Below are 288,358 nucleotides of genomic sequence, written 5' to 3'. Positions count from 1 at the left end.
TTCCAGTTATATTTCTTATTGCTTCTGATTCATATAGCCTTAGAATATATAAGTGAAATAAGGAAATTCTTGTTCAGTTATATATTATCAGGTAATAACAATAGATTTATTACTTTTTAGGACAAATATGTTCAATAATCCAGAAGTAATGGAAGCTTTTTCTTTTTTTTCTTAAAACAAATATATTATTACCTAACTAGTTCCTAGAATTATGTTTTTGTTTATTCTAATCTGAAGCAATACAACCTCAATTTTATGAGTTAACATATCTAAACAGTTACATATGAATAAAATATGTAATTGTTTACTCTAAAAGGGTTAAAATCCCAAAATAATTCAAACTATCTTCATCAATACCAAAGTTATTAACAGTACCTTTCTAACTGAATTATTTAGCCTAGGGCAAGACTAACCATATACAACCACCCTGGAATAAATAATTTCAACAAAAACTATATTCTGCACTCCAATTAATGAAACATCATTTTGATGTCTTTTGACATAGCACTTCTCTCCTGTAAGCGGAAGATCCGTGTACCCCCATTAGCCCTCCTCATTCTCCCAACCATATTATGTGGGAGTGTGACGAAGGCACTTATTCCCCTGAGAGAGATATTTATTCTCTTTCACGGGTAAATTGTGATTACTTGCAAAAAATAATTTATACAATATATCATCTAATCTCATATGTTTTTTGTTTACTCTTTACTCCAGAATTCACTGGTTTCTTTTCTATCTTTTCATCTCTTCAGTCCACACAGGTTGATCTGCGCAGTCAGCTCTGCATAACAAAAAGTAAGTCAAAACTATTTGATCTGTTGCCATGGCACCACTGAATATACTTTCCCTGAATGTTCAGGGAATAAATGTCCCTCAAAAAAGGACCAAAGCCTTCTGTACTTTCCATAACAAGAAGGCTCACATAGTATGCCTCCAAGAAACACACTTCACCAAAGATTCTACTCCAAAATATTTTTCTCCTTTTTATCAACAAATTTACCAAGCAAAGGGGAACTCTAATTGCATTTCACCGATCCACACCATTCACCTTATCATCAGAAATTAAAGACCCAGAAGGTAGATACCTGATACTCATGGGTTATATAATGGATACAGCAATCACGGTGATTTCCTACTACGCTCCTAACAAACAACCTACACCATTCCTCTCACATATATTACAAGTGATTAATACACACAAAATAGGAACAGTGATAATGTGTGGGGATTCGAACCAGGTCCTCCTCCCATTTCTAGATAAATCACCTTTTACACCATCCAAAATAACCTCTAGATTACCTTTTTCTCAACTTCTTTCCAAATACAATCTGGTAGATTCGTGGAGAGAAAGTAACCAAATGAAGAAGAAATTCACTTATTTCTCGCACCCCCATCAAACCTTCACCAGAATAGATCATATTTTTCTAACAATAGGAATGTTACCAGAAATTATTGCATCAGATATAATTCCGATTCCGTGGTCTGACCATAATGCAGTATACACTACTATAGCCTCAGCTATACCAAAAGCGCATGACCCAACGTGGTACTTACCGGACATAATGCTCAAACACCCACTACATCAGATGGCCATTGAACAAGCTTTAAAGGAATACATATCAATTAATAATACAACAGACATCTCCCCAATAATACTGTGGGAAGCTCATAAGCCTGTCTTGCGTGGTACAATACAAAGACAAATGGCACTATTTAAACAGGAACGCAAAAATCTAGCAAAAAAACTAGAACTCAATTTTAATGCAGCCTACATATCATTCCAAGATAATCCATCTCAGAGTACAAAATCTCATCTGGAAAAATCTAGATTGGAATACGATCTATTTCTCACTGAGTCAGTTGATAAATCCCTCAAACGCTCCAAACACAATTTCTACATGAATACAAACAAACCAGGTACATATTTGGCTCGGGCATTAAATTCAACTAACAAATCTTTCAAACCAATACGTTTGAAATTATCAAAAAATGTTTATACTTGTAATCCAGTTAAAATAGTCCATAAATTTCACTCACATCTCGCAACTTTATACAAGACAAACAATGAATTTAACCACTTGAGCCCCGGACCATTATGCTGCCTAAGGACCAGAGGTCTTTTTCCAATTTGGCACTGCGTCGCTTTAACTGCTAATTGCGCGGTTATGCAATGCTGTACCCAAACGAAATTTGCGTCCTTTTCTTCCCACAAATAGAGCTTTCTTTTGATGGTATTTGATCACTTCTGCAGTTTTTATTTTTTGCGCTATAAACGGAAAAAGACCGAAAATTTTGAAAAAAAATGATATTTTCTACTTTTTGTTATAAAAAAAATCCAATAAACTCAATTTTAGTCATACATTTAGGCCAAAATGTATTCGGCCACATGTCTTTGGTAAAAAAAATGTCAATAAGCGTATATTTATTGGTTTGCGCAAAAGTTATAGCGTCTACAAACTAGGGTACATTTTCTGGAATTTACACAGCTTTTAGTTTATGACTGCCTATGTCATTTCTTGAGGTGCTAAAATGGCAGGGCAGTACAAAACCCCCCCAAATGACCCCATTTTGGAAAGTAGACACCCCAAGGAAATTGCTGATAGGCATGTTGAACCCATTGAATATTTATTTTTTTTGTCCCAAGTGATTGAATAATGACAAAAAAAAAAAAAATATTTACAAAAAGTTGTCACTAAATGATATATTGCTCACACAGGCCATGGGCCTATGTGGAATTGCACCCCAAAATATATTCAGCTACTTCTCCTGAGTACGGGGATACCACATGTGTGGGACTTTTTGGGAGCCTAGCCGCGTATGGGACCCCGAAAACCAATCACCGCCTTCAGGATTTCTAAGGGTGTAACTTTTTGATTTCACTCTTCACTGCCTATCACAGTTTCGGAGGCCATGGAATGCCCAGGTGGCACAACCCCCCCCCAAATGACCCCATTTTGGAAAGTAGACACCCCAAGCTATTTGCTGAGAGGCATATTGAGTCCATGGAATATTTTATATTTTGACACAAGTTGCGGGAAAGTGACACTTTTTTTTTTTTTTTTTTTTTTTTTTGCACAAAGTTGTCACTAAATGATATATTGCTCACACAGGCCATGGGCCTATGTGGAATTGCACCCCAAAATACATTTAGCTGCTTCTCCTGAGTATGGGGATACCACATGTGTGGGACTTTTTGGGAGCCTAGCCGCGTACGGGGCCCCGAAAACCAATCACCGCCTTCAGCGTTTTTAAGGGCGTGAATTTTTGATTTTACTCTTCACTGCCTAACACCGTTTCGGAGGCCATGGAATGCCCAGGTGGCACAAACCCCCCCCAAATGACCCCATTTTGGAAAGTAGACACCCCAAGCTATTTGCTGAGAGGCATGGTGAGTATTTTGCAGCTCTCATTTGTTTTTGAAAATGAAGAAAGACAAGAAAAAACTTTTTTTTTTTTTTCTTTTTTCAAATTTCAAAACTTTGTGACAAAAAGTGAGGTCTGCAAAATACTCACTATACCTCTCAGCAAATAGCTTGGGGTGTCTACTTTCCAAAATGGGGTCATTTGGGGGGGTTTTGTGCCACCTGGGCATTCCATGGCCTCCGAAACTGTGATAGGCAGTGAAGAGTGAAATCAAAAATTCACGCCCCTTAGAAAGCCTGAAGGCGGTGCTTGGTTTTCGGGGTCCCGTACACGGCTAGGCTCCCAAAAAGTCTCACACATGTGGTATCCCCGTACTCAGGAGAAGCAGCAGAATGTATTTTGGGGTGTAATTTCACATATTCCCATGGCATGTTTGAGCAATATATCATTTAGTGACAACTTTGTGCAAAAAAAAAAAAAAAAAAAAAAAAATTTGTCTCTTTCCCGCAACTTGTGTCGCAATATAAAATATTCCATGGACTCGACATGCCTCTCAGCAAATAGCTTGGGGTGTCTACTTTCCAAAATGGGGTCATTTGGGGGGGTTTTGAACTGTCCTGGCATTTTATGCACAACATTTAGAAGCTTATGTCACACATCACCCACTCTTCTAACCACTTGAAGACAAAGCCCTTTCTGACACTTATTTTTTACATGAAAAAGTTTTTTTTTTTTTGCAAGAAAATTACTTTGAACCCCCAAACATTATATATTTTTTTAAAGCAAATGCCCTACAGATTAAAATGGTGGGTGTTTCATTTTTTTTTTTCACACAGTATTTGCGCAGCGATTTTTCAAACGCATTTTTTGGGGAAAAAACACACTTTTTTAAATTTTAATGCACTAAAACACACTATATTGCCCAAATGTTTGATGAAATAAAAAAGATGATCTTAGACCGAGTACATGGATACCAAACATGACATGCTTTACAATTGCGCACAAACGTGCAGTGGCAACAAAATAAATACATTTTTAAAAGCCTTTAAAAGCCTTTACAGGTTACCACTTTAGATCTACAGAGGAGGTCTACTGCAAAAATTACTGCCCTCGATCTGACCTTCGCGGCGATACCTCACATGCATGGTGCAATTGCTGTTTACGTTTGACGACAGACCGCCGCTTGCGTTCGCCTTAGCGCAAGAGCAGGGGGCGACAGGGGTGCTTTTTTTTTTTTTTTTTTTTTTTCTTTATTATTTTTTTGCTTTTTTATCTTATTTTTAAACTGTTCCTTTCATTTTTTTTTTTTTTAAATCATTTTTATTGTTATCTCGGGGAATGTAAATATCCCCTATGATAGCAATAGGTAGTGACAGGTACTCTTTTTTGAAAAAATTGGGGTCTATTAGACCCTAGATCTCTCCTCTGCCCTCAAAGCATCTGACCACACCAAGATCGGTGTGATAAAATGCTTCCCCAATTTCCCAATGGCGCTATTTACATCCGGCGAAATCTAAGTCATAAAATGCTCGTAGCTTCCGGTTTCTTAGGCCATAGAGATGTTTGGAGCCACTCTTGTCTCTGATCAGCTCTATGGTCAGCTGGCTGAATCACCGGCTGCATTCTCAGGTTCCCTGTTGAGACAGGAGAGCCAGAGAAAAACACGGAAGACGGTGGGGGGGGGGGCATTCCCTCCCACGGCTTGTAAAGGCAGTCTAGAGGCTAATTAGCCACTAGGATTGCTTTTACATGAAAGCCGACCGCTGGCTGAAAAGAATGATACCAAGATGATACCTAAACCTGCAGGCATCATTCTGGTATAACCACTCAAAGTTGTGAATGGCGTACCTGAAGACAAAAAAATGGTTAACAATAAAGCACAGTAAACAATAAAGTATAAATAATTACATACCTGAAAAACAAACATGATAAAACATAATAACAATAACAATAACAATAAAACACTGCAGAATAGAATACAGTAAAAAAAGAGCAGAACAATAGAGAGAGAGAATAGAGAGAGAGAACAATAAAACGACAACTATTTTTTTTTATTTTATATATATTTTTTTTTTTTTTACACTTTTTTTGTAACTAACTTTTATAACTGTAACCGGTTCCAGGTTCGGGTCTCTCAAAATGCGATGGCATCTTGGGAGACCCTGTGAAAGTGTGCCTAGTCTGTGCAATGCTGTACCCTACGCTAATACTCAACTAGTGTATGGTAGCGTTCAAAACATTCACCAATGCAAAGACCAGGATTGTCAGGACAGGAGGGACAATAATAGCGGGTGTCACGCCTATATCCGCGTTTGCTGCAGACACAACATCTTTTTGGGGGGGGTTCGTTGGGTAGGGGTACTCGGGAGCACATAAAAATGCCTCTCATGCAGCCGACTGCATTTCGTTGGGGGATGTGAATGGGGGAAGTACGGGCGCTGCAGAAGTGGTGGGTTCCCAATTAGGATTGGCGAATGCAGCAGGAAGGGCACTATGGGCACGACGGGCCTGTGTTTGTCTTTTTGGTGGCAGCGGGACACTACTTGTGCTTGTCACCTCACCAGCTTGAACTGCACTTATGGGACTCGCCACGTCACCAAGTGTTACTGCAGTGCTGGTTTGACTACGACCGGGGTGTACTAGGCCGCTGGTGCTTGCCAGTTCAATAAAAAGCTTCCAAAAAAACTGTTAGCGATCGCAGGGATCAGGCCTGACTCTGCGAACGCTGCAGTTATGCGTTTAGTGTTTTGTAAGTGACAGTGATCGATCGATACTGCACTTGGGTGGGCTGGACTGGGCCGGGCGGAGGGGCAAAACGCAGGTGCTAGCAGGTATCTGGGTTGATCCCGCTAACACTGCGTTTTTGGGAACCCTAAACTGCTGGGGACGCTAGTATAGATCTGATCTGATCGGATCAGATATTGATCCGTTCAGATACTATACCACTAAAGGAGGCGTATGCTGCGTGCGTGGGTGTTAGCGGTACTGGCGCTAACCTGACGCTGCCTGGGGCCGGTGCTTGCTAGTTCACCAAAATGCTACCAAAAAAACTGTTAGCGATCGCAGGGATCAGGCCTGACTCTGCGAACGCTGCAGTTATGCGTTTAGTGCCTTGTAAGTGTCAGTGATCGATCGATACTGCACTTGGGTGGGCTGGGCTGGGCCGGGCGGAGGGGCACAACGCAGGTGCTAGCAGGTATCTGGGCTGATCCCGCTAACACTGCGTTTTTGGGAACCCTAAACTGCTGGGGACGCTAGTATAGATCTGATCGGATCAGATATTGATCCGATCAGATACTATACCACTAAGGGAGGTGTACGGTGCGTGCGTGGGTGTTAGCGGTACTGGCGCTAATCTGACGCTGCCTGGTGCTTGCTTGCCAGTTCACCAAAATGCTACCAAAAAAACTGTTAGCGATCGCAGGGATCAGGCCTGACTCTGCGAACGCTGCAGTTATGCGTTTAGTGTTTTGTAAGTGACAGTGATCGATCGATACTGCACTTGGGTGGGCTGGGCGGAGGGGCAAAACGCAGGTGCTAGCGGGTATCTGGGCTGATCCCGCTAACACTGTGTTTTTGGGAACCCTAAACTGCTGGGGACGCTAGTATAGATCTGATCAGATCAGATATTGATCCGATCAGATACTATACCACTAAGGGAGGCGCATGCTGCGTGCGTGGGTGTTAGCGGTACTGGCGCTAATCTGACGCTGCCTGGGGCGACGCATATCACCGCCGGGCGATCAGGGGGCTAAACCTTTATTAGGTAATAAACGGCGGGTGCCCTGACACTATAAAAAATAAACGAACTAACCTGCGTCACCCGTAACGGTTATACGGTGATCAGTGGTGAAAGGGTTAACTAGGGGGCAATCAAGGGGTTAAAACATTTATTAGGTAGTATATGGGGGTCCCTGTCACTATAAAACGCTGACGGCGAACCTAAATATTTACCTCACTAACTAGCGTCACCAGCGACACTAATACAGCGATCAGAAAAATGATCGCTTAGCAACACTGGTGACAGGGGGTGATCAAGGGGTTAAAACTTTATTAGGGGGGGTTAGGGGGGTACCCTAGACCTAAAGGGGGGTAATACTCACTGTCCCAACACTGTAACTGTCACAAACTGACACTATGCAGTAATCAGAAAAAAAAAAAAAAAAAAAAAACCTGCTGGTGTCAGTTTGTGACAGGGGGGGGGGGGGTGATTGGGGGGGGATCGGGGGGCGATCGGGGGGGGATCGGGGTGTTTTGTATGCCTGGCATGTTCTACTGTGTGTGTGTGTGTTGTGCACTCACATTGATGTCTTCTCCCCTCGGCGCTGGAACGGAAAATACCGAGCCGAGGGGAGATGACATCATTTCCTTTGCTGCTGTTTAGCATACAGCAGCAAAGGAGTGTTCCCATTGGCCGGCGGCGATCGCGAGGGGGGGGCCACGAACGGATGGCCTCCCCCTCATCTCGGATCGCCGGGGAACAGAACGGGACCGCTTCGGGCACCGGGGGGGGGTCCGATCGGACCCCCCACCCGCGAGAGGCAAATCACGTACATGTACGTGATTTTGCCTGCCCGTGCCGCCTTGCCGACGTAAATCGGCGTTAGGCGGTCCTTAAGTGGTTAATCCTACAGAGGCTGAATCCTTCTTCTCAAAAATAACCTTACCTGAGTTATCTCAGAATCAAAAAAGCAGTTTGGATGAGCCTATAACTATAGATGAAGTTGCTAACGCCATAAAAGACCTAAAACTTAACAAAAGACCAGGCCCAGACGGCTACTCGGCTTTATACTATAAAACATTCTCAGAAATACTCTCTCCTATTCTCACTGAAACTTTTAACAAACTTCTAGATGGACATTCTTTTTGGCAAGAAACACTAATGGCAATTGTTTGTATGATCCCAAAACCCCTTTCTGATGATACTTCCTGTGTGAATTATCGGCCTATCTCTCTGTTAAACCTTGATATTAAATTATTAGCAAAAATAATAGCAAAACGCCTCAATAGCATTATAGGAAAATTAATACATAGAGATCAAGTAGGCTTCATGCCAAATAGACAGGCAGGCGATAATATACGCAGGGCAGTGTTATTGGCACATATTGCTAAAAAACGGAAAATCCCTTTATGTTTTCTATCTCTCGATATTAAGAGGGCATTTGACACAGTATCCTGGCAATATATGCAATATTCATTACAAAAATGGGGTTTTGGACCCCACTTTTTAACATGGATCAAAGCATTATATAATAAACCCAAAGCCTATATAAAATATGCTGGATACAAATCTGATGCCTTTAATATCGAAAGAGGTACCCGACAGGGTTGCCCATTATCTCCCTTATTATTTGCCCTTATACTCAAACCCATGGCCCAATACATCAGAACAAACCAAACTATAACTGGCATTGAAGTAGGAGGTATTACACACAAATTGTGTATATTTGCAGACGATATATTACTTTTTCTATCATCACCACAGGTCTCTGGTCCTAACTTAATACCAGCTCTTGATGGATTTGCAGCCCTATCCGGCCTTATGATTAATCCTAAGAAATGCCTAGTGCTTAATATTTCACTCACAAACATGGAATTGATCCCGGCTAGGGCTGCACTCCCATTCACATGGGCAGAAAAATCAATCCCATATCTTGGAATTCATTTAACAGCATCTCATTCTGACTTATTCTCAACCAATTATCCTCCTGTATTAAGACAGATCACAAATCTAATAAAACAATGGTCGCAACTTCCTTTATCCTGGATAGGGAAGATTAATGCAATCAAAATGACTATTCTACCCAAATTGCTTTATCTATTCAGAGTCCTCCCTATTCCAATTCCTTCCTATTTTTTGAGAATAGTACAAAAAAGAGCAACTTCGTTTATATGGGGCTCTTCTAAACCACGTATACCTATACACACACTACATCTTCCCAAAAATAAAGGAGGCCTGGGATACCCTAATTTTACTAACTACTACAGAGCAGCACATTTGGCCAGTCTGTCCAAATACCATGCAAAACAGGAAATCCCATTATGGGTATTTATAGAGGCTTCAGAAAATGACCCTCTATTAATATCAAACTTATTATGGCTTGATCCTAAAGACCGCTTTAAAATTCATAATCCCATAACTAAACACTTCTTATCTCTCTGGGATAAACTAAAAACCAAATATCAGTTACAATCTCCACACAATCCTCTCCTTTCTTTTATCAGAAATCCGGCCTTTTATCCGGCATGGATCTACCCAAATTCTTTTAAAGCTTGGACAACATCAGGCATTCAGACACTAAATGACTTCATAGCATCTAAATCATTCCTTTCATTCCCATCGCTTAGAGAAAAATATGATCTACCAAACTCCGAGATATTTAGATATCTCCAAATGAAAAATTTCTATACACCATTCCTAAAGGGGGATACACCATTATCCCAATTATCCATTTTTGAATCAATCTGTACAAAAGATCCATTTGCTAAAGGTACAATTTCATCACTTTATAATCAATTATATGGAGTAGCAAATCTTAATAGACCCTCTTACGTTCAGAGGTGGGAGGAGGACCTGGGACAAACTTTAGAAGACACGGACTGGTCTAACATATGGCTCACATCTAAGTCATCTTCACCCAACATCTTAGCACTGGAGACAAATTATAAAGTCCTAACTCGCTGGTACCTTGTACCCGCTAGAGTGGCTAAATATTCACCTAATACCTCAGCTCTTTGTTTTCGAGGATGCCCAGAAATAGGCACATATTTACACATATGGTGGACGTGCCCAGTAATCCAAACCTTCTGGAAGGAAGTCTTCGTGATTGCATCTAAAATATTTTAAAAAATAATACAACCAGATCCATATATAACTTTACTTAATCTAAAACCGGAATGGTTAACACTCTCTCAATTCAAACTTATGATCCAACTAATAACGGCTGCAAAACAAACAGTGGCCAAGGCATGGAAATCTCCTACATTGGTACTAGCAGAAACAATTCACAGAATGAATAATACAATGTCCCATGCTAAGATGGTAGCCATCGATCAAAATCAAATTCCAAAATTTGAAAAACTTTGGCATCCTTGGATAAAACAACAGTTCCTGTCAAACTTCAATGACTCTGTCCTGTTGCCATGGTAACAGATTAAATGACTTACAGAGACACCCATTCTAAGGCTTCAAAGAGAACTAAAAAGAATAAACTGACGAGCGGGACAACCTTGTGGACCATACCTCTACCTTTCTACCCTTTTTCTTCTTTCTCTTTCCTTTTCTCCACCTTACGATTAAAGCTCATTATCAGAATTTATTTGACCTATATACACTCTACCTGTAACAATATGTATAGTAGGTATAAATCATTTAATTACCTACAAAAGTAACTAAAGAAATGATATATATCTTTAATTTAGGTTTACGTGAACCCAATGTTTAATATTTGAAATTTCATGATATTTACCTATATAAACCCTACTGTAAAACAATGTGCTTACTTTATAGATCCTTGTAAACTTACTTTATGTATCTTTATAATATTGTATACTCAATAAACTTCTTTTGACAAGGAAATTCAGCTGGTTCACCAAGGACTGGATGAGTTTCAATCCATCTATGGCCATTCCTGCTAAAGAGAAGTCGATCTAATATGATCAACTTCTATCAAACCAGCTTGTTGGAAATTTTTCCTTTGATCTGCACAATGTAATGTCTCAGTGGATAGGATTCCTCCACCCACCTCACTTATGTGGATGAGGGGATTGGCTCAGTTTTTTTCAATCACACACTAACTGATCAAAAAAACTGATCCATCTATGGCCAGCTTACCATTCACTATACAATATGATTGTACAATATATTTTGGATCTACCACCAACTATGTAGTACAAGGTCCTGCCTGATTGGATACTACTAATTGGATAATGAATTGTTTAGGTTTGTCATCATTTTACAAAGTTTTGGTAAATCGAAGGGAGATTGTGCAGAAATTGTACAATCAGATTGTAAAGTGTATGCTCACCTTTACTGTTCATGTGTATGATTACTAAGAATGACAAATGTTTTCCCTGACACATTGTCTAAAGCTGGGTACACACTATTAGTTTTTTCTTTGTTCAGCCTGCTGGAAGAAAAACTAATAGATCTCTACATGCACACAAACAAGGTGGATTCAGAAACCCCCCTCTCCCCTCTGTTCTATTGTACTCTGACAGCAGGACTCCTCCACTGATCAGAATACAATGATCAGCGCATGCAGCCCGCTGATCAAAGGAGGATTTCCAGCAGGACCATTTGACAGAAACCAAGGTCAGCTTCAGCTAGTTCTTGAGTTCCATTTACAGTTTTCAGAAATCAACCTTGGGCAGCCATTACTGGTGTACTCCACAACCATTACACATGCTTCAACTAGCTCTGCCCCCTGCTCGGGGGGGGGGGGGGCTTTGACGCATTTTGGCATCTTCGCCCTGGGCACTGAATTACCTTATCCCACCACTGCCTGGCAGGGGAGGGGAGATTGATCTTTCTCTATTTCACTATCATTCTTACAGGTCTCTCCTTCCTATCCCCATCCTGTGACTGGACAGTGAAAGGAGAAGAAGCACACCTGCTCATCTCTCTGTCACTCTGCTCTCCTCTAATATCAACATGCTTCTTGCACTGATTAATTAATAGTGCGCTAGAACCTATAAAGATATTCACAGTGATAAAAATATATATATATCCACATCTGATCAATTGTCCATAATGTCTAATTACCACAACATACTGTAATAAAAAAAACTGTAATATAAAGTCCTTAGACCGTGATCATAAAAAAAACAAAACAAAAAAAAAAACAAAAGTGCAGACAGAATGTCACCACCACCTCAGTGTGAACTGCCTGCTCACCTTCCAGAAATTTTCAGACACAAAAGATCCTTATGATAATCAGCCTGTGTGGGTTCTGATCCTGGGACACAGTGCAAGCCGTTTTTGTCTCCAAAAGCAATCCAGCTTCTCCAGGATGAGTTGATTTCTCAAAACAATTTAATAAATCATCATTGCGCAAGATTGCTAATACAGTGATTGCCTCCTCTTAATACAAAATATACACACTCACATTTGCCTCAATGTATACCACATATTGAACGATCAGTATAAAGAACGTAGCTTTCCTCCTCACTGATTGACTCAGTGTGCTGTTCTTCCTCCACCTCTTTGGATTCTGTAGAGTAGGTTGCAAGAGGTTGATACCTTAAAAAAATTAATTTAGGGTTACAGAGCTGCATTACTATGTGCCATGTATATCTGTCAGGAATTCAGATTTAAGAGAAACTTCATTGAAACAGTCACCATAGAGTATAAATGCAATGTTTTGGGACTTATGCCACGTACACACGATCAGACATTCCGACAACGAAATCCTGGGATTTATTTCCGACGGATGTTGGCTCAAACTTGTCTTGCATACACACGGTCGCACAAATGTTGTTGGAAATTCCGAACGTCAAGAATGCGGTGACATACAACACGTACGACGAGCCGAGAAAAATGAAGTTCAATAGCCAGTTCAATAGCCAGTGCGGTTGTTCTGCTTGATTCCGAGCATGCGTGGAATTTTGTGCATCGGAATTGTGTACACACGATCGGAATTTCCGACAACAGATTTTGTTGTCGGAAAATTTGAGAACCAGCTCTCAAATTTTTGTTGTCGGAAATTCCAACAAAAAATGTCAGATGGAGCCTACACATGGTCGGAATTTCCGACAAGCTCCCATCAAACATTTGTTGTCGGAAATTCCGAACATGTGTACGCGGCATTAGGGTTTTTGTTACCTTCATGAAGGCATTAGTGATTGTGGGGTTCAAACCAATGACCTTAGCACTGCATGGCAACTTTTTTCATTTATTTTGGATAGAGTACACTGTTCATTTTTTATTTGCTATGTGTGCCTCACTTGGGAGATTTACCTTCACTTCCTGTCCTGTAGATTTAACAGGAAGTGAGATCATATTTTTCCAATGTGAGGGATAGTTCCTTTTAGACAGCTGTCACAGGAACAAGCATCTCCATTGAAAGATTCCCCTCTATTTCTGTTCTGGTGGCAACTCAAAATTTTGGATTCACCCTCGATTTTATTCCTTGTGACATTGATAATCAAGACAATTAGAGAAAATGACTCACTCTAACAGAGACACAGACAGCATTGAAAACTGGATAGTGGTTCTTACCCCTCACCACTCTATCCAAATGTAAAAAAAAAATGTTGCCCGTTGTCTCATCTTGATGTAAGATGACATTAGACCTCTGGAGTGCAGGGGGGGAAGAGGCTGCAGGGACTAGCCTAGCAGCGCAGAGGGACCTGCGGGAGTGGAAGACCTAGTAAGTGAAACTGCTGTACCCAGTCCTCCTAGATAAAAAGGAGGAGTTAACACCTGCAGTGTGAGCACAGCCCCACCGCAACGGATGATTTTACGTTTTCTGAGAGTAAGTGTTAAGGTCCTTGCACATAGTACTGATATAGGCACTCCGGTCGGATCTTACTGGCAGAAAGTTCCTGTGCAAAAAATGTGAGTATGGTCCATATAGTGTGTGCATAATATATGCATGTAAAATTTATTAGAGCTATAAAATAATATACTATGGGGGAGGCGTGAGTTATGCATTTAACACATGTTTTTACTGATCTAAATGAGGCATTCGTTTACTGATATTTATGCCCCTGTGTAATATAGGCCCATTGAAAGCAATGGGCTGAATTCAGTTTATTAAAAAAAAATGCCTGAACTCTTAAAAACCTGGTATTTTTGCTGCCCCTGTGCAAGACCCCATAATGTGTTAACAAACATGTTTAATTCAAGTCACCATCATTCGCATCAGAGTATAATATTGATTCATGCCTTCAATATTCTGAAATAGTCTTCAGCAGATAACTCTGGTGTGCTGAGGCTAAAATGCAGATAAGTAGGAAATGAAAGAGAGACTAAATGTTCAGTTTGCAAAACAAATCAGCAACAATGCTTTTCCAAACACAGTGACAATTTGATTTCACCTGTACAAGTCAAATTAAGTCAGCTCAAGTATGCTGTTGGGGTTCAAAGGTACAACTTATATCGCATGCAGGCAGGCTATATAAAGCAAATGGATGTGTATCAGCTGTACAGATTTTTAAAAGAGAAATTTGACCAAGTGGATCAGCTCGATAGAGATCTGCTCCTTGCGGACAGCACTAGGGAAAGCAATAATATCGATAGAAATGTGTTCTGTCCCTTTATAACTGGATATTCTCATCAATATTTTTCGATTAAAAAAATATTACACAAGCACTGGCATATTCTTAAAGATGATCCCCTATTGGGACCATTACTTCCTGATAAACCTCAGATTGTTTTCAGAGGTGCCTCTTCGATAAAATCATGTGTAGTTCCTAGTTTGACCCTCCTATTAAAAAAACCTATGTTTTTTCAAAATGTAGTAGGATATTATAGGTATAGGAATTGTGAAGTCTGTTAATGCCAATCCAGAAAGGAAGGTCAGTCAGTTCCACTCCAATAGCACCTCCCGGGATTTCTCCATTAAATCCTTCATCACTTGCTCCACGACTAACGTTGTATATCTTCTCACCTGCCCGTGCGGGCTTCACTATGTGGGCTGTACTGTACGACCACTGCAAATGAGACTCAATGAACACATCGGAAATATAAGTAGAGGCTTTAAAGGCCATCCGGTCTCCAAACATTTCCTTGAAGTACACAAACAGGACCCTAGGGGTACCTCATTTGTGGGGATAGATAGACTTAAACTACCTTGGAGAGGAGGATCTAGGAGGCGTGCCATCTCTAAGCTTGAAATGGAGTGGATCTATAAAATTCGCTCTCTCACCTCTAGGATTGAATGTAGATATAGAGATAAATGCGTTTATCGACAATTCCTAAGATATGATTGCTCCATATCATATTCATTAATAAGTCTTTATTTTTATTTTTTTATTTTTATATTTATATTTATTTGTATTTGTATTTTTATTATTCTGTTAATACTTTTTACATTTGCTTTTCCCCCAACCATCTATCTGATAGTGTAACCTTATATCTGATGTCCCCCACTCAGATGAAGGCTCCATCTTTCACTACACTCAGATAGTAGGTAGAAATAGGGGGATAATGGTTAATCTATTCATATATTTACATATATGCATAGACTTTGATCATTTTTAGTAGTAAGTATATGTTTCATTGTTAAGCATCAATTTTTGTTTTTTTCACTTAAAAGTGGACTGAACATTTTAACCATCTTAATATGACATTTTAAATCAGCTGAGCAAATATCATCATTTTTTATGTTGTGGTATTGGATCCAGACTTATACACATTAGGCCTATCTCTAGATCAGTTTATTTTTGTCTTTTGCCTTGTGTTATCAATTTTTTTTTTTCTCTTTGTTGAGATTCTAGTACGGAGCGTTTATCCTGTGGTGAACAACAGATAGAGGCTTGGTTTCGCCTCCCTACTTCCTTATTGTTGCTAAGCGCTGAACGACACCCAGACGAAAACGAGGTTCGTCCAACACTATATAGGTGATGGTTTAGTGCGTCGCCCGTGCCCCTTTGAAGACGTCATTTATGATGAAACATGTAGGGCGTGGCTACGCACTGTACGCCATCATGCCGTTCGCCCCATGTTTGCACCAGGGTTCGCTTTTTTATATGCCGGCTTTTTAAACTGTTTTAACATTGTATGGCGGAGTTTGGTTCTTCGGCCTTGATTTACCAATAAATATTTTTTAATTTACTACACCATTGGAGCCCTCGTTTGCTTCTTTTTCCACCTACCACCTTCGGGTCGAGTGGGTGTCCCCCTCCAGGCAGAGGGGTTGGACTAGTCTCGTTTGGGAACGCTCCATTCATCAGCAGAGTCGGACGCCACCATTCAGCTGTCCCCGCAGAGGGCTGTATCTGCATGCGCACAAGATCTCGCTAACAGGGAGGTCCACCACTCCTGGTAAGGGTCCATCCTTAGTGTCCTCCGGATTCACTGTCTCCATGGGATACATCTTTACATCTTCTTCTCCTTCTTTCACCTATTTTGGCTGTCTTTGGTGAATTGTGGATTTGTAACCTTGCCTTCATGGGACTGATGCACTTCTACTGACTTTTTTTCTTGAATGGACTTCACTCATCATTATAATATGTTTCGATCCCTGATCATGTCTAATTTTTTCACAGGTCTTACTATACATTGAGCATTTTTATTTATCCACTATTGATTCACTCAGTATTTTATTTCATTTATTTATTTTATTTTCAAGATATTTGATTGGATTCATTATTTATATTCACTTATAAGTAACACATGAATCTTTGATTGCAAGCGCACTTTATTTATTTATTATAGCTGTACAGATTCACCCGTGCAGCTGAGTCTGACAGGTATCTGTAGGGCCAGGTATACAGAGCTTGTATGCCCGAGTAGGGTTGCCACCTTTTCTTTAAGCGAAACCCGAACATTTTAGCGGCCTGGGACACCTTTGGGTGCCCCCAAGGAGAGTAATAATGCGTGCCACAGCGAACAGTGGGTGTGGCCAAACTGCTCTTGCTGACATCATTGGCCTGCCACCCAGTGATGCCGAACCTGCCCCCAGACAGCTACCTACAGTTCCCGGATGGCAACAGATTTGTGTATGACTATCTTGGTTACTTGGGGACCCACAGCTTGGTCTGAATTATGTGTCTGGGTTTCAGTCCGCCTGAAACCCGGACACATGATTCAAAACCCGGACTGTCTGGGTGAATACAGGACAGGTGGCAACCCTATGCCCGAGGCCATACACCCATCCCTGCATACCTGTCAAACTACAAGTCCATTCACTTTATATAGGCTGCCTACAAGCAGCTCAGGCTAAGTACAAAAAAAATAAATAAACAAGGGCTTTTCGCACTGTACAGCGTCTTCGTCGATGAGCTGTTAATGACTGTGCCACAAGCTATCAGACACATACAAAACCTCGTTATACTAATTTTTAAATAATGAAATTGTTTCATTACATATGCTCTTCTGCACCCAACCTACCATAAAGAAGAACTTTAGGAATATATAATGTACGTAGAGTGCAGTGGTCAGGAATATGTCATAAAAAGCCAGAGTGCAGTAGTTGGGAGTATGAAATGTACAACATAGTGTCAATCAAGCAGGGCTCAGAGGTATGCAATGTACAGGGTACAAGGGTCAGTAGTGCGTAATACACAGGATACAAAATTCAGTAGTGGGTATTGCAGAGAGTCTAGGGGTCAAGATTACATCATGTACAGAGTACAGGGATCAGGAGAGCTTTTTGTACAGAGAACAGGGATCAGGAGTGCATAACACACACAGTACAAGAATCAGAAGTATCTAAGACAGAGAGTGCAGGGGTCATAATTACATAAAGCACACTCTAGTGTAACTAAAAATTACCCCCTTCTCCCAGTACAAATCCCCCCCTTTCCAAGCCCATATTCCACCCAGTACAGATGTTCTCCCACAGTCCCAATTCCCCACACAGTACAAAATGTCACCTACATCCCTAAATCCCCCTCAGCACAGGCCCCTCCTCCTAGCTGCTTCTCAGTACAGACCCCCATTACAGACCCCCCTCCCCCAGCCTCATCTCAATACAGACCCCTTCCTTCCCACCAGTACAGACCTCCCTCCAGTACCTTTTACCCTGTTGTAAATTCCAATCAAATTGGTTGCTATGGTTTACTGCACTTTGCATTAAGGCATTTCAGTTCCAAATTATTGGATGCTCATAAGGTAATTCGGCATCTAAACCCACAATCAGTTTTAATATTTTGCATATATAAATCCAAGGCAAAATGTTTAAAATCAAATAAATATCATCCCGCCTCTACGGCATTTTACTTCTTGAACCAAAAATAATTCCTAAGCAGCAAGTCCTTTTCTTTAAATAAAGACTAGCATTCAACATCCTGTCACTGCATTTTCACCCACAATCAGTAAAAGGTACATGTCCAATGATGGCACTGTATAAATCCAAAGCAGACAAATGGAAAGCAATCAAAAACATATGTATTAAAACACAGAGGTGTTCGTTGCATACACTGTACAGTAAAACCTTGGTTTGAGAGCGTTTTGCAAGACAAGCAAAATGTTTTAATAAATTTTGACATGATATACAAGTGATGTTTTGACATACAAGTAGTGTCATGTGGCAACTGAGTATAAAAGAGAAGAGAGGCGCCTCTAAGTGTAGCAATATGGTTACATTTAATGAAGGTACAACAATTAGCAACATATTGCTACACTTAGAGGCGCCTCTCTTCTCTTTTATGTTCAGTAGCTCCTGTTGGATTTTGCTTCCAATCCCCTTGTGGAGGCTTCCATTTGTGGATGGACATTTTATAGTTACACAATCTGGTCACATTGCTATAATCTTTTTATATGGATTATAAACTGAAGGACCTATGAATAAATGGTTGTGGAGCTAATCATTTGAGTTTCCATTATTTCTTATGGGAAAATTTGCTTTGATATACAAGTGCTTTGGATTACAAGCATGTTTCTCAGAAGAATTATGCTTGCAATCCAAGGTTTTACTGTATTTGCAAATGCATATGGAAGCCATACTGTCTTATCAATGTTCAATAGTATAGGGTGGTCCCTAACTAATCTAACAAACCCCCCATGGGACATACAAAGCAATAAATATATTACATGTAGTAATTCCTCCTTTAAAGTGCAGAGAAAGCAGATGCCCGGCACAATCCACAGGCAACTTCAAACTAGGTCTTCATATAAAGGCATACATCTAATGCCCCTTGCACACGGGGACATCTGGGAGCAGTGCATCCCTCCCAGCATTTTAGGGAGCCCAGAAGGAACATGTGCAGTGGCATGCCATGCTGGAGGAAGCCTTTTAAAGTCCCTGAAGAAGCCCCTATGGGCGAAAAATGTTGGGAGTGTCTACCCTTGTACCGCTATGAAAATAAGGACAACAAGACTATGTTAAGAGCTTACTTTTACTTAATTTTTTATATTATAACTCAAAAAATTGTGAACTTTTTATGAATAAGGTTAATTACTGTCTACTTAAGCACCTCAAAAATCCAATTTATTCTTTTTTAAACCATTCTATGTAGGGATATGGTGCTGATAACAAGTTATCATTTACCCACACCACCCATTAAGGAAGTCTTGCAAAGCTTATGCAGGCTGTGGCTAGACAGTTGAATGATGTACCAGGGCTAAATGCCAGGATGGATGCACCACTTCTAGACAGTCCCATGTCCAAGGTGCCTTAGAGGTCCATACTTCACTATATCCATTCACCTGCTTGTCCAGACTCAGGTCAGATACTTCTTTATTCCTTTCTTTTTTGAGTAATTTTATGTCATATTCACTCACATGTTCCTACCTGTACTACAATCATAGCTTTCCGCTAAGCCTGCTGTTAGGTTTCATCTAACACATCAAGGCTATTGGTGAAGATTAGAGGTCTCAAGTCAGGTCACCTTGCAAACTTCCACCTAGCCTAAAGATATTACACAATCCAGTGTCATCTGCTAAAGGGACTGCTACACAAAAAAAAGTCAGATAACCATCCTCAGATGTAAGGGACTGACATATGTGTCATGTGGATTTTTATATGTTTTACAGCAGTGGTCTCCAAACTGCGGCCCATGACCCAGATATGGCCCTGTGCTTGCCTTTATCCAGTCCTTGGGGCACCACACCATCCACTAACACTAATGATGGGGTACCATTCCTCTCACAGACACCAATGATGTGGTGCCGTTTCTTCCACAGACACCATTAATGGGGCACTATTCGCCCCATACATACATACATACATATGATGGGTCACCATGGATACCTTGAATACCAACAATGAAGCACCATTCCTTACACTAATACCAACAGTAGGGCACTATTCCTTCCACTAAAACCAATGATGGGCTCTGTTCTCACCAACACCACAGCATTTTCTAATCTAAGTAGCCCCTCTAAAGCCTCAGGGTAGGTACACTCACCCTTTGTCCAAAAAGTTTGGAGACCCCCGCTTTAGAGTAACAGATTTCCCTGATACAATTTACAGGAGCTTAGGACCATGGAAAAATGCAGCAGCAGGCAAAAAAAGGGTATGGAGGTACTTTAAAATTTATTTTTGAATCTGATGACAAACATTGCTAAACCTAATGCAGGCTACTGCTAAACTGACCCATTTATTGGTGAAGTAAATAACCCAGTTATTTTTCTTTTATACAATACATCTCTGTCTTTATCTAATGCTTTTCAAAACCTGTCGTTATTTATGAAATACATAGAGACCAATGAATGCTTCTAGTTGTCATAGAAACATGGATATTAAGCTACAACATATACTTGCTTGAAAGGTATAAGGCCTCTAAGGCCATAACGAGTTAATGAAACATTCATTCAATATATTTAATCACGTCTTTTGTACCATACCTGTTAATGCCTCGAAAAAAAATATAATCTATTTTGTGAAATACAGCCTTATATAAAATGTCTAGTGTATTTTGTAGTCAGGCAGAAATAATTTATTTAAAGCTCCGGTTCACATGTATGTGGCTCTGTGTGCCGCAGGTTCACGGGCACAGCAGCTCATTCGTGTGATTCACAGGTGCTCCCGCACCCGCATATAGTGAATGCAGTCTAAAGCCCAATTGAATGTTCAGTTTAAACTAGCTGAATACATTCCATCTGACATAAAACAAAAAGGTGTGACATATCTAAACATGAGTACAGATGAAACTGGGCCCCACCCCCTTTTGAGGGTGACACCCCTTTTCCATAGCAAACCTAAAGAAACGTACTTAGCTATTCTTATCAATATTTGTATAATGTTAACAATGGCTCACTCCGGCTGGCACTCTCACGCCACCAGGTAGCCAGCATATTCAGAACGGTCCTTGGGTACTTTTCAATCCCTCATTCAAATTTTAAGGTGAGAACTTGCCCTCTTTGCCACAGCTTATTCTACCTAACTAACCAAATATCACAGTGTCCTTGGAGCCCCAAAGTCCATCAATCCTTTACTCAGGGTGGAACAACATTTCCCAGCAGTTTCCTTTCTTCATAGGGACAACTCCCGGGAGAGAAAGCATGCCTGCAGTCAAACAGCAATTGGCCATGCCAGGTAACTTTTCAGAGGGAGGCACACTGGTTATTCCAGAACACTAGCCAGTATGACTCAAGTGGGCACTCCTGACCTCTGCCGGCAGAATATGATACAGCAGTACAGCCAAGCAGTAATGTCCCCACTAACAACTTTCCAGGACAAAGGTGGAGTGGGTCTCAGCATAGCGTGCTGACTCCCCAGAACACACATTTGTAATCCACATAGTTTTGAAGAATGAATACAGTTCAACAACACTTTACCAATAGTACCTGGGATCCAGTAACCATACGGTTTCCCCTCTTGTATTCACAGTAGTAATATGATACCGAACGTCTCTCTTATTAGGCCTGCGGAGGACAACACAATCGGGATTGATTTGACAACCATAGTCCCAGGTTTGTAGAGCCGAAGTATATCTTTCAGCCATTCTGGGTGACAACTTGTTGAACTCCAAGCGTAGAGGAATTTTAAGAAAGCTCCGTACGGCCTCATCCACCCACTGTGTTCTCTTTTCCTGAATCTCCCCCTCCAGTTAAGCCGATATATATAGATGCAAGTAGCCATACTCCTCAGCCACTTTCTTGATGACTATGCGCTATGACTGTCTGGGCCAGTGTTTTAGGGTCTCCATATCCAGTTAAGACTTGTGCATCCAGTGCGCGTTGGACTGGATACCCAGCAATGACATTGGATTTGCAACCAAACTTAGTCACGTGGGTTGGTTTGGTTGGCACAACTTTAGGGACCCATCTTGCCCAGCGATCCTCCTCAAAGGATTTAGCGATACACACAGTTGGAGCTGTACTGACGGACAGTTTAATATTAACACTTGCAGCTGGCCCAGGAGGAATTTCATCCTCCTCCAGGTCACATAATTTCTCCTCGTCACTATCACTCCACTTTCCAGTCCATGACAAAGTGTCTGAAAACAGTTCAGAGATCCAATCGGATGGGAATATCCAAATCGGAGATATTGGAGCACTCTTCAGCTGGGAGTAGGTTACACTTGGAGCTGTCAGCAACTGGTGTTACAACCTTGTCTCCCCCACTGGCCACAGGTACTACCGCCCCCACTGGCACACTGCTTCCACCCATTTCAGGCTTACCCGACTCCGGTGTCTTTTTCCCCGGTGGTTCAACCATCAAGGAACGCAGGTGGACTCATCCACGGCCTCGAGGGATAACTGGAGCATTGGGTCCTGGAGCAGCCACAGAGAGGACAAGCCGGGTGATAGCAGGGGGACTCTCAATGCCATTCCCATCTGGGACAGGGACATTTTTGTCAATCTTGTCACAATCCGCTTGTAGTGCCCGCGGAGGTTGGGCTGGTGAAACTACTTTAAGCAGGGCTTCCCCGCAGCATCAACAGATGATTCAAGGCCGCAGGTGCGTGGCCAAGCCGGGAACACTGCCCACAAATCAGTCCCAAGGCTTCATAGCCTCCAGCCATATACAGGGCTAGACTACCCTTAGGTGTATACCGCACTCCGGTGTCGGACAGGATGCCCTTAGACCCGCTCAGACCAGGGCCAACACCCGGAAAACATACACCTTCCAATCTGACATCATAGTTCCAAACTGCACCATCTTCTCCACCCAACAACCAGGCACACGTGGCAGCACTTCCTTATCCTCCTCTGCAGAGCGGTAGCTCCTCCCCCTGCCAGAGGATTGGTCCACGCACACTTTGGAAACTTCAGCACCCGCCCTTTCCTCTGCGCGGCACGCCAAAACCTTAATGGAGTCTTTTTTAACCCTTACAGTGCTGGCGTAAGGTGTGTAAAGAGAACCGGGCTGACACTCTCCCATGAGCAATGGGACATGTTGGTTCTTCCCCACATTGTTGGAATGCACAATAACACAATCTATATGAAGCAAAGATGTGACTTGCCACCTTCCCACGCAACCAGATGAAATCCCGATGTAGCTGTCACTGGTTGCTATGGGCGACTGCTGCAGGTTCAACGTCTTTGCCCCACATTGGGCGCCAAATGCAGCAAGGTCCCAGACATCCAAAGGCCTAATGGTGACCTCCACAGTCAGGGATAGCTGACATCTGTCTATGTAGAGTGGGTTACAAGGCATTGTGGGTGTGATGCAAGATGGAGTTATGGGCACCAGACACTTTTGAATGCCAAAGAGATTTATTGTCTCTTAACTAAACTGTGGGAGAGAAGGTTAGGGCGAGGACACCCTTAGGAGATGCAATGATAATTGGCGGACTCCGAGACTTCTATAGGTAGACTATATGGTGGAAGGTCTCCAGCTGGATACCACTTCTGTATAGGTAGGACCGCTGTCTCCTATGGTAATAAGTATTTTAACAGTCACTAGCGGTAGTTGTACTTAACTATTGGCAACACAGAATAGTTCTTCTCTTAAACTACTGTCTCTCACTGTAGAGTTTTAATCACTGAGCTCCCAGTCTCTCACTAGAACTCCAGATCTAATTGCCACTGAATATATATGTTTAAAAGTTGTTAGACCAGTTCTAGGGACAGACTGTCATATCGACATCCCTAAGAAATAGATTAGAAAAAGTTTTTAAAGATTACCACTCTCCCATAAGGTGATGGGACTTTCACAGATATATATCGCTGTCTCTGAGGTAAGCACGTACACAGTGGATAATACTAAAATAAAATGTATTACAAAATATACAAAAGTATACAATTTTGATACTAGCATTAGGCCATATGGAACATTGACCATAAATGATACTTAGTCCATGTAAAAACTTGAACGATGCTGGTATACAGTGGGGACGGAAAGTATTCAGACCCCCTTAAATTTTTCACTCTTTGTTACATTGCAGCCATTTGCTAAAATCATTCAAGTTCATTTTTTTCCTCATTAATATACACACAGCACCCCATATTGACAGAAAAACACAGAATTGTTGACATCTTTGCAGATTTATTAAAAAAGAAAAACTGAAATATCACATGGTTCTAAGTATTCAGACCCTTTGCTGTGACACTCATATATTTAACTCAGGTGCTGTCCATTTCTTCTGATCATCCTTGAGATGGTTCTACACCTTCATTTGAGTCCAGCTGTGTTTGATTATACTGATTGGACTGGATTAGGAAAGCCACACACCTGTCTATATAAGACCTTACAGCTCACAGTGCATGTCAGAGCAAATCAGAATCATGAGGTCAAAAGGAACTGCCTGAAGAGCTCAGAGACAGAATTGTGGCAAGGCACAGATATGGCCAAGGTTACAAAAAAATTTCTGCTGCACTTACGGTTCCTAAGAGCACAGTGCCCTCCATAATCCTTAAATGGTAGACGTTTGGGATGACCAGAACCCTTCCTAGAGCTGGCCGTCCGGCCAAACTGAGCTATCGGGGGAGAAGAGCCTTGGTGAAAGAGGTAAAGAAGAACCCAAAGATCACTGTGGCTGAGCTCCAGAGATGCAGTCGGGAGATGGGAGAAAGTTGTAGAAAGTCAACCATCACTGCAGCCCTCCACCAGTCAGGGCTTTATGGCAGAGTGGCCCGACGGAAGCCTCTCCTCAGTGCAAGACACATGAAAACCCGCATGAAGTTTGCTAAAGACAACTGAAGGACTCCAAGATGGTGAGAAATAAGATTCTCTGGTCTGATGAGACCAAGATAGAACTTTTTGGCCTTAATTCTAAGCAGTATGTGTGGAGAAAACAAGGCACTGCTCATCAACTGTCCAATACAGTCCCAACAGTGAAGCATGGTGGTGGCAGCATCATGCTGTGGGTTTTTTTTTCAGCTGCAGGGACAGGACGACTAGTTGCAATTAGGAGAAAGATGAATGCGGCCAAGTACAGCGATATCCTAAACGAAAACCTTCTCCAGAGTGCTCAGGAGCTCAGACTGGGCCGAAGGTTTACCTTCCAACAAGACAGTGTTGCCAACCTACCAGAATAAAATTCACTGACACAACACCCAAATTTTACTGGCAAAACCACATTTTTACTGGCATTTCCAAAGCGTACAAAAAAGTACATTTTTTAATGCAAATTTTCGTATGTATGCTACAAACAAATACAAAAAACAACCAATGTAATATAGAGGAGATTAAGATAAAATATTCTTTTATTTTTGAAAAAGTAAGAGCGTTAGAGCGGGTTAATATAACCCATATTTTTGTCACCTGGCTGCAGTGGGTATAGAAAAGAATCACCACTCCTTAAAAAAAAAAAAAAAAAGCCTGAAATGAAGACAGACACAGTTTTAGCCAGCTGCATTTACTCAGTGCAACTTAACATCCAAGTGAATTAGAGTCCCCACTCATCCCTTACATTAAAGTTTCCTCTTACATCAAGTCTTACCCCAGTAACATCCCCTCACATTGGCTGTCAGTGGGGAAAACCCCAGTAACATCCCCTCACATTGGCTGACAGTGGGGAAAACCCCAGTAACATCCCCTCACATTGGCTGTCAGTGGGGAAAACCCCAGTAACATCCCCTCACATTGGCTGTCAGTGGGGAAAACCCCAGTAACATCCCCTCACATTGGCTGTCAGTGGGAAAACCCCAGTACCATCCCCCGACCCCCGTACACTGGTTGAACTTGTCAATGGGGAGCCCCAATAACATCCTTACATTGGTTGTCAGTGGGGAGCCCCTCTTAGAACATGTCAGCCAAAAACACCAACATGTCACAAAAAAAAAAAATCAAACAGAAGCACTGAGTTGGAAAAGGAACCACCCCTTTGTCAGTATTTTGTTGAAACACTTTGATTTAATTTTAGCCTTTGGTCTGTTAGAGACATATCCTAACATTGCACATTTAGACTCCGACAAGGATATGTGTGATAGTTTCCAACTCACCGATTCAGTTTTTGCTTTATTTTCAGACATGTTGGTGTTATATCCTTCACTTGGATGCTATGAGTAAATACAGGTGGATAAAATGAAAACTGACTGTCTTCATTTCAGACTAAGCAACAAAATGTGAATCTAAAGAGAGTTGATTCTTTTCAATACACCATATATGGTCACACAAAATTTTGAACATTCACCTCTATTGATGTTCTGGAATCAAGTTCTCTTTTGGTGATAGAAGTAAATAGGACAAAAATAGAGAATAACTCCCCCTAAGGCTGGATTCACACTTATGCATTTTTAGTGCTTTTTGCATTTTGCACTACAGTCCATTTACCATGGTTTCTTAAGGAACGTATTCTGTAGTGCAAATCTGCAAAAATGCACAGATGTGAATCCAGCCTAACTGTCACAGACAGCAATAAAAACAAACAGTCTTTTCAACATAACTGGCAAAATAGAATTTACTTCAACCTTGCAGCAGTGGACAATGGAACAGGCGTCCCCATGTGAAGGTTTAGCTTCACCTCCAGTTCCACTGACAACTGCTATTTAGTAAATATGTAATTTTGTCCCTTTAACAATACAGGTGTAAACTTTCCTAACAATGACAAACAGCTTCCAAAAACTGAAGCAAAATTACTTTTTTGGTAAAGACACATTTAGCAGCTTTTGTGGAGACAGTTATCCCCCATCATTTTCACAACAGTAATCCATGTGAGAAAATAATATTAATGTAACAAAACAGAATATTCCTATGACTGTCTAAAATGTGTTGTACAATTACATAAGAAAGGAATCAAATTTTTCTGTAGTCATTCCTCTTCCTCCACCACCACCACCAGATCATCTTTGTCCTTGCCAGCAGCAGAAGACACACACAGTTGCTTGTGTTTACGTTTTGATAAAGTTTCAATCTTGTGGTCATACATTGTGACGTCAACCTTTTCGATCATGTTCTAAGTAATCTTTCCTGGGCCACTCTTTACTGACAGCAGTCCTTCCAACATTAGAGTGGAAAGTTTATTCCTATGATCAGTTTTCATTAACTTTACAGAAGAGAACACACGTTCTACCTCAGCTGTCCCATGGGGAAGGGAAAGCATATTTTTTGCAAATTTAACCAGATGTGGGAATTTAGGTACTTTCAGATTGTCCGGATCGATACTGCAGCTTTGTCCTACCATGTGCCAAAAAAAATCATAAGTTTGAGTCTCAGGATCACTAAAATCTGTCACTTGATATTCTATAAATTCAGTATGCAGTGAGTCAAATTCAGATGGGGGAACAATTTGAGGAAAATGCTTGGCAAGTTCTAAAATGTCCCCAGAATTTGCAGTAGACCTGTTTAAAGGTTTTAGTAAAGCCAACAGCTGAATAATTCGGTTTCCAATAGGCATTCATTTTTTAATTGCAGTTACAGCTCTTGTGTAAAAGGTCGTTACTTGCACCATGAACTGATGAACAGCTGACAAATCATCTACTGTAGACAAATGTTCTTTTGTTTGGTATCCAATAAAAATGGCATCTCTTCGATTTGAAGTTTGCACTATTAGTGTGGTCAAATCGAATCAGTGCATCATTTTGAATGGAAACCAACAGGTCTGGCCTGATAAAGTAGCCCATGAGACTTTTCAGCAGTTGGCAATACTTGAAGTACAAGTCAGGTAACATAGGTGAATTGCTCTGGAAAATTTTATTGAACTGTGTGAAATTTGGCAAAACTGCTTGAAGAAACATAAAGTAGCACTTAGTGATAGGATCCTGTAGCCTAATGTTTTTTCTGTCAACAGTTACCAAGCGATCTGAATCATCACTTGACTGAAAATAACTTAACAGAGCATCATATTGATTCAGAATGCGGTTGACACAATCAAGCATTGAAAGCCACCTAGTAGAACAAAGTTGTAGAATCTTTAGACAATCTGCATCTACAAATTCCTGAAATTCATGATACAACTGTAAACGTTTACAACTATGTGCAAAGTGGCTATGTATGTCTCTGCAAAGTTGCTCAATAGTTGTTGGTATGGCTTTACAGGCATCTGCAGCACACAAGGCAGCAACATGACAGGTACAATGAATGTGAAAACTATAAGGTTGCTCTACTTTGAAGCGGGACAGTACAGAGTTTCTAGGACCAACCATTACACTTGCACCATCTGTACCAAGAGCCATTACATTTCTTAGGGGTATACCATCTTCCAGAAAAGATTGTTTAATCTTCTCAAAAATAGCATCAGCAGTTGCTTCAGTGAGATCAAGAAGGCGGTAGAACTGGTATTTGGTTCTACCAGCTTCTTCATCAAAATAAATGACAACCATAGCTAATTTTTTGCTTGTTGATATGTCAGTAGTTTCATCAATCAGTAAGGAAAAGTGACAATATGTAAGCCTTTTGCACAACTCTTCTTTGAGACACTTGCCAATGACATTCTTAACCAACATGGAACCTTTAGTTCGCTTGATGGATTTTGCGATTTTGGAGTCTGGAAACCAGTCAGTGACATTATGGGTAAGATCATCTAACAGGCTTAATGCTAAATTTTTTTGTGCAATAAAATTTACCATTTGTAGCTCACTTTTAAAAGTCCTTTTCTTATGAGCCAACACTACTGGATCTGGTAGTGTTTGCTTAGCAAAACTAACAATGCCAGTACTGGCTTGCCTAGCTGCGGCAATAGCCTTGTGTTTTGAACTTGTGCAATGACTGCGTACATCACGAACACCACCGTATCCAATGCTGAAGACTTTTTTGCACCACAAACACTTTGCATTTTGTTTTGATTCAGCATCTGCTCTTAACCAGAATTTGAACTCAACGTCTGTCAGCCAAGCAGCAACAAAAGAACAAAGTCTAACTTTGTGAGGTTTTTTTGCACGAGGTCGTGGTGCCTCTTCCATCATGTCTAAAGTGGAACTGCAGAGTACAGACAGTGCAACCTACGGCAAACTCAAGCCCTGAAATGTGTTGTATTACCAGGTCACGTCACGGTGCAAACTATTTGACCAAATCTTAAAAGAATGTGCCATGAACTAATAGAAAACTGCCTTGTGTGCTGCAGATGCCTGCCCGAGAAAAAAAAACAATCGCTATGAAAACTGATCACAGGAACTTATTGAAAGTTTAACACTGAGAGGCATCACATGTGAAGTTCTGCAGGTGGATGTCTACAAAAAAAACAAAAACAAAAAATAATGTAGTCTATCTTGCCCATTTTCCTTACAATGTGTGTGGTGCTAGTATAATACAAAAACACTTACAGTTTAGTAGCTCATTTTCTCTAATCTGGTGGTGGTGGTGGTGGTGGTGTTGGCTGTAGAGCCATACAGCTTGCTATCTTCTCAATAAGTTGATTTCTGTAGGAGGAAAAAACGTCAAAATCAAAATTGATCTGAGTGTAAAAAAAAAAAAAAAAAGCCAAGTCCAGGAAAATCTACCTATATAACAATAAACAGGAGGGAGGAAACCTAAAAAGGAGAAAACAGAAATTAAGCTGTGTACTTACCGTAATCTGTAGCTGTGGTATTTGCAGGCAGCCCTTTCCCCAGGGGAGTAACTTGATTGATCGGAGCAGGCTGGTCCAAGGAGGAAAGTCTGGTAAAATCTACCTATATAAAAAAACAGGAGAGAGGAAACCAGCTAAGTGATTAAACCCCCCCACCCCCACACACATACACAAATGAAGTTGTGTATTTACCGTAATCTGTAGCTGTGGTATTTGCAGGCAACCCTTTCCGCAGGGCAGTAAAACTTGGTCCAAGGCAGCTGGAAGGAGCAGGCTGGTCCAAAAAGGCTGGAAGGAGCAGGCTGGTCCAAGGCAGCTGGAAGGAGCAGGCTGGTCCAAAAAGGCTGGAAGGAGCAGGCTGGTCCAAGGCAGCTGGAAGGAGCAGGCTGGTCCAAAAAGGCTGGAAGGAGCAGGCAGGTCCAAAAAGAAAAGCTTGGTAAAATCTACCTATATAAAAAAAACAGGAGAGAGGAAACCGAAAATGAGAAAAACAGCTAAGTGAATAAACACCACCCCCCCCCCCCCAGGCCCACACATGAAGTTGTGTATTTACCGTAATCTGTAGCTGTGGTATTTGCAGGCAACCCTTTCAACAGGGCAGTAAAACTTGGTCCAAGGCGGCCGGAAGGAGCAGGCTGGTCCAAAAAGGCCGGAAGGAGCAGGCTGGTCCAAGGCGACCAGAAGGAGCAGGCTGGTCCAAAAAGGCCGGAAGGAGCAGGCTGGTCCAAAAAGGCCGGAAGGAGCAGGCTGGTCCAAAAAGGCTGGAAGGAGCAGGCTGGTCCAAAAAGGCTGGAAGGAGCAGGCTGGTCCAAAAAGGCTGGAAGGAGCAGGCTGGTCCAAAAAGGCTGGAAGGAGCAGGCTGGTCCAAAAAAGCTGGAAGGAGCAGGCTGGTCCAAAAAGAAAAGCTTGGTAAAATCTACCTATATAAAAAAAGCAGGAGAGAGGAAACCGAAAATGAGAAAAACAGCTAAGTGAATAAACACCCCCCCCCCCAGGCCCACACATGAAGTTGTGTATTTACCGTAATCTGTAGCTGTGGTATTTGCAGGCAACCCTTTCAACAGGGCAGTAAAACTTGGTCCAAGGCGGCCGGAAGGAGCAGGCTGGTCCAAAAAGGCTGGAAGGAGCAGGCTGGTCCAAAAAGGCCGGAAGGAGCAGGCTGGTCCAAAAAGGCTGGAAGGAGCAGGCTGGTCCAAAAAGGCTGGAAGGAGCAGGCTGGTCCAAGGCGGCTGGAAGGAGCAGGCTGGTCCAAGGCGGCTGGAAGGAGCAGGCTGGTCCAAGGCGGCTGGAAGGTGCAGGCTGGTCCAAGGCGGCTGGAAGGAGCAGGCTGGTCCAAAAAGGCTGGAAGGAGCAGCCTGGTCCAAAAAGAAAAGTTTGGTAAAATCTACCTATATAAAAAAAACAGGAGAGAGGAAACCGAAAATGAGTAAAACAGCTAAGTGAATACCCCCCCCCCCCCCCAGGCCCACACATGAAGTTCTGTATTTACCGTAATCTGTAGCTGTGGTATTTGCAGGCAACCCTTTCAACAGGGCAGTAAAACTTGGTCCAAGGCGGCTGGAAGGAGCAGGCTGGTCCAAGGCGGCTGGAAGGAGCAGGCTGGTCCAAGGCGGCTGGAAGGAGCAGGCTGGTCCAAGGCGGCTGGAAGGAGCAGGCTGGTCCAAGGCGGCTGGAAGGAGCAGGCTGGTCACAGTGGGGAGAAGAGGAAAATCTACATGAAACAGGCTGTCCAACGCAGACCACAGAAAGACTGCTTCCCCCCCCCCTCCCCAGTGCTCCATGGCTGCCCAATCCAATTTTCTTAACCCTCCACCCCAGGGTCCCCCAGGCCCCAGCCAGCAACAAAATTTACTAGTACTGCAACAAGCATTAACATGCATCTTCCACAGTCTACTCACTGAGTGCACTGTGGAGGGAGCAAGGCAGCACAAATTTTTAGAGATAAATTTTTAGAGATTGTGTTAGGACACAAGACACCTTTGAGGTCAAAGCAAAAAAAAAAAAAAAAAAAACTATATTTCCAGTGAGGTTCCAGATACCTTTGTCAAGGACAGTTCCACAGTCCACTCCCAGTCCCTGTGGAAAGACATCCAGTGGGGAAGTGTATGCCTAGGTGTCAGACTCTGGCCTAGTCTCCTTCAAAAGGTCACTCACAGCCAAATATTTATGTCCTCTCCCAGGTAGCACCACTAGCATTAAACTTCCTGATGACTGGCGGAACCCATATATTCTTAACCAACATTATTGGGTTCTTGTTCTCTAATGCTAGGGACACTCCCTATCGACAGACAAAGGCAAGTGATAAGCTGGGCTTAGGAGAGAACAGAACACGTGAATATATGGAACTATATGCTATATCAATCTTAGCTTAGGCTGGTTACAGCCAATCAACACTAAATTTAAATAACTAAGATAAATGAGAGACAACCCCCAAATGCCCCCAGAAGGAAAAATAAGGGAATGGACTGCATACTACACCCTTAGCTTTCTTTATCTCTAAGGGTGCTGCTGTATTACCATACCAATATTATATTCCTTTTTCTTATGTACTTCAAATCACATTGTGTGAATAGGCGATACGTTGTCCACGCCACACTGCCTGCCCCAGCCCCAGCCCCACACTGACCCCCCCAGTCACTCCCGACTCCCAAGTCCCCCACACCTACTTTGCTTCCCCCCCAGGCGGCAGGCCCCCATCCCAGGCTAGTTGACATCACATGGCAGGCTGGCGCCCCTCTCTCATGGCCCTGGGGGTCACTCCACACCACACTGCCTGCCCCTGCCCCACACCGACCCCCCCAAACACTCCTGAGTCCCCCACACCAACTTTGCTTCCCCCCCAGGCGGCAGGCCCCCATCCCAGGCTAGTTGACATCACATGGCAGGCTGTCACCCCTCTCTCATGGTCATGGGGGTCACTCCATGCCACACTGCCTGCCCCTGCCCCACACCGACCCCCCCCAGTCACTCCTGAGTCCCCCACACCAACTTTGCTTCCCCCCCAGGCGGCAGGCCCCCATCCCAGGCTAGTTGACATCACATGGCAGGCTGGCGCCCCTCTCTCATGGTCATGGCCCTGGGGGTCGTCACTTCACGCCACACTGCCTGCCCCTGCCCCACACTGACCCCCCCAGTCACTCCTGAGTCCCCCACACCAACTTTGCTTCCCCCCCAGCCAGGCGGCAGGCCCCCATCCCACTGATCCCATTCCCAGGGCCAGGCTGAGGCTAGTTGACATCACATGGCACTCAGGCTGGCCTGGCGCACCTCTCTCAGACACTCACCTCACCACTCGAGAGACACCAGGCACGTCGGCGACGGCGGGCGGGCAGCAGGGCAGGCTCAGTCAGACGGGTCGTACTTGTGCAGGCAGCGGCCGGTGATGGATGGTTCGAGTCCGACCGCTCCGTGTGTGTCTCTTCCGGCTCCGGGGCGGGCGGCTCCAAGTCAGATCGGGTGGACCGTGGAGGAGAGGAGACTAGTAGTCCGGACCGGTCTGTGTCGGTGTGTGGTGGTGTTCCGTGCACCGCGTCCGCGTCACGTCCTCTCCCCGGCCCGACCCCCGTCCCGCCGCCGTTCAGGTGTCTCTCCACGAGGCGCCTCAGTCTTCTCGCTCGGCTCCGCCCGCCTGTTTATAGGGCTGGCGCCGGCCACGGGCCGTGTTGGCGCGAAAATGCGCTTAAATGATTGGCTCTGGCTGGGGTGGGCTGGCTGTTGCTGGGCAGAGCAGAGAAGAGACTCGGCGGCAGCTCAAGAAGATCGGATCTTCTCGGAGGTTTACAGAATCGCGCATGCGCAGTTCTGACCCGAGCCGATCGCCGCCATTTTTACGGGCACTTTTCCCGTGCCACGGGCTTTCGCGGGCGCTGGGAAAATGCCTTCTTTTTACGGGCTGCCCGTAAATCTACGGGCGGTTGGCAACACTGCAACAAGACAATGACCCTAAGCACACAGCTAAAATAATGAAGCAGTGGCTTCACAACAACTTCGTGACTGTTCTTGAATGGCCCAGCCAGAGCCCTGACTTTAACCCAATTGAGCATCTCTGGAGAGACCTAAAAGTGGCTGTCCACCAACGTTTACCATACAATCTGACAGAACTGGAGAGGATCTGCAAGGAGGAATGGCAGAGGATCCCAAATCCAGGTGTGAAAAACGTGTTGCATCTTTCCCAGAAAGACTCATGGCTGTATTAGATCAAAAGGGTGCTTCTACTAAATATTGAGCAAAGGGTCTGAATACTTAGGACCATGTGATATTTCAGTTTTTCTTTTTTAATAAATCTGCAAAATGTCAACAATTCTGTGTTTTTCTGTCAATATGGGGTGCTGTGTGTACATTAATGAGGAAAAAAAATGAACTTAAATGATTTTAGCATATGGCTGCAATATAACAAAGAGTGAAATATTTAGGGGGGTCTGAATACTTTCCGTCCCCACTGTATACAATAAGCCAACGCTTTTCGCAGAATCCTTATCTGCTTCTTCTGGGAAGCTCAACATGCATCTAAATCATCAGTCCGGTTACAAAGACAACATAACAGTAGCATTAGTATCATTTACATTTAATTTATTTTAATAAAGTTCATCATATAGTATACAATTTAATAGCATGCATATAAGTGATCAAATTATATGATGTTAATTCCATGCAACCTGCAGCATTATCACAAAGAAAGGACGGACCCTCATCCGGTAATTTGATCAGTGATGTCATATACAGTCAGGTCCATAAATATTGGGACATTGACACAATTCTAATCTTTTTGGCTCTATACACCACCACAGTGGATTTGAAATGAAACGAACAAGATGTGCTTTAACTGCAGACTTTCACCAGGGAAAGAATTCTCCGGTCATCCACCACAGTTGTTTTCCATTGTCTTCCGGTCTTTTGGTGTTGCTGAGCTCACCGGTGCGTTCTTTTTCTCTTTTTTGTTCCCAACAGTTGATTTGGCCACACCTAATGTTTTTGCCATCTCTCTGATGGGTTTGTTTTGTTTTTTCAGCCTAATGATGGTTTGCTTCACTGATAGTGACAGCTCTTTGGATCTCATATTGCGAGTTGACAGCAACAGATTCCAAATGCAAATAGCACACTTGAAATGAACTCTGGACCTTTTATCTGCTCCTTGTAAATGGGATAATGAGATAATGAGGGAATAACACACACCTGGCCATGGAACAGCTGAGCAGCCAATTGTCCCATTACTTGATGATTTGGATGTAAATACTCTCAAATTATGCAGTTAAAGCACATCTTGTTCGTTTCATTTTAAATCCATTGTGGTGTTGTATAGAGCCAAAAAGATTACAATTGTGTTGATGTCCCAATATTTATGGACCTGACTGTATATTAAGATGCAAAATCCTTTACATCATTATATATGCAGGAGTGTCAGGATAAACTATATCTACACTAGGTAATATGTGCCCAAAAAAAAGATGAAAAACAGGGAGGGGGAAGGGAAGGAAAAAAGAAAGCAAAAGTAAACAGAGCCACAAACCTGCAAATGCACAAGCCATATCCAGAATGTCCCCATTAGATCTATCTAAACCACCCTAGCTATAACTAGAAGCAGCTGACCAGACAAGTACATACCCAACTATCTTCGGGCATGACAGGATGAATGCATCAAAAAAGGCATCACCCATGTCTAGCCCGACTATCGCTTAACCAGACCCAGTATATAATACATGTAAAGATAGACCGGCCACATCAATATGGCAACACAGTCAATACTATGGCATCTACTAGAGAGTAGCAGGAAACAATGTCATAAGTATTCAACAATGATTATTGTGGGTCGGCCCGATATGTAATAAGTTACCTGGGTATAGCAGAGGCAGCCTGCCTGGTTTTCCGTAGATCGAAAGAGCAATTACCCCTCAGTCCCAGATCTGTGCCCCACCTCTACCGTGGTATGCGTCCCACTGACTATCCCTGTCGCTTCCACCTTCATGGATACGATAACGCCGGAAATGATTGAGCCGAGAATGGCTCACCAACGTCATATCTGGTGCGTGTGCCCCTGTAGGAGCGCATGAGCCCAGCCACCCACAGCGTCATAGACTGCAATACAGCAGCGCCTCCTATCTGCCAAAGAGGCTTATGCCGCGTACACACAGGCGGACTTTTCGACGGACTAGGTCCGGCAAACTTTTCGACTGACTTTCCGACAGACTTTCGAATGAACGGACTTGCCTACACACGATCAAAGTTCAACGGATTCGTACATGATGACGTACGACCGGACTAAAATAAGGAAATTCATAGCCAGTAGCCAATAGCTGCCCTAGCATCGTTTTTTGTCCGTCGGACTAGCATACAGACAAGCGGACTTTTCGACCGGACTCGAGTCCGTCGGAAAGATTTGAAACATGTTTTATTTCTAGGACCGTCTGACTTTTGGGAAAAAAAAAGCCCGCTGGAGCCCACACAATTGTCCGACGGAGTCCGGTCCGCCGAACCTAGTCCGTCGAAAAGTCTGCTCTTGTGTATGCGGCATAAGCCAGGGGCACCTGAATGCCTTACCATCTAACCACACCAGAGAAAGGGTCAGGTCACTCCCAATGCTGCCGCAAGGTCACAAAGAATCAACAACAATATATAAAATCAACTACAGTACATATCTCTCAAAGAAAAAAGCAAAAGAAATTAAATTTATAGCAATTATATTTTTCATTTTTATAAACCTGGGAATTCCCATGTCGTTTGATCTAAAGTGCAGCAAGAGCAGGTCTTAAAGATCCCTCTAGGAATTATTACACATCTACGATATGGTTTAAAAGTAAGTGACGTGTTCATTCCTGGGGGAATAGTTGCCTTTTGGTTATAGATCCATTTAGCCTCCTGTTGTAGGATCTTTTTGTTGAAATCCCCTCCCCGTGCTTGCTGGGGGAGCTGGGGGATTACTTCTAAAGCAAAAAATGAAATAACTGAGGGGTCATACAGTCAGGTCCATAAATATTGAGACATCGACACAATTCTAATCTTTTTGGCTCTATACACCACCACAATGGATTTAAAATGAAACGAACAAGATGTGCTTTAACTGCAGACTTTCAGCTTTAATTTGAGGGTATTTACATCCAAAACAGGTGTAGGAATTACAACAATTTGTATATGTGCCTCCCACTTTTTAAAGGACCAAAAGTAATGACCAAAAGTAACGTCAGGACCAAAAGTAACGTCAATTGGCTGCTCAGCTGTTCCATGGCCAGGTGTGTGTTATTCCCTCTTTATCCCATTTACAAGGAGCAGATAAAAGGTCCAGAGTTCATTTCAAGTGTGCTATTTGCATTTGGAATCTGTTGCTGTCAACTCTCAATATGAGATCCAAAGAGCTGTCACTATCAGTGAAGCAAACCATCATTAGGCTGAAAAAACAAAACAAACCCATCAGAGAGATAGCAAAAACATTAGGTGTGGCCAAATCAACTGTTGGGAACATCCTTAAAAAGAAAGAACGCACCGGTGAGGTCAGCAACACCAAAAGACCCGGAAGACCACGGAAAACAACTGTGGTGGATGACCGAAGAATTCTTTCCCTGGTGAAGAAAACACCCTTCACAACAGTTGGCCAGATCAAGAACACTCTCCAGGAGGTAGGTGTATGTGTGTCAAAGTCAACAATCAAGAGAAGACTTCACTAGAGTGAATACAGAGGGTTCACCACAAGATGTAAACCATTGGTGAGCCTCAAAAACAGGAAGGCCAGATTAGAGTTTGCCAAACAACATCTAAAAAAGCCTTCACAGTTCTGGTACAACATCCTATTAACAGATGAGACCAAGATCAACTTGTACCAGAGTGATGGGAAGAGAAGAGTATGGAGAAGGAAAGGAACTGCTCATGATCCAAAGCATACCACCTCGTCAGTGAAGCATGGTGGTGGTAGTGTCATGGCGTGGGCATGTATGGCTGCCAATGGAACTGGTTCTCTTGTATTTATTGATGATGTGACTGCTGACAAAAGCAGCAGGATGAATTCTGAAGTGTTTCGGGCAATATTATCTGCTCATATTTAGCAAAATGCTTCAGAACTTATTGGATGGCGCTTCACAGTGCAGATGGACAATGACCCGAAGCATACTGCGAAAGCAACCAAAGAGTTTCTTAAGGGAAAGAAGTGGAATGTTATGCAATGGCCAAGTCAATCACCTGACCTGAATCCGATTGAGCATGCATTTCACTTGCTGAAAAAAAAACTGAAGGGAAAATGCCCCAAGAACAAGCAGGAACTGAAGACAGTTGCAGTAGAGGCCTGGCAGAGCATCGCCAGGGATGAAACCCAGTGTCTGGTGATGTCTATGTGTTCCAGACTTCAGGCTGTAATTGACTGCAAAGGATTTGCAACCAAGTATTAAAAAGTGAAAGTTTGATGGATGATTGTAAATCTGTCCCATTACTTTAGGTCCTTTAAAAAGTGGGAGGCACATATACAAACTGTTGTAATTCCTAAACCGTTCACCTGATTTGGATGTAAATACCCTCAAATTAAAGCTGAAAGTCTGCAGTTAAAGCCCATCTTGTTTGTTTCATTTCAAATCCATTGTGGTGGTGTATAGAGCCAAAAAGATTAGAATTGTGACAATGTCCCAATATTTATGGACCTGAATGTAACTGTGATTAAGACCTACATGTTTACATATTGGTGTATACAGCAGGCCAACATCGAGATAATAGAGGTGATCCTGTATTTGTCTAGCGAAAGTACGTTTAGTCTTCCCGATGTAAAATGCACCACTTGTTCTTTTGATCTACGGACAACCAGGCAGGCTGCCTCTGCTATACCCAGGTAACTTATTACATACCGACCGACCGACAATAATAATGATTGGATACTTATGACATTGTTTCCTGCTGCTCTCTAGTATATGCCATAGTATTGACTGTGTTGTCATATTGATGTGGCCGGTCTATCTTTATTGTATATGGGCTAGACATGGGTGATGCCTTTATTGATGCATACATCCTGTCATGCCCGAGGATAGTTGGGTATTTACTTGTCTGGTCAGCTGCTTATAGTTATAACTAGGGTGGTTTAGGTAGGTCTCATGGGGACATTCTGGATGTGCATATGGTTTGTGCATTTGCCGGTTTGTGGCTCTGTTTAATTTTTCTTTCTTTTTTTCTTTTTTCCTTCCCTTCCCCCTCCCTGTTTTTCATCTTTTTTTTGGTCACATATTAACTAGTGTAGATATAGTTTATCCCGACACTCCTGCATATATACTGACGTAAAGGATTTCGCATCTGAATATATATGTTTGGTGTTGTAGATAATTATTGGTTGATGACCTTATTGCTCTGGATTGGATCCGATGCCCACCTGACCAAATCAGTGACTCTGACATCACTGATCAAATTACCGGATGAGGGTTCGTCCTTTCTTTGTGATGATGTTGCAGGTTGCATGGAATTAACGTCATATAATTTGGTGAGCACTTATATGCATGTTATTAAATTGTATACTATGTGATGAATTTTATTGAATAAATTAAATGTAAATGATACTAATGCTACTGTTATGTTGTCTTTGTAACCAGACTGATGATTTACGTGCATGTTGAGCTGCCCAGAAGAAGCAGATAAGGATTCTGCGAAACGCGTCAGCTTACTTTATATATATACAAGCATCGTTTACGTTTTTACATGGACTAAGTATCATTTATGGTCAATGTTCCATATGGCCTAATGCTACCATCAAAATTGCATTCTTTTGTATATTTTGTAATAAATTTTATTTTACTATTATCCACTATGTACATGCTTACCTCAGACACAGTGACATATCCGTAAAAGTTCCATCACTTGGGAGAGTGGTGATCTCTCAAATCTTTTTCTAACCAATCGGCACTGAATCTCCTGAGCTCTTCCACAGCTAGCATGCTGCATACTCCTCAAGGGTCACCCCCGCTATCCTGCTGGGTCCCTAGCTTGGTTCTTGGTGCTCCTCAAGTGTCACCCCTGCTGTCCTGCTGGGTCCCTGGCTTGGCACCTGCTAAAGCTTTCGCCCTTCTTCACCGTCCCCAGCTGGTGAGAAGACTGGCTCCAGCTTTGATCTAATGAGAGCCTCCAGGACCAGGGATAGCTGACATCCTTCTGTATGTAGTGGGTTGTGAGGCATGGTGGGTGCAGAGTAGTTAAAGTTATTGGGCGCTAGACACTTCTTAAATGCAAAAGAAAGTTTATTTCTCTTAGAAAACTTTTTGGGGGAGAGATGGTTAGGGCCAAGACACCCTTAGATAGTTAAAAGATTAATTGGCAGACTCTGAGGCTTCAATAGGACAGCCATGCAGGGAAAGGCATCCAGCAAGACGCCACATTTGCATGTGCAGGAATGCTGTCTCCTACGGCAACAGTCTTTAACAGTTCCTAACACAAACGTAACAGTCCCTTCACTTTCACTACAATCGCTCCTTGTAGTCTTCAGCACACTGAGCTCCTAGTCTCTCACTAGACCCCCGGATTCGCTGCCACGGAATCCCTTGAGCTCCTCTAATCTTCATGGTGGCATCTTCCTCAAGCGTCACTCCCGCTTCTCTGCTGGGTCCCTGGCACTCTAGATGCCTCTCAAGATTCACCCACTCTGGCCTGCTCAGTCCCTGGCTTGACACTCAAGGCTGCTCTGCAAGTGTCACCTCCACTGGCTGGGTCCCTGGCTTAATACCCACTGAAGATTCCCAATTCTTCACCGTCCCCGGTTGGTGAGAATGCTGCTCCGGTACTTGCTTCAGTTACTCACTGTGATCCCTGGTAATTAGGTAGATAGTCCCTTACTGGCGACAGCTTCCCCTCTACTTTTGACCATGACAGGTTCTCCGGCTGGCAGAACCATCACTTTTGGTTGGACTGCAAGCCGATGTCCCAACCCTGCTCTGCTCTCTTGCTTCTGGATAGGCCCTCAGACATCCTAGAAGCCAGATGTGCCTGGGATAGGCCCCATCTCCAGCCTAGCAGCCCGGGCAGTACAACACACATCCACCCAGACAGCCATCCAGGTGGCACAGAACAGAGATCACCTGACTCCACCCAAATATATAGGCGATCCCAGCATGCCAAGGGATTCAAGAAAACCCCTGCCCATTGGCTGAGATACCCCATATTCCCATAACCTGACCTTGCGTTGCCCTTCTCATGACTAGTACCACCAAGTACCCGGCCACCTAGTGGTAGAAGAGAAAAGTGCAACAAGGCCTAACTTAGGGAGAAATCAATAGATCTCTAACAATCAACCAGGATAAGTATTCTTGGCAAGTAAATTTGTGAAGAGCAACCCTGCCTAAACTCTAGGGTGCTACATCCTCCCACTGCCCACAAAACTACATCTCAGAGTTTGCAGAAAAATCATTTCTTTTAAAGCTCTCAAACCTGAGAGCGAGTGTCCTGGCAAAAACTGGAATGAGTAGGGAAACAGGAAAAGGTTAACAATATAGATATATACAAGTGTGGCGTACCACATGCAATAACATAGGTATCAAACATAAAAGAAGTTATGAGGGGTCATATAAGAAAATAAAGTATCAAAATATCTATGTACAATTTTAAAGGCAGGCCTAAGCAGCATCCTCACTATCTAGCTAAAATATATATGTACAGTAATAATATAGAAATGGGTTAGTGTTGACGCAATGCAAAAAGCATCCTATCCTAGTGTAACAAGGTGCAGTATATACATACGTGATTAAACAGGTTTCAATTGTACTCAGCCGAAGACAGTATAGCAGTGTAAATAAATCCTATGGAATATTGCATTATTTACATTTTTGGAAGCAGGCCCCATCCTCGACAGAGAATGCCACCTCCTTCCCATTGATCAACAAACTTACACTTGGCACATAATGTCAATAAAGTTTTACTCAGGTCAGCACTGTTCACGCCACCTGGTGACCACAATAGAAACAGTTTAAACGTATGGTTTAGTCCATTATCCACATGCATGGTGGGGATTTACCCCTCTAATACAGCCTAATCTAACTGACTAACACTAATGCCGCGTACACACGAGCGGATTTCTCGTCGGAAAAAGATATGACAGCTTTTCAGACGGGATTCAGCTCAAGTTTGCCTTGCATACACATGGTCACGCAAAAGTTCACTGAAATTACAACCGTCAAGAACGCGGTGATGTACAACACAACGACGAGCCGAAGATCAGTGCTTCCGAGCATGCGTAGGGATTTTGCGCGTCGGAATTGCCACAGACGATCACATTTTCAGATAGGAACTTTTCCCGACCGAAAAATTGAGAGCATGCTCGCAATCTTTTGCTGGCTGGAATTCCGCCAGCAAAAGACCGATGGAGCATACACATGGTCGCATTTTCTGCCGAAAAACTCTCATCGGTCTTTTGCGGGCTGAAATTCTGATCGTGTGCACACGGCATTATAGTCCAAGACATGTTACAGTCCATCAATTTCCCTCTGGGTGGACTATATTTCCCAGCAGATTCCCTTCTTCTCCAAGGACAACTTCGGGGACAAAAAGGCACAGCTGCATTTCAGGCAACAAGCAGCCAGGCCTTAGTGCAAGGGACCGCATTTCAAGACATAGGTCTCCTTGCAAAGACATCCTTAACCTGTCCATGTGACAGCCGGGGACATAGGAGATATTTTTTTTTTTCACTTGGGAAGCAACAACCTGCTGAAGATCACAGGTCGCCCTTCAGGGTGGATCACCCCAACAACTTCAAACTTTAGCCAACATGGCTCAGGTGACACTCAGTGTATCTGCCGGCAGCATTCAGTCCACCATAGTCCGGGCAGTACAGCTCTCTGGAATGTTCCCCACTAGCAGCACTTTAAATGTGTGTGTAAAGTGACTGTCAGGATAACGTCCTTGACATCACACAACACATATTTGTAATCCAAGGCGGTAGTAATACCATTTCTATCTACATTTTACCAGCAGTACCCGGGGTTGGGTAGAATTACGGACTCTCTCTTTGCATTCACCGTTGTGAAAAATCGATTGAGATCCCTTTTGTCTGGTCGGCAGATGACTACACCATCTAGGTAAATCTTCCTGCCATAACCCCAGGTATCCAACACGGATAGGTACTTCCCCGACATCTTAGGCGACAACTCCAGAAAGTCTGTCTTGAAAGGGATCTGAAGGAACCCACGCACGGCTTCATCCACCCATTGGATTTCCTTCTCCGAGATCTACTCTTCCAGATGAGGGTAAATGTAGGGGTATAAGTACCGTAGTCTTCTGCCACTTTCTTTATGATTATGTTTTTTTGACAGCCAAGGCAGGGTTCTGGGGTCTCCGTACCCGTGTAGAACCTGTGCGTCTGGGGCACGCTGAACTGAGCACCCAGTAACTATATCCATCTTAAGATTTGCTTTAAGGTAAGACATGGGCTTAATAGAGCGGACATTGGGAACCCATTGAGCCCCATGGTCCTCCTCAAAGGACCTGGCGATGCTGATCAGCGAAGCTGCACTGGCTGACAGCGTAATTTGCACACTAGCGGTAGTAGTAGCAGGTGTTTCATCCTCCTGCACATTACTTATTAACTCTTCATCACTCTCACCCCACTTTCCAGTGTAAGACAAAGTGTCAGAAAAGAGTTCCGATAGACCATCAGAGGGAATGTCTGAATCTGAAATGGTAGAGCACTCTTCAGCCGGGATGTAGTTGTGCTTAGCACGCGCCTTGATTGCCACTACTATGGCATCCCCCTTGATGGCCACAGCCATCACCTCCCTCACAGGCACACCACTCTCACTTCTCGCTGGCTTACCCGGTTCTGATACTTTCCTCCCAGGCGGTTCGGACATCAGAGCGAGCAGTTGGGCCCGACCGCGGTCTCAAGAATCGATCGGTGCGCTGGGTCCTGGGGCAGTCACCAAGGGAAGGGCACGACTCCAGGGATGACAGGTGGACTTGGGATATCACTCCCAGCCGGGATAGTGATGTTCCTGCCCCAATCCACTGGCAGGATCCGCGGAGGTTGAGTTGAGGAGATAACCTTAAACAGTTGCTCTCCGCAGCATCCACAGACGATCCAGGGCCTCAACTGCGTGGTGAGGCTGGAACACTTTCCACAAATCAGTCTCAGAGCCTCCAGCCATATACAGGGCGATCTTATCCCTCGGTGTATACCGCACTCCGGTGTCGGTCAGGACAGGTTTTGCATTGCTCGGACCGAAACAAACACCCGGAGCGTACTTTTTCCAATCTGCCATCTCACTCACAAACTGAGCCATCTTTCTCTCCAACCCACAAACAGGCACACGTGGCAGCACTTCCTTATCCTCCTCTGCAGAGCGGGAACTCTAACCCTGCTGACAGATTGGTGCAATATTTCTCTAGGAACTGTGGCGCCCACCTTCTTCATGCTGTGGCATGCCAAAACTGTACTGGAGTCTGTAGTTATATGCCCAAAACATGCTCTGCCATTTCAGTATACAAGATAACTTAAATCTCCAACTATAAAAGAATGCTTATAAAGATGCTTGCACAAGCATCTTTACTCTATATATATCTGTTCTCTGTTCTGTTCTGTAGACACGCCATGGGACAAGACACATGATTTATGACTCATAACCAGACAGACTGTTGACCCGTGTTAACTCATGATAATGTATCTTAAAGGGTCACTGACTTGTATAACTATATATTTCTATACAAATACATCATTTACTAACCACTCCCCCCTTCCCTCTTTCTATTGGTATGTTGAACCATATATAAGCTGTAACACACCTAATAAAGGCAGCATTTTACGAATGCACAACTTGCTTCTCGTTTTCATGGTGTCTCCAGATATCTGAGGGTGCTGTTGGTGTACCTATAAGAAGGGTGGTCAACCAGAGTACCTACGATTTCCTTTCAGAGTCCATTTTGGAACCCTCACAGCGATGGCGGGAAGTGTTAACCAATTCCCGACCGGCGCACGCCGATGTACGCCGGCAGAATGGCACAGCTGGGCAAATGGGCGTACAGGTACGTCCCTTTGAATCTCCTGCCGTGCCATTGCCTGCACGCTGGCCGGGAGCTCCGTGAGTCAGGTCGCGGGTCCCGCAGACTCGATTGCTGCGGGGATACCCGCGATCGCCTCACAGAGAGGACGATGCTGTTTACATCAGCATCTCCCCGTTCTGCCTAGTGACAGTGTCACCGATCTCTGCTCCCTGTCACCAGGAGCAGAGATCAGTGACGTGTCACAGCTAGCCCATCCCCCTACAGTTAGAAAACACTCCCTAGTACTGAATTAACCCCACCCCCTAGTGGTTAACCCCTTCACTGCCAGTGTCATTTACACAGGAATCAGTGCATTTTTATAGCACTGATTGCTGTATAAATGACAATGGTCCCAAAAATGTGTCAAAAATGTCCGATGTGCCCGCCACAATGTCGCAGTCACAATAAAAATAGCTGATCGCCGCCATTACTAGTAAAAAAAAATTATTAATAAAAATTCCATAAAACTATCCCCTATTTTGTAAAGGCTATAACTTTTGTGCAAACCAATCAATAAACACTTATTGCGATTTTTTTTTTACCAAAAATATGTAGAAGAATACGTATCGGCCTAAACTGAGGAAAAAAAATGTTTTTTAAAATATTTTTTGGGGATATTTATTATAGCAAAAAGTAAAAAATAATATCTTTTTTCAAAATTGTCGCTATTTTTTTGTTTATGGCGCAAAAAATAAAAACCACAGAGGTGATCAAATACCACCAAAAGAAAACTCTATTTGTGGGAAAAAAAGGACGTAAGTTTGGGAGACACGTCACACGACTGCGCAATTGTCCGTTAATGCGACGCAGTGCCGAATCGCAAAAAACGCACTGGTCAGGAAGGGGGTAAATTCTTCCGAGGCTGAAGTGGTTAAAAGACCAGGCTGATATAATCAATAATGATCCCGCGCTACAGCAATGAGGTGGTATAAAGTGCAAAAAGTGATGAATAAATATAGATTATCAATAAAAAATTAATTGATCTAGGGACACTCGGAATAAATATTAATAACAGCAATAATAAAGAAGTACATGTAGTGTTAAAAAATCCTCTTCTAATCAGGCATCTTCTAACTTAACGGTTTATTCAAAATGCCCTTATAGATAGGCTAGGTTATCTGCAAATCCTTATGAGATAACTACAATCCAGAAAACTAGCTCACAGAACTCTCACCTCAATTCCTTGGATTATCAGCATGTATCTATTGAAAGATCCTTTCCGCTATTCTGACAGCTACCACCAGGGGGTCCTCCGTTCCAGCATATGTTGTACCTATATGGATGTTCTATATTAGTGTTTTTCAACCTTTTTTCAACCAAGGCACCCTTTAAAATCTGACAGAATCTCGAGGCACACCAAACCAAAAATGTGGGAAAAATGTATTTGTCACGTCTTACATCAATGGGATACTTGAGCCTGGGACGATTCACACAACTGCTCTATTCTGGCAGGAATGGATGAGAGACAGGCTCTTGGTCCATGGCCCTAAGTCGCTCTCTTTACTTGTTCTTGATGTAGGTTAGGCTTGAAAAGCTCAGTTCACACAAGTATGTGGTAGAGAAGGGTAGTAGAATTGCAATGGCGGTACTTGAAACTACTGAGTACTCACTATTCAATGATACCCAAAACTTATCCAAAGCCACATCTTGAAATTTTATTTGTAATGTGCGATCTGCCCTGATCTCGGCCAGTTGCTCTTGTGCCGCTAGTGGCAAGACTTTTGAGCTATCCAATGCACATGAACTCCAAGGGTTACGGACCCAGTCAAATGCTGCAAAAGCTTCCGATGGAAAATAGTGACTAAATCTTTCGTCGAGAATTTGTAGGTGTTGAGAGATAAGATCAGAAAGTGTGCTGCCATTTGAATGTGCATTGCACAGGGGAAACATCTCAAGGCTGCCCTGTTCTACAAAGGAGCGCCAGAGTGTAAGCTTGGATCTGAAGCCACATAATTTGTCAGACGAGGTGAGAAGATTTTCTTCTTTACCTTGCATTTTAGCACTCAGTTCATTTAGATGTCTAAAAATGTCGGCCAGGTATGCACGTTTTGCACACCATTGCGTGTCTTCCATCAATTCTGCATATGCAGAGCTCTGTCCTATTAGAAATGTTCTGATTTCTTCTCTTAACTCGTATACTCTGTCCAAGACTTTTCCCCGTGAAAGCCAGCGGACTGCGGTGTGTAACAACAAGCTATGATGCTCTGCTCCCATTTCTGCGCACAGAATTGAAAACAGGCGTGTCTTTAAGGGCCGCATTTTTATGTAATTTACAATGTTCACTGCTCCATCCAGTACATCTGACAGTTCTTTTGGCAGGGTCTTTGCAACTAGTGCCTCCCTGTGAAGAAAGCAGTGAGTGTTTCGCACACTCGGATTCTGAACTCTGACTCTGCTGATGAAGCCCTTGGCACTACCCATCATGGCAGCAGCGCTATCGGTGCAGACACTGATACAGTTCTTCCAGCTTAATCTGCCCTGTTCAAGATACTCCGTTGTCACACGATAAATCTCCTCTCCACTTGTTTTCTCAGGTATCGGTTTACAAAAAAAAAAAGTCTCCCTGATATGGTCCTCATCTATGAATCGAACATTAGCCAAGAACTGAGCATGTCTACTTATGTCAGTGGATTCATCAACTTGTAAGGAAAATTTCCCAGTAGATCTGATTTTTTTCAAAAACCAGGTTTTCAATATCTGCAGACATGTCATTGATTCGCCTTCCAATCGTACTATCAGACAGTGGAACTTTTGCAATTTCTTTTGCTGCTTGTGGGCCTAGCATTTTGTTGACAATAGCTGTACATGCTGGCAAAATGACTGTTTCTGCAATTGTGCGTGGCTTCTTAGCTTTAGCTACTATCTCAGCCACTAAATAGCTAGCTTTCTCTGACACTTTTGCACTCTTCATCATGACTTGCTCTTGTTGTTTGTGTTGACTTTTCAAACGAATGAAATATTCTGGTCCCTTGTTGGCTAGTGATGGATGATTTGTTGTCAGGTGTCTTTTAAGTTTGCTTGGAACCATTGCTTCATTTGATAATTTCATACCACATATCAGACACATAGGGAGAGGGCATGATGAAACCACTGTACAGATGAAACCATATGACAGGTATCTATCATCATACTGTCTTTTTCTTGTCTTGATGCTGGCCTCCACCACCCTCTCTGCTGAGGTACTTGTGGATGATGAAGTTGATGATTCCAAATCAGAGCTGGATACTGGAGCCTTTCTTTTCAAAAAACGATCCATGCTAGAACTTTAAGTAGTTTGTAGCTGCTGAGTTCTGTATTCTGTAATGCAGAGTACAGAGTTCAATACGCTGTACCACACTAGGGTGTGATCGTTGCAATTTTTTATGCCACAGTGTATTTGCGCAGTGGTTTTGCAAACACATTTATTTTTGTAAAAAATTAACTTCAATGAATTAAAACAAAACACAATATATACCCCAATTTTTGGGTATAGTGTGAAAGATGATGTTACGGTGGGTAAATAGATACCTAATATGTCACGCTTTATAATTGCGCACACTCATGAAATGGTGAAAAACTATGGTACTTAAAAATCTTTTTAGGTAACGCTTTAAACACCTTTACAGGTTACATGTTTAGAGTTAAAGAGGAGGTCTAGCACTAGAATTATTGCACTCGCTCTAAGAAGTGCAGTGATACCTCACATGTGTGGTGTGAATATTGTTTACATATGCGTGTGCGACTTGCATATCCATTTACTTCTGTGTGCGAGCACGGAGGGATTGGGGGGGTGCTTAAAAAAATATATTTATTTAACTTTTTTTTCCACAGTTTTTTCTTTTATATCACTTTTATTCCTATTACAAGGAATGTAAACATCCCTTGTAATAGGAATAAGGATGATAGGTCCTCTTTATGGAGAGATCTGGGGTCAAAAAGGCCTCATATCTCTCCTTCTACCTTTTAAAAGCAAAAGATTTAAAAAAATTGGATCTTTTACTTTAAAAAAAAAAAAAATTGTTTACTTCCAGCCTGGACCGGAAGTCATGGCGTCGCTCCTGTCCTTCAGGGCCATCAAAGGGGATCTAATCTTTCATTGCCTCTGGGACTAGCCAGCCACACCATTGGATTGTTTCTCAGGTGAGACGGTGGGAGAGGGGGACATCCCCTCCCACCGCTTCTGAAAGCATTCCAGCGGCTGAAGAACTGCTTGGAATGCTTTCATGAGAAAGCCAGCCACTGGCTGTAAAAAACAATACCAAGGTTATGGCTGATATCTTCAGCCATAACCCCGGCAAACCATTTCAAATCTGCAACTACGGTCTTGTGGAAAAAAAAAAACTACATAACTTGTTACAATTAGGGCACTTTCACATGAACTCATTCCATTGCAGGCATGGTGATTTTTTTAAAAATGTAATATATATACATATATAATATACATGGGCTATGTGGGTTATTATTGATAATGATAACTATACTTCAATACTGCAGTTTGGCCACAATGCAGGTGTAGCGCCGGTACCTGCGGTTTTGATTTGCGTTTCCTATCGACTTCTATTATGTCCCTCATTTTTGGTGTGCTTTGAGAAAATGTACCAAAAATGTACTACATAATCTTCGCTGGTTCTCATCCTACCTATCCCACTGCTCCTTCAGTGTCACTTACAACTCTACTTCCTCTTCTCCTCTTCCTCTCTCCGTTGGAGTCCCCCAAGGTTCTGTTCTTGGACCTCTCCTTTTCTCAATCTACACCACCTCCTTGGGTCAGTTGATTGCCTCCCACGGCTTTAAATATCATCTCTATGCTGATGACACCCAAATCTATCTCTCCACCCCCCAGCTCTCTCCATCTGTCTCCTCACGCATTACCAACTTGCTAGCAGACATATCAGCCTGGATGTCACATCATTTCCTCAAACTCAACCTATCCAAAACCGAGCTCATGATATTTCCTCCCTCAGGTGCCACTTCCCCTGATTTCCCTGTCAATATCAACGGCTCAACTATCAACCCATCTCCCGACGCCAAGGTCCTAGGTGTAATCCTGGACTCTGAACTAACCTTTCAAACCCCAATTTCTATCACTAGCCAAACTTGCCGCCTCAATCTCCGCAACATCTCCAAGATACGCCCCTTCCTAACCAATGTCCCCACAAAGCTTCTAATCCACTCCCTGGTCATCTCCCGCCTCGACTACTGCAACTCCCTCCTCATTGGTTTACCTCTAAATAGGCTATCCCCACTTCAGTCCATCATGAACGCTGCTGCCAGGCTCATCCACCTCACAAACCGCTCAGAGTCTGCTACACCCCTCTGCCAATCCCTCCATTGGCTGCCACTCAGTCACCGAATTAAATTCAAGATACTAACTATAACTTACAAAGCCATCCACAACCTGGCCCCCAGCTACATCTCTAACCTAGTCACAAAATACCAACCTAATCGTTCTCTTCGCTCCTCCCAAGACCTCCTGCTCTCAAACTCCCTTGTCACCTCATCCCATGCTCGCCTTCAGGACTTCTCCAGAGCCTGCCCCATCCTCTGGAATGCTCTACCCCAATCCGTCCGATTTTCTCCTATTTTATCCACTTTCAGATGATCCCTGAAAACTCATCTCTTCAGAGAAGCCTATCTGACCCCCACCTAACAACTGTACATTTATCTTCTCAATCAGCACATCGCCCACAGTTATTACCTCTTGTATCTCTTGACCTTCCCTCTTAGATTGTAAGCTCTAAGGAGCAGGGCCCTCTGATTCCTACTGTATCAAAGTGTATTGTATTTGTACTGTCTACCCTCAAGTTGTAAAGCGCTACGTAAACTGTTGGCGCTATATAAATCCTGTATAATAATAATAACTAAAACTCATTTTAGTTGTCTAAAATTTAATGGGTGTAATTCATTTGTAATGCATTACTTAACAATTCTCTACAATTTTCAAACTCATTATATACTGCTAGATTGAAAAATCTAATATGTTATTTATTATTACATTGAGGTATGAACATGCACTACAGACCAGTGTTAATTTTGAAGTCAAATTTCAATTTAGTTTTAGTCTTAGTCTTTTGACTAAAATGGCATTTTGGTTTTAGTCCCATTTAAATATGACTAAAACTAAAATGGCATTTTGGTTTTAGTCCCATTTTAGTCTTTTGACTAAAATGCCATTTTAGTTTTAGTCATATTTTAGTCATCTCAGTTGTTTTAGTTTTAGTCGTCTAAAATAATATTCATTTAGTCGACTAAAATGTTTTATTTTTTTTAATTCCTTTATTTTTATTATTCTTCAAATAAAAAAAAAAAAAAAGAAAATAAAAAAAAAAAGGAACATACAACAATTTAAGATATCATATAACATTTCAAATGGCAAAAAACAAAACTGGCATTATTTTATCTACCCTATCCCTCCCAACCTATTCCTGCCCACCCTCCAACACACCATGCAATTCTTAAGTATGCATACATTTCTATTAGTCACATGGCCAAGAAGGTAAGGGGAAAACCATCTCCCTGGAGAGGAGAAATATAAAAAAAAAAGAAAAACATCCAAGACCACACAGGGGCGCGAAACAAGAGCAAGGGAGTGGCTAGGAGCGATAGAGAGTCCCTCACCATCCCCTTATAGGGGGTACCCCATCTCCTCCAGCCAAGGCCTCCACATTCTTTCAAACTTATTATAATTACCCTGCCTAATACATCTCACCCTCTCACTCCAAACCATTAAATTAATGGTCTCAACCCAGCTCTCCTCTGTCGGGGGGGGGTCTGTGCCTGCCATTTCTGTGCTATTAATTTCCTCGCCTGAAACAGGCATATCAGCACTACCTTAATAACGCCAGTCAGGGCTCTATCTTCTTCCAAGCTTCCTAATAGGCAATAGGTTCTAGTGTGGTTCCAAAAATTTTATTTGTCCGACCTACTATCTCCGCCCATTAACTAAATAGCTTAGGACGCTTCCATACCATATGGATCAGATCTCCTGAAGCCTTACATCTGGGGCACTCGTCATTTTGTCTCCTTCCAAATGTAAACATTTTTTGGGGGGTATAATAGGCTCTATGAATTAAGAACAAATGGGATACCTTCTGCGGGGGAGAGACCGAGACCAAGTCTCCTCGTTCTAAGATCCTATCCCATTGTTCCATAGTCATTGCCCCCACATCTCTCTCCCACCCCGCTTTACTCCTGGATGGCCCTGCCCCCAATCTAGCATACAGCTCAGAAATGAATCCTTTAGTTGCGACTGGTTTAATTATTTTTAAAAGTGTGGGGATATGAATCCATTCAATGGTTTTTGACCTAAACTGTGCTTGGTTGGTGTGCCTAATCTGCAGATATTTATAAAATGCCTTATTTGATATATTAAATTCCTGTCTTAAGTCCTCAAATGTCTTTATAATTATTATTATTATACAGGATTTATATAGCGCCAACAGTTTGCGCAGCGCTTTACAACATGGGGCAGACAGTACACTTACAATACAAATCAATACAGGAGGGATCAGAGGGCCCTGCTCGTTAGAGCTTACAATCTAGAAGGGAGGGTCAAGTGGAGACAAAAGGTAATAACTGTGGGGGATGAGCTGATGGGAAAAAAAAAAAAAAAAGTACAGTTGTTAGGTGTGGGTAGGATAGGCTTCTCTGAAGAGAAGGGTTTTCAGGGATCTTCTGAAAGCTAATAAAGTAGGAGATAAGCGGACAGATTGGGGTAAGGAGTTCCATAGGATTGGAGAGGCTTTGGAAAAGGCCTGGAGGCGAGCATGGGAGGAGGTGACAAGGGAGCTAGAGAGCAGGAGGTCTTGAGAGGAACGAAGAAAGCGAGTAGGTTGGTATTTAGAGACTAAGCAAGTGATGTAGCTGGGGGCGAAATTGTGGATGGCTTTGTACGTAGTTGTTAGAATTTTGAATTTAATTCTTTGGCCGAGCGGAAGCCAGTGGAGGGATTGACATAGAGGAGTGGCAGACACAGAGCGACTGGTAAGGTGGATGAGTCTGGCAGCGGCATTCATAATGGTTTGAAGAGGTGATAGACTATGTAGAGGTAAGCCAATGAGAAGGGAGTTGCAGTAGTCAAGGCGAGAGATGACCAGCGAGTGAATTAAGAGCTTTGTTGTGTCATTGGTTAGAAAGGGGCGTATTTTGGAGATGTTGCGGAGGTTGAGGCGGCAGGATTTGGACAGTGATTGGATGTGTTACTTGAAGGAGAGTTCAGAGTCTAGGACTACACCTAGAACCTTGGCATGTGGGGATGGGCTTATAGTTGTGCCATCGATTTTGACAGAGAGATCAGGGGAAGAGGCATAGGGGGGAGGGAAAATTAGAAGTTCGGTTTTGGCTAGATTGAGTTTAAGGAAGTGGTGAGACATCCAGACTGATATATCTGAGAGTAAATTACTGATACGTGAGGAGACAGAGGTAGTGAGCTGAGGGGTAGAGAAATAGATTTGGGTGTCATCAGCGTAGAGGTGGTATTGGAAGCCATGGGAGGCTATCAGTTGACCCAGGGAGGCAGTGTAGATTGAAAATAGTAGAGGTCCAAGAACAGAACCCTGAGGGACCCCAACAGAGAAAGGAAGAGGAGAGGAGGAAGTAGAGTTATAAGAAACGCTAAAGGTGCGGTTGGATAAGTAGGAAGAGAACCAGCGAAATGTACAGTCACGGAGGGGGCGTAGGTTGTTAAGATTGGATGGGTCCAGTGAGGGCTTTTTAAGTATGGGTCTGACAAGTGCATGTTTTAGAGAGTTAGGGAAGATGCCAGAAGAGAGGGAGAGATTGAAGATGTGGGTTAGAGAGTGTAGTATAGGGCCAGAGGGTGAACGCAGCATTTGTGAGGGAACAGGATCCAGAGGGCAGGTGGTAAGGTGGACATTAGCAAGTAGTTTAGCAACTTCCTCTGTAGTGGTGGGGTTGAAAGAGGGAAATAATGATTGTGCCTGTGGGCATGAAGTGTAAAGCGTGGAGGGTGTCGGCACAGTAGAGATCTCAGCGCGAATAGTATCAATCTTCTGTTTGAAGTGATTGGCGATCTCCTGTGCAGTGAGTGAGTTGGCGGGTGGAGGCGGTGGAGGACGAAGTAGAGAGTTGAAGGTGGAGAAGAGTTGACGGGGACAGGATGATAAGTTGCTAATGAGAGTGGTAAAATAGGTCTGCTTGGCAGAGAGGAGGCTGGAGTTGTATTTTTGGAGGGCAGATTTATATTGTACTGTTTTTTAAGACTTCTAGTATCATCTGTTTGCCAAGGTTGAAGGGGTCTTGGCTTGATTCTGTGTGTAGTGAGGGGGGCAAGTTAGTTCAGTGAGGTTAGAAGTGAAGCGTTGTACACAGAAGTGGCTAGGTTGGTGCAGGATATGGGAGAGATTTTGTCGTAGAGGTTGTTGATGGCAGAGTAGAGAAGAGAAGGGTTGAGATGACGTAGGTTTCTGCGGATAACTTTAAGGTGGTTGGAGGGAGAGGAGGTGAAGGAGAGGGAGAGAGTGAAACTAATAAGGTGGTGATCAGAGAGAGGGGATGGATAGTTAGAGAGGTTGCATGGAGTGCAAAGGCGAGAGAACACGAGGTCAAGGATATTGCCTTCTGAGTGAGTTGGAGCATGTATCCACTGCTTCAGGTCAAAGGAGGATGTTAGGCTGAGAAGTTTGGAAGTGGAAGGAGTGTTAGTATTAATAGGGATGTTGAAGTCCCCGAGAATGATAGTGGGGATTTCAGAAGAAAGAAAGTAGGGTAGCCAGGCAGAGAAGTCTTCAAGGTTGATACTGGTCCAGGGGGCCTGTAGATCACAGCTATCCTTAGAGAAATTGGAGAGAAAAGGCGAATACAGTGTGCTTCGAAAGAGGAGAGTGACAGAGAGGGAGGTGGCTGAAGTACCTGAAAGGTGCTATGTGGGGCTAGCAGGATTCCGACACCTCCTCCTTTACGTCCGCGGGATCTGGGGGAGTGAGTCCAGAGAAGACCACCATGGGATAGGGCAGCAGAAGATGCAGCGTCGGATTCGTGGAGCCAGGTTTCGGTAATGGCGAGTAGGTTAAATGAGTTGGCAATAAAGAGGTCATGGAGAGAGGTGAGCTTGTTGCAGACAGAGCGCGAGTTCCAAAGGGCACAGGAGAAAGGGAGTCTGGATTTGGGAAGAATAGAAATGGGAATTAAATTGTGTTGATTGCGGTGGCTGCTGCCAGGGGGTGCAGGGTGATGGGCGCATGGGGTACAGTTAAATGATAGAGGCCCAGGGTTTGGGGATATATCTCCAGAGGTTAGGAGAAGCAAGAGGGTGAGTGAGGTAATATGGGAGTGGGATTTATATGAAGTGACATGCCCCAGGGTCTTGGAGATTTTTAGTGTATGTGGATTTAGAATTAGCAGGAGTTGGAGGAGTTTATAAGATTGCCCTCATATAATTGAACCAATCGGTTAATACCCTGCCTCTCCCATTCCCTGGGCCTCTCTATACCCCTTACTTCTGCCAAATTTTTATTGTCCCATAGGGGGGTATATTCTGTTACCCTGTTATATCCCATTAATGCCTTCATTACCTGCCATACTTTGCTGACTAATTTTATTGTTGGGCTTCTGTAAATAAATGAGTCCGCCTCTAACACCTCTACCAATACACTATGTGGGGCCCCCATTATCATCATTTTATTACAAGGACTCCCCCCTCCCAGGTCTCCACAGCCCATTAAATGTTGTAACTGGGATGCCAGGAAATATGATCTTGGATGCGGAACCGCCATACCCCCTTCTTTAATCGGTAATTGCATGGTTCGCAATCCGATCCTAGATTGGCCCTTCCTCCAAATTAGTTCCCTAAAAAGGGATTCTATTCTCTTGAACCACTTCTGACCTATCAAAATAGGAGAGTTATGGAGCAAATATAGAATCTGCGGTAACCACATCATCTTTATTAAACTACAACGCCCTGCTATAGATAGAGGGAGTCAGATCCAAATATCTCTCCTTTGCTTTAATTTAAGTAATAATGGGACTAAATTATCATGAATGTACTGGTTTATGTCGCTCATAATCCAGTCCCCAAGATATTTCAATTTTGTAACTACCTCCAACTGGGGAGCACCAGGCAATATATGGTTACCAAGTGGGTCAATCGGTAGCAAAGCCGATTTCTCCCAGTTGATAACCAGACCTGAGAATCGCCCAAATTCATTAACTATAGAGTATTTTCACCCACTTGATAAAAGAGGGGCCAAACCCAAATCTCTCTAACACCCTCCATAAATAGTTCCATTCTAGGCTGTCAAAGGCCTTAGCAGCATCCAAGGCCAACATGGACCTAGGGCCTGCAATGTCAGTTGGAATCTGCATATTAAAAAGACTCTTCTGATGTTGGTGCTAGTTGATCTGTTGGGAATGAAACCCGACTGGTCAGGGTGAATCAACTTTTGAATACATCCATTTAGACGAGTTGCTAGAACTTTAGCTAAGATTTTTACATCGGTACATAGTAGTGAAATTTGGCGATAGGATACATCCAATTGATCTTTCCCCTCCTTGTGTATTACGATGATGGCGGCTTCCAACATTGAAGTGGGAGTCTCTCATTGTCTAATGCCCAGTCTAATGTTTTCAACAATTCTGGAAGTAGTACCTCACCATATCGTTTGTATATTTCTACTGGGAGCCCATCTGAGCCTGGTGATTTTTGGCAGGACATCCCAGCCACTGCTCGTTTTAACTCCTCAAGGGTCACTGGTGCTTCCATATGTATTCTATCCCTCTCTGATAAAGTCGGGATTGATATTCCCTGAAGGAAAGCGTCTGTTCTTTCACTCTCAGCTCCCCTCTTGGATTTATACAAACATTTATAATATTCACTGAATGTATACATTATTGCTATCGCATCAGTGGATATCTCCTCATCTGGTAACCTAATTGCCATAACAGAAGTAGGGGGAGTATTAGATTTAATCAAGAGGGACAACATACGGCCCACTCTCTCCCCTTCTCCAAAATGGTTCTGCCTCTGAAATATACGTCTGTTCTCCATCCTCTTTGTAGTGGCCATTTGTTGCTTATCTAGCCATTCCCTTTGCCTATCTGGAGTTGGGTCTTCAACATATCACCTCTCTGCCTGCATCATCTTATCCCTAACGTCCTTTTCCCACTCTCTAAATTTCCCCTTGGTTCTTGCCCCTTGTTGGATGAAGAGACCTCTAAGATAGGCCTTCAAGGAGTCCCAAACCACTCCGACTGATGCCGTGCCTGCGTTGATCTGCACAAATTAGTTCAATCTAGTCACCATATCTCCCAGGTTACCAATCAATTCCAACCAATAGGGACTGATCCTCCATTCTCTAAAATGGGCTTTATCCCCTGTATTTATTGTCAACACCAGTGGGGAGTGGTCCTGAGACTCTTTTTGGACCATACTCTATGTTGCTTACCGATGACAATACCTCCCTATTACCTAGAGCCATATCTATTCTGGAGAGAGTAAGATAGGAGCTTGAAAAACATGAATATTGTCTTTCTTGCGGGTGGCGTATTCGCCATATGTCATACAACCCCAACTCCCCCAAGAATCGAGAAAGCCGTCCCTCTCCTATCGTGCTAGGCCTATTTCCCGGTGGAAATCTGTTTAAACTCTTATCTAAGACTTCATTAAAATCTCCCACTGCTATTATTGGGATTCCCATTTTATCTAGCACAAACTCCAACAATTTATGTAGAACCTCAAACTTAAATGGTGGGGGGATATATATATTGGCCAACACACATGGTTTATTCTCAATCAGACAAGACAAAAGGATATATCAGCCCTGTTCACCAATACAGCTCTCCCTGCAGAAGAATGCCACTCCTCTCCCATTCATTATGCTCACCCCCCTTGAATAGGAGGAATGGACCGAATGGTATTGGGTTTGGATCCTCCGGCTGCGGAGCTGTGTCACCACAGCGTTAGGCTCCATTCACACTAGCGCGTTTTTTGATGCATTTTGCATTTTGCAGAAATGCATGGGAATTTTTTAACATGGGTTCCTATGGAACATGTTCACATCAATGCTTTTTTGTATCTCTGCGTTTTTGGAAAGGGTCGGGGACTTTTTTCATGCAAAAAGGAGCGTTTTGCATGTAATGGATTTCAATGGACAAGCATCAAAAACGCAAATGCACCGTTTTTGCAGCGTTTTTGCAGCGTTTTTGGTGCGTTTTTGGTGCGTTTTTGCCGTTTTTCTTTTTTTTTTTTTTTCTTTTTTTTTTTTTTTGTAATTTTTTTTTAAGACTGTAAAAAAAAAAGAAAAAAAAAAAAAAACGCAAAACGCAAATCGTGGCAAAAACGCCGCAAAAACGCCGCAAAAACGCTACAAAAACGCTGCTCAAAAACGTGCCAAGCATGAAAAAAAAACCTCCAAAAACGCTCAAAAGCAACATGCATAGGTGTGAATCGAGCCTAAGTCAAATGCGTCTCCTGCAGGCAGAGCAGACCAGGACCACTCCCCTCCAATGCCGACAAAACCATAGCGCTCGACTGGGTCCCCCAAACCTCGGATATTCCAAGAGGTTATACTAAATGTCCTTCCTTGCATGGAAAGATATAAAAAAAATTAGAGTGAAACAAACGAGAAAGAAAAAAAAAAAAAACACATAGAAAATAGAAGAAAAAAAGGTAAACAGTCCAAAATTTCTCGCTCACTCCCCGCAACATTAAATGTTCCCACCAATCTATATATACCCTATTCCCTCTATAACTCACCCTTCCCTCTATTTGTGCCTCCAGTCGTGTGAATGTTGATATTTGTGATGTGTATTTCTTACCCTCCACGCTGTCCTCATTCCCTCTCCCTACCCCCCCTCACTCCCATATCCCCCCTCCCATGCCCATCTGGGCCTACTCTAGGGGCTTCATCTGTGACCATACCATTCCTCCCCCACCATTCCCACCTCTTGTTCAAAATCAGTGACATTAGCAACTTTAGTGAGAAAAATAACCAATTTGGTAGCCCCATTTGCTCCCATGTTCCCATACTTGCATTCATTCAACCAGAAAAAAACATGTCTCCCCTCCTCTGCTTCCTCCAATCCAATCAAACCATCTAATTACAGTGTAATCATATTACAGTGATATTACAGTGATATTTCCCTCCTCACATTCCAAACCAGTGACATAAACATTTAGTGCAAAATGTGGCAAATATGGGAGCCCCATTTGCTTCCTTTCTTTCGTGCATCTGTAACATTTAACCAAAAGTGCATTTTCCCTCCTCCACTCCATCTAATTTAATCAACCAATATTATTACAGTGATTATGTAGTGTTCAAATACGAACAGAATGAAATTAAGTTAAAAAAAAAAAAAAAGGGGGAGCAGAGGGGCTGATAATCCTGAAAAAAGGGGAAATAACCCTCCGTTAATCTCCCCTCTCCCCTCACCCCCCTCACCTCCCAAAGTCCAGGCAATTCCATGTCCACTACATTCCACGATTCTATAAGTCTTTCTTATTTTCCTCCAACCACTGCGCCACATCAGCCAGAGAGTTGAAAAACAAAGTTCCGCCCAGTGCTGTCACCCGCAAGCGGGCTGGATATAGTAGCGCATATACAATCTTATGTTTCTGCAAAGAACGCTTAATTGGTATAAATTCAGCTCTGCGCTTCTGGAGGTCTGGCAAAAAGTCAGGGTATAGTGAGACCTTAGCCCCATTATACATAATGTCCCCAATCTCTCTGGCCTTCTGGAGCAGGACCACCTTGTCATTGTAGTTAAGGAGTTTAGGAGTAGTGGCCCGGGATAGTCACCCGTCTGTCGAGTTTTAAAAGGGGACTCGATGGGCTCTTTCGATCCCAAAAAATGGTGTAAAAGTAGTGGGCCCAAAGATTTCCCTAAAGCACCCCTCCAGAAATGTTATGGGGTTCAGACCCTCACGTCGCTCTGGCAGGCCTATCACTCTCACATTATTTCTACGACTTCTGTTCTCCATTTCATCGAGTTTAGCTACTTGTATGTCCATTTGCAGCTTCAAACCCTTAATTTCTCTTTTTAGCGGGTGTAAATCATCCTCAACTGTACTTAGTCTCTCTTCTAGAGCAGTAGTCCTTTCCACAGTCTTGCGTAACTCATGACCCATTGAAAGGAAGTCCTCCTTAATGCTTTTTAGCTGGTTATCAAGGCTAGTAATTGATTCTTTACAAGCATTTACGGCATGTAATACAACGCTCAATGTGGGTTCCTCTTCTCCCGATCTGGGACCAACCGCAATGGCCGCCCCAGCCACCACAGCAAGCATAGCAGGTACAGTTCCTGTCTTTCCACCCCCTGGCCCTTTGGTACTCACTGTTTTGGTGCTAGACGGAGTAGTTGGATTTGAAGACGCTTGGCCTTGGCTCTTCCTGTCTGATGAGGATCCCGCCTGGGCTTTAGCTTGTGTTTTTGCCTGTTGGCAGCCCCCCTTATTAGGTGACAGAGAGGTTGTATGAGCGTAATGCTCCAGTTTGGCTGCTGCGGCTTCTGCCATCTGGTTCCCCTTCTCCTTCCCAGCAAGTGTTATCTGGCCCCCATCCTGGGGTGGCTGCTCCTCTGTTCCTCGTCTCCTAACCATATTGGTGCTTAAGGTTTGTTTATTATGGGGAGAGGGAGTTTGGAGCGTCCCCTCGGGTCTCTCCGATCCTTCCCACAGTGATCCTGTTGTTTCCTCTTTCCTCACTGTGATAGCTGAGGAGCAGCCGAACACCGCACTGTTAGGTCCTGTAGCGAGATCTCGGTCTTGCAGGATTTCGCGAGATCTCGTGCAGCTTCGTGTCTGGCGCGGCTTTTCGGCTCTCTACCTGGTCTGAGGGAGACAGCTCCAGCCCCATACAGAACGGGGGGACCAGGGAAGTTCAGGCGGCTCTTCCAGCGGGTCCTCGCAATGATCTTCAGGTTACATAATATTCCGGGTGCTTTCAGTACTGGGCAGGTAAGGAGCAGAGGATAAACAACTCACACGCTCATTCTCTCACACACACACTCTCTCCTGCATCTGGTCACGCCCCCAACTAAAATGTTTTAGTCTACGAAATTAATACTGCTTGCCACCTTCCCACGGAGCCAGACAAAATCCCGATGAAGTTGAGGCCAGATGCTAAGGGAGACGACTGCAGAGATAACGCCTTTGCCCCACGTCGGGCGCCAAATGTAGCAAGGTCCTAGGCTTCCTTTGATCTAATGAGAACCTCCAGGGCCAGGGATAGCTGACATCCTTCTGTATGTAGTGGGTTGTGAGGCATGGTGGGTGCAGAGTAGTTAAAGTTATTGGGCACCAGACACTTCTTGAATGCAAAAGAAAGTTTATTTCTTTTAACAAACTTTTTTGGGGAGAGAGGGTTAGGGCCAGGACACCCTTAGATAATTGCAAGATTAATTGGCAGACTCCGAGGCTTCAATAGGAGGACAGTGAATAGTGGTAGGGGGCACTAGTACATTGGTTAATATACTAGACCATATAATCATACAATCATATTAAATAAAGTGCTCAGTGCAAAAGAATACATTACATATACAACGATAAACATAAGTGAATATATTCATTTAAAAGTCCATACATTTTTCTGTGGTAAATTCCTGTAGTGAATTGCCAAAACTTGCCACCATCACCATAAACAGATATGAAGTTACACCCAATGTGTGTGGTAAGAATTCCTACTCACCAGAAGAACATGACCTCTTTAACTAAACTAAAAAAAAAGGTCAAAATAGGCTTTGTTTGTGGGTCTTTGTACTTGCTTCTGTGATTACTGGGGATGAACCAGGGCGTCTTTCCAAAGGACAGCCTCCTCTCCACAAAGATAACCCGTTATAAAGAAGACATAGAAAGTGCCATAGTGTAAAACCATTTATTTTAAAAAAGCATAATAAAAGCCAAATGGCTACTTACTTTGAAAAGTGCCCACTTAGGAATACTTGCAGACCTAGGCAGGGATTGCAAGCCAGTCCAAAGCCTCGAGCCGGCGTGCGTTCCACTGCCGAAAAACAGAAAACCGGAAGTTTGTGACCGGAAGTGACGTGACCGGAATGAGCCTCGGCGTACGTTTCGGCTTACGACGTCATCAGGAAGCATTTCCACCATGACCTGCAGGAATTGGACCGAGGCCAGCATCTTGGATTGCTGCACTGTCTCAGGTGCCACTGGACAACATTTTGTCTGGGAGACTGCGTTACATCTCCACAGCCTGCTCCAGGACAGCCCTCGGAGTCTCAAACCCAGACTCAGGAACTAAACAATTGGAGCTCAAACTTCAGAAACAGGCGAGATCTCTGCTTTTTGATTTGGGATAACAGTCAGACAGCCTCTCAACGATAATCGAGGGAAGGGAAGCCTGATCATTAATTGCTGCATGTTAAGAAACTGTTAAGAAGATACTTGTGTTTCATTTAGTGCTTTGCTTAACTGCTGTTTTGTTTTAAGATGGGTAAAGTCCATGGTAAAGGACTTTTGCCAAACATACTGTACCTGTCAGAGAACTTGTGCAGCAGGTGCTCATTCCCGTGCAGTAAGTGCTCATTCCCATTTAGCAGCTGCAAATGCTGTTCAGCAAGTGCCAATAATAATGCCCATGTGCAGAGTTACAGACAGAAGAGCAAGGACTGGAATGTGCATGTGCATTGGAGCATGCGTGCGAGCACATGAGCACATGTGTGTACACGTTAGCGTGCGCATGCATACATAAATTCTGGAGCCCAGCAGCCTATTTAAACTGAGAGTCTGCCTGGCTTCAGTGCTGGGTTGTCTTGAGCTGGTTCCTGTGCTCCTGATTCTTATACATGTCTGCTGACCTTGTTCCTGACCCGGCTACGTCTGACAACTCTCTTGGATCACCCCTGTCTGCTTCTTGCTTATGTTACCAACCCCAGCTTGGATTTATGACTACAGGTCCACTTCCTGATTTGGTACCCTGCCGCCAGCACGATACCGACTTCTGCCTTTTCCCGACCTTGCAACTGATCCTGATTCTGCACCTGTCTGCTTGGCTCCTGCTGAACAAGGCTTGTGACCAGACTCCACGCCACCACTGGGAGGACTCCTGTGTCCTCAAGTTACAGCTCACTCCTACAGCTGTCAGGCACCTGCACCTTTCTACTGCCTTAGCAGTCCCTGTCTCCACTACCAGGGGTGCTTTGGCAGGAATTGCGCAAGAGGCCACCCTCATTATCTCGGGCTCCACGGTCAGGTACATGACAATACCTAAGCCCCCACAGGTATTTTCTAATGTTCCCTCAGCCCCTGGACCATCCCACCTAGTTATAATGCTGTATACCTTTCTCACCCACTAAAGAAAGAGGATGATTTAAGACCGAATTGTACTCCATCTATGTCCACACAAGCACACGTGCCCCCCCCCCCCCCCCCGTTCAACAAGTAGAACAACTCCCAGATAGCCAGAATAGTGTGGGAGGGGAACAGGGAGCACGAGGAGAAGAAATTCCAAGGGAAGATAAGGGTGTGGCAAGTTTGAATACTGTTCTTGTACTTGTTTGAATATCAAAAACGATACACTGACAACTCAGATGATAAAACTGCAGTAATGGAAGATGTGTGTATACATTGAGCTTTTTGGGTTGTGTTAGCCAACCAATGATGAGGGAATGTTGCTTGTATGGAGATGTTGAATGCATTTTGTTTTCTCTGTAGTGAATGTGACAATGTTACCTGAATTAAGACAGAAAATTAATGCTAAGTATGGCTGACTTGTAAAATGAGTTTTGCTACTTATGTTTGAGGGTCTAGATGAGTTTAATATTGGGAGAGATAAGTAATCAAATTAATGTGAAAGTTCTGTAAAGTGGCACTGTATATGAGAAAGATAGAAGTTTTTGTAGAAAGTCTTTGTATGTTTAACTGAGATATCATTTGCAGCAGAGAGGGATTTGACCGCTCCCTTATATGTCCTGTGTGTGAGTTTGCAGACACCCCCCCCCCCGCCTTTGATGGAGATCTTCTGTGTAAGATGTCCTGTGTGAGGGACGGTGTCTGTGAAATATAGGATAATGTGTTCATTTTTGACTAGTATAACATGTGCGGTTCAAAAGTAGGTAATGTAAAGGAAGTGTTTATTTATGTTGTAGAATCCTAGTTGAAATAGTTAGTTTTTGCTTTGTAACTCTAGGATTATTTAAAAAACAATAATAATAATAGCTGATTGTGGCTGACACCCTTTAACCACTTGCTTACTGGGCACTTAAACCCCCCTCCTGCCCAGACCAATTTTCAGCTTTCAGCGCTGACGCACTTTGAATGACAATTGCGCGGTCATACAACACTGTACCCAAATGAAATTTTTATCATTTTTTCCCCACAAATAGAGCTTTCTTTTGGTGGTATTTAATCACAGCTGGGATTTTTATTTTTTACTAAACAAAAAAAAAAAATCGAAAATTTTGAAAAAAAAAAAAAAAATCATGTTTCATAGTTTGTTATAAAATTTTGCAAACTGGTAATTTTTCTCCTACATTGATATGCGTTGATGAGGCGGCACTGGTGGGCACTGATAGGCTGCACTGATGGGCACGGATAGGCACAGTTAAGGCGACACTGATAGGCACAGTTAAGGCGGCACTGATGGGGACAGATAAGGCGGTACTGATGGCCACTGATGGGCCCTGATGGGTGGCACTGATGGGCACTGATATTTACCACTGATAGGTGGCACTGATGGGCAGCACTGATGGGCAGTGATGGGCGGCACTGATGGGCACTTATGGGCACTGATAGGTGGCACTGATGTGCAGCACTGTTGTTGAAGCACTGATTGTGGGCACTGATGGGTGGCACTGTGGGCAATGATGGGTGGCGCTGGTGGGCACTGGTAGGCGGCACTGCTGCCAATTACTAGGTGGCACTGGCAGGGGGCACAGGTGATCTGGCGACAGATCTCCGTGATCGGGACTGATACCCCTCTCACGGCCGCCAGTGATCGGCTTTTTTTTCCTCCTCACGCTGTCAGCGCGAGGAGAAAAAATAGCCGATTACCTGCTCTGTTGACATCACATGTTCAGCTGTCATTGGCTGACAGCTGATCATGTGGTAAGGGGTCGGGATCGACCCCTTACTCCGATCTGTGATCAGGCGAGTCTCATAGACTCGCTGATCACAAAGTGCGCCGCATGCGCCCTGCAGGGGGCACACGGGCCGCTCGTGCACGGGACAACGTCAATGGATGTAGTCCCGGAAAGCAGGTCTGCGCTGTAGCCATCATTCGGCTATAGCACGGATCTCTAGTGGTTAAATTCCTAAAAGCTAACATGATTATTATAATTATTTAAATGTTCAGTTCTCCATTCCAGCCTATTGGGCGTGGAGAGGGAGGAGATAACTGACTGGACTAGACACGTTCTGTATAACATTGTTAAATGTATTACCAAGCTAAGAGTAACAGGAAAAGATAGAACATTAATAAATGATCACTGGAGATGTATAACATGTTAGGTCTGACTCACAGAAGCATGATCAGATCCAATACACAGTCCACCCCCCAGTCAGATACTCAGACTCTGTCAATGCCTAATCTCAGCAATCACACTCCCAGAGGTACCTCCAATCGTGACACTCTCTGTATAAGTAGGATGGAAGCTGGGATAACAGAAGCAAGCAATAGTCACCCACGTCAAGTGTCCACTTCCACCCCAAAGAATCCCAATGTCAGTAACCGGACTCTTGTCTTGTTCTTCAACATAGCTATGCAAATGCCCTTAAGGAAACAGACTGTGGGGGGATACCTGACTACACCCCTATTTTACCACAACGGACCTACTGAACGAGAAAGAGGTTTATATGTATGTTGCGAAGAAAAAGAAAAGCATGTGTTGAAACTGGAAAGAGGTTTATATGCATGTTGCGAGGAGGAAGAAAAAGTATGTGTTGAAACTAAAGAAGTTATGTGCTGAAGAAGTTATTACTCTGTCCTGAGACATATGTTTGAGTCCCGCAAATACCAAGCAATGCTGTGTGAAAATCCCAGAATCAGTTTAGAAACTATTAACACCCTAAACCCAGCCATTTTGCTTCCCACCTCACCAGGACCGTGAGCATATGAGCCTTGCAACTGGCTGCCGGACTAAAACTGAACGTGTATGTAGACTCTAAGTATGCCTTCCTATCTCTCCATGCCCATGGTGCCCTGTATAAGGAAAGAGGACTTATTACATCCAGAGGGAAGAGCATCAAATATGAGACAGAAATACTGAAACTTTTGGAAGCAGTATGGGCCCCCTCTGAAGTTGCAGTGATCCACTGTAGGGACCATCAGAAGGGAGACTCCCAAGTAGCTAGAGGTAATAGGAAAGCAGATCAAGCAGCCAGGGGTGCAGCATTCCAGAGGCCCCCACAACAGATAATGGCCCTCCTGTTCCCAGTGCCACTCTGAATGGGATCTGGTGTATACAAAGGCAGAACAATAATGGATAGAGACTGAACCTGGAAAGTACAGGGAAGACCGGTGGTACCAACTGCAGGACAGGAGAATTCTCATCCCAGCTGCTGCAGCAACCAAATAATGACAGAATTCCACAAGGGAACACACATGGGCAAAACAGCCATTGAAAAGTCCCTAGCCTCCTGACATCCGGCCGTAGCCGAATGACGGCTTCAGCGCGGATGTCAATTCCCGGGAGGCCGTCATATGACTCCCCTTTACTCGCTCCCCGTGCGCGCTCACGAGCGCGCAACGGGGAAATTCTGTGTTGGCCGTGTCCCTTGGATCGCTGCCTCCAATGAGAGATGATCTGAAATGTAAACAATTGAGATCATCTCTCATTGCCGGCTCTCTCGCCTTACACAGAGACAGCGTGTGAGGAGAGAGAGATCTGTCAGCCTTCTGTGAGTGTTCGTTTGTTAGTTACTGTGCCTACAGTACCCACAGTGCCCATCAATACAGTGCCCATCAATACAGTGCCCCATCAGTACAGTGCCCCATCAGTACAGTGCCAATCGGTGCCCACCTGTGCCAATCGGTGCCCACCTGTGCCAATCGGTGCCCACCTGTCTGCCCAGCGGTGATCAGTGTCCAGCTGCACAATCAGTGACCACCTGTGCCACCTCATCAGTGCCCACCTGTGCCACCTCATCAGTGCCCACCTGTGCCACATCAGTGCCCACCTGTGCCACCTCATCAGTGCCCACCTGTGCCAATCAGTGCCCATCTGTGCTGCCTCAGTGCACATCTGTGCCCCCTCATCAGTGCCCATCTGTGCTGCTCCATCTGTGCCGCCCCATCTGTGCCGCCCCATCTGTGCCGTCCCATCAGTGCCCAGCTGTGCCACCTCATAAGTGCACATCTGTGCAATCTCAGTGCACATCTGTTCCACCTCATCAGTGCCCACCTGTGCCGCCTCATCAGTGCCCACCTGTGCCACCTCATCAGTGCCCACCTGTGCCAATCAGTGCCCATCTGTGCTGCCTCAGTGCACATCTGTGCCGCCTCATCAGTGCTCATCTGTGCCGCCCCATCTGTGCCGCCCCATCTGTGCCACCTCATAAGTGCACATCTGTGCAATCTCAGTGCACATCTGTTCCACCTCATCAGTGCCCACCTGTGCCGCCTCATCAGTGCCCACCTGTGCCGCCTCATCAGTGCCCACCTGTTCCACCTCATCAGTGCACATCTGTTCCACCTCATCAGTGCCCCTCTGTGCCACCTCAGTGCCCATCTGTGCTCATCAGTGCCGCCTCATCAGTGCCCATCAGTGCAGGCTTAGCAACCATGGCCAAAAGAAGCTTTTCCGCCGAGGAGGCGTACCAAATACTGTCCCAAGCCGACGAGAGCAACGGGGAGCTCTCTTTTTCAGATTCCCTTTCCGATTCCGAGTCGGACATGAATTATGAGCCAGTCCTCAGTAGTGAAACACTGAGTGACTCAGAGGAGGAAGAGATTCAGCCCGCCAAACGAAGGCGTTCTGGTGGGGAGGCAGTGGCATCTACCAGCACCGCAGTCCCATCCACCAGCACGGCAGTCCCGTCCACCAGCACCACAGTGCCGTCCACCAGCACCGCAGTGCCTTGGCAAGAAAGGCCAAGGACCCATGCCAGCCTTCCCTATGCCCTGCAGAACCCCTTGTGGCTTCCTCCTAATTCAGGAGAAGCCAACATTCCCCCTTTCACTGTCCAGCCAGGAGTCCAGGTGAACACGGAGAATTTTTCCCCAATAGATTTTTTTAATTAAATTTTTACCGAGGACATGCTATCAAGTATTGTGGCCCAGTGCAACCTTTATGCACAGCAATTCATTGCGAATAATCCAACGTCCTACTATGCCCGTCCCTACGAATGGAGAGACCTAACGGTGGAGGAGTTGAAGGTTTTTTTAGGGCTCACATTTAACATGGGACTCACGAAAAAAAACACTTTGCTGTCCTATTGGTCAACCCACCCCCTCCAACACATGCCAGTATACTCCAAGGTAATGCCCAGAAACAGATACCTCATGATATTGAGGTTTTTTTCATTTCAACGACAATACCCAGTGCCCTCCCCGAAATGACCCAAACTATGATAGACTTTTCAAAATTCGGCCACTTTTAAATTATTTTTCTGCACTATTCCCCCTGCTGTTTACCCCAGACAAAAACATGTGTGGATGAGTCCCTTCTTAAGTTTAGTGGCAGGCTTAAAATAAAGCAATATATTCCCAGTAAAAGGGCCCGCTATGGGGTGAAGGTATACAAATTATGTGACTGAGTCACAGGTTACTTGTATGCCTTCAAAGTGTAAGAAGGGAAGGACACCCAGCTGCAACCCCCTAATTGCCCAGACTACTTGGGATCAAGCGGGAAAATTGTTTGGGATCTCACATACCCCCTACTGGAGAAAGGCTACCACCTGTACGTAGATAACTTCTACACATCTCTGCCCCTGTTCCACAACCTGCATCGGAAGAAGACGCCTGCATGTGGTACCATCAAAAAGAACCGGAAGGGCTTTTCTCAAAGTCTGGTCAATAAAAAAATTGAGAAAAGGAGAAACGGCGAGTCTACGAAATAAAGAGATTTTGGCAGTGAAGTGGAGAGACAAAAGAGATGTGTACATGTTGTCTTCAATCCACGATGATACCTTCATGGAAATCCCCAGAAGAAATGGCCCCATACAGAAACCTAAATGCATCTTTGACTATAATTTGTTTATGGGGGGAGTCGACTTGAATGACCAGATGCTGGAACCGTACCTTGCTACAAGACGGACATACCATTGGTATAAGAAAGTCGCAATTTATTTTTTTAATTTGGCCATCTACAATTCTTATGTCATTTATCGTAACTCCACCCAAAACCCCAAACGCTTCCTTGGCTACCAGGAGGAAGTTTTCACTGCCCTTACATTCCCGAACGGCCCCCCAGAAAATATCCGATCTGATGTTCTAAGTTGACTCTCCGAACGCCACTTTCCAGATAAGATTCCTCCCAAACCAACAGGCCAACGACGGCAAAAAAAATGTAAGGTGTGTACCAGAGCTAGATTCAGAAGACACACATCTTATTATTGTGCACAATGTTCTTCTGAACCAGGTCTCTGCGTAGGTGAATGTTTTCGTCGTTACCATACTTCACAAAATTATTAGTGAAGTATGGTAAACGTAAGCCTACGTTCCTGCAATTTACCCTCACACCCCTTATGCCACTGCCTCCTCTGTAACTGACCCTGGCTTGTTATTTGACCATGCTTCTGCCTAACGATTCTGCACATATCTCTGCCTGATCTGGAACTGACCCTGGACTGTTATTCGACCATGCTTCTGCCCAACGATTCTGTACATACCTCTGCCTGATCTGACCTTGGACTGTTTGACCATGATATTTGCCTGCCTCTTGGACTGATCTTGTACCCTGCAACTGGACTAGTGGGATTCAACACAGGGGTCTCACATATGTGAGGGGCTCCAGAATTGTTTTTCTGGATGAAGAAAACAATTTTTTTTGTTTTCTGAATCCTAGATTAGGGTCTGGAGACTCGGAGGCTTCAAAGAGATTTGGGTGGGAGAAGCCTCTACCCCTGTCCCCATTCTGTCCTGAACAAGGCCCTACTTCTGCCTGTAGGACTTACTGCCATCATGCCTCTGCCTGTTGCACTGACCACATGGACCTGCCTACTACCAGGACCAATATTTTTAGCACTGCGGACAATATCTCTGCCTGCACTGACCCTGGACTTTATATGGACAGTAACCCTGCCTGCTGCCTGGACAATTGTGTTCGCCGCTGCTGACCAAGTCCCTGCCTGCTGCCTGGACCGGTGCTATCCTCCTGTGTACAACTGCGCTACTACAACCACAGGTAATCTTTTTTGTTTACGCTTTGCTCAGCATAATGTATTTTGGGGTGTAATTCTTGGTATGTGCATGCTATGTGTCCCTGGAACACCTGACGGTGTTCCTTGCATGTTGGATCTCTGTATGTGGCCAGGCTGTGTAGAAGTCTCACACATGTGGTATCGCCATACTCAGGAGGAGTAGCAGAATGTATTTTGGGGTGTCATTTTTGCTATCTAAATGCTATGTGTTGGAAATATCTTATAAACGGACAACTTTGTGTAAAAAAAAAAAAATGCGTTTTCATTTTTTTCCACATTTTCCAAAAACTTCTGGAAAAAAATAAACCATTCAAAAGACTCATTATGCCTCATAGATTATACGTTGGGGTGTTAGCTTTCCAAAATGGGGTCATTTTGTGGGTGTTTCCATTGTCCTGGTGCTCCAGGGCCTTCAAAAGTGTAATAGGTGGTTGAGAAATGTGATGTGTAATTTATGCTCCTAGAACACCTGATGGTGCTCCATGCATGTTGGGCCTCTGTATGTGGCCAGGCAGTGAAAAAGTCCCACACATGTGGTATCGTAATACTCAGGAGGAGTAGCAGAATGTATTTTGGGGTGTCATTTGTGGTATACACATGCCATGTGAGAGAAATAAGCTATTACAATGACAATTTTGTGGGGAAAAAAAAAAAAATCTCAATTTTGTAAAGAATTGTGGGAAAAAAATACAACTTCAAATAACTCACCATGCCTCTAACTAAATACATTGAAATGTCTACTTTCCAAAAAGGGGTTATTTGGGGGGCATTTGTACTTTCCTGGCTTGTTAGGGTCTCAGGAAATGAGATAGGCCTCAGTACATCAGATGTGATAATTTTTTTATGATTTGCACCATAGCTTGTAGACTCTAAAACTTTCACACAGACCAAATAATTTCCACAAATTTTGGGTTATTTTTACCAAAGATATGTAGCAGTATAAATTGTGGCCAAAATTTATGAAGAAAAATTACGAATTTGCAAAATTTTATCACAGAAATTAGGAAAAATTTGTTTTTTTTCAAAATTTTCAGTCTTTTTTCATTTATAGCGCAAAAAATAAAAAACCCAGAGGTGATCAAATACCACCAAAATAAAGATCTATTTGTATGAAAAAAAAAAGACAAAAAAATCATTTGGGTACAGTGTTGCATGACTGAGTAATTGTCATTCAAAGTGTGAGAGCACTGAAAGCTGAAAATTGGTCTGGATAGGAGGGGGGTTTAAGTGCCTAGTAAGCAAGTGGCTAGAGAGACATTTTTACATCCCTGGACAAAGCTCTGGAAAAGTGGAAAGAATGAACCGTACTCCTAAATTGCAACTGGCCAAACTCTGTCAGGAAATCCAAATGAAATGCTGCCCATTGCTTTGCTGAGAATTCAGAATACTTCAACCAAGAGGACAAATATGTCCCCTTTTGAAGTACTATATGGTAGTCCCCCACCCATTATAAAAGGTATCAAGGGAGATTTACACCAGATAGGGGGAGTGGTGAACCGTGAACTGTTACAGAAACTAGGGAAAAATATGCAGGACATAGGGAAATAGGTTCAGGAAAAACTCCCTATAAGTCTGTCCAACCCACACTGTTCTGCTGTCTACCCCCACAGCCATTAAGGTGGCCGAGGTGACCCCCTGAATACACCACTCCAGGACAAAGCGAGCTGCTGACTACACAGACTCCTGGCAGAGTGCAGTAAATCCTCAAGACCCCTTAAAGCTACAAATGAACAGAGAAATCAAAGGGAATAACACCAGGCTTGCTCCCAGCCAGTGGTGTATTTAGGTTTTGTGCTGCCCTAGGCCTGACTAAACTCATGCACCCCCCTAATTTAAATATGACCCACCCCTTCCTGCCGAGGCCACACCCCTCCCTGTTTAAGACCCACCCTATCATCTGTAAACCACACCCCTTCCTCTTTAGGCTCATTTGGCACCTTTCAGGGGGGGGGGGAGGTACCTGTTTTTGACAGGTACCCTTCCCCACTCCCTGGAGACTGCGCTGCCCCCTCTGAAGTTCGTCCCCCCTCCCCCTTCCTCCACTGGGGCATTCAGAAAGTGCAACGCGCTTCGCACATGTGCAGTAGTGAGCTGTCCTGTTTCTGTTACCATGAATGATGGTGGCAAAACCCGAGAGCCAATCCGAAAATCGGCTGAGGTATCGACATCGCAGGATCCCTGGACAGGTAAGTGTCCTAATATTAAAAGTCAGCAGCTACAGTATTTGTAGCTGCTGCGTTTTAATGTTTTCACGGGGTGGGGGCGGGACTCCTCTTTAATGAATTTGCATTGATTTCAGCATTGATGGAGCACTTTATAGCAATATCATGATCTGCATTGTAATGCATTTTCACTAAATGTGGACTGTTTAAAGGGTTTGCATTGATTTTAGCATGCATGGAGCACTTTACACATGCCAGTGGAGGCTGGTGCTCAAAATTTTTTTGGGGGGGCAAACAAACTAAAAAAAAATCCAGAAAAAAAGACAACGCAGCCACTGTTCCATCAAACGCAGCCACTGTGCCATCAAACGCAGCCACTGGGCCCATCAAGCGCAGCCACTGGGCCCACAAAACGCAGCCACTGGGCCCACAAAACGCAGCCACTGGGCCCACCAAACGCAGCCAGCCACTGGGCCCACCAAACGCAGCCACTGGGCCCACCAAACGCAGCCACTGTGCCCATCAAACGCAGCCACTGTGCCCATCAAACGCAGCCACTGTGCCAAACGCATGCCACTGTGCCCATCAATTGCAGCCACTGTGCCAAACGCAGCTACTGTGCCCCATCAATTGCAGCCACTGTGCCCCATCAATTGTAGCCACTGTGCCCTCAAACGCAGCCACTGCGCCCATCAAATGCCAACACTGTTCCCTTAACACTGATATAATTTATTAAATGACTTTACCTGCTGTCCTGGGGGGTTCCCTTGTGCTTCTCTCTCTCTCCTCCTGATGTCACTGCCAGACCTCGCCCCAGTGCCAAGTAGAAGCAGTGCGGAGGAGAGTAGGCGGAGCATAAGGCTTTTGGGGGGGGCCAGTCACCCGCCGCTTATGGGGGCGTGAGTTACACGCCGCCCCCCCGCATGAGAGAAAGTCCCCCCACCCGATTCCTGTTTCCCGCCCCCCGCACACATGCAGCCCACGGCGGCCGCCTTGCTGTAGCGGGCGGCACTGCTGTGTATGGGCGTGCTTAGCAGAGGGTGGAGGGGCGTGAGCTCTGCTAAGCACGCCCATACACACGCCCCTCCACCCTCTGCCAAGCACGCCCATACACAGCTGCACCGCTACAGCAAGGCGGCAGCCGTGGGCTGCATGTGTGTGTGGGGCAGCCGTGGGAGACGGGAAACGGGTGGGGGGACTTTCTCTCATGTGGGGGCGGCTTTTTTTGCCGCCCCCTGCAAAGTGTCGCCCTAGGCCTTCTCTGCCTAGGCCAAAACACAGCCCTGCTCCCAGCACCTCCTTGGAAGCTGCTGGGTCGATGCACGGCAGAAGATAGTTGAACTGCAGCCCTGCTCCCAGGACATCCGTGGAAGCTGCTGGGACAACGCACGGCGGAAGAAAAAGGACACATCTGATCTCTGCAAGCTCTGCTCCAGTCACACCCCAGAAAGCTGACTGGACGCACAGCCAAGGCTTGAGAATATTCACTGATATGATGTTTACTAAAAATATTTTAATAAGATTACTGGTAGTCATAATTATGATACTGGCCAGGCCCAAAAGGGGGAGGGGAATTCATGTGACCCATGTATCAAAACCGCTAGGGCTCGTGACCACGAAAATGTTATTATAGCATTCTTGGTACCAATGCAAAGGCATAGTAACTGGCATTTTTGTATATAATGAAGGTATATGATGCTTTTCTTTGCTCAAGTTTTCACTACGACAGCATCAAAGGGGGAGATGTCGTAGTGAGCTAAAATAGCTGAATTTTAACAAAATGGTTGTTTCTGATATAATGTTCTTGCTTGTAATAAGTTCTGAGTAAAACTTTGTACATTTAAGTGTGACTAGCAAGTAGTTAAGCAATTCCAAAATGCTTGCATCTAACTCCCCCTATCTTCCCTCCTGAGAAGCCAAGATAAAAAGCACAAAGTTGGTGTGAGATAAAAAAGTGATCAGCGCAACTTAATAAGATAGATGTATATTACCTGTGACAAATGAAAAATTCTCCTAAGTAAACAAATACACTCCTGTGCAAAATAGATTTAAGCAATAAAGTGTACTGTGCAAAATGACAATAAATGTAACAAGATAAAAAATAAACTCCTGTGCAAATAACATATCGTGCAAATAGCAAATAGATAAATAAATAATCTGTACCAATGAATATGAAGTCCCAGGTAGCTCAAAGGCTTGGAACTATAACACAAAACTGTGTAGTGTAATATAGTCCACTGTGTCTCCCCTCTCCTGTGTGCTCCGCGGGAAATGTGAGCTCCTTAGCTTCACACCTGACTGCCCGCGGAACACACAGGAGAGGGGAGGGGGGAGAAGGGGGAGCCGTGAGATCAGCCGTGTGTCCTCTCTCATCCCCTGCCAGAGAGGACGGACGGGCAAATAGAACGTTAATGCCGCTGGTGTCTCTGTGCTATTGTTCTATGACACACGATCTCCACTCAGAGCCGTGTGTGAAGAGCAACCCCGCTGGGCCCCCCCCCACAGTGGCGGAATGCCGGGCCCCGTCGCAACTGCAACTGTTGCGACCCTGGTAATTACGCCACTGCATCCCTCACTGGAGCATCGAGCTGTGGAGGGGGTGGGAGTGGCTGGCTCAGGCTCTCAGCAGTCTAGTCAGGCATCTGGGTGGAAAGGACAATATTGTCTGGATTCTTCAAGAGCTTGGAGCGGCTCTGTGATGTCAGCTTACAGAAGGCTTTTAACGTGCTATTAGTGGGGGAATCACGGGACTTTCCACATGCCCATAAGAGGTGCATATAGCCAGTAGCATGGTACGGCACCTCATGGGCTTATCAGTGATCAGTGCTGCAGCCATATGAAGAGACTTTGTATCCAGTGAATCACGCCTACACAACATTATCAACTGAACTATCGGGAATAAGATCAGAAGTGTATGAGCTGGAGCCGGGTGGAAGGTCTGATGATCCCCGTTTATTTGTGTGATGGACTGAATAACAAATGAGTAGTGAGTTTGGTAATCCTATCGGGGTTTGGTAAGACAGGCTCACTCTCCCTTTACTAAGATCCAGACATTTAGGACTGCCCTTAATATATGAACTAATATTGGATGACACAGGGTCTGCTTATGTTGTATGCAATATTACTCTGCCCACATTGCAGCAACACATCAGCCATATAGATGTATCAACCTTCTCTGATTAATAACATTGACCCTAGTTTTCTCTATTGTCTAGCCATACACAGAACTTTGTAGCCCATCTTGTTATGTCTGTGTCAGCATTCCCTGCATGAACTATTCTGATTAAGTGAGGATGTGATTGGAAGCCCCAGGGTCTATGTGAGAAACACACCTCGGTCATTTTTTCTATTTCTCACTTGCATATATCATAGCGAATGCTCCTTGTCAATCTGTGTATCTCACATAGAGAACTTCTTTATGGATTGATTGAGCAAGAGGTTCAATAAGTAGGGCAAATAAGAGTGGGGGCAGTGGACATCCCTGACGCGTACCCCTATAGATGTCAAATAGGTTTGATTTATATCCAGCATATTTAACATAAGCTTTGGGATTTTTGTGTAATGAGGAGACCCAGCTAAGAAAATGAAGACCAAATCCCCAACGCTGCAGGATAAAATGTAGGTAATACCACAAAACTGTATCAAATGCTTTTTTAACCACATCAATACTGGGCACTTTTACCCCCTTCCTTCCCAGACCAATTTTCAGCTTTCAACGCTCTCGCACTTTCAATGACAATTGCACGGTCATGCAATGCTGTACCCAAATTACACTTTTATTATTTTGTTCACACAAATAGAGCTTTCTTTTGGTGGTATTTATTCACGACTCACGAATATTTTCTTCTATTTTAAAAGAAATCCAATAAAATCAAATTTTGTCATAAATTTAAGCCAAAATGTATTCCGCTACATGTTTTTGGTAAAAAAAAATCCGGTTAAGTGTATAATAATTGGCTTGTGTGATCACGGACAGATGTACGCAAATGATCATGTACAGATGTGTGCAGATAATCATTGGGACATGTGATTTTACTCTTACATATGTGGGGGACAGGTGTTTTTACTATGTGGGGACATGTGTTTTGGGGACATGTGTGTTAACTTTGTGTGTTTACACTGCGGGGACATAAGACTGGTGATCAGTGAGTAAAAAGCTGTAAAAAACAGCTCATACTCACTGATCACCAGCCGGCTGCAGCGTTCCGCTCTCCTCTCCTCACTGACAACTTCTGTGTGAGGAGAGGAGAGCCAATTGCCTAGCAACTGGCTCTGTATTTACATCACATGAAGGCTGTGATTGGACACAGACATCATGTGATCAGGAGGGCCAATCACAAAGCCCTCCTGCCAATTGGAGATGCGCAGTGTCCGGGTGACACGAGCGCATCGGGATCGCACCGCTGCGCGGGCCCATGTGTGCGAGATCCCCCTCCTTCTGAGGGACATTCCTGAACGTCCCCTCAGAAGGAGAGAGCACCCACCTGGCCGTTTATGTACAGTTGGCGGGTGGGAAGTAGTTAATATCTAACGATAAGAGACAGATGGGTATTTCTCGTGATTTAGTTGCTTGAATTAGTAAAGTAGTCCTGCATACATTATCTGCCTCTTGGCGCTGTGGGATAAAGGCGACCTGGTCTTTATTTATTAAAGAACCTATAACACTATTTAAGTCGGTCGCTAAGACTTTCGCTAGTAACTTAATATCAAAGTTAAGTAATGATATGGGTCTATAGTTAGAACAAGATGTATTGTCTGACTGAGGTTTGGGGATCATTGAAATTTAATGTTTCGGGGCGAAAGGATTGATTGTTAAGGAGAGAATTAAATGTGTCTGTTAATACTGGAGCAAGGATATGAGAGAATTTTTTATAGTATAGGGCAGAGAAGCCATCTGGGCCTGGACGTTTATTTGGTTTAAGAGAGTTAATTGCTAATTTAAATTTGATAGCTGTAATGCCCAAGACAATTACATTGGGCTGAAGGAATAGTAGGAAGTTTGATTTGTGAAAAAAATGATTCTGCTAAAGTTTGATCAAAAGATCCTTTCTTTTTATATAAGGAGGTAAGATGTTTTTGAAAGTGTGGAGGATTTTTACTGGATTACTAGTAAATGGATCATGAGATAATTTCAGTCGAATCGGTTTAAAGGGGCGATTTAGTTTTTTAAGTGCTCGGGCTAAAAGTGTGTGTGGTTTAAAATTTATGTTTAGACTTGCATAACATTTTATCTACAGATTCTGATAAAAAAAAAAAAAGTCAAGGTTTAAACATGCTTTATCAAGCTGTAATTTAGTCACGGGGGTAGGATTGAATTGAAAGATTGTGTGGCATGTATTCAATTCTGCTTCTAATTTTTGTTTTAGTTGTCGTTTTTCTCTTTTAAGAAATGAGGCTTGGCGTATAAAAACCCCACGGAGAACAGGTTTATGAGCTTCCCATAGGGTCAGTGGGGATATATCAGGGGTCTCATTTATGGCCAGGTAATCTTTTATGGCTATTTCTAGATCAGAGGAGTGTGATGGTTGAGATAGGATTGAGTCATTAATATGCCATGTAGAATCTTGCGTTTTGAGTATTAGAGAAATGAAAGTTGAAAATACAGCACAGTGGTCAGTCCATGTAAAAGGGATAATAGAAAGGAGTTCAGGGGTGAAGTAATCGGTGCAATATTATACAATCTAATATATCCTATATAACTATTGCACACATGTATTCATTTGTCTAATCCCTATAGTTGCTAATCTGTATGAGTCTGATAAGAACAATGATATAACAAACACCTCTGCTTAGTAAACAAGTTACATTTATTTCCCAATAAAATAGGAATGTACTAAAACAGCAGAATTAGGAAAAAACTAACATAAAGGTACTACAAGAAATTGCCATATTACAAGGCCTACAATCAGAACACAAACAAGACTGATACTTAGCACATCATCTCGGCTGGTCCTCAGGTAGTCAAGAGACTGTTTTTCTGGCAAACATTTCTTTTTCACAAACATACCTCATCCAGACCCCCCCCCCACCCTTTTGCCTGCCCAACTTTGCCTTTGGATGAATCACAGTGTCTCTGGAGCGTTCCCTCAACAGGCTATCATATGGACCGTCTTGCCATAACTGGCCTCTGGGGGGCAGTATTTGTCCATGAATTGCCATCATCCGACCGATGTCAAATTCCACAAATACCTGGGCCCTTGATTTCCTGTATCTCACCTCATCCACCATCCCTGTCAGTTTAGCTGTCTTTGAAGCCTGCGTGTCTAGTAGCTAATCAGGAAATTCCCATAGACAGATCGGAGCCAGCATTGTCATGCACAATGGAAGCCCTTTCATGACTAAGCCTATTTTTGAAATTTGGTGTTTACAAGTTAAAATCCGTATTTTTTGCTAGAAAATGACTTAGAACCCCCAAACATTATATATATTTTTTTAGCAGAGAATCTAGAGAATAAAATGGCGATTGTTGCAATATTTTTTATCACACGGTATTTGTGCAGCGGTGTTTTAAACGCAAATTTTTGGAAAAGTGACACTTTCATGAATTTTAAAAAATCCAAACAGTATAGTTACCCCAATTTTTTTGTATAATGTGAAAGATGATGTTACGCCGAGTAAATAGATACCAAACATGTCACCCTTTATAATTGCACGCACTCGTGGAATGGCGACGAACTACGGTACCTATGAATTTCCATAGGCGACGCTTTAAAAAATTTTTACGGTTACCAGGTTTGAGCTACAGAGGAGGTCTAGGGCTAGAATTATTGCTCTCGCTCTGACGATCGCGGCGATACCTCACATGTGTGGTTTGAACACCGTTTACATATGCGGGCGCGACTTCCGTATGCGTTTTCTTCGCTGCGCGAGCTCGCGGGGACAGGGGCACTTTAAAATTTTTTTTTTTTTTTTTTTATTTTATTTATTTTTGTACTTTATAAATTGTGTTTAAAATTTTTTTTTTTTTTTTTTTTACTTTTATTGCTGTCACAAGCAATGTAAACATCCCTTGTGACAGTAATAGGTGGTGACAGGTACTCTTTATGGAGGGATGGGGGGTCTAAAAGACCCCCCATCCCTCCTTTACACTTCAAAGTATTCAAATCGCCGAAAACGGCGATTCTGAATACTGTGTACTTTTTTAAATTCGGCGCCATTGGCAGCCGAGTAAACGGGAAGTGACATCATGACGTCGCTTCCGCGTTTACAACGAGAAGGCTGGAACGAAGCCGCTCGCAGCTTCGTTCCAGCCCGCCCCCAGCCGCCGAAGGCAGCCGAATGGACACCGGGCCTCCCGATCGCACGGGAGGCCCGGTAACAGCGGCGGGGGGGATGTCCCCTCCCGCTCCTCCGGTATAACAGCCGAGTGGCTTTTAGCTGCCTCGGTTGTTATACACGGGTAGCCGATCACCCGCTGTAAACAACGGTACCGGGATGATGCCTGCAGCTGCGGGCATCATCCCGGTATAACCCCGGAAAGCCGAGTACGCATATCTGCGTACGGTCGGCGGGAAGGGGTTAACAGGTTACACTACACAGCATCCTGTCTTCCCGGGAGTGTGAAACCTTCATTCTTTCAAAGTCTAGCTTCTCTTGGAAGTAAAGAAATATGTGTACAACATCCAGAAATGTGATATTCATGTTAAATTCCAACATATGCCGCTTTCCGCCTAAAGGGCGCATACCAGCCTTCTTCAGACACAGCTCCTATTGAACAGCCATAACTGTCCTAACGTGTATTGCTCCCCAACATGTGTTTCCAAACCAGTACCTATGGAACGGTCCTTAACTGTATTAAAGTATTGCGATTTTCAACAGGAACATCTATGGAACAGTCCATAAGGGTCTTACTGCGTGTTGCGCCTCTCAACATAGGCCTCAGAACCAGCTCCTGTGGAACAGTCCATAACAGTCCTAACATGCTGTGTTTCCCAACATGTGCCGCTTTGCTACTGGGTGACACACCAACATCATTCTTCTGTGACAACTTCAATGTCACCACTCTGTGTCTTCTTCTCTCCGATATCTTCAGGATGGGGTGCAGTACAGGCAAGGGGTATCCATTCACTCACCATTCACCAACACACATTCAGAGCAACCTATCAACCAGCTTTCCGATATAGAGTCTCGAAGAGGGCCTTTGGCCCATGTTATTAGCCTAAAATACACCTTTATCACACTATACCATAACATGAAATCAACCCATTACCATAATATATACCTATGATCCATCAGACTACACATCCCATTACCAACCTCCTATACCTCCTCACTGTAGATACGGGCCGAGATTAGGCAGGTTCGCTCACAATGGCCTTTCCTACCGCAATTCTGGCAGGTCAGTGGTATTTCAGGGTTCTGAACTGGCAGCAAAGCCTCTACCATGTATGAATAGACCTTTCCCTCAATTCGTCCCTCCACTTGTATAGATAAATGCGAGACCTTCCTATATAAATGTCGAGTCCAACAACACATACCAACTTGAACCAATGATGAAACTGCAGCAATAATGAGTAATACCACAACGGGATGTACCAAATAATTCAAAATACTGTTGGCCTTACTGGAATGTCTGAATATTACCTCCCACCAAGACCCTCCCACATCATTTTCTAGTTGATGTACTACCTCCTTTATTACATTCTGGTCATGGTAGATGGCTATAGTAGCATTAACTCTCTCTTGCTGCAGCATCCTCATCAGGCTCTCATCTCTATCCCAATCTGTTAACCATTCCTGTATCTTCCTTCCCATACCAAGGTTCAGGGCTCTCAGAATAACAGGGCGGTTCTGGTTGACATCCACAGACAGATTGGCAATATGCGGTACCACATAATTCCATTCCTGTGTCTGGATTTCAGAGACACCGCCAAGGGTACACCATGCTCCTCTAGCTATTGTCAGGTTCACAGAACATCCTAGTTCCATGACTAACAATACATTAGTATCCTTTAGGACAAAGAAACAAACTCTCCTATGTCCCAAATAATACACCGGTGTTCCCTTTGAGGCAATGTTCCTCCCATCCAGAACACAGAGGTAGGAATCTTCCCAACATTTCTCATCCACCACCATGTATTGACCTGGCATACAAAGGATGTCATGGTCATGCCTCCGACAGAGGGAAATATCAACCTGCCTCCAGGTCCCGTCCTCTCTGATCACATGTGGGTAAGTTAGCCTCAGATGCAACAAAGTAGAATCCCCAGTCAGCAAGCCCATGGATATCACCGAATACACAGGTTGAGTCTGCACTTCTGTATATGGGATCAATGAGGAAGCATAACATCTCTCATAATCCAAATTAGTACAGCCCATCCAGGCATTCGACCACCAACTTGGATTAGTGTAAGAGATGTGCTTTGGTAAAATCTTACTGAGCTGTGATGCCAACTCATAAGGCCACTGCCCCCCATACAGAGACTGTACAATCAGCCTAATGCTGGTTGATAATTCCGCCTGCCGCTGCGTGCACGCCAGAGCCAATGACAGATTTCTGTCCTGTACCATCACACTCTCTACCAACCTCTCAATACGGTTGAGAAAATCTGGAGCCACTTTACCCTGTGTATTTATGTGACTTTGTTGAATGTTATCAAGGATGCCACCAATCTCTCTGAGTAACAAAGCCCCGCTTATTCTCTGAAGCTATGGCTGCGAGTTTGCTCCTCAGGAGGCCGATGTCCACTACATTAACAACACCCATCCCAGCTCAGCTCCTATTCCCCCAGTATAGTGCTGAATACATCCCTCCTCTTTCGGGTTACTCCTCAGAAATAAGCATCCTGCATGAACCTCATTCTGTGTCTGCACATCTCTGGGAGTAAGTCACTGGTACAATGTCTTAATGGTAAAAGTATGTGGCGCTCATCTAGGTGTACCATTCACAATAATAAATCAATTGCAACGTAGCCAGAAAAAACTAAGTATTTCCTTATTTTACCTTATATCTGTTGCCTATAAGTGATACAGCAACATCCGCATACTCGGAGAGGGTAAATATAACCAATGTGTCTGTTGTGTTCACATAAACAATATACTGCAGTGCACACTCCTACCTTCTCCTATGGAGGAGTAACTAAAACTAATCTAAAGTGTTTGGATGCTCGTGATCGGTCTAGATAGACCGTAACTAAAAATCACATATGTGTAATATTCCTCAAACTTAATACATAAAATATTGATCACAAAATAAATATTGGTGGTGAAAAAATTGTTGACATAAAAGAATTACACTTCATAAATAAATACAATGTGCATAGAAATCCCCACTGATAATGATTGAGTGAAAAACAAAAGTGGCAGGGATATGCATAAACAAATAATACGACCCTTAAAAAATAATCAGACAAACTAAAAAAAAACCCTCACCTAATCCAATACCTAGAAATATAAAAAAAGAAAAAAAACTGTGACAAATCTAAGTGATCAAGTCCAAAGTAAATGTTCTTCATGCAGTGCGACTCTTGATATCCATATAAAATAGTAGCATGCCAGTAAGGTGACTTTGTGCTGAATTCATTCACTTCACACGCTAGTGCGACACACAAGTGTTTCCCCCAGCCTCTCACCTCAGTTAACGGCCCCCAATGGACCAAATCAAGCGGATGGTAAATGCTTAGATGCAGGGTCCAGCCGCTGTTCACCTCCTCCAATAGATATACGTGGGTAAGGCTTTTATACTGGGCACCACCGCTCACATAGACCCCCAAGAATGACAATAAGAAGGAGATGCTCCCATTTAAGTTTGTCTGATTATTTTTTAAGGGTCGTATTATTTGTTTATGCATATCCCTGCCACTTTTGTTTTTCACTCAATCATTATCAGTGGGGATTTCTATGCACATTGTATTTATTTATGAAGTGTAATTCTTTTATTTCAACAATTTTTTCACCACCAATATTTATTTTGTGATCAATATTTTATGTATTAAGTTTGAGGAATATTACACATATGTGATTTTTAGTTACGGTCTATCTAGACCGATCACGAGCATCCAAACACTTTAGATTAGTTTTAGTTACTCCTCCATAGGAGAAGGTAGGAGTGTGCACTGCAGTATATTGTTTATGTGAACACAACAGACACATTGGTTATATTTACCCTCTCCGAGTATGCGGATGTTGCTGTATCACTTATAGGCAACAGATATAAGGTAAAATAAGGAAATACTTAGTTTTTTCTGGCTACGTTGCAATTGATTTATTATTGTGAATGGTACACCTAGATGAGCGCCACATACTTTTACCATTAAGACGTTGCATATTAGGGTGGGTGAGGACACCCCTTATGTTGGCAGCTGCTCTAATCTTGTTACCATTATCCATCAAGCTGTGGAATTGTGGTTTTGCGCACTTGTTCTTTGTTATTTCACTGGTACAATGACCGCACTTGATTCAGTGTATATTCAGCACATATAGAGTAATGGGTTTTTATCAACCACTGTGAGATGTTGCAGCACCATGTGGTGAAGGCATACTGTACCCTGGTAGCCAGCGTTTTGTTCCCTTTATCTTAAGGAGCATGCTCCTGTGTGTATTTACTGGCATTACCTGTGCAGGGTTTCAACCTCTCCGGTGAGACATCAACCAGGCATATCCCCCCATAGAAGGAAATTTTCACCCCATTGATGTGTCACCTGGCACTCTCTAGTCTGACCAACCGACATCTTATTATGTATAAATGCCAGTCTCCTGGGTATCTGCACCATATTACTTCCGTTACAATACATGTCATACATTAAAAACCTTTTCTTCTTTCAATTTCTCCCTTCAAAAAAAAAAAAAAATCATCTTTTACATTTCAGGTTCTGACAGATTGGATGTGTATATTCCTTCCCCAACCTCCATCCCATCGCACATGTCTTAATAGCATGTTTGCATTCATCAGGAGAGACTCCGGCAAAAATGTTTCACAAATCTTGTTGATAGGCACAGTCCTTCAGATCCAGCATTAGCCCTAAATTGTCCATAAGCAAAAACAAGTATTAAACTGAATCTTTTTGTCTGTCCCTTCTCTCCTGATGTCTATCAGAACAAATTTGCGGTGTGGTATGGCACAAACTGCCAACCAGATGAACATCTGTCATCCATGTTCCAGAGACCCCTCCAATCTCGCTCCACCAGGACTCGAAGTGAAAAACAAGTGCAGAATCAAATTCTTATCCATAATATCTGCTCGCTTGCTACGTTTATTTACAGTTCCTTCCTTGGAACCCAGGAACTTAGTATTCCTGGCTTCTGCAACTCTGACCAAACTATCCAAACAACCATGACCTCTTTAGGCTGAACCCACTCTAAAATGGATCCCCATGGTGTGATCAAAATTCAAAAAAAAAAAAAAAAATAATGAACTTGAACGTTGCTTCTCAAAAATTCAAAATTTTAAGCCTCAAAAAGACAATGCATTATCTGTACTTTTAGACCTATGCACTAACCCCCCTTTCAGATGGACAAAGTGTACATCTTGTAACTTTTTCCACCTGAATGAACATAAAACAAAGAAAAAAAAAAAAAAAAACGAACTCCAGAGGCTAGAATGGCTTCCTACCAACAACTCTTGTCTTAAATAAACAAAATGTATTCAGCTGTAGGACATATCCCATGACCATCTATTCAGCTGCTAATTGACGGAATAGCCAATTACCCCCCTTTCAGGTGGACTAAACCATTATTTCTCCACCTGAACAACACAACAATAAAATGACTAAACAAATACCATAAAAAAAAAAATTATAAAAAAATTAATAACAAAGAACAATTAAAATTCTGGCCATTATCACACAAAAACAACATGACAAGCCAACCACCATAAAACAATGACAAACACTCAACTTTTAACTAAAGACATCCATGGATTTACCTCCTAAGAATAGTAAGTGCTCATTTCCATCTGAAAGACAATTAGTTAATGGGAAAACAAAAAAACAAAACATCTGTACCTCATCACAACATTTGTAACTTCACTTGTAACCCTTGAATCCATTAATGCCTGACTATTGTTTATCTTATTTTTTTTTCATTGTTTGCAAACAATTACTAATTAATGAGCTCATGGTACCATTTGATAATCGATATTGCCTTTACAATAACCTAACCCCTTGTTCTGCTAAACGTGCGCACTGTTCTCACTTTTAATGATCCTGCAAACAAACACAGACATTAGTATCCAAAACATTTTTATTTTCTTCCAAGGTCTCTGGGAAAAGGAACACAAAGACAGTGATTACACACAATTATCATGACAATTGACTTTCTGAGTCCCCCAAGCCTTTTCCCATTAATTGCAATGCCAGGGGAACAATTGCTATGAATACGGTTTAGATGTGAGCGTCATATTTAAATAAAATATGGCAAGGAAACATTGACCATAAAATTCTTAGCATCCATGTAGTTCACTAAGTGCTGCTAACATTGGTTTCCCCCAGTGCTACATTTGAATAACCAAGCAGCTACCTCCATTTTGACTTTACGTAACTATTCTCCATACTGATGATTTTCAGTTTGTAGTCTCCGCATTTGGGTCTTTAAAAGGGAAATGGGTTTGATTACTATGGCCTCCATGCTTTGGGTTGCTACCCCATTGGGCAGAATACACTTCATAATGCCTTGGGGTCGTTTTGGGGTACTGCAATCTTCTTTTGATATCATTATTCGCCACCCAACAATACTTAGCGATGTGACCCCCCCCTTTTACACAAAAAAACATTTGAGGGCTGGTCTCTCTGTATAGGCCCTTCTTTGAGCATACGGCATTGGAAACTCACATTGCTGGATATTATTACTACGATTACTATGCTTGGAATAACCAGACTTTACACTTTCATCGTCTGTGGAGTCATCAGAAGTTTCAACTCCTGAATCACTTTCAAGCACAGTTATCGCATTTTTATTTACATCTCCACCATTGATTTCTGTCATAGCAACATCACTTGCAGCAATAAGAGTGTCTCGCTTTTCTGCATGTTTCACTTCTATCTTTGCTGAGCACTGCGCACGTGCGGAGGTTACCTCCGCCATTGTACATTCGGCTTTTGCATGTTTGGAGGATAACTCCATTATGGCTGCCTTTGCACCCTGTAATTCTGGAGTTTCCTACTCCATGCTAGCAATGTTAAGTACTTTACAAAATCTATGTCCATGCCTATTCCATTTAGAACGTCTAAACTGTCTCTGCCTTCCTGTACCTCTGCTTATTACGGATACACCTGCCTTTGACCCATATTCCCTATCACTGGACTCTTGACAGAAGTCTTGCAGGATATTGTCAACAAGGGGTCATTCATGCCTATTGAGATCAAAATGTGATCAATATGGGAAAATGATTTATGGGGATGAGAAAAAAAGTAAATTGGTGCCTAGCATGATTGATTTCATGCCAAGAATCTAATAAATAGTGTTGTTGAAGAAGTTGTTGGAACTTACGAGATTGAGAACTAGATGCAATAGCAGTTGGGGATTTATCTAAAAAAAGGATAGATATCCTGTGAGTATAAGATAGCGACCTTCTGGGTGTTTGACCTCTGTCAGAAGGGAAAAGGGTGTAGTACGATGGCATGCTATTAGCACCCCTCGTTGTTTTGTTTTGGCAGAGGCTGTGAAAACTTGGGGATAAGCGGAACCAAAATATTTAGGGGTCGCCTTATCTGCGAAATGGGTCTCTTGGAGGCATACAATATGTGCTTTTGAGGAAGCTAAGGAGCGAAAAACTCATAGTAGAATGAAGGTCAACAATAGTCTCAGGTATTCCTCGTATATGAAGATTTGAGCGACATGCTCTATTTTCAAAGTCCTCTAAGCGTGTTTTCAGAATAAGGTTTTCTTCCTTAAGAGTCTCTAATTCATTAACATGGGACAGTACATTCGTTTCCATGTCATCCACCCTGATTTCTAGGTCAGAAGTGCGCTGGCCTAATGCACGGATTTCTTTTGTGAGACTTTCAGTTATATAGTCTGAGGTCTGCTTTAAGGCTTTCTGTAACATTTCTTCTATTTGTCTCAAAATATTTGGATGTAGGGAATCTGTTTGTTTTTCTAGTGAGGCGGCGCTGTATTCACAGTCATAGACATTATAGGCATCCTGAGGTAACTGCAGTTGCTTAGCAGTTCGAGATGTGCCTTTGTGTGAGGAAGGAGACTGTGCCATTTTACAGTGCCCTCTAGACTGTGTATCCTTGGCACTCTCATTTATTTTTACCTCGGGTGGCACCAAAGACCATTTTATTTATCCCAGGGTCACTGAGGAGGCTTATGGTAAGATTATTTTCAGTTTACCATGCCTTGTGGGTGACAAGGAGTCCCAAGAGATGTGGAGTAGGAATGGGCCGAACGGACCCCTGTTCAGTTCGCACCCAAACTTTCGAACACCGTGAAAGTTCGGACCTGAATAACAAACCCCATTAAAGTCAATGGGACCCGAACATCAAAAATCCAAAATGGCCATTTTGAATGCTTATATGCAAGTCATTTGGCATACAATGGTTATAGGGGTCCGGGTCCTGCCCTGGGGAACATGTATCAATAAAAAAAAAAGTTTGTGAAAAACGTAATTTTTAAATGAGCAGTGATTTTTTGATTTTTAAAGTGAAAGCATAAAAATTTTAAATTCCTTCCAATATAGTGCCTGGGGGTCCCCTTAGTCTACCTGTAAAGTGGCAGATCTGTACCATGTCTAGAATTTGCTGCAGCAATAATTGCATTTATAAAGCCAAAAAAATAACATTTTCCCTGCGAGCTGCCTTTATTTTGCTCAGCAACAGCTGGGGAGCCACTGTGTATGATGAGGCCACAATGTAGTGCACTAGGAACAAGATTAGAGATTTTTTGGATACATTCTGGTGTCACTTTGACTTGGGATAGAAGTAACAGGTGCGTAAAAATTGGTCTTTGGGTGTTGGGGGTGCCTTCCTACCGTAACCCTATAGAGGTACTCTTGATTAAAGCAAGAATTGGCCTTGCTGTAAAAAAATTGCAATGATATGCACCTGTAAAACAGGTGCTGAAAAATTGGTCTTTGGGTGTTAATTGTGCCCATGAAACCTATACCAAAAACATTCTTCCAGATGAAATGATTGAACACCCTCAAAGCTAGGTAGCCTCGAAGTCCTGCAGAGATTCCACATCCCAAAAACACTTAATCAGTGACATCAGCAACATGGGCTTCATAGCTGGTAATCCAGGACTGATTCATTTTTAAAAATTCAAGCGGTCCACGAAGTCTGTGGACAAACGTGTTCTGTGATGAGTAACGATACATCCTGCAGCACTGAATGCCCGTTTTGAAAGCACGCTGGATGCAGGGCAGCCCAACAACTCAATAGCATACTGGGCAAGTTCTGGCCAGTGGTCTATTCTCATGACCCAGTAAGTCAGTGGATCGTCAGCTGGAAAGCTCTCTATCTCTGTTTTAGCCCCGAGGTAATCGTCCACCATGTGATGCAGATGCTGCCGATGGGATGTGGAAGCGGACAGCCCTGGGCGGCGAGGACTAAAAAAATTCCGAAATGCCTCACTTAGGTGGACGCCTTCTCCAACGCTCCTCTCTTGACCAGCAGAAGACTCAAAACGACGTTTTCCACCACACTGTAACCTACTGGAGTCAGGAAAAATGTTCAATAAAATCCTCTTTAACATGGCCTCAAGAGATTTTATCTTCTGCACTCTCTGTGGGGAGGGGATGAGTTCTGAGACCTTCCCCTTATAACGGTGGTCAAGGAGGGTTGCCAACCAGTAATCATCTTTCTCCTTTATGCCACGTATTCTTGGGTCCTTTGGCAGGCTTTGAAGCATGAGGTTGCCCATGCGCCTCAAATTTGCAGAGGCTTGAGAAGCAGACTCCTCCGGGTCACTCAGGATGACAGCATCTGGAATTCCCTCCTCCCAGCCACGTACTACTCCCAAGGGTCTGGGGGTTGGAAAGGCATTGCTTACAGATTGACGCATGTCTTCCTCTTCTTCGAAGCCTATGAATGTGCCAGAATCCTCCTCCTCATCCTCCTCCCCTCTCTCCTCCTGTGTGTTCTGTGACATAGGAATGATGGTGTCTGGATAAAGTGGGCCTTGAGAGGAAAGGAAGTCCTCCTCTTCCTCCTGATGCTTTGCCTCCAGTGCCCTGTCCATAATGCCACGCAGAGTCTGCTCCGGCAGGAACACAACAGGGATTGTGTCACTGATACATGCACTGTCACTGCTCACCATCCTTGTGGCCTCCTCAAATGGTGACAATACAGTGCATGCATCCTTAATGATCAGCCATTGGCATGGGGAAAAAAAGCAGAGGCGGCCTAAGCCTGTCGTTGTGCCATACTGGCACAGATACTCATTGACGGCCCTCTGCTGCATGTATAGCCGCTGCAGCATTCCCAAAGTTGAGTTCCACCTGGTGGGCATGTCACAAATCAGGCGGTTTACGGGCAGGTGGAATTCCCGCTGAATTTCAAATCAAGCACTGGCTGTGTATGACCGCCTGAAATGGCTACAGACTCTTCTGGCCTGCTTTAGTACATCTTGAAACCCTGGGTACGTACTTAGGAAATGCTGCACCACCAAATTGAGGACATGTGCCAGGCATGGCACATGTGTCAACTTTCCCAGTCTAAGGGCGGACAGGAGGTTTGAGCCATTATTGGACACCACCATTCCTGGCTCCAGCTGGCGTGGTGTGAACCACCTCTGGGCCTGTCCCTGAAGAGCTGCAAGAATCTCTGCTCCGGTGTGGTTCCTGTCCCCTAAACACACCAGCTGAAGCACTGCATGGCACCTTTTACCCTGACTCTGGGAATAGCCCTTTGAACGCTTAGGGGGTACCTGATGTTCATAGGACAATTCTGCAGAGGAGGGCATGGAAGTGCGGAGGAGGAGGGGGTAGAGCTCACAGGTCTGGCATCATCACCACCAGCTGTATGGAGATGTGGGGGCACAAGTTGCAGCACTGAGCCCTGTCTTGCATCCTTTCAAGTTGCAAGCCGCATTACCCAGTGTGCTGTGAACAAAATATATCGTCCCTGCCCATGCTTGCTGGACCATGTGTCAGCAGTAAGGTGGATTTTACGGCTGACTGCCTTGCCCAGCAATGCCAAAACATTCCCTTCTACGTGATGGTAGAGAGATGGAACGGCCTTACGTGAAAAGTAGTAGCGACTGTGAACCTGCCATTGTGGTACAGCACATTGTGCGAATTCACGGAAGGAGGCAGAATCAACCAGGCTGAAAGGCAGAAGTTGCATTCAGATGCTGGGCATGTGGATGGCAGGGACTGTATTTTTTTTCCCACTGCAGCAGATGGGGCAGAGAAATTTGCCGGCTACAGTCTACAGCTGGTGGTATGCTGCTGGCAGATGTGCTGCTAGGACCTGGGACACACTGTGCTATATCATCATCCCTGTCAGTGGAGGCTGATGAAAGGTAATGACTTGGTATCACAGGGGCAGACTGAAGTGGGTAAGGAGGAGGAGGAGGGACAGATTTGTGCGGCTTTTAGGTGCTCTTGCCAACGGGCTGAGTGGTTGGACGTTAAATGCCTTGTTAGGCATGTGGTACCCAAATGGTTGGTGTTTTTGCCACATTTGATGTGCCTGAGACACAGTTTGCAGATAGCAACAGTGCGATCTGCTGTAGATGTGCTGAAAAAGGCCCAGACAGCTGAGCTTTGGGCAGTGGGCCGGGAGATAACAGCTGCAGAATGTGATGGAATAGGGTGGCTGCTCTCTACTCTTTCTTGATGTCAGCCTCCTTGGGGTTGTGCCGCCTCACCTTCAGTTTCCTCCTCTGCTCTATCTGGCACCCAAGTCGCATCAGTGACCTCATCATCATCATCATCATCATCATCATCTCCTTCTCCTCCATCTTCATAATTACCACTGGAGACAATTTGGCAATACGCTGCGGCTTGGGGAACATGAATGCCAATTTGTCTACCAGTGTTCCTCCCTCTCTCTGGGCTCATGTTTCTGTAATCCTCAACCTCAGAACATCTGAATCTAGTAATGGCTGGGCATCATCAAGGAGCAAGTGGCTGACGCTGTGGTCAAATAACTCAGCTGACTCCTCAATGGCTGATGTTGGGGCTATGGCGGGAATAGATGTGGACAAGGAGGCAGGTTTATCCACTCTGCTAACTGCAGGGGACTGCACACTTGTCTCTTCTTGCATGACAGAGGATGAGGAGGATGAGGAAGGTTTAGTAAGCCAGTCCACCACCTCCTCTGCATGCTGTGGCTGGATAGCACGGGCAAACTCACTAAACAGAGGAAATTATGCCCTGCCTGAGGACTGAACACCTCGTCCACCTTTGCCTGTGGACACATTTGTTGCTGGCCCCCTTACAGTGCCAAGGGAACGTCTGCCTTTCCTTGAGCCAAACGTACAGTGACGCACAGAACAATATGGCATTAAACTGGCAGTAACACACACAGAAGTAAATGGCGTTAAACTGGCAATAGCGCACACAGAACTATATGGTGTTAAACTGGCAGTAACGCACGCAAAACTATATGGCGTTAAACTGGCAATAATGCACACAGAAGTAAATGGAGTTAAACTGGCAGTAACGTACACAGAACTATATGGCGTTAAACTGGCAGTAATGCACACAGAAGTAAATGGCGTTAAACTAGCAGTAACACAATCAAATAGATGGTGTTCAAACGTCACTACACTGACGCTATCTATACTGTCCCTACTCTAGCTATACACAAATGTAAAGACTACTGACACGGTCTCACTACACTGAAACTACCTGAGATGTCCCTACTCTACCCTAATGTATGTATGTATGTATGTATGTATGTATGTATGTATGTATGAATGACACGGTCTCACTACACTACAGTGAAACTAACTGAGCTGTCCCTACTCTAGCTGCACACTATGCAAAGCTGAATGATGGTCCTCTTCACTACACTCACACTATCCCTAGACTGACACTAAACTAATATTGTACACTGACAATTGTATTAAAACAGCACAGTAAAAATCACACTGAAAATGGCTGCCATTGAAAGAATACTTTTATACTGTGGGGCGGAAATGAGTCATGAGTGGATAAAGTCATGACAGTAAATAATCATGACTCTGACAGTGCTCTGTGCCCGGATTAGCTGAAGCTTTCACTACTTCAGCCAATCAGGGCTTGCAATGCACTGTTCAGCGCCGCAATGCAATGCATTGTGGTCGGTTCGGGGGGGGAGAACAAACGGTCGAACAACCGAACAATTAAAGTTTGGCCCGAACCGTTCACCCATCCCTAATGTGGAGCTTCAGCCAGACACGTTTGTCACCGGAGACTCTGCCTCCTCTCCTCTCAGAACTGATTTTTTAATATCCGGATCCTATTGCTTTCAATGAGGTTGTATACTTAAAACAGCGCTGTGTACAGTACCAGGTACATTTGTTTTGTAACCAGCAGATGGCAGTAACTTTGTAGTTACCCATAAGTAAACAACAATTTTACTGGATGCAAAATCTTTTGTTAACTATACATTTGTATACATGTATCCTGTGCTAATAATGTTACTTGTGCAGTAATAACAATGTAATAAGAAGCTCCTGAATAGGAAAAATGTATCTATGATCTTCCTGGGCCTCTCTAGTTACCAGGGCCCAGTCATTCAAGCTACATAAACAAACGTTACCTTCCACAAAGATCCACACTTTTTTTTTTTTTTTTTACAATAATTTTTTATTGAAATATAATAACTAACAATACAAATTGTTATATACTTTAGTCAATAATAGTAAGAATAGTTATGGTAAGTTAGAAAGGTTGTTGCATAAAACTCTTGATATCCTGGACCTGCCTACCCCTAATGTGTTCAAACTGTAGGCAAGGACCGGACATCAAGTTAACTAGATAGTTGCGTCCAGGTAAACTCAAAACTTAAATTGAGAAGGAAAACATTTTAAAAAAAGGCTGGTCCAAGATGATAATCTACATCAAAAATAAACTCATATGAGAATTCAGGTTACTTCAAACTCAGAGATAAAGTTACAAATAACACTCCTTTAAGTAATTAGATGCTCTAGGATGAGATAACCAGGTATACTATTTTTTTTTTTTTTGGTAATGGTGGAGTAGTTTTTATTAGCTTGCATCAGTTCATACTGTGCTTGAATATTTAATCTGTCAATAATTTGGGTGCATCAATGGATTTCCACAGGCTAGTTATTGTGATCCTTGCTGCTATTAATGTATGAATTACAATTGCTCTGTATGTTAAGGGGTATATATCCAGATTTAAACATAAGGCTCTAGCAGGAGTAAGCTTGGTTAGATTTCTCGTAAGATCTGCGATGAAGGATGCTACTGATTTCCAAAAGTTCTGTATGTTTTTACAGCTCCATAAGATGTGCAAAAGGTTGCCTGTCTGTTCATTACACCTCCAACATATGTCAGATGTAGAGCGGTATATTTTTGATAAATTGTATGGAGTCAAATACCATCTATTCGCTATTTTTTGTGTGTTGTCTCAGTGTTCGATACAAGAGGAAGATTTACTAGATATTTGAATGGCTTTCTTCCATTGATGAAGAGAATTCTTGAGCTTTCTCCCATTTAATCATACGAGCGTTTTTAATATCATTTGGGTGGGCAGTCAATAATTCATAGAAAAGGGAAATTCCTTTCCTCCTTTGTTCATTTTGCTGAGTAAGAAATTGCGACATTATTTAAAGGATTTCTATAGAATTATTGGAATTAAAGTCTTTTAACCCCTTGACGACCAGCGCACAACGATATACGTCGGCACAATGGCACGGCTGGGCAAATGGGCGTACAGGTACGTCCCCTTTAAGATGTGGCATTGTTGGCGCGCCCGCCACGTGCTCCGTGACCACGGGTCCCACGGACTTGATGTCCGCTGGGTGCCCACCATCGTGTCATGCAGCAGAAGAATGGGGAGATGCCTATGTAAACAAGGAATTTCCCCGTTCTGCCTAGTGACATGACAGAGATCACTGCTCCCTGTCATCGGGAGCAGTGATCGCTGTCATGTGAGTAGTAGCCCCCCCCCCGTTATAATCACTCCCTAGGACACACTTAACCCCTTGATTGCCCCTTAGTGTTTAACCCCTTCCCTTCCAGTGTCATTTACACAGTAATCAGTGCATTTTTATAGCACTGATCGCTGTATATATGACAATGGTCCCAAAATAGTGTCAAAAGTGTACAATGTGTCCGCCATAATGTCGGCAGTCATGATAAAAATCGCAGATCGCCGCCATTACTAAAAAAAAAAAAGAAAAAATATAATAAAAATGCCATAAAACTATCCCCTATTTTGTAGATGCTATAACTTTTGCGCAAACCAATCAATATACGCTTATTGCGATTTTTTTTTACCAAAAATATGTAGAAGAATACACATCGACCTAAACTGAGGAAAAAAATGGGTTTTTTTTATATATTTTTGGGGGATATTTATTATAGCAAAGTAAAAAATATTGCTTTTTTCAAAATTGTCGCTCTTTTTTTGTTTATAGCGCAAAAAATAAAAAAAACACAAAGAAAGACACAGTGCTGAATCGCAAAAAGTGCTCTGGTCAGGAAGGGAATCCTTCCGGGGCTGAAGTGGTTAATCGGATGTACTTTCCAAGCTTACTCATGACTATCATTTTATACTGCAGAGGTAGGTTTTTATAAAAATGGTAGCCCTGTTTAATCTACAGATAGGCGAATTCTGCAATAATTTATTCCTCCTGTTGGTATTAGTACTTTAAACCCATTGTGAGATACTGTGTAATTATGATGAGAGATGAGAGATATATGTTTTCTATCTCTATCTATCTCTCTCTCTCTATGGAAAATTGTTATCCATACTTACCGTAATTTTCCTTTCCTGGATCCTCCCCCTCTGACTCCTCCAGGACCACCTCTTTTCTAGCCCACACCAGTGTTCAAAAAAAAAACCCCGCCGTGCGACGGATAAACTGGGTGGGAATCCTCCGGCTGATATAGGGGAGGATCCAGGAAAGGAAAATTACGGTTAGTATGGATAACAATTTTCCTTATTCCTGGACCGTCCCATGTCAGCCTACTATGGGATGTACCAAGCAATATTATGAAGGGAGGGAAGGAAAAAAATAAGCCAAACCCGCAATGCTACTCAAAATTTTTAATGGGCAACAGTCGCCGTAATAACTGTAGAGCCAAATGTTTCCTCAGGCGGACAAGCCATATTAAGCTTGTAATGCCTAATAAAAGGTGTTGGGCACGCTCCAGCTTGCTGCTCTGCAAACTACCTCAAGGGTGACCTTTGCGTATGCCCAGGATGCTGCCATACCCCTCGTCGAATGTGCTTTGATCCCTGAAGGAGGAGGAAGGCCCAGCATTTTGTATGCAATATGCATGGTCTTGACAAACTAGGAAGATACAACTCTGGATGTTGCTGGCATACCCTTTTTAGGCCCCACTGGGAAAACCTACAGCTGATCTTGTTTGCCAAAGCTTTTAGTCCATTTCAGGTAGGTTGAAACCGCAGAGACCAGGTCTAACCTACTCCACTCATCATCAGCTGTATCCGCCGGAAAGGCTGGGAGAATGACCTCCCAGTTCATACAAAATGATGTGGCCACCTTAGGTAGAAAGCTCGGTATTGGCCTAAGGACTATCTTGTCTGGGAGCACCAAACAATATGGTTCTTTAGATGAGAAGGCGCACAACTCGGATTCTCTTCTGGCCGAGGCCACAGCTAGTAAAAAACAAAAACAAAAAACTGTTAAAAGAAATAATGAACAAGAGAAAGCTTGATCAAACGGAGGAACCAGCAATGTTCCCAAGACTAGTGTTAAGTCCTCTTTTGGAAAAAACTATTTCAATGGAGGGCTGATTTTTATGGCTACCCCTAAAAAAAAAAAAAAAAAAAAAAAAAAAAGGGATCACCAATGGATGTAGAGCATATCTTGTACACGACATAGCCGACAAGGCAGGGATTTGACCCTTTAGGGAATTATAAGCTAACCCTTGGAAACTACTCTGCAGAAACTCCAAAATGTTAGATACTGAAGGAGATCCAAGGTCCCAACCCCTTTCCGTAGTATTCCAGATCCGGTGATAGGTTACATTTGTTCTGACGATCCTGTAATAATATCATTAACTTTATCCTCCTGCGGTTTGGGTGTCAGGCCCCACTCTGCAGAAGGAGATTTTGACAAGGAGGCAGAGGGATTGGTGAGCCCAACTTTATCCTCCAAACCAGAGGGAACCACAGCTCCCTGAGCCAGTAAGGTAGGACTACTATTGCTCTGACCCTTTCTCACAATCTTCAGCAGGATTTTGAGAGCCAATGGAAACGGTGGCAACACATACACCAAAGGGAAGATCCAAGACCTGGACAGAGCACCCTGACCCAATGCCTGTGGATGCTAGGTCTGGGAGAAGAAGCAAGGCAGTTGACAATTCTCCAACGCCATAAGATCTATTGAAGGCGTCCCCCAGACCCTGAAGATCTTGCGTAAGTACTTGGGGTTGAGGCCCCATTTGTTGTGATCCCCAAAGCCTCGACTCAAGCGATCTGCTAAAACATTGCCAGGCCCTGGGAGTTAAGATGCTGTAAGAGAGCCGAGATTCTTCTCTGTGCAGAGGAAGATTGACATGCCACTTGAAGGAGAGGGTGACTTCTTGTGCCCCCTTGATGAGGCACATAAGCCACCGTAGTTTTGTTGTCCAAAAGAATCTTGACAGCTCGACCTCACAACATAGGTTGGAACGCTAAGAGCGCGTCTGACAGCATCCAATCCCAGGAAATTTTAACTCTTCGCCCCACAAAGGTACCATTGGCCTAACACCTGCTGTCCCAGGCAATGTGCCCTGCAGCCTGCCAGACTGGCATTTGTCGACACCACTATTGGTTCTGAGGCCTTCAACGGAACTTTGTGGGAAAGATTGCGAGCTACTGACCACAAACCAGGGACCAGATTATCGGAAGAAGAAGAAAGTTGCATTGAAACCTCCTTCTGCGCCACCTGACCCACCGGACTACTGGAACTGTGGCTGATAAAACCCCCAGATACTGCAAGGATTCCTTCAGCACCATAGAAGGCCTGGCCAACCCTGCTTTGTCTGAGACTGGATCTCCTGGACCTTCCTCTGAGGAAGAGAAACACGACCCCGATCCGTGTTGAATTGTACGCCTAAATACTCCAACATTTGGGTCAGATGCATCTGGCTCTTCCGAAAGTTGATCAACCAACCGAAACGAGTTAGTGTTTGGTGCAGGTGAATTCACATGAACTAGAAGGAGCTCATTTGACAAACCCAGAAGTAGCATGTCATCTAGATAATGAAATATTTGCATTCCCTTGACCCTGAGAATCGCAACGACAGCAGACAGTAGCTTTAAAAACGTTCTCGGAGTCATGCAGAGACCGAATGGGAGAGATTAAAAATGAAAATGAGAGCCTTCCACGGAAGGCCTGAGAAAGCGATGGTGAGATGCGTATATGGAGACATGAAGATACGCATCCACCAGATTGATGGAAACCATCCAGTCTCCTGACTCCACAACCGAAATGATCGTTTCCAAGGACTCCATTATAAATGGTGGAACCTTCAGGTAAGAATTCAGGACTTATTTGAAGCCTTAGGCTCTGTCTCCACTACTGCGAGTTGTTGTGCAACCTGACACATGCGAAGTTGCATGACAAGTCAAAACCCATGTATTTCAATGGTCCCCGTTCTAATTGGTGCGACTTAAGTCACAGCGACTCCAAAAAAGGTTTTTGCACTACTTTGTTCCGACATCTGTGCAATTTGTTCTCACATGGTTTCCACAGGTCGAATGACATCGCATCACAAATTGCACAGCAAAGTCGCAGTGTAAATCTCGCGACTCTGGTGACGCAGCAGTGGAAACACAGCCCCAGGAGCTTTGTTGGCCCTGGGCTTGGAAGGTTTCTGGAAGGTTGAACCGGCTCCCCTCTACTGTCTGAAAAACTGTCTGTAAGCCATGGCCTCTCTGAATCCTTCTTTGGATCTCTTGTTAAACCGAAAGGGCTGCTGTGTCGTTTTCTCTTCTGCGGGATTAGGCCAGATCTGGAAACCCACTGAATTGCTGATTCTAAGTCTTCATGAAGCGTAGCTTCCCATCAAATGGAACCGAACACAGACTGTGCCGAGAAGCCTTATCGGCCGACCAATGCTTCAACCATATAGCTCTGCGGGCTGTGACAGAATGATCCATTTTATTTGCTGTCATCTTGACCTGGTCGACAGCCACTTCAGCCACAACTCTACAGCAGTCTGCAAAGGAGAAGAACTGCCACTTCCCAGACTTTCATCCAAACATCCATCCACCAGCTTCGCTACCCACACTCTAAGGCTGGATTCACACCCATGCACTCCCAGCGCATTCCGCAGAACCGCACCACAGAACGTGTTTCATAGGAGACCATGATAAATGGACGGTAGCGCAAATCCGCAAAACGCAAAAAGCACCAAAAACGCACAGGTGCGAACCCAACCCAAGTGCTACTGCCACAGGAGTGAGTGCTACCGCCGGTCTGCAGGCTGCTGTCCAAACTATACAACCTTTTTAGGTCTGCATCTATTTTGCGATCCATAGGATCCCTAAAAGAGACCAAATACTCCAGCGGAAGCTTAATGTGGCAGGCGAATATACATAATGAAGCATCCACCTTAGGCGTAGTGTCCCATGGGGTACAGCTTCGATACTCCATTATGCACATTGAGCTTCTTCTCAGGCCCCCCCCCACTCATCGTCAATTACTTTTTTAATTTCAGAAATGAAATGGGAAGGAGGGTAACGATTTCTTTAAATATGGGTAGTAACTTTGCTGTTTATTTGGAGGCGACAATACTTCCCTTAACAGCCTCCACTAAGGGGGGAACCAGTGCAAAAATCAAACATATGAGATTCTGAGACCATCTCAGCCTCAGATGGATCCGAATCGCTATCGACTTCAGCTTTAAAATGCACTGATCTGAATCTGCAGATGGTGAAGATACAGCAGGATGAGCAGGATTCCTTGAAACACTCTTTAACCCTTCCTTGACTGCGTGCTTAATGTAGGATTTAACCTGGCGTGCTTTTGCAGCATTGTCCTGAGCCGTCTGATGTCTTGACCTTTCTTGGCTTGGGTCCGAGCGACTAAAGTGAGGTAAGAGCGAGGGAGATCTGGAATGCAGTGACAACAGGCATCTATCCAGCTGCATGCGACTCTGCGATTTGTCATGTCTAGTCCCTTCTTTACTCTTTTGAGGCTGGAATGCTGATTTGGAACCTCTTTGCGGCAGTTTATCTCGCAGTGGGCCCTTCTCTCTGTAAAACACAAAGGATGTGCTCTCTTTTAAAAAATAAACAAAAAAATTTTTTTTTTTTCAAAACAAAAACAAATGAATACAATTAAAATAAACGTCTCCATCCAAATCTTCAGTGCTTTAGGCCCCTTTCACACAAGGCGGACTCCGCTTCCACGGAGTCCGCCTCGGTCCGCCGGCTCAGCAGGAGATCTCTCTGTTGATCTCCACTGAGCCGGCGGATGATAGGTCCCTCTCTGCTCACTGAGCGGGGAGGGGCTTGTCAGGCGCCGCTGCCGCCTATGGAGGGATCGGATGAAAACGGACAGCATTTCCGTTTTCATCAGATCTCACCCAATCCGCCAGCGACGGACCTGGACGTAGGGCCATCTGTCTGCTTTTAGCGGATTGGACCGGGTCGGATGTCAGGGGACATGTCTCCGCTGACATCCGTTGCTCCATAGGCTAACATGGAGCGCCCGTTCAGGTCTGCCGTCAAAACTGACAGGCGGACCTGAACGGTCCGATCGTGTGAAAGGGGCCTAAGGCAGCTAGGCAGGCAAAATTCCCCAGTCCTATTAGGTACAGAATAATAAAAATACTCTGACGGACAAGTAACACAGCAGAAAGTAATGAGAGACCTGGAAGGAGGCTTACCAGAGCAGAGCAGAGTAGCAGATTGACCAGCTGGAGACTGAGATCAGCCTAGAGGACAGAGGCTGCTGCAAATCAGCAGTGAGCATTCTGGTGTTTGCTAGGCAACCCAAAGAGGAAGCTGCCTCTGACCTCACCTGCTCAACTCTGAGCTTCCTGAAAGGAGTACATGTGGAGGCGGTGAACTACAAGTCCCAGCGAGCCAAACCACTGCCTGAACACACAAAAACATGGAAGGAGAGAGTGCCAGCACCTGCCTAACGAAGGTATATACAGTCATTTATACTGTACCATACAATCCCAGCACCATGGGAACCCACCTCCTCAGGAGATTTACAGCCTATATGGGGGGGTCTTCTGAATTGGGAGAGGCAGGATGGATGGAGAAGAGAAAAACTAAATAAATAAACTTTTAAAGGCGTCCGGAGCGAGGACAAAAAAAGAACACTGGTGTGGGCAGACAGCTGCCCTTTTATGGGCTAGAAAAGAGGTGGTCCTGGAGGGGTCAGAGGGGGCGGAACTGACCCATAGTAGGCTGACATGGGGAGGTCCAGGAAATATATATTATATATATATATATATATATATACACACACACAGTATCTCATAAAAGTGAGTATACCCCTCACATTTTAAAAAATATTTTATTATATCTTTTCATGTGACAACACTGAAGAAATTACACTTTGCTACAATGTAAAGTAGTGAGTGTACAGCTTGCATAACAGTGAAAATTTGCTGTCCCCTCAAAATAACTCAACACACAGCCATTAATGTCTAAACCACTGGCAACAAAGGTGAGTACACCCCTAAGTGAAAATGTCCAAATTGGCCCCAATTAGCCATTTTCCCTCCCTGGTGTCATGTGATTCGTTAGTGTTACAAGGTCTCAGGTGTGAATGGGGAGCAGGTGCATTAAATTTGGTGTTATGGCTCTCACTCTGTCATACTGGTCACTGGAAGTTCAACATGGCATCTCATGGCAAAGAACTCTCTGAGGATCTGAAAAAAGAATTGTTGCTCTGCATAAAGATGGCCTAGGCTATAAGAAGATTGCCAAGAGCCTGAAACTGAGCTGCGGCATGGTGGCCAAGACCATACAGCAGTTTAACAGGACAGGTTCCACTCAGAACAAGCCCTGTCGACCAAAGAAGTTGAGTGCACGTGCTCAGAGTCATATCCAGAGGTTGTCTTTGGGAAATAGACGTATGAGTGCTGCCAGCATTGCTGCAGAGGTTGAAGGGGTGGGGGGGTCAGTGCTCAGACCATATGCCGCACACTGCATCAAATTGGTCTGCATGGCTGTTGTCCCAGAAGGAAGCCTCTTCTAAAGATGATGCACAAGAAAGCCTGCAAACAGTTTGCTGAAGACAAGCAGACTAAGGACATGGATTACTGGAACCATGTCCTGTGGTCTGATGAGACCAAGATAAACTTATTTGGTTCAGATGGTGTCAAGCGTGTGTGGCGGCAGCCAGGGGAGGAGTACAAAGATAAGTGTGTCTTGTCTACAGTCAAGCATGGTGGTGGGATTGTCATGGTCTGGGGCTGCATGAGTGCTGCTGACACTGGGGAGCTACAGTTCATTGAGGGAACCATGAATGCCAACATGTACTGTGACATACTGAAGCAGAGCATGATCCCCTCTCTTCGGAGACTGGGCAGTATTCTAACATAATAATGACCTCAAACACACCTCCAAGACGACCACAAGCTGAGGGTAAAGGTGATGGACTGGCCAAGCATGTCTCCAGACCTAAACCCTATTGAGAATCTGTGGGGCATCCTCAAACGGAAGGTGGAGGAGCGCAAGGTCTCTAACATCCACCAGCTCCTTGATGTTGTCATGGAGGAGTGGAAGAGGACTCCAGTGGCAACCTGTGAAGCTCTGGTGAACTCCATGTCCTACGAGGGTTAAGGCAGTGCTGGAAGATAATGGTAGTCACACAAAATATTGACACTTTGGGCCCAATTTGGGCATTTTCAATCAGGGGAATACTCACCTTTGTTGCCAGTGGTTTAGACATTAATGGCTGTGTGTTGAGTTATTTTGAGGGGACAGCAAATTTACACTGTTATACAAGCTGTACACTCTCTACATTGTAGCAAAGTGTCATTTCTTCAGTGTTGTCACATGAAAAGATATAATAAGATATTTACAAAAATATGGAGGGGTGTACTCACTTTTGTAAAATACTGTGTATATATATATGGGGCTCACTCCTGCAGTAATCACACACAGTAGGAGCCCAGCGGTGGATATAGTCCGCTGGCACCTGCCGATAATCCAGCAGAGAGGCAGAACCGCAATCTGCCTATGTATACAAGGCAGATCACCGTTCTGACAGGTCTGAAGACATGGATCCATGCCTTCCCCCAGTAAAAGCACCTCCCACACCGTAATAAAACACAGGCTAGGGACACTGTTAACCCTTCCCAGCCCATGTCGTTAGTACAGTGTTAGTGCATATTTTTTAGCACTGATCACTGTTTTAATGTCACTAGTCCCCAAAAGTGACAGTTAGTGTTGGAATGTCTGCCGCAATATCGCAGTCCCGCTATAAGTCGCTGATCGACGCCTTTACTAGTAAAAACATAAATAAAAATATCTCATAGTTTGTAGACACTATAACTTTTGCCCAAACCAATCAATATTCGCTTATTGGGATTTTTTTTACCTAAAATATGTAGCAGAATACATATTGGCCTAAGTTGATGAAGAAATGTGATTTTCTTATTTGATATGTTTTATAGCAGAAAGTAAAATATATGTTTTTTTTTCCTCAAAAATGTCTGTCAATTTTTGTTTATAGCGCAAAAAATAAAAGAATTGCAGAGGTGATCAAAAATCACCAAAATAAATTTCTATTTGGGGGGAGAGGACATCAATTTTATTTGGGTACAGCGTCGTGTAATTGTCAGTTAAAGTAATGCAGTGCTGTATAGCAAAAAACGGCCTGGGTCAGGAGGGGGGGGGGGGGGGGGTAAATCAACACGAGGGCAGGTGGTTAAAGAGAAGCGGTCACAAAAAAGTGTCACATAACGAACCTTTTTTCCCCATGTGACAAAAACTAAAAGATACAGAAAACAAGAGTATACAAAACGAAGTAACACCCAAGCACCTAAACGGCTCTGGCTGTGAAAGGACAGGCAGGGAACTTCTCCACACAGCCTGCACTTTGTGTACAGTGATACTTTGTTACACAATGATAACACTAATATGGATATAGAGCAGGTTGTAGTGGGAGCTCCAGGAATGTGAGGGGAGCAGAGAGTGTGAATGGCGGGCGGGTTCACTGACTTTATCCCGTGTACACCTGGAGGAGGCAGAGCGCCGTGTGACCCGCCTCGTACTATGATGAGTAGCTGGGAGTGTACAGGTCGGCTTCTTCCATTTCCTGTGGGCTGGGTCCTTCTGGGAAGAAGGTGAGGACGGGGGAATAAAGAGTTTCTTATCGCCCCGTATGTGTGCATGACCCGAGGACAAGGCGACAACGTGCTGATAACGATGACAACAACCTGAAGACACGGGTGAGGTGACCTGTATACCGGAGAAAGTCATATACCTGGACTGAGGAGAGCCCCTCTATACCTGGACTGAGGAGAGCCCCCCTATAGCTGGACTGAGGAGAGCCCCCCTATACCTGGACTAAGGAGAGCCCCCCTATACCTGGACTGAGGAGAGCCCCCCTATACCTGGACTGAGGAGAGCCCCTCTATACCTGAACTGAGGAGAGCCCCCCTATACCTGGACTGAGGAGAGCCCCCCTATACCTGGACTGAGGAGAGCCCCCCCTATACCTGAACTGAGGAGAGCCCCCCTATACCTGAACTAAGGAGAGCCCCCCCTATACCTGAACTAAGGAGAGCCCCCCCTATACCTGAACTAAGGAGAGCCCCCCTATACCTGAACTAAGGAGAGCCCCCCCTATACCTGGACTAAGGAGAGCCCCCCCTATACCTGGACTAAGGAGAGCCCCCCTATACCTGGACTAAGGAGAGCCCCCCTATACCTGGACTAAGGAGAGCCCCCCTATACCTGGACTAAGGAGAGCCCCCCTATACCTGGACTGAGGAGAGCCCCCCTATACCTGAACTGAGGAGAGCCCCCCTATACCTGGACTGAGGAGAGCCCCCCTATACCTGGACTGAGGAGAGCCCCCCCTATCCCTGAACTGAGGAGAGCCCCCCTATACCTGGACTGAGGAGAGCCCCCCTATACCTGAACTGAGGAGAGCCCCCCCTATACCTGGACTGAGGAGAGCCCCCCTATACCTGGACTGAGGAGAGCCCCCCCTATACCTGGACTGAGGAGAGCCCCCCTATACCTGGACTGAGGAGAGCCCCCCCTATACCTGGACTGAGGAGAGCCCCCCTATACCTGGACTGAGGAGAGCCCCCCTATACCTGGACTGAGGAGAGCCCCCCTATACCTGGACTGAGGAGAGCCCCCCTATACCGGGACTGAGGAGAGCCCCCCTATACCGGGACTGAGGAGAGCCCCCATGAACCTGGACTGAGGAGAGCCCCCCTATACCGGGACTGAGGAGAGCCCCCCTATACCGGGACTGAGGAGAGCCCCCATGAACCTGGACTGAGGCGAGCCCCCCTATACCTGGACTGGGGAGAGCCCCCCTATACCTGGACTGGGGAGAGCCCCCCTATACCTGGACTGGGGAGAGCCCCCTTATACCTGGACTGGGGGAGAGCCCCCTTATACCTGGACTGGGGGAGAGCCCCCCTATACCTGGACTGAACAGAACCCCCTATACTTGGACTGGGGAGAGCCCCATACACCTGGACACCTCCCTTTTATACAGCCACTGGCCTGGGCTATAGACACAGCAATGCTGCTCCAGGGGGTTCTCCTGTCCTTCCTGCTATCACATATGACAGGTAGGTGTCGCTTACCTGTATTTGAGGCTGCACTATAGTGTACAGGTATTGCATGACATGGGTAGAAGTAAGGTTGGTGTTGCAACTTTTTCTAATGTAAAGTATATACAATGTATTGTTTGTTATCCATTTCCAGCAAAGTCTTACTTTTCTGAGTTGTCGCTGATGATGTCACCAGTGTACACACAGTTTATGACATATTCAGATTGTGCCGAGATGTGAAGGGTGCCTATGCCTTCATGACCTCATCATAGATCCCTGGCAGGGATCCTAATCCGAATCCAAATAAGTGAGCACACCAGGAAGCTGTCACTGTACTGGGCTCATTATCTGCGCTTGAAAGATTCCTCACCCCATGGCTGCACGTATACTACTTACCTCTTGTATACAAGGGAAATGCCCTGGCTGCAGATGATTGGCCCAGTGCAGGTGACAACATCCTGGTGGGCTTGCGCACTTGTGACCGGACTGGGGTTTGAACAGGCTCAAGCTTTTCCCTAATCTCCATCATAAGCAATCACTCTTGTGATTTTTTTTTTACTTGGATCATTTCAGCCAATGCTAGCATACAATTTGTCGACATATCAGTGGAGAGTGGAAGAAGGGGTAGAAGCAGGGGTACAGCTACAAAAAATAGCACTTATTGCAAATTAAGCCTGGTACACACTACTAGTTTTTGGTTGAACGAAAAAACCTGTCAGCTCCAGTCGGATCTGCTGTACTAACAGTTCAATGTTAGTACAACAATATCCCCTGCTGAGCTGTTGTGTTCTGACAGGGGGGATGTATCCCCCCCCCCCCCCCCCCCCCCCCCCCAAAAAAAAAACCACTAAGCTTATTTGGGTAAAGCGTTGCATGACCGCGCAACTGTCAGTTAAAGCAACGCAGTGCCGTATCGCAAAAAATGGCCTGGTCAGGAAGTGGGTAAAACCTTTCGGAGCTAAAGTGCTTAAAAAAAAAAAAAAAAAACACACTTGTAAGGCAATTGCATAATGTGCTAGTATGCAATGCATATTAGCACATTATGAAAAACTGACCTTGGAACGAAACTCTCTAGCGCTGTGCTGTCACCGCTAAGAGGGCTGCCATGTCTTTCTTCCGGGGGTTCACACGCTTCTGTTATGTGATTCGCCCGAGCCACGATGTAGTTGCTTCCACGCATTTGCACGGGAGCCCTTGGTTCTGGCACATAGCTCTGAAGGTCCGACAAGGTGTGCTGGACCTTCAGAGCATTGCACTGGTGATGTAACTGCCTGCATTCAGGGTGAATACCTCCTAAACCGTGCACATTTTAGGAGATAATCGTTTTACCTACAGGTAAGCCTTAATATAGGCTTGCCTGTAGGTCAGAATGACCAAGCAGGGTTTTACTACTGCTTTAATTGTAAGAACTGAAATTGTGCTCCATCCAAACATCTGACAACCATACTTTACGTAACTTCATCATAATGGCAACTCAAAAATGCAAATCCAACTAGGGCTGCAACTAACGATTATTTTCATAATCGATTAGTTGGCCGATTATTGTTTCGATTAATCGGTTAATAACCTTAAAAAAAAAAAAAAAAAAAAAAAAAAAAAGGTGTGGTGTATAATTTAGTTAATATGTAAAGTTTTAAAAAAAGGCAATTTATTCTTAAATATCTCTATGCAGTGGTAAATAAAAAATAGCCAACTATATGGTTAGGGAGCAAAATATCTAATCTACTCTGAGAATAACAGACAGAAGAGATATACTGTATATACTATTAGAGGAGAGATAAGAACGTTTGTTCGATTTTCTAATCGTTAGTGGGGTCAAATTGATGTTCATTTTCAACCACAGTAATGGGAAAATTTGGAAATAATAAAAAAACTTCTTGGTGAAAGGAATTATCAGACCGTGTATGTGGTTTTCGTTCAGAAATTACAATTATTTTAAAAACAGAATGTTAAAAACAAGTGAAAATTTCAAACATTTTCATTCATCGAATGTACAAAGATTTTTCGTCTGAATATTCTCATCTGAAAATTGATCGGTGTGGCCAGCATAAGGCCCCATTCACACTAGCGCGTTTTTTGATGCATTTTGCATTTTGCAGAAATGCACGGGAATTTTTTAACATGGGTTCTTATGGAACATGTTCACATCAATGCTTTTTTGTATCTCTGCGTTTTTGGAAAGGGTCGGGGACTTTTTTTCATGCAAAAAGCAGCGTTTTGCATGTAATGGATTTCAATGGACAAGCATCAAAAACGCAAGTGCACCGTTTTTGCAGCGTTTTTGCAGCGTTTTTGCCGTTTTTTTTTTTTTTTTTTTGTAATTTTTTTTAAGACTGTAAAAAAAAATGAAAAAAAAAAAAACAAAACGCAAAACGCGGCAAAAACGCGGCAAAAACGCGGCTCAAAAACGTGCCAAGCATGAATAAAAAACCTCCAAAAACGCTCAAAAGCAACATGCATAGGTGTGAATCGAGCCTAAGGCTCGGTGCACACCTATGCAGTTTGCTTTTGATCTGTTTCTGCAGTGCTCTTTGCTGTGCGTTTTGATTTTTGCGCATGTGATTTTGCTGCGATTTGCGTTCTTGCATTTTTTTTTTTTTGGCCAATTTGTTGTTGGGCAGATTAAAAAACACAAATTGCTGCAAAAACGCATTACATGCTTTTCTGCAGCTTCTCCATTGAAGAATGTTGAACCAAAAAAGCACTGTTTTGCGTTTAAAAAAAAGGTCACTGACGCTTTCCAAATACGCAGCGGCTGAAAAAGCATAGATGTGAACGTGTCCCATAGGAAACCATGTAAACGAACTGTAGTCCGTTACTGCAAAAAGCACCAAAAAACACATAGATGTGGACCAGGTGTAAGACGTTTAGTAACATAATGGGGTTAAAAAAAACGAATATTAGCCCTTTATAGTACAAAAAAAGCAAATCACTACTGTAAGGGGTTCATTTTTTTCACTGTAGAACTGTGAAAGAAATAGTTACAGTCGCGATTATTTGCTCTTTTTGTACTATAAAGGGCTCATTTTAGTTTTTTTTTTTTTAACCACATTATGTTACTGACCGATTAATCGATTATGAAAATAGTAATCGATTAATTTCATAATCGATTAGTTGTTTCAGCCCTGAATCCAACTCATTAATCCTTTAATTAACACTATATCCCTAAAGTCCCGTACACACGATAGGACTTTGTACAAACTTTCCTGTGGATTTCTGTACAAAGGGCGTTGGCCATAAGTTTGTATTGCATACAGATGGCAGGACTTTTCCAGCCAACTTTCACCAAATCACGTGGTTTTTCAGCTCTTTACCACCACCCTTTGGTCAACTTCTGTATTGTTTTCTGATATTGTGTCAATCTCGCCGCTTTTATCGGCGAGATTGACACCTTGCGAGCCAGGTTCACACTGGTGCGGGGCTCCGACTTGGATCCCCGCCAGTGCCAGGCACTGTGTTTGGTATGAATCTTGAGGGGGAACTCCACGCCAAATTTTAAATAAAAAACCGGCATGGGTTCCCCTCCAAGGGAATACCAGGCCCTTAGGTCTGGTATGGATTTTAAGGGGAACCCCTACGCCTAAAAAAACGGCATGGGGTCCCCCCCAAATTCATACCAGACCCTTATCTGAGCCCGCACCCTCAAGCACATTGTCCCCATGTTGAGGACAAGGGCCTCTTCCCGACAACCCTGGCCGTTGGTTGTCGGGGTTTGCGGGCGGGGGGCTTATCGGAATCTGGGAGCTTTAATAAGGGGCCCCCAGATCCCGGCCCCCCACCCTATGTGAACGAGTATGGGGTACATCGTACCCCTACCCATTCACCTGGGGAAAGTGTCAATAAAAAAAACACACTACACAGGTTTTAAAAGTAATTTTATTAGGCAGCTCCGGGGGTCTTCTTCTGACTTCGGGGGTCTCTTAGGCCTCTTCTCCCTCTCTTCGGTGTCGTCTCCACGCTCTCTGGTTCTTCGCCGGTGCCTTCTTCCTTCTGCCGGGCTCCTCCGCTATCTTCTGCTCTTTTGCTAGCGGAGGAGCAGAACCGAACATCGGGAGAAGAGGCCGGAGAGACCCCCGAAGTTGGAAGAAGACCCCTGGAGCTGCCTAATAAATGCTCGTCGGTCCTGCCTACTTAAGCCGTCCAGTCCAGAGGAGCTCTGCCTTCGCCTCAGGCCGGGTCACCATTCCATCATGCCCCCCGGGCGGTGATGTCATAAGGGGCAGGGGTCACCGGGTGACATCACCCAGTGACCACGCCCCATGCCTGTATAAGTCGTTGCGCACGCGGCATTACAGCAGGAGAGAGCGTTGTGTCAACATCGGAAGAAGAGAAGAGGGAAGAAGACGACGGAGAAGACCGGGCCACTGCTAGCAACAGAGCGGGCAAAAGAGCATAAGATAGCGGAAGAGCCCGGCAGAAGATACTGGAGAGCGGGAGAAGAATCGGAGAAGAGGCCGGAGAGTGCAGAGAAGTCGGAAGAGACCCCCAGAGCTGCCTAATAAATTACTTTAAAAACCTGTCTAGTGTGGTGTGTTTTTTTTTTTTTTTTATTGACACTTTTTTCCCACAGGTGAATGGGTAGGGGTACGATGTACCCCATGTTCATTCACATAGGGTGCCCCAAAGCACCCACCTCCCCCCCCATGTTGAGGGCATGTGGCCTGGTACAGTACGGGGGGGGGGGGAGGCGCTCGCTTGTCCCCACCCCTTTTCCTGACCGGCCGGACTGCGTGCTCGGATATGTGTCTGGTATGGATTTTGGGGGTTCCCCTTAAATCCATACCGGACGCAAGGGCCTGGTATGCTCCTGGAGGGGGAATCCATGCCGGTTTTTTATTTAAAATTTGGCGTGGAGTTCCCCCTCAAGATTCATACCAAACACAGTGCCCTGGTATTGGCGGGGATCCAAGTCGGATCCCCGTTCACTGAAAGTCGGACATATGTCGGCTTCAAGTTGCAGGGCAAAGTCGAATCCAAAGTAGGACGGCTGTTGTGTCGTACCAGTGTGAACCCGGCCTCAGTCAACATCACAGAGACGCTCTCCTGCATTCCCGTTAAAAGATTTGCTTGGCTGACATCCCTCCTGGCTCCAAATCCTGCTTGCTGTTTTATTATGACGCTCTCTCCTGCTGTAATGCCGCGTGCGCAACGACTTATACAGGCATGGGGCGTGGTCACTGGGTGATGTCACCCGGTGACCCCTGCCCCTTGTGACATCACCGCGCGGGGGGCATGATGGGACGATGACCCGGCCTGAGGCGAAGGCAGAGCTCCTCTGGACTGGACGGCTTAAGTAGGCAGGACTGACGAGCAGGATATCATCAACAGCTGGGTACCTGTGGAGAGATAGGAGCTGGCAGTTAGCCGACAGCTGAGCGGCCAGCTTAGAAAAGGAAGGGCTGAGCCCAGCCCTGACATATTCCTTATGTTTTTTTTTTTTTTTTCCCTTTCTGATGTAACCGTGTACACTCCTCCTCTATTTATAAACAGGTGTTTTCAGGTCACCAGGTTAACAGAAGGGTGTGCGGTGGACTAAATTAAAGGGTGCCTTGACTAACAAAAGGTTGAGAAATACTGGCTTAGAGGATGCACAGTCTACCTATTCAATGCTTCAGATTTAATTCAGGTATTGCAGCACTGCACTAGTCCACCGCACACCCTTCTGTTAACCTGGTGACCTGAAAACACCTGCTTATATATAGAGGAGGAGTGTACACGGTTACATGTGCAATTAGCTGTCGGCTAATTGCCAGCTCCTATCTCTCCACAGGTACCCAGCTGTTGATGATATCCTGCTCGTCAGTCCTGCCTACTTAAGCCGTCCAGTCCAGAGGAGCTCTGCCTTCGCCTCAGGCCGGGTTCACACTGGTACGACAAACGCTCCGACATTGGGAGCTTATGTTGCATGACGTGTGAAAATCAATACAAAATAAGGTAGTACTGAGTATTACCAGGGAGGCGGACTTTTTAGGCTAAGAAACAGTGGAGAAGCTATAGCAGTATAAAAAATATACATTTATTGAAAAATACAAATATCTAAAAAACAATGACAATTGTAACATATAGCATCTATGATTATTGTGCAGTGAGCCCTTGTATGTCTACGCGTTTCACCGTTAGACAGAGAAGGGAATATGTCTCTCTATCTTAAATTGGAATGCAAAATCACGCAAGTCAGGGTAGCATGAGAAAGTTCAATCAGCAGTAAGAAAGTATATTAGATATAGCTAAATATCTCAGCAGGGGCATGTGAACAATATTCCTAATTAAGGGAGCAGCCATTAGAGGGAGGAGGGCCAACACCGGATGCACCACTTAGATCCTGGATTTAGTATCAGCAATGCTGAAGGCTCAATACAATCCCATCGCTGCATATTCAGGATACAAATAATCCAGCGTGCCCATGGGAGACAGCAATACACTGCACTACATACAGGTGCATCAATGATTTATGGACGTGGCTCATTTTTGGTGCACTTTCCTCTCTTTTTTTGTATCATTGAAGTCGGATCGCCGTCGTGCATGATCCGACTTTGGCATGCGACTTGTGCGCTGATGATCTTGAGGGGGAACTCCACGCCAAATTTTAAATAAAAAACCGGCATGGGTTCCCCCTCCAAGAGCATGCCAGGCCCTTGGGTCTGGTATGGATTTTAAGGGGAACCCCTTACGAAAAAACGGCGTGGGGGTCCCCCCAAAATCCATACCAGACCCTTATCCGAGCACGCAGCCCGGCCGGTCAGGAAAAGGAGTGGGGACGAGCGAGCGCCCCCCCCCCCCCCTCCTGAACCGTACCAGGCCGCATGCCCTCAACATGGGGGGGTGGGTGCTTTGGGGCAGGGGGGCGCCCTGCAGCCCCCCCCAACCCAAAGCACCTTGTCCCCATGTTGATGAGGACAAGGGCCTCTTCCCATCAACCCTGGTCGTTGGTTGTCGAGGTCTGCGGGCAGGGGGCTTATCGGAATCCAGGAGCCCCCTTTAATAAGGGGGCCCCCAGATCCCTGCCCCCCACCCTATGTGAATGAGTAGGGGTACATCGTACCCCTACTCATTCACCTGGGGGGAAAAAGTGTCAATAAAAAAAAAAAAAAAAAAAAAACACACTAGACAGGTTTTTAAAGTAATTTATTAGGCAGCTCCGGGGGGTCTCTTCCGACTTCTCCGGCCTCTTCTCCGGTTCTTCTCCCGCTCTCCGCTATCTTCTGCTCTTTTCCCCGCTCTGTTGCTAGTGGTGGCCTGGTCTTCTCCGTTGTCTTCTTCCGATGTTGACACAATGCTCTCTCCTGCTGTAATGCCGCGTGCGCGGTGCGCAACGACTTATATAGGCATGGGGCGTGGTCACCGGGTGATGTCATCTGACCCCACCCCTTATGATGTCACCGCCCCATCATGCCCCGGGTGGTGACGTCATAAGGGGTGGGGTCACCGGGTGACATCACCCGGTGTACTCGGACCCTTATCCGAGTACACAGCCCGGCAGGTCAGGAAAGGGGGTGGGGACGAGCAAGTGCCCCCGCATGTCCTCAACATGGAGGGGGGGTTGGTGCTTTAACAGGGGGGCTCCCATATCCTGGCCCCCCACTCTATGTGAATGAGATTTGGGTACATTGTAACCCTACCATTTCACCTAAAAAATTAAAAATAAAGTGTCAAAAATAAAACGCAGTACACAGGTTTTTTTTATATTTTATTAAGGCAGCTCCGGCGTCTCTTCCAATTTCTTCTGCCTCTGCCGGTTCCTCCCCCCCCCCCCCCCCTCTGGGTCTTCTCCGCTGATGTCTTCTCCCTCTCTCTGGTTCTTCTCTCTCTGTACACTGTCTTCTGCCTCTGCCTGGTCTTCTCTGCTGTCTTCTTGCTCTTTTGCCGGGTCTTCACCGCTGCCTCCTGCCTCTGTTCTTCCGATGTTGACTCTACGCTTTCTCCCGCTCTAATGCTGGGTGTGCCACTAGTTATATTGGCATGGGGTTGGATCACAGGGTGACGTCATCTGGAGGCAATGCCCCTTATGACTTCACTGCCCATGATGTGGCGGTAACGTCATATGGGGCGTGGCCTCCGGATGACATCACCCGGTGACCCACCCAATGCCAATATCAGTAGTGGCACACCGCGCACCCAGCATTAGAGCACAAGAGAGCATTGAGTCAACATCGTTAGAACAGAGGAAGAAGACAGCAGGGAAGACCCGGCAAAAGAGCAAGAAGACAGAGGAGAAGACCCGGCAGAGGGAGAAGAACTGGAGAGGGTTAGAAGACATCAGCGGAGAGGGAAGAAGAACCTGCAGAGGCAGAAAAGCCAGAGAGGGGAGAAGAAGCGACTCCGGAACTGCCTTAATAAATTACTTTAAAAACCTGTGTACTGTGTTTGTTTTATTTTTGACACTTTTTTTTTTTCTTTTTTTTTTTTTTTTCGCGTGGAGTTCCCCCTAAAGATTCATACCAGACACAAAGTGCCTGCATTGTCGGGATCAAAATCTGATCCCCGTTGATTGAAGTCAGACTGATGTCGGACTTCAAGTCACAGGGCAAAGTTGTGTCATACCAGTGTGAACACGGCCTTAAAGGCTGAAAAAGGCAACCAAAGGGCTGCAGTTTGGAGAACACTGCTGTAGCTGATCATCCAATTAGAGCTCCAGCTTTTCATACGCTTGACATAGTTCGTTTGGGCCCAGCATCATGTGCATATTTGTTCACATGGGCTTCAGCTTGTATATGAGCCCTAGTTACTGCATTTTTTGCAAAGCATTTACATTTGCAAAACTTTTAGCAGTCTTCTGATGGCTTTGTTGAATCTTTTAAAGAAAATTTTGAGACTTTGACAATGTTTAACACAGATCACAATGGAAGTGCTGACTGTCACTTTAATGACATGTTTACAATGGTGTGGTGGTGGTGTAAAACTCTGCAGTTGAGCCATGCTTTTACCCATCCACCAACCACTACCACATTTAGCTGCTGAAGCAGCTGGTAGTGTACACATGCTGCGGCCATGATGCTTTGCACTAGGAATTGTACCACCTGATGCTTTCAGCGGGTGCTATCTGCTAAGTGGATGGGGGCTGCTCTGCAACCTCCCCAGGGCCATGTGTAATGCATGCAGTTGCAACCTTTTAGTGTGGGGTTCAATTAGGTGATAAGGAGGCAATACAACACCTCCTCACGGCTATTGAATTCTCTCTGAGTAAGCTTTCATCAGGTTTCAGCTGGGGCCTGCTAGCAGCTTGTTAAAAGTGAGTCAGCACTCCTATTAAGATCTGAGCTTAAAGCTGATGTCCATGTTTCATGTCACTTTAAATAGTTTGTTTGGACCAAGCTGGTCTAAACAAACTATTTGGTTCACTAAGTGCTGCAGTGTCTCTAAGCACTCTATGTACTTTATGTAACTTCAGCAACATACAGTACACAGTGCTGCATTCTGGCTGTGAGACAGAGACTTTCCATCTCACACACAGGACGAAACAGAGTCTGGCTGTGTGGCGCTCAACCATTCATAGGATGCTTTGGTTTTCTGTGAATGAATACAAGGCTTCCTCTGATTGGCTGATGACGTCACTCTTTGAACTCGGCCAATCAGAGGAAGCTTTGTATGCATTCATAGAATACAAAACTACCTCTATATGGCTAAGTGCCGCTCAGCCGAACTCCATGTGTGAGCAGGGAAGTCTCTGTCTCATAGCGGGAACCCAGCACTGTGTACTGGGTTTGGCAACGGCAGTGACCAGGTTCTAATAGTACAGAAGCTTTTAACCAACCAGATGTCACATTTCATCAGTTTAGATCAGTAGATGAATTGAGTGCTGATGAAACAGAGCTATTGTTAAATATGGCCTTACCGGTTGTCATTATATTGTCAGACTAGTTATTTAGCTCTCCAAGTCTAAGTAATACGTTGGTGTTTGTAAAGGAACACCCAAACAGTTTCTCTACCTCATCTGGCATGACTCCAATTTGGCACAAATAAAAGAGTAAACCTCCTTTATGCTGCACATCTAAAATAAACTACTGGGTAAATTTACCTAGTACGTTTGTAAATGGCAGTTAAATGCATTTGATCCTGGTGCCTGCCTATTCTGTATTCGTTCAGGTGACATTCTCTTCAGCTTCATTGATTCTACACTGTTATGTCTGGAGAGGTGGTTTTGTTGCTGAAACACATCCCGTAAAGGCGTTTTATTATCAACTTATTGAACAGCTATTTCCTTAGCCACCTTCAATACCTAGTCAAATCAAAGCAATTTCCTGCCATTTATTGTATGTGGCATATTAATACTCTATTGCATTTATGTGGGAAGGAATTTTACTACAATATTCCCAACATGCACGTTTTCTGGGCCATTTGTTCATGGATACCCTATGGTGCTTAAAGTAGAACTATAGGCAAAACTTTTTTTTTTCATTTTGCATGGAGCAAGGGGAGGTTATAATCCCTGTTGAGTTATTTATTACCTTCTGTGCCCCATGGAGGAGATTTACCTTTACTTCCTGTCCCATAGCCAAAACAGGAAATGAGAGGAAATCCCTGCAAATTAAGGGAATTCCTCAGGGACCCAAAGGAGATCAGAACTAGTTTCCCCATTGGAAGATTTCCCCTCCTTTTACTTTTCTGAGGACAACCCAAAATGTGGGATTTTCATTGGTAAACAGAACAATTAGAGAGGGTGAATGGAGGCACATACAACAATATGTATTCTAATCCCTCTTCACTCAATTCAAAACGAAAGAAAATGTTTTGCCTTTTTAGTTATACTTTAAAGGAACACACTAAAAGGTAATTTTTTTTTAAATAACAAACATGTTATAGTTACCTCCACTGTGCAGCTCGTTTTGCACAGAGTGGCCCCGAACCTGGTCTTCTGGGGTCCCTCGGCGGCTCTTTAAGCTCCTCCCCGCAAGAACTAATCACCACCATGCGAGCTCCCTCGCATGGTTGTGAGTTCTTGCGGACACGCTCCCGTGATACAGCCGGCGGCCATAGCCGCTGACTGTATCACTCGGCCCCGCCCCCTGGCGCGCCGTCTCATTGGATGTGATTGACAGCAGCGCGAGCCAATGGCTGCGCTGCTTTCAATCCATCCACTCTAGCCAATCAGCGGTCAGGCTGATCAACGAAGAGGATGTCGGGGGCGACCGCTGGACTTTCGAGGGCTCAGGTAAGTAAAACGGGGGGGCTGGGGGCAGCGGTATTGTCGGAAGTTTTTTCACCTTAATGCATAGAATGCATTAAGGTGAAAATTTTTTTACCTTTACAACCCCTTTAATGATAATGCAAAAAAAGTTATATGAAATAATTTAGCATGTATTAACTGCCCCAAATTCTTTACTTTTTTTTTTTTTTCAAACAATTTCATACAATACAAAAAGAGCTGCCATCCTGTTGACAGCAGAAATGTTTGTATAAAGAAGTTGCATAGTATTAATGATAGTGTCACAACCTCAGATATGATAACAAATATGAAGGAGCACGAAGGGACGTATTACTTCAAGGAGAAACTGCCCAGGGTGGGATCGTCTGTCACAGATCTGCATGATGCTTATGAAGAAACGTAAGGCCCTCCACCAAAAGTTTTTATTTTTTAAGAGGAAACTTGGAGGAATGCAAACTGGAAGAATGGACAGGAAAATGAGGTGTAAAAGGGAGGGGGGGCTTAGGGGGAACTACCACCTTGGTCTATGGCCTCAGTTGCTAATGTTGTGCTCGAGGAGCTCTTTATACTTGTCAGAGAGAGAATTGGGTCCAGTAGAATCATATTTTATTGAAGTGGGAACTGCCACTGATCCTTTTTAAAGCTTTTCTTTCTTGGGCTCCTATAATACATTAGGTTAATACTATTTACATACCTCCCAACTGTCCCTGATTTGGAGCAATGTCCCTCTGTCCCTCATTCCTCCTCATTTGTCCCTCATTTTGGTCTGATCTATATAGATGTATAAAAAATACACTTTTTATCTATCAAAAAGTGTTTCCCAGAGCTAAACCTTTCATCTGATTTCTAAATTGCTGCATTTGTAGATTCCAAAAGCCAAAATAAAGGAATAGTAGTCGTAAAAATAAACTTGGGGATTTAACCAATCTTACTTTTTTTTTTTTTTACAATTCTCCTTTAAGGGGGTGTAGCAAGGGGTGTGTCCTATGCCTGCATACTTTTGCTGATAGGTGTCCCTCGTTCCTATCTCAGAATGTTGGGAGGTGTGCTATTTACAATATATCAACACAAGGTAAGGGATGTAAAAGAACAAACCTGCAAACTCCCCTGGTGGATGCAGCATCAGGCTGATACCGTATCTGTCCCCCGCCACCTCTAAGACTGAGAAGTGAGCAATCAAAGCCTGCTGATTGCTCAGTCTGAGTCCTCACTGAGCAGACAGCAATCACTATCAGTCACCAACTCTCTGCTCTGCTCCTCCAGTGATCACTAGAGCGCTGGGCTGTGGAGTAGGCGGCAGCGGCTGGCTCAGGCTCTTAGTAGCTCAATGAGGGGCTGTGTCAGATGCTGGTCCAGGTACCCGGGTGGATCTGACTTTAAAGTTGGGATCTCTCCAGAGCCTGGACCGGCTCAGTGACGTTGAAGCTAAAGCTGTTGGCTGAAAACAGGTCACAGGAATGCAGACTGGAGTGCACTCCTGTGATCCATAGCAGAAGTAGGGCCAAAAGAGCTTTGGCCCTACGTTTCCTTTGAAAAATGCACATTAACCTGCAAAACGCACTTGAAGCCCATGCTGTTATGCACCTTGTTATTTTTGAATGAGGCTCAAATATAAAAAATAACTTGTTGCCAACTAGTATGGCAGGTTAATCTTTTACACTAATCCCTGTGCTAAAAACAAGGCAAGCACAATGATGCCGAGGCTTTGCAGGAAGCAGTATAAGTTGATAATTGATAGGCCACTGGAGCCGTGTAAGGCTGGGTTCACATATGAACTGCATGCGGCTCACAGCAGGGGTCCGGCGCATCCTGGTTCACCGTTTCAGGTCCAATTTCAGCCTGAATTGGGACCTGAAACTTACCAAATTTTTTTTGTGCAAAACGCACCTGACCTGCTGCAGAGATATATTTGTGCTTATAAGTTTACATAGCTTGGCAGAATTTGATTTATTGCCCATTTTTCAGAGATTATGAATCACACAAACATTTCTTTCACTCATGGTTAGTGTTTGGCTGAAGTCCTTTATTATCAATCAACTATGTTTACTATAAAAATATATGCCTAATTATTAAAACAAAGCATTGACAGCTCTCCATATGAATAACATAAAATATTCAACAATATAATATCTCGTATACTGCAGTAAGAAATCCTCTCATGTAATATAATATCATACATAAACCATGAGTGGTAATTTTCATTGAAATGTCCATCAATCTACTATCAATGAGCGTAAAGGAATGTGAAGAGCCCACTCCTCCTATTGACAGTTCAAGTGTGATGTGATTATATATATATATATATATATATATATATATATATTAGTCAACACGTGGTGATATGCTTCTGATCCAAGCAAGATCTCATACCATGAATCATTAGCTGTTACACCTTCACCATTCCACCTCGTGCACACCGCTTTGTGTATTTGCTTACCAGAGGTAAGTGTTAACTGGACCTGTAGATTCCTTCTAGCTGTAAGGCTGCAGCGCTCTTACTGGAAAATCCGCTCTTCTTACCAGGTACAATTCAATAAGGTGGATGTGTCATGTAAGAATACAAGGGGATACTTTCCATAGAGTAAAACTGTTTATTGAAAGTACCCAATCCCCCCCCTCTTACAAATTATGCTTATAAGCAGTTTAAAACATAACCAGCATATGACAGTATTGGCGTCAAGCTCACCGCCGATCGACGTTCCAAATGAACCACCCACCGCGATGAGTCCCGGGATGACGCTTGCTGTGTAGTGCTGGTGAGTGGCGTGACCACGTGGGACTCATCGCGGTCAGTGGTTCCTTTGGAACGTCGATCGGCGGTGAGCTTGACGCCAATACTGTCATATGCTGGTTATCTTTAAAACTGCTTGTAAGCATAAATGTGCTGAATATTGCTGCGACTGTTAAATGGAGTCTGAGCCTAAATAAAGTGTTTACTGCATACATACAGTTTAAAAATGAAACTCAAATTTCATATTTTCTTCTGCAAACAATATAGACCTGGAAATTAACACTTTATTCTAGCCTACCTTAATTCCCCCCCCCCCCCCCCTTCATGACCAGGTCGTTTTTTTGTGATATGGACTGCGTTACTTTAACTGAAAATTGTGCAGTCGTGCGACGCCTTACCCAAACAAAATTGATGTCCTTTTTTCCCCACAAATAGCGCTTGATCACTTTTTTTTTTTTTTTGCACTATAAAAAAAACTGACAATTTTGAAAAAAAATTAAATTTTTTTTTTTTCCTTTCTGCTATAACACATCCAATAAAGAAAATGAAAATTGAATTTCTTCAAATTAGGCCAATATGTATTCTGCTACATGTTTTTTGTAAAAAAAAAAAAAAATCCAGATAAGCATATATTGATTGGCTTGTGCAAAAGTTATCGCGCCTACAAACTATGGGATATATTTTTGGAATATTTATTTTATTTTTGTTTGCTAAGCAATAGTGGCTATCAGCGACTGCAATATTGCAGTGGGCAAGTCGGACACTGACACTTTTTTTGGGCACCAGTGATGCAAATACAGTGATCAGTGCTAAAAAATATGCACTCTACTAATGACACTGGCTTAGAAGGGGTTAACATCAGGGGTAATCAAATGGTTAACTGTGTGCCTAGCCAGTGTTTGTGTACTGTGCAGGAGGTGCTTTTACGAAGGGACGATCCTTGTCCCTGCTTTGAGACAGGATACATGCCTTCCCTACTGACAGAACAATAATCTGCCTTGTTTACATAGGCAGACTGCCATTCTGCCTCTGTAACAAACGATCAGCAGGTGCTGGCGGATATCGAGTCCAGGGCACCCACTGATCGGCAAGTCGTCGGCAGCGCACATTCACACCCGCTACCCAGAAGTGCGGGATCACGTGTGTACTTTCACTGTTTCACAGTATAAATGAACCCCTTATAGTAGCGATTATCTGCTCTTTTTGTACCATAAAGGGCTAATTCTAGCTTTTTTAACCCCATGTTTACATGGGCATCTCCCCGTTCTGCCTCTCCTCGCCGCAATCGCGGGCCGCCAGCGACCATTGAGTCTGCCGGACCCGTGGGCACGCTCCTGTGGCGGGCACGTGGGCGCCAGCTAAGTGCCAAATTCAAAGGAACGTACGGGTACACCCTTTTTGCCTGCCCGTGCCATTCTGCCAACGTAAATCGGCGGTTGGCAAGTGGTTTTGCCATAAGGATTATTCCTCAGGACATGTCATTTGTTTCTAGGTTGTTGGCTCTTCTTCCCCTGTATCAAGACACTGATTCAGCTGTGAAATTACAAGCCAATGCTCGTGCGGATCTGCTCATGTGGGATCAGTTCTTGTGCAATTGGAACAGGATCTCCATATTTATCCATCTACCTATGACCATGTCCCCCAGAATTTTTTGGAATGCCGCAGCCTCAGTGAGTTTTTCAGCTATTTTTGGATGTCACTGGTTGGCCGGCCCATGGCCCCCGAGGTTTTCAACATTTCCAGGTTTGCTCAGACTTCTGCACTATTTTAAAAATTATCCAATAGTGGCTTCTGCTGTCACTTGGGGACCCACTTGGTCTGGGCACACAGTTGTTTTCTTTACCGATAACTCGACCACAGGCGAGATTATCAATAAAGGAAGATCCGGGTCTTCCCTGATAATGTCCTTCATGTGCAGGTTGACGTGGTTGGGCCTTGTGTACAATTTTCATTTTCAGGGTAAGTTTATAAGTGGTGTCAATGTGGCTGCTGATGCCTTTTCTCGTTTTGATTTCCGGCATTTCTTCCAACAGCATCCAGAAGCAGTTCTGGTGGGCAAGCCGGTTCCACCTTTCTCCCTGCTGACGTTGGATTAGACCAGTGTTGATTTCATCGACTAATACATTTTAGTTGACTAAATGAATATTATTTTAGTAGACTAAAATACGACTAAAACAACTGAGATGACTAAAATACGACTAAAACTAAAATGCCATTTTAGTCAAAAGACTAAAATGGGACTAATGCCGCATACACACGATCGGAATTTTGGTCGGAAAAAGATATGATGGCTTTTCCGACGGGATTCCTCTCAAGCTTTCCTTGCATACACACAGTCACACAAAAGTTCACTGAACTTTCGACCGTCAAGAACGCAGTGACGTACAACACTATGACGAGCCAAGAAAATTAAGTTCAATGCTTCAGAGCATGCGTCGAATTGTTTCCGAGCATGCGTAGGACTTTTGCGTGTCGCAATTGCTACAGACGATCGCATTTTCAGATAGGAACTTTTTCTGACCGAAAAATTTGAACATGCTCTCAATCTTTTGCTGGCTGGAATTCGGCCAGCAAAAGTCCGATGGAGCATACACACGTTCGCATATTCCGACCAAAAGCTCTCATTGGTCTTTTGCTGGCCGAATTTCAGATCGTTTGTACGCGGCATAAAACTAAAAAAAGACTAAGGCTAAAACTAAATTGAAATTTGACTTAAAAATTAACATTGGTCTGTAGTGCATGTTCATACCTCCAATGCCATAATAAATAACATATCAGATTTTTCACTCCAGTAGTATATAATGAGTTTGGAAATTATAGAGAAATGTTAACTAATGCATTACAATTTAATTACACCTATTAGATTTTAGACGACTAAAATGTATCGGAGATTTTAGTCAACCAAATCTCTAGTACATTTTAGTCGACTAAATATGACTAAAACAATTGCAAAAGACTAAAATGGGACTAGGACTAAAATACAATTTTAGTCCTAAGACTACAACGAAATCAAAATTTGCTGCTAAAATTAACACTGGATTAGACGCACTCACAGTGCAGGTTACCAACCTGGTGAATGCGTCACTGTCAAGGAACACTCTCAGGGTGTACAAGACGGCATGGAGGTGTTTTTGTAGTTTTATGTCCCTCTATCCCTGCAATTGTGTTGGGGATGTCAAGTATATGATGGCTTTCGTGGCCTATTGTCATGGCAAGTTATCACTTTCATTCAAAACCTTAAAGTTGTACCCTTTCAGGTATTCAGCACTTCTTGTCGCTTCACAATCCTGACAGACCATCCATTTTTGTAGCTCATCCCATTAAAGCCATATTAAAAAGGTATCCAGAAAGGTCAGGGGCAGACACAGTTGACATGTATGCCTATCTCCAGCCAGATCTTCTGTGGGCTAGCAGATTTGTTGTCTCTTTCACCCTTTTGGGTTAGGTCCCAGCCTTGTCCTCAAGGCGGCTGTTTTGCTCAGCCACTTTGGTTGCCTCAGACTCAGGGAGGCCGGTCATAACGCACCTGTACCCCTCAAAGGTAGTCTCACCAGGTTACCTGATCGTTTTTCACTTCAACTCCCCAACAACAAAAACCGGCAGACAGGTCAGGGTTTCATGATTAATTATTACAAAACCAACGCTTTCTGGTGTCCAGTTGATGTCTTGGACCAGCTCTCCTCCATGTTCGCAGCGGCCCGCCTCGATAGCCCATTACTCCCTTTCCCCACGCAGCCTCTTGCCTCCAGACAGTTCATCTCACATGTCAGAATTTTGATTGCTAAGTTGGGGTTAAACCCAAAACAGTTTTTGGGTCATTCCATTAGAATCAGGGCAGCATCTAAGCAGGGGGTCCCATCCAATGTCATCACATACATAGGATGCCGGTGTCTTATCGAATTCAGTCCCCTATCATATAGTGTCCTCCCTGTACTGCGCAGGCGCAGTACGGAGGACAAAAGAGACGCCGAAAGTCTCCGAAGTTCAACAGCTGATCGTCAGCTGTACACGGCGCCTGCGCATTTATTCTTACCCTATGTCCAGGATCATTCCCTACTATCCAAGTGGACATAGAGTTAGAATAAATATTTGCCGAGCGCAGCGAGGCCGTGCCCGAAGCGTGGCGAGCGAAGCGAGCCCACGAGGGGCCCTCTTACACTGCCATCGCTAACAAGTGCCCGAGCGCCGTGTACAGCTGATGGTCAGCTGATCAACTTCGGGCATTTTCGGCCTCTCCTGCTCCTCCGTACTGCGCAGGCGCTGCGCCTGCGCAGTACGAGGCGGACACTATTTGATACGAGGACACTATATGGCAGAACACCGGCAATCGTCCTGTTACAGTCGTTAAATTTCTGATCACCATGTGGAAGTTAAACAAGTTTTTGGAACTTTGCTGGACTAGTTGTTTTACAGTAAACGTCACAATACTGTACCTAGTTCATGTCTTTTTTTTGCCCTCTTTAAAGCATATTCTTACATGCAACCATGGCACACCTCAGGTCGCCATTGTTGGGGTAATACGTTTCCTCCAGTATCCAGACTCTGACTACAAAGATATTTAAGCATATATTGCCTTTTATTTTCAACTTGACATATTAACTAAATTAGGCACCACGCTTTTTTTTAAAGGTTATTATCAGATTAATCAAACAATCGGCCAACTCATCGATTATGGAAATAATTTTTAGTTGCAGCCCTAGACTGTGTAATGTGCAGCTGTCAGGACTGGAATGCACAACATAGTGTACAAAATACATGGTTCAAGAATATGTTACTTTCAGCATCTGTGATCAATGTTGGTGGTGAGTGGAAGGAAGTATAGCCTGGCATCTGCATTTGGAGGAATACTGCCCCTTCACTGGTGTCAATAGGAGGAATAGCTCGCCATCATTTGTTTTAATGGTATATAGAGTTTCCTTTTTATTGGTCTTCAGTGCATTACCTACCTCGAGTGACTCTCCATGTTGCCAGTCACTCTCACTACTGAGTACTTTCGTGCCCGAACTATGCATGCATGCAGGGATCACTTCTCCCAATAGTGCCTTTGCAGACTCGGTGCCAAAACACGACTCATAAGGGGAGATTTACCCCAAATGGAGTGTGCAAAATCTGATGCAGCTCTGTATAGAAACCAAAAAGCTTAATTGAACAAGATGAAGTTAGACGCTGATTGGCTACCATGCATAGCTGCGCCACATTGTGAGTGTTCCAGATTTAGTAAACCTCCCCCATGGTATTGAAGACACTACAAGATTCCTATAAAAGCCATTACATGGATGGAAATTGACATGCGGTCTGCTTCCATCCAATTTCCCCATAGAGGGGATTAGCAGAGAAATCCCAGGTGAGCAAGTGGATTCCGCTGAGCGGAGGCGCCCCTGTGGAAGGGTCCTAAGGTGGCATGAATTACTGGATCTCCTATCACCCGCTCCTGCACTGTTCTTCCCTAGTGAGCCACTGCCCATCACACCATCAAGCCAAGTACACACGAATGCCAGGGAACATCGGCCAGTTCAATAAAAACTGTCTGCCATTCAGCCGTGTTTATGGCAGCCAGTACGACAGAAGCTGGCCATTCATGCTGGAGAAAAACTGGTTCCTAACTTTTTTAGCTGGCTCTTAGATTCCAAGAAAATTTGTCAAGCCTTGGCATAAAGTACAGTGCAGGGCCAAAAGTCCTGCATTGTATGTGAGGATGCAGAGGGCCCACCCACAACTTGTCGTTCTGAAAAGTTTTTCTATTTTTACCCATTTTGTTAACAAATTTGAAAGTTAAAGTGGTACTTTAACTAAATGGCTAAATACACCATGAGACTATACCATACATACCTTGAGATTTGTGTTCGTAAACTCTTTCATCTTCCAAAATTCCGATCAGCCGTATGATTCTTACCCCTTTGCAACAATGCACAAGAAGATGAGTCAGCTGGTTCCTGCTTCAGCTTTGCAGCTTCCTGTGTTACCTGCATGTTCATTACATTGTGGTTATAATGATTCACTTTCCAGTGAGAAGGATAAAAGCACAGAAATAATAGGAAACGCTACAAAGTTGGATTTGAAAATCAGCACACTGTCACTCTTCTGGCTTGGCAGTGTGGGCGAAGCTTGTGAATCACAAGATTAGCTGAACAGAATTAAAAATCCTTTTGGCAGTTCATGCATACACTATATTGTCTAAAGTATTGGGACGTCTGCCTTTACGCACACATGAACTTTAACGGCGTCTTAGTCCATAGGGTGCAATATTGCGCTGGCCCACCCTTTGCAGCTATAACAGCTTCAACTCTTCTGGGAAGGCTGTCCACAAGGTTTAGGAGTGTGTCTATAGGAATGTTTGACCATTCTTCCAGAAGCGCATTTGTGAGGTCAGGCACTGATATTGAATGAGAAGGCCTGGCTCTGAGTCTCCGCTAGAACACATTTGGGATGAATTCGAGCAGGTTGAGGTCAGGACTCTGTGCAGACCAGTGAAGTTCCTCCACACCAAACTCGTTCATCAATGTCTTTATGGACCTTGCCTCGTGCACTGGTCCAAATCATTTGGTGGAGGGAGGATTATGATGTGGGGTTGTTTTTCAGGGGTTGGGCTTGGCCTATTAGTTCCAGTGAAGAGAACTCTTAAAACGTCAGCATACCAAGACATTTTGGACCATTTCATGCTCCCAAATTTGTAGGAACAGTTTGGGGATGGCCCCTTCCTGTTCCAACATGACTGCGCACCAGTGCACAAAGCAAGGTCCAAAAAAGGCATGGATGAGCGAGATTGGGGTGGAGGAACTTGACTGGCCTGCACAGAGTCCTGATCTCAACCTGATAGAACACTTTTGGGATGAATTGGAGCCGAGACTGCGAGCCAGGCCTTCTCGTCCACATCAGTGCCTGACCTGACAAAATGTGCTTCAGGAAGAATGGTCAAACATTCCCACAGACACACTCCTAAACCTTGTGGACAGCATTACCAGAGTTGAAGCTGTTATAGCTGTACAGGGCGGGCCAACTCAATAATGAAACCTACAGACTAAGACTGGGATGCCAATAAAGTTCATGTGTGTGTGTAAAGGCAGGTGTCACAATCCTTTTGACAATATAGTGCAGGGATATGCAATTAGCGGACCTCCAGCTGTTGCCGAACTACAAGTCCCATGAGGCATAGCAAGACTCTGATAGCCACAAGCATGACACCCAGAGGCAGAGGCATGATGGGACTTGTAGTTTTGCAACAGCTGGAGGTCCGCTAATTGCAAATCCCTGATATAGTGTATGTTTTTTTGGCAGAATATTTAAACTGTTTTTAGTACCACTTTAAGGTCTAACTAAAGGCGAAACTTTTTTTTTTTTTTTTTTTTAATTTCATTTTCAATAGAGTAAGGGAGGGCTATAACCCCTGTCAGTTTTTTTTCCATCTGTGTCCCTTTTGAGGAGATTTTCCTTCACCTCATGTCTTATAGCCAAAACAAAGTGAGAGGGAACCCAGTGTGTCATCAAGGTCACCTAAATTAGTGTCCCCATTGGAAGATTTCTCCTCTATTACTGTTTCGGGGACAACCCAAGATTTTCTTTTACTTTCGCTTTTAATGATAGTGGTAAACAAATAGAGAAAGTGAGTCTCCCTTACAGGGGAACAGACAGGTTTTTAATGCTAACAGGGGATCTAATATCTCCACTCTATCCAAAACTAAAAAAAAAAGTTTTGCTTTTAGTTATGCTTTTACCAATTCAGCTCCAGGAGATTTTACCCCCTTCATGACCAGGCCATTTTTTGCTTTTCGGTACTGTGCTACTTTTCATTGGCAATTGCTCAATCATGCAACGCTGTACTCCAAATTTAAATTTTATATAACTTTTGTCCCACAAATAGATAGTATTTGATCACCACTGGGTTTTTTTATTTGTTGTTTTATAAAAAAAAAAAAAACTCAGTAAATTTTAGAAAAATATATACTTTTTACTTTCTGCTATAAAACCTATCCAATAAAAAAAAAAAAAAAAAAATCCCAATAAGTGTATATTAATTGGTTTGTGTGAAAGTTATAGTGTTTACAAACTATGGAATATATACTGGAATTTTTTTTAAATTTATTTTTTAATACTAGTAATGGTGGCGATCAATGAGTTGTAGTGGGACAGAGTGCAGCGGGCAAACTGACACTAATACAGTGATCAGTGCTAAAATATACACTGTCACTGGGAAGGGGTTAACATCTATGTGCAATTAAGGGGTTAATTGTGTGCCACCTAGCAAGTGTTAATGTATTTATTGTGTGCTTTTGTACTACAGATCAATTTTTATTTATTTTCCCTGCATACAGCACTGAGCTCTAGGCTCCCTCTGTATACAACACAGAGCTCTAGGCCATTGGTCATCAACCCTGTCCTCAGGGGCCACTAACAGGCCAGGTTTGCAAGATAACTGAAATACATCACAGGTGATATCATTTGCTGCTCAGTGATTGCAGTATTCTAGTCTGCATCTCTCCAAGGTAATACATAAAACCTGGCCTGTTAGTGTGCCCTGAGGACAGGGTTGATGACCACTGCAGTCTAGGCTATGATTTAACACAGCCGATCAGCAGGTCCCAGGATCTGTTGGTGAACTCCCGCTGTGTCAAATCACAGTGGATTAGGTAGGCGGAGGGCACGCGTGCGCCCTAAACTGGCAGCGATGTACCAGTACGTGGCTGTGCCTGTAGCTGCCACCCCGCCGCAAGTCAGCAAGTAGTTAAGCTCTGGTCGGTGTCTCATCTGTCAATTAAAGCTCATCACAAACATGCTTATAGCCTATCTAAAGTATGTATACCCTTAACTTTTTTTAAATTTTATTTATTTATTTTGTTTTGGATAGTATAGGGAAGGTTAAAACGTTTGTAAGTTTTTAGTTTTTGTTTTGTGTCTCATTGGGGAAATTTACCTTCACTTCCTGTCACAGAGACAGGTCAGAAAGTAAGAGTAAATTTCTACAAAATGAGGAGTAGACCCAAAACAAGTGTAATCAATTTTGACTCTATTCCTATTCTAGGGACAGCTGTAAAATGTAGATTTTTCCAATCATTTTCTGTTTGAGTGACAATTGTCAACAGGGCAGACAAAGGGTGACTTCCCCCAGTGGGATACACACAGTAATAAAAACTTGACAGGAGTTCCAGCCCTTCCCCACTCTAATCAAAACTTATTAAAAAAAAGTTTTGGTTATGTATACACTTTAATCATCGTTCCTGGTTTCCTACAGTGTTTCCTGTTCAGTGATTAGAGTTGATGATTCCCTTGGCTATTTATTTTTTCATTTGCTCATCAATGATCAGCTAAAAATTTCTCAGTAACAGGGAACTGTCTGAACTGGTTATAAATATGCAAATATATATTTTTCTATTTAATTTATAATCATGGAATTCTAATGACATATCTGTCTTTTAGCACTCGATATCCAAAGTGTAAGCAATAACACTTTATGAAGCACAAACAAGCAGCATCTTAGAGCAGTTATTCTATGTCAATGAAATGTTTTCAGATGGTCGTTTCTCATAGTTTTGCAATGCACAGTCTTGCGTTATTAGACTGTCGAAGTAAGGCTGGCCATACATGGTCGAATTTCGAAAGAATTTTCTTTTAAAAATCAGAAACTTTGTGCATTTTGTGATCCTATGGTGCCACCATTGATTTCCAAATTTGACCAACCAAGCTTTCCATTTCAGCTCCTGTTGCTACAAAAACAAATTTTCGTGGCTGGGAATCTTCTTTTCTTTCCGGGAATTTTCTTTTCTTGCACGTGCACATTTCTTTTTCGATTTCCTTTTTTTGCAGGATTCTCCCATCGTTGATTAGAAAATCGTTCGTTTTTTCAAAAAATTGCCAATATGCCCGATCAAATTTAATGGTTGCACAAAAATCGACTCTTGCTGCAGCCCACTAATGGTGCAAAATTAGAACGATAATTCTTAGATAAGATTTTTCAAAATATTTTTTTTTTTTTAAATTCTACCCATGTATGTATGGCTCTAGGCAGGAGAGCAAAAGTCTAGCTACAGTGCTGTGAAAAGGCCCAACAACCCCCCCTCCCCCTCCTGATTTTTTTTTTTTCTTCCTTGTTGCATATTTGTCAAACGTAAATGATTCAGATCATCAAACAAGTTTTAATATTGCACAAAGATAACACGAGTAAATACTTTTCTAAATCATGAATGAACTGTGATTAACCAAATTTTTGGGAAAACTGAGTTCAATTTCGCTTGCCACAACCGGACCTGATTACTGCCAGACCTGTTCAATCAAGAAATCACTTAAAGTGTTCGTTAACCCCCCAAAAAATATGCAGATCCTGGTCCCTTAAAGCAGATTACACAGCACAGAGCTTGTGCTATGTGATCTGCCCCCCCCTCTAAACTGTAAAAAAAAAAAAAAAAAAAAAAAACCCTAAACCTGGCACTTCCTGTATGGCCTCTCTAAATAGACCATGATAACCAGGGCTGCTCCGCCCTGATCACCGTGGTCAAAGTGCCTCCCTCCATGATAGGCTGCCTGCTCTCTGCTCTCTGCTCTCCACTCTCCCCTTTCCTTCCTGCCTGTCATCCCCCTCTGTGTCTTTCCCTCGGCCCCACCCCCTGCCGCTATTCCTGTAAAATAAAATAAAATATTTTTCACTGCCAGCCCCTATATTGGAGGCTGGCATAGCACACTGTGTCACTAGTTTTAAAAAAGGAGCAGTATAAATACCTAATTTGAGCTGTCTTCAGGCCGGTCATGTGACTCGCGGCCGCTTTACAGCTACGATGCACGGCTTCTGTGATGGAGACGAGCGGCCACGTGATCTCCCCGTCTGACGTCAGAGGGAGATCACGGCTCCTCCCACAGAAGCAATAGATCAGAGCTGTAAAGTGGCCGTGAGTGATAAGACCAGCATTAAGACAGCTGATATTTTGTATTTACAGTGCTCGTTTTTTTTAAAACCTAGTGACACAGTGTGCTATGCCAGCCTCTAATAGAGGGGCTGACATAGTTTTATATAGATGGGTTAACAAATCCTTTTAATAGAAGCTGTCTGACAAAGCATGCTAAAAGATCTCAAAAAGCAACACATCATGTCACAATCTAAAGAAATTCAAGAACCGATGCCAAACAAATTAATTGACATGTATTAGTCTAGAAAGGGCTACAAAGCAATTTCTAAGGCTTTGGCACTACAGCGAATCATGGGGAGAGCCATTATCCACAAATGGAGAAAACTTGGAACAGCAGTGAACCTTCCCAGGAGTGGCCAGCCAACCAAAATTATTCCAAGAGCACAACGGCGACTCATCCAGGAAGTCAAAAAAAAAACCCAGAACATCTAAAGAACTGCAGGCCTCACTTGCCCCAGTTAAGATCAGTGTTTATGATTCAACAGTAAGAAAGAGACTGGGCAAAAATGGCATCCATGGGAGAATACCAAGGTGAAAGCCACTGCTGACTAAAGAAAAATACAAAGGCTTGTCTCGCATTTGTCAAAAACCTGTGATCATCCCCAAGACTTTGGGTCAAATATTCTGTGGACTGATGACAGAAAAGTTGAACTTTTTCTAAGTTGTGCCTACCGTTACATCTGGCATAAAACTAACACCGCATTTCACGGAAGGAACTTAATACCAACAGTCAAACATGGTGGTGGTAGTGTGATGGTCTGGGGCTGCTATGCAGCTTCAGGACCTGGACGAATTGCCATAATTGATAGAACCATGAATTCTGCACTCTACCAGAAAATCCAGAAGGAGAATGTCCATCAGTTCCTGACCTCAAGCTCAACCACACTTGGATTATGCAGCAGGACAATGATCCGAAACACACCAGCAAATCCACCTCTGAATGGCTGATAAAAATAGAATTAAGGTTTTGTAGTGACCTAGTCAAAGTCTGGACTTAAAGCGGATTGCGATGCTGTGGCCATGACCTTAAAGCGGGGGTTCACCCACACCGCCAAAAAAAAAAAATATTAAAAGCCAGCAGCTACAAATACTGCAGCTGCTGACTTTTAATACATGGCCACTTACCTGTCCCGGGGTCCAGCGATGTCGGCAGGGGACGCCGAGAACCCGCTCGGTTCTCGGCAGCTGCCGCCGCCATCCTAGGTGAGGGAATCAGGAAGTGAAGCGTTGCGGCTTCACTTCCCGGTTCCCTACTGCGCATGCGCGAGTTGCGCTGCGCGTCCCTAGTGGTCCCCGCTCTCTCCTGGGAGCTGTGTGTTCCCAGCAGAGAGCGCGGTCGGGACGGGAAGAGGCATAGACTCCCATGGGAGTCTATGCCGGAAGTGGGTGCAAATACCTGTCTTAGACAGGTATCTGCACCCCCCTCCCCCCTGAAAGGTGCCAAATGTGACACCGGAGGGGGGGAGGGTTCCGAAAAGCGGAAGTTCCATTTTTGTGTGGAACTCCGCTTTAAACAAGGCCGTTCATGCTGGAAAACCCTCCAGTGTGGCAGAATTAAAACCAATTCTGCAAGGAAGAGTGGGCCAAAATTCCTCCACAGCGATGTGAAAGGCTCATTGGCCGTATAGCAAATGCTTGATTGCAGTTGTTGCCGCCAAGGGTGGCACAACCAGTTATTAGGTTTAGGGGCAATTACTTTTTCACATAGGGCCAGCCAGGTTTGCACAACTTTTTTTCCCTTTTAACAAATATAATTTAAAAACCTGCATTTTGGAATTGCTCAGGTTATCTTTGTGTAATATAAACATTTGAATAATTTAAAGGCTCAAAGTTTTTTTGCCTTCATGCATTCTATACATGAAGGTAAAAATTGTGCAGCAGCCCCCTCCCCCCTCAATACCTGAGCCCCATCTCAATCTAGCGATGTGCTCCCGGCTCTTTGGGGACTCTCCTTCAGTGGCTGAGGCAGTAGCGGGAGCCATTGGCTCCCTCTGCTGTCAATCACAGGCGGGGGGTTGGGACCAAGCCACAGCTCTGTGTATGAATGGGTGAATGGACATGCTATTGTAATGCATTTCAGAACTCCTATTGGCTTCTTTCTCAAACCGCTGTCCATCACAACCAGTTAGGAAGAAGCGGATGGTGAGGCCGAGTCACGCTCTGGGTGTCTATGGGGACACGCAGCCAGATGGGGAGCAAGCCCACATGAGTGCCCCATAGAAAGTGGCTTGCTATGGTGGGCACTCGGGGGGGAGCCAGGAGTGTCGGTGGGGGACCGAAAAGAGGAGGATTGGGGTTGCTCTGTGCAAAACCATTGCACAGAGCAGGTACGTATAACATGTTTAATAAAAAAATCATTTTAAATAAATGTGAGAGCTGCTATGGTCTTCTGTGTACATTTGTACACTTGACGTTCAAGCGCGTTTACAGTATTACAAAAAAATAGCATTCAGGGTTTGTTTCGTTTTGGTTTGCGGAACTGAATATAGCTGAACGATTGTAAGTGCATGTACAGTAAATACCTCTAAAGCCTCCTATTCACACCTGTGCATTGTATGTGGCCTGCATTAAATAATCCTGCTCGTAAAATTTGATGTATATAGAGTTCAATGGTAATGTGTCTAAAACGCGTATAAAAGATCCTAAATTGTAATGAAGGCCCCTTGAACACCCCCCCTCCCCTTAAGGAAAGGAAGCCTTGATTGCTGGAAGCATGGCATCTCCGTGACCATTAACCTAAAACTGGGAGGTTAAGTGGCTCCATTAGAATTGGCCACGAAGACATGAGGTGACTGGTTGGAGCATGAGTGCCTGACCTCACAAATGCGGTTCTGGAAGAATGGTCAAACATTCCTCTATAGACACACTCCTAAATATTGTGGACAGCCTTCCCTGAAGAGTTGAAGCTGTTATAGCTGCAAAGGGTGGGCCAACTTAATATTGAACCCTACGGACTAAGACTGGGATGCCATTAAAGTTCATGTGCGTGTGAAGGCAGGTGTCCCAATACTTTTGGTAATATAGTGTACATGTTCCCCGTGGGGTTTTCAGGCAGCAATTTGAGAGTCGCAGACAATATTTTATAAAAAATAAATTATTTTTAATTAGACAAAGGACAAATGAACAACACTATATTAAAGTTAAAACATGAGCTCTGGTTTACAAATATGTGAGACTACTAGAAAAAGGAAAAATGAATGGACAAGGATAATAAAATACAATTATGTCAACTTGTATTAAAGTTATGGTGATGCCGTCCAATGTACAGGAGAAAAAAAAGCCCCAATGCATTTCAACCTAAGAAATTTTGCGGTCTTCTTCAGGGAGTTCACATGTTTCTATGGGTACAGAGAAAATTGAGTACTGTCCGTGATACTTTTTTTATTTGCACTAACATACAATTTTTCAGGACAAGCTTTCGGGGTATGTCCCCTTCAAGATCCAAGCAGTATCAGTACTGCTTGGACCCTGAAGAAGGGGACACACCCCGAAAGCTTGTCCTGAAAAATTGTATGTTAGTGCAAATAAAAAAAGTATCACGGACAGTACTCAATTTTCTCTGTTACAATTGCACTAATACGGCTACAATCAAATCATCTATGGGTACATGAAAGGCAAATACTAGTCAAATATGGTGCCATGTATAATTGTAGTTATGTTATACATCTATTATATACGTGAAACAAAATAGTAGTCATTTCATATTTACCCTCTCCTTAAAAAAAGGCTCACTTAACCAGAGATTGCTTGTTAAAATACACACATAATGATTGCAAATAGTTTTCCCTTGATGATCCTGGAAAATGCTGAGAAAAGTCACACTCGCCTCCACCTCCACCCTGAAGGGAGTCTCGAGTATAGAGCTTACAAGTGGTCACAGGTGTTTGGGCGCCCCGTAAGGAGATAAAGGCTAGACCAAGAAATTCATAGGAGTGTAATAATTAGTATGTTAGTATATGTTTTTTTAAAAAAAACTATGTGTAGATGATAATAATGAGATGTGAGGGCAGGGAAAATGAAAGTGAAAATAAAATAAAATTTTAAATGTTAAAAGTGCCAAAGGTGGAAAGTGCTAGAAGTCCAAAAGTGGATGTGTAAAAAAAGTTTGCAAAAAAATATAAATATAATTATATAGTGCAAAATAGTGCTGAATGGCATGCAGTGATAGGAATATACAAAAAAAAGTGCAAGTAAATGTTAATTGCATGCAGTGATAGCCTTACTAAGTACCTGTTTTATTTTGGTAATTTTTGAGGGCTACATATCCTCTAAAGTAAGCAGCATGAAGTCCTCCACCCTGCAGCGCACCCAGGACTGGCAACTCTAAATGGAAGGACACATAAATGCTGTTCATAAACCAGGTAAAGGGTGACAGTAACCATAGTGACACCAACACCTGATGCCATACAATCTTACCTTGAGTAGTTAGGTGGGTTTGTCAGGGAACAACTGAGACATCCTTTCTGGTTTGCTATTTATATATCCCTGTACTTAAATCTTATACACTGCAGGTGATGGTGTTTAATCTTATACAGGCTCAGGTGATGGTGTTTAAATAGTAACAGGCTTACATGTTAGCCATTCCCCAGAACTGGAGGTGCCATCAAGCTGCTTTGTGCAGCTCTTCCGTGACCACCTCGGCATTTTGGAAGGCAGCCCAGCCCCGGAAATTCCCATCGCCTCCGATGCAATTGGCGTAACTAGGGGCACGTCGGGCGCATGCGCAGAACGCGGCACTGTTCTGCGTTGCGCGGGAGACCGTGCTGCGCACGCGCACAGCACCACCCCTTAGTCCGATGGCGAACACGGAACGCCACCGGCTGTGTTGGAGCCTCCCACGGAGGAAGATGGAAAACAACTGCAGGTGCTACTCAGTAGGAGGGGGAATGTAAAACCGCCCTCCCACCCTGCCGGGAAGCCGCTACACTAGGAGGGTACCCAGTACAGAGCGGAGGGAGGGCATGACATAGCAGATCTAGAACCTGGGAACAAAGCATAAAAATATATAATAAAGAAAATGCTGGCATTTGCTAGAATGTATATAGGCTTGACTTATCAAGCTATTTTGTGTAATGCTTTTTTCGTTTGCTGTAATAATATAGTGGTGGCCACTCTGTTCATTATTAATATACATTTGTAGTTTATAATGAAATAAACATGTTTAACATTTAAAGGGGTTGTAAAGGTAATTTTTTTTTTTTTTTTTAAAATAACAAACATGTTATACTTACCTTCACTGTGCAGCTCGTTCTGCACAGAGTGGCCCCGAACCTGGTCTTCTGGGGTCCCTCGGCGGCTGTTTCAGCTCCTCCCCGCAAGCATTTACCACCTTCATGCGAGCTCCCTCGCATGGTGGTGAGTGCTTGCGGGCGCGCTCCCGTGATACAGCCGGCAGCTATAGCCGCTCGCTGTATCACTCGGCCCCGCCCCCCGGCGCGCCGCGTCATCGGATGTGATTGACAGCAGCGCGAGCCAATGGCTGCGCTGCTTTCAATCCATCCACTGCAGCCAATCAGCGACCAGGCTGAGCTGCAATGAAGATGACGAGGACAAGCAGCGAAGATTCGAGGCGTCAGGTAAGTAAAAGGGGGGGCCTGGGGGCGGCGGTACTGTCAAAAGTTTTTTCACCTTAATGCATAGAATGCATTAAGGTGAAAAAAATTTTACCTTTACAACCCCTTTAAGGTACATTGTATAAGTGATGGTGGCTGCACATCTTGAGGAGTGTAAATGCAGAGGTGGAGAATTCCGACCTTTTTATTTTATGTTTTTATTATTAGCATATAGAGAAATATTGTGAAATAAAACAAGTGTATGTGCACACTGTTGTGGTGTCACCATATAGGTGTACATCGATATCTATATTCAACCGTTTTATCATATATAGGTGTACCAGTGTATATTTGCACCCATTGTAATGAAAACCAGTGGGTGCTGCTGGTTCACAGGGCCATCAAACACCTCCATTTTCCACCAATGAATCTACCACTCTCCAATTGTGTGAACTTAACTGGTCTTTCCTGAGCTGTAACCTTTAAGAAAGGGAGCAAAAGAAATTGCCTCATTGAGGTCTGGGTAAGTAGCAGCTCCAAGTTTGTATATCCATTTTTGTTCAATTTGTAAAAGCCTATTGTTCCAATCGCCACCCCTTACTGGAATATGTATGGGGTCAAGGGTGGCGAAGGCAATTTTTGGCACGTTGTAATTGTGCTGAGTGACTACATGTCTTCCAAGGGGGAGATAGATATTTCCTATCGCCATATTGTAGACGTGCTTGGATGTTCTGCACCAGAATCTTTGCCTCGTTTTCCCTATATAAAACGCGCCATACTCGCAAGTCATTAAATAAACCACTGCTGGAGTCTGGCAGTTCACAAAATGTTTCGGTTTGAACAGTTGCCCATTAGGGAGTGTGAAAACTTTTTTTTTTCTTTTCTAATCCATTGGCAGTGGGCACAGTGTCCGCATGGAAATGTCATGTCATGGATATGTTTTTTGTTGGTTTTGCGATATTCACTTTTTACCAATTTATCCTTGAGGGATGCAACTTTTTAAAAAGTGATGGAATGAACTGTTTTACAATGTTATCATCAGTTAGAATAGACCAATGTTTTTCAATAATGGTGCGAATTTGTTTATGTTGGCGTGAAAAACGCATAATAATGCGTGTGGGATCTGTGGATTTCTTACTTTTGGCCTGTGGCCTGAATAGCAAATTCTCCCGAGTTTGTATGATGGTTCGATTATAGGCTTTGCGTAGGCAAGAACGCTATATCCTCTCTCCAAGAGACGACTTTGGAGCTTGCCAGCTTCCAATTTGAATAATGTATCATTGGAACAATTTCTCTGCAGACGGAGATATTGTCCATACGGGATGGAATTTTTTAAGGGATTTGGGTGGAAGCTCTCCGCATGCAATACCGTATTGCCCGCGGTACTTTTTCTGTAAAGTGTTAGATTTCCCTGTGCATTGGATGGCATCACCATAACTTTAATACAAGTTGACATAATTGTATTTTATTATCCTTGTCCATTCATTCATTTTTCCTTTTTCTAGTAGTCTCACGTATTTGTAAACCAGAGCTCATGTTTTAACTTTAACATAGTGTTGTTCATTTGTCCTTTGTCTAATTACAAATAAAAATAATTTATTTTTTATAAAATACTGTCTGCGACTCTCAAATTGCTGCCTGAAAACCCCACGGGGAACTTCCTGCTTGTTTAAGACTTCCCATATAGGGGTGTGCAGCTTCTCAGACTCCATTTATGTGTCAAATCATGCTATAATATAGTGTACATGTTCGCCTAAATTTATGAAGAAAATTTATTAGATATTTCTTGTACAAAGCAGAATTTTTTTTTATTATTATTTATTTATTTTTTGGTATTTTTTCGTTTGCATGATAAAAAATAAAAACCCAGAGGTGATCAAATTCCACCAAAAGAAAGCTCTATTTGTGCGAAAAAAATGATATAAATTTCATTTGCGTACAGTGTTACATGACAAGCAATTGCCAGTTAAAGAACGCAGTGCCGAATAGCAAAAAATGGCCCGGTCATGAAGGGGGTAAAACCTTCCAGAGCTGAGGTGGTTAAAGCAGCAACATCATTCGAAACCCAGAAAAAAATGATCTGTAAAACATAAGTTTATACTTTCCACATAACTTAAGTTGTTAGAAAACCTAAATGCAGTTGTGCAAGTGTGCATAAGGCCTAAAACTTTTCTTAGTAACATACAGATTGGATTAACAGACCTTCTCATCCACATCAGTGCCTGACCTCACAAATGCGCTTCTGGAAGAATGGTGGAACATTCCCATAGACACACTCCTAGACCTTGTGGACAGCCTTCCCAGAAGAGCATTACGTTGTCAAACTATGGTTTAGTTTTATTTTGCATATTGCTACTTAAAGCGGAACTTCAGTCATTTTTTCATCTTTCCATCTATTAAATCTTCTGTCCTTGTTGTTTTAACTTTGGATAGTAAAACATTTTTTTCTGCCAGTAAATACCTTTATACAGCCCACTTCCTGTTTCTTGTCTGGTAAAAAGCCTAGGCTTATGACATCATACACAGCTCTCTCTCTCCTGAGAGTTTGCCAGGAAGGGAGGGGGGGGATGAGTCAAAGGAGGGCCAATGAGAGCTGCAGAGCTGTAGGCGTGCCATCACATTTGGCTACCTGCTGGAGTGTGCATGCGCGACGCTGCCATATGCGTTCCAACACTTTTAAAACTTTACGTTTTAAAAGTGTTTAAAGTGACAAAAACATTTTAACACTTTTTTTTTATTTTTTTTAAACACTTTTTAAAAAGTGTTAAAAGTGACAAAAGTTTTATAAGTGTTGGAACGCATATGGCGGCGTCGCGCATGCTCACTCCAGCGGGTAGCCAAATATGATGGGTCGCCATATGTGACGAAACGCCTCTGTGTGTCTGTGTAAATTCAGGAAGTGAACAGGCAGCAGCTAAAAATGGCTGCAGCCGGACTCTATGGAGGGAGATTTCTGCAGCATATTTGGCAAGTACAGAATCACAGTATATATAAAATAATATGCAAAGTGGTTGGAGGGAAGCTTCAGAATGGCAAAGATGTTTGTTTGTTTTTTTTTTTTACAAATTTATGTAAGCAGACTGCAGTTCCTCTTTAAATTTGTAATTTTACTTTATTTTGCTGTAAATGTTTTTTGAACTAAATGCCCTCATGGTTTTCTTGGTAGGGCAGACATGCTCTAACTAGTGCTGGCAGCGTGTGTTGGCACTTCGGTTGTCTTTCTTTAAACTTTATTGTATGAGGCTTACTATGCCTACAGAATGCCAGTGCTGTGACTGAACAGACATAGCACTCTTCTCACCCGCCCTCCTCCAAACAAAAAGATTTAAATATTTCATACAATTTAATTCAAAACGGTGCAGATACCTAGGGGTTTGAAACCAGATGCTACTCATTGTAAGGCCACAGGATCACTATGCAGACCAATACTCTCCTACTTCAACACTGTATAAAAAATGCATCAAAAAAACGCACTGGAACACATAAAAAACGCGCATGCAGAAAAGCACCTGAAACACATCTGGACTGCATTTTTATGGTGTGAACTGGCCCTAAGTGTTTTCATGCAGTCCAGTGCACCCCCCCCCTTTTTTTTCCCTTAACCTTAAATAAGAACATGGGTGTTCCAGTGCGTTTTTTGGTGCGTTCCCATGAGTTTTTGATGCTTTTTACAGCGTTCTAGTACAGTCCAGTGCAGGAAAAATGCAGCATGTTCTACTTTTTTTCCTGGAACTGGAACGCACTGGAACTGCAAGCACTGGTGTAATCTATGCTATTGAAAACCATATAACCTACATTCTATGCATTTTTGATGCAGAAAAAAAAAACGCACTGGACTGCATGTCGTGTGAACTGGCCCTTAAGGTTAAGAAAAAAGAGGGGGGGAAACACTGGACTGCATCAAAAACGCATTAGAGTGCATCAAAAGCGCGCATGCAGAAAAGCACCTGGAACATATCCGGACTGCGTTTCTATGGTGTGAACCGGCCCTAGGGCCGGTTCACACCATAGAAACGCAGTCCGGATGCATTCCAGGTGCTTTTCTGCATGTGCGTTTTTGATGCAGTCCAGTGCATTCCTCCCCTCTTTTTTCTTAACCTTAAATAAGGACAAGTGTGTTTCAGTGCGTTTTTGGTGCATTTTTGATTACGTTTTTACTCCAGTACAGTCCAGTGCAGAAAAAATGCAGCATATTCTACTATTTTTCTGGAACTGGAACTGCAAGCACTGGTGTGAACTATGCCATTGAAAACCATATAACCTACTTTCCATGCGTTTTTGATGCAGAAAAAAAATGCACTGGACTGCATGTGGTGTGAACTGGCCCTAAGTGCTAGTTCACACCAGAAGCAGTTCCGTTCAGTTTCCGGTCAGTTTCTGCACCGGAAACTGACTGCATGGTGTGAACTAGAGCCATTGGAATACATGGAAAACACTGTGCATGCATTTTTAGTGCAGAAAAAAAGCACACGGAACTGCGTCTGGTGTGAACTAGCACTAAGAGAAACTCCCGAATAGGACAGTGTGGACCAGTTGGCATCTTTCCTCCTGCTCCCACTTTTTTTATATGCTTGTTGGGGTCATGTTACTATTTTTATTGTTGGGATCTCGATTCAGTATGGGTTGATTCTGGGTATTCTGTCTGAACTGTAAATATATATTTTTTTGGAACCTTTCCCCTGAAACAAGTGTTCCTCTTCCCTTTTTTTTTTTTTTTTTTTTTTTCTTTTCTTTTCTTTTTCTTTTCTTTCTCTTAATGACCTGGTCTTTACTTTCAGATACAAGTGTCTAATTTCTCATGAGGAAGTGAGTGCTGTCTCCTGTCTCGCAAAATGCATTGAGATACAGTGTACAAGCACTTCATCCCTATGGACTACTCCTCTTAAAGTCCCGTGGGCACTGCTGTTTTGTATACTAAGATTTGATCCTAAAGCCTCCTACGCATGATCGGATTGTTGGCAGACAAAGCATCAGACTTTTGTCTGAAGGGCGTATGCCAGGAACTTGTCTTGCAAACAAACAGTACACAATTGTTGGCCAACAAACACGAATGTAGTGACGTACTACGAGGAATTTCAGCTCTTGAGCGCCACCCTTTGGGCACCTTCTGCTAATGTCGTGTTTGGTGAGCATTGATTCCAAGCATGCGTGTTTGTACTTTCAACTTTTGTGTGACGGACTTGTGTACAGACGATAGGAAAATCTGACAACAGACCATTGTCCGCCAAAAATTTACTAGCCTGCCATCCAACATTTGTTGGCGGAATGGTGGACAACAATTGTCTAATGGAGCGTACTAACGGTCGGATTTTAGGCCAACAGTCTGTCATCACACAATTCCCTGCCGAAAATCCGATCGTATGTACGAGGCCTAAGACTCACATACTGCAGGGTTTCCATTAGTGAAGGAACATCTTCCCCATCCAGGCAGTCTGGGAAAGATGCATGGAAGTAAGTATTTTCTCTGCATAGCGATCCTGTCACCAGCATCAAGAATCACTGCTGTGCCATGGTCTTAAATGGTCGGTTACTATTTTGGTTAAAGTGTAAAACTTTTTGTGGAGCCACAAATAGTTAGGATGCGACCGATAGAAATTTGGGAAGCTGACCACAGCTCATGGAAGACTTTTGGCATAGAATGTATGTAAATATCGGAGGCCACGGTCATCAAAGCAAGGTAAGTATGCATCTGGGGAAAGTAGAGGATGTGTAGGCTAGTTTGTGTCATTTGGGGGAAAGTGCAGCAAAAAGAAGAAATGCATTTTGTAATAAAATACACTTATTATTTTAAAGTGTTACTAAACCCACAACAGTAAAATCAGTCTGTATATGCAGTATACTCACTGCAGAACCTAAGGGGTTAATCCTCTGCATTCTGTCTTCTCTGATCCTTGTCATCTTCCACTGTCCCCAACCCATCTTCTGATAGAACAGAGGCTAGGGGACAAGCTGCATATGCTCAGTTTGGTGTGTGTTGCTAGATATTATATATTTTCTTTTTTTTTCTTTTGGAGAGTGCATGTTATCAGCACAGGGCCATTCGGCCCTGTTCAGACACAGGGTAAAGGGTTCTGCAGCCTTATAGGATAGTCAGGGCAGAATGAAAACTCCTCCTACACGCTTTAACAACTTCAGCCCCGGAAGGATTTACCCCCTTCCTGACCAGAGCACTTTTTACAATTTGGCACTGCGTCGCTTTAACTGCTAATTGCGCGGTCATGCAATGCTGTACCCAAACGAAATTTGCGTCCTTTTCTTCCCACAAATAGAGCTTTATTTTGATGGTATTTGATCACCTCTGCCGCTTTTATTTTTTGCGCTATAAACGGAAAAAGACCGAAAATTTTGAAAAAAAAATGATATTTTCTACTTTTTGTTATAAAAAAAATCCATTAAAATCAATTTTAGTCATACATTTAGGTCAAAATGTATTCGGCCACATGTCTTTGGTAAAAAAAATGTCAATAAGTGTATATTTATTGGTTTGCGCAAAAGTTATATCGCCTACAAACTAGGGTACATTTTCTGGAATTTACACAGCTTTTAGTTTATGACTGTCTATGTCATTTCATGAGGTGCTAAAATGGCAGGGCAGTACAAAACCCCCCCAAATGACCCCATTTTGGAAAGTAGACACCCCAAGGAAATTGCTGAGAGGCATGTTGAACCCATTGAATATTTATTTTTTTTGTCCCAAGTGATTGAATAATGACAAAAAAAAAAAAATTACAAAAAGTTGTCACTAAATGATATATTGCTCACACAGGCCATGGGCATATGTGGAATTGCACCCCAAAATACATTCAGCTGCTTCTCCTGAGTACGGGGATACCACATGTGTGGGACTTTTTGGGAGCCTAGCCGCGTACGGGGCCCCGAAAACCAAGCACCGCCTTAAGGATTTCTAAGGGCATACATTTTTGATTTCACTCCTCACTACCTATCACAGTTTTGAAGGCCATAAAATGCCAAGATGGCACAAAACCCCCCCAAATGACCCCATTTTGGAAAGAAGACACCCCAAGCTATTTGCTGAGAGGCATGATGAGTACATGGAATATTTTATATTTTGACACAAGTTGCGGGAAAGTGACAATTTTTTTTTTTTTGCACAAAGTTGTCACTAAATGATATATTGCTCAAACATGCCATGGGCATATGTGGAATTACACCCCAAAATACATTCTGCTGCTTCTCCTGAGTACGGGGATACCACATGAGTGGCACTTTTTGGGAGCCTAGCTTCATACGGGGCCCCGAAATCCAATCACCGCCTTCAGGATTTCTAAGAGCGTTAATTTTTGATTTCACTCCTTACTACCCATCACAGTTTTGAAGGCCATAAAATGCCAAGATAGCACAAAACCGCCCCAAAATGACCCCATTTTGGAAAGTAGACACCCCAAGCTATTTGCTGAGAGGCATGGTGAGTATTTTGCAGCTCTCATTTGTTTTTGAAAATGAAGAAAGACAAGAAAAACGTATTTTTTTTTCTTTTTTCAATTTTCAAAAGTTTGTAACAAAAAGTGAGGTCTGCAAAATACTCACTATACCTCTCAGCAAATAGCTTTGGGTGTCTATTTTCCAAAATGGGGTCATTTGGGGGGGTTTGTGCCATCTGGGCATTACATGGCATCCGAAACTGTGATAGGCAGTGAAGAGTGAAATCAAAAATTTACGCCCTTAGAAAGCCTGAAGGCGGTGCTTGGTTTTCGGGATCCCGTACGCGGCTAGGCTCCCAAAAAGTCTCACACATGTGGTATCCCCGTACTCAGGAGAGGCAACAGAATGTATTTTGGGGTGTAATTTCACATATTCCCATGGCATGTTTGAGCAATATATCATTTAGTGACAACTTTGTGCAAAAAAAAAAAAAAAAAAAAAATGTGTCTTTTTCCCGCAACTTGTGTCACAATATAAAATATTCCATGGACTCGACATGCCTCTCAGCAAATAGCTTGGGGTGTCTACTTTCCAAAATGGGGTCATTTGGGGGGGTTTTGAACCGTCCTGGCATTTTATGCACAACATTTAGAAGCTTATGTCACACATCACCCACTCTTCTAACCACTTGAAGACAAAGCCCTTTCTGACACTTTTTGTTTACATGAAAAAATTATTTTTTTTTGCAAGAAAATTACTTTGAACCCCCAAACATTATATATTTTTTTAAAGAAAATGCCCTACAGATTAAAATGGTGGATGTTTCATTTTTTTTTTCACACAGTATTTGCGCAGCGATTTTTCAAACGCATTTTTTGGGGAAAAAACACACTTTTTAAAATTTTAATGCACTAAAACACACTATATTGCCCAAATGTTTGATGAAATAAAAAAGATGATCTTAGGCCGAGTACATGGATACCAAACATGACATGTTTTAAAATTGCGCACAAACGTGCAGTGGCGACAAACTAAATACATTTTTAAAAGCCTTTAAAAGCCTTTACAGGTTACCACTTTAGATTTACAGAGGAGGTCTACTGCTAAAATTACTGCCCTCGATCTGACCTTCGCGGTGATACCTCACATGCATGGTGCAATTGCTGTTTACATTTGACGCCAGACCGACGCTTGCGTTCGCCTTTGCGCGAGTGCGCGAGACCAGGGGGGGGACAGGGGTGCTTATTAATTTTTTGATTTTTTTATCTTATTTTTAAACTGTTCCTTTCATTTTTATTTTTTTTAAATCATTTTTATTGTTATCTCAGGGAATGTAAATATCCCCTATGATAGCAATAGGTAGTGACAGGTACTCTTTTTTGAAAAAATTGGGGTCTATTAGACCCTAGATCTCTCCTCTGCCCTCAAAGCATCTGACCACACCAAGATCGGTGTGATAAAATGCTTTCCCAATTTCCCAATGGCGCTGTTTACATCCGGCGAAATCTAAGTCATGAAATGCTCGTAGCTTCCGGATTCTTAGGCCATAGAGATGTTTGGAGCCATTCTGGTCTCTGATCAGCTCTATCGTCAGCTGGCCGAATCACCGGCTGCATTCTCAGGTTCCCTGTTGGGACAGGAGAGCCAGAGAAAAACATGGAAGACGGTGGGGGGGGGGGGGGGGCATTTCCTCCCACTGCTTGTAAAAGCAGTCTAGAGGCTAATTAGCCGCTAGGATTGGTTTTACATGAAAGCCGACCGCTGGCTGAAAAGAATGATACCAAGATGATACCTAAACCTGCAGGCATCATTCTGGTATAACCACTCAAAGTCCAGCAACATACCAGTACGTTGCTGGTCCTTGTTGGGCATATATTGTAAACTTTTTTTTCATGCAGCCTGTGGGCTGAACGAAAAAAAGATATTGATCGGTGGGTATGCCCACCATTAGAATACCTCCCTTCATCCACCCACTTCTAATGATGGGTATACATGCACCATTTATATATGCCGAAGCATGGGGGCATCCTCCCGCAAAAGGCAGGAGCAAATTGCTCCTCCACCCACTGCTGCCCCCACGCTTCGGCATATATGCTGAAGTATGTAACTGTGGTGGTGAAATCACCTCCGACAGCGCTGGAGTCACGGCTTTATGTATCGTGGGAGCAAACGCTGTTGCTGTCAAGATAAATAAATCTGCGCTGCAACTGAATGGCGTACCTGCTAAGCAAATGATGGTTAACAAAAAACAAAGTAACATTACAGTATAACAGTAATACTTACCATACCTGCAAAGCAAATACAAAAAAAAAACATAGTAAAAAATAAAACATTTAACGCAACCTGTGCCTACCTAAAATATATATATGCCGAAGCATGGGGGCATCCTCCCGCAAAAGGCAGGAGCAGATCGCTCCTCCACCCACTTCTGCCCCCACGCTTCGGCATATATGCTGAAGTATGTAACTGTGGTGGTGAAATCACCTCCGACAGCGCTGGAGTCACGGCTTTATGTATCGTGGGAGCAAATGCTGTTGCTGTCAAGATAAATAAATCCGCGCTGCAACTGAATGGCGTACCTGCTAAGCAAATGATAGTTAACATAAAACAAAGTAACATTACAGTATAACAGTAATACTTACCATACCTGCAAAGCAAATACAAAAAAAAAAACATAGTAAAAAATAAAACATTTAACGCAACCTGTGCCTACCTAAAATATATATATGCCGAAGCATGGGGGCATCCTCCCGCAAAAGGCAGGAGCAAATCGCTCCTCCACCCACTTCTGCCCCCACGCTTCGGCATATATGCTGAAGTATGTAACTGTGGTGGTGAAATCACCTCCGACAGCGCTGGAGTCACGGCTTTATGTATCGTGGGAGCAAACACTGTTGCTGTCAAGATAAATAAGTCCGCGCTGCAGCTGAATGGCGTACCTGAAAACAAAAAAATGTTTAAAACACAGTAAACTATAAAAAAAATTACATACCTGAAAAGCAAACATGATAAAACATAACAATAAAACATTGCAGAATAGAATACAGTAAAAAAGAGCAGAACAATAGAGAGAAAATAGAGAGAGAGAGAACAATAAAACGACAACTATTTTTGGTTTTTTTATTTTATATTTTTTTTGTATATTTTTTTTTTTTTACTTTTTTTTTTTTTTATAACTGTAACTTTTAAAACTGTAACGGTTCCAGGTTTGGGTCTCTCAAAATGTGATGGCATCTTGAGAGACCCTGTGGAAGTGTGTCCTAGTCTGTGCAGTGCTGTACCCTACGCTAATACTCAACTAGTGTATGGTAGCGTTCAAAACATTCACCAATGCAAAGACCAGGATTGCCAGGACAGGAGGGACAATAATACCGGGTGTCACGCCTAAATCCGCGCTTTCTGCAGACACGACATTTTCTTTGGGGGGCTCGTTGGGTAGGGGTACTCTGGAGGACATAAGGAAAATGCCTCTCATGCAGCCGGCCTACTGCATTTGGATTGGGAAGGTGAGGTGGAGCACCGTCTGGAAACAGAAGGGCTCTGACGATCTCTTCCTGGAATTTAAGGAAGGATCCAGTCCGTCCTGAAGCTCTGTATAGCACATGAGCGTTCAGCAAAGCCAATTGAAATACATTAACAGACACTTTTTTGTACCAGCGTCTGGCCTTACGGGCAATTAGGTACGGCGCCAACAACTGGTCGTTGAGGTCCACCCCTCCCATATTAAGGTTGTATTCGTGGACACAGAGGGGTTTCTCCACAACACCAGTCGCCGTAGTAATTTGGGTCGTCGTGTCTGCATGAAGGGAGGTGAGAACGAAAACATTCTTCTTATCCCTCCACTTCATAGCGAGCAAATTATTATACTTCAAGCAGGCTCTCTCCCCCAGCCTAAGACGGGACTCTACAAGCCGCTGGGGAAAGCCCCGGCGATTAGGTCGCACGGTGCCACATGCTCCAATCTGCTGATCAAACAAGTGACTAAAAAGTGGCACGCTCGTATAATAATTGTCCACGTACAAGTGGTACCCCTTTCCGAATAAGGGTGACACCAAGTCCCACACTATCTTGCCAGTGCTTCCTATGTAGTCAGGGCAGTTTATCGGCTCTACGTGACTATCTTTGCCCTCGTAAACCATAAATCTACATGTATAGCCTGTGGCCCTGTCACAGAGCTTATACATCTTGACCCCGTATCTGGCACGCTTGCTGGGAAGGTACTGTTTGAAGGACAAGCAGCCAGAAAACTTAATCAGGGACTCATCAACGCAGACAACTTGATGGGGAGTAAACAAGTCTGCAAAACGTTGGTTGAAGTGGTTTACGAGGGGCCGAATTTTGTAGAGCCGATCGTATGCAGGATCTCCACGAGGACGACAGAGTTCATTGTCGTTGAAGTGCATGAACCACAAAATCTGCTCGTATCGTGCCCTGGTCATTGAAGCAGAGAACACGGGCATATGGTGAATTGGGTCAGTGGACCAATATGACCGCAACTCACTCTTTTTGGTTATGCCCATGTTGAGGGAAAGGCCCAGAAAGATCTTAAATTCGGAGACCGTAATTGGTCTCCAATCTCTGGCAAGGGAGGACTGGGGATTAGCGGCGAGGTGTTGACCAGCGTACAAATTGCTTTGGTCCACAATAGATCTATAGAGATCTTCGGTGAAAAACAGTGAATAAAAATCCAGTGGCATAAAGTCAACTGTTTCCACCTGAATTCCGGGTTGGCCAGTGAAAGGGGGAAGTACGGGTGCTGCAGAAGTGGTGGGTACCCAATTCAGATTGGCGAATGCAGCAGGAAGGGCACTATGGGCACGACAGGCCTGTCTTTGTCTTCTTGGTGGCAGCGGGACACTAGTTGTGCTTGCCACCTCGCCAGCTTGAACTGCACTTGTGGGACTCGCCACGTCACCACGTGATACTGCAGTGCTGGATGTACGACCAGGGTGTACTAGGCCGCTGGTGCTTGCCAGTTCACCAGGAGTAGCGGCACTAGTACTTCTCTGCTCCATACGAGAGCCCTGCGGTTCTTGCACTTCAAGGACAGAAGAAGAAGTTCGGGGTCTGGTACGCCTGACCCTAGCAGGGACCATAACTCCGTCGTCAGAGCTATCTGTCATGGAGCCGCTGTCCTCTACAGGTTCGTATTCTGAGCTTGAACTTGACAGATGAGTGACTTCCTCTTCACTATCTGTCATGCTCAGAAACGTGTAGGCCTCTTCACTAGTGTACCTTCGATTTGCCATTTTGGGCTCTAAATTTAGGGGTACACTAGTGAGACTCACAGGCAAAAAAGCTCCTGACTGTCAGCGACTGATTCAAAGCGCTACCAAAAAACTGTTAGCGATCGCAGGGATCAGGCCTGACTCTGCGAACGCTGCAGTTATGTGTGCTTAGTGTTTTGTGACAGTTATCGATCGATACTGCACTTGGGTGGGCTGGGCTGGGCTGGGCCGAGGAGCAAAACGCAGGTGCTAGCAGGTATCTGGGCTGATCCCGCTAACACTGCGTTTTTTTGGGGGACCCTAAACTGCTGGGGAGTATAGATCTGATCGGATCGGATATCGATCCGTTCAGATACTATAGCACTAAGGGAGGTGTATGCTGCGTGCGTGGGTGTTAGCGGTACTGGCGCTAACCTGACGCTGCCTGGGGCGACGCAGACCTTATCTGATCCTAAAAACTTAACTTCTATCACCGCCGGGCAATTAGGGGGTTAAACCTTTATAAGGTAATAAACGGCGGGTGCCCTAAAACTGTAATAAACTACAATAAACTACAAAAAACAAACCAACTAACCAGCATCACCCGTAACAATTATATGGTGATCACTGGTGAAAGGGTTAACTAGGGGGCAATCAAGGGGTTAAAACCTTTAGTAGGTAGTATATGGGGGTCCCTGTCGCTATAAAACACTGACAGCAAACCTATATACTTACCTCCCTAACTAGCGTCACCTGTGTCACTAATACAGCGATCAGAAAAATGATCGCTTAGTGACACTGGCGACGGGGGGTGATCACGGGGTTAAAACTTTATTAGGGGGGTTAGGGGGGTACCCTGGACCTAAAGGGGGGTACCCTAGACCTAAAGGGGGCTAACCTAACTGCCCTAACACTTGTAACTGACACAAACTGACACCAATGCAATAAATCAGAAAAAAAAAAACCTGCTATTTGGTGTCAGAGGTACAGGGGGGTGATCAGGGGGTGACAGGGGGGTGACAAGGTGTGCCTGCGTGTTCTACTGTTAGTGTAGTGTTGGTGCACTTACTTGGATGTCTTCTCTCCTCTGCGCCGGACGAAAAGACCGGCTCGAGGAGAGATGACATCACTTCCTCCGCTTCTATTTACATTCACAGAAGCCGAGGAAGCTTGTCATTGGCCAGGAGCGATCGCGAGGGGGGAGCCACGAATGAGTGGCCTCCCCCTCACCTTTGATCGACCCTGACCTCGATCCGACCGCCGCTGGCACCGGGGGGGGTCCGATCGGACCCCCCACCCGCGGGCAGGCAAGGACGTACAGGTAAGCCCTTTTGCCTGCCCGTGCCGCTCTGTCGACGTACATCGTCGTGCGGCGGTCGGCAACTGGTTAACCAGATACTGATAGAAGTCACAAGAAAGGTATTTAGCTGTTTATATTTACTAAAACTATTGCCTTTTCATGTTCTGTGGGAGACCAGATATAGAGAATGCAGGGTCCTGGGTTTAGTAACACTTAAGACCCCTTTCACACGGACGGATAGAATGGTGCTTTTAGCTGCGGATTTTCTAATTTTCTACCGCACCTAAAAGCACACAATGCTTTCCTATGGCCCCATTCACACATTGCGTTTAGCTGGGAATTAGATACAGTGCACTGCGAATACCTGCGGTTCTGTGCGGATAGAAAAAATAGAATTGCCTACGTCCAGGAGTGATTTAGCGCAGCTATCCGCACATAACCGCAGGTATTCGCAGTGCACTGTGTCAGCTGTGGATAACAGCGCCGAGCTGCTCATCGGGAAAAATCATTTTTCCTTTCCCGATGAGCGACAAGCAAGGGGATCCGACTCGGCCCGGCACTGTTTGGTATGAATCTTGGGGGGGAACTCCACGCCAATTTTAAATAAAAAAATGGCGTGGGTTCCCCCCCAGGGGCATACCAGGCCCTTAGGTCTGGTACAGATTTTAAGAGGAACCCCTACGCCGAAAAAACGGCGTGCGGCCCCCCCAAAATCCATACCAGACCCTTATCCAAGCATGCAGCCTGGTAGGTCAGGAAAGGGGGTGGGGATGGGCGAGCACCTGAGCCGTACCAGGCCGCATGCCCTCAACATGGGGGGTGGGTGCTTTGGGGGAGGGGGCGCCCTGCGGCCCCCCCCCCCCCAAAGCACCTTGTCCCCATGTTGATGAGGACAAGGGCCTCTTCCCGACAACCCTGGCCGTTGGTTGTTGGGGTCTGCGGGCGGGGGGCTTATCGGAATCCAGGAGCCCCCTTTAATAAGGGGGCCCCCAGATCCCGGCCCCCCACCCTATGTGAATGAGTATGGGGTACATGGTACCCCTACCCATTCACCTGGGGGAAGAAGTGTCAATAAAAAAACACACTACAGAGGTTTTTAAAGTATTTTATTAGACAGCTCCGGGGGTCCTCTTCCGGCTTCGGGGGTCCTCTTCCGGCTTCGGGGGTCTCTCTGGTCCTTCTCCGCACTTTCTTCTGCCGGGCTCTTCTGCTATCTTCTGCTCTTTTGCCGCTCTTTTGCCAGCGGAGGAGCCCGGACTTCTGCCTTCTTCTCTTCTTCCGATGTTGACACAACGGTCTCTCTGGCTGGAATGGTCTCTGAGCTCTCCGCTCTGACTTATATAGGCGGTGACCCCGCCCCCTTATGCCATCACAGTCCCTCGGCATGCTGGGAGTGTGACGTTTTAGGGGGCGTGGTCAACATCACCCGGTGACCACGGCATAAGGGGGCGTGGTCACCGCCTATATAAGTCAGAGCGGAGAGCTCAGAGACCATTCCAGCCGGAGAGACCGTCGTGTCAACATCGGAAGAAGAGAAGAGGGAAGAAGATGATCCAGAGGTCCGGGCCACCGCTAGCAAAACAGCGGGAGAAGATAGCGGTGGAGCCAGCAGAAGATCCGGACACCGGGAGAAGACGCTGGAGAGACCTCCCGAAGTCGGAAGAAGACCCTCGGAGCTGTCTAATAAAATACTTTAAAAACCTGTGTAGTGTGTTTTTTATTGACACTTCTTCCCCCAGGTGAATGGGTAGGGGTACGATGTACCCCATACTCATTCACAAAGGGTGGGGGGCCGGGATCTGGGTTGTCTGGAAGAGGCCCTTGTCCTCATCAACATGGGGATAAGGTGCTTTGGGGTGGGGGGGCCTCAGAGCGCCCCCTCCCCCCAAAGCACCCACCCCCCCATGTTGAGGGCATGCGGCCTGGTACGGCTCAAGAGGGGGGGCGCTCGCCCGTCCCCACCCCCTTTCCTGACCTACCGGGCTGCGTGCTCGGATAAGGGTCTGGTATGGATTTTGGGGGGGACCCCACGCCATTTTTTCGGCGCAGGGGTTCCTCTTAAAATCCGTACCAGACCTAACGGCCTGGTATGCCCCTGGGGGGAACCTACGCTGGTCTTTTATTTTAAATTTGGCGTGGAGTTCCCCCTCAAGATTCATACCAAACAGTGCGAGTTGGCACCCTGTCGGGTTGCCATGGAGATGGCAAACCGCAGCTAAACGCAACCGCACCTAATCGCACTGTGCAAATGCAGCTGGTCGCAGTGCCTGGAGTCTAAATTTCACAGGAAAAAACATGCTTTTAACTGCGGCAGAATAGCCATCTGTGCGCCTTAAGATTTTGGGCAGAGGTAGTGTAGTGCTGGAAAAGCAGCACAGTAAAGTATTTGGAGGAATTATGTTGTAACTAAATATAATTATTAAAATGAACTTCACCCCTCCGTGAGAGAATAAAATGGCGATTGTTGCAATATTTTATGTGACACGGTATTTGTGCAGCTGTGTTTTAAACGCAACTTTTTGGGAAAAGTGACACTTTCATGAATTTAAAAAAAACGAAACGGTAAAGTTAGTCCAATTTTTTTGTATAATGTGAAAGATGTTACGCTGAGTAAATAGATACCAAACATGTCACGCTTTTATAATTGCATGCACTCATGGAATGGCGACAAACTACGGTACCTAAAAATCTCCATAGGCGACTCTTTAAATTTTTTTTGACGGTTACCAGGTTAGAGTTAGAGGAGGGCTAGTGCTAGAATTATTGCTCTCGCTCTGACGGTCGTGGCAAACCTCACATGTGTGATTTGAACACCGTTTACGTATGCAGGCGCGACTTCCGTATTCCGTTTTCTTTGCTGCGCGAGCTCGTGGCGACTGCGCTTTAAATATTTTTTTTTCTTATTTATTTTAATATTAATTGTTTAAAAAAAAAAAAAATGATCACTTTTATTGCTGTCACAAGGAATGTAAACATCCCTTGTGACAGTAATAGGTGGTGACAGGTTCTCTTTATGGAGGGATCGGGGGTCTAAAAGACCCCCGATCCCTCCTTTGCACTTCAAAGTATTTCAGCGATTCTGAATACTGTATATTTTTTAAAAACTGGCGCCATTGGCAGCCGAGTAAACGGGAAGTGACGTCATGACATCGCTTGCGTGTTTACAAATAGGCTTCGTTCCAGACTGTCACTAGCCGCCGGAGGGTTGATCGGGCCTCCCGGTCCATCGGGAGGCCCGGTAAGAGCGGCGGGGGGGGGGCGTCCCCTCCCGCTCCTCCAGTATAACAGCCGAGCAGATTTTAGCCGCATCGGTTGTTATTGCTGGAAAGCCGATCACCGGCTCTAAAAACAGTACCGGGATGATGCCTGCAGCTGCGGGCATCATCCCGGTATAACCCCCGAAAGCCGAGTACGTACATCTGCGTAAGCTCGGCGGCAAGGGGATAATCCACCATTCTGCCAGCTGTTGTCAATCACATCCTGTGAGCAGAGAGTGAGGGGTGCAGCCGAGCCAAGCTGTGTGTGTCTATAGAAATGCACAGCCTGGCTTGTGTCTTTACCTTTCTGTCCTGGAGACAACTGCACCTCCTGTTTCTTGTGCATGTGTCAGTGACAGGAAGTGTGGAAAAAATCCTCTCAGTGGTGTTGCAGACAGGAATAAAAACCAGACAACAATTTCAATTCCTCCCACAATCTGTTTAAAATTAAGAAAAACATTTTGGCAGGAGTTAGTCCGGGTTCTCACTTGAATGCAGGTTTCTCTGCATCCAATTTGCATGACAGAAGAGTGTGACCAGCTCTCAATGAATCCGGTTCACACATCTCCGGGTCGGCCACGGAGCGCACAGCAGAAGGGTCCTGTGCGTCTTTGGCTCTGCTGCAGGCAAAAATTTGTACCTAATTCGGACCTGAAATGGAGAACGGGGATGCCCCGCACCCCCTGCTGTGCTCTGCGAAGCACATAGTGTGAACCCAACCTTAGACTTTAAATTTGAACCATGAACACAATCTCTTTACACTTTGAACACTGCCTATTAAAGATCATAATGCTATGAGCAGCTATATGCGCTTTTATAGCCATGGGAGCAATTCTGTAGTTTTAGATATTCAGCGTGAAATACATATGCCCTTAAAGTGTGATACTAAACACACACTGTTTAGTTTACTTAGTCCCTTCTATTTCTGTAGGTGGATGATGCCACTGTAATTTTAATTAAAAAATCCACCCAATTACCTTTTTCCTAACTGATATACAGCTGTCACAGCTCTTTCCCAGCCTTTCTGCAGGGAAACATAAGCAGGAGGAGCTTCTAGTCCTCTGCTGCTGGTCCCATATTCCAAATAAAATAAAAGCCTTTGGAACACAGAGTAAAAATAAAGCGTTTGTTAACCCAAACTTGTGCTGTGTCATTTGGCCCCCTGTATCACCTGAAATGCCTGTCTGATTCTACCAGTTTCTACTGGCAGAATCAGTAGTCATTTACCACTGTGTATATGCCCACATGTGTGACTATAGTCACATAGGCTGCTTGGATGGGTTTAGGAGGAAATACTTAGCATAGAATCTCACTAAAAAATGATCATGTGCAGAGCTGCCAACACTGCTCTGGAAAGTCCCTAGCTGAATTGGGGACATGGAAAGAAGGTAGAGATAAAGAATAGCAGGATCAACCAGATTATTGTATTTTGCAGAATACAGAAAACAAATCTCATAGTGACGGAGTGTGTACGAACAGCATGTAATGCAGCAATTATTGGGAGTTTATTTATTTTATTATTATTTATATATTTTTTTATAATCTGGGTTTAGTTCATTTTTAAATGCTGCTATGAGCAATAGGTGGGACTATAAAGAACGGTGCTGTCTCCAGCCTTTGTTACCCTAGGCCCAACGCAGGTTGTGAAAGCTGTGATCTCTTTTTGTATATGCTACTGAATGTCCTAATCTTTGTTGGCAGTAGAAGTGATTGCACTATGATCGCAAGGTGCGATTTAGTATATGAATATTCGTTATCTGTGGTTTATTCAAAACTGTTGAGAAATAATTCTGGCTCTGTTTTTTTTTTTTTTTCTTTGTTACGTGAGCCCTGTTTTAACACTTTGCATATTGGAAATGGCTTTCCTTTAGTTCTCTAGCTTGGGTTTGTTCCATTGGTATTTTCAGATGTGTTTTATTAGTCAGCTCTCTGAATAATTTGGGTAAGTCTGCAATAAAAAGAATAAAGCCCTGGCAACGACAATTGAAACTACTCTGCAGCAAACACCTCACAATCTGGATTTTCTGTCCACACTTCTAATACACAAATACACTAAATAAATTTCATTTATAAAAACAATGGAAAGAGAAAATGTGTTTTTGTAACTACTGAGAATTAAAGTGTACAGTATGTAAAGCCACATTTTCTTTTGTTCTGGATGGAGTCGAGAAGGGTTTTTTTTTTTTTTTTTTTGTTTTGTCTATTGGGGAAACTTCCCTTTCCTTCCAATCCCAGAAGCACAACAGGAAGTTAGAGGAAATCTCCCAAAGTGAGGAAAAATTCTGCTCTTGGGACTGTCGTCTGAGGAAGAAATATACCAATTGAAAGGTTTCCTCTTACCTCTTGTTCTGTTGACAGCTGTAAAATTTTGGATATTCTCTTTCTAGGTGAGAATGGTTGTCAGGAAAAATAGAAGGTTGAATCTCCCCAATGGGTGCCTGGACAGTAATAAAACTTGACAAAGGGTCAAAAACCGTTCACCACTCTATCCAGAACTAAAAAAAAAAAAAAATACTTTAACTATTTGTTTTGTTTTTTTTACAGAATCTGTCACCATCTCATTACAAGCAAGAGACAACATAACCATCAGTATCAAAAGTGTTATTAATACAACACCATCTCCCTGCTTCCTCTGCATTGACAAGAAGTGTGACAGGTCAAGTTTGATAATTCGTTCTGGAAGCACAGTGAATTATGACTTTAATTGTAAAACGCCCGAGAAGTACTTTATTATGGAAATCAACAGGACAATTGGTAAGTTAACTGTTCAGATTCTGTGTCCTAATTAAGGAAACCTAAGATATTGAAATTCTGTAAAATTTCATATTGTAAAGTAAGTGGAATTAGTTCTACGCAGTGCACTAAAATGAAGAATATGTGAATGTTTGGCATCTTGTTTAAGTTAGTTTTGAATCCTAAAACAGTATTAATAGTAGATGTGATGACTGTACTAGTTTCCTTTTTTGGGCTTTCTTCTGTTTTCATCTGGTGATCCAGCCAGTAGGGCTCCATGCACACTAGTGTAAAAAAAATCGTCAGTTCTCTTGGCAGGAAAAAACTCGAATTTTTAAGCATTTTTTGTACTAGCGTTTTTTTTTCTGCCAGAGAAACGCTCTCAAACGCTAAACCGAAGGTTTTTTTTTCTACATCTAAACTTTAATCTTAAAAAAAGCTTCTAGACTACCTAATGCGCATGGACACATAAGATAACTATAGTTGCTTCTATAGACAAAATGCTAAACCCCTCTGGGTGCAGTTTTTTTACACAGTGTAATACAGGAGGTCACAGGTGAAAACAGAGGAGAAAAAGCCAAAGAAAACTAATCTTATGATTGTAATCTACAATGTAATACAATTTTTGGTTTTGGGTTTAATACTGAGGATACATAATTTCACAAAAATTCAACTTCGCAAAAAAGTATGAATGAACATTTTTAAAAAATATATAGCCCTGTTATTGCTCTGACAACCAAAGTTGTCCAACAATACCCGTAAAATCACAAAGTATTTAAAATCCTAAAAAGATCATGGAAGCCAACCGGGCCCTGTGTATAACAATGAAGTGCAATATTGTGCTTGTGTACATATACGGTAGTATTCAGTAGTGTGTCATCAGCAAGGACACATGTTCAGTACTTTCCTATTCTTTTAATTGATTGAAGAACATATTGCCTTTTATATATTGTTGAGGTCTGTAGTAATACACCAATGGTAAAGTAATTTATTACTAGAGATTTTCAATGTATTTGAATGGTATATTGTAAATAAGTCTTGCGGTATTAAACCCAAAAACAAAGCTGTATTAAAATGCAGCTTACCAATTCTTAGATGTGCTGGCTGCATTTGTTTTCTTTTTTAAAGACTTCTTTCCTTTATCTTCACATGGTGGTCTAGCTAGTAAGTCTGTCATTTTTTTGTTTTCCTATAACAGGCTAAACTGTCCAAAGTAACAGAGGGTTGGGACAAACCATTTACCACTGCTAAGGGTGCTTGCAATGGTCAGTTTTTATTAATTTATGTAACACCTTTATCCCAAAACTGCTGTAACTGCTTATAAAGTGCTGGAGTTCAGGTTCAATTTGTTAGTCAAGTCCATCTAAATCTGTTAGTTTAGCACTACTCTCCCCTCAGACTGACCATGCTGTTCTCCAAAGGTGTGTGCTTTACTTCTTCATCTAGAATGCAGACACACTAGGACGGGTGGTATGTTACTGGATAGATCACCAAGTGACATAAAATAAATAAAAGCCCAAAAAAAGAAAACAAATGCAGCCACCACATTTAAGAATTTGCAAGTTGCAATATATTACATTTTTGGTTTTGGGCTTAATACCACTTTAAAGTGTTACTAAACCCAAAAAAGTAAAATCAGTCTGTATATTAAGTAAAACATGCTTGTTATACTCACTGTGGGACCTAAGGAGTTAATCCTGCACATTGTATAAAAAGGCTGTTTGAGCCTGTCTTCTCTGATCCTCTCCTTCTTCTTCCACTGTCCCTAATACTTCTCCTGATAAGACAGAGCTTTGGAGGCACTCTGCACATGCTCAGTTTGGTGTGTATTGCTGGAGTTTTTTTATTTTATTTTTTTACATTTTGGGAGGGTGCATGTGATCAGTAAAGGGCCAATCGGCACTATCCAGACAGAAGGTCAAGGGTTCTGCAGCCTCATAGGACAGTCCTAGAATGAAAACTACAAACTTTAACTAGACACTGATAGAAGTTACAAGACTACTATATACTGCTGATGAGAAAAGGTATTTAGCCGTTTATATTTATTAAAATAATTGCGTTTCCATGTTCTGTGTACTGTGGGAGACCAAATATAGTGAATGCAGGGTCCTGGGTTTAGTAACACTTTTTAAGTTTGACAGGTTTTTGACAGGTTTCCCAGAAATGATCCTACAGAGGAAGCACTGATGAGTATAAGTATTGCAGACCTTGCACAAGCCTCAGCTTCGTGTTTGAGTGAACACACAGAGCAGCGGCTTGGCTCAGGTGCCTCTATAGCAAGCTGCTTGCTATGGGGACGCTCGGCAGGAAGGGGGCTAGGAGCATTGGCGAGGGACCCAAGAGGAGGAGGATCTGGGCTGCTCTGTGCAAAACCACTGCACAGAACAGGTAAGTATGACATGTTTGTTCATTTTAACAAAACCCCTCCCAGAGACTCTATTATTAAATGACAAAGGGGCGGGGCCACCCATAGACCTCAACAGGTGACCCCGCCCCATGTGATGTCATCGGCCAGGGCATGCTGGGTCAATGACGTCACAAGGGGGCAGGGTCACTCAGTGTCATCTTTTCATTTATTTATTTATTTATTTTTGCCGGCAATGGCTTTTTTTACATTCTGCTGTCAGCTGTTGACTCTTCCATTGTTAAGGACGCGGTGGCCAACTGCCGGCCTGCTCCTTAACAACCCAGATAATAGAAAAATAGTACCGCGCCAATCACAAAAACTCAAGAAGCAGCCAACACTACAATCAGACAAATTGTGCAAAATTAACTAACAAATAAAGTGTAGCGCTGATTATATAAAAAGTGTATAGAAACTAGATACAGGTGATCTAGGGTTATAGTCCCAGATTGTGAAATAAAATGTATCAAAACTTATATTTTCACACTGTGCGATTGGATGACAATCACAAATTTCACCCACAAAGAGAGGAGTGTGTCACATATGCCAATGTGAAAATAATTAAATTAAAATAAGTGTGCATATACCGTCTTATTAGTGAAATGCAACAAAATAAATATATAAGTGAAACAAAACCAACTGAACGGGTGGGTGTGGATGGAAAATAGAACCTTACTGTGGCAGGTAATCAATAAGATGAATAAACAATATGACCAATATACAGAGGAATACAGTCCTGACATCAAAAAATTTCAAAATGAAAAACGGTGACCGTGTTCTTAATCTGAAAACAAGTTCATAAAATCATGACACCAGACAGTCCCAAAATTTCACATAGATAGCTCAAACTGCCCAATAGTGAAGAGAAAGTGATCAAATGATATTCTTCACAGTGGTGATCCAAAACAATGAAGAGGATGGAGTACTTTTACCAGCATTGGTGGACTCACAGGCCATGAGCGGTGAGTCATCAAGCCTTGAACTGTCATGCAATGAGTGACAGTGTGAGTGCGGTCTGCAGAGATGGGATCTTCCTCCTAGGATGGGGACCAGGTGTCTGCCCAGATAGCCGATTCAATCCTCTGCTTCAACGGTGTAAACGAGCCATAATCATAATATGTAAAGAAGAAAAAAGGGAGCTTCCACATAGTGTAAATCCAAAAATCATTTGGAGTTTATTGGACAAAACAGGGTCATCCGATGATCAATATAAAAACATAAAATAGAATCGATTCCAAAATATTTAAAAGCGTGGTAGAAAAGTGGCTGGGTGCAGCAAAGAGACCCTACGCGTTTCGTCTAATAAGACTTCTGCTGGGGTATGTGCCAACCTGCCACTACCACGCTTATATAACAGTATTCAAATTACAACACATAAACAGCTGATTAGACAGCGTGCAGCCTGACTTCCTGGATACTTTTCACTATTCACTGGTTGTTAATGAAGCCCGCGGACCCTTTTCTTAACGCTTCTGCTACTAAAGGTTACACACTAGGCTAAAACAGCATTTTCTGTCCAGTGTTTCTAAAGCAGTTTTTCATTTTCTAGTGTGTATGTTGCCTTAAAGTTACTATTTGCACTCCAAAGCTATTTGATTATGAAGATAGCATTTCAGTGTGCTGACGCATGGTCTGTCCACAAAAGTCTTTAATTAGCAGAAAAAAAAAAGATTTTAGGGTAATATCCAAACCATTTCGTTTGAGGGAGCTATGTATTTTAAATATCACTTATTAGAGAGCAACAGTGTAGTATCTGTAGAAAGTTACATGTAGCTGAATAATCCCCTATGCACTGATATTCATGTAACATATTAGTGCTTCTAAATACATTGTTGCAAGTAGTCTGTGCATGTGGCTTTATTTCTTGTTTGAGCTAGTAAGTGTGTGAAAGTCCCTCTAATATACCTAAATGCTAAGCTGAATAAGGTATGAACTCGCCTAGTTGCAAACACTGAACCCACGGTTCTAGGAAAACTGAGTATATACATCCAAAGTCCCAAAATCCTAATGCTTTTCATCCACGCTTGTGCCTTATCGCCATACAGTTGCAACTTGTCTGATTTATATAAACAGAATGGACATTTCAGCTGTACCTGATGTCCACAGCTCACACTCCAGTGGGGTGGTTCTAGTACTGCTTGCAGTGTGCCTACAGATTTGAGTGACCTTTTGTAGCCTGGAATGTTTATTGCCCCCACTATTGGTCTATGCCATCTCCTGATTCTTCACTAGCTCCATCAGGCATGGCCATCTCCTCTGCTCTGTCTTAGGAGATTATCTCAGTCGTGCATGACTTTTTAGGCCAAGTACCACAGATGTTTGCAGACTTTTACCTCAAAGGCCACAAGCACACTACCAAGCCCTCTTTCACAAATTCTTTATCTGCATGCGGCTTTAGTGGCCTCTGAGCTGCCTGTAAGGAGTCAGTCTTCTGCTATCACTCTCAAACTGAAAGAGACCTGTTTGGCTTTCTTTGATGCGGTACGCACCACCTTGAAGCTAGAGGATCAGCCTGTGACCTCTACCAGCGCTGTTCCCAGTGTGAAGCCTGGAAACCTCTTGACAGATTGTTTTTGTTTTTACCTCCTAAGTGCTTATCAGCCTTGTTTCACTAGGTCCTTAGTAAAAGTAGTCTGTCCCCTCTGTCAGGCAGTGTCCCATCTTGACAAAGCATATACCATTCTGGTGGAGGATGCGTCTGTTTTTAAGAACCCCTCTATAAACTGTTGGAAGCCCTGTGTAAAGCCTTGCTCTTTTTGGCAGGTCCTGCTCTGCAACCTGTTTTAGCCTTGACCTTAATCTGTCAAACCCTGGGTGACTAATCTAAGGCTATTAGATTGAATCTGATCAAAATTGCAGCTGATACCTTGGTCCTAGAACATTTAGGAAAAATAACTCTAATGCCCTGTACATACGGTCGGATTTTCCAGAGGAAAATGTGTGATAGGACCTTGTTGTCGGAAATTCCAACCGTGTGGAGGCTCCATCACACATTTTCCATCGGATTTTCCGACACACAAAGTTTGAGAGCAGGATATAAAATTTTCCGACAACAAAATCTGTTGTTGGAAATTCCGATCGTGTGTACACAAATCCGACGGACAAAGTGCCACGCATGCTCAGAATAAATAAAGAGATGAAAGCTATTGGCCACTGCCCCGTTTATAGTCCCGACGTACGTGTTTTACGTCACCGCGTTCAGGACGATCGGATTTTCCGACAACTTTGTGTGACCATGTGTATGCAAGACAAGTTTGAGCCAACATCCGTCAGAAAAAATCCTAGGATTTTGATGTCGGAATGTCCGAGCAAAGTCCGACCGTGTGTACGGGGCATAACTCTGAGCTACACTGGACAGGTTGTTCAATGTTTTCCATCTCATCTTCTGCATGTGTCTCCTGTCAGTGCAGTTTGGCTAAAAGAGCTAAAGAAGAACTTTATCCATGTGGTTTTCAAGTGACATAGCCTCTTTGAGTTGGCCCTGGATGCCATCATTGAGGAAACCACAAGTAGCAGGAGCAGCTGCTTTCCTCAGCCAAAGAATCCTAAGGCTCAGTCTGCAAAGTCTACCTCCATCACGGATCATATTCCAACCTTCTTGTGTCACTGCACAGATTAGTAGTTTTCCTGTGCAGTCCTAGCGGGCCTTCTTGTACAGGGTGTCATTGCCTCAATACTGATGGTAGAACAATTTTGGGTGTTTTCCTCCAAACCTGTTCAGTCTCCAAGATCAGAGGGAGCATTTACCCTTTCTTTGATCTGAAAGCTCTGTCTTCATTCAAGCTTAGAAATTCTGCATAGGTTCCAACAGACTTGCCATTACCTCCCTTCATCGGTAAACTTCTAGTAGGGATGAGCTTCGAGTTCGAGTCGAACCCATGTTCAACTCGAACATCGCATGTTCGACTGTTCGTATGGGCCGTTCGCGCCAAATTCGAGTGGCGTGTTACGGCCCATAATTCACTGCGGCATCGCAGTGCATTGCTGGCTGATGATTGGCCAAGCATGCACTATGACCCGCATGCTTGGCCAATCACAGAGCCGTCTGTACAGAACCATAGTTGGCCAAAGCCAGTGTGGCTTTCGCCAATTATGGCTCAGGGGGTTTAGTAAACGCCCCACACTATATAAGGCCGCCTGCACGTCGGCCCTGTGTAGTGTGTTCCGACGTTGAGAGAGAGAGAGGCAGTGTCATTTGATTTAAGTTAGAGTAGGCAGGCGAGTCAGTTAGCTGCACTTAGTGTATTGTGTATATGTGTGTGTGTGTGTGTATGTGTGTGTATATATATATATATATATATATATATATATATATATATATATATATATATATATATATATATATATATATATATATATATAATATAGTGTGTGTATATAATATACACACAGTCAGGTCCATAAATATTGGGACATCGACACAATTCTAATCTTTTTGTCTCTATACACCACCACAATGAAAGGAACAAGGTGTGCTTTAACTGCAGACTTTCAGCTTTATTTGAGGGTATTAACATCCAAATCAGGTGAACAGTGTAGGAATTACAACAGTTTGTATATGTGCCTCCCACTTTTTAAGGAATCAAAAGTAATTGGACAGATTAACAATCATCCATCAAACTTTCACTTTTTAATACTTGGTTGCAAATCCTTTGCAGACAATTACAGCCTGAAGTCTGGAACGCATAGACATCACCAGACGCTGGGTTTCATCCCTGGTGATGCTCTGCCAGGCCTCTACTGCAACTGTCTTCAGTTCCTGCTTGTTCTTGGGGCATTTTCCCTTCAGTTTTGTCTTCAGCAAGTGAAATGCATGCTCAATCTGATTCAGGTCAGGTGATTGACTTGGCCATTGCATAACATTCCACTTCTTTCCCTTAAAAGACTCTTTGGTTGCTTTCGCAGTATGCTTCGGGTCATTGTCCATCTGCACTGTGAAGTGCCGTCCAATGAGTTCTGAAGCATTTTGCTGAATATGAGCAGATAATATTGCCCAAAACACTTCACAATTCATCCTGCTGCTTTTGTCAGCAGTCACATCATCAATAAATACAAGAGAACCAGTTCCATTGGCAGCCATACATGCTCACGCCATGACACTACTACTACCATGCTTCACCGATGAGGTGGTATACTTTGGATCATGAACAGTTCCTTTCCTTCTCCATACTTTTCTCTTCCCATCACTCTGGTACAAGTTGATCTTGGTCTCATCTGTCCATAGGATGTTGTTCCAGAACTGTGAATGCTTTTTTAGATGTTGTTTGGCAAACTCTAATCTGGCCTTCCTGTTTTTGAGGCTCACCAATGGTTTACATCTTGCGGTGAACCCTCTGTATTCACTCTGGTGAAGTCTTCTCTTGATTGTTAACTTTGACACACATACACCTACCTCCTGGAGAGTGTTATTGATCTGGCAAACTGTTGTGAAGGGTGTTTTCTTCAACAGGGAAAGAATTCTTTGGTCATCCACCACAGTTGTTTTATGTGGTCTTTCGGGTCTTTTGGTGTTGCTGAGCTCACCGGTATGTTCTTTCTTTTTAAGGATGTTCCAAACAGTTAATTTGGCCAACCTAATGTTTTTGCTATCTCTCTGATGGGTTTGTTTTGTTTTTTCAGCCTAATGATGGCTTGCTTCACTGATAGTGACAGCTCTTTGGATCTCATATTTAGAGTTGACAGCAACAGATTCCAAATGCAAATAGCACACTTGAAATGAACTCTGGACCTTTTATCTGCTCCTTGTAAATGGGATAATGAGGGAATAACACACACCTGGCCAAGGAACAGCTGAGCAGCCAATTGTTCCATTACTTTTGGTCCCTTAAAAAGTGGGAGGCACATATACAAACTGTTGTAATTCCAACACCGTTCACCTGATTTGGATGTAAATACCCTCAATTTAAAGCCGAAAGTCTGCAGTTAACCTCCCTGGTGGTATGATTATTTCGGATTTTAGGTGCTGAAAGCGGTACAATTATTTTGCATGGAAATTTGGCGTTTTATATTGTAGGCCTGTAATTCTTAACAATAACACACTTAAATCTGTCCAAACAAGAGTCTAGTAGATATCCTGGGTATGATAAAGTTTGAAACACAAAAACATAAATTATAATATAATAAATAAAAATAAATAATAAAAAAAAAAAAATTAATAATAAAATAAATTTCCCCACAATTCACTATCGCTCAATTCTGCAAGTGTTCTTATTTACTATCGCTGTCTTCTAGCTGGTCTAAAGCCACTTTTGATGTAAAGGGACACTTTTTGGTTGCTATGGACAATCTCCAGTTTCCAGGCAGAAAGAACAGTATATATAACATAAAACTGCATGCAGGGCATGGGCCAAAGCACTGGGGACAAAAGGGATGTGAAATCATTTCATACAGTACTGTAATCTGTAAGATTACAGTACTGTATGTGTTATGATTTTACACTTTTTTGAATTTGCCACCAGGCTCCGCCCCCGTGCGTCGCGCCGCTCGCAGGGAACGGAGCCTGGCAAGGAGAGGCTTCGGAGAAGGACAGAGCCCGCAGACACAGCGGGGGACATCGCAGGATCCCGGGGACAAGGTAAGTAAAGCCACACCAGGATCCTGCGATGTAATCCCGAGTGTGGCTCGGGGTTACCGCTAATGGTCCTGAATTTTAACCCCGAGCCACACTCAGGAAAACCGCCAGGGAGGTTAAAGCACATCTTGTTTGTTTAATTTCAAATCCATTGTGGTGTATAGAGCCAAAAAGTTTAGAATTGTGTCGATGTCCCAATATTTATGGACCTGACTGTATATATACACTGTATTCAGTTTAGCTAGATCCGTTCCTGTTCTCTTCCTACTGGCAGGCAGGTGTTTTTACAGTATTTACAGCTACCTGAAGAAAATTGCTGGTGTTCTTCTGATCCTTTTAGCTACAGTATTTACAGTTAGTGTGTCCTCTGCACAGTGTGCACCTAAAGCTACCAGAAGACAATTGCTGTTGTTCTGATCCTATTAATACCACAGGCAGGAAGCTGCAGTATTTACAGTTAGTGTACTGCGTCCTCTGCACAGTGTGCACCTAAAGCTACCTGAAGACAATTGCTGTTGTTCTGATCCTATTAATACCACAGGCAGGCAGCTACAGTATTTACAGTTAGTGTACTGTGTCCTCTGCACAGTGTGCACCTAAAGGTACCTGAAGACAATTGCTGGTGTTCTCATACTAATAATACTACAGGCAGGCAGTTGATTCAGCTAGCTGCAGTATCAGTGTGTGTGTATGTGTATGTGTGTGTGTGTATGTATATGTATGTATGTATGTGTGTGTTTGTGTATGTGTGTATATATATATATATATATATATATATATATATATATATATATATATATATATATATATACACACATTCCAGCTTTGTGCAGCTACATCTCACTGCAGGCCATTAGTATGTCTGGAAGGCCAACAAGGAGAGGCAGACAGTCACAAGCCAATAAAAGAGAGCAAGCAGGCTCTGTGTCTAGAGGCAACAGTGCTGGTCGTGGAGACGGTGCATCCTCATCAGCACGTGGCCGTGGGACACGCTTGTCCTTTTTTTCGGCAGCTGGCCGTGTTGAGCCGCAACATGCGGAAGACTTGGTAGAGTGGATGACCAAGCTGTCCTCATCCTCTCTCACCCAGGCTCAGGGTACTTTGTCTGGCAAAGCAGCTGCCAACGCGGCCTCTTCCCTCGTCTCAATGGCATCAGTCACTCCTTCCCTAGCCCCTCCATGTCCTCCTGAGGAGTCCCCCGAACTGTTTGACTACAGTGTTGGGTACATGCTCCAGGAGGATGCCCAGTGTTTTGAAGGCTCCGATGATGGTACCCAGCTAGAGGAAGGCAGTAACATGAGCCCAGAGAGAGGGGGTGCCCAAGAAGGACAGCAATCTGGCATTCATGTTCCCCCAGCTGCAGCATACTGCCAGCTTTGCTCCAGTGATGAGGAGGGAGGGGATGATGAGGTCACTGACTCCACGTGGGTGCCTGATAGGAGAGAGGAGGAGGCGGTGGTGGCGGCACATCTCCAACGAGGCAGGAAGCTCTCCAGGAGCCAGCTTAAGGGCAGCACACCGACTGCATCACACCGCAGAGCTCCGCATGTGCAGGGCGCTGCTGTCTCTGCACGTAATTCCAAAAGTTCTTTGGTGTGGACCTTTTTTGAGAGGAGTGCATCAGATCCCACCACTGCTATTTGCAACATATGTCTCAAGCGTATCTCGTGTGGCCAAAACATCACCCGCTTGGGCACCACATTCTTGACCAGACATATGTTGACCTGCCATGCAGTTCGTTGGAAAGCGTACCTAAAAGACCCACACCAAAGAACAAAGTGGACCTCTCCTTGCTCCTCATCAGCTGGGATCTCCAACCCCACTATACCTTCAGTCCTCTCTGAAAGCTGCACTGAGAGGAATGAAGGTGTAGAATTAGGTGTGTCACAGCCAAGTACTTGCGGGTAATCTGCTATCGGTACACCGACATCAGATTGTACCAGGCAAATTTCCCTGCCCCAGCTGCTGCACCGCCGAAAGAAGTTCGCTCCCAGCCATCCACATGCCCAGCGGTTGAATGCTAGCTTGGATAAATTGCTAGCACTTAAACTGCTGCCTTTTCAGTTGGTAGACTCTGCCCCCTTCCGTGAGTTTGTGGAATGTGCGGTTCCTCAGTGGCAGGTTCCCAAATGCCACTTTTTCTCACGGAAGGCGATTCGGGTTCTCTACCGGCATGTGGAAGGCAATGTTTTGGCCTCGCTGGACAGGGCGGTCAGCAGTAAGGTGCATATTACCGCTGACTCATGGTCCAGCAGGCGTGGACAGGGACATTACTTATCTTTCACCGCGCACTATGTGACTCTGGCAGCTGGGAAGGATGCAGGACAGGGTGCAGTAGTGTTGGAGGTTGTTCCACCACCACGCCTCCAAAATTCTATTAGTGGTGATTCTACCACACCTCTCTCTTCCACCCCCTCCTCTTCTTCTTCCTCCATGGCCTCTTCCTGTGCTGATTTGTCCTCGGAACCAGTTGTGCTCCATAGGCATTCAAGGGGCTACGCAAGCACGCAGGCAAAAAGATGCCATGCGGTGCTTGAGCTGGTGTGCTTGGGGGACAGGAGCCACACTGGGGAAGAGATTCTGTGAGCTCTGCAGGGGCAGGTTCAGAGGTGGTTGACGCCATGCCAGCTTAAGCCAGGTATGGTGGTTTGCGACAATGGCACCAACCTCCTCTCCGCCCTCCGACAGGGACAACTGACCCATGTGCCCTGTTTGGCTCACGTCTTTAACTTAGTGGTGCAGTGGTTCTTGGGCAGGTACCCAGGCTTACAGGATGTCCTGAGGCAGGCCAGGAAAGTCTTTGTGCATTTCCGCAGGTCATATAATGCCAGTGCTAGGCTGGCTGACCTCCAAAAGGAATTTAACCTGCCCAAGAACCGCCTAATCTGTGACATGCCCACCAGGTGGAACTCAACGTCGGCCATGCTGCAGCGGCTGCACATGCAGCTGAGGGCCATCAATGAGTACCTATGCCACTATGTCACCAGGACAGGGTCAGGGGAGCTTGGTTTTTTCCCCACGCCAGTGGGCTATGATCAGGGACTGCATGCACTGTGCTGTCACCATTTGAGGAGGCCACGAGGATGGTGAGCAGTGACAGTGCATGCATCAGTGACACTGTCCCTCTTGTCCACCTGTTGGAGCACACGCTGCGTGGAATAATGGACAGGGCACTTGAGGCAGAACAGAGGGAGGAAGGGGAGGACTTCCTTACCTCTCAAGGCCCCCTTTATTCAGACAGCATTCCTGCATGCCCGCCGATCACACAGGAAGAGGATAAGGAGGAGGAGGATTGTGTCAGCATGGAGGTGGAGCCTGGCACTCAGCATCAGCAATCCGAAGAAACCCATGGACTTGTACGTGGCTGGGAGGAGGTGGCTGCGGATCATGTCGTCCTTGGTGACCCAGAGGACTCTGGACCGAATGCCTCAGCAAACCTACGCTGCATGGCCTCCCTGATCCTGCAAAGCCTGCGGAAGGATCCTTGTATTCGTGGTATCGAGGAGAGGGATCAATACTGGCTGGCAACCCTCCTTGATCCACGTTACAAGGGTAAGGTTGCAGACCTTATCTTGCCGTTGCAGGGATGAAACATCTTCGGGAGGCCTTGCAGAAAGGTTTGTGCAACGCGTTTCCAGAGCCTGGGAGGTTACAATTTCCTGGTCCTCCTGGACAACGTGTTGCTGAGGCTTCAGTCAATCACAGGAGCGGTGGAGAAGGTGGCCGTCTGACCGATGCGTTCAGACAATTTTTTAGTCCGCAGCCCCAAGGCCTGATCGGTTCCAGCAACCATCGCCAGCGTCTGATTCATATGGTGCAGGATTACCTAGGGGCAAGATCAGACTCGGACACCTTTCCCTACTTACTGGGTCTTGAGCATGGATCACTGGCCAGAGCTTGCACAGTATGCAATTGTGCTACTGGCCTGTCCTGTATCCAGCGTTCTTTCGGAACGCACATTCAGTGATGCTGAAGGCTTTGTAACCGATCACAGGGTACGCCTGTCCACCGCATCGTTCGATCGGCTGACCTTCATAAAAATGAATTAGTCTTGGATCACCAGCTACCAAGTACCTGATGCTGATGTAACCGATTGATTTTTTTTTTTTTTTTTTAATGTAAGATCCTTTCAAGACTGCCTATGCTGATGCTGAGTGACTACCCTGTTATGTTGAGTCACAATCCTCTTCCTCCTTAGTTTTCATGCTGATAGCTTGTAAGAACATTTTTGGTTCTGGGCACCGCCACCAGTGGCCAAGGCCCAATTTTTCTGCCCCTGTTTAACAGGGGCGTGTAATTACAATTTTTGATGCAATACTTTGCAGCAGGGCTCTTTCCTGTGCTCCAACTATAGCATCTTTGAGGGGTTGCAGTGTTGTGGCACCAGTGCCTAAGGCCCAATTTTTCTGTCCCTGTTCAACAGGGACTTGTAATTACAATTCTTGATCTAATATTTCACAGCAGGGCCCATTCCTGCACCCACCAAGAGTAAATGTGAGGATTCAGTGTTGTGGCACCAGCACCACCACCACCAAAGGCCCAATTTTTCTACCACTGTTCAACAATGGCATGTAATTACAATTCTTGATCCAATATTTCACAGCAGGGTCTGTTCCTGCGCCCACCAAGAGTAACTGTGAGGGCTTACAGTGTTGTGGCAACACCAACACCTAAGGCCCCAATTTCTGCAGAATATATAGGGCAGGCCCCTACTTTCAAACATCCAACTTACAAACGACTCCTACTTGCAAACGGAAGGAGACAACAGGAAGTGAGATGAAATCTACCCCATAGGAAGGGAAATTCTCTCCTGTAAGAGTTAATATGTTAACATTTCTCCTCTTCACTGATGCTTTATCACCAATCTTTGTTTCACTAAAAACCCCAAATTGTCAAAAAACATTTGTCATTGGGACAGTAAGTGAGTTGAAATCGTCTGAAGAGGTGCACAGACAGCAAAACAAATGTTACAGGGGTGATAACCCTTCCCTATGTTTCCCAAAAAGCTTAAAAATTAATTTTTTGGCTGGAGCTACACTTTAAAAATGTACCAGTTCAAAATTACAAACAGATTCTACTTAACAACAAACCTACAGTCCCTGTCTTGTTTGCACCGCCTGTATACTGCTGTATATAGGGCCTGGGGGCCCCACGCCTTTCCTTTTTTTAAATTTGGGTGTGGGGTTCCCCTTAATATCCATACAAGACCCAAAGGGCCTGGTAATGGACTGGGGGGGGGGGGGTACCCATGCCGTTTGTCTCACTGATTTTCATCCATATTGCCGCGACCCGACATTACATTAAAGCCGCAAGCAGTTTTAAATGACTTTTATTCCTTTAAAAATGTCATTTTGTGCAGGGACTGTTCTAAGCATGGGAAACACGTGCCACTTTACAGGCATACTATAGACACCCCCCAGGTACGATATTTAAAGGAATATTTCACTTTTTTTTTTCACTTTAAGCATCATTAATATCACTGCTCCCAAAAAAAACGACCATTTTTAAAACTTTTTTTTGCATTGATGCATGTCCCCTGGGGCAGGACCCGGGTCCCCAAACCCTTTTTAGGACAATACCATGCATATTAGCCTTTAAAATTAGTACTTTTGATTTCGAACGTTCGAGTCCCATAGACTTTAATGGGGTTCTAAAGTTCGTGCAAACTTTGTCCATTCACAGGTTCTGGTGCGAACCGAACCGGGGGTTGTTCGGCTCATCCCTAACTTCCAGGATTTATGAAGCTCAAGAACATGTATCTACAAGTCTCCATTTTTCCATGACCTTAGCAGTTTTGATGCTTTGCTGTGGATGTTTTTTATGGGTGGCCCCTTAGTGGTTTGTTTTCTGGGTTGTCCAACCTTTAGTTGCACTGCTTTTGAATATCCAGGCAAGTAATGACTTCTTGTATCCTTCAACAGACTGGAAAGAAAATAGGATTGTTATACTCACCCTGAAATCCTTCTCTTGAAGTCTATTGAAAGACATGGGTCCCATGCCTCTCTGGGTATGATCATGCTCTTGCTTTTTTCTTGATACAATACTGAGGTGTACTGGTGGTACGCCTCCGTCGTTTTAGGGGTGCTATTTGCCCGCTAGCGGGGTGGTTTTAACCCCCCGTTAGCGGCCAAAAAGGGGTTCAATCTGCCCGCAAAACGCAGCAGGATCGGCTGCCCTATTGATTTCAATGTGGAGCAGCGGTGAGTTCACCGATCCAAAGAAGCTGCTGGCAGGACTTTTTCTGACACCCTGCCAGCGCACCACTCCAGTGTGAAAGCCATCGGGCTTTCACACTGGAGTGAATGGAGCAGCTGGTTTATGGCGGTTTGCAGGCGCTATTTTTAACGCTATAGCTAGGCCTGGGGAAAAAATTGATTTAAATCTTGAATCGAGTTGAGAGGTCAAATCGATTCAAAATTTAAGCAAATCGATCTTTTTTTAGATTTTTTTTTCACCGCGCCGGTCCTGAGGAGCTGCGGGCAGGAGTTTTTAGCCGAGGCCGCGGCTTCAGCCTAGTCCGTGAGGCCAGACGTCTCGGACTAGGCTGAAGCCGCGGCCTCGCCTAAAAACTCCTGCCCGAAGCTCCTCAGGACCGGCGCGGTGAAAAAAAAAACTTGATTCGAACCGTGAATATAGTTTTTCTGAAAAAAAAAAAAAAAAAAAAATCTCCCAGCCCTAGCTATAGCGCCTGCAAAATGCTCCAGTGTGAAAGGGGTCTTAGGGGTGTACTCACTTTTGTTGCCAGCGGTTTAGACATTAATGGCTATGTTGAAATATTTTGAGGGAACAGCAAATTGACACTGTTATACTTACTACTTTTCATTGTAACAAAGTGTCATTGCTTTTATATATATATATCATCTACACACACAGTACTGCCAAATGAAACTGTTTTTCTTCACTTTCTACCCAAGGTATCATCACTTATTGTGGGTGCTACCAGTAGATTCTATTTACTCCCTTTGCTTCCTCCCTCCCCTCTACATGCTACTATAATCACTCATTTTACCCACTCGCTTCCCAATCCCTTACTATCTACGTTCTACCATGTTTACCAGCCAATCACTAATCCCTCATCTCCATTGTTATTTGGGTGCTACCTGTAGATTTTATTTACTCCTTTTCCTCCCTCCCCTCTACATGTTACTATAATTATTCATTGTTACCCACTCACTTCCCAACCCCTTACTATCTAGGCTCTACCATGTTTACCAGCCAATTACCAATTCCTCACCTTCACTGTTATTATCAGTCACCTTTTTACTATGATATATTTTCTATATAATTATTATCATTGTCACTGTTGACAATGTTCTCAATGGCACATTTTTCTTCACACATATTTCCAGCCCTACACGGATCCGCTGTCCATGGATGCCTGTCCACCGTGGGTGGGGTTTTGGTTTTGGGTCACATCTCTCTATATGCTCCCTCAGTTCCCGTGCCTGACATTACCGGTGGGCCCACAATATCCAGTGCTTTACCATGCCTCCTATACACAGCAGACCTGTCTGTAAGTACTACTATGGGGACTGGTCCCATCCCAATATATATATCATTTCATCTGGTTTATGTCAATTATTGGATAATTATCTATTTAGTGCTAGATTATTATCACATGCTTTGCTCCTGATGAGTGGGAATACCAAACCACAAAACACATTGAGCTAATTAAAGCCGTGTCTGGATTTACATATGAGCTAATTGAAGCCGTGTCTGGATCTACATATTATAATACATTTTATACCTAATGTGTGGTATGGGATTGTGACACCACTACCAGGGTCTCTTCCCTATCACACTTGGCAGACTAGGAAGTCTGGAGGTCATTCCCATCATTGTAAATACTGCTTTAATATGTAAACAATCAATGTATATGTGTATATATAGATGAAATCGTGGGTTATACTACCACTATTAATTATTGCTGTTACCTTATCTATTATGGTCCTATTATGTCCTAATAAACATTTATATTTATACTATTGATGGTTGTCCCTGAGACTGTGTACTTTATACATGCGTAGGTGTATTTTAGACCCATCCAGGGGTTATATTACCACTATAATTTATCTATTTTAATCCTATTGATTATGGTCCTAGTGTGTGTGTGTGTGTGTATATGTATGTGTGTATATGTATGTGTGTGTGTGTGTATGTATGTGTATATATATATATATATATATATATATATATATATATATATATATATATATAGTGTGTGTGTATGTTTATATATATATATATATATATAAGCAATTGTACGATTTATAGTTGGTTGTCCCCGAGACTGTTCTTTCCCCCTTTCCTTGTTCTTTCCATTAGATAGGGATGGAGTTATATGACCTAATTGGTCTTTACCTCATATAAAGTCCCAAACAAGTGCCTTGTTTCAATGTTTTACACAGCAACCAAATTACTTCTTGCTTTGTAAGATTAATTCTGTATTGCGTTACAGTACATTGTGACATGTTGTAACATTGTGCGTTAAGTTCAGCATTTCCTATCTTTGCCCAGTGTACACCAATGCAGCATGTTGTTGTGGACTAGGCCCATTGAAAACCATATAATTGTACTTGTTTTTTGCCTTTGGCCTCTGTTGAGCAATGCTGATGTGAATGAGACTTTACATTCCAACTGAATCAAAACAAAAAGGTGTGCAATGTATTAGGCCTCTTTCACACGGATGATCCGTATGTCCGTTTTTCATCCATCCGTTTTCGGATGAAAAACGGACATACAGTCATCCCTATGGAGCGTCGGATGTCAGCGGTGACATGTCCGCTGACATCCGACCCCGCTCCGATCCGAAAAGTGTAACGGAGGAAAAACCTACTTTTCCCTCCGTTTTCGGATCGGATCGGATGACGACGGACACTACGGACCGTCATCATCCGATCCCCCCATAGGGGAGAGCGGCGCTCTGACCTGTCATCTTCCTGCTCAGCGGGGATCGGCGGAGCGATCCCCGCTGAGCCAGCGTGTGTTCACGGGGCGGATCATGACTGATCTGCCCCGTGTGAAAGAGGCCTTACACTGAACTAAACTGAAGGTTGGGCTATAAAGAAGAATTCCAGGCATGGTATATTGTTACATTGGTCCAGTTTGGAGTTCTGGATATGCATTTCAGTTTTGGGCACCAGTTTTTAAAAAGGATGTCGGGGAACTGGAGAAAGTGCAGAGAAGAGAACCAAACTTATAAGAGACATGGAGGAGCTCAGCTATGAGGAAAGATTAGAGGAACTGAATTTATTCTCTCTTGAGAAGAGGAGATTAAGGGGGGATGTGATCAACATGTATAAATACATAGGTGGTCCATATGGTGAACTTTATAAAACTAAAAATTCCATGCTTAGGTATGAGTGAAGCTGCAGCCTCCTCAAACAAAGACTCCACAAATTCATATGGTGAACTTGCTGTTGAGTTATTCACTTTATGGTCATCGGAGTACAAGAGGGCACTCTTTACATCTGGAGGAAAAGAGATTTAATCTCCAAATACAGAAAGGTTTCTTCACAGTAAGGCTGGATTCACACCTATGCAGTTTTGGTGCTTTTTGCATTTTGCAGATTTGCACTACGGTCCATTTATCATGGTTTCCTATGGAACACATTCTGTAGTGCAAATCTGCAAAATGCAAAAAGCACTAAAAATGCATAGGTGTGAATCCAGCCTAAGAGCTGTGAAATTGTGGAATAGCCTCCCTCAAGAACTGGTTCTGGACAGCTCAGTAGATTATTTTAAAAAGCCCTGGATTCTTTCCCAAATGTACATAACTGAATACTAATATTTAGGGCTCATGTACACACAGACTAAGTTGACCGCCGTCTGTGGGGAAAAATGCAAAACGCAGCAAAATTATGTCTTAATTTCCTGTGATTTTGCAGCCTGCGTTTAAAACTTTCCTATACTGAACGCGATTCTTCCGCATTTTAGGAGAGGGAGATTGAGGGACGTTGAGCCTCCCCTAACCGCAGCAGCTTCTAAACTCCTTGTAAAAGCCTATGTGTGCATGGACACACATGTTTCTATGGAGTTGAATTTAGGAGCTTTGGCAAAAAAAAACACCAGAAGCTGTAGTGTACATGAGCCATAACAGGTAAAGTTGATTCAGGGAATATCCTATTCCCTGGATATTGCTGGGGGTTTTTTTTGCCTTCCTCTGGATCAACTGGGTAGAGTATTGTTTTTATAAGATTGTACGATCCCCCCTACCCCTCCCTTTTATTTGGTTGAACTAAGTGGACTGGTTTCTTTTTCCAACCAGACTAACTATGTAACTATGTATGTATATACCATACCTGGCTGATTACACCAGAAACTGGAAATCAATGAAGTAGACACAGGTACTTTAGTGACCTCCATTTGCTTGGGGCTCCTGTGCTGAGTGGCTGGCTTGATGCATTGAGAACACAGTAGGTTGACCACTCAGCACGGGCGTCATTCATAGAATTTTCTCAATGAATGCAGATTCTCAAAGTGATTGGACAGGGTGGAGAGGCAGGGCAGTGATGTCATGCTTTTAACCTCGTCTAATCCGAGAAAGCTGATGCATCACTCAGTTCCAGTTTGGCAGTATTGGCAGCAGGTCTTAACCACTTGCTTACTGGGCACCTAAACCCCCCTCCTGCCAAGACCAATTTTCAGCTTTTAGCGCTGTCACTCTTTGAACGACAATTGCGTGGTCATACAACACTGTACCCAAATTAAATGTTTATAATTTTTTCCCCACAAATAGAGCTTTCTTTTGGTGATATTTGATCACCTCCCTGGGTTTTTCATTTTTTAAGAAAAATTATCAAAGTAATAATGTTTGTCCCAAAATATCCAGAATGACCAAAATGATAATTGTGGGCATATAAGTGTTAACAGTATATAGCTGTCCCAAAAGTAACAAAAAGTCCGAATAAGTTTGATACTAAGCACCAGCGGCTGCTCCCTTGGGAGTAGAAGCAAAACTCTGGAAGGCAATGTGGAGATAAAAGACAAGGTGCGCCAATTTTAAGTGCAGTATCAAAAGTAACTTTAATATATAGATGTAAAAACAAACGGCCAAATGGCTACTCACAAGGATTCAGTAAAATAAGGCACATAAAATCATGTAGATGGTCCAGGGACGTGATCTCAGCTGCTCACAGTGTGGGATCCCAAAGATGACCCTTTAGAAAGTCACGTGACATGTGATGATACGCGTGGGGAGTAGGAGTCAGTGATATCTTTGCATAGTGTTCGGCAAACACAGCGATAGCTGTATGAGCGGTGAAGCTGTCTGACCATTATAACAAAAGCGATTCAGCTACTGCAAATGTGGAATTCTCACTTTGACACGTCCAGACGACATTTCCGCTGCGCTCCATGCTGGTCTTCATCCGGTTCCTGCTTCCGGTTTCTGGCTTCCGGTGCCTGACTAGATGCTGGGTCCTCCTTGCAGACACCTGGGTCTCTCCGTTCTCTCCACAGCCAAGCCCCCACCAGCCGAGGATTACACTCTGCGGCCAGCCATTCGACACTCTCCCCAGCGTTTGGAGACATCTTTGGGATCCCACACTGTGAGCAGCTGAGATCACGTCCCTGGACCATCTACATGATTTTATGTACCTTATTTCACTGAATCCTTTTGAGTAGCCATTTGGCCGTTTGTTTTTACATCTATATATTAAAGTTACTTTTGATACTGCACTTAGATTGGCGCACCTTGTCTTTTATCTCTCTATCAAATAAATCAGCCAACTAGCAGTTTTAAAAGGAGTTGTCTGCAGTGGCAGCCTTCATGTTATCTTAGTGCAGATTTATTTCAAATTAAAAGTATAAGGTTTACTCAGTAAGCACACATTTTGAGCTTTTACTTTGTTTACTACAAAGCAGTTTTTGATCTGACCTTTTTACATCAGTTGACTTACTAGGTAGTGATTCCAGGATCAGGATGGACCTTATACCTTTCAGAAAACGACCATCACTAGTATTTCTGCCCTCACTTGTTCAATTTTAACAGGCTTTTAGCAGCATTTAAGATCTGTATTCAGCACTCCCATACTGAAGCTGAATTATATTTTTAAGGGCTTCAAGAAAGCCATTGTCACCTTGTTAAATACCTTGAATCTGATGCTCTTCAGATTAGCATAAACAATGCCCACATGTTTATATGCCTAATAAAGGCGCTAAAGCCTATTACCCTGATGGAGTGGCCTTAAAAAGACCTTTCAGTGGCGAAGGTCCCATACTGCCCTCTTAACCACTACAAATCGGACAGCTTTGTAATTTAACATCCAATTGAACTCTCAATTTAATTTAGCTTAATACATTCCAAGTGCACTGAAAAAATGGTGTTCAGTAGATTACAGTTAATTTTCTTTCTAAGGCCCCTTTCACACTTACACGACTTCAAAGTCGTGCGATTTTACCGCGATTTCGCGGTCGCAATTTTGCCGCAATTTGCCGCGATTTTACCGCGATTTGGGAGCAGTACTACTTTGTACGACTTTGCCACATTTTTGGCATTAACAAATGAAAACATACAGTAGTTGGTATGAATCATAAAGGGGAACTCCACGCCAAGTTTAATAAAAAAACTGGCGTGGGTTCCCCCTAGGGGCATACCAGGCCCTTAGGCCTGGTATGGATTGTAAGGGGAACCCCCTACGCCGCAAAATCAGCATGGGGGTCCCCCCAAAATCCATACCAGACCCTTATCCGAGCACGCAGCCCGGCCGGTCAGGAATGGGGGTGGGGACAAACGAGCGACCCCCCCCCCCCTCCTGGACCGTACCAGACCACATGCCCTCAACATGGGGGGGTGGGTGCTTTGGGGCATGGGGGGCGCCCTGCGGCCCCCCCACGCCAAAGCACCTTGTCCCCATGTTGATGAGGACAAGGGCCTCTTCCCGACAAACCTGGCCGTTGGTTGTCGGGGTCTGCGGGCGGGGGGCTTATCAGAATCCGGGAGCCCCCTTTAATAAGGGGGCCCCCAGATCCCGGCCCCCCACCCTATGTGAATAAGTAAGGGGTACATCGTACCCCTACCCATTCACCTAGGGAAAAAAGTGTCAATAAAAAACACACTACACAGGTTTTTAAAGTAATTTATTAGGCAGCTCTGGGGTCTTCTTCCGGCTTTGGGGATCCTCTTCCGACTTCGGGGGTCTCTCCGGCGTCTTCTCCCGGTGTCCGCATCTTCTGCCGGCTCCACCGCTATCTTCTGCTGCTCTTTTGCCAGCGGTGGCCCGGACTTCTGGATCGTCTTCTTCCCTCTTCTCTTCCAGAGATGTTGACACGACGCTCTCTCCAGCTGCAATGGTCTCTGAGCTCTCCGCAACGGACTTATATAGGCGGTGACCCCGCCCCCTTATGCTGTCACAGTCCCTGGGCATGCTGGGACTGTGACGTTTTAGGGGGCGTGGTCACGGGGTGATGACCACGCCCCCTTATGACGGCACAGTCCCAGCATGCCCCGGGACAGTGACCTCATAAGGGGGCGGGGTCACCGCCTATATAAGTCCATTGCGGAGAGCTCAGAGACCATTGCAGCTGGAGAGAGCGTCGTGTCAACATGGGAAGAAAAGAAGAAGGCAGAAGTCCGGGCCACCGCTAGCAATTGAGCTGCAGAAGATAGCGGAGGAGCTGGCAGAAGATCAGGACGCCGGAGAGACCCCCGAAGTCGGAAGAGGACCCCCAAAGTCGGAAGAAGACCCCGGAGCTGTCTAATAGATTACTTTAAAAACCGTGTAGTGTGTTTTTTATTGACACTTTTTTTCCCTAGGTGAATGGGTGGGGGTACGATGTACCCCTTACTCATTCACATAGGGTGGGGGGCCGGAATCTGGGGGCCCCCTTATTAAAGGGGGCTCCCGGATTCCGATAAGCCCATAGACCCCGACAACCCATGGCCAGGGTTGTCGGGAAGAGGCCCTTGTCCTCATCAACATGGGGACAAGGTGCTTTGGGGTTAGGGGGGGCCGCAGGGTGCCCCCCATGCCCCAAAGCACCTACCCCCCATGTTGAGGGCATGCGGCCTGGTACGGTCCAGGAGGGGGGGGGCGCTCGCTCGTCCCCACCCCCATTCCTGACCGGCCGGGATGCGTGCTCGGATAAGGGTCTGGTATGGATTTTGGGGGGGACCCCACGCCGATTTTTTTTCCCCAAGGGCCTGGTATGTCCGTGGGAGGGAACCCACGCCGGTTTTTTTCATTTAAAACTTGGCTTTCCCCCTCAGGATTCATACCAGACAGCTGTCAGCACTGCCTGTCGCTCATCGCGAAAGGAAAAAAAAGTTTTCGTTTTCCTTTCCCGATTAGCGAGCCAGGCTTGTGCGTACAAAGTCGTACTGAAATCGTGTCTATATTATTCAGGCACGATTTGCATGCTACTTCACGGTTTAACATTGAGGTCTATGGAGTACAACTCGCATAGAAGTTGGACCAAAGTAGTGCAGGGACTACTTTCAAGTCGGCACGACTTAAAGTCGTGCCAATATGAATGGTAGTCATTGAATCATGGAGAATGACTTGTCATACGATTTTGCAGTACAAAATCGTGGAACAAGTCGTATAAGTGTGAAAGGGGCCTAAAGCAGCTACAACCTGAGTGGAAAAGCCTGCCACCTGACTGCAGCTGCAGAGTGGGACTTTGCTCTCTGTGTGGAAGCAGAGGTTCGACACGCTGCTACTCAGTCAGACATTTAGCTCTGCAGTAAGCAAAGCTCACTGCAGACTGACCTCTGCAATGAGATTTTCTTTCCCACAGAGAGCAAGGTTACACTATGGATAGGGTTGCACGGGACTGACTCGGACAGTCCGAGTTTCGCAACTTATGCCCAGGTTTCTGTTCACCTGAAACCCGGGCACAACATATCTCCAGTCCCGTCAAGTAAATCTGTCTGTCCTGTGGAGCTAGCAACTCGGACCCAATCGGCAGATTCCTGTCAGCTGCGCCTCTGTGTCCCTCTGCCTTCTCTGCTGGGAAATATGCACCACTGTTTGAGCTACAGAGGTGCTGAGAAGAGGAGTTTCATGAGCCAGAGTCAGTACAGGAATCACTGCTTGCAGGCAGCAAGGTACCATGGGATATGTAGTCAGAATTTGAAAGTAAATCAAAGGAGAAGTTGCAAAGCATGCAGGGAATCCAGGAAGTTCTGAAAATAGATGGGCAGCAGACAGGCAGCACTCACAACATGAAAATTAACTTTTTTTTAAGCTTGTATTACTTTTTCTTTTTTCATCTAAATAACATGACAGTTGTCATTTTGTTACTGTGCATGTAAGTTAGGCAACATAGATGATATTAAAGCAGATCTTTACTCCCTGTAAGTACTTTAAGTACTTGTAAGTACTGTAAGTACAGAGGCATTTGGAGGCATAAGAGTTTAGGGGCAGTAGAAAAAAATTGCTTGTGCTTCCAGGAGGTGGAAAAACGCATCTAAACGCGGCTATATGCGTCTAAACGTGTCAAGCGGCATTTGAGGTTTTTTAGGCGTTTTTACATTATAAAGAGTGTTTTTTAAAAAAAAAAAAAAAACACCCAAAAACACTAATGCCAAATACGCGCAATAGCGGTAATGTAAAAACGCAGCTAAACTCTGCTGTAGCGCTGTTTTTAAAACGTCCTGTGTGTATGAGCCCTTAGAGCGTAGAGTAATAGGGAGTTTTGTGCCAAGTGCAAAAACGTGCCACTCAGCAAAACCCCCAGTAAAAAACGCGCACAGCGACAGCGCAACACACCAAAGTGCTCCATGAGCTACTTTGCCTTATTGGTTGCACGTATTGAAATCAAAATGGGGAAAAAAGGTGCCAAAAATCTTGTGTTCAATACACCAAATGTGAATGGGCCTTGAAAGTGAAATTGTTGTGTTTATAAAAGAACAATTACACCTGAGTGTCTCCCTTCACTCCTACCCATGTATTTCTATAAAGCTGGCCATGCACTATGCAATCTGATTATACAATCTCTGTACAATTTCCTTTAGATTTACTAGAACTATAGGAGGACCCACCTGAACACTCTACTCAATTTGTTTCAAATCAGGCAGGCTTTTGCATTTCATAGCTGATGGTAGATCTAAAGGAGACTGTACAATCAGATTGTTTAGTGTATGGCTACCTTAACTACCTGACTTCCGGAAGATTCAACCCCCTTTCATGACCAGGCCATTTTTTGCAATACAGTACTTTGACAATTGCGCGCTCATGCAACGCTGTGCCCAAATAAAATGTTGTTTTCTTTCCCCCCACAAATAGAGCTTTCTTTTGGTGGTATTTGATCACCACTGCGTTTTTTTGGGTTTTTTTGTGAAAAAAAAAGACCTGCGATTTTGAAAAAAAAACAATTTTTTACTTTCAGCTATAAAACATATCATATATTTTTATATAAATATAATAGATCTCTCTCTCTCTCTCTCTCTCTCTCTCTCTCTCTCTCTCTCTCTCTCTCTCTCTCTCTCGTTCTCTCCCTCTCTCTCTCTCTCTCTCTCTCTCTCATATATATATATATATATATATATATATATATATATATATATATATATATATATATAAAAAATTTTTTAAATCATATTTCTTTATAAATTTAGGCCAAAGTGTAATATGCTACATATTTTTGGTAAAACAAATCCCAATAAGCGTATATTGATTGGTTTGCGCAAAAGTTATAGCATCTACAAATTGTGGGATATATACTAGATTTTATATTTATCTATTTGTTATACTAGTAATGGCAGCAATCAGCGACTTATAGCGGAGATGCGATATTGTGGTGGACAATCGTACGCTGACACTTTTGATACAATGATCAGTGCGAAAATATATGCACTGTCACTGTACTAAGGACACTGGCTGGGAAAGGGTTCAACATCTAGGGTGATCAAATGGTTAACTGTGTGCCTAGCCAGTGTTTTACTGTACTATGTTTGCTGCTTTTACTAAGGAAAGAGATGGATTTTATTCACTGCTTTGCAGAGACACAAAATCCATCCCTTCTTCCCCGTCAGAACAGAGCCCTGCCTTGTTTACATAGGCAGATCTCTGTTCTGTGTGTTTTACCGACAATTAGTGGGTGCTAGCGGACATCCAGTGCCCAGCATAATATAATTACAGCAGACGCAGCCTGCCAGTGGCCCTGCTATGGGGCGGTAAGTGACTGGCTAAAGTAAGAAGTAGGAATGTGGGTGGAAATAAAATTAGAGGTCCAGTAATGAGTGAGTGTGGTCCAGAGTGGTATAGCAGTGTATGACGGGATATGAAGTTTCCTGGATGAAATGGAGTCAGGTCTCAGAAAGCATGTTTTTTAAATTTTGAGCAGAGAGGTGAAGATTCAAAGCTGCCATGTACTACTAGGTAAGTGAGAGATAAGCACATTCAGATGGATTGAGCAGAAAAGGCATGAGAATAGGCTTCTATCTATTCTGAAAAGTGAAATTCTGTCCGAAAAGGTGAACTTCGCCTTTAAGTAAGCTTATATTGGATTATTCAAAATAACTATCGGTTGTATTGCTATTACAATACGGATGTCATAAAATGAAAGTGTATGCTGTGACTTTAGGTGTCTTTTAGGTAATTGACGTAAATGGGTTTGAGTTGACCGTGCACTGATTGGATTACAGTAGGTGACAGTGGATGAGAATATTGTTTCACACCTTTACCATTGGAGGATCTTTCATGACAGCACTAAAATACCTATTGGGGCAGTGGTGTAGCTAAAGTAAGAGTATTGGGTGGAATTCTTTGATGATTTTTCTGTTTGTCGGTGTATTGTGCTACTGTTAGAACTACTAATTGGTTGTGCTCAAGCAGACTATAATGATTATGTAGCATTTATAAGTCCAACTGTGCTTTATAAGCAGTAAAAGAGCTTTGAAGCTTCGTTCACACTAGTGTGATTTCAGATGCAGAATCGAATGACTATGAAAATCACATTGTTTTCAATGGTGCCTGTTCACAACAATGCAACTCATAAGTGCAGCGTGATGTTAGAAAAGGTTTCAAAACTATTATAGTGCGATTCCAGTATGATTTTTGCTCTGTAGAATATACAAACCTTATCAAAGTTGCATCCAAGTTACACTACATAATGGAATTTTAAGTCTGATCAAAATCTGATGCATTGTATTATCCCATCATTTATTATGTAATCTCATGTCCTGTCATGTTTATTATAACATTACTTTATTTTATCTTCTTGTCCATGTTATGGATCTTTTTAATTTAATGTTCATGTGTTTATATATTGCTGTTATTAGTTGCAAGTGCTTCTTGTATGTTTTCTTTACACTGTAATACTTCATAATTCTTAAATAAAAGGATACATGATAAAAAAAAAGTTCTCCTCTTCTGGTATATGATTCTGTCCCGCCTCAAAGCCATCTATCGTTCGGCCTCGGACCGATGTTGGCATTGCTGGAGAGGTGGTGGTACTTTTGCTCCATATCTACTGGCAATAGCCTATTTTGCTTTCCTACTGGAGATTGGTCCATTACCTTCTATAGAGGCTCTTTGAGGTGGACATCCTGTTTGTGTCCTAAGGTATTTCTATTGAGTCTACTACCCAATAGCCTGCCCAAGTTGGCTAAGAAATTTCACGCGCAATATTCTTAGTTGCTATAGCCCTCCAGTGGAAGAGGCATACACTCCCAAACTCTATTGACCTCTATGCTAGGATAAAAAACGTAGAAACTATGGAGTCTCTTACAGCCAGTCTCACCGACTTGATCGAGCTGCATATGGTAAGCTCTCATCCTTCCCAGGAGCATTAAATTCGCCTGTCTACTGTTCCTCTGACCTCTTCTTCTTCGTTTCTACTCTGTCTTCCGTTTTTATTGTTGGTATTTTTGGACTGTTTTCAAGGACTCTGTGAATTGTCAAGGGCTCTTGTAAAAAGGCTGCTAAATTTAGGCTGGTCCCTTCTGGGACTGTTCCTGACTGAAGTTATTTCCGAAGCCAGATGGCTTACTATTTAACAACTTAAGGACTGGAAGGTTTTACCCCCTTAACCACTTCAATACAGGGCACTTAGACACCCTCCTGCCCAGACCAATATTCAGCTTTCAGTGCTGTCGCAGTTTGAATGACAATTGCGCGGTCATGCTACACTGTACCCAAACTAAATTTTTATCATTTTGTTCCCACAAATAGAGCTTTCTTTTGGTGGTATTTGATCATCTCTGCGGTTTTTATTTTTTGCTAAACAAATAAAAAAAAAAACGAAAATTTTGAAAAAAGTTTTGCTTTTGTTTCTGTTTAAAAATTTTGTAAATAAGTAAATTTCCTCTTTCACTGATGGGCACTGATAAGGCGGCACTGACAGGCACTAATAAGGTGGCACTGATGAGGTGGCACCAATGAGCGGGCACTGGTAGGCGGCACTGATGGGTGGCACTGATATGCAGCACTGATGGGCATTGATAGGCAGCACTGATGGGCACTCATGGGTGGCACTGGTGGGCACTGATGGGCGACACTGATAGGCGACACTGATGGGCACTGAAAGGCTGCAAAGATGGGTTCTTATGGGTGACACTGATGGGCACTGATAGGCGGCACTGATGGGCACGGATACGTGGCACTGATAGGCATCCCTGGTGGCAGTGGTAGGCATTGGAGTGGGCACTGATTGGCAGCTGCCTGGGCATTGATTGGCAGCTGCCTTTGCACTGGTTAGTATTTTCCTGGAGGTCTAGGGGGCATACCTGGTGGTCCAGTGTGCCTGGTTTCCCTGGTGGTCCTGGGCGGCTTACCTGCTGGTCCTGGGCGGCTTCCCTGGTGGTCCTGGGTAGGATCCGAGGGGGGACTGTGCTGATAAACAATCAGCACAGACCCCCCCTGTCAGGAGAGCAGCCGATCGGCTCTCCTCTACTCGCGTCTGTCAGACGCGAATAAGGAAAAGCTGATCACCGGCTCTTCCTATTTACATCGTGATTGGACACGGCTGATCACGTGGTAAAGAGTCTCCATCAGAGACTCTTTACCTAGATCGGTGCTGCGGGGTGACTGACACCCCGCAACAACGATCGCCGCGATGCGCGTCCCCGGGGGCGCGCAGCGGCTCAATATCCTGCGGACGTCATATGACTTCCAGTCAGGATATTGAAACCACTTTGCCACCTTCATTCTGCTATACGGCGGGCGGCAAGTGGTTAATGACCAGGCCATTTTTTGCGATTCGGCACTGCATTATTTTAGCTGACAATTTCACGGTCGTGTGATGCTGTACACAAACAAAATTGCCTTTTCTTTCTCGAACATCACGGGACACAGAGCCACAGTAATTACTGATGGGTTATATAGGTATCACTGGTGATTGGACACTGGCACACCCTATCAGGAAGTTCAACCCCCTATATAATCCCTCCCCCTTGCAGGGATACCTCAGTTTTTACGCCAGTGTCTTAGGTGATGGACGTGTAAAGATGTCCTGTGCTGAGCTCCAAAGGGAATATCCTAAGATCCTATACTGGGGCAAGCCAGGCGAACCGGATCCATTCAAAGTGTCTTTTCATGGCCGAATTGAATGGTACCCGGGCCTCGTGTCCGAAGAAACGAGGTTTTACCCGTAATGCTTCTCTTTTTAGAGAGCTGGACCCCGCAGATCAGAAAATGGCTTTAAACTTCCTAATTTCTGGCGAGGTGCTTTACGGTCCCAGAACTGTTGGATACCCCTACTGATGGGGGCCCCAGTCTCTGACGGTTTTTTCAAACGGAGCCCACCGTGAGAGGTGAAGATTGGGTCTGTGTAAACAGCACCCTGCGGCTGGATAAGGTAAAAGGAGATTCCACAGAATTTTTGAGTTCTAGTGGCTTTTCTCCTTTAAGGTAAATGCATGCTATGCCTATTGTGACCACCGGGGGCTGCCAAGAGCACAAACCTGCACATGCTGACTGTCTCAGGTGTTGTAATCGCTGATTATGTCCCAGCATCTCAAGCAGGCTGCAAACAGGTAAGGTGGAAGGGGGGATTTCTCATGTTTGAATGTTCCCCCCCAGGCTAGAGAGGGGCCACAGGGGTCTAGAAAGTGGTTATACCACCCGGGCTCTGCGGCCTAATGGCCACCATCTCTGAAGATAGCCATTCAGGCAGATCCCCCCCCCATCCCCAGCCTTTCTCCAGAAGCATGACAGGAGAGTCGGCAGTGCGGGAAGCGCTCGTTTTTTTTTCAAAACTCGAGGGGGGGGGCGGTAGAGGAGGGGGCGGGACGTCAGCACAGAGTGCTTAGACTCCCACTCAGGCCAGCTGCAGGCTATTAGAGGCACTCTGTACAGGTGCACTCAGCCTTCTGAGAGACACAGAGCTGACGGTCGCATGTAAGGTGGGACACAGGCATTCTCCTAGGCAGCATTTACTGAAGTAACACCAGACTGAGCATTGGGTAGCAAGGCTTTTAGCCAGACTACATCGCTCAGCGGGCAGTGTTCATTTGTATACCTCACACCTTGTTGCTTTGCACTATGGGTAGAAGAGGCTCAAGCACCCCAGGAACCAGAGACACTAGGGGATCTCGTTCGGGTTCTGAGGGCCCCCTGTCGGCAGCATCCTCCCCCCCTAAAGATGGGCCAGGGACGGCTAGCCAGGGAGAGCCATCGGGGTCAGGGGCTACACCTGCCTCTGGCACTTCAGCCCCTGTATATATTACACAAGAGGTTTTTTCCTCAACCATTAATGGTCTAGAGGAAAGATTAATGGCCGTGATTACGTCTTCACTCAGTGGAAGAAAACGCACTAGGCTTTCCTCTGTTCCCCAAGACCCTCAGACAGAGGAGCTCTGGGATAAAGGAGATGAATCCCTTTCAGAGGATCGGGATGGGATGGATGATTCCTCTTCGGAGGATTCAGGTGGAGAGGGACCCTCTGCGACTTCCCAAGAGGAGAAAGTCTTAGTGCAGATCCTCACTGGATTGGTCCGCTCCACATTTAAGTTGCCTATACCTGAAACTGCTAAGGAATCCTCTTCTGCTTTGGGGTCACTGAAACCTTTCCAAGCAGCACATGCTTTTCCTGTTCATACTTTACTTGAAAAGCTCATTTATTCTGAGTGGGATCACACAGACAAAGTTTTTTTCCGCCGAGAAAGTTTTCAACACTTTATCCGATGGAAGAAAAGTTTATTAAAATGTGGGGAATACCGGCTATTGATGCCGCCATGTCCTCCGTAAATAATAGCCTGACTTGTCCTGTAGACAATGCTCAGATGCTCAGGGATCCTGTAGATAAGAGGATGGAATCCATATTGAAGGATGTTTTCTCCTTAGCAGGATCAGTGGCCCAACCTGCAGTAGCAGCGATTGGAGTCTGTCAATACTTAAGAGACCATGTTAAGCAGGTCATCAAAGTATTACCTGAACAGCAGGCCCAGGGGTTTGCTAACCTTCCAGCGGCCTTATGCTTTGTGGTTGACGCCATTAGAGATTCTATCGTGCAAACCTCCCGTCTTTCACTGGGGTTGGTGCATATACGTAGAATCCTATGGTTGAAAGATTGGTCAGCCGAAGCACCATGTAAGAAGCTACTGGCTGGGTTTCCATTTCGTGGTGCAAGGTTGTTTGGAGAGGACTTGGATAACTATATCAAGAGAATCTCTTGTGGGAAAAGCACTCTCTTACCTGTCAAGAAGAAGAGTAAGCGTCCCTCTTTCAAACGGACTCTTTCCCCAGCGCCGGGGGCTTCAGCCTCCAGGCAGTCTCGACGGCCGCCTCCATCGGGGTCCAGAGACAAGAGTCAACCCCAGGGACAAAAGAAGTCCTGGGGAAAGAAGCCTACTAGGCAAAACACTAAGACCTCTGCATGAGGGGGCGCCCCCGCACACTCGAGTGGGGGGAAGACTGCGACAGTTCTCAGAGCTCTGGCACGAGGACTTCCAGGACAGGATGGGTAGTCTCCACGGTAACCTTAGGGTACAAGCTGGAGTTTCAGGAATTCCCTTCTCCTCGGTTCCTCAGATCAAATGTTCCCAGAGACCCAGAGAAGAAGCAGTCGCTCCTTCTAGCGTTAGAGCGACTTTTGTCGCAGGAGGTCATTATGATAGTTCCCGCAAAGGACCAGGGATTGGGCTTCTATTCCAACCTTTTTACGGTCCAAAAGCCAAATGGGGATGTCAGGCCATTTTGGACTTAAGGGATCTGAACCGATTCCTAAGGATTCAATCCTTCCGCATGGAATCAATTCGAACAGTAGTTCCCACCCTGCAGGGAGGAGAATTTCTGGCATCAATAGACATCAGAGATGCATATCTGCATGTGCCCATTTTTCCTGCTCATCAGAAGTTTCTGCGCTTCGAGGTAGGAGGGCGCCATTTCCAGTTTGTGGCTCTGCCATTCGGGATAGCCACTGCCCCTCGAGTGTTCACAAAGATCTTGGCTCCTCCTCTGGCCAGATTAAGGGCTCAGGGTATAGCTGTCATAGCATACCTAGACGACCTGCTCTTGATAGACCGGTCGGTAGCCTCTTTGAATGGAAACTTGAGGACCACGGTCAGGTATCTAGAACACCTGGGTTGGATCCTCAACTTAGAAAAGTCTTTCCTAAAACCAGTAAGAAGACTGGAGTATTTAGGTCTGATTATAGATACAAGCCAGGAGAAAATATTTCTACCCCAGGCAAAGATCACTGCTTTGAGAGAGCTGATTCTGACAGTAAGGACCAAGAAGGGTCCCTCAGTCCGCCTTTGTATGAGGCTACTAGGGAAGATGGTGTCTTCATTCGAAGCAGTTCCCTATGCTCAGTTTCACTCAAGAATGCTGCAACACAGTATTCTGTCGACCTGGAACAAGAAAGTTCAGGCATTAGACTTTCCGATGCACCTGTCGCATGCGGTGCGTCAGAGCCTCAATTGGTGGCTCATACCCGAAAACCTGCAGAAGGGGAAATCCTTTCTACCGGTTACCTGGACGGTGGTAACAACAGATGCCAGTCTGTCAGGTTGGGGAGCAGTTCTGGAACAGGCTGCGGTCCAAGGGGTATGGTCCAAGACAGAGAGGACCTTACCCATCAACATTCTGGAGATCCGGGCGATATATCTAGCTCTAAAGGCCTGGACTATCAGGCTACAGGGTTGTCCGGTCAGGATCCAGTCCGACAATGCCACAGCAGTGGCTTATGTCAATCATCAGGGAGGCACCCGGAGCCGAGCTGCTCAAAAAGGAGGTGAACCAGATCTTAGTCTGGGCAGAGATGCATGTGCCATGCATATCGGCAGTTTTCATCCCGGGAATAGAGAATTGGCAGGCGGACTATCTAAGTCGCCAGCAGTTACTTCCAGGGGAATGGTCTCTGCATCCCGACGTCTTTTGGGCCATATGCCAAAGATGGGGGGTTCCAGATGTAGATCTCTTTGCATCCCGATTCAACAAAAAGATAGACAGATTTGTGGCAAGGACAAAAGATCCTCTTGCATGCGGGACGGATGCGTTGGTGATTCCGTGGCATCGGTTCTCACTGATTTACGCATTCCCGCCTATTCTGCTACTATCACGACTCCTTCGCAGGATCAGGCAGGAAAGGAAGTCGGTACTTCTGGTGGCCCCCGCTTGGCCCAGAAGGACTTGGTATGCAGAAATAGTAAGGATGACGGTAGGTTCCCCGTGGACACTACCGGAACGCCCAGACCTGTTATCTCAAGGTCCAGTGTTCCATCCTGCCTTACAAACACTAAATTTGACGGTTTGGCTATTGAGACCCACGTTCTGAAGAGTCGTGGGCTCTCAGGTCCTGTCATATCTACCTTGATTAATGCAAGGAAGCCAGCTTCCAGGATGATTTATCATAGAGTCTGGAAGGCTTATATAACCTGGTGTGAATCCAGAGGTTGGCATCCCAGGAAATATGTCATAGGTAGAATCCTTGATTTTCTACAGATGGGATTAGAGATGAAGCTGGCCTTGAGTACCATCAAGGGCCAGGTCTCTGCTTTATCAGTATTATTTCAGCGGCCACTTGCTTCGCATTCTTTGGTCCGAAACTTTATGCAGGGGGTGATGCGTCTTAATCCGGTTAAAGCGCCTCTAAACCCCTGGGACTTGAATTTGGTCCTGGCTGTGTTACAGAAACGGCCTTTTGAACCAATAAGTCAGATTCCTTTGGTCTTGTTGACAAGGAAATTAATTTTTCTGGTGGCCATCTCTTCTGCTAGAAGAGTATCAGAATTAGCAGCTCTTTCCTGTAAGGAGCCTTATTTGATTATACACAAGGATAGAGTGGTACTACGCCCTCATCCTAGTTTTTTACCGAAGGTGGTTTCTGATTTTCATTTAAACCAAGACATTGTTCTACCTTCCTTTTTTCCAGATCCCTGTTCTCCGGAAGAGAGATCTCTACATTCGTTGGATGTAGTAAGAGCAGTTAAGGCCTATCTAGGGGCAACTACTCAGATCCGCAAGACGGATGTTTTGTTTGTGCTGCCAGAGGGTCCCAATAGAGGACAGGCAGCGTCAAAAGCTACCATTTTTAAATGGATTCGACAGTTGATCATTCAAGCTTACGGTTTGAAACAGAAGATTCCTCCGTTTCAGATCAGGGCACATTCCACAAGGGCTATTGGTGCTTCTTGGACAGTGCATCACCGGGCCTCTATGGCTCAAATCTGCAAGGCCGCAACCTGGTCTTCAGTTCATACATTCACCAGATTCTATCAGGTGGATGTGAGAAGGCATGAGGATATCGCCTTTGGGCGTAGTGTGCTGCAGGCAGCGGTACAGGGTCCTCAGGTCTGATTGCACCCTACTTGGTCGTGGTTCCCCCCCCTCAGGTAGCATTGCTCTGGGACATCCCATCAGTAATTACTGTGGCTCTGTGTCCCGTGATGTTCGAGAAAGAAAATAGGATTTTTTAAAACAGCTTACCTGTAAAATCCTTTTCTTTCGAAGGACATCACGGGACACAGGGGTCCCGCCCCTCTTCTAATACACTATATTGCTTGGCTACAAAACTGAGGTATCCCTGCAAGGGGGAGGGATTATATAGGGGGTTGAACTTCCTGATAGGGTGTGCCAGTGTCCAATCACCAGTGATACCTATATAACCCATCAGTAATTACTGTGGCTCTGTGTCCCGTGATGTCCTTCGAAAGAAAAGGATTTTACAGGTAAGCTGTTTTAAAAAATCCTATTTTTTTCCCCCAAAAGCTTTCTTTTTGTGGTATTTGATCACCCCTGCTGTTTTTATGTTTTGCGCTATAAACAAAAAAAGACCGACAATTTAAAAAAAAAAAAAAAAGGAAAAAAAATTTGATGCAGCAGTGTGAACCTAGCCTGAAACAAGCCATCTCTGACCTCTAGCTGCATGTACTGTTAAGTATTGCATCCTCAAAGATCCTAAGAGTTCCCAATAAGATTCTAAGTGAGGTTTTAGTTAAGGCCCCGTTCACATCTGGAGATTTGGGATCGTGGGCAGAATCGCTGCAATCCCAGATTGCACGGCAATACTGCCAAAACGTACTATGCGTGTTTTGGGTGTCATTGTTCATGGCACCTCAAACGTGGTGCGATTTTTGCCATGATTGTCGTGGCAAACCGCATTGTGTGAAGCTTGTTGCCCAAAATAAGCTACTGCTCCTTTTTGGATGACAAGCTTTGCGCGATGCTGATTGCCGCATGATTTATTGTTGCAAAACTGCACCGCATTTGAGGAGCCATTAAAAATGATTGGCACCCAAACACATGTGGTACATTTTGCCACTATTGCAGTGTGATTTGGAATCACGGGCAGAATCGATGTGTACAATCCCAATTTGCCAGATGTGAACGGGGCCTAACAGCTTTAGATGCATCTGCTGTGTTTACATCAGGGAACTGGCAGACTGGCAAGATCTGATCTCCACAGCTCTTGAACACAATTTTCTCCATAATACCTATAGCTACAGAGGTGAATGTAGGATTTCTTGTAAAGTGTTTTATTGCTTGTGCAGAATTAATGATGAGCTCATGTGTGTTTGTATGCTAGTCTGAACCCACCTGAGCTATCATGTCAGGAAGCAGTCACTGTAGGCCAGGAAATGCTATGTCTGAACACTCCTAAGCTCATCCCTATTCAGAATGTGTAAATAATGTAGTATGCATAGTGTGGGCACAGACTCACTTTAATATTGTATGTTGGTTATTCAGTTATAGTCTACATTTATTGTTTTTTGTTCTTTTTTTCTAGATTGTGATTATGGCGCTTGTCCTTTAAATGTAAGCCTGCTACCTTCAAGTTTAAATAGCTTAAATCGGACATTTTTTTGGCACATATCAGCCTTCCGAACCAAAGGTCTTGTACTTGGCTTCCCTAATCCATGGCTACAACAGATCCATCCATCAGATAATTGTCCAGACCTATTAAATTTCAAGATCAGCACTTTCTCAGGTGACGTATCCGTCAACATTGGAACCTTCTGCAGGAATGGGACTGTCTCTCGAATTAAAGTCCTTGAAAGAGGTGTTGTTGCTCTAAGTCTGCCTTGGACTCAGAGCATTAAAGACCCTGTGTTCAGTGTGGCGAACCGATCCTCCATCCAAAGTATGTGTTATGTTAAATAATAATTTAGGGTACCTTTTTGTAATGATTTTCTATGAAGCTTTTTTGATTCAAATTAAGAGGGTTGTATCGGGCAGAATACATGATTTTAAGGGCTCATTCAGATGGGCGATTAAGCCTCAGTGCAGAGCAACTGCAGATGCATGTACATCCACCTCTGAGCTGTGTGCAGGCAGCCCAAAGACCATAGAAGTGTATGCACACGCAGTGGCTACATAGACACAATTGCATTAAAGTATAACATGCAGGCAGGAAAGGGTGCACAGATCCAAAAGCAGAGTCTCTGCATGGAGGATGAGTTCAGTTGTCCGTCTAAATGAGCCCTAAATAGTTATTTTTCTGATAGATGACTTGTGTAAATATATAGATATTCATTAGAACGCAAAGAATATTGACTGCAGTCTACTGATATTTTATTAGCTGGTCTCTTTAACCAGTCATTTCCATGAACCCTTTTCTCCATGAATCTTCTTAAGTCCCAGAGAATTTTAGTTTCAACAGGATGTCTCTGTTCCATAGGCCTTTTTAGCAGTTTTTAGACTACCCTAACATATTACATATATATTTTTTAGGGCAGGGATTTAAAGTATAACTAAAGGCAAAAATATGTTTTGTTTGTGTTTAAGATAGAGTGGAGAGCAGAGGTGTATTTAGGTTTTGTGCTGCCCTAGGCTTGACTAAACTCATGCACCCCCCTAATTTAAATATGACCCACCCTGTCCTGGCGAGGCCACACCCCTTCCTGTTTAAAACCCACCCTATCATCTGTAAATAACACCCCTTCCTCTTTAGGCTCATTTGGCACCTTTTAGGGGGGAGGGGGGAACGAGTACCTGTTTTTGACAGGTACCCTTCCCCACTCCCGGGAGACTACGCTGCCCCCTCTGAAGTTCGGCCCCCCTCCTCCTTCCTTCACTGGGCCATTCAGAAAGTGCAACGCGCTTCGCACATGTGCAGTAGGGAACCGGCCAGTTTCCCTTACCATGAATGATGGTGGCAAAACCCGAGAGCCAATCCGAAAATCGGCTAAGGTGTCGACATCGCGGGATCCTGGACGGGTAAGTGTCCTAATATGGAACTCCTCTTTAATGAGTTTGCATTGATTTCAGCATTGATGGAGCACTTTATTGCAATATCATGATCTGCATATTAATGCACTTTCACTAAATGTGGATAGTTTAATGGGTTTGCATTGATTTTAGCATGCATAGAGCACTTTACACATGCCAGTGGCGGCTGGTGCTCAAAATTTTTGGGGGACGCAAACAAACTAAAACTGAAAACTAAAACAAACTGAAAAAAAGACATCAATTACAGCCTCACTGTGTCCATCAATTACAGCCTCACTGTGTCCATCAATTACAGCCTCACTGTGTCCATCAATTACAGCCTCACTGTGCCCCATCAATTGTAGCCACTGTGCCCCATCAATTGTAGCCACTGTGCCCCATCAATTGTAGCCACTGTGCCCATCAATTGTAGCCACTGTGCCCATCAATTGTAGCCACTGTGCCCATCAATTGTAGCCACTGTGCCCATCAATTGTAGCTACTGTGCCCTCTACTGTTCCCATGAAACGCAGCCACTGTGCCCTCTACTGTGCCCCATGAAACGCCGCCACTGTGCCCCATGAAACGCCGCCACTGTGCCCCATGAAACGCCGCCACTGTGCCCCATGAAACGCCGCCACTGTGCCCCATGAAACGCCGCCACTGTGCCCATAACACTGATATAATTTATTTAGTAAACTTTACCTGCTGCTGTCCTGGGGGTTTCCCTCGTGCTCTTCTCTCTCTCTCTCCTCCTCCTGACCTCAAAGCCAGACTCTGCCCTGGTGCAGAGGAGAAGGAAAGCAGTGCGGAGGAGGGTAGACGGAGCATAAGGCTTCACCTCCGCCAGTCACCGGCCTCTTATGGGGGGCGTGAATCACACGCTCCCCCACACTCTGCCAAGCACGCCCATACACAGCAGCGCCGCTACAGCAAGCCGGCTGCCGTAGGCTGCATGTGTGCGGGGGCGGCCGCGGGAGCTGGAAATCGGGAAGACGGGTGGGGGGCTTTCTCTCATGCGCCGCCCCCTGCAAAGTGCCGCCCTAGTCCTAGGCCTTGACAGCCTAGGACAAAAAACAGCCCTGGTGGAGAGGGATTACAACACCTGTCAGGTTTTTATTGCGGTTTGTGTCCGCATTATGGAAATTCATTATATTTGCCCATTATTACCAAAAGTAAAGGAGACCGAAAATCCCAAATTTTGAGTGCTCATCAGAAAAGGAATAGAGGAGAGATCTTCAAATAAGTAACCCAGTTCTTGTGATCCTGCTAACTACCATGGATTTCCCTTACCTTCACGCTATAAATCATACATTTTACCGCTATTCCCAGCTAGAACCCTAAAATTGTACTCAGGCCCTTTACTCCCTCCCTTTCACCTCTAGGATTTGCTACAGGATGGTCTACACTGGAGTTGCTGTAATTTGCTTCTTGACACACTTACATTTTACACCCTATTCTGTGAGTGATCACGGCTGTTGCCTGGCACTTTCCAACATTTTTCAATCTTTTCTCTTGTCCCACCCACCTGTCTCTCATAAACAAGGCAATAAATTCCGTGACACAGTCATGTTAAAACAAACATCTTGACTAGTAAAAGAATATGATAAATTTAAATATAAAACATCTGCCAGAAGCCCTGATCCGTTTCTTTGGCTCTGGAATTAGGCTTAACTGTTCCGTAGCCTAATACCCACACACATTTTAAGTTTTTTTTAAATAATAAAACAAATTTTAAATTTATTACATTATTTTATAGAGGAAATCTGGGGCCGCCCCCTCTTTGACAGAGGGGCCTAGGGCAATTGCCCCTTTTTTCCCCCCTTAATAATCTGGCACTGCATACAAGCGGCCTACCTGACAAAAGTAACATTTTCTGTATCGGAGTCACAAATCCTCCGACAAATAATGGCTTTAATACAACAATTTTTACCCAATGCTCAAAAATGCCACACGTCTTCTTTTACTCCCATTTCTCTACTTGAGTCGGATTACGATATGCCTGCCCTAGTCATAGCAGGCACAGAAGGGTATGAAGAGGACATTTGAGTCCGTATTGGAGGAAGATTTTTCTTTGCCAGATTGTCACATTTATTGAAGTGAAAGTTTCATGCAACATGCACACTAATGTGGAAAAGCTCATTGCTAATGTCTGCTAAAGCCTTGGCATTGTGCAGCTTGATTCTCCTCCGTCTCCTCGTGCCCCTTTGGTTACAAAGAGACCTGTAAATCCCTCAGACATTCCCTGTTCAGAGAATGTGTAATCTATAATGATTGGATCATTCCAGAAAGGATTGTCACTCTTCCCAAAATCTTTGGTGAACTTTTTTGGATAGAGTTTAACAAACAGTCGGCCATTCCTGTAGTTGATCCTGCCATCTAAGTCTTAAACTAACCTCTCACTGTACTTGTTGAAGATGTGCCTATTTTCGAAGATTTAATTATCTTTAATATAGCATTCCTAACATCTGCTGTTAAAAGTCAGAAGAGTGAGAACAAACCTTTAAATGGTATTTTTAATGTAGGTTATTCAGGGCTGGACAAATCCAGGTCATCAGTGTAAAAAGCTTCTTGGTGATCAGTACATCCATTCTTTGAGTTGACAGCATAGTCTGCTTGTGTATTAAGCGGCCCATGCACCACTGCTTACAACATGTGTTGAGTTCCCTAAATCAAACTGTTCAATGTCTGGCTCAAATTTTAGGCTGCCTTTAAAGAAGTTCCTTTAGCCCCCAACATGGCCGCTTATTGCAGTGGACTTACTTCTTCCCTGTAGCTCTGCTCCTACGGTTGTGCAATACTAAGCAGCCCACATTGATGTCATTCAGTTTTGTAATTAATTGATTCCCAGAGTGGGAAAGTAGTCACAGGCAGAATAAGAGACAGATTGTGCAGACAAGACAACAGCAGCACCATACTAACAGGTCGATCAGTCCTTCCTCCTTTGTCTTCTATCAGCCCTGTTAGCAGCAGTTTACACTTCAGTGGCTGGCAAAACTCCTGATGGCAGCGTGTAATCCCACTGTTTTTTAGATGCCCCTTTTTAAATATAGAGCCTGGATTCACGCTATATAACATTACATACATTTTGTAGTGTCAGAGCATGCATTCCTAATGTGCATATCACTGTTCTTTTGTGGATTTTGACTGTGGTAAAATGTGCATTAACCACCTAATCTCCGGAAGATTTACCCCCCTTCATGACCAGGCCATTTTGTGCGATACGGCACTGTTACTGTGTGACAATTGCGTGGTCGTGCGACACTGTACTCAAATAACATTTATGTCCTTTTTTTCCACAAATAGTGCTTTCTTTTGGTGGTATTTGATCACCTACTGCAGTTTTTATTTTTTTGCACTATAAACAAAACAGGCTGACAATTTTGGAAAAAAAAAAACTATTTTTTTACTTTCTGCTATAAAACATATCCAATAGAAAAATATAATTTTTTTTATAAATTTAGGCCAATATGTATTTTGCTACATATTTTGGTAAAAAAAAAAATCCCAATAGGCGTATATTGTTTGGTTTGCGCAAAAGTTATAGCGTCTACAAACTATGGGATATTTTTATGGAAATTTTATTTATTTTTTTTACTAATAATGGCGAACAGCGACTTATAACGAGACTGTGATATTGCAGCAGACAGTCGGGACACCAACTGACACTTTTGACACTTTTTGTGGACCAGTGACACCAATACAGTGATCAGGGCTAAAAATATGCACGGTAACTGTACTAATGACACTTGCTGGGAAGGGGTTAACTGTGTACCTAGCCCGTGCTTTACTAAACTGTGGGAGGTGCTTGTACTAGGAGAAGGTAGAGATCGGTGTTCCTGCTTATCAAGAACAAAGGATCAATGTCTTCCCCGATGACAGAACGGCAATCTGCCTTTACATAGGCAGACTGCTGTTCTGCCTGTGTAAGGAATAACTGTCAGGTGCCAGCGAACATTGAGTCCCCGGTACCCGTTGGACGTCTCCCGCTGTGAATATTCACACCGAGAGTGGGCAACCGCCTGCACACCCCCAACCCAGAAGTGCTGGATCATATATATACAGTATATACTCGGCAAGTGGTTAAAACTGTTTTCAATGGAGAATATAACTCTAACTGTACCAAACACAGTAATGTCCTGTGCCTCCCTTCATATCACCCCACCCACTGTAGTGTCCTCTGCCTCCCAAACAGTAGTGTCTGGGAGGAAAAACTGGCAAAGTCACCTGTGTTCGTGATCTACCCATCAGCTGCCCACGGTCAACATGTAGATCGCTATCAACGGCTTGCCTGACCCCGGTGTAAAGCGATCAGGTTAGTTGTCATGGATCATTGTAGAGTGCATGGGCACATAGCATACATTGCTTTAAGGCTCATTGTAACGCCTTCCAGGTGTTTTTAAATTTTGGTGTCAGGTGTAATTCTTATACAATTATTCATACATTGAACTATTTGTTTCTTGGTATGGAGCCCATTGTTCATGCTACTACTCCTGCTTAGAATAGTATATTATGTCAGGGAGTAGTTGTTTTTAATGTTCTAGGATTGTTTTGTTGCACAGTCTCTGTGACAAACCTCTGCCTTTTTTCTGCTGTTCCTGATGAGGAAACAAAATGATATTCTAGGTTCACATATAGTAACTGATTAGATTTTATGAAACACATCAACGTGTTGTTGAAAAACGTTATAGCCAGGGTCAGCAACCTGTCGATCACAATCTACCTGTCGATCGCAGGAAGCCGATCAGGGCTGTGCCGAGCCATTCCCCCAGATTCCACCGCTCTCCTTTTGCTAGCAGAGCGAAGTGAGAGGCAGCACAGTGCTGGATGGAGGGTAGAAGCATGGAAGCTGCTTAAGTTAGCTTTGCAAGTTAACCAACAGGGGATTGGTTGCTAGGCGGTCCTAGCGACCACTCGCCTGCTTGTTAACATGAAAAGTTAATTCTGGCAGCTCACGCCCTCCATCCAGCACTATGCTCCTCACTTCCCTCATATGTATGGCCTGTGTAAAGTAGGATAGAGCTACCTACACACGGCTGTGTGTTGTGAACACAGATAAAGGAGGACACTACTGTGGGGGAGGGAATGCAGAGGACCGTACTATGCAGGGGGTGCAGAGGACACTGCTAATGGGGGGGGAGACGGAGGACACTGCGATGGAGGGGGAACAGAAGGCACTAGTGTGGGGGGGGGGTGCAGAAGACAAACAGTGCTATGCAGGGGACACTACTGTGTTGTAGATGACATAGCTTTGGGGGGGGGGGCAGAGTACACTACTGTGGGGGCGGGATGGCAAAGGACACTGCTATGGGGAGGCAGAGGGCACTACACTGCATTATAGTGATTGTTAGTGAAGCTGTCTTGAGAGTATAATGGGGACTGCCATGGCAGATTTAGACTTTTAAGATGCTAGTTCCCTGGCTGTCATATTCTTGCTTTGACTTCAGTTCTGAGTTTCAAAATTCAGCGTTCAAAATTTTAAATATTTGGCTGTAGCATGTGGCAGTTTGTTTGCCGAAGGGCTGGAGAGTGGTACAATAATCACACCTTACCAAACCTCTAACTATTTGCAGCCCTTCAGTGAAGAAGCTTCTTCCCGCTACAGTCAAATATTTAAAATTTTGACTTCGTCTAGAGCACCTGCTGCCATTTTTCTGCACTCCAGGTCCTATGGTTTTGTGCACCCAAACGGGAAAGTTCCATTTATTTACCCCCTTCTGCGGCATTTGGCACTTTTTTGGGGGGTGGTGGGTACCTGGTTTTGACGGGTAGCCGCTCCCACTTTCGGTCAGATTGCTGAGGCGCCCTGAGTGGAAAGTCGCCCTAACCCCCCCCCCCCTAAAAGCAGCCTTCTGGGACACATCACAAGTTCTGGAAGACTGTGGGACCATTCACAAAGTGCAGCATGGCTGGCACTGCACAGTGGGAAACTGGCTGTGAAGCCCCAAGGCTTGTGATCCTTAAACCTGGGAAGGACTCCAGTGAGGTTGAAAACTAAACTATATGCCAATTTCTTTGATTAACAATGACCTCAAGCTACTTACTATACTAAAATCTTGGCTAATAGATTGGCATCCTTCATAAATGCCTATATTCATGAAGACCAACTAGGGTTTATCCAGGATAAACAGGGGCCTGATCAAGTGGGCTGTGCGATTGACCTTATTTCTATACTGAAGTCGGGGTGGGCGAGGGGTCCACCTCAAACTGGTATGCTTTTGTCCATCCACCTCCAAAAACCACAAGAATTTTTTTAAATATGTTAACAGTAAGAAAGTGGGGCCAGAACATATTGGGCCCCATAAAGGATGATGAAGGGAGTTTGGTTACAAAAGACAAAGAAGGCAAGAGAAAGTACCAATATTTAAAAAAGGGCTGAGATATAACCCTGGAAACTACAGGCCAGTTAGCGTAACATCAATAGTCTGTAAATTACTGGAGGGGATTATAAGGGACTATATCCAAGATTTTATCAGAGACTGGGCCTCAGGGCAGTATTTCAACATGATAATGACCCCAAACATCCACGAGTATTTGAGACTCTCCGGTGCCCCCCCCCACCTCTGGCCACATGTGGTATTGCATGCAATAGAAGTCAATAACACACCATACCCACCGGGAAACATGGTGGTGGTAGCATCATGTTGTGGGGATGCTTTTCAACAGAAGGAACAGGGAAGCTGGTGATTAAAAACGTTTCATTAGCAGTAATCAGCATGGATTCATGAAGAATCATTCTTGCCAGACCAATCTATTAACATTCTATGAGGAGGTGAGCTGCCATCCAGCTAAAGGAAGGCCTGTGGATGTGGTGTATATGGATTTTGCAAAGGCATTTGATACAGTTCCACACAATTTTTTACTTTACAAACTGAGGTCTGTTAGCATGGACCATAGGGTATGTACCTGGATTGAAAACTGGCTACAGGGGAGCGTCCAAAGGGTGGTGATGCATAGCAAAAACTCGGAATAGTCTGGTGTGGTAAGTAGGGTCCCCAAAGGATCTGTCCTGGGACCTATTCTGTTTAATTTATTCATAAACGATATAGAGCAGCCCTCAAAATTTCCAATCTCCTGCTTGCATTTGGCGAGTGGAAAATTGAGGGCGAGCATGGGCTGAGGGGGGGGCGAGCAGCACTGGCAATGGGGGTTGAATGGGAGCAGTTCATCCAGTGATCGCCCAGAGGAAGAGAGAGAGGGAGGAAGAGAAGAGCCGGAGGGATCATCACACAAAGCGGGGGTTGCCTGCTGTAACAGATTTCATTTGAATTACCGGGCTCTCGCTGTCACACCCAGTCCCGCCTTCTGGCCTGGCTCCTTTGATAGATAGAACACCGGTCCAATGCCAGAATGTGTGACGTCTATCAAAGGAGCCAGACCAGGAGGCGGGACTGTGTGTAATGGTGAGCGCCCAGCAATTCAAATGTTACAGCGGGCAATCCCCGCTCTGTGTGATGATCCAGCCGGCTTTCTTCTTCCTCTGCACTGGTCACACTGCACTGATGGGCAATGGTGAGGCTACATTGATGGGCACAGGTGAGGCTGCATTACACTGCACTGATAAACAGCTCAGTCTCAATATTTGCAGATGATACAATGTTAGGCAGGGCCATAACTTCTGCTTGGGGTGTGGAAACCTTACAAGAAGACCTAAATAAAATAGTGGGTTGGGCAACTACATGGCAAATGAGGTTTCATGTTGAAAAATGTAAAGTGATGCTTTTGGGTGCTAAAATACGAATGCAAGTTACTCGCTAGGGGGAGAACCTCTTTGGGAATCCAGGATGGAAAAGTACCTTGGTGTACTAGTAGTTGACAGGCTCAGCAATGGCATGCAATGCCAAGCTGCTACAAGTAAAGCCAACAGAATATTGGCATGCATTAAAAAGGAGATTCACTCCAGAGATAAAACAATAATTCTCCCACCCTACACTCTGGTCCGGCTGAATCTTGAGTATGCCGTCCAGTTCTGGGCACCAGTCCTCAAGAAGGATGTGCTAGAAATGGAGAGAGTCGTCGACACCCCCCCCCCGCCCCGGTTCGGTTTGCACCAGAACATCCGAACAGGCAAAACATTTGGACGAACAAACGAACACCGTTAAAGTCTATGGGACATGAACATGGAAAAGCAAAAGTGCTAATTTTTAAAGGTTTATATGCAAGTTATTGTCATAAAAAGTGTTTGGGGACCCGGGTCCTGCCCCAGGGACATGTATCAATGCAAAAAAAAGTTTTAAAACGGCCGTTTTTTCGGGACTAGTGATTTTAATAATGCTTAAAGTGAAACAATAAAAATGAAACATTCCTTTAAATATTTTGCCTGGGGGAGTGTCTATAGTATGCCTGTAAAGTGGTGCAGTTTTCCCATGTTTAGGACATTACCACAGCAAAATGGGATTTCTAAAGGAAAAAAGTCATTTAAAACTGATCGCAGCTGTAATGAATTGTCGGGTCTCGGCAATATAGATAAAACTCATTGAAAAAAATGTTATGGGTTTCCCCCAATCCATTACCAGGCTCTTTGGGTCTGGTATATATATTAAGGGGAACCCTGTGCCAAAGGGTCTGGTATGGATTTTAAGGGGAACCCTGCGCCAAAATTTTTTAAAAAATGGAGTAGGGGTCCCCCAAAATCCATACCAGACATCCAGACATTTATCCCAGCACGCAACCTGGCAGGCCGCAGGAAAAGAGGGGGGGGACGAGAGTGCGCCCCCCCAAACCGTACCAGGCCACATGCCCTCAACATGGGGAGGGTGCTTTTGGAGTAGCCCCCCAAAGCATCTTGTTCCCATGTTGATGGGGACAAGGGCCTCATCCCCACAACACTTGTCCGGTGGTTGTGGGCGTATGCGGGCAGGGGGCTTATCGGAATCTGGAAACCCCTTTAACAAGGGGACCCCCAGATCCCAGCCCCCCTCGTGAATTGGTAAGGGGTACATTGTACCCCTACTATTTCACAAAAGAAAGTGTCAAAAATTGTAAAAAAGACAGGAGACACTTAGGGGCAATTCCTTTATTAAAAAATAAAAAAATAAAAATGTCCAGCGATGTCCATTCATCTTCTATCACGCTGCCGACGAGGCGAAAAAAGGAAAAAAAATCAACAGCTCTGCCTCCATGGGAGGCTTCCGCCGAGTGCCGCTTCTTCTTGGTGACAGCTCTTATATAGCTGAAGATGGGGCCACTCGGTGACATAAATGGGTGACCCCGCCTTCCTCTGGCGTCACAAGGCGACGGGGTGTAGGGTCACGCATTTACATCACCTGGTGGCCCCACCCTCAGCTATATAAGAGCTGTCACCAAGAAGAAGCATCATTCGGCTGGAGCCTCCCATGCAGACGGAGGTGTTGCGTTTTGTTTTGTTTTTCGGCTCGTCGGGCGGTGTGATAGAAGATGAATGGACATCGCAGGACATTTTATTTTTTTATCTTTTAATAAAGGACTTGTCCCTAAGTGTCTCCTATCTTTTTTACTGTTTTTGACACTTTGTTTTGTGAAATTGTAGGGTTTATAATGTACCCCATACCAATTTACATATGGGGGGGCGCGATGTGGGGGTCCCCTTGTTAAAGGGGGCTTCCAGATTCCAATTAGCCTCCCGCCCACATACCCCTACATCCACCTGACAAGGGTTGTGGGGATGAGGCCCTTTTCCCCATCAACATAGGGACAAGGTGCTTTGGGGGGCTACTCCAAAGCACCCTCCCCATGTTGAGGGCATGTGACCTGGTACGGTTCAGAGGAGGGGGGGCTGCTCTCACGTCCCCCCTCTTTTCCTGCGGCCTGCCTGGTTGCGTGCTCAGATAAGGGTCTGGTATGGATTTTGGGGGACCACCACGCAATTTTTTTAAAAAAATGTTTGGTTCGGGGTTCCCGTTAATATTCATACCAGACCCAAAGGGCCTGGTAATGGACTGGGGGGGGACCCATGCTGTTTTTGTTCTATATAGTTTTTGTTCAATATAGTTTTATCTATATTGCCGAGACCTGACAATTCATTACAGCCACGATCAGTTTTAAATGACTTTTTTCCTTTAGAAATGTCATTTTGCTGTGGTACTGTTCTAAACACAGGAAAACTGCGCCACTTTACAGGCATACTATAGACACTCCCCAGGCATGATATTTAAAGGAATATTTCACTTTTAGGCCCGGTTTACACTGATGCGAGTTCATGACGAATGTCAAAAACACTTTAAATTTGCATGTCTTCACTAAAGTCATTGTTTTCAATGACGGTCGTTCACATACATGCGTTACGATTCCTCTACGAATGTGATTAAAAAAAGGGTCTTGTGCGAGTTTACTGCGTTGCGTAGTGAATTTAGTCTCCATAGACATCAATGTAAATCGTTCTTGGATCGCATTGATGGTTCACATATGTGCTAATTCCACCACACTACTCTCCACAAAAACCAGGAAGTACATAGGAAGTTAACACCTTTTTTTTTTTTTTTTTACATTATGATTCCATTGGCTAGAACAGTGATGGCGAACCTTGGCACCCCAGATGTTTTGGAACTACATTTTCCATGATGCTCATGCACTCTGCAGTATAGTTGAGCATCATGGGAAATGTAGTTCCAAAACATCTGGGGTGCCAAAGTTCGCCATCACTGGGCTAGAATATCAATCGCAGCTATGTCCAACTCCTGAAATTCGCTGTAAATTCGCACCTCACAAAGGACAAAAAACGGAACAAAATCACAGCGCATCAGTGTGAACCGGGGCCTTATTGTTTCACTTTAAGCATTATTAAAATCGCTGCTCCTAAAAAAACGTCCATTTTTAAAACTTTTGTATTGATACATGTCCCCTGGGGAAGTACCCGGGTCCCCAAACACTTTTTATGACAATAACTTTCATATAAGCTTTTAAAATGAGCACTTTTGATTTTTCATGTTAGTGTCCCATAGACTTTAATGGTGTTCCGTGGCTTTCGAATTTGCACCGCATATTGTTCGCCGTACGTCCGAACAACCAAACTTCGGCCCGAACTTGTGCTTGGGCCGAACCCTTCACCCATCCCTTCCCACTAACAGGCCAGGTTTGCAAGTTAACTGAAATACATCACAGGTGATATCATTTGCTGCTCAGTGATTGCAGTATTCTAGTCTGCATCTCCCCAATGTAATACTTAATGGGGTCCTGAGGACAGGAGTTGAGAACCACTGGACTAGAGGATCTCCCTAACTTAACTTGTCTCTTATATTTTTTTGGCTGGGCCTCTGGCCTTCAGGTGAATGAACGCAAATCAATCACCATGAATGTTAATCTGCCAATATAGCTGGTCTCTCGACTACAGGATGTATTTTCATTTGCCTGGAGGTCTGATTATATCCCATACCTGGGGATTCCATTGACATCCTTGTTGTCATCCCTATATAAAGCCAATTACCCGCATTTATATAAGAAATTGGAAAAGGACATTAAGAGATGGCCGGGGGCATGATCTGTTCTGGCTGGGTAGGATTCGTTCTTAAAAAATGACCTTTTCCCTGTATACTATTTCTGCTCCCTTCCCATAGCAGTAGTACAATCAGATCTAACGAAATTTCAGTCTAAACTCGTACGCTATGTGTGGGGAGGAAAGGGTCACAGATTTTCGAAACAAGTGTTGTATGCCCCTAATAACCATGGGAGGTCTGGGTCTCCCCCCATCTGGCCCATTACTATCAGGCTGCCAGCATACTAATTTGTCAGGTGTGTGCTGGGCTTTTAGTAACAACCTGACTATGGTTCTGGGCTCCACCCCGGCAGATAGCCAGTGCAGCAAGGGTGCTACCGTCTTTCCCCGAAAGTAAGACATCCCCCGAAAATAAGACCTACTAACAGTTTTGCCTCTCGCTGTAATATAAGGCCTCCCCAGTAATAAGGCCACCCCGGAATATAAGGCACCCAAAGCTACCGTAAAGCGTCTGATTCCTCTGGATCGTAGTGGCGGGTGCCGCCGCGCAGCTCACTGATTGGGCGCAGCCGGAGCTGTTGCAGTGCGAGGTCTCTTTAAAACAGAGAGCCTGCGCTGCCGCCAGGACAATCTACTGCCTGCTGCTCGTTCTGCTCTGACGGAGTATGGCTGACTCACAATTAGACAGTGAGTGAGTCGCGCGGGGCACGAGTTGGGCACATTGTGTGGAATCTGGCCGGCACAGACACCCAGGGGTGACTGAGGTGCGGGGGGGGGGGTGTCTGATGAAGGTGGGAGGGGGGAGAGACTAAATAATTCACTGGCACAGGGGTGGGGGGAGGGGGGATCAAAATGGCACAGGAGGATCAAAAGGGGGGGTGAAATCAAAAGTAGTAGTAGTAACATGAAATTCTTGATACCGTAGGATTCACAGTTTGTCTGGTTATGCTGGTTTGTGATGACCACTACTACCGTACCATATACAAGTAATAAATTTCCTTTTTTTTTGTTCAACAATAAATGTGTACCATATTCTTCTTCATGGAAAAATAAGACATCCCCTGAAAATAAGACCTAGCACATCTTTGGAAGCAAAAATTAATATAAGACACTGCCTTATTTTCGGGGAAACAGGGTAGCTGTATGCACCAAGTTGGTCAGTAAAACAATCTGTAAGAGACAGACAAGGGCCTGGCATGTAAGGCCAGAGCAGAAGTGCTGCAAGTGAGAGCCAACTAGGCTGAATGTCATTTTGTTGATGGAAAAAGGAATGCTGAAACCCCTGCGAGGGAAACCTATGTTTGTTTGCTGAACTTGCTTTTAATAATAATGGGCAAACAAAGCGCTTAAAAAGGAGAAACAGCGAGTGCCGGTGTCCTTAACCAGATTCAGCTCCAGAAGATTTGCCTCCTCAATGACCAGGCCATTTTTTGCGATTCGGCACTGCGTTGTTTTACCTGACAATTCTGCGGACCTGCGACTTTGTACAAAAACAAAATTGATGTCCTTTTTTCCCAACAAATAGAGCTTTCTTTTGGTGGTAATTGATCACCTCTGCGATTTTATTTTTTGCGCTATAAACAAAAAAAGAGCGACAATTTTGAAAAAAAAAAACCAAAAGGAATTTTTTACTTTTTGCTATAATGAATATTCCCCAACATTCTTTAACCAGTTCTGGACCGCCGTACACCGATGTACGTCAGCAGAATGGCACAGGTGGGGAAATGGGCGTACGTACCTGTACGTCCCGCCCTCCCCTTGGGCGGGGGGTGCGATTGCGCCCCCCCGTGCCCACGGCGGTCGGGTTTGTTAGGGGAGCGGTCAGTCCCCAGGGCCAGACCAATGATTTATGGTCTGGACCTGGTGATTGCTCCTAACGAATGAAAACCTTCCCCTGTCTGTGTAAGTGTAAACACAGACAGGAGGAAGTGATGTCATCTCTCCTCGTGATGTCTTTTTTTCGATTCCAGAGAGAGGAGATAGGACATCTAACTGTGAGTTGCACAACCCTACACTAACACCAGTACACATAGGTACACTTGACACCCCCCGATTGCCCCCCCAGTTAACCCTTTCACTCCCTGTCACTGTGTCACCAATTGCAGTTTTCAGATTTTTCACTGATCACTGCATTGGTGTAATTTGTGACTGAAATAAGTGTTAGGGCAGTTAGTATTAACCCCCGTTAGGTCTAGCTTACCATCCTAATAAAGGTTTAACCCCTTGATCGCCCCCCCAGTTAACCCTTCACCCCCTGTCATTAGTGTCACTAATCGATCGCCGTATTTGTGACTCTGGTTAGCCAGTTAGGTGATTAGTTTCACCGTCAGGTTTTAATAGCATCAGGTACCCCCATATATTACCTAATAAAGGTTTTAACCCCCTAATTGCCCCCTAGTTAACCCTTTCACCCTCTCACCAGTGATCACCGTATTAGTGTTACGGGTTACGCTGGTTAGTTAGTTTCTATTTAATAGCATCAGGGCACCCGCCGTATATTACCCAATAAAGGTTTAACCCCCCGATCGCTCGGCGGGTGATATCAGTTAGGTTTTAACGTCAGTCAGGGTCTGCGTCTCCCCAGGCAGCGTCAGATTCGTGCCAGTAGCGCTAACACCCACGCACGCACCATACACCTCCCTTAGTAGTATAGTGTCTGAACGGATCAATATCTGATCAGATCTATACTAGCGCCCCCAGCAGTTTAGGGTTCCCAAAAACAGTGTTAGCGGGATCAGCCCAGATACCTCCTAGTACCTGCGTTTAGCCCCTCCGCCCAGCCCACCCAAGTGCAGTATCAATCGATCACTGTCACTTACAAAAACACAACACATATAACTGCAGCATTCAGAGTCAGCCCTGATCCCTGTGAACGCTAACAGTTTTTTGGTAGCGTTTGAATCAGCCGCTGACAGTCCAGGAACTTTTTTTCGTGTGCATCTCACTAGTGTACCAGTAAATTTAGAGACCAAAATGTCAAATCTAAGGCACACTCGTGAAGAGGCCTACACGTTTCTGAGCATGACAGATAGTGAAGAGAAAGTCACTCATCTGTCAGATTCAGGCTCCGAATATGATCCTGTAGACAGCAGCGGCACCCTGACAGATGGCTCTGACAACGAAGTTGTGGTCCCTGCCAAGGTCAGGCGTACCAGACCCTGTTCTTCTGCTGTCGTTGAGGTGCAAGAACTGCAGGGCTCTTGTATGAAGCATAGAGCCAGTACTAGTGCCGTTCATCCTTCTAGTGAACTGTCAAGTACCAGCTGCCTAGTACACCCTGGTTGTAGTCAAACCAGCACTGCAGTAACACGTGGTGACGTGGCGAGTCCCATAAGTGCAGTTCAAGCTGGTGAGGTGGCTAGCACAACTAGTGTCCCGCAGCCACCAAGAAGAAGACAAACACACGTCGAGCTCATTATGCCCTTCCTGCTGCATTCGCCAATCCTAATTGGGAGCCCACCACTTCTGCAGCATCCGTACTTCCCCCATTCACTGGCCAACCCGGAATTCAGGTGGAAACAGTTGATTTTGCGCCACTTGATTTTTATTTGCTGTTTTTCACAGAAGATCTCTATAGATCTATTGTGGACCAAAGCAATTTGTATGCTGGTCAATTCATTGTCGCTAATCCCCAGTTGACTCTTGCCAGAGATTGGAAACCAATTATGGTTTCCAAATTTAAGACCTTTCTGGGCCTATCCCTCCTCATGGGCTTAACTAAAAAAGAGTGAGTTGCGATCATATTGGTCCACTGACCCAATTCACCATATGCTCATGTTCTCTGCTTCCATGGCCAGGGCACGCTACGAGCAGATCTTGCGGTTCATGCACTTCAATGACATTAAACTCTGTCATCCTCGGGGTGACCCTGGATAAGATCGGCTCTACAAAATTCGGCCCCTCGTAAACCACTTCAACCAACAGTTTGCAGCCTTGTTTACTCCCCATCAAGATGTCTGCATTAATGAGTCCCTGATTAAGTTTTCTGGCCGCTTGTCTTTCAAACAGTATCTTCCCAGCAAGTGTGCCAGATATGGGGTCAAGATGTATAAGCTCTGTGACAGGGCCACAGGCTATACATATAGTTTTATGGTTTACGAGGGAAGAGATGGTCACGTAGAGCCAGAGAACTGCCCAGATTACATAGGGAGTGCTAGTAAGATTGTGTGGGACTCGGTGTCACCTTTATTCAGAAAGGAGTACCACTTGTATGTGGACAATTATTACACGAGCGTGCCACTTTAGTCACTTGTTTGATCGTGGAATTGGCGCATGTGGCACCGTGCAATCTAATCACCGGGGCTTACCCCAGCAGCTTGTAGATTCCCGTCTTAGGCGGGGGGAGAGAGCCTGCTTGAAGTGTAATTTGCTCACTATGAAGTGGAGGGATAATCTGAATGTTTTCGTTCTGTCCTCCCTTCACGCAGACACGACGGTCCAAATTCCAACGGCGACTGGTGTTGTGGAGAAACCCCTCTGTGTCCACGAATATAACCTTAATATGGGAGGGGTGGACCTCAACGACCAGTTGTTGGCGCCGTACCTAGTTGCCCATAAGGTCAGACTCTGGTATAAAACAGTGTCTGTATACTTATTTCAATTGGCTCTGCTGAATGCTTATGTGCTATACAAAGCTTCAGGATGAACTGGAACCTTCCTTAATTTCCAGAAAGAGATCATTACAGCCCTTCTGTTTCCAGACGGTGCTGTGGCCCAACTTCCCAATCAAAATGCAGTAAGCTGGCTGCATGAGAGGTATTTGCCTTATGTACTCCCTGGTACCCCTACCCAATGAACCCCCCAAAGAAAATGTGTCTGTAGAAAGCGTGGATATAGGCGTGACACCCGCTACTATTGTCCCTCCTGTCCTGACCATTCTGGTCTTTGCATTGGTGAATGTTTTGAATGCTACCACACACTAGTGGAGTATTAGCATAGGGTACAGCACTGCACAGACTAGGACACACATTCACAGGGTCTCCAAAGGTGCCATCTCACTTTTGGGAGACCCGAACCTGGAACTGAACCGGTAGTTACAAATAAAAATTAAAAAAAAAAAAAACAAAAAAAAACAAAATAGTTGTTGTTTGTTCTCTCTCTCTCTCTCTCTCTCTGTCTCTGTCTCTGTCTCTCTCTCTCTCTCTCTCTCTCTCTCTCTCTCCTCTTTTTTTACTGTATTCTTCTAGGGATGAGGTTCGAGGCGAACAATTTGGGGTGTTCGCTGCAAATTCGAAAGCCGCGGAACACCCTTTAAAAGTCAATAGGAGAAATCAAAAGTGCTAATTTTAAAGGCTTATATACATGGTATTGTCATAAAAGGTGTTTGGGGACCTGGGTCCTGCCCCCAGGGGACATGTATCAATGCAAAAAGAAGTTTTAAAAACGGACGTTTTTTCGGGAGCAGTGATTTTAATAATGCTTAAGTGAAACAATAGAAGTGTAATATTCCTTTAAATTTCGTACCTGGGGGGTGTCTATAGTATGCCTGTAAAGGGGCGTATGTTTCCCGTGTTTAGAACAGTCTGACAGCAAAATGACATTTCAAAGGAAAAAAAGTCATTTAAAACTACTCGCGGCTATAATGAAATTTCATTGATAAAAACGGCATGGGATTTCCCCACAGGGGAACCCTGAACCAAATTTTTTTTAAATGGTGTGGGGGTCCCCCTAAATTCCATACCAGGCCCTTCAGGTCTGGTATGGATTTTAAGGGGAACCCCGCGCTAAGATTTAAAAAAAAATGGCGTAGGGTCCCCAAAATCCATACCAGACCCTTATCCGTGTACGCAACCTGGCAGGCTGCAGGAAAAGAGGGGGGGGGGACAGAGCGCCCCCCTCCTGAACTGTACCAGGCCACATGCCCTCAACATTGGGAGGGTCCTTTGAGGTAGCCCCCCAAGGCACCTTGTCCCCATGTTGATGAGAAGGGCCTCATCCCCACAACCCTTCTTCTTTCGGCTTCTTCTTCTTCCATCCTCCTCCTCCTCTCCATCATTTTCTTCTGACACTTCTTATATAATGGAGGGCGGGACCGTAACCGGGTGACCCTGTCCTCCTCTGACAACACGGGGAAAGCCTCAGGGAAGTCCCGTGAATTCTTCAGAGGAGGGTGGGGTCACCAGGTGGCCCCGCCCTCTATTATATAAGAAGTGTCAGAAGAAGCGAAGCGTCAAGCGGCTGAAGACTCCCACTGAGGCTGATCGTGTGGACGGAGCAGAGAAGAAGCCTGGAGGAAGATGCGGGATGAGAAGAGAGGACGAAGAAGATGGAGGAAGAAGAAGAACAGATTTAGAAGATTTAGGGTCCCCAAAATTCATACCAGACCCTTATCCGAGCACACAACCTGGCAGGCCGCAGGAAAAGAGGGGGGGACGAGAGAGCGCCCCCCCCTGCTGAACTGTACCAGGCCACATGCCCTCAACATTGGGGGGGTGCTTTGAGGTAGCCCCCCAAAGCACCTTATCCCCATGTTGATGGGATTTTGAGGGGGACCCCCACGCCATTTTTTTAAAAATTTTGGTGCGGGGTTCGCCTGTGGGGAAATCCCATGCCGTTTTTATCAATGAACTTTTATGTGTATTGTCGGACCGACAATTCATTATAAGCCGCGAGCAGTTTTAAATGACTTTTTTTCCTTTGAAATGTCATTTTGTGCAGGGACTGCTCTAAGCACGGGAAACATGCGCCCCTTTACAAGCATACTATAGACACCCCCAGGTACGAAATTTAAAGGAATATTTTATGACAATAACTTGCATATAAGCCTTTAAAATGAGCACTTTTGATTATTCATGTTCGTGTCCCATAGACTTTAACGGTGTTCGCATGTTCGAATTTTTTGCCTGTTCGCAAGTCTCTCTTTACAGCATTGCCCAGCCGCTGATTATTTAAAATTGGCACCGATCTCTGCTGACTGTGAGCGGAGAGAAGCGAACGCCGGCGAGATACACAAAGCCGAGTATACTCGGCTAGTTTCGGCTCCTCATGCAGTCCCACCCATCTCCACTGATTGCGAGAGGAGAGGAACGGGCGGCGCTGACAAACACATAGCTAAGTGTACTTGGCTAGTTTCGGCTCCTCTTGCAGTCCCGCCCCTGACTGTGAGTAGAGCCGAAAATAGCCGAGTACACTCGGCTATGTGTATATCGCTCAAGCTCGCTCCGCTCTGCTCACAATCAGCGGGGATCGGCGTATAACATGCACCCACGATTTTCCCCTGATTTTAAGGGGAAAAAAGTGTGTGTTATACACCGATAAATACGGTAATTCTTTTATACTTTACTGTTTACTGTGTTTTATTGTTAACCATTTTGTTTTCAGGTACGCCATTCAGCTGCAGCACAGGTTTATTTATCTTGACAGCAACCGCGTTTGCTCCCACGATATGTAAAGCCGTGACTCCAGCGCTGTCGCAGGTGATTTCACCACCACAGTTTAAAAAATGAACATATATGCCGAAGCATGGGGGCAGCAGGGGTGGAGGAGCGATTTGCTCCTAACATTAGGAGTGGATTGCCCCCATGCTTCGGCATATATTTTTTAGGCACAGATTGCATTAAAAAATGTTTTATTTTTACTATGTTTTATTGTATGTGCTTTGCAGGTATGGCAAGTCTTACTGTTATACTGTAATGTTACTTTGTTTTATTGTTAACCATCATTTGCTTAGCAGGTACGCCATTCAGCTGCAGCACTGATGTATTTATCTTGACAGCAACAGTGTTTGCTCCCACGATACGTAAATCAGCGACTCCAGCGCTGTAGGAGGTGATTTCACTAACACCAAAAAAAAAAAAAATGGTGCATGTATGCCCATCATTAGAAGTGGGTGAATTAAGGGTGGTATTCTAACAGTGAGTATACCCACCGATCAAAATCCTTTTTTTTTTTTTTTTTTTTTTTTTTGTTCAGCCCACATACTGCATGAAAAAAAAAAAACATTTACAATGTATGCCTAACAAGGACCAGCAATGTACTGGTATGTTGCTGGACTTTAAGTGGTTATACCAGAATGATGCCTGCAGGTTTAGGTATCATCTTGGTATCATTCTTTTCAGCCAGCGGTCGGCTTTCATGTAAAAGCAATCCTAGCGGCTCATTAGCCTCTAGACTGCAGTTCACCCCCCCCCCCCCCAACCATCTTCCATGGTTTTCTCGGGCTCTCCTGTCCCAACAGGGAACCCGAGAATGCAGCCAGTGGTTCCGCCAGCTGATCAGAGACCAGAACAGATCCAATTATCTCTATGGCCTAACAAACCAGAAGCTACAAGCATTTCATGACTTAGGTTTCGCCGGATATAAACAGTGCCATTAGGAAATTGGCAAAGCATTTTATCACACCAATCTTGGTGTGGTCAGATGCTTTGAGGACAGAGCAGAGATCTAGGGTTTAATCGGGTCCAATTTTTTAAAAAAAAGAGTACCTGTCACTACCTATTGCTATCATAGGGGATATTTACATTCACTGAGATGATAAAATAAAAAAATGAAAGGAACAGTTTTTAAAATATAATAAAAAAAGCAAAATTAATAATAATAATAAAAAAGCACCCCTGTCCCCCCCGTGCTCACGCGCAAAGGCGAACGCAAGCGTCGGTCTGGTGTCATATGTAAACAGCAATTGCATCATGCATGTGAGGTATCACCGCAAAGGTCAGATTGAGGGCGGTAATTTTAGCAGTAGACCTCCTCTGTAAATCTAGAATGGTAACCTGTAAAGGCTTTTAAAAATGTATGTAGTTTGTCGCCGCTGCATGTTTGTGTGCAATTTTAAAGCATGTCGTGTTTGGTATCCATGTACTTTGCATAAGATCATCTTTTTTATTTCATCAAACATTTGGGAAATATAGTGTGTTTTAGTGCATTAAAATTTTAAATAGTGTGTTTTTTCTAAAAAAAAAATTGCATTTGAAAAATCTGTGTGAAAAAAAAATTGCAACACCCACCATTTTAATTTGTAGGGCCTTTGCTTTAAAAAAATAATGTTTGGGGATTCAAAGTAATTTTTTTGCAAAAAAAAATATTTTTTCATGTAAACAAAAAGTGTCAGAACGGGGCTTTGTCTTCAAGTGGTTAGAAGAGTGGGTCATGTGTGACATAAGCTTCTAAATGTTGTGCATAAAATGCCAGGACAGTTCAAACACCCCCCCCCCCCCAAATGACCCCTTTTTGAAAAGTAGACACCCCAAGCTATTTGCTGATAGGCATGTTGAGTCCATGGAATATTTTATATTTTGCCACAAGTTTTGGGAAAATTGCACTTTTTTTTTTTTGCACAAAGTTGTCACCAAATGATATATTGTTCAAGCATGGCAGGGTTATATGTGGAATTTCACCCAAGAATACATTCTGACGCTTCTCCTGAGTACAGGGATACCTCATATGTGAGACTTTTTGGGAGCCTAGCTGCATACAGGACCCCGAAAACCAATTGCCGCCTTCAGGCTTTCTAAGGGCGTAAAATGGTGACTTCACTTCCTCACTACCTATCACAGTTTCGGAGGCCCTGAAATGTCTAGATAGCACAAAACCGCCACAAATGACCCCATTTTGGAAAGAAGAAACTTCCAGCTATTTGCAGAGAGGCATGTTGAGTCCATGGAATATTTGATATTTTGCCACAAGTCTCGGGAAAATTACAATAATTTTTTTTACACAAAGTTATCACTAAATGATATATTGTTCAAACATGGCATGGTTATATGTGGAATTACACCCCAAAATACATTCTGCTGCTTCTCCTGTGTACGGGGATACCACATGGGTGAGACTTTTTGGGAGCCTATTTGCGTACAGGACCCCAAAAACCAAGCACCGCCTTCAGGATTTCTAAAGGTGTAAAATTGTGATTTTACTCCTCACTACCTATCACAGTTACGGAGGCTATCCAGATAGCACAAAACCCCCTCAAATGACCCCATTTTGGAAAGTAGACACCCCAAAGTATTTGCTAAGAGGCATGGTGAGTATTTTTGCAGATCTCATTTATTTTTGAAAATGAAGAAAGTAAAGAAAAATGTGTTTGTTTTTTTTTTTTTTTTTCAAATTTCAAAACTTTGTGACAAAAAGCGAGATCCGCAAGTTACTCAACATGCCTCTCAGCAGATAGCTTGGGGTGTCTACTTTCCAAAATGGGTTCATTTTGGGGGGGTTTTGTGCTATCTGGTTATTTCATGGCCTTCGAAACTGTGATAGGCAGTGAGGAGTGAAATAAAAAATGTATGCCCTTAGAAAGCCTGAAGTTGGTGATTGGTTTTCGAGGTCCTGTACGTGGTTAGACTGCCAAAAAGTTCCACACATGTGGTATCCCTGTACTCAGGAGAAGCAGCAGAATGTATTTTGGGATGTAATTCCACATATAACCATGCCATGTTTGAACAATATATAATTTAGTGACAACGTTGTGTAAAAAAAAATTTAAATTTTCCTGAAACTTGTGGCAAAATATAAAATATTCCATGGGCTCAACATGCCTCTCAGCAAATAGCTTGAAGTGTCTTCTTTCCAAAATGGGGTCATTTGGGGGATTTTGTGCTATTTTGTCATTTCATGGCCTCCGAAACTGTGATAGGTAGTGAGGAAGTGAAATCACGATTTTATGCCCTTAGAAAGCCTGAAGGCGGTGATTGGTTTTCAGGGTTCTGTACACAGCTAGGCTCCAAAAAAGTCTCACACACATGTAGTATCCCCATACTCAGGAGAAGCAGCAAAACATATTTTGGGGTGTAACTCCAGATATGCCCATGGCATGTTTGAGCAATAGATAACTTAGTGACAACTTTGTGCAAAAAAAAAAAAATAATTGTAATTTTCCCGCAACTTGTGGCAAAATATAAAATATTCCATGGACTCACATGCCTATCGGCAAATAGCTTGGGGTGTCTACTTTCCAAAAAGGGGTCATTTGGTGGGGGGGGGGGTGGTTTGTGCTATCTTGGCAGATTATGGCCTTCAAAACTGTGATAGGTAGTGAGGAGTGAAGTCACCATTTTACACCCTTCCTAAAGGAAATCCTGAAGGCGGTAATTGTTTTTTGGGGTCCCGTACGCAGCTAGGATCCCAAAAAGTCTCACACATGAGGTATCCCCATACTCAGCAGAAGCAGCAGAATGTATTTTGGGATGTAATTCCACATATGCCCATGGCATGTGTGAGCAATATATCATTTAGTGACAACTTTGTGTTTTTTTTTTTTTTGTCATTTTTCAATCACTTGTGACAAAAAAATAAAATATTCAATGGGCTCAACTTGCCTCTCAGCAAATTCCTTGGGGTGTCTGCTTTCCAAAATGGGGTAATTGGGGGGGGGGGTGTTGTACTGCCCTGCCATTTTAGCATCTTAAGAAATTAGATAGTTAGTCATAAACTAAAAGCTGCGTAAATTCCAGAAAACGTACCCTAGTTTGTAGATGCTATTTTTGCGCAAACCAATAAATATACACTTATTGACATTTTTTTTACCAAAGACATGTGGCTGAATACATTTTTGGCCTAAATGTATGACTAAAATTGAGTTTATTAAGTTTTTTTTTTTATATAAAAAAAATTAGAAATATCTTTTTTTCAAAATTTTCGGTCTTTTTCCGTTTATATCGCAAAAAATAAAAATCACAGAGGCAATCAAAAAAACATCAAAGAAAGCTCTATTTGTGGGAGAAAAAGGACGCAAATTTTGTTAGGGTACAGCATTGCATGACCGCGCAATTACCAGTTAAAGCAGCGCAGTTCCAAATTGTAAAAAGTGCTCCGGTCATCGAGCAGCCAAATCCTCTGGGGCTGAAGTGGTTAAAAAACAAATTTCTTCCTCAGTTTAGGCCAATATGTATACTTCTACATATTTTTGGTAAAAAAAATCGTAATAAGGGTATATTGATTGGTTTGCGCAAAAGTTATAGTGCCTACAAAATAGGGGCTTTTTTTTTTTTTTTTTTTTTTTTTTTTACTAGTAATGGCGGTGATTTTTTTTTTTTTTTTTATCGGGACTGCGACATTGTGGGGGATAGATCGGACACTTTTGACACTTTTTTTTTTTTTGGGACCATTGACATACAGCAATCAGTGCTATAAAAATGCACTGATTACTATGTACATGACACTGGCAGGGAAGAGGTTAACAGTATGGGGCGATCAAGGGGTTAACTGTAACTGTGTGTCCTAGGGAGTGATTCTAACTGTGGGGGGGATGGGACTGCCTGGGTGAGACTGATCCATGTTCATACTTAGTATGAACGACAGATCAGTCTCCTCTCACCTGACAGCACGGAGATCTGTCTGTTTACATTAACAGATCTCTGTTCTGTCTCTATGCGGTCCGCGCCCGCTAGTGGTCTGAAAGCGTGCCGATGTATAGCTACAACGGTTCGCCCAGGGGAGCCAACCTGCCGCAGTATAACTGCGGCGGCTGGTTGGTAAGTGGTAAAGCTCTACATTTGGCGCTAGTCCTTTACACCAGCCCTTGGAGCACTGTTCCTTCCACTGACACCAACAATGGGGGACTATTCTTGCCACTGACACCAACGTTGGAGCATTGTTTACTCTCATTAACGCTGAGGCATTTTCTATTCTTACCAGGGGTGGAACTACCACCATAGCGACCCATGCAGGCGCTATGGGGCCTGCAGCCGAGTGGGGCCCAGTGAGGATGAGAGCACCGCCGGCACAGTCTCCCAGCAAGGGGAAGAGAGAGGAAAGGAAGAGGCGAGCTGTCCGTATCAGCAGAGAGCTGAATTGCCCGATGTAATAGCTTTCATTAGAACTTCCAGTGTTCCCGGGGCTCACGTCACATAGCTCCACCTCTTGGCCCAGCGCCTTTGATAGACAGAACGCAGATCCAATGCGGGACAGGTGACGTCATCAAAGGCGCCGGGCCAAGAGGTGGGGCTATGTGACGATGAGCCCTGAGAAGACTGGAAATTCAAATGAAAGCTATTACAGCGGGCAATCCCGCTCTCTGCTGATCCGGGTGGCTTGCCTCTTTCTCTGCATAGGTGGGGCTGTATGGGGCACAGGCAGACCAGGCTATATGGGGCACAGGTCAGGCTGTATGGGGCACAGGTCAGGCTGTATGGGTCACAGGTCACGCTGTATGGGTCACAGGTCACGCTGTATGGGTCACAGGTCACGCTGTATGGGTCACAGGTCACGCTGCATGGGGCACAGGTCACGCTGCATTGACACTAGGGCAGCTGGCGGGGGGGGGGGGGCTGTTTGCAGGGGGGCCCCATACAACATTTTGCTATGGGGCCCTGCTATTTCTAGTTACGCCGCTGATTATTGCTAACCAAAGTCTGTAGGACCGTAAACTGGCTGTCTGTTTAAAAAATTTGGAGACCCCTGTTCTAAAGCATATGATTTATTTTGTGGTTAATTGTGCTGCAATATGTTGTTTAAAGCTGAACAGCCAAACAAACTGACTAAATACATGGAGGGGGACTATTTAACCTGCCAAAGTAATGATTTCTATCAGTTTTGTGATCTTCAGAGCCCTGCCACACAGAACAACTAGGAGGATGACACAAACTTCACACTTTCAGTTATTGGCTTTATAGGGATACAGTGATTTCTTCCCTCCACAATGAGCCTTTTAAATGGAAAGTAAAGGAGCAGAAGGAGACTGATAAGGTCATCTCTCTGTTCACTCTACTCTCTCCCTCTGTCAGCATGTTTTTTGTCAGCACATTTGCATGCCACATACCTGACTGGCTTTTGGTTCTGCTCCTCCCTCTCCCAAACTGAGTGCTGCTGTATAGGACTGCAAGAAGCTGTTACAAATTTACACACACACTTTTTAAATTCTTATATAAATATAGAGCTATATAATTGTTTTGTTGATTATATCTGCCTAAGATTCAGATTGAATTATAAATTCTGTACAGTATTGATATGAAGTTTGTTAATTATTGTTTGCCCCAATTTATGTGGGCAGTAACCTTTGACAGCATCTAGCATATAATAAAAAATTACCAGTCTGGCAAGTTCTCAGGTGCTTTCCTTTCATGTTTTGCTTTCAACAGGATTGTGCATCATTGATACCAATTTCCAGAAGGAATCACTTGTAACACTATTTTCTGCAAACTATCCATCTGCATTTCCTTCTAATGATCGCATGACTTGGAAGTTCAACTTGCCTTCTGGTCATGCAGCTGTAGTCAAGTTTGTCAACTACACGATACCAGTGTGTGAAAAGAATGAGCTGGAAGTACAATACCATCTACCAAAGGTGTCAACATTAAAGCTGCATGAAACGCAACCTGCAAATATACAAAATAACTTCAACTTTTCTTTGCAAAATTGTGTAGTGGACAGAAAGATCACTAATCAGCCTGGACTTACCTTGAATTTTACAGTCCTAGTTCAGAAGACACCTGGAAGTAAGTGGCGATTGCATAATTTTTAGTCTTATAATTGCAAACACTAAAATTCCAGCAATTTGTTATAGGTTACAAAGAAACAATGAAAAAGGTTAAAATTATTTTTATTAAAGGCAGTTATTTATGATGCACAGTGTATTGCATAGGTGTGCCAGGTAGGGTGACCACGTGTCCCGGATTGCCCGGGACAATCCTGGTTTTTGCAGGTCTGTCCCGGGCACCTTCATTCCAGGACAGTACAGTGTCCTGGAATGAAACTGACACTGCCACCCACCCCCAGGGCTGATTTGATGCCCCCATCGCCGCTTTACTCACTGACAGTACTTGTCCTGGCCGGGAATGTCTAGAGAGGCACAATCCCCACCCGCTGCTTGTGATTGGAGAAATCATAAATCCCGCCTCTTGCATGTAATCACTGTAGAGCCAGCGTTGGAACAAGGTAAAACGGGTCTCCGCCAGCCAGCACAAGTACTGTCAGTGAGTAAAGTGGCGACGCAGCGCCCTTTTTTGAGGGGCGTGATCAGTGCTTCTGGGTAAAGCGCGCTCCCGCCCTCCCAGCTGTGCTGTGATTCGTTACAGCACAAGCTGATTTTTAAGAAGGGATGTCCCTAAATGGCAGTTTGGAAATGTGGTCACCCTAGTGCCAGGATGGAGAGCGGGAGAAGGGGCTCCCTTCCTTTTCCACATAAACACAGTGAACACACTCACTCACTGTGTTCATTCATAACTGAAGCGTAGTAAACTGTGTTTACAATGCTTCAGTTTGTGAATGAACAGGAAGCCTCTCAGCACAGAGCACTTTCTATTCATTTGCTGTCTAATGCAGCTGAGGCTGTAGAGAAAGGCATGTGTGTTTGAGCTTTGGGGTGCACACCTATGGTGTTTAACCACCTCAATACAGGGCACTTACACCCCCTTTCTGCCCAGGCCATTTTTCAGCTTTCAGCGCTGTCACACTTTGAATGACAATTGCGCGGTCATGCTACACACTAACCATGTGAAATTGTTATCATTTTCTTCACACAAAAAGAGCTTTCTTTTTGTGGTATTTAATCACTGCTGGATTTTTTTATTTTTTCCTTAAAAAAAAAAAAAAAAAAGGTAAATTTTGTAAAGAAGTAATTTTTCTCCTTCACTGATGGGCGCTGATGGGCACTGATGAGGTGGCACTTATGGGCACTGATGAGGCGGCACTAATGGGCACTGATTAGGTGGCACTGATGAGACACAAATATGCCGCACTTATGGGTGCTGATGGGTGGCACTGGTGGGCACAGATAGGCGGCACTGGTGGGCACAGGCAGCACTGTTGCGCACAGATGGGCGGCATTGATGGGCAGCAGTGTTGGGCAGCACTGATAGCCAGCACTGACTGGCATCAATAATGGCCACTGATTGGTGGCAATTGTGGGCACTGGTTGGCACTGATTGCTGGCACTGGTGGGCACTAATTGTAATCGGGGCCCTGATTACATACCTGTCCCCTATGAGGAGATGCCGCTGATCTGCTCTCCTCTCTGTCAGTGTGAGGCGAGGAGCGCCGATTACAGGCATCTCTGTGTTTACATGTGACCGGCTGTGATTGGACACAGCTGATCACATGGTTAAAGAGCTGTGGCTCTTTACACAGATCGGGGTCGCGCTGTGTCCTAGCAATACGGTGCAGCCGTGATCGCCGCGTGCATCCGGGGGTGACGTATGACATATGACGGCCACCTAGAACGAGAGCCGCACCGCCCAGCTGTCATTTGACAGTGGGCGGGCGGCAAGTGGTTAACTTGCTCCACTTTATCTCCCTAATATAATATACCTATTTTTTGGGACAAATACAGCTTTACATTTGAACTCCAGGCAAACAGTCTGATACACAAATGAAATGTATATATTCAAGCTATTTTATCTGCCACAGAATTTTTATTTCTGTCCTTCCAGTTCTGAGATTTACAAAGTACAACCATGTTTAGCAGGTTAGGAGAGCTGATTTTTTTTCTGCTACAGTTTTACTTTTATTTACAGGTGCCCTGTCATTGGAGAGTGAGGGAAAAAATCACAATAAGGAATGACCTGATTAGACACCCCCACCCCTTCCTTTCAGATTGCTGCTCTGTAACAATAGGTCTCACTAAACCTGATCTGTTGCATTATTCATTTTTTTTTTTAAAAACATGATCTATTGCTTTAGAGGGCACCATTACAGAGCTGCATTTGCATATGACAACACATAACTTTCTCCTGTGGAGCATTCTGTAGCAGGGCTAGTAGCTGGTCTATTTGCTCCAGGCTCCATTCACACTAGTCCAACTTGTAATGCAACTTTGGGTACTAAAGTTGCATGACAAGTGGCACTCCATGTTTTTCAATGACAACCATTCGGATATGTGCGACTTAAAGTAGTAGCGACATGAAAAAGGTTCCTGCACTACTTTGGCGTGACTTATATGTGACTTGAGTGCCATAGACTGCAATGTAAAACCTCAAAAGTCACACCTGAATGTTATACATGCAACAGTCGTGAAACAGTTGTTCATTATCATTGGTCAAAGCCAAAGTTGCATCCAAGTTGGAGCCTTTGTGCTGGACCACAGCTGTCAAGGATAGATGGTGATTCCAGTGTTAAAGCCTGCTGGAACCCACCAGAGCTACGGCATTCTGGCACCAAGGGATCAAGCTACATAATGCTTAACCATTGTCTGGGGACTGATTATTTAAAACATTTCATCATTTGTACATATTTTTCATTGACTTAAAGTGGAGGTCCACCCTAGAATAGAAAATAGCATGAAAAATCGTAAAAAAATTTGAAAAAAAAATTTGAAAAAAAAATGTTTTTTTAAACTTACCTGAACCCTTGTTACTAGGCAGTCTTCCTAATCTGCCTCTTCCTATTCCGCGGCGTATCCTGCTCCTCGGTGAGCGGCCCCGTTGCCTTCTGGGAACTGTGTGTGTTCCCAGAAAACCACGGGGCCATTCACAGAGTGCCGCGCTGCTCAGGCGTGCGCAGTAGGAAACTGGCAGTGAAGCCGCAAGGCTCCACTGCCTGTTTCCCTTAGTTAGGATGGCAGTGCCGGGACCTGAGAGCCGAGGTACGGGTTGATCTCAGGCGGCCGACATCGCAGGCACCCAGGACAGGTAAGTGTACTTATTTAAAGTCGGCAGCTACAGTGTTTGTAGCTGCTGACTTTTAAAAACATTTTTTCCTGGCCGGAATCCCGCTTTAAACAGAACAAGTTGCTTTTTCCAATGTTCCATGCTTCTAACTGCCATGTATATGTACAACACTTTTTTTTTTCCTGTGGCCACTCATCCTCTTAACACGTTATGGTTTAGCAGATTCAACCCATGAGCTGTGTTATCATTGCATTGCAGCAGAAGAGGGTAGCACAAATGCAGAGTTAGTGCTGGTATGAATTGCTGGATTTAAAGTGTCATTAAACCCACATCCTAATTGATCCTGCTGTTCTCTGCCACCCCCATTTGTCCATGTCCCCCTTGCAGTTGGGGATTTTGCTGTTTTGTGCTGCCCTAGGCCTGACTAAACTCGTGCACCCCCTAATTTAAATATGCCACACCCCTTACTGTTTAAGACCCGCTCTGAAATTTTTGAGTGGGGACACTAGTTCTGGGGGCCTGGGGGTGGGGGGCAATGGATTCCCTTAATTTTGCATAGATTTCCTCTCACTTCCTGTTTGGCTATGAAGGGAAATCTCTGCAATAGGACAGGGATGGTAAAAAATAAACTGACAGGGGTTATAACCCTCCCTTACTCTATTCAAATTGAAAAAAAAAATGTGTTGCCTATAGTTCTACTTTAAGCACAAATTTCTGATAATTTTATGGAGAGGACTAAGAAGATATAACCATGCCAATGGTGCAGCAGAAAACATATAGCACAGTGAGGAAGGTTTGTGGTCCAGGATGAGAGGACAGTCAAAATTAGAAGCGCGCCCCCCCCCACACACACACACACACACACACGCGCGCGCACACACACAGTTGCGGAATGCCAGCCACCCGCATACCGGAAGCAGTGAGGCCGCTTTATGGGGGCGCTAGACTAATTTGCCTCTCAGCCCAGTCTGCCCCATAAGACTGGTGCTACAGTAACAGTGTAGTGCAAGCCGGCGGGGACTCTTTCCGTGCTGCCCCCCTGCAAAGTGCTGCCCTAGGCCTGGGCCAGGATACAGTGTTGCAGCTAGTACACATGCTCAGTTTTCAGTGTATTTCTTTCCTGAGCATTTCCTCCTTGATTACACCTGAGCAGCCCATGTGACTATAGAGTCACATGTGGGCGTATACACTCTGGTAAATGACAGCCCAGTCCCTCCCTCCTCCCTGCCCACTGAAAAGCTAAACACAATGGGGTAGGATATTACATCTTCATGGAGGCTTTACCTCCCTCTTATTCTAAGAAACAGGCAGGAGGGGCATGACGCAGCCTGTAACTGGCAGAAATCCTCCCACACTATGTTAAAAAATAATAAAGATTTCATTTCAAATATTGGTATTAATTATGTACTTTTACTCTGTATTCCAAAGGCTGTTTTTTTTGTTTTTTTTGTTTCAGCAACTGAAAGCCTCTCCCTCTCGTACTCCATGGCCGGATTTAGGGGGCAGCTAGGGTGGGCTGTGCCAACCCAGATTTTAGTTCTGCCCCCCAGACCGCCCCTCTTGGATGTTGTGCCTGGCTGGCAGGTGCTGAGCTCCTTCTCCCGCCCACCCCCAAGACCTTGACAAGGCAGTGGCGTCTTCAGCTTTCATATATTTAGGGGGGGCACATGGGGGGACAGGGACAAAAGTAGGGGGGCAACTATAAAATGCACATATATATCACAAAAGTATTTAGTCAGCCACCAATTGTGCAAGTTCTCCCACTTAAAAAGATGAGAGAGGCCTGTAATTGTCATTATAGGTATACCTCAACGATAAGAGAAAAAATGTGGAAACAAATCCAGACAATCACATTGTCTGATTTTTGAAATAATTTATTTGCAAATTATGGTGGAAAATAAGTATTTGGTCACCTACAAACAAGCAAGATTTCTGGCTCCCACAGACCTGTATCTTCTTCTTTAAGAGGCTCCTCTGTCCTCCACTCATTACCTGTATTAATGGCACCTGTTTGAACTTGTTATCAGTATAAAAGACACCTGTCCACAACCTCAAACAGTCACACTCCAAACTCCACTATGGTGAAGACCAAAGAGCTGTCGAAGGACACCAGAAACAAAATTGTAGACCTGCACTAGGCTGGGAAGACTGAATCTACAATAGGCAAGCAGCTTGGTGTGAAGAAATCAACTGTGGGAGCAATAATTAGAAAATGGAAGACATACAAGACCACTGATAATCTCCCTCAATCTGGGGCTCCATGCAAGATCTCACCCCGTGGGGTCAAAATGATCACAAGAATGGTGAGCAAAAATCCCAGAACCACACGGGGGACCTAGTGAATGACCTGCAGAGAGCTGAGACCAACGTAACTAAGGCTACCATCAGTAACACACTACGCCGCCAGGGACTCAGATCCTGCAGTGCCAGACGTGTCCCCCTGCTTAAGCCAGTACATGTCCGGGCCCATCTTGAGGTTTGCTAGAGAGCATTTGGATGATCCAGAAGAGGATTGGGAGAATGTCATATGGTCAGATGAAACCAAAGTAGAACTGTTTGGTGGAAACACAACTCGTCGTGTTTGGAGGAGAGAGAATGCTGAGTTGCAACCAAAGAACACCATACCTACTGTGAAGCATAGGGGTGGCAACATCATGCTTTGGGGCTGTTTCTCTGCAAAGGGAACAGGATGACTGATCCGTGTACATGAAAGAATGAATGAGGCCATGTATCGTGAGATTTCGAGTGCAAACCTCCTCCCATCAGCAAGGGCATTGAAGATGAAATGTGGCTGGGTCTTTTAGCATGACAATGATCCCAAACACATCGCCCGGGCAACGAAGGAGTGGCTTTGTAAGAAGCATTTCAAGGTCCTGGAGTGGCCTAGCCAGTCTCCAGATCTCAACCCCATAGAAAACCTTTGGAGGAAGTTAATAGTCTGTGTTGCCCAGCGACAGCCCCAAAACATCACTGCTCTAGAGGAGATCTGCATGGAGGAATGGGCCAATATACCAGCAACAGTGTGTGACAACCTTGTGAAGACTTACAGAAAACGTTTGACCTCTGTCATTGCCAACAAAGGATATATAACAAAGTATTGAGATGAACTTTTGATATTGACCAAATACTTATTTTCCACCATAATTTGCAAATAAATTCTTTCAAAAATCAGACAATGTGACTGTCTGGATTTGTTTCCACATTTTGTGTTTCATAGTTGAGGTATACCTATGACGACAATTACAGGCCTTTCTCATCTTTTTAAGTGACAAAACTTGCACAATTGGTGGCTGACGAAATACTTTTTTGCCCCACTGTATATATATCCTGGGGCTCTTTACTACGATCCCACAATGGCCATTTCACATGTTCTGCAGTGAGCTCCTTTCCTACTGTATTCCCCCCCCCCAGGGTGGCAGAAAACAAGAGATATATGTCAACAGCATACCAATAAAATATAAGGGTCCAAAGCAGTGGGAGAACTATCAGGGTTGCAAAGGTTGTCTTGCCACCGAGCCCTGGTGTTCTGCCACTGTGGGGTTCCCCAGCCTCCTCTTGCTATCCTGCCCCTGCTATTGACAGCGCTGGTCTGGCATCTCTTGGAATTTACAGGCTGGTTCTCCTGTCCTAAGGATGGGAGAAATCAGTCTGTTTTTTCAGTAACTGAGAGTCCTGGTGGAGTCCTTCCTGCAACTCGCACTTCTCCCTGCCAATGAGGATGCAGGGGAAGGAGCAGATTGGGCGGCCGTGGTTGTGTGAGCGCTCGCATTATGCAGTGTCAGTGAGCCGAGGGAGGGGGGAGGAATCACCCGCAGGAGCTGACTGGGGACGCTCTCCCTCTTAGACTTTGCCTTTTTGTAAAAAAAAAAAAAAAAATTTTTTTTTTTAATTGGGGCACAGCATAATGTTGGGGGGGCCAGGGCCCCCTCTGGCCCCCCTAGGGTCGCCATTGTGACAAGGAGGCTGGAGCACTGAGAGAAGAAGAGGCAGAGAGGAAAGAGGTGCGCTGTGTTGTACTCTTGCCTCCTGTCAGAAGAGCGCTCCTCTATACAGCACTTAAGACAGGATCACTCTTACTGTAGATCGGATTGGACTGTGTACACACAGTTTGATTACCACCCCCGATCACATTTCCGGCTGCCGGGAGATGAGTAGCCCTTGGAGGAGATGGGGGCAGTAATCAAACTGTGTGTGTGCTGTCCAATGCGATGTAAGAGCGATCCTGTCATGTGCTGTATAGACGCACCCTTTTCTGATACAAGGCGAGAGCAAAGCGCATCTTCTCCTGGCTTTGTAGTGGCTTCCCCCTGTAAGTTAGCCTCCCATCCCTCTTCTCTATCTGTGCTGGAAAGTGTAATGGGGATTTGGGGAGGGGGGATATGTGCTAAAAGGAAGAATGGGGGGGGGATATGTGGTAGGGGGAAAGTTTGGAGGGGTGGGAGTTTGTGCTAGGTGGGGGATTTTGGGTAGGAAGGAAGAATTTGTGCTGGAAAGGGTAATTTAGAGGGGTTTGTGTTAGAAGGAGGAATTTGAGAAAGATTTGTGCTGGGAGCGGAGATGGGGGGGGATTCTGTGCCAGGAGGGGGTGGTGGAATTTGGGGTAATAGGAGGGATTAGGGGAGGGGATTTGTGCTGGCAGGGGGGATTTGGGGGAGAAGATTTATGCTAGGATACAAAGTTTGAGAGGAAAGAGGATTTGTGCTAGGCGGGTGATTTTTTTTTTTTTTTTTTTTTGGGGGAGAGGGAGATTTGTGCTAGGAGGGGGAATTTTAGTAGGATTTGAGCTAGCGGGCAGGCAAGGATTTGTGCTGGGAGTTGGGGGGAATATGTGCATTATTGTTTGGGGGAAATTTGGATTGCAGACGGAATTTGTTTTTTATGTATGATGAAATGTTTGTGTCCACTAATAATGATTTGCATGTATTTTTTGTGAAAATATTGTTTTGATATTTTCACCAGGGGGGCCCTGTCAGGTGGGCTGTAGGCCCTGTGATTTCTAACAGCGGCCCTGCATGTAACACTGTATATCGATTTCAAATCGCTGCAAAATGCGGGGAGCTTTTACGATATCATTACTTCTAATGGCTCCCTAATCGCTGTCGCCCAAAGAAGCTTGTGTGCCTTTTTTAGCAACAAGCATCGCGTTTGCAGCACTATTTACTGCGTGACAGTTGCAGCCAGATTGGGGTGCCATTAAGAAGTAATTACAGCACACATGTCACGCGTTTTGCAGCAGTTTGAAATAGCGTGGCCGAAACGTGGTGATTCCCCCCCCCATAGGGTCTGAACAGTTGGCAATCCCTGTCCAGTTCCAACCAAAGCTAAAATATGTTGTAGGTGAAGTGAGCGTGTTTTCAATTGTAAATTTTTAAAGCAAAAATTTCACCTAATAGCTGACCCTGTGTAGCCATAAAATGCTTATTGCAGACATCCCAATTCTCCCGCGAGGTGCGTGAGTCTTCGACATTTCTGTGGCGCCTCCCGCACAACCGCAAGCTCCTCCCGATCTCCCGGGAATGATCGGTGCGGTTGGGGAACAGCTGTGAACACTGATCTCCTTTGTATAGATTTTTAGCTGACAGCCACTTCTCCTTCTCTCCCTCCCACGGCTGTCAGCTAAAAAGCTATACAGGGAGATCGGTGTTTACAGCTGCCCCTTCCACCGCAAAGATCATGTTTCCTGTATGCTCCTCCCCCAGCCCCCTCCGTGTCCTTCTCTGCTCCCCTGTTCTCCTCCTGCCCCCATGTTCTCCTCTGCTGCTCCTGTCCTCCGCCCCTCCTCTCCTGCCGGCTGCGGGGGGAACTGTCAGGAATTGGACACAGTGAGCATGATCGCTCCTGTGTCCTGCGATAACTGAGCAGAGTAAATTGTGTTTACTCTGCTTAGTTTATGAATGGACAGGAGCCACTGTCTCCTGTTCATTCATCTTCAGTGCTGAGAAAGGAACTGGGGAATTTGTGTTCTCAGTCCTTTTCTCTGTCTCAAAGGGGAGATGTCAGGGGTTTGTTTAGACCCCTGACATCTCGCCAAAGCCCCCCTAAAAATATAAAAAAAAATAATTGTAAAAAAGTTCTAAAAAATGAAAAAGTGTAAAAAAATTTAAAAAAAACTAACACCACTCTCCCCTGCCCTACCAACACTGTCCGCTGCCCCAACCCCCTCCCCCCAAAAAGCATTGTGAAAAATCGAAGCGCCGCCTCCCTGAAATTTTAGTTTTTGCAGCTTGGGATGTCTGTTATTGACTTAGTGTTTCTATTGATTTTAGTAGAGCACATACAGTAGGTGTGAGTCCAGCTATATACTGCACAGACTATGTATTGCTTTATAATGTTGCATGGTATATTGTACTGTATACAGAGGATGTTGAGATTTTGCAGCTTGGTAACATTTTTTTTCTGCCTGCAGATGAAATGTATGTTCTAGATTTGACAAAGGAGAAAGACTTGCGTGTGCGCATTGGACAGCCGAAAGTTGTTGGACGTCGGTTTACCCCAGTCTGTATGATCTGTAAAGGACCTGAAGATTGTTCACCTGAGCTTGAGATTGAAGGAGGGAGATACTACAAAATCTCTTTTCTCTGTCAAGCTATGCAAAGCCTGAGAGTAGATGCTGTAAAGGAAATATGTAGGTGTTCATAGTTTGCCAATCATCTTGCTGTTTTGATCATTATTAAAATTTTTGATCAGTTCCACTTTAATGCAAGGCCTATTGAACCCTGTGTAAAATGCAGGGAAAGTGTTGATTTTAAAGGATAACATAAATCGGATTATCTTTATCATACAGTACAGAACAAAGGCTGGATATTCATAAATTAGAAGGAAGAGATTCCCCCTCGGGACTTTAATGAAGTTTAAAATATAACACACATTTATTATGTACAAAAAGAAATATATTTTATTGAAACAAGAAAAGCCGCTCCAGTTGAATGAGTCTCTGGTTAATCCCCACACACACTAGTCAGGTGCTAGCCCAGCTCGCATGCTGTGTAAAATTAGGAAATGATTCCGGACGGCTGCACTTCCAAAAATCCTTTTATTGAAGCTTCATATTACAAGTGGTTGACAGATGGTGCAGGGGACAAAAAGCTAGACGCGTTTCACGCAAATGTTAACGTTTAATCATTACCAGTAAGAAAAATGAAAATCATCCTTTGTGTATTAACCACTTGCCGACCAGCCACCGCAGTTGTACTGAGGCAGAATGGCACGGCTGGGCGAAATGACATTATGTAACATCGCTTCGCCCTGTGGCCACTAGGTCGCAATCCCCGCCAGGCTCCCGCGATCGCTCGGGGCACACCGAGAACCGGAATCTGTGTATGTAAACACACAGTTTCCAGTTCTCTGAGGGGAGAAGTGACTGATCGTCTGTTCATACAGAGTATGAACAGCGATCTTTCATCTCCCCTACACAGTCCCCTCCCCCCTTCAGTTAGAACACACACTAGGGAACACAATTAACCCCTTGATCGCCCCCTAGTGTTAACCCCTTCCTTGCCAGTGACATTTTTACAATAATCAATGCATTTGTATAGCACTGATCACTGTATAAATGCCAATGGTCCCAAAAATGTGTCCAACTAGTCCGACGTGTCCGCCATAATGTCGCAGTCCCGATAAAAATCACAGATCGCCGCCATTATTACAAAAAAATAAAAATTAATAATAATGCTCTAAATCTATCCCCTATTTTGTAGACGCTATAACTTTTGTGCAAACCAATCAATATATGCTCATTGCGTTTTATTGTTTGTTTTTTTTACCAAAAATACGTAGAATAATACATATCGGCCTAAACTGAGGATAAAAATAGTTTTTTTATATATTTTTGGGGGATATATTTATTATAGAAAAAAGTAAAAAATATTGCGTTTTTTTTTTTTTTCAAAATTGTCGCTCTTCTTTTGTTTATAGCGCAAAAAATAAAAACCGCAGAGGTGATCAAATACCACCAAAAGAAAGCTCTATTTGTGGGAAAAAAAGGATGTCAATTTTGTTTGGGTGCAACGTCGCACGACCGCTCAATTGCCAGTTAAAGAGACGCAGTGGCGAATCGCAAAAACTGCTCTGGTCAGGAAGGGGGTAAAAACCTATATAATAGCTCTGAAAAAGCCATGAACATAATCCTGATCCCTCCTGTATTGAATTGTGTTGTAGCTGTAGTGTTTGCCCCCATGTTGTAAAGCGCTGAGCAAACTGTTGGTGCTATATAAACCCTGTAAAATAATAATCATTATAATCCCCCATATTGGAATCATACATCCATCCAAGAACAATCATGAAAAGTACATATATGTAGTTTTCATGATCATTTAGGATATGTTCTTGGATGGATGTATTATTCCAATATGAGGGATTATGTTCATGGCTTTGTCACAGCTAGTATATAGGTTTTTAATACTCACAGGATGATTTCCTTTTCTGCACAATATTTCTATTTTACATTAATAAATGTATATTCTATTTCAAACTGCGCCAAGTCCCAAGGGGGCATCTCTTCCTTCTAATTTATGTTATTTGGGGACAGGCAGTTGATACTCTTATTGCCCTTATTTTGTGGAAGACTGGATACTCATAGATCCTGGGTTATAGGCTGCTACCATCAGGTGATTGGACACTGGCAAAAGCTTTGCTGGACACACCCCCCAAGTGTACTGCTATAACCCTATCCCACTCCACTACATAAGTCCTCAGTTTTTTGCTGGTCTCCTTAGATGATGATGCACCTCTTCTCCCTTATGGAAATGTTTTTCTATGCTTAAGCTCGTTTGACTGTACTTCTATGGATCACAGGAGTGTAGTTCATTTTGCCCTCCTGTTACCCGTTTTAGGCAGAGTGGGCTGAAGTCCGCTCTCTGCTGATATCACAGAGTCGGTCCAGGCTCTGTGTCATCACGACCATGGAAGTTGGGACCTGCCAGATCCCTGGACTGGCATCCGGCTCAGCCTCTCAGCAAGCCACTGAGAGCCTGAGCTGGCTACTCCCTCCCTTTCCACAGCCCAGCGCTCCAGTGAGCGAGGAGGGGGCAAGGGGACAGATGCAGCATCGGACCGATGTTTCATCCACCTAGGTACCCACCAAAGGGTCTGAATACTTAGGACCATGTAATATTTCAGTTTTTCTTTTTTAATAAATCTGCAAAAATGTCAACAATTCTGCCATTTTTCTGCCAATATGGGGTGCTGTGTGTACATTAATGAGGAAAAAAAATGAACTTGAATGATTTTAGCAAATGGCTGCAATATAACAAAGAGCGAAAAATTTGAGGGGGTCTGAATACTTTCCGTCCCCACTGTGTGTATGTGTGTGTGTGTATATATATATATATATAATATATATATAGTGTGTGTATGTATGTATGTATGTATGTATGTATATATAGTAATAATCAGTGATAAGCATGTCGTCTGTGTGCATCCCCACCCATAGACAGCCAAGCAAAGCAGCACACAACCGCAAGGGAGCAAAAACTGGCTGCAGGGGCGCATATAACTTAGTATAATCTAGCAAAACAGGTAGCAAAGTTAATATAGATAGGTAGGTGATAACCACTTACGGTGCTATATAACAAAGGTAGTATAGGCAGAGGGCCTGGCAGAGAATTCCACCAATCCCAAGCTTCGTATGCCAAATTGTATAGATCTATCCTTATTTTACATCCAATATGAACATCAGAATTCTGTGGGGATCCAAGAGCCTTAAGGCTGGAAAAAGAGGAGGAAAATATGTATAAAAATAAAATTATAAGTAAGCCCAAAGTATATAAATTCCCTCCGACCCAGCCACATTCAAGGGCAGCAGTAGCAATTTCAGAAGGCAGCAACAACCTACCTAGTGCTGGTAGATAAAATAGTGAACCCGCCATCCGTAAGCTTCCAGACAGAGTGGGGCTGTCTCTGGCCAGGAAGCACCGCGTCCATCTGTATATATGTCCCGACCGGACGTGCGTCATACCCGACACTGGAAATGACGTCGCCCGGCCGCAAACTACCGCGCATGCGCCCACCCCTCAGCTAACGTGGGAGGGCGGAACCCTGCACAGGAACATACGGTCGAATCCAGTTGTGTCAACATTTATTGCAGTTGCGATTAGTGATTGCTGCAGTTTCAATATTGGTTACAGTTAAAATTAGACCATTTTCAGCATAGCATTTATAGACACTGGAAGACTAATGTGAAACCAATATGTCTGAATGCAGATGGGCCTTTTGTGGGTTCCTTTGCTGCCATGTCTGAAAAGACTACTCTAGATTTATTGTAAGTGGTGCAGGACACAGACATACAAGACTGTGCTTCACCTATTGCTGCCTGGAGGCTCAGTAATGTTGATATGCGACCTAGGATAATCACTCTGTCTTTTGTGCTAAATAGTGATCATTTTAGTAGCCTACACTTTATTTTAACATATTCTTTGCAATTTCATTTTGTGTTCCTAGCATGTTGGGATCTCAGAACCTGCAATATCAGCAACGTGGCCCTTAACATTCCTCAATCGTTCATTCATTTCCCTGTCCGCCTGGAGAGTTTTACCTGGAGGTTGCTAGCACCCGAATACATCAGTACTGAAGTGACCTCTAAATCTATATTCCTGCAACAAGATACCCAGGATAAACCCTGTAACTCAACTACTTCAGGTTTTACTTACGAAATCATCAGCTCCACCAACAAAAACCAGTTTAGAATTGGCACGTTTTGTCCAAATGGATCCTTTGAAGAGGTTCAAATGAGAGACAATGTCACAATCATTATGCATATACCACAACAGACAGATATGCGGGAACTGCTGAAACATGACCTACATGTGTCCTTTGTGTCATTCATTAAAGGTATGAGCGACTATGTAAAAAAAGAAAGTGTGAAAAGTTGGAATGCTACCATGACAACTAAAACTGAAAAACTGCTAGCATGCATGTACTGCATCAAAGCCTGGTAGGCTACTAGTGCTGGCCATAGCAATCACTTTATATCCCTGAGATAATGGTCACCAAGACAATTAAACATGGTGACTGTACCCAAGTAATACCCACAGCAATAAAAACAGGTTTTGGTTATAGATGAGTTTTGGGTATTGCCTATCCCTATCTGAAAAAATACATTCCCCTATAAAGAAATACCCACAAAATAACACCATACATATTTGCCTATCCTGCTGTCAGTACTTCCGAGCACTGCTCCTTTGCTGTGGAATAATTCCCCGAAGTCTGCTAGTAAACCATCTGTTTAGAAGTGTCGATCTCTGCTCCCGCAGATCTCACTGTTTCCTAATGCTGACCTTCATGTCATTGCTGTCTTTTGTAGTGATGTGGGGGGTCAGCAGGAGGAACCAGTAAGAGCAGCAAAGGACCACTGGAAATGGATACTTCCAGGAGTGTTGGTCTTTAGGGGGTATAAAAAGACCACATGCGGTGCTAAATAAGTGAAACAGTCCTTTAAATAGAAAGGGAAGGATGAAATCCCAGCACCAGCTTCAGTGTGTAATAGCAGCACTCCACACCACAGTGACAATCAAATCTCCTTACCAGAAGGGGACTGATAACAGGCATATAACCAAGATCTGATCAACAGCTCCCACTCCAATCACTTCATGAAAAGCTCAACGGCGCAGCAGCTTGTTGGAAAGACTTGCATCAATCACCATCAATCACCTCTCTGGATAGGAAAGTCGGCTAGGACTTCGGGCTCACTCATGTAATCGCTCTCAATCATGAGGATGATGTCACCTGCACAGCACACCTGAGTGCAGATACTGAGCCGGAAGACTTTAGGGGATGTTTCCTCCGCAATAGAGTAGCCTTTGACAGTATGGGGTTCTCTGTCCTTTTTGCAGGTATACAATTTTGGGGGAATTTATTTTGGAGACCGGGTGGCTACAAGGGAATAGGTTATGGGTAAAGTGTAGAGGGTTTAGGGCTTGGGATATAGGCCAGATATTGGTTGCTTTAGGGAAGGGAGAGATTAACAACTTTAGATAGCAGAGGCATTTTTAAAATCTACCGACACACAGTGAGTTAAAGTGATAGTAAAGTCTGTTCTGCCACTTTAACCTACAGGTAAGCCTAAAATAAAGCTTACCTGTAGGTAAAATTAAGATCTTCTAAACATGCACCATTTAGAAGATTTTCCAATTACTAGCAGCCGGTGACGTCAGCGGTGCATGCACACTTGTGCTTAATGAATGGCATGTATGCCGTCCTTTGAGAGTACTGTGCCGCGATTGTGGCTCGCACGGGAGTGATATTATCGTGACTCGGCCATTCAAATGGCCAGAGCCCTCGAACCTGGAAGGAAGACCAGGTGAAGATGGAAGCCCTGTCAGCAGTGACAGCACCGCTGGAGGGCTTTGTTTTACAGGTATGTTTTTTGTAATATGCTAGTAACAGATTCATTTCATTAGGATTTACTACCGCTTTAAGTGCAATGTGGTGTTTGCCACATCCCAGGTCTCTTCCTTCTTTCTTTTTTATTTCATTTTATTTTTTATTTTTTTTTAAGCACTTTAATGTAGGGACACTTTTTGCTACAGTCTTTTAACTTGTTATCAGCAGAAGCCCTTTGCTGACAACTATGAGCTCTGGACTCCTGGTACCAATAAGATATCTAATCTTAGGCCCTGCCATTCAGTGCTGACTAGGTGCTGCAATTGCCTGTAAACATCCTCCAGTCAATCTCATGGTGCTGGCGTGCTAACAAGCCCTCTTACTAATAATTTTATGTTTTATGTGCAGCTGTCAGAACTGGCCAACAGCAAGGGTAGCCAGAAGAAAGGGTTTGTTTGACAGCTAAAAGAATTTATTAAATACAGAAAAAATGTTTACATATTTTTTTCTCTTTACTTTTTAAAAATTACTTTCGTTTTTTTTTATTATTGAAAGTGAATTCGAAACATTGAGTTTATTAAAATCTTCTATCCAGCCAGCCCATTGATTCGGCTGGCCATAGATGGAGCGACTTTCTTCTCTGCAAGCACGGACTGTATTGATGGGGGAATCTCTCCCGTGGAGCTGTGTTCTCCCGGCGGGATGGGGGCAGGGAGCCGTCCCTGCCAGGAGAACACACAGTAATTATCAATGACGGCTATAGCTGCTGGCAAAAATCACATGCAAAATTTGACATGCTGGTTGCATCCAAGTTGATTGATTGACCATCTTGGGTACATTCAGCCTGCCTGTACGTGGTTCGGAGCTCTGCCAGTCCCTGCTTTAGAGAACTTGAGTGTGGCATCACAGTGGTGACCCTTTACCAAATGACACAGCAGGAGGTTTCCATCAGACAATGGGAGCTGCAAAGCATACTTCTTTTTCTGTGATATCATTAGTTAACTTTTTGCCTAGTCTATATTGGTATATTCCATAGATGTTAGTAATGCTTACAGTTTATTTATCTTGTCTTCATACCGTACTGAAACTGTGCTGTTACCTGCTAGGCATATGACTTTTTTGTTATGATACTGTAATAAACAGTAGTATACAGTATATCTACCATAAATCGCAGTATAATCATAAATTGTTAAAATTGTCCCACTTAGAAATTTTAAGACACTGGAAAATCTGTGTCAGTACTTGGAAACCTATTTGCAATTGTACCTATATTTAAAAGTACTGGATTGTTTAGATGTGCATTTTTCCAAAAAATGTGGCTGTTTTTTCTTTTACAGAGGAGTGTATATTCACAGCATCTCCGAAACCTGGAGAAACTATTTATATTCAGACTCCAAACTGGGACCTTGGGCTCCCAGATTATGTTTCTCTTTCGTGGAATATAAAAGTACCCAGTAAACAGTTCGGCCGACTGACGTTTGGAAATGATAAATTAGATGTATCTTGTGAAATGGGCCGGGCATATGTCAGTGTAAAGGAGGAGAAAGACTATGGACCCGGCATAGTACAGAGAGATGAGCAGCAGCTACCAGGTCCCCTTGACTTGTATTCTTCATTTTGGGTAAACATCTCCAATTGCAAACCGTGGACTGCTACAAAGAAACTTCAACTACAACTGTCCGTTACCTTAAGTCCATTTACCACAGGTGAGATGTAATAAGGGCTTGTGAGATCCAGTTTATACTCATTTGCTTTTCCTGCAGTTGTATCGAGACGTGTTCCAGATGGTAAACTTTTTTATTAAATGAAGCAAAATTTATTGTGTTTTTCTTACCCTTTACATGACTTCTTGTATGTTACTAAGGTGGCTGCTACATAAACACTACTGCAGCTCAAGATTAGTCATGAATTAAAGCAAAATTTTAGATATCTTAACTAATGTCCTACATTTTCTTTCTACTCAGCCCATAAATATCTAGGGCTGAAACAACTAATCGATTATGAAATGAATCGATTACTATTTTCATAATCGATTAATCGGCCAGACGATTAGTTGGCCTGCATACAGAATGCATTATTTGTTTACATATCAGGAAATACAGTGCAGCATACATACAGCTCTGTACATCATCCATACATGTCAGTAAGTGCCTGAGAACTTGTGAATGTGTGAGGAGGAATGCCTCATGGGACATGTAGTCCTGGGCAGGATGTGAGTAGTTCTAAAGGCAGGAGTTTTCTTTACCTTGCTATTGGGGCACTCTATACTGTACTTAACGCACAGCAAAAAGCAGTGTAGAAACAGATCAAAAGCAAACTGCATAGGTGTGTACTGAGCCTTATGCTGGCCACATGGATCAATTTTCAGACGAGAATATTCAAATGAAAAATCTTTGTACATTCGCTGAATGAAAGAATGTTGTTTGAAATTTTCACTTGCTTTTAACATTCTGTTTTAAAATGAATGTAATTTCTGAACGAAAACCACATACATACACTGTCAGAAAATTTCTTTTACCAAGCAGTTTTCTATTATTTCTAAATTTTCCTGTCACTGTGGTGGAAAACGAACGTTGATTTGACCCTACTAATGATTCAAAAGTCAAACTAACATTTTTAAAATTAAAATTTTTTTTGAAGGAAGACATTGTTTTTGTATGGCCAGCATATAATATATTACAGTTCTGTTTGAAAATCTTCAAAACAGTCTTTAACTTTTTTCTTCTGAGTCTGATGATATTTACCAGATTCAACCTCTAATAGTATATACAGTATATCTCTTCTGTCTGTTATTCTCAGAGTGGATTAGAGATTTTGCTCTCTAACCATATAGTTGGTTATTTATATTTATCACTGCATAGAGATATTTAAGAATAAATTGCCTTTTTTTAACATATTAACTAAATTATACACCACACTTTTTTTTTAAGGTTATTAACCGATTAATCGAAACAATAATCATCCAACTAATCGATTATGAAAATAATCGTTAGTTGCAGCCCTATAAATATCATCACTTTATTAACACCTGCATGCATCATGCTAAGTAATTTCTTCCTAGACAAAAATATTGGCCTCAGAGGTAATGCAGTCGTGTAAATTAGGTACCTACACAGTCATTTCTTATGTTCTTAATTGCTTACATTGTGGGCTTAGGCTGGCCATAGATGTTACGGATTCCCTATCCACAAAAGTGAGGTGGATGGAGGAATCCCATCCACTTTGCTATTGTATTTGAACAGTGGGAACTCCTCCGTTGTCAGAATACTCTGATCAGCACTGCAGCCAATTGGCTACATGTGCCGATCGGAAGAAAATGTTTAAGATTTCTGTTAGAAATAAGCTGATCATTAGATCATATACCACATTAGAACAGAATAAACTGGGATTTTACATGTGCCTTGCAAGGTCTAATGAAAACACAAACCATGGAAATTTGTATTAAAAGATAAACAAATCTTTTTTCTATACATACACATAATTGGTTATAAAAAATTACAAAAGACTAAATAAAAACAGTTACAGTATGGTTGTCCAGGGTGTTATCGCAACTGGAAAATCCGGATAGGTGGCCTGCGCTTTTCGTGGGATAACCCACTTCATCAGGGCCTCGGATTATAGCACAAATTATCTATATACTGTAATGATATATAAACGCATTATTGCCACAAAAATCCATATAGGATTCAGAAGCAAAAAAAAAATAATGTAGTCATATATTTCAACAAGGTTAACAAACCTTATTGCATCTAATTTCCATCTTTTTTAATAAACGGGTAATAAGCCTACCGACTACATTCCAATAAAGCTTGTATGTATCGTGGCATAGTGTGGGATGCCATGATACATACAACAAGCTTTATTGGAATGCGGTCAGTAGCCTTTTATCCTTTTTATTAAAAAAGATGGAAATTAGATGTGATATTGTTTGTTAACCTTGTTGAAATATACAATGAATACATTATTTATTATTTTTTGCTTCTGATTCCTATATGGATTTCTTGGCCAATAATGTTTTTATATATTATTACAGTATATAGATAATTTGTGCTATAATCCAAAGCCCTGATGAAGTGGGTTATCCCACGAAACGCGTAGACCACCTATCCAGATTTTCCAGTTGCCATAACACCCTGGACAACTTTACAGTAACTGTTTTTAATTAGTCTTTTGTCATTTTTTATAACCAATTATGTGTATGTATAGAATAAAGATTTGTTTAACTTTTTATATAAATTTCCATGGTTTGTATTTTCATTAGACCTTGCAAGGTACATGTAAAGTCCCACTTTATTCTGTTCTAATATGGTATGTGTTCATTATGGGATGGTACCTTTTGTAGGGTCATAATTGTCTCACACTCATCCCCCATACCCCTTTACTATGATCATTAGCTCAACTTCTCTTGAGCGGGAATGGCCATAGGTGGCTCAAAGTTCTGCTGATCCTCACTGAACTGGTACATTTTCCATCCATCAATGCAAGCTTTAGATAGTTCTGCTGCATCCCATCTTTTTTACTAGTCCCAAAGCTACAGTGTGCAGTCTGAGTGATAACTCCTAGAGGGGATATTGATGAAATTCTACATGCTGCCTGCGTCAGACTAGTGCATCTTTCAGGTCTAAGTAGTCCTACATCTAGAGGTGGACCTCCATAGCAAAAAAGGGATCCCTCAGAAAACTTGAAAAGCCAACGCTTTTTTTGTTCTGGATTTTTGTTTTCTCCTACCTCCGTGCTTTGTAGGCGAGAATGAGGTCAGCCCTGCTTCAGCAGTCCCCTGGGATATCTGCATCAGATATAGCAGGAGGCATCTGCTTGCACCCAGCATCTGGAGGGGGAAGAACTGAGCAGCATGTCATCAGGGAGCTAGCTGCAAGAACCAGTAAGAGACAGCCAGCTCCTAAAGATTTACGGAAAGTAGATGGTGGCGCGATGCAGCAGAGTGGCAAATTCCAGGAGAAACAAAGCTGGTTTCCCTGGGTGTGTAAGCAGGTTACTCAAGCATAACCCAGCAAAAAAGATATGAGGGGGTAGAAAGCAAAATAAGTTCCCCTTTTAGGACTGCTTTTTAATAATCAAGGGAAACTTGATTTTCTGAAAAATATTACACAGTAATGTCAGAAATGTATTTGTCAAGTTACAGATAGATCCAACTCACTTATCACTTTCCATAATAACCTATTAAGGCAAATTTGTCTAATACATGGACATGGTCCAATCTTTTTAAATGTTGGAGCTTCCTTTTATTTCCTGTCCAGTATGTATCACAGAAAACAGTTTTACACAATACACAGCCATTGGAAGATCCTCTTACTGGAAATAACGCATTCACCTATAATATTTTATTTTTATTTTCACAGGTGTTAAGTACTCACTCATTGCAGCCGGTGCAGCAACTGTTGTTGTTGTTGTAGTTGTAACAACTGTCTGCTGTGTGAAAAAGAGGTAAGTATTATCTCAGAGTTGAATTGGTCATTTTCTGGCTACCATTTCATCCTACTTCTTTTGGAGTATTATTTGCATGTCATTAAAACTATTGTAATAAACAATTTCCTGTTATACCAGGTAAGTGGCAACATCTTTCAAATTGCTATTTGCCAGCAATGCCTGTTTCCTGACTCATGTATTTGTTCATTACTTCATTAATTCAACTAAACACTCAGCAAGTTGGTGTATCCCTCCCTGTTTCTTTGTTCTTCACATTCCATCAATATGGAATGCCAGCCAAAATGTTTAGCTGTGGATTGGGAAAATGTTACAACCTTGGTCCACATGTTAGTTGTCAGTGGGACAGAATGTGAGACGGGAAAAACCCACAAGTCCCAGTTGTCACAAGAAGGGGGTGTTGGAGAGAAAATCTACCACTGGAGCAGCTGTAATGCTTGGTGACAACTGTGAAAGAAGTTGTTGGAGGGGTTTTTCCGCATTCAGATTTTATCTCCTCTCCTGTTTTGGCAGGCAAAGGGAATTTCACCAATGAATGCAGACAGCAGTAAAAACCTCTTAGAGAATTTTAGCCTTCCCCACATTTTCCAAAATCAGATTATTTAAAGTGCCTATAGCACCCTCCTATAACCCCCTAATCTGCCACCAGAGTCAAAACTGTTTTACTTTCTGGAAGGTGAAGCCGTTATAGGGCTTGGCATTCACCTCCCAAACCAGCTTACTGCAGTAAAGTTTAACCACTTTAGCCCCGGACCATTATGCTGCCTAAGGACCAGAGGTCTTTTTCCAATTTGGCACTGCGTCGCTTTAACTGCTAATTGCGCAGTCATGCAATGCTGTACCCAAACGAAATTTGCGTCCTTTTCTTCCCACAAATAGAGCTTTCTTTTGATGGTATTTGATCACCTCTGCGGTTTTTATTTTTTGCTCTATAAACGGAAAAAGACTGATAATTTTGAAAAAAAATATTTTCTAGTTTTTGTTATAAAAAAAATCCAATAAACTCAATTTTAGTCATACATTTAGGCCAAAATGTATTCGGCCACATGTCTTTGGTAAAAAAAATGTCAATAAGCGTATATTTATTGGTTTGCGCAAAAGTTATAGCGTCTACAAACTAGGGTACATTTTCTGGAATTTACACAGCTTTTAGTTTATGACTGCCTATGTCATTTCTTGAGGTGCTAAAATGGCAGGGCAGTACAAAACCCCCCCAAATGACCCCATTTTGGAAAGTAGACACCCCAAGGAAATTGCTGAGAGGCATGTTGAACCCATTGAATATTTATTTTTTTGTCCCAAGTGATTGAATAATGACAAAAAAAAAAAATATTTACAAAAAGTTGTCACTAAATGATATATTGCTCACACAGGCCATGGGCCTATGTGGAATTGCACCCCAAAATACATTTAGCTGCTTCTCCTGAGTATGGGGATACCACATGTGTGGGACTTTTTGGGAGCCTAGCCGCGTACGGGACCCCGAAAACCAATCACCGCCTTAAGGATTTCTAAGGGTGTAAATTTTTGATTTCACTCTTCACTGCCTCTCACAGTTTCGGAGGCCATGGAATGCCCAGGTGGCACAAAACCCCCCCAAATGACCCCATTTTTGAAAGTAGACACCCAAAGCTATTTGCTGAGAGGCATGGTGAGTATTTTGTAGCTCCCATTTGTTTTTGAAAATGAAGAAAGACAAGAAAAAACTTTTTTTTTCTTTTTTCAATTTTCAAAACTTTGTGACAAAAAGTGAGGTCTGCAAAATACTCACTATACCTCTCAGCAAATAGCTTGGGGTGTCTACTTTCCAAAATGGGGTTATTTGGGGGGGGGGGGGGGGGTTGTGCCACCTGGGCATTCCGTGGCCTCCGAAACTGTGATAGGCAGTGAAGAGTGAAATAAAAAATTTACGCCCTTAGAAAGCCTGAAGGCAGTGCTTGGTTTTCGGGGTCCCGTACGCGGCTAGGCTCCCAAAAAGTCTCACACATGTGGTATCCCCGTACTCAGGAGAAGCAGCAGAATGTATTTTGGGGTGTAATTTCACATATTCCCATGGCATGTTTGAGCAATATATCATTTAGTGACAACTTTGTGCAAAAAAAAAAAAAAAATTGTCTCTTTCCCGCAACTTGTGTCACAATATAAAATATTTCATGGACTCGACATGACTTTCAGCAAATAGCTTGGGGTGTCTACTTTCCAAAATGGGGTCATTTGGGGGGGTTTTGAACTGTCCTGGCATTTTATGCACAACATTTAGAAGCTTATGTCACACATCACCCACTCTTCTAACCACTCGAAGACAAATCCCTTTCTGACACTTTTTGTTTACATGAAAAAATTATTTTTTTTGCAAGAAAATTACTTTGAACCCCCAAACATTATATATTTTTTTAAAGCAAATGCCCTACAGATTAAAATGGTGGGAGTTTCATTTTTTTTTTCACACAGTATTTGCGCAGCGATTTTTCAAACGCATTTTTTTGGGGTAAAAACACACTTTTTTAAATTTTAATGCACTAAAACACACTATATTGCCCAAATGTTTGATGAAATAAAAAAAGATGATCTTAGGCCGAGTACATGGATACCAAACATGACATGCTTTACAATTGCGCACAAACGTGCAGTGGCAACAAAATAAATACATTTTTTAAAAGCCTTTAAAAGCCTTTACAGGTTACCACTTTAGATTTACAGAGGAGGTCTACTGCTAAAATTACTGCCCTCGATCTGACCTTCGCGGTGATACCTCACATGCATGGTGCAATTGCTGTTTACGTTTGACGACAGACCGCCGCTTGCGTTCGCCTTAGCGCGAGAGCAGGGGGCGACAGGGGTGCTTTTTTTTTTTTTTTCTTTATTATTTTTTTGCTTTTTTATCTTATTTTTAAACTGTTCCATTCATTTTTTTTTTTAATCATTTTTATTGTTATCTCAGGGAATGTAAATATCCCCTATGATAGCAATAGGTAGTGACAGGTACTCTTTTTTTGAAAAAATTGGGGTCTATTAGACCCTAGATCTCTCCTCTGCCCTCAGAGCATCTGACCACACCAAGATCTGTGTGATAAAATGCTTTCCCAATTTCCCAATGGCGCTGTTTATATCCGGCGAAATCTAAGTCATGAAATGCTCGTAGCTTCCTGTTTCTTAGGCCATAGAGATGTCTGGAGCCACTCTGGTCTCTGATCAGCTCTATGGTCAGCTGGCTGAATCACCGGCTGCATTCTCAGGTTCCCTGTTGAGACAGGAGAGCCAGAGAAACACGGAAGACGGTGGGGGGGGGGGGCGTTCCCTCCCACGGCTTGTAAAAGCAGTCTAGAGGCTAATTAGCCACTAGGATTGCTTTTACATGAAAGCCGACCGCTGGCTGAAAAGAGTGATACCAAGATGATACCTAAACCTGCAGGTATCATTCTGGTATAACCACTCAAAGTCGTGAATGGCGTACCTGAAGACAAAAAAATGGTTAACAATAAAACACAGTAAACGGTAAAGTATAAAAAATTGCATACCTGAAAAACAAACATGATAAAACATAATAACAATAAAACATTGCAGAATAGAATACAGTAAAAAAGAGCAGAACAATAGAGAGAGAGAATAGAGAGAGAGAAAGCAATAAAACGACAACTATTTTTTTTTATTTGATATATTTTTTTTTTTTACACTTTTTTTGTAACTAACTTTTATAACTGTAACGGTTCCAGGTTCGGGTCTCTCAAAATGCGATGGCATCTTGGGAGACCCTGTGAAAGTGTGCCTAGTCTGTGCAATGCTGTACCCTACGCTAATACTCAACTAGTGAATGGTAGCGTTCAAAACATTCACCAATGCAAAAACCAGAATTGTCAGGACAGGAGGGACAATAATAGCGGGTGTCACGCCTATATCCGCGCTTGCTGCAGACACAACATCTTTTTTGGGGGGGTTCGTTGGGTAGGGGTACTCGGGAGGACATAAAGAAAATGCCTCTCATGCAGCCAACTGCATTTGGTTGGGGATGTGAATGGGGGAAGTACGGGCGCTGCAGAAGTGGTGGGTTCCCAATTAGGATTGGCGAATGCAGCAGGAAGGGCATGATGGGCACGACGGGCCTGTTTGTCTTCTTCTTGGTGGCAGCGGGACACTACTTGTGCTTGCCACCTCACCAGTTTGAACTGCACTTATGGGACTTGCCACGTCACCAAGTGTTACTGCAGTGCTGGTTTGACTACGACCGGGGTGTACTAGGCCGCTGGTGCTTGCCAGTTCACCAAAACGCTACCAAAAAAACTGTTAGCGATCGCAGGGATCAGGCCTGACTCTGCGAACGCTGCAGTTATACGTTTAGTGTTTTGTAAGTGACAGTGATCGATCGATACTGCACTTGGGTGGGCTGGGCTGGGCCGGGCGGAGGGGCAAGCAGGTATCTGGGCTGATCCCACTAACACTGCGTTTTTGGGAACCCTAAACTGCTGGGGACGCTAGTATAGATCTGATCGGATCAGATACTATACCATTAAGGGAGGTGTACGGTGCATGCGTGGGTGTTAGCGGTACTGTCGCTAACCTGACGCTGCCTGGGGCTGGTGCTTGCCAGTTCACCAAAACGCTATCAGAAAAAACTGTTAGCGATCGCAGGGATCAGGCCTGACTCTGCGAAAGCTGCAGTTATGTGTTTAGTGTTTTGTAAGTGACAGTGATCGATCGATACTGCACTTGGGTGGGCTGGGCTGTGCCGGGCGGAGGGGCAAAACGCAGGTGCTAGCAGGTATCTGGGCTGATCCTGCTAACACTGCGTTTTTGGGAACCCTAAACTGCTGGGGACGCTAGTATAGATCTGATCGGATCAGATATTGATGCGTTCAGATAATATACCACTAAGGGAGGCGTATGCTGCGTGCGTGGGTGTTAGCGGTACTGGCGCTAATCTGACGCTGCCTGGGGCGATGCATATCACCGCCGGGCGATCAGGGGGCTAAACCTTTATTAGGTAATAAACGACGGGTGCCCTGACACTATAAAAAATAAACGAACTAACCAGCGTCACCCGTAACACTTATACAGTGATCAGTGGTGAAAGGGTTAACTAGGGGGCAATCAAGGGGTTAAAACATTTATTAGGTAGTGTATGGGGGTCCCAGTCGCTATAAAACGCTGACGGCGAACCTAAATATTTACCTCCCAAACTAGCGTCACCAGCGACACTAATACAGTGATCAGAAAAATGATCGCTTAGCGACACTGGCGACAGGGGGTGATCAAGGGGTTAAAACTTTATTAGGGGGGGATAGGGGGGTACCCTAGACCTAAACCGGGCTAACAATAACTGCCCTAACACAGTAACTGTCACAAACTGACACCATGCAGTAATCAGAAAAAAAAAAACTGCTTGGTGTCAGTGTGACGGGGGGGGGGGGGGGTGATCGGGGGGGATCGGGGGTGTTTTGTGTGCCTGGCATGTTCTACTGACTGTGTGTGTGTTTGTGCACTCACATTGATGTCTTCTCTCCTCGGCGCCGGAACGGAAAATACCGAGCCGAGGAGAGATGACATAATTTCCTTTGCTGCTGTTTAGCATACAGCAGCAAAGGAATGTTCTGATTGGCCGGCGCGATCGCGAGGGGGGGGCCACGAATGGATGGCCTCCCCCTCACCTCCTTTCGCCGGGGGAAAAAAGAGGACCGCCTCGGGCACCGGGGGGGGGGGTCCGATTGGACCCCCCCCCCGCGGGAGGCAGATCACGTATATGTACGTGATTCTGCCTGCCTGTGCCGCCTTGCTGGCGTAAATCGGCGTGAGGCGGTCCTTAAGTGGTTAAAGTGATAGTAAAGTAAATTCATGATCTTGTACCTACAGGTAAGCCTATAATGAGGCTTACCTGTAGGTACAGTGAAAATCTCCTAAACTTGCGGTGTTTAGGAGATATTCACACTGGATGCAGCCTGTGACGTCACCGGCGCATGCACGCTAAATGGTCTGGCACGGTATGCCGTGCGCATGCGGGAGTGACGTCATCGCAGCGCTGGCCACTTAAACAGCCGAAGCTCACGAACCCAGAAGAAAAACTGGGATAGATTTAGGGACTTATATTTTCTTTTATTGTTTTTACTAGTAAAACGGGACTGCTATATTGCGGCGGACAAATCTGACCCCAAATTACAGTTTTTGGGGACCAGTGACATTATTACATTGATCAGTGCTATAAAAATGCACTGATCAATGTAAAAATGACACTGACAGGGAAGGGGTTAACACTAGGGGGCGATCAAGGGGTTAACTGTGTTCCCTCAGCATGTTCTAACTGTAGGGGGGGGTGGGCACACTGGGACATGACAGAGATCACTGTTCCTGATCACTGGGAGCAGTAGATCGGTCATGTGATCTGGCAGAACAGGGATTCGCCTTGTTTGCAGTTTCTCTTTCTGCCTCTCCTCACCGCGATCGCGGGTCACTAGTGAACATCGTGTCCGCCCAACTCGCGGGCACGCTCTTCGCAGCAAGAGCGCCGCACTCGCATGAGCTGCCGTACAGGTACGGCAATTCAAACAGCACTGCCGACCTGCCGCAGTATATCTGCGTGAGCTGGTCGGCAAGCGGTTAATGAGTGAAATAAGTATTTGACCCCCTACCAATCAGCAAGATTTCTGGCTCCCAAGTGTCTTCTATACAGGTAACGAGCTGAGATTAGGAGCACTCTCTTAACAACTTACAGACTGCCCGCCTTCGTTATAAGTCGGCTGTTTGAAGAGGGATATCGCTGTTATGGCAGCAGCTAGCTGCCGTAACCCTGGTATCCTCTTCTTCAGCGGGCAGTCCGCTTTCAGAAAAAAGTGGTCTCTGTGGAGGATTTGCCGCAAGATCACTTTTATTGCCCCCTCCTGCCCTGCTCTGGTGCCCTCCGCCAATTACCGGAGGCAATCCCGTCTGCTCCCATCTGTGGTATGGAGCTGAGTGAAGGAAGAAGCCCCCACCCATCTCCATACCATTGCAGGGCAGAAATGTCGCTTCCGCCCATAGCTTTTAGAGACTTTTTTTTTTTTTTTTTTTAAATTTCATTTTAGTGTAAATATGAGATCTGAGGTCTTTTTTGACCTCAGATCTCACATTAAAGAGGTCCTGCCATGCTTTTTTTCTATTACAAGGGATGTTTACATTCCTTGTAATAGAAATAAAAGTGACACAATTTTTTTATTTTTTAAAGAACAGTGTAAAAATAAAAGGGTGGTGGTGTTTTTTTTCTGTTTTTTTTTTTTTTTTTTTTATCATTCCAAGTTTATTAAAGTATTGACTGTATAACATAGTATTTGCAGATTCAACTGCTTGTTTTGCAAAATGGTTTGATAAATGGTAATATCATACAGATACATATAGCCTGGATACATTAAGGACCGAACTCTAAATGTTAACAAAGTCTTCATAGTCTGAAAACATTCCCTTGCTCAACTGCCTAAACTGTTATGCCGCGTACACACGGTCGCACATTCCGACAACAAAATCCATGTTTTTTTTCCAACAGATGTTGGCTCAAACTTGTCTTGCATACACACGGTCACACAAATCTTGTTGGAAATTCCGAACGTTAAGAACGCGGTGACAGATAACTCATATGACGAGCCGAGAAAAATGAGGTTCAATAGCCAGTGCAGCTCTTCTGCTTGATTCCGAGCATGCGTGGAATTGTGTGTTGGAATTGTGTACACACAATCGGAAGTTAATTTTTTTTCCCTCATTTAATGTACACACAGCACCCCATATTGACAGAAAAACGCAGAATTGTTGACATTTTTGCAAATTTTTTAAAAAAAACTGAAATATCACATGGTCCTAAGTATTCATACCCTTTGCTCAGTATTTAGTAGAAGCACCCTTTTGATCTAATACAGCCAGGAATCTTTTTGGGACAGATGCAACAAGTTTTTCACACCTGGATTTGGGGATCCTTTGCCATTTCTCCTTGCAGATCCTCTCCAGTTCTGTCAGGTTGGATGGTAAACGTTGGTGGACAGCCATTTTTAGGTCTCTCCAGAGATGCTCAATTGGGTTTAAGTCAGGGCTCTGGCTGGGCCATTCAAGAACAGTCACGGAGTTGTTGTGAAGCCGCCACTTCGTTATTTTAGCTGTGTGCTTAGGGTCATTGTCTTGTTGGAAGGTAAACCTTCGGCCCAGTCTGAGGTCCTGAGCACTCTGGAGAAGGTTTTCGTCCAGGATATCCCTGTACTTGGCCGCATTCATCTTTCCCTCGATTGCAACCAGTCGTCCTGTCCCTGCAGCTGAAAAACACCTCAACAGCATGATGCTGCCACCACCATGCTTCACTGTTGGGACTGTATTGGACAGAAGATGAGCAGTGCCTGGTTTTCTCCACACATACCGCTTAGAATCAAGGCCAAAAAGTTCTATCTTGGTCTCATCAGACCAAAGAATCTTATTTCTCACCATCTTGGAGTCCTTCAGGTGTTTTTTAGCAAACTCTATGCGGGCTTTCATGTGTCTTGCACTGAGGAGAGGCTTCCGTCGGGCCACTCTGCCATAAAGCCCCAACTGGTGGAGGGCTGCAGTGATGGTTAACTGTCTACAACTTTCTTCCATCTCCCGACTGCATCTCTGGAGCTCAGCCACAGTGATCTTTGGGTTCTTCTTTACCTCTCACCTTCTCCCCCTATTAGCTCAGTTTGGCCGGGCGGCCAGTTCTAGGAAGGCTTCTGGTCGTCCCAAATGTCTTCCATTTAAGGATTATGGAGGCCACTGTGCTCTTAGGAACCTTAAGTGCAGCAGAAATTTTTTTTGTAACCTTGGCCAGATCTGTGCCTTGCCACAATTCTGTCTCTGAGCTCTTCAGGCAGTTCCTTTGACCTCATGATTCTCATTTGCTCTGACATGCACTGTGATCTGTGCGGTCTTATATAGACAGGTGTGTGGCTTTCCTAATGAAGTTCTATCCGTATAATCAAACACAGCTGGACTCAAATGAAGGTGTAGAACCATCTCAAGGATGATCAGAAGAAATGGACAGCCCCTGAGTTAAATATATGAGTGTCACAGCAAAGGGTCTGAATACTGGGGCCATGTGATATTTCAGTTTTTCTTTTTTAACAAATCTGCAAAAATGTCAACAATTCTGTGTTTTTCTGTCAATATGGGGTGCTGTGTGTACATTAATGATGAAAAAATGAACTTAAATGATTTTAGCAAATGGCTGCAATATAACAAAGAGTGAAAAATTTAAGGGGGTCTGAATAATTTCCGTCCCCACTGTATGTTGTCTATGTGTTCAGGGGTGTCAGGATGTCTTCATAGGCGCGGGAGTATTTGAAGACGAGCCAGGGTTGCCAAGTCTTATGGAGTCTATCGTTGGCCTGTGATAGATTCTCCTCCATTTCACAGGTGTCTGATTCCTTGCACAGCCAGTCTGCAATGGAGGGAACCCGGGGGAAAACCCAATGTAAAGGAATTAAGGACTTGGCCGCATTTAGTAGGTGTTTTGATAGAGTGCTTATACCTCTTTAATGAGACATTGGTTACGTGCAGTAAACATGTCACGTTCAAAGTAAGTTTGGTCTCTGTTATTTGTTTGATCAAGGATTTGACTTTGTCCCAATATGGTATGATTAGCGGGCAGTGCCACCATATACGGGACCGTGTGCCTCTCTCTTTTTGACACCTCCAGCAGGCCTCAGGAGTCTGTGGGTTCCAGCCATGCAACTTGGCCGGGGTGTTGTACCAGTGTGTCATGAGCTTATATGCTGGTTCTTGCATTTTTGTGCTAATGGAGGGTAAAAAAAATTTTAAGTGCGCCCCGTCCCATTGAGTTTGCATGCAGAAGCGAATGCATACGTGAGTATCGGCCGCATATGGAAACAGTGTTCAAACCACATATGTGAGGTATCGCCACGATCGGTAGCTTGAGAGCAATAATTCCAGCCCTAGACCCCCTCTGTAACTTTAAAAAATTCTACAGGTTGCATGTTTTAAAAATAAAATTAAGAGTAATATGGCGCTACCTATATAAAATAAACAACAAACCCAAATCATTAATGTGGTGTGACATACCACTAGGCGATGAGATAAAAATGTGCAACTAATGAATGTGATAAAAAATGGTGATCAGCGACAAGCCTAAATCTCTAAAATCGCTATGCAGTAAAAAGGCGGCAAGCCTAAATCGCCTATGTAGTGAAATGTGCTACTGTGGTAATATATACCACTACTAATATCATAGAAAAAGCAGGTGACAGAAGTGTAATACACTAACCATAAGTGATAATGGCAGTGATAAATGCAAGTAACTATATCCAGAAAGAGTGATACTCAAAGACATATACAAATATTAAAAATAAACAACCCAAAAAAAACAAAAACAGAAAGGACTCCAGGCCCAATATATGTGAAAAATAGATGTGCGATATAAATAGACCAAGTCCAAGTTGTAACATTCAAACGCCTTCAAAGACCAACAAATCAAGAGTCTTTTATAATTCTTAGATGCTTGGTGACTTCCTTTTGTGACTATGAACACAGGAAAAATCCAGGTGACTTTTGGTGCTCCCCCTCTTAGGTCCCCACTCACCAGCTCCAATCACCCCGACAGGGGTATCTCTCATGTAGGACAGACTTAGTGCCCAGATGGTGTTTTCAGCATTGACATCCAATATCCAACTTCTATGGATCACCCAAGGATATCTCTTGTCTGGATCAGATTGGGTGCAGGTGGAATCTCCAGAGGTAAAACACACATCTATACCTCTTTCTCTCACCACAGCTCCAATCACCCCTACAGTTGTATCTCGCATGTAGGACAGCCTTAGTGCCCAGATGGTGTTTCCAGCATTGACATCCAATATCCAACTTCTCTTGGGTGCAGGTGGAATCTTCAGGGGTAAAACACCCAGCTATACTTCTTTCTCTCACCACTTTCTAGTGCAGATAGGGGTATTAATGCAAAAAAATGAGATAAGGGCTCCCATAGTGTAGTATCAACATTTGGAAAATGTTTTTATTTAAAATAATCAGCGGGAAAAAAAAAAATATGTAAACAGGATCTAAAAAAGTTTAAAAATATAAATAAAAACAAGCATTCCATATGCTGAAATATACGCAAAGAAGATCTACGGGAGAGTGATAGCTCCAGAGCTGTGGTTCCTGTTAGCGGCGTGTGTCCCGGTTGCGTTCTACAGGCTTCCTAAGCCGCTGTCACACCCGGAAGTGATGTCAGTACTTGACTCTGCCTTACGTACGTTTCGTTCTCAAATGTCTTCTGAGCAATAATTCCAGCCCTAGACCCCCTCTGTAACTTTAAAAAATTCTACAGGTTGCATGTTTTAACATCGCATACTGTATGGAGGTTTTTAAGGGTAAAAGTTTGTCACCATTTCACAAGCGGGCACAACCTTGAAGCATGACATGTTCAGTATCAATTTACTCTGCATGATATTATCTTTCACAATATAAAAAAAAAATTGGGCTAACTTTTACTGTTGTCTTTATTTTTTTAATTCAAAAAAGTGTATTTTTTCCAAAAAAGTGCGCTTTTAAGACAGCTGCACAAATGCGGTGTGTCAAAATGTATTGCAACAACCGCAAAAAAAAAAAATATATATATATATATATATATATGTGTGTGTGTGTTTGGGGGGTTCTAAGTAATTTTCTAACAGGAAAAATGTTAAAGGGCATGCTCCTAATCTCAGCTTTACTGTATGACACCTGTCCAATTAATTAATCAGATTCCAATCTCTCCACCATGGCCAAGACCAAAGAGCTGTCCAAGGATGTCAGGGACAAGAGTGTAGACCTACACAAGGCTGGAATGGGCTACAAGACCATCGCCAAGCAGCTTGGTGAGAAGGTGACAACAGTTGGTGCGATTATTCGCAAATGAAACACAAAATAACTGTGAATCTCCCTCGGTCTGGGGCTCCATGCAAGATGTCACCTTGTGGAGTTTCAATGATCATGAGAATAGTGAAGAATCAGCCCAGACCTACACGGGAGAATCTTGTCAATGATCTCAAGGAAGCTGGGACCATAGTCACCAAGAAAACAATTGGTAACACACTATGCCATGAAGGACTGAAATCCTGCAGTGCCCGCAAGGTCCCCCTGCTCAAGAAAGCACATGTACAGGCCCATCTGAAGATTGCTAATGAACATCTGAATGATTCAGAGGAGAACTGGGTGAAAGTGTTGTGGTCAGAAGAGACCAAAATCAAGCTCTTTGGCATCAACTCAACTCACCATGTTTGGAGGAGGAGGAATGCTGCCTATGACCCCAAGAACACCATCCCCATGGTCAAACATGGAGGTGGAAACCTTATGCTTTTGGGGTGTTTTATTCTGCTAAGGGGACAGGAAAACTTCACAAAGGGACGATGGACGAGGCCATGTACCGCTAAATCTTGGGTGAGAACCTCCTTCCATCAGTCAGTGCATTGAAAATGGGTCATGGATGGGTCTTACAGCATGACAATGACCCAAAACACACGGCCAAGGCAACAAAGGAGTGGCTCAAGAAGAAGCGCATTAAGGTCCTGGAGTGGCCTAGCCAGTCTCCAGACCTTAATCTCATAGAAAATATGTGGAGGGAGCTGAAGGTTCGAGTTCCAAGTGTCGGCCTCGAAACCTTAAAGACTTGGAGAGGATCTGCAAAGTGGAGTGGGACAAAATCCCTCCTGAGATGTATGCAAACCTGGTGGCCAACTACAAGAAACGCCTGGCCTCTGTGATTGCCAACAAGGGTTTTGCCACCAAGTATGAAGTCATGTTTTGCAAATGGGTCAAATACTTATTTCACTCCTTTAACATGCAAATCAATTCATAACTTTTTTTGAAATGCTTTTTTCTGGATATTTTTTTGTTCTGTCTCTTACTGTTAAAATCTACCATTAAAATTATAGACTTATCATTTCTTTGTCAGTGGGCAAATGTAGAAAATCAGCAGGGTATCAAATACTTTTTTCCCTCCCTGCAATTAATTTTTATTATTCAAAGCAAACTCCTCCATCCATCCACATCTCCACGCTTTATTTTTCTTAGAAATCATTTTGACAAACACCACTTGGCATTTCTGGCAGTGGCCAATTTTAGTAAGGGCAGATGATCCATTTAGCATTTACTTCCTGAAATCCATTTGGTCTTAGCTCAGGCATGGGCTGAGCTGAGAACCCTCTATCCCCTCCTGAAGACCCCTGGGGTGTATGACATAATTTGCCTGGGCATGCAAATCAGGAAGTTACTGAAGAAATGCAAAAAAAAAGTGTAAAACAAGTAAATATGATCTAACTTTCCTATCTATTTACTAATGTTAGCAGCATAAGGATTAAAAATAGTCCATGTTGATTGAGGGAGTGAAGTTGCGGGAGCTGTATGGTGTCTGCTAGTTGGAGTGTTGCAAATGCTTTATCTTTCTGCCATCATTCTACCTTGAGGAAGATGAAAACTTTTTAAAGCAGGAACCCTAGTTTTCATCTTTTTGATAATAACCAACTACTGGAACTATCCACGTATATTGTGAGTGATATCTGTGTATTCAGAATGTAAACTGAAACCTCAGCAACTATGTAGGGTGGATATCTTTTTTTTGAGAATGGATTTTAACTGTTCCAATAAAATGTGAGGATTTTTACATAAAAAAAAAAATAGTAATGTTGGTGCCGTAAAAGTCCTATAGTCTTATTTGTAGGGATTCTTGTGATGAAGTATAATGTTGGAGGATGTGGTACCTGTGAAAAGGGTAGCTAAAACTGGTTACCCCTTTTTGTACCTTCTTGTCAGTCTTTTTAACCCTTGAGGGACTGAATTTAACATTTCTTCTACAGCATATTTTTATTATATCCTTTATGGTCTTTCTATTAATGTAGCAATACAGACAGTATCACAGTAGTAAACACTTCTAGCTACTATAGATAGTTGGTGTTAAGTGGAGTTCTCCCCCAAAAGTGAAAGTTTCGCTTTAGGGACTCCTCACCCCCTTACAGGCCACATTTGGCATGTCATTTTTTTGGGGAGGGAGTGGATACCTAGTTTTGACAGGTACCCTAGGCAACTCGAGCAGGAGTTTTTCTCTCCCCCTCCCTCCCAGCAATCTTCTGGGATACATCACAGGTCCCAGAAGATTGCCCGGCCATTAAGGAGGCGTAGTGCGACTTGTGCACTCGGCTGTGAAGCCGCAAGCTGTCACAGCCGGCTGCACACACTTGTGATGCGGGCGCCAGGGAGAGGCGAGGGACAGGAGTGAGGGTTCGGGCGACATGAATCGTGGGACAGATGAGTGTGTATTAACCACTTAAGGACAGAGCCTCGTTTTGAGATTTGGTGTTTACTGGTTTAAAACAGTTTTTTTTTGCCAGAAAATTTGTTTGAACCCCCAAAAATTATATATATTTTTTTTATAACACCCTAAAGAATAAAATGGCGGTCGTTACAATACTTTCTTTAACACTGTATTTGCGCAGCAGTCTTACAAGCGCACTTTTTTTGGAAAAAATACTTTTTTGAATAAAAAAAATAAGACAACAGTAGTGTTGGCTCAATTTTTATATTGTGAAAGATGATGTTACACTGAGTAAATTGATATCCAAAATGTCATGCTTCAAATTTGCACCCGCTCGTGGAATGGCGACAAACTTTTACCCTTAAAAAACTCCATAGGCGATGTTTTAAAAATTCTACAGGTTGCATGTTTTGAGTTACAGAGGAGGTCTAGAGTTAGAATTATTATTGCTCATGCTCTAATGATCACGGCAATACCTCATGTGTGGTTTGAGCACAACTTACATATGTGGGCGCTACTTATGTATGCATTCGCTTCTGTGCGCAAGCTCATCGGGACAGGGAGCGTTAAAAAATTTTTACTTTTTCTTTTTACACTTTTTACAAAAAAAATGTGTCACTTTTTTTCCTATTACAAGGAATATAAACATCTCTTGTAATAGAAAACAAGTATGACAGGGCCTCTTAAATATGAGATCTGGGGTCAAAAAGACCTCAGATCTCATATGTACACTAAAATACAATAAAAAAAAAGTCATTTGAAAAAAAAAAATTCCCTTTAAGAGCTATGGGCGGAAATGACGTTTTGACATCGCTTCCGCCCTGCAGTGGTATGGAGCTGGGTGGGGGCCATCTTCCCCTCACTCAGCTCCATACCACACATGAGAACGGACATGATCACCTCCGTCGCTGCAGGCAGCTCTGGTAAGCGGCGAAGGGCACCGGAGCGTGGGGGGGGGGCGTCCCTCTCTCACCACTGATTAAAAGTGAATGAAATTTTTTTTTTTTTCGATTCGGATGGCCGCACTCCAACAAAACATTTTTCTTGGTTAAAAATCCATACAGCAAAAGATGGAATCAATCGCTAACATGTTTCACGTAACTACTGGTGCTTACTCACTGATAAAAGTAAACTCGCGGCGAATCCCCCGCAGAGATCACTTTTATCTGAAAGCCGACCAGCCGCTCTTGAAGAGAATACTGGGGTTATGGTAGCTAGCTGCTGCCAGAACAATATTCCTCTTCAAACAGCCGACGTATAACAACGGCGGGCAGTTGGCAAGTGGTTAAGGCCTCTTTCACACGGATGATCCGTATGTCCGTTTTTCATCCATCCGTTTTCGGATGAAAAACGGACATACAGTCATCCCTATGGAGCGTCGGATGTCAGCGGTGACATGTCCGCTGACATCCGACCCGCTCCGATCCGAAAAGTGTAACGGAGGAAAAACCTACTTTTTCCTCCGTTTTCGGATCGGATCGGATGACGACGGACACTACGGACCGTCATCATCCGATCCCCCCATAGGGGAGAGCGGCGCTCTGACAGGTGCATCGCTGCACAGTGTGCAGCGATGCACCTGTCATCTTCCTGCTCAGCGGGGATCGGCGGAGCTATCCCCGCTGAGCAAGCGGATGTTCACGGGGCGGATCATGACTGATCTGCCCCGTGTGAAAGAGGCCTAAGTCAGCAGCTACACTTTTTGTAGCTGCTGACTTTTAATAAACATAAAAACGAGTGGCACTCCGCTTAGAACTGCTGGAAGTCCTAATGTCATTCATGCAAAATTCTTGAAAATTGCCAGTGTTTGCCAAGGCAAATACTACATCGTTTCACTAATTGCTACACATACAACTGCATTTTTAGTTCAAGCGTTTCAGTCACAAACAAGCATGAGCAAACAGTAATGTTATTTTTCTTTTCTTTTTTTTTCTTGTTTCTATTTTCTCAAGTTTGGCCTGTATTGTATCTCAGTAAACAGATTATTTTTGTGCCATAGTGGAGGATAATTTGCTAAGAGAGTAGAACATGTTGACTTTCAAAGCAAATTTTCTCTTACGTTTATTGACGGACACAGCTCTTCTATTTTTGATCATAGGGTTTTATAGCGCCACCTACAGGAGTAGGACACTAGGCTAAAATTAAGCTCAGCACCGCCTATGGGCAGTCCTAGCTGGTGTAAATCCCCTCTCATATAGGCAAACAAGTTATTTCTGTCCAGTGTTTCAGGAGTAAGCATCTAGTTCTCTGCTGGGACCTGTGGTTCCATAGCATTTTTTATTCTATTTTTTGGGGCAATTTTTTTCCTGCGGAGATCTTCAGTCAACAGCTGGGCTGGAGGACAGACTGGATAAACTAGATCCAGTGGTCTTCCCAGTCTGGCCAACAAGTGCGTGTAGACCTTTAGCTACATTCTGGGTCAGCTACAACAGCCCCATCTTGCACTGTGGAGGCCAGCGAGTTAAACGCCTTGCAGGAACACTTAATTGGGTGCCTGCAGTCCATATCACAGTGTTACCCTTGACTGACAGGACCCCATTCCCCACTTCAGCGGTGGAGGAGCTGTTTTGGGAGTCTTACCGTCAACCTGCCTGGACCGGTAAGTATATGCTCCCTTCTCTCTCTGTGGGCACGTGTGGGGTGTGGGTACTCCCTGGGGTGGTTAAGTCTTTTCTCCTCCTCCTCTCCAGGCATGTCTCTTCTACTACACCCCCCCCATCCTCTGGGGTGAATTTGTATGGGGTTGGATACAGTGTTATCCTAGTCTCACCAGGCTCCAACTGTCACTGGGTGTAGCTGGATGGACGCTGGGCTGTGTGTGCCTGTGTGCTTCCCTTACTGGCAGCCCTTATCCCTACCCCCCAGATAGACAGGCGGCCGTGTGGCATTGCATGTCCAAGGCTCGGCCACTGCTGTGGGCAGCATAAGAAGTGAACTGGGGTTCTCCCAGTGGCCCCGCAAGCACAGATGGGGCTCTGTACCCAGCCAGTGGCTGGATACCCATCCTCCCCACTACTGCTGTTGGTTCTTTGAGCTGCGTTTTAGATGGAGGGGTTTCTGTCTAAGGCATCACACCCGGCACTTTGCTGATCCTGCTCCGCAGTTCAGCATTGGAGACTCCCTGTAGCCTCAGGATGCTGTTATAAAATCCCTGATTCCTCTGATAGCGAGGATGAGTCCTCTGCCTATGTTGCCACGCAGAAACATGCATTGGTGGCCGCACCTTTTACCTCAGTGCAGGGAATGTTTAAAAGTGAGGATACCTCACGGGCTGCTGGTGTAGAAGACATCCCCTATGAAATGGCAAGGCCGGCTACGCTGTTAGGGTTTATCCTTATTCCTCACGTTTGAAAAATTTGTTTGCCAAAATGAGAACGTCTGAAGCTCCCCCCTTTTCTGGGTTTAATAAGGCAACCATATACCAGTGGAGGAGTTTACTTCCTTTAACCACTTCAATACAGGGCACTTTCACCCCCTTCCTGCTCAGGCCAATTTTCAGCTTTCAGCCCTGTCGCATTTTGAATGAGAATTGTGGTGGTCATGCAACATGTGGTGGTCATGCAAAATGAGAACGTCTGAAGCTCCCCCCTTTTCTGGGTTTAATAAGGCAACCATATACCAGTGGAGGAGTTTACTTCCTTTAACCACTTCAATACAGGACACTTTCACCCCCTTCCTGCTCAGGCCAATTTTCAGCTTTCAGCCCTGTCGCATTTTGAATGAGAATTGTGGTGGTCATGCAACACAGTACCCATATGAAATGTTTATAATTTTTATTCCCACAGAGCTTTCTTTTGGTGGTATTTGATCACTACTGGGTTTTTATTTTTTGCTAAACAAATAAAAAAGACCGAAAAGTTTTCTTCGTTTCTGTTATAAAATTTTGTAAATGAGTAAGGTTTGTTCTTCGCTGACGGGCACTGATGAGGCTGCACTGACGGGCGCTGATGAGGTAATACTTCATAATCCCATCGCACGCATTCCTGGATGAGCTCAGGAATATGGGTGCTGCAGCAACAATCAGCTGGATACCAGTTCAAGTCACAATGAAGATATTTGCCAGCACACCTTGGAACGGCGTAGATAGCGTCCAAACGTGTAATTTATTGCATGATCACAACACAAGGAGAGTACAACGTTTCAGAGTCACGCAGGACCCCTTCGTCAGTCATGTGCACATTGCACTCTCCTTGTGTTGTGATCATGCAATAAATTACACGTTTGGACGCTATCTACGCCGTTCCATGGTGTGCTGGCAAATATCTTCATTGTGCATTGATGAGGTGGCACTGATGGGCACTGGTAAGGCACTTTTGGTGGTATTTGATCAGCACTGGGTTTTATTTTTTGCTAAACAAATTTTAAAAAAAAAGGCCAAATATGTTGGAAAAAAGTTTTCTTCGTTTCTGTTATAAATTTTTGTAAATAACTAAGTTTTCTCCTTCACTGACGGGCACCGATGAAGCGGCACTGACGGGCACCGATGAAGTGGCAATGATATGCAGCACTGATGGGTGACAATGATTGGCACTGATGGGCACTGATGAGGAGGCACAGACAGGCAATACTAATAGGCACTGGTTGGCATCCCTGGTGGGCACTTGTGGGCATATTTGATGGGTCTGCACTGATTAACCGTGCGCTGATTACCAACGCAGACCCCCCTGTCGGGAGAACCGCTGATCAGCTTTCCTCTACCCACACCTTGTAAGCGCGAATAGAGGAAAAGCCGATAAGGCTGAATTCACACCTGAGCGTTTTCAGCTCATAAAACGCTTGTAAAATGCCTGAAAAACGCCCAACAAGCAAAATCCCAATAATTTCAATGGCACTTGTTCACATCTGAGCGTTTTGTCACCTGAAACAAAAGGCCCAAAAAACGCCCTAAGCTCAAAAAAGAACAGCTTTGGGGCAGATTCCAGGCATTTTTCTGCCTTTTACATTGGTGACCTGAACAAAATTGCCATAAACACGTGCAACTTTGAAATGCTCAGTTGTGAATGCAGCCTTATGGCACTTCCTGGTTACGATGTGACCAGCTATGATTGCACACAGCCGCTCACATGGTAAAGAGCCTGTGTTATAGGCGCTTTACTGAGATTGGAGATGTGGTGTGCCAGAGCGACATGCCTCACTACCGATTTGACGCGCTGCACACCCTAGGGGGCGTGCAAGCGTCTTATTGTGCTGGATGTTGTATGACGCGCAGTCAAAATGACTGATCCCCCACCTGGCCACCATTCTGCTATAGGCCGGGCGGGATGTGGTTAAGGATCTGACCGAAAAGGCAGTATCGGTCACCCACATGTTTACGACCACTACAACAGACCTGGTGTCTTATTACTGAGTAGGCCGAGCTCTTTACGAAAAGGTCTGGGTACAGGACAGGTGTCCACTGACTATGTAAAACAGGCGGACCCAGATCTCGTGGAAGGTAATGAGGCTTTACATTATATAAAGGTTCATGGATGAAGCCCTACCAGGAATTGGCATACAATGTGTATGGTGAGTCCTCCTCAGTGTTAATTTTGGCAGCAAATTTCGATTTAGTTTTAGTCTGAGTCTTATGACTAAAATGGCATTTTAGTTTTAATCCCATTTTAGTCTTCTGCAATTGTTTTAGTCATATTTAGTCGACTTAATGTCCTACGTTTTAGTCGACAAAAATCTCCAGTACATTTTAGTCCACTACAATCGAATAGGTTTAATTAAATTGTAATGCATTAGTTAACATTTCTCTACAATTTCCAAACTTTTTACATACTGCTGGAGTGAAAAATCTCATATGCTATTATTTATGGTATTGAGGTATGAACATGCACTATAGACCAGTGTTAATTTTGAAGTCAAATTTAAATTTAGTTTTAGTCTTAGTCTTATGCCCCGTACACACGGTCGGATTTTCCGATGGAAAATGTCCGATCGGAGCGTGTTGTCGGAAATTCCGACCGTGTTTGGGCTCCATCGGACATTTTCCATCGGATTTTCCGACACACAAAGTTGGAGAGCAGGAGATAAAATTTTCTGACAACAAAATCCGATCGCGTCAATTCCAGCCGTGTGTGGCCTGTTCCGACGCACAAAGTGCCACGCATGCTCAGAAGAAATTTCGACACGGAACAGCTCAGTCAGGTAAAATTAGCGTTCGCAATGGATACAGCATTTTCGTCACGCTGCAATGTTAAAAATGGTTTAATACAGCGCACTCTTCTTCTTTATAATGTGACAAGAATTAAGTAGTTTTGCTGCTCATATTCACACACACTTCTCACAAACTTATTTTTTTGTTTTTTTCTTGGGATTCCCTGAATATATTGTTGTTTGTCACATCTGACAGAATTTTTTTTTTTTTTTTGTTTTCTTTTTTTTTTTTTTATTTCAAGCCATTTTTGGTTTAGATTTTATGTTTGTATTTTTTCCAAGGCTGATCTTTGTTTAATGTTATTTTTAGTTTTACTCCAGACTATTTTTGTGTGTGTTTTGTGTGTCAAGTTACCACAACACCATTGATATCTTTTATTATTTAATCTCAAGGAGATTGCTTGGTGTTGGTGTCCCTTGTTAATTTCACATTGTATTTTTGAAATGTACCTGAATCCTCACAAACAAACTGTCCTTTTTGAAGTAAAACACACAAGTATAATTCAAAACAAAATTCCTTTATTAAGGGCTCAGAACCAAACAAAGAAGGAGGCAACGCTGGATAAACAGGAGAAATTAGCGAAGCCTGGGACCCCCAGGGCAGACATCAATTCTTGAACATCAAAATTGGTGGCCTGAGGAGTCCATATGTAAAGGAGGGCAGTCTGGTCCAGAAGTCCCAGAGATCCGGAAAGCAGTAGATGACATCTGTGTCCCCAGGCTGTGGTACCACAAGAGGCTGCATCTTTTGGCCAACCAGACTGGATCCAGGGTCCTCACTTTCTGGTCTTGCTTCCACGCTTCATTCCGGGCTGTGGCTGTGCTGTTGGAGATGTGGCAGGAGGAGGAGTAGGACCTGGAGGAGGACTGGGAGGACCTGGAGGAGGAGGACCTGCAGGAGGAGGAGGAGGACCATGTGTGAGTAAGCAAAGGTGTGTCCCAGATGTAATTTGGGCCCTCATACCTTTATTAAGAGCCTCCAATATGAGCGACTCACACATGAGTTGTTGTCCCTCCTCCATTCTCTGCATTTTAGAGGCAATGATGGCAGCGAAGTCATCCTCCACGGTGTGTGGTGCTCCCAGGGCCTCTGTAGCCCTCCAAAAGAGGCCTATGGCAGCCTCCTCTAGGGCACTCCTCCTCCTGCCACTTTCTCTTTCCAGGTGTAGGGGAGGGACCTGCAGATCAGGCAGCCTGCTCGGCCCGGCCACCTCCTGGCTGAGACTTCCCTGTGTATGAAAAAGGGACATGGTTTTAGTTTTTGTATCATCAATCACAATCAGAAATTAGTACTCCAAACTAACATCTAGTTAACATCATTGATTGGACAAGCAGAAATATTTAGAGGAATGCTATACCTGGCTCAAGCTGGGCTCCTCCACATGTTGTTGCCTGAAAGGCCCAGGTTGGGCATCAGAAGCCTCAGCTGGAGGGGAAGGAAGCGTGGAAGGAAGACTGGAGAGTGATGACCCGGGTTCAGTCTGGCCTGCCAGAAAATGCAGCCTGTCATAGTACCACATCCTGGGGACATAGATGTCATCTGCTGCTCCGGATCTCTGCGAATCCTGGACTTTCTGGCGCTCCCTTACATATGTGCTCCTCAGGCCACCAATTAAGATCTTCAGATATGTGATGTCTGCCGTGGGGATCACCTGCTTCACAATTTCCAACAATTGATCCAGCGCTGCCTTCCTCTTTGTTTGGTTCCTGTAATGTGGGTGGTTGATCTCCAACAAACAGGGCATGTCATATATTGAATATTGACATGAAGTCATTATCTTGTAATATAATATCCATGTTCACTGCAAGACACAACACAAGACAAAGCCTAATGTCAGACAAAACTCTCCTAATCTTGTTCTAATATAGGCCTCAATCTAGAAGCAGTATAGGCACAAGTATGTCTCTTACCTTCGTTCTTACGATCGGCGCGTCCAATGCTCCTTCCTCCGCTCACAGATCATACGTAATACGCACGTGTGTTAAGCTTTATACACACTGCGCATGCGTGTATCTCCGCCCGCCCCTGACATTCTTTCTAGTCTATTCCCCGCCCCTTTTCGTTCGGCGCAGTGGGTGAAGAGCACATGGCGGAGTCACAGCAGGTGCGTGCTAATTATAGCAACGAGGAGGAGGAGGAGGAAAGCCCGGAGACAGAAACGTCCCGATCCAGAAGGAGAAGATTTAAGGCCACAAATATGTCCTTTGGGGAGATGGTGGACATCCTGAAGAAGGCCGACTATGATGGAAAGTATGGGCCTTACCCCAACCCCAATATCAGAAAGGCCAAGATCATGGTGAAAGTGGTCAAAAGTCTGCACCGGAATTTCGGGGTACGACGATCGAAAGATCAGCTCAGGAAGCGGTGGTCGGACCTGAAATTAAGAGAGCCCGAGCAGTACCGAAAGATCCGGAGAGTGCTGCAAAAAAGTAAGTAGTTGTGCTGTGTTCCTATTCTTTTTGTTTTTATTACGTTCGTGCTGCTCCATATGCTTTTCTTAATTGTACAGTTTAAAATGTGAATTTTAATGTTCATGGGCCCATTATTCGTTTGTATCAAACATTTTTTTTCGGCCTCTAAAACACCATTGTTTAGGCCATATGCATTTTCCTACATTTTTTAGGGCCTACTTGGATGCAAAATATTTGGTTGTGTAGATGGGTTTGTTACTAGAATGAAATGCAAACTAGATTCTGTGTAAGGAGAGGACACTCAGCAGCTGTTTTCACATCTGGACACTGGAAGCACTAGTGTGGGACACAAGAACACCCTTTTTATTAGGGGGCCCACACAGGTGCTCCAGTGTATACTATAGGGGGGGCTCCATCTGTGAAGCTTGTACAAAACAGGTAAAGTATTGCAGGTTGACAAAGGACAATAAAAAAGCGACATCTTGTAACTGCTAAAATTGACAATTGTACCCCACTTCCAAGCAATGTTTACTATTTATAGTTCTGCCATCAAATATCTGTGTGCTAATTATACCATTTTTGTTTTACATAGGGGAGAAAAGACTCGGAGAACACCCCTCATCCGAGGAGACCAGAGACCCCCTACCTCTGGAAGAAGGTGAAATACCCCCAACACAAGCGGAGCAGGAGGAGGAAGAAGATGTGGTGGAAATTGGCACCACAACAGGTGAGTGTCTGCGACCACAGGCTCAGGTAAGAGATGGATGGTGGCAGATTTTTGATACCTGTATTTGTTTGGTTTCTCTCTTTTTAGGTGATCGTGAGGTTAGGGATCGAGATCCTTTCACATCAGAAAGTGCCCAAATCCTGATCGGGGAGATAATGGGGTGTAATTTAGAATTGGAAAACATCAAGAAAAAAATCAATGATGTGATTCAAAAAAATAACATCATTGATGTTTTGGGGCAAATTTAAAACCCCACAAAATCACTTTTTTTGTGTGGTACAATGTTTTAAATTTTTTAGCGATGTTTCGAAATGCCAAATTTGGAGGATGCACACAGTGCCAACATGTGCTATCTGCCATCACGGGAGATCAATGGACGTGTTTTGGGGGTGAAACCACTTCCTCAATAATAAAGTAGCTGTGAGGAAGGGGTTGCTCCCACAAAACACATCCCTTGATCCCCCGTGATGGCAGCTAGCACATGTTGACAATCGTAAATTGGTGGGCATCTTCCAAATTTGGCTTTTCAAGGGGTGACTTCACCCCATCTGAACGCAATATCAAACACAGTTCCTAAATACTCATGTCTGATATTGCTTTCAAGTTTTACCATATGTGAACTTTGTAAGTTTAAGTTTTTTGTCTTTCTTGTTGGTTTTACACAGGCCTGTTTTATCGTAAATGTACATTTCTATTTTTGATAATGCCACCCCAAAAATTGTTATACAACAAAAATGTTGGTTTGTTTTAAAAACCGTTTCTAAATGCACATGTGATTGTGCATGTATTAAAAAATTTGTTAATCAAGAATGTGTGGATTATTGTCTCAACGCTACAACACTTTTGTGATGTAATTGCTGTTTTCTGAGAAATGGTGGTTATTTCCTAAGGGCAAATCCTCTTTGCACTACAAGAGCATTTTCGTTGCAGTTTCAAGAGCACTTGTAGTATAAAAAGTGTATACGCCTTTAGTAAATAACAGCCAACAGTGCTTTGTATAAGGTTACACAATCACGCCATTTTCAGGACTCCACACATTGCTGTCAGGGTCAGCTAAAACAAACACAAGCAGTAAATGTCACCAAAGATTAATTTTTTTTTTTATTTGATAAATGCTTCACAAATTGTCTGGCATATTGATGGCCCCCCCCTACCCGCAAAGAACTCCAGGTATCTTAACTGGACATCACGGGCACTCAGGGAGGGCAAGCCAGGACGGCCACTTTCAAGAGCCGTCAGGGTTGTATCATGTAGATTTCCGGCCTCAGGCCCAACTGAGCCAGCATAGTTGGCAGAATGTTGGCGTAAAAAGTTATGGAGAACACAGCACGCCAGGATTAGATGATTAAGTTTATACTCCACCATATGGATGGGTGTCAGAAATAGGCGGAACCGGCTGGCCATGATTCCAAATGTGTTCTCCACCACTCTTCTGGCTCTGGCCAGCCGGTAATTAAAAACCTTCTGTTCCGGGGTGAGGGTCCTCATCGGGAATGGCCACATAAGATGGTCCCCCAGCGCAAATGCTTCATCCGCAACGAAGACGAATGGGAGTCCTTCCACATTGTCCTCTGGAGGTGGCAAGTCCAAGCTGCCATTCTGGAGACGCCTGTAGAACTCCGTCTGGGCGATGACTCCATCATCGGACATCCAGCCATTCTTCCCCACGTCCACATACAAGAAGTCGTAATTAGCCGACACCACCACCAACATCACAATACTATTGAACCCCTTATAGTTGAAATAGTACGACCCCGAGTTGGGTGGTGGGACGATGTGGACGTGTTTCCCATCAATTGCCCCTCCGCAGTTAGGAAAGTCCCACCGCTGGGCAAAGTGGGAGGCCACAGTCTGCCATTCCTGTGGCGTGGAAGGAAACTGTTGAGGAAAACAAAAATAATTTACTATTTTTGCACATAAACACGGCAAGCAGATTAGGCACAAACATTCTTGGCCAACCTCCAGATAGCATTTATTAAGGGGAAATTAACACCAAAGTATAAGGTATACCTATCATATTCCCCCCCTCTCATGGACCATTTCTAACATTATAGGGGGGGGGGCGAATCTTGGACAGGTAACCCTCTCCACTTCATTGAGAGATGAATGCCTAAATACAGGGTATTACTTGGAACAGCCCCTCCTTAGTTACACTATTGGCAGCCCACTGGACAGGTAAGAAGTGTCATAATACAAAGATATAAATACACACTGTACACATTTGAGGACATTTGGACATTCTGATATTACCTATCAAGATAATAATAGTATACAAAAACTTTAAACAGTACCATTGGAAAGTATACAGGCAGGCCCTTGCACTACATGCTTTGGGGAATTCATCCATAAATCTGACCACAAAAGAGATGGGTGTAGTGTGTATGGGTTTGGCAAAGTCAGCAGATAGATGATTGAGGATAGATAGAGAATTGGGATCAGCTGACTTAGCAGTTGGGGGGAGGGAGGGTTTTGAAAAATGATTTGGGGACACCACAAAAAAAAAGCCTCTGGCACTATGCCTGATTTTAAAGCACAAATCACATTTATAAACATTTTAGGGGGTGTTTGGGGTAAAGCACTACTATGGAGCTGATAAAATACATTGTTAAGTGACTACATGAGGTGACTATAGGGGCAGGAGACCATGCTGGGGAGGTTATTGAAGGCAGATATATATGAAGGACTTAAAAAATAAATACCTAAAAAAAACAATGCATGAGGACAAAGGGGACATTCACAGCATATTACAATCATGGTAATTAGGGAATGAGGAAAGAAATACAATATATTATCAAACATTAAATACACTAAAATGTGATATTAAAGGATAAAAATCTTACCTTAATATACTCCTTCTGCAGGACCTGGATGATGGCAGAACAGGTCTCTGGGATAATGATCCCCAGAGCCTGGGGGGAGATGCCTGTTGAGAACTTGAGGTCCTGCAGGCTTCTCCCTGTCGCCAAGTACCGCAGGGTAGCGACCAACCTCTGCTCCGGAGTGATGGCTTGCCTCATGCAGGTATCCTGCCTGCTGATATAAGGGGTCGGCGAAGCCAGCAGACGGTGAAATACAGGGTCCGTCATCCTGAGAAAGTTCCTGAAATCATCAGGATTATTCTCACGGAGCAAAGGCATATGAGAGAACTGGTCACGCTGAAGCAACCAATTCTTGGTCCATGAACTCCTCCCCACCCTGTTCATGGACTGGACTTGTGTCAAGGTCAGGACCCCAACACCAAGCCCCCGCACAGCATGAACTCTACGAGGAGTACGTATACGCAACATGGCTAGAAAACGGTCGGCTGCTCAGAACGAAGTAGCAGAACGCACTGAAGAACAGCAAGGCTTGTGAAGAGCGACCTGAAAAACAGTAACGGACGCACAAGAACACAATGACTACTTAAAGTCACGCGGAACTTGCTTGCACGCACTGAAGTGCAGATACAAACCCACAAGCACAAACTGAACGGCAGAAAACGATCTGAAAACCACGAGTCTGAAAAAGCGCGAATCGTCTCTAACCAAACTTTTACTAACATGAGATTAGCAAAAGGAGCCCAAAGGGTGCCGCGCTTGGTTCTGAAATGGCCTTTTCTAGTCTCGTTGCTTGACGTCACCGCGTTGTTGGCGATCGGAAATTCCGACAACTTTGTGCGACCGTGTGTATGCAAAACAAGTTGAAAATCCGTCGAAAAAAATCCTGGGATTTTGTTGTCGGAATGTCCGAACAAAGTCCGACCGTGTGTACGGGGCATTAGTCTTTTGACTAAAATGGCATTTTAGTTTCAGTCCCATTTAGTCTTTTGACGAAAATGCCATTTTAGTTTTAGTCCCATTTTAGTCTTTTGACTAAAATGCCATTTTAGTTTTAGTCGTATTTTAGTCATCTCAATTGTTTTAGTCGTATTTAAGTCGACTAAAATAGTATTCATTTAGTTGACTAAAATGTTTTAGTCATTTTAGTTGACAAAATTAACACTGGTCCTCCTACATACAGTGGATATAAAAAGTCTACACCCCCTGTTAAATTGTAAGGTTTCTGTGATGTAAAAAAAAGGGGCAAAGATAAATCATTTCAGAACTTTTTCTACCTTTTAATGTGACCTATAAACTGTACAACTCAGTTGATTAACAAACTGAAATATTTAGGTGGAGGGAAGTAAAAATAAAATAATATGGTTGCATAAGTGAGCACACCCTTAACCACTTCAGCTCCGGAAGAATTCACCCCCTTCCTGAACAGGCCATTTTTTGCGGCACTACGTCGCTTTAACTGACAATTGCGCAGTCATGTAATGCTGTACCCAAACAACATTTATGTCCTTTTTTTCCCCTACAAATAGAGCTTTCTTTTGGTGGTATTTCATCACCTCGGCGGTTTTTATTTTTTGTGCTATAAACAAAAAAAGAGTGACAATTTTGAAAAAAAAACACTATTTTTTACATTTTGCTATAATAAATATCCCAAAATTTAAAAAAAAAACAACAAATTTCTTCTTCAGTTTAGGCCCATATATATTCTTCTACATATGTTTAGTAAAAAAAAATCACAATAAGCGTACATTGATTGGTTTGCACAGGGCTTTTTTTTCAGCAGGAACGTGGGGGAACGCAGTTCCGGCACCTCCAGAAATGAATGTATGCAAGGAGTGCTGGAGGGTCTATCAATACTTGCTGCTGGGGGATCTATTGTCACTGGGGATCTATTTTTGTGTGGAGCTCTATTGTTGCTAGTCTTACAGTAGGTGTCTGGGGGGGAGCAATTGTTGCTGGGAGGGATTTACTGTTGAGGGAGAGGTCTTTTGTTGCTGCCTCCTGAAGGGTCTATTGATGTAGTCTGCTGGTATATCTGCTGCTGCCGGTGGTCTATTGTTGCTGGGGTGGTATTTTGTTGTGGGGGCTCTATTTTTGCTGGGGTGAGGTCTATCATTGCTGGGGGGGGTCTATTGTTGCTGGGGTAAGGTCTATTGCTGCTCACTGCAGGGGATCTATTTTACTGTCTGTCTTTGTTATCATTAATGAATTCCCTGCAAATCACTTGGTAGCAAAAATGATACTTGGTTTTGTATTCTCTAAAATGGGCGGTACTGTAGGTCGGTAGGAGGTGGAACCAAGGAACGGCGCTTAGGGGCGGTAAGGGAGCAGAAACGAAGGGTGAAGGTCAGAGTTCCTGCACCTATTCTCTGAGAAAAAAAGCCCTGGGTTTGCACAAAAGTTGTAGCTTCTACAAAATAGGGGATAGATTTATGGCTTTTTTTTTTTTTTTTACTACTAATGGCGGTGATCTGCGGAACAGATCGGACACTTTTGAGACTTTTCTGGGATCATGGACATTTATACAGCGATCAGTGCTAAAAATAGCCACTAATTACTGTATAAATGTCACTGGCAGGGAAGGGGTTAACACTTGGGGGCGATCAAGGGGTTAAATGTGTTCCCTCAGTGTGTTTTCTGTGTGTTCTAACCGTAGGGGAGATGGGACTGCCTGGGGGAGGAGACCGATCGTTGTTCCTATATACTAGGAACATACGTTCTGGCTCTGTCAGGAGCGATCGCAGGTGCCTGGCGGACATCGTGCGGGCAAGCGCATTGGCTCCTCAGTGACGTGGCAGGCGCGTGCCTCCGGCGCCACATGCGGCGGCTATACCCCTTAAAGCGGCCACCGTACAGCTATGGCGATTCGCACAGGGGAGCAATTCTGCTGCCGTCAAACAACGGCGGGTGGTTGGCAAGAGGTTAAGCTAATACTTTGTTGAAGCACCTTTTGATTTTATTACAGCATTTTGGGTATGAGTCTATCAGCATGGCACATCTTGACTTGGAAATATTTGCCCATTCTCCCTTGCAAAAACACTCCAAATCTGTCAGATTGCGAGGGCATCTCCTATGGACAGCCCTCTTCAGATCACCCCACAGATTTTCAATTGGATTCAGGTCTGGGCTCTGGCTGGCCCATTCCAAAACTTTAATCTTCTTCTGGTAAAGCCATTCCTTTGTTGATTTGGATGTTTGCTTTGGGTTGTTGTCATGCTGAAAGATGAAGTTCCTCTTTATGTTTAGCTTTCTAGCAGAAGCCTGAAGGTTTTGTGCCAATATTGACTGGTATTTGGAACTGTTCATAATTCCCTCTACCTTGACTAAGGCCCCTGTTCAAGCTGAAGAAAAACAGCCCCAAAGCATCATGCTGCCACCACCATGCTTCACTCTGGGTATGGGGTTCTTTTGGTGATGTGCAGTGTTGTTTTTGCGCCAAACATATCTTTTGGCATTATGGCCAAAAAGCTCAACCTTGGTTTCATCAGACCATAACACATTTTCCCATATGCTTTAAGGAGACTTTAGACATGTTTTTGCAAAAATTAGCCGGGCTTGGATACGGTTTCTCATTTAGCTATTTGGAAGGTTCATTTTATTACATATTATTTGTTATTTTAGCTTTGATGAGGTAGCGCCACATATTTATATATTTTAGCCGGGCTTGGATGTTTTTCTTCGCAAGAAAAGGCTTCCGTCTTGCCACTCTACCCCATAGCCCAGACATATGAAAAATACAGGAGATTGTTGTCACATGTACTATACAGCCAGTACTTGCCAGATATTCCTGCAGCTCCTTTAATGTTGCTGTCAGCCTCTTGGCAGCCTCCCTGACCAGTTTTCTCCAAGTCTTTTCATCAATTTTGGAGGGACGTCCAGTTCTTGGTAATGTCACTGTTGTGCCATATTTTCTCCACTTGATGACTGTCTTCACTGTGTTCCATGGTATATCTAATGCCTTGGAAATTCTTTTGTACCCTTTTCCTGACTGATACCTTTTAACAATGAAATCCCTCTGATGCTCTGGAAGCTCTCTACGGACCATGTTGTAAGATGCAACCATGAAAATGTTAGGAAAGACCTACTAGAACAGCTGAACTTTATTTGGGTTTAATCGGAGGCACTTTAAATGATGGCAGGTTTGTACTGACTCCTATTTAACGTGAGTTTGAATGTGATTGTCTAATTCTGAACACAGCTACATCCCCAGTTACAGTATAAGAGGGTGCGCACACTTATGCAACCACATTATTTTAGTTTTTTATTTTTACTCCCCGCCTAAAAGATTTATTTTTCAATTGAGTTGTACAGTTTATAGGTCACATTAAAGGTGGAAAAAGTTCTGAAATGATTTAGTTTTGTCTCATTTTTTTACCTCACAGAAACCTGACATTTTCACAGGGGTGTGTAGACTTTTTATATTCACTGTACGTACATAAGCACATTGGGCTGTATTCTTTGCAAATCATACTTATGAGCATGACTGATTGTACTATATTGGGGTGATGCCTATTACCCGTGACTAGGCTTTGTAGCCATTTATAAACATCCGCTTAACTCTTGATGTTGTATGAGGCCCCCATGCTTGCTTAATAAATGCGTTTATACTGGTGACATAGCTTTCCTTTTTCCTCCCACCCGACGGCTTTTTTTTTTAGCATCTTTATTTTTGCACCTTCTGGTCCTGAAGAAGCGTAACTAAGCGCCCCATGTCAATGAATGGTTGGATTTCCAATTATTCATGTTCTACAGGATTTATGATTGCTGTTTTTTGTGAATATTACTGTATATCCTAATAGGGGCTGCCACCCTTATTGACACACAGGTGCAAATATGCTACTTTACTTTCTTGGGTTTTAACTGATTTTAGGATTTTAAATGTGCGTTAAAAAAAATGGATATCTGTTAGTATGAGTGTTGTGTTCCTATAAAGTCATGGAACGCGGTCCAAAATTATTATTTTTTTTGTTTTATATCAATAGGAAGTGGCACTTGTATGTCTTAAATCAACAAGTACCCACAGTACCACCCAGTGGTCTCTTGTTGCCTACTCTATCTTACATTGCTGTGATTTTTTGCACTCAGAATGTTTTTTTGTGAATGTATACTTGTTTGCATATACTGAATAAAACTAGTTTAAAGAGAAAAAATATATATTTTTTTGCATGTACACAGTTGATTGATGGCAAAGTGAATTTTCACTTGGTGAATAAACTGAAGCTTTGCTGACCTCAATCATCCAGTCACGCAAAAAATCCTGTTTTATAAAATTCACTTTATTGAAAATGCTTTAGTAATTTAATCATTTTTGTTTGATTGTAGGAAAAAGCAGAAGAAAGCTCCAGTGGGTATATACAATTCTGAAGTGAGCACCGAAGCACCGAGGCGACACGCCATCTTTAAGAAGGGTAGGAAGACTAATGAATCACACGTGTACGCAGTTATTGATGATACAATGGTGTATGGCCACCTGCTACAAGAAAAGGATGACGCCACCCCAGAAGTAGATGTATACAGGCCGTTTGAAGGCCCCATGGGTGATCCTCCGCCTGTTCCCCCTATGAAATTTCTTAATGGAAGCACTAGAGAGGATACAGTGTTGGACCCTCTTGCACGTTCAATGAAAGAAAATGAGATCTATACTATCTCTGAACCAATTATGAGACAGCCAGTAGAAAATGAAGATACCAGCATACCTTACATCGAGGAATCGGATAGTGGAACCATAACTACATAGAAAAATCAAAATGTAACTGTTTCTGAGTGATCATCAGGAGAAAATATTTATTTTGATAAAAACGTTCTCATAAGGCTTGTATGTCCAGTTTGGAGCTGATCACTCTGTACTGGGTCGTGACTCAATTGGGTGCACTGGATTTAGTTGTCATTGAAGCCACATGGGCTTAGCTGACTGTGAAAAGTGAGGTATTATTTGCCTTGTGAGCTAAAATATTCCCTTCAAATCCATTAAGGGAAATCATTTAAGCGCAGTGTTTTAAAAAAAAATGTGATTCTTGCATGGATGAAACACTGAATTCAAGCTTCTTTGAAAAGACAATACAGTAAAAACTGCACACTGCAAATGCACTTCAGTCTTCTCAGTAATATGTGACTGTCTCCATTGCACTTCTCAGTTCCCAAAATATGTAAATTCCATTAAAAAAATGTATATACTTTTGTTTTTTGAAAGAAACCTAATTGAAAGAAGGGAACTGATGTGCAAATCTAAAAAACTATTTTAGAAATGGATTTACATTTTTTTAAATTGCATTTCCTTTTTTTTCTTCTGCATGCTCTACGTCCGCATGTCCAGGAAGATGTTGCCACCATATTTTAGCAATTGTTTATATGTTATGTTGAGTTTTTTTACCTCTTCAAACAGGTATACATCTTACAACCCATCAGACATACTTTTAGCCTGGGCTGGACAATAGCCAGGAATGGGGTAGCCAATAGGCCTAAAGGGGCTGTCATGTGGTCTGTCTTTGTAGTCGGAGCTATAGCAGAAGTTGTCATTGGTGGCCACTGTTTCTGAAAATGCTAGTTGTCCGGGTGACAGATAGGTTTACTGGCTTCTATGTTTTTTAAGTCACGGACCTGAAATAGACATGTAGAATAGCAATTCTGACATCAATTGCTGCGCCGTCTACATCACAGACATAGAATGGATTTTGTGACTGGCAGGCAACTAGCATTTTGAGATTGCTAATGACAGCTTTCACACTGCTTTTAACATAGGTACCTGTAAGGCATGTTCCCACGAGCAATGCACAAATCAGAGTGACCAAGGATTGCTTACTGATTTCTGAATACTATATTACTATTAGCCCCCTCGCTCCCCCTCCCCCCCAATTGTAAATTGCTTTAGATTTTTTTCAGTAAACCAAAAGGTTTAATTTGTGTTTTCTGCACGCAGGCGTAAAAAAAAGACATTTGGATGCTTACAGCACTTCGTTTTTTTGCAGATCTGAACACAACAGTTTTGTATATTATGGGCCCATGCACACAGTTGTGGCTGAGCTTAGTAACCTTGTATTGTGTTCAGCTGTGCAAAATCTGAAAATTCTGCGGCAGTAGTTAGCAATTTATGCACGAGCTTGCAAACGTGTAAATTTAAACAACTGCACAAAAAAATCTGGGATTGAAAACTGAGCTAGAGGAATGCAATATGGATGTGAAAGGTTAAGGACCTTTTACCACTGCATGCAGGAGCTATCTACTAGCAAATCTGTATTTTATTACGCCTGTGGGCATGAGCCATTACAAGACGAGCCCGTTCGTCTAAAGTTCTAAACAAACACTGTATTTTTTAATTTTTTTTATATACCTATATTTCCCCTATATGAGCACATGTGTAATAAGAACCCCCAGATGCAATGTTTGATATTAATTATTATTGGCCTTACTTTAGGACATAGGACAAGAGGAGCTGCCTGTATATAGGCATTTGAAAATTGCTAGAGAAAATTTACTGGGATAAACACCAATACACCTCTGTTAAAACAGTTATCAGACTATTGTTTGAATGTGAGCCTTGTATGCTTTAACACAAAAAAAGGCTAAGAAAAATAACTATTTGACACAGTGAAGCTCATTTATCTGCAAATACATTATTTAGTCCATTTACAGTTTTAAAGCAAATGCACAAGATCTAACATGTAGGCAAGGATACATTAAATATATAGATATTTGACAGAATGTGTTGAGACAGGAATTTCTTGAACCTGTGTGTGTGTGTGTGTCATACTTCCACATTCTGTTGAATGTCAAATCTACTTTAAAAACCACAGGAGTGGTAATGCAGTGTGTGTGAATTTTATGCATTTTTTTATCATACCCTAGTGCTGTTTTTTAGTTGTGGGTACAATTTTTCAATCATAGCAATGAACTTTCTCTTATTTGCTCTCTTTTTTGTTCTTTTAAATATACACGAAAAGCTTTTTTATCATCTGTATAATAAGTGAAAAAAAAATGATCTTGTCTAAAATTTGAGCCTGGTACACGTTAACTATTTTTTTTCATGCAACCCGCCGGGTTGCATGAAAAAAAACTGACAGCTCCAGTTGGAGCCGCTATACTAACCGTGCAGGGTTAGTTCCGTGATCTCCCCCGCTGAGCTGTTGTGTTCTGACAGGGGGACGCGCCTCCCCCCCCGCCAGGACACTCCGATCAACGATCTCTACCATTGGCTAAGAGCTCTGATCGGGAGCTGGTTGGCTGCTGGTTTTCTAGCATGCACGTCCAACAGACTGACATACACACAGGCCAAATATCCATTTTTTTTTTTTTTTGAACCGGCCATTGTCTCCCAACAATCTGCCTGTGTGTACCCGGCTTTAGGGCTGTCCTTTATCCTCTGCTCACTTTATGTGTTATCTCAAAGAGGCTATTTAGCCCTCCTAGTTCTTACCTTGGACCACAGAATGTTTGTTGTAGAGTGTTTATTTTTTGTTGTATACTAGAGATTTGAGGGTAGGAGTGGTGATTAATTTTGAAATTTACACATTTTTTTTTTTACACTTTATTTCTTTATTAAGAGTTTTTTCACATTTGTATACAAGGCAGAGCAAGGGGGACAGTACAAAAACATATCAATATAATACATCTTTCTCCTTATTAAACCAGTTCTCCATCCCAGAACAAAGAAGCCCGTGCATTTCTGACCCAGATATAGGATGGGACCTGCAAATACATCTCTTAGTGTTTTTATTAACTAAACAAACCCACTTCCCCCACTCACACTGATTCAAGCATCACGCCCTATCTACCTTCCATTCTCTCACCAGTAAATTCTCTAGGGTCTCCTCATAGTTTGTCTCTGTGCTTTTGCAGGGTTATTTTAATGGTTGTTAATATTTTTGCTGTCCACCATGGCTCCCAGATCAAATCATATTTCCAAATTGCACCTTGCTTAATATATATCGCTTTATCTTTGATAATTATGCCATTCATACTGTTTTTCCATTCTTCACTGGACGGAGGTAGCACAGACTGCCATCTTCTGGCAATCAAGATCCTTGCTTGGAACAAGCATGTCATCACTGCTACTTGGGTATTGCCTAGTTTACCTTCACCCACCTCTAGTCCCAAGAGACATCTTTTCGGCTTCAGCTCTGTGGAGGTTCTGAATACCCTGTCGATGTTTTTCACCACCTCCATTCCCGAAACGAAATAACTTTGGGCACCTCCAGAAGATATGGACCAAGTCCCCTTCTAGTTCCGCACACCTAGGGCAACTAGAATCTGTTCGGCAACCAAATTGAAAGAGCCTGTGGGGGGTAGAGTAAGTTCTGTACAGTAAAGATAGGTGAGACATCCTCTGCGACGGGGATAAGGAGACCAATGGGGCCATTTCAAGAATTCTATTCCACTGGGTATCAGTTATGTTACCTACATCTTTTTCCCATTTACTCTTATACCGAGGGGAAACTCGCTTAGCCGATCTCCCCTTGTTTATATATGGGTATATGTTTGAGATTAAACCCTTCGTTGAGTCTCCGTTAATTAATTTTTGGAGTATAGGAATTGCGCTCCATTCCAAGGTCTTTCCCCTGAACTGTACCACTAATGCATGCCTGACCTGTAAATACCTAAAAAAGGATTTATTTGGTAAGGCATATTGGGCTCTTAGTTCCTGGAAAGTTTTCAGGTTACCTTCTTGGAATAACTGTGAGAAGTATCTCAGGCCGCATCTCTCCCATTCCTTTATTGTCCCCACCTTCTAAAGCTCACCCAGTTTGCTATTTCCCCACAACGGAGTAAGATCCGAGAATCCTCTGTAGCTCAATAATATTTTCGCCGTGTCCCAAGCTTTCATCATTAACTTGAGAGTTGGTAGTTTTGGGAGAAAGGATCCTGCCTCCAAAGCTTCGGGTATAGATTTATGTGGAGTGGTTTATAAAAGTAACTTTCATCCCGCTTCTTGTCCAGCTACATTGCAACCCCCTAAATATTGAAGTTGTGACGCCAAAAAGTAGCTAAAAGGGTGTGGGAGCGCTACCCCTCCTTCCTGTTTCTGAAGTTGCAAAGTACTTAACCGAATTTTAGCTGGGCCGCCTTTCCAAATCAATTCCCTAAACAGGGTCTCTATCCTTGGAAACCATTTTTTATAAAGCCAAATTGGTGAATTGTGCAGTACATAAAGGAGCTGGGGTAGCCAGATCATTTTACTCAAGTTGCACCGACCTGCCACGGACAGTGGCAGGCGTTTCCAGATTTTTATTTTCCCCTTAAATTTAATCAGCAGAGGGTCGATATTATCTAAGGCGAACATTAGTAAATTAGGAAAAGACATTGGGCAATGCTGACACTGCTCAGTCCACAAACAAAAAAAAACAGGGTTTAAGAGCAGATCAACTGGTATTTTTTTTTAGTACTTGCAGGGTCCTTTAAATGGTTAAAACACATGGAAACGTGCATGAATTTTTTTCCTTGACCTGAATGTTAAGGTTTGTTTTTCAGCCAAGAAAATCAGAAGTAACTTTGAGAAACATAGTTCTTCAATATATTTTTTTCATTTGAAATGAGTACAAAGTTTAAAACCTATTACCATTGGATTTCATCTGGAGAGAAAAATGCTTTAAGACAGGAAAAAGTAACAAAGTTTTGTCCTAATTAAAGTAAAACTAAAGGCAAAACTTAGTTTTGAGCAGAATGGAGATGGATTAGAACACCTGTCAGTTTTTATTGTTGTCTGTTGGGGAAATTAACCCTCTCTTTTTGTCCTGCTTATCATTGTCATTGAAAGTAAAAGAAAATCCCAAATTTTGGGTTGTCTCCAGAAAAGTAATAGATAGGAAATCTTCTAATGGGGACACTAGTTCTGATGACCTGTGGTCCCCAAGGGATTCTCCTAATTTGCAGGGATTTCCTCTCACTTCCTGTTTGGCTATGGGACAGGATGAGAAAGGAAATCTCCCTAATAGGACACAGATGGCAAAAAATAACCTGACAGAGGTTTTGACCCTCCCTAAAGCCTTGTACACACCCAGCGGGTGACATCTCCGGTCGAAGACGCTGTACTAATGATCCAACGTTACTGCAGCGATCTCCCCTGCTGTCTTTTGTGTTCTGACAGGGGGATGGCCCCTTGCCAGAAGACTCCGGTCAGAGCTCTCAGCCAGTGGCTGAGCGGGAGCCAGTCAGCTGCTGATTTTCCAGCATGTTCATCCAGCAGAAGCCAGTCAAACGGCCAGATTTTTTCAGACTGGCTGCCATACACACAGGCCAAATGTCGGACAGTTTTTATTGAACCGGCCGATGTCACCCGACATTCGGCCCATGTCTACTAGGCTTTACTCTATCCAAAATTAAAAAATAAGTTTTGCCCATAGTTCTACATTAAAGCTAGGCTGTGGGATTTAAAGTGATGTGTTTGGCTAACAAAGTGATTTACAGGAATGTACAGGAATCTCAACAGTGGTCCCTGACATTAGCAAGGGGCTGCACTTAATGTTCAGTATATGTAATGGTTAGAGCCAGTGGACATGCTACAGTAGGGTTTCTCAACTAGGGTTCCTCCAGAGGTTGCTGGGGGTTCTTTGAGCATTTTCTGCGCCTCAGATAAGTTCCAACTGACACCATTGATCTTTTTTGCTATCTGTAAGGTAGTAATTCTTCCCAATGTCCACAGTTGTAAGGAGCATCCTTCTCACTGGTCATCACATTTATGTATCATGAGTTGTAGATCTAATAAATTTTAGCACCCTGACACCAGAAAGTTATTTGAAGGTTCCTTTATGATGAAAAGGCTGAGAAAGGCTGTGCTACTGGTTTGGATGGAAACTGGAGACCTGCTGCAGATGACCGTAAAATATTACAAGGACAAATTACATGAGGCTAGTAGAGATTTCTTCTATTATGCCTTTCAAATCAATGCTCTCACTACAGATTTCTGGGGTCTAAGAGCCTTGCAGCTAATACCAAAATGACTCACGTGGCCCTTGGGTTGAAGTTTGGGAATCTGGGTATTAAAGCAGCAATATTTACTACAAACTATAGTGTGAGAGTCTGACTAGGTAGGATTTAAAATGAATGGGTAGGCCTCTTGTACAGCATAATTGTAGGCGGATGTTTGTTCTCAAGAAATTAAGATATTCGTTTAATGAATACTACATAACTTCATATTCCTTCCTGTGTTTTCATACATTTCCCTATTTTTGTAAGTTATATCTACATTCCGGGTTGTATAATTGTTCTGTAACATACAAAAATGTGCTGCATTAGTTCTCCATATTTCGGCATATTTGCACTTGTTTTCTTAGAACTCTCTGTTAATGCTTTTTTGGTATATTTATTGTTTTTATGCTTTTGAAACTTCTGTGTGAGGAAGGGTTCGCTGTGTCATTTGTTCAGTGCAATGGCCTTGTTTTCAAAGGACTAAATACATGTTAAATAATAAAATTCCTATCTGTTTTTGTATGTGGAAGAAAACTGAAAGTGGTTATTTCTAGATTAATATTTGCACGTGGCTGTGCCACTCCTTCTGTGTTGGACTCAACGATTGACAGTTCAGCCAAGAACATTTTTCTTACCTTAGACACTGAATCCTTGGAGTACACTCTTTGCTGGGCGATTTCCTGCTGCTGGGCCTGTGCTTGCCGGCTGCTCTCTGAGACTTGTATGTAATACTGTTTCACACCTACGTCATGGTTCTGTCTGGAATTTATGCACTTGAAATATTCCTATCCTTTTTACTGTATGGTCACATTTCTAAAAACATAATGCAGTATTTCCTGTTAAAGCAGAATGTGTGCATATATAGATCTTCATTTTATTAAACTTTCAGCTCCACTCGGGGCTGCCTTCATTCCAAGAGCAAAAGGGACAGATGCCCCAGGCCCACCATTTCAAGGGGCCCTCTATTTCCAGAGCAAAATTCCATAACGTGTTCCCTGCCAGGCATCACCATCACAGTCACTGCAACTAGTAGCTGCAGGTAGGCAGCCAACTATATACACATTTTTATACAGTATCCTGAGGTTTTTTTTAAGATTGCCATCAGATGGGGAATATATCTAAACTTAGGTTGTGTTGGGACATCTAGTTCTTGTAGAAATGGATCTAATGATTTTGTGTGCTCTATTGATTTCATGTACATAGTAAAAACAAAATGAATTGCTTATGCTGGAGAAGAATTTGGTATCTCAGTATGGCCTCAGTTAACATATGATAAAAATAAATTTAAAAAAGGTGGACCAGTCCATGCTGTGCTTACTTTGTATGAGGTGCAGTATTTTACATGATCCTGACTGCCTCAATCCGTATGCTGTAGATGATACAATTTTATTTCCTGTAAAAATCCAACATATTGGTTGTACCCAAGTCGATCAATGGATTGGGTACATTCTGCCTGCCCATAGATGGTTTGAATCCCAGCCAGTCACTGCTGAACAGGCCAAGATTCTAACCATCTATAGTGGCTTAAAGCAGAACTGCAGTCTGCTCACATAATTTGTAATAAAAACATCTTTGCCGTTCTAAAGCTTCCCTCCAACCACTTTGCATATTTTATACATACTGTGATTCTGTACTTGCCAATTATGCTGCAGAAATCTCCCTCCATAGAGTCCAGCTGCAGCCATTTTAACTGTGGGTAGCTGAAGCTGCTGCCTGTTCACTTCCTGGATTTACAGACATAGAGAGGCACACTTCCAGCTCTGCAGCTCTCATTGGCCCTTTTATGACTCATCCCCCCTCTCTTCGTGGCAAACTCTCACGAGAGTGAGCGAGAGAGCTGTTCATGATGTCATAGGCCTAGGCTTTTTACCAGACAAACAGGAAGTGGGCTGTATAAGGTATTTACTGGCAGAAAAAAATGTTTTACTATGCAAAGTTAATACAACAAGGACAGAAGATTTAATAGATGGAAAGATGAAAAAATGACTGAAGTTCCGCTTTAAGGCTACATGGGTGTTACATTTTTTCTACTAATCTTATTATGCACAAACGTTGCTGCGTAATTATCAGTTAATACTTGTGTACAATTTTTCTGTGTTTTTTGTTATATTCTTTTTTTAATACCTGCAAGTGACATACTATGTTTACATATGACCTCAGATGCAGATTTTTGAATCTTTTGTTACGTATCTGAATGCAGTACATGCTTACAAACCTGTGTAAATGTCACAATTGTTTCTTTTGTAGGCTAGCTGGTTAGAGTTCTAGGAAAACATGTTTGTGTGCATTTAAATGGGCTGTAAAGCTAGTAACAATGCCTGGAAAAAAAGCAGCGTTAAAAACGCGATTTTTTTAGCGTTTTGATTTGGAAAGCGTTAACGTTAAGGCGCGTTTATTGAAAGCGTTAACGTTAAGGCGCGTTTATTTTTTAAAAAAAAAACATTCCTCTGCTATTTTCCACTCCCAGATTACCCACATAAACATTTTTACAGCTTAACCACTTGCCGACCGCCTCACGACAATGTACGTCGGCAGAATGGCACGGGCAGGCAGAATCACATACGTGATCTGCCTCCCGCGGGCGGGGGGTCCGATCAGACCCCCCCCCCCGGTGCCCGAGGCGGTCGGCTTCTGACTGGGAGCGTTCAGAGATGAGGGGGAGGCCATCCATTCGTGCCCCCCCCACCGCGATCGCTAACAGTTTTTTTGGCCTAGTATACCCCGGTCGTAGTCAAACCAGCACTGCAATAACACTTAGTAACCTGGCGAGTCCCATAAGTGCAGTTCAAGCTGGTGAGGTGGCAAGCACAAGTAGTGTCCCGCTGCCACCAAGAAGACAAACACAGGCCCGTTGTGCCCATAGTGCCCTTCCTGCTGCATTCGCCAATCCTAATTGGGAACCCACCACCACTTTTGCAGCACCCGTACTTCCCCCCATTCACATCCCCAACCAAATGCAGTCGGCTGCATGAGAGGCATTTTCTTTATGTCCTCCTGAGTACCCCTACCCAATGAACCCCCCAAAAAAGATGTCGTGTCTGCAGCAAGCGTGATATAGGCTAGAGCGTGATATAGGCGTGACACCTGCTATTATTGTCCCTCCTGTCCTGACAATCCTGGTCTTTGCATTGGTGAATGTTTTGAACGCTACCATACACTAGTTGAGTTTTAGCGTAGGGTACAGCATTGCACAGACTAGGCACACTTTCACAGGGTCTCCCAAGATGCCATCGCATTTTGAGAGACCCGAACCTGGAACCGGTTACAGTTATAAAAGTTAGTTACAAAAAAAAGTGTAAAAAAAAAAATATATATATATATATATATATATCATTTTAAAAAATAGTTGTCGTTTTATTGTTCTCTCTCTCTATTCTCTCTCTATTGTTCTGCTCTTTTTTACTGTATTCTATTCTGCAATGTTTTATTGTTATTATGTTTTATCATGTTTGCTTTTCAGGTATGCAATTTTTTATAGTTTACCGTTTACTGTGTTTTATTGCTAACCATTTTTTGTCTTCAGGTACGCCATTCATGACTTTGAGTGGTTATACCAGAATGATGCCTGCAGGTTTAGGTATCATCTTGGTATCATTCTTTTCAGCCAGTGGTCGGCTTTCATGTAAAAGCAATCCTAGCGGCTAATTAGCCTCTAGACTGCTTTTACAAGCAGTGAGAGGGAATGACCCCCCTCCGTCTTCCGTGTTTTTCTCTGGCTCTCCTGTCTCAACAGGGAACCTGAGAATGCAGCCGGTGATTCAGCCAGCTGACCATAGAGCTGATCAAAGACCAGAGTGGCTCCAAACATCTCTATGGCCTAAGAAACAGGAAGCTACAAGCATTTCGTGACTTTAGATTTTGCCGGATGTAAACAGCGCCATTGGGAAATTGGGAAAGCATTTTATCACACCGATCTTGGTGTGGTCAGATGCTTTGAGGGCCGAGGGAGAGATCTAGGGTCCAATTTTTTCAAAAAAGAGTACCTGTCACTACCTATTGCTATCATAGGGGATATTTACATTCCCTGAGATAACAATAAAATGATTTAAAAAAAAAATAAAAAATTAAAGGAACAGTTTAAAAATAAGATAAAAAAGCAAAAAAATAATAAAAAAAAAAAAAAAAAAAAAAAAAAAAAAAGCACCCCTGTCGCCCCCTGCTCTCGCGCTTAGGCGAATGCAAGCATCGGTCTGGCGTCAAATGTAAACAGCAATTGCACCATGCAATTGGTCAGATCGAGGGCAGTAATTTTAGCAGTAGACCTCCTCTGTAAATCTAAAGTGGTAACCTGTAAAGGCTTTTAAAAATGTATCTATTTTGTTGCCACTGCACGTTTGTGCGCAATTTTAAAGCACGTCATGTTTGGTATCCATGTACTCGGCCTAAGATCATCTTTTTTATTTCATCAAACATTTGGGCAATATAGTGTGTTTTGGTACATTAAAATTTAAAAAAGTGTGTTTTTTCCCCAAAAAATGCGTTTGAAAAATCGCTGCGCAAATACTGTGTGAAAAAAAAAAATGAAACACCCACCATTTTAATCTGTAGGGCATTTGCTTTAAAAAAATATATAATGTTTGGGGGTTCAAAGTAATTTTCTTGCAAAAAAAATAATTTTTTAATGTAAACAAAAAGTGTCAGAAAGGGCTTTGTCTCTTCAAGTGGTTAGAAGAGTGGGTGATGTGTGACATAAGCTTCAAAAATGTTGTGCATAAAATGCCAGGACAGTTCAACCCCCCCCCCCCCCCCCAAATGATCCTATTTTGGAAAGTAGACACCTCAAGCTATTTGCTGAGAGGCATGTCGAGTCCATGGAATATTTTATATTGTGACACAAGTTGCGGGAATGAGACAAATTTTTTTTTTTTTTGCACAAAGTTGTCACTAAATGATATATTGCTCAAACATGCCATGGGAATATGTGAAATTACAAACCAAAATACATTCTGTTGCTTCTCCTGAATACGGGGATACCACATGTGTGAGACTTTTTGGGAGCCTAGCCGCGTATGGGACCCCGAAAACCAAGCACCGCCTTCAGGCTTTCTAAGGGCGTAAATTTATGATTTCACTCTTCACTGCCTATCACAGTTTCGGAGGCCATGGAATGTCCAGGTGGCACAAAACCCCTCCAAATGACCCTATTTTGGAAAGTAGACACCCCAAGCTATTTGCTGAGAGGTATAGTGAGTATTTTGCAGACCTCACTTTTTGTCGCAAAGTTTTGAAAATTGAAAAAAGAAAAAAAAAATGTTTTTTCTTGTCTTCATTTTCAAAAACAAATGAGAGCTGCAAAATACTCACCATGCCTCTCAGCAAATAGCTTGGGTCATTTGGGGGGGGTTGTGCCACCTGGGCATTCCATGGCCATCCTCCGAAACTGTGATAGGCAGTGAAGAGTGAAATCAAAAATTTACGCCCTTAGAAATCCTGAAGGCGGTGATTGGTTTTCGGGGCACCGTACGTGGCTAGGCTCCCAAAAAGTCCCACACATGTGGTATCCCCGTACTCAGGAGAAGCAGCTGAATGTATTTTGGGGTGCAATTCCACATAGGCCCATGGCCTGTGTGAGCAATATATCATTTAGTGACAACTTTTTGTAATTTTTTTTTTTACTCTTTTTAAATCATGACAACAGAAACTACCCAAATGACCCTGATCAAAAGTTTACATACCCCAGTTCTTAATACCATGTATTGCTCCCTTTAACCACTTCAGCCCCGGAAGGATTTACCCCCTTCCTGACCAGAGCACTTTTTACAATTTGGCACTGCGTCGCTTTAACTGCTAATTGCGCGGTCATGCAATGCTGTACCCAAACGAAATTTGCGTCCTTTTCTTCCCACAAATAGAGCTTTCTTTTGATGGTATTTGATCACCTCTGCCGTTTTTATCTTTTGCGCTATAAACGGAAAAAGACCGAAAATTTTGAAAAAAAATGATATTTTCTACTTTTTGTTATAAAAAAAAATCCACCAAACTCAATTTTAGTCATACATTTAGGCCAAAATGTATTCGGCCACATGTCTTTGGTAAAAAAAAATGTGAATAAGCGTATATTTATTGGTTTGCGCAAAAGTTATAGCGTCTACAAACTAGGGTACATTTTCTGGAATTTACACAGCTTTTAGTTTATGACTGCCTATGTCATTTCTTGAGGTGCTAAAATGGCAGGGCAGTACAAAACCCCCCCAAATGACCCCATTTTGGAAAGTAGACACCCCAAGGAAATTGCTGAGAGGCATGTTGAACCCATTGAATATTTATTTTTTTTGTCCCAAGTGATTGAATAATGACAAAAAAATTTAAAAAAATAAAAATTTACAAAAAGTTGTCACTAAATGATATATTGCTCACACTGGGCATTGGAATATGTGGAATTGCACCCCAAAATACATTCAGCTGCTTCTCCTGAGTACGGGGATACCACATGTGTGGGACTTTTTGGGAGCCTAGCCGCGTACGGGGCCCCGAAAACCAAGCACCGCCTTCAGGATTTCTAAGGGCATACATTTTTGATTTCACTCCTCACTACCTATCACAGTTTTGAAGGCCATAAAATGCCAAGATGGCACAAAACCCCCCCAAATGACCCCATACGCGGCTAGGCTCCCAAAAAGTCTTACACATGTGGTATCCCCGTACTCAGGAGAAGCAACAGAATGTATTTTGGGGTGTAATTTCACATATTCCCATGGCATGTTTGAGCAATATATCATTTAGTGACAACTTTGTGCAAAAAAAAAAAAAAAAATTTGTCTTTTTCCCGCAACTTGTGTCACAATATAAAATATTCCATGGACTCGACATGCCTCTCAGCAAATAGCTTGGGGTGTCTACTTTCCAAAATGGGGTCATTTGGGGGGGTTTTGAACTGTCCTGGCATTTTATGCACAACATTTAAAAGCTTATGTCACACATCACCCACTCTTCTAACCACTTGAAGAGACAGCCCTTTCTGACACTTTTTGTGTACATGAAAAAATTATTTTTTTTTTGCCAAAAAAATTACTTTGAACCCCCAAACATTATATATTTTTTAAAGCAAATGCCCTACAGATTAAAATGGTGGGTGTTTCATTTTTTTTTTTTCACACAGTATTTGCGCAGCGATTTTTCAAACGCATTTTTTGGGGAAAAAAACACACTTTTTAAAATTTTAATACACTAAAACACACTATATTGCCCAAATGTTTGAAATAAAAAAGATGATCTTAGGCTGAGTACATGGATACCAAACATGACATGCTTTAAAATTGCGCACAAACGTGCAGTGGCGACAAACTAAATACATTTTTAAAAGCCTTTAAAAGCCTTTACAGGTTACCACTTTAGATTTACAGAGGAGGTCTACTGCTAAAATTACTGCCCTCGATCTGACCTTCGCGGTGATACCTCACATGCATGGTGCAATTGCTGTTTACATTTGACGCCAGACCGACGCTTGCGTTCGCCTTTGTGCGAGAGCAGGGGGGGACAGGGGTGCTTTTTTTTTTTTTTTTTTTCTTATTTTTTTGCTTTTTTATCTTATTTTTAAACTGTTCCTTTCATTTTTATTTTTTTTAAATTATTTTTATTGTTATCTCAGGGAATGTAAATATCCCCTATGATAGCAATAGGTAGTGACAGGTATTCTTTTTAGAAAAAATTGGGGTCTATTAGACCCTAGATCTCTCCTCTGCCCTCAAAGCATCTGACCACACCAAGATCGGTGTGATAAAATGCTTTCCCAATTTCCCAATGGCGCTGTTTACATCCGGCAAAATCTAAGTCATGAAATGCTCGTAGCTTCCAGTTTCTTTTCTGGAGCCATTCTGGTCTCTGATCAGCTCTATGGTCAGCTGACTGAATCACCGGCTGCATTCTCAGGTTCCCTGTTTGGACAGGAGAGCCAGAGAAAAACATGGAAGACGGTGGGGGGGGGGCATTCCCTCCCACTGCTTGTAAAAGCAGTCTAGAGGCTAATTAGCCGCTAGGATTGCTTTTACATGAAAGCCGACCGCTGGCTGAATAGAATGATACCAAGATGATACCTAAACCTGCAGGCATCATTCTGGTATAACCACTCAAAGTCCAGCAACATACCAGTACATTGCTGGTCCTTGTTAGGCATACATTGTAAACTTTTTTTTCATGCAGCCTGTGGGCTGAACGAAAAAAAGATATTGATCGGTGGGTATGCCCACCATTAGAATACCTCCCTTCATCCACCCACTTCTAATGATGGGCATACATGCACCGTATATATATGCCGAAGCATGGGGGCATCCTCCCGCAAAAGGCAGGGGCAAATCGCTCCTCCACCCACTGCTGCCCCCACGCTTCGGCATATATGCTGAAGTATGTAACTGTGGTGGTGAAATCACCTCAGACAGTGCTGGAGTCACGGCTTTATGTATCGTGGGAGCAAACGCTGTTGCTGTCAAGATATATAAATCCGTGCTGCAACTGAATGGCGTACCTGCTAAGCAAATGATGGTTAACAAAAAAACAAAGTAACATTACAGTATAACAGTAATACTTACCATACCTGCAAAGCAAAATAAAAAAAACATAGTAAACAATAAAACATTTAACGCAACCTGTGCCTACCTAAAATATATATATGCCGAAGCATGGGGGCATCCTCCCGCAAAAGGCAGGAGCAAATCGCTCCTCCACCCACTGCTGCCCCCACGCTTCGGCATATATGCTGAAGTATGTAACTGTCGTGGTGAAATCGCCTCCGACAGCGCTGGAGTCACGGCTTTATGTATCGTGGGAGCAAACGCTGTTGCTGTCAAGATAAATAAATCCGCTCTGCAGCTGAATGGCGTACCTGAAAACAAAAAAGTGGTTAACAATAAAAAAACAAAGTATAAAAAAATTGCATACCTATAAAGCAAACATGATAAAAACATAACAATAAAACATTGCAGTATAGAATGCAGAACAATAGAGAGAGAACAATAAAACAACAACTATTTTTGTTTTTTTTATTTTATATATTTTTTTTGTATTTTTTTCTTTTTTTTTACTTTTTTTTTTTGTTTTTTTTACACTTTTTTTTGTAACTAACTTTTTTAACTGGTACCAGGTTTGGGTCTCTTAAAATGCGACAGCATCTTGGGAGACCCTGTGAAAGTGTGTCCTAGTCTGTGCAGTGCTGTACCCTACGCTAATACTCCACTAATGTATGGTAGCGTTCAAAGCATTCACCAATGCAAAGACCAGGATTGCCAGGACAGAGGGGACAATAATAAATCCGCGCTTGCTGCAGACACGACATCTTTTTTGGGGGGTTCGTTGGGTAGGGGTACTCAGGAGGGCATAAAGAAAATGCCTCTCATGCAGCTGGTTTACTGCATTTGGTTGGGGAAGGTGATGTGGAGCACCGTCTGGAAACAGAAGGGCTCTGACGATCTCTTCCTGCAATTTAAGGAAGGATCCAGTCTGTCCTGAAGCTCTGTATAGCACATGAGCATTCAGCAATTACGGGCAGTTAGGTATGGCGCCAACAACTGGTCGTTAAGGTCCACCCCTCCCATATTAAGGTTATATTCGTGGACACAGAGGGGTTTCTCCACAACACCAGTCGCCGTAGGAATTTGGACCGTCGTGTCTGCATGAAGGGAGGTAAGAACGAAAACATTCTTATTGTCCCTCCACTTCATAGCGAGCAAGTTATTACACTGCAAGCAGGCTCTCTCCCCCAGCCTAAGACTGGAATCTACAAGCCGCTGGGGAAAGCCCCGGCGATTAGGTCGCACGGTGCCACATGCTCCAATCTGATGATCAAAAAGGTGGCTAAAAAGTGGCACGCTCGTGTAATAATTGTCATTCAAACAGTACCAGTAACCAGTACCAGTACCAGTAACTTGTACCACGTACAAGTGGTACCCCTTTCCGAATAAGGGTGACACCAAGTTCCACACTATCTTGCCAGCGCTTCCTATGTAGTCAGGGCAGTTTGTTGGCTCTACGTGACTATCTTTGCCCTTGTAAACCATAAAACTACATGTATAGCCTGTGGCCCTGTCACAGAGCTTATACATCTTGACCCCATATCTGGCACGCTTGCTGGGAAGGTACTGTTTGAATGACAAGCGGCCAGAAAACTTAACTAGGGACTCATCAACGCAGACAACTTGATGGGGAGTAAACAAGTCTGCAAAACGTTGGTTGAAGTGGTTTACGAGGGGCCGAATTTTGTAGAGTCGATCGTATCCAGGGTCTCCACGAGGACGACAGAGTTCATTGTCGTTGAAGTGCATGAACCGCAAAATCTGCTCGTATCGTGCCCTGGCCATGGAAGCAGAGAACAAGGGCGAATGGTAAATTGGGTCAGTGGACCAATATGACCACAACTCACTCTTTTTATTCAAGCCCATGAGGAGGGAAAGGCCCAGAAAGATCTTAAATTCGGAAACCGTAATTGGTTTCCAATCTCTGGCAAGGGAGGACTGGGGATTAGTGGCGATGTGTTGACCAGCGTATAAATTGCTTTGGTCCACAATAGATCTATAGAGATCTTCGGTGAAAAACAGCGAATAAAAATCCAGTGGCATAAAGTCAACTGTTTCCACCTGAATTCCGGGTTGGCCAGTGAAAGGGGGAAGTACGGGTGCTGCAGAAGTGGTGGGTACCCAATTCGGATTGGCGAATGCAGCAGGAAGGGCACTATGGGCACGACGGGCCTGTGTTCGTCTTCTTGGTGGCAGCGGGACACTACTTGTGCTTGCCACCTCGCCAGCTTGAACTGCACTTATGGGACTCGCCACGTCATCAAGTGTTACTGC

The 288,358-nt window shown here is 43.7% G+C and overlaps 1 protein-coding gene across 1 annotated transcript; it reads left to right on the top strand.

Moving 5' to 3' along the window:
* The first annotated feature begins 104,466 nt into the window (after positions 1 to 104,466).
* CDCP1 (CUB domain containing protein 1) lies at positions 104,467 to 278,876 on the top strand. The gene is made up of 9 exons (XM_073630434.1): positions 104,467 to 104,989; positions 154,981 to 155,190; positions 191,259 to 191,612; positions 218,102 to 218,458; positions 227,973 to 228,191; positions 232,004 to 232,393; positions 235,222 to 235,590; positions 239,245 to 239,329; positions 271,005 to 278,876. The coding sequence occupies exons 1-9, from the start codon at positions 104,941 to 104,943 to the stop codon at positions 271,417 to 271,419; spliced, it is 2,448 nt and encodes an 815-aa protein (XP_073486535.1). The 5' UTR covers positions 104,467 to 104,940; the 3' UTR covers positions 271,420 to 278,876.
* The last annotated feature ends 9,482 nt before the right edge of the window (positions 278,877 to 288,358 follow it).

Source organism: Aquarana catesbeiana, linkage group LG05 (genome assembly GCF_042186555.1).
Source record: "Aquarana catesbeiana isolate 2022-GZ linkage group LG05, ASM4218655v1, whole genome shotgun sequence".
Lineage (NCBI taxonomy): Eukaryota > Metazoa > Chordata > Amphibia > Anura > Ranidae > Aquarana > Aquarana catesbeiana.
The sequence above is the reverse complement of the archived record's forward strand: the minus strand, read 5'-3'. Positions and strand labels throughout refer to the sequence as shown.

Bases quoted from the DNA above. Each gene is read 5' to 3' on its own strand.
- CDCP1 (XM_073630434.1), top strand. From the start codon at position 104,941: ATGCTGCTCCAGGGGGTTCTCCTGTCCTTCCTGCTATCACATATGACA. The intron at 191,613-218,101 runs GTATGTGTTATG...TGCTTTCAACAG, and splicing joins GAACCGATCCTCCATCCAAA to GATTGTGCATCATTGATACC. The intron at 218,459-227,972 runs GTAAGTGGCGAT...TTCTGCCTGCAG, and splicing joins AGTTCAGAAGACACCTGGAA to ATGAAATGTATGTTCTAGAT.